The sequence below is a fragment of the Sapajus apella genome, unplaced genomic scaffold (assembly GCF_009761245.1).
Source record: "Sapajus apella isolate SASKATOON/1434 unplaced genomic scaffold, GSC_monkey_1.0 scaffold14, whole genome shotgun sequence".
Classification (NCBI taxonomy): Eukaryota; Metazoa; Chordata; class Mammalia; order Primates; family Cebidae; genus Sapajus; species Sapajus apella.
In genome coordinates, this window is record NW_022436954.1 from 20,643,257 (window position 1) to 20,931,614 (window position 288,358).

Sequence of the window (288,358 nt, forward strand, 5' to 3'; positions counted from 1 at the left end):
AACATGTCTGCCATCCAAGTTCTAATTCAAAAATCACAAGGTACAGGATTCTGGCATATCTTGGACTTGCAGAAACACTTGGTTTAATTCACAGTGTTATTCCATATGGTGTTGCTAAATTGGTATTAGGAAATTTTTTACACACATATACACACTCATGTACATGTGTACACACACACCATAATCTGGATCTGCTAGGCCATAATAAAGATCTAGGAACTTTGAGGTCATACTTCTACAAGAGAGTTGTTTGGAACTGAAGGATGCTGCATTATCAAGGCAGTCCTGCACGCTCCACATTGTAAATCTAACCCCCGTGAAAGTAGCTGGAACAAAGATGCAGAGGACATGGCATGGAAAACCAGTGAGGACTTTAAGAAGCAATACAGAGGATAACTCTGGAAATGTAGGTGGGAACAAGTTATACCGTGTTAATATGAGGTTTAGAGGTTTTTTGCTTGACAATGAGAATTCGCTTAATGTTTTTAAGCAAGTAATACCATGATCAAAATACATTTTAAGTGATAAAATAATAGATGGTGTACTTCTTGCTGCTTGTGGATGGAGTAGAGTGCTATTTGGTGGATGAAAAGAGACTAAATGGTTCGCTTAGGCTATATTGGTGATCATTTATTTTAAAATTTCTATTAACATCTCATAGCTCTTGAGGGGCTTATATTTCAGCTCTTTGTATTATCATCTTTCCAGTTAAACTGCAAGCATTTTGAAAATAAGGAACGTTCATTTTTTGTATCCTCCAAAGTCTAGTAGAGAGTCTGGTTTAAAGTAGAGTCTAAATAAATACAGAATGGATGCAAAAATAGGTGAGTGAATGAATGGTATAATGAACGACTCCAACAGAGTAATCTAATCACCCAGTACCTGAAATTTCTCAACATTGTTCAAATCTTGAGGATCACAGGGAGACAGCACATTGTGTTGCAAATCTGAACTCTGTTACTTCATAAATATGTAGACTTGTAAAAGTTTCTCAATTTCCTGAGCCTCTAATTTTTATTTTTCCTGCTGAAATGGAGATAATAATTCTTACTTTCTCACAATGGTAGTGTGAAGATGAAAAGGAACACTGTATAAAGCACTTAGCTTGTTACTAGCACAAAGTGCAAACTCATTAAATGGTATAGCTTAGTATGTTTACAATAGCTTACTAATGATAGACAAGGCTGGAAATGGTCTCTTGCCTTTGTTCATTTATTTATTTATGCATTTAGTATCACTCAGAAATATTAATGTATGCCCATTATTAGCTACTGAAGCCACAAAAGTGGAAATAACTTGCATTCAAAGAACTCTCCACATAATGGAGAATACTAATAAGTTAACAGGTATTTATGATACAATGGGATGAGCAAGTGCTGCTATGAGGAAATGTGTTTTGAAGATGCCATCTTTAAGCAAGCCTAGAGGATGAGGGAGAGCATGGCTAGTTCAACAGCTGTGAGTAATTGATTTGACTGTAGCTCCAAGTATAAGTAAGTGATTTCATGAGGCTGGAGAAGTGAGCCAAGTCATCATGGTAGACTTGCCAGTTCTTCACAACTTGGAGAAGAAAGTTCTAATTTTCCCATGGTTCATCGTCTTCAAATTCAAATATCTTTCTACTCAGGCAGGTTCTTTAGGTCTTTTTCTGACTCTGCAGAGAAACCTGAGTCTTAGAAAATGCACTGGCTTCCCAGAGAGCCACGGCTGCCCTGGCTGGTAGAACACTTTTTGCTGGAAGCCAGGATGCCTCTGTGGGCTTGCCTTTTCAGCAGGAGAAAGGACCCAGCTGGGACTGTCTTGAGTCAACTTGCAAAACTCATTTCACACACGTGCTCTCTGGGAGCAGAATAAGAAGTCCCTCACTGGTAGAGTTAAAAATCAGTATTTGTCAGTCTGTTTGAGTATGGAAGGTCTGATGCTGGCTGTGCAAAAAGAATCTGAATAGAGTAAAGGAATCAAAAGCATCAATTGGTTTCACTGAGCACCGAGTCTTTAAAAATTAAAGTTGTGTTTCTCCCCTCATCCAGATTTTCTTTTCTTTTCTCTCTTTCCTTTTTTAGTTATCTGAACAAAACTATTGTTCTCTATTATTAAAGAAAGTGTTGCATTGCTTTGTTTCAATGTCTACCCTTTAATCACTCATTTACAAATATTAGTTTTTCACCCATTAGTTTTTTGCATTAGATTACACCAATAGATGTAATCTGTGGAGGTCATTACATCTCCAAGATGACACCGTATGATCAATTTGGCATTATAAAGACTGTTTCCTTCATTATACTTTCTTCATTTGAAGTGTGAGCTGGCTGAGAAAACTGACGTTTTTATTTGTTTGTTTATTTTTCCCGGAGTGAGTGAGGTAAGCAAAACATGATTGGGCTAAAAAAAATGACTTCACCAGACTCACATCACCCTCCTGAAAAGAGATGACAGATGAACACCAAATTAGGATACATCTAGTCTGATACTTTCTCTGAGAAATGGACATCACCCTTTGGTTGGCCACATCAGCTCTGCTCTGACCACATTTGTGGTCTTTGCAAAGTCACACTGATTTTCAGAATGAATGCTATCATTTATGTATGGTCACCCAGCTTCAGCATTGCAGAGCATCCCTGAAATAAGGTCAGGGAAACAAATGCTCAGCCTTTTCATTTTGAATTATTTAGAAAGAAGAGGATGACTTCTGTCGAAAGCCCCTGATTTGGCTGAGACAAGCCAAAAGCAAATTGTATTTTCTAAGGTGATAATCACCCGATCTGATAAGAGCTACCGATGTATTTATCTGGTACTTGACCTGTGCTGGAGGCCTTACTTAAGTTTATGTAATCTTCACCACCATCCAATGAAAAATGCCATGTTATCTTTCTTTTATCAGATAATATAAATAGTTCAGAGGGGGTCAGTGAATGGTCAATGATCACAAGTCAGTACATGGGGAGTTGGACTTAAATCTGGATTTATTGGATTCTTAAAATTGTGTTTGTTTTTCTGCATTCTTAGGCCAAAAGAGAACGGATTTGGCTTGCATTCATCCATTCTGAGATTGGTGCTTCTCTCCTTTGTGTGTCTGAGGGAGTGTAAGTTTCAGGATCTTGAAGAGAAATGGCAAAATGCTAGCAGGCTGCTGAAGGGAATATTGGGGCGTTTATTTACCTTTCCTCTAGTCTTCACAAACATTTTTGGAAAGAGTCCAGATCAAATAAATAAGCCAGAAATTTCTTCTCAGTGGTCAAATACGCGGTGTGAGGATCCTGGAATCTAACAGCAACTTGAGAGAATTAAAACTTGAGTTTTGATTACAAGGATAGGCTTTGGGGCCCAGACTTAAGATCCATTGCTGAATAAGCATTTTACTTGCTGAGTGTTTCTCGGGAGATTACTGGATGTTTCTGAGGTTCAGATTCTTGGTCTGTAAAATAGTAATACAAACTTACTTTCCTTTTAGGTTTTTTTTTTTTTATGATTTAATGTGATAAGTAATGTAGGTGATTGGTTGTTTGTAAATGGTAACTATTATTATTAGCTTGGGGTCAGAACATTTGCGATCTGTTTCTGGTTCTTCTATTATCTTCCTCTTAAACCTTTGTTGAGTTACGTAATATTGATGGGTGCAAGCTAATGCAAAACCAATGTGACAAACAAACAAACCTAAAGATAAAACAACCCCATCAAAAAGCGGGTGAAAGATATGAATAGACACTTCTCAAAAGAAGACATTTATGCAGCCAACAAACATTTGAAAAAAATCTCATTATCACTGGCTATTAGATATGCAAATCAAAACCACATTGAGATACCATCTCACGCCAGTTAGAATCGTGATCATTAAAAAATCTGGAGACAACAGATGCTGGAGAGGATGTGGAGAAATGGGAACTCTTTTATACTGTGATGGGAGTGTAAATTAGTTAAATCATTGTGGAAGACAGTGTGGCAATTCCTCAAGGATCTAGAAATAGAAATGCCATATGGCTCAGCAGTCCCATTACTGGGTATATACTCAAAAGATTGTAAATCATCCTATTATAAAGACACATGCACACGTATGTTTATTGTGGCCCTCTTCACAGTAGCAAAGACATGGAACCAACCCAAACGCCCATCAATGATAGATTGGACACAGAAAATGTGGCACATATACACCAGGGAATACTATACAGCCATTAAAAAGGATGAGTTTGCGTCCTTTGCAGGGTCATGGATAAAGCTGGAAGTCATCCTTCTCAGCAAACTGACACAAGAACAGAAAACCAAACACTGCATGTTTTCACTCATAAGTGGATATTGAACAATGAAAACCCTTGGACACAGGGAGGGGAACATCACAAAACAGGGCCTGTCCAGGGATGGGGGGCTAGGGAAGGGATAGTCGGGGGATGGGGACAGGGGAGGGCTAACATTAGGAGAAATATCTAATGTAGATGACTGGATGATGGATGCAGCAAACTACCATGGCACATGTATACCTATGTAACAAACCTGCACGTTCTGCACATGTACCCCAGAACTTAAAGTATAATAAATAAATTTAAAAAAATTTTAAAAACTCATAAAATAAGGGGTTTTAATTAATTCTCAATATTTTTCCTACCAAGTATTTCTTCTTTTAGTCTCCCTCAATGACTTGAACTGCATTTATTAATATCTAATTTGTTCTTATTTTTAATTAATCAAAGATGTATATATTTTATTTGTCTGTAATGCAGACAATAAGTATTAGGCCTACAATAGAAATACTAAATAGAAACAAAGCAGTAGGATATCTGGTTAATGAGTCCATCTTTTCATTAACAAAAAAGCCCTTGTTTTATGTAAATATTCAATTTCCAATAGCTAGTTTTTGAATATATAAAATAATTCAAGGGTCTTCACTGATGCTTTCTTGGATCCCTGGAGATGTGAGAACTCCAGATTTGTCCACCACAGTGCTGGACCCTTCAGCTGTATTAGGTCTTCAAAACCCTTTGCCTGTCCTTAAATTTTAAGATTGTTTTCCCCTAATTTTCTACATTTTTCTCCTAATTTCTGCAAAACCAATTCACCATTGCCAGAATTCATGTACTCTGATTTTTACCCCCTTTTTGATAATAGGCACGTTTAGGGCCAGGGCATCACTCTGGATCCTTGCTAGTTAAGTGAGATCTGTGCACCGACAGTATTCATATCACTTGACTGCGTGTTAGAAATGCTGAATTCCAGCCCCCACTTCAGGCCTTCTGAACCCAAATCTATAATTTAACAAAATCCCCAAGAGATTTGTGTAGTCATTAAATTTGAGAAGCACTGGAGTTGGATGCAGATTAGAACTCAGTATGGAGCAATTCCCTAGTCAATTCAATTCCTGATCTGTTACCTGGAACAAGCCATTTAGCTTTTGTGAGCTTCAGTAACAGAAAGACGAAAGAGCTTGCTTGTCTTACCTAGAGGTTTTGTTGTTAGTTGCAAGAAAATAATCAACAATAAAATATCTCATAATGTTGTCAGCTGATCTGTGACCCCAAAGTGCATATCATTTCATCGTTCTTAGGTGTTTTTTTTTTAAGAAACAGAAAATTAAATTTTAAGAAACAAAAATTGTAAGAAATTTAAAAATTTTAAGAAACAGAAAATTAAATAAATCCTCTCGTAATTCAGAAAACTCTTAGAAGCCATCACTGCTCCTCTACACTTCCCCTAGGAACTGTGAATCCCTCCTTCTCTGCCCTGTCCATAATCAGCTGGAGTTATCTGTTTGCCCATCTGCATCCCCGTAAGATTTATGAGTTCCTTGAAACCATTGTCAAGTAGACCATGTTAGACCCACCTCTGCTTTCTGTCTTACTCCCCTGTGCTTCACCATCTTCTCCCAGTGCCTAGAACAGAGTGGACCCTCCATACATGCTTGTTGAGTGAACAAATAGATATAATAATACTTGACAGCATCCCTCTGAAAAAGAAAATGCAGCCAGTGCAGTGAGTACCTGTACCACCTGTTTAATATGGTTGTTAAGAGAATCAAATGAGCTTGGACACACAGTATCCCTATGTGAGCTGTAAAACACTGGATACAATGAGAGAGCATTATTAGGCATATGTGGTCTGGCAGGGTCTTACAGATGGCAGTCACCTGTCATTATGAAAATTGTCTTTAAGCCAAAGCCAAAACAGTAGTGATTTCAGAGGCTCTTGGGGCAGTGAATTGTAAGCTTTTATCTCTGCTCTCTCCTAAGACCAAGTTTTCATTTATCATGTGCATTTGCTCCGGGGTGGTGTATCTGCTGTTGTTCTTTTGTTGTCTGGAGTAGTGAGGCCACCTTGTTGAGCTGGCATGCGTACCCTGCTTCCGGGAGCTGTGGGCAGCCTTCCGGGGTATTGCATTTGGTTGGCAAGGGCTCTCATCCCATCCTGTGCCATGTGCTTGCGGCATTTTCATGCTGTGTTGCTTCATTAGGGAGACTCACTCAGACTGTTTCACTACAAGACAATAAGGTCTGCAGTGGGATAGAACAGAGTTGAATAGACATTTATCTTTTCACGCGGCAAATCAATGAGTAATTTTCTGGTTTGAATGCTATATTTAACACTCCGTCTGGGGGAAAGGCTGTCAACCATGTCCTAATCCAAGGTGGCTTTATTAAAATACTGTAAAAAAATCTTATTTAAAATTCCTGGAATATACCTTTTTTCTTTGCTTAAACATTTCCAGGGAGTAGTTCCTCCTGTTGTGGTCCCGATGCAGCATAACCCTCTTAGAAGTGAGCTATGTGTTGACAATGTGTCTTCATGTGGGGTAGTATTCTTTGAATGCCAGTGAGGTAGAAAGGCAGACAGGCTGTTTACTATACCAAATTCAAAACCCAAGCTCTCTCGTCTACTGCGTGTCAAAGGCAAGGCTGTAAAAATACTTCCATCTGGCAATTATTGGACTCCTGCCCATAGCAAAGCAGAGAAATGAGTCAGGTGAGGGGCTGAGTCCATTAATGACGAGCTTCGTGCTGTCATCAAGAGTAGAATAGTCCAGTTGTCTTGAATTTCATTCAACAACTGAGCCACTTACAATTTGTGACCTGAGAGACCAAGGTTCAATGTATGTCTTTATTTTCAACTTATATTCAAGCACCCAAACCTGTATTCTTTCATCCAACCTCATCAATGTACAGATGAGGAATAAAAAAAAAAAAAAGGGAAGTCTCAGAGAGATCAAGCGACCTGTTCAAAGTCACACAGCTTGCATTAGCAGAGCTGAGATGATATCTTCTGCTGGAGAATTGAACCCATTTTCCTCAGAGAGGGCTCATGGAAACTGGGAGGGCAGTGTTGTTCACTGGCAGAACAAAAGGTTGAGGTAATTTGTAGTCGTGACCTTGAGAGGTCTACTTAGATATTCTTTAAGGCTTCCCCTCTGAATTATTCTCATCTTCGCAATGGGAATAGCAGCACATACACAGGTTTTTGTGTGTATTAAATGAGATCATATTTGTAAACCCCTAGGGAGAAGTACAGAGACTCCTAACAGACCCTTCCATTTCTGACATATTAGAGTTTTGAGCTGTACAAATACTGTGTTCTCATGCACCATGTATCAGAAAGCATCTTGAAAAATGTACAACTTGAAAAATATAACCATATGACATTAAAAAGTTTTCCTTATATTGAGGCTAGAAATATTTTAACACTGATTTTAGAAAAAAGAGCTCCTAGAAACCCTTAAACTCTGTTTCAAAGAAAGGTCTAATGCAATGCAGCATACCTCTCTGACTGGGTAGACTTCTAAGGTGGTAAGCTGTTGTTTTCCTTTCTCTAGGGGCAAATGGGTCATTCATGAAATCTCACGGGAATCCATTATTCGTGATATTCTCACATTGGCACTAGCTTAACATCATGCAGGATAACAAGCTGTAGCATAACCCATAACAAACACCGAGGAAGGCAGCTCTGTGCCATAAACACCAACGTTGTCCTACTTTCCTGGCTGGGGCAAAACCCATTGGTAACGTTGATCTCATTTCAGGGCAGTTTCCCGAGCTCAGCAACTCCCTCAAAGCAGTTCTCACAGTTAGCTGTAGATGGCGATGTTGCACCGAGAACCTTGTCCGCAGAGGCTGTGGCAGGCAAAAGAGCATCCAGCTGTGGCCTGCTGAGGCTCAACTCTGAAAATCCTATTTTAAGTTCCTCTGGTTGGTCATAACCCAGCGGTTCCCCTCCTGGGTCCCCTGCTTACCAATCATTCTCCCCAGCTACAAGCCGAGAAGGAGTGTTGTCTCCCCTACCTCTTCCCTACTTTCCTTCACAGTGGCCTGTGATTAATGGCAGCACTAGTGAACAATTGAGAGGGAGAAGGTACTTGCCTAATGCAACAGCAGAGAGATTAAATGCAACCGGGTGCCCAACCTCTTTAGCGAAAGCATTCTTGCAAATTTGTTTTCCCTTCCTCCTACAGGGGCCCCCTCCTCAGCGTGGAGACAGGCTCCGTGACTTCATTAATCAAGCGCTTTGCAGGGGCCGATGAATTTTAACAGCAAATTGTCCCTTACAATCCTTTGCTGTCTCATGTATCCCTGAGCACTGCTTATTTCATCGTCACCAATTAATCAAGGCAGCCACAAACCACCCTGGAGTTTATTAGCAGAAAACATATTGTCTCTTCCTCAGAAACCACCTTTTTCTATTACATCAAATGTGAAAAGTACCTTTACTTTAGTTTTCCGGTTGAGAGATACCCAAGTCATAGTCACCCTTCTATAGTTTTCAAGATGATTATTAATAAGATTTTCCCAAATCTTACTATATTTCCTTGCTGTAAGGACTCTGGAGGATTGACAGAAACAGACTTGAGACAAGATACTTTTTAATCTACAGTGGTTCTCAAACCTGACTGCATATTAGAAGTATTTAGAGAGCTTTTTACAAACACACTCCCGGACTGCATTAAATGCAAATGATTACAGAATTTCTGGGGCTCTTGCCTGGGTGTGGATAAAGTGTTCTCATGCAATTTGCACCCTGGATTGGTAGCTGGTGCAAAACAATCTTGCTCACCTGAAGATGGTATGCTCATGTTTCAAATGAGGGACTTTTATCTGTATGGAGTTTTGGGGGTGCTTCAATGATGTTCCCATATCTCTCCTTACTGACTTTCTGCAAGACAAAACAGCTTTGGTAGCCAGATATTTGCATAATGCATTTCTTCCATTCTTGCATTCATTCATTCATCACTCATTCATTCATTTCAGTAAACATTTATTTGCCATTTTCCTCTGAGCCAGATTAAATCTCTGCCATCACGATTCTTAATATTCAGCAAATACTTAAACAAGTTACATTTCATTACAGTTATGATAAAGGCTATAAAGGAGAAACACAGGGTTCCATGAGACCATTTGATGCAGACTGAATCTTGCCTGAGAGTCAGAAAAGGCTCCCCTAGGAAATGACATTTACAGGGAAACCTGAGAGTTCATAGAAATCAGCCTGGTAAGAGGGAGTAAAAGAAAGAATAATCCGTGCAAAAGCCTGGTAGGAAAATGGCTTATTATAGGTATCAGAAGAAGGCCTAGGCGGAGAATCATAGAGTTTGAGGACGTAGGGGTGAAGACGGTATAGTACCTGTGTTCTTCATCCTATGGGTCATGGCTGGTATTCCTATAATAAAAGTCAAGTTAACAAGAGAAAAATAGAACATATTTAATTAATCAAGAGTGTATAGCCATGCAGAATTGTGATTGGACATAAAGGGAATGATAGAATAGCAATAGACTGAGTGGGGAAACCTAGTAAGGCCTATCTGTTTGAATTCTTCTTGGTCTTTTTGTGACATTTCTTCCACCCAGTTATAGGGCTGAATCCCTTCTGGAATGTGGGTCTTATCATCTACTTTCAGACAAAGTAAGCCAAAACATTTCTTTATGACCAGGCGAAGAGTAGAGCAATATTTCTAGGTTTTATGGCTAGCTTTGGAGGAAAAGGATTTTGGTTTCTAAGACCCACTTGGGGAAGAGGGAATCTAGTTTCTATGGCTTGCCTTAGGAATGGAAGGAAGGCAGGAGAAAGAAGGACAGGAGGTGAGAAAGAGACTTTGCTCCTGATGACCTTCTAATGTTTTTCAGTTCAAAGTACTCAGTGTGCCAAGGCACCATACTTTGGGGTATTATTTCCTAAGCCTCAGCAAGGCTAAGGGGTAGGTAAGAAAGGATTTCATAGGACTTCATCGGTCATTTTTGGGACCTTATTTAGAAATTAAAGAGAAGCTTTTGCATAATTTTTTATAAAAAGATAAATGCTTAGACTAGTGCTTTGAAAGCTATTAGGAGAAAAAAAAAATCCAGAATGGCAAAGTAAAGACTTTCAAAAATCTACTCCTTTATAAAAACAACAGTGGCAAGAATTATTGAAGGCAAACTTTTGCAGAACTCTGGAAATGAACTAAAAGCCTGCAAATATTTGAGGACTGTTTAAGAAAAATGGCTGGATATTACTAACAATAGTGAGGATGTGAGGTTTTGACTTGTCCTGTTCCAATCTCCTAATCCCCAGGTGCCCAGCTGTGTAGAAAACTAGCAGGCTTATAACGATGGCAGCCAAAATGTTCAGATGCCAGTTGCTAGAGGGTTCAGAAAAGGTTGGATGTTTCTCAAAAAGCCCTATCCCCAGGGAATTATCACTTTTCCACCCATCTGACAACTCTCTAGAAAAGCTTTTTACAAGGTTTGCCTTTGTTTGATCTCAGAGATCATTCACGGAGAAAAGCCGTTTTCCCAGGGCATTTGATGAGGATCATCGGCCAATTGTTTAACTTTACAACTGCCTAAGGTGGGGACGCCAGTTGAGGCAAGTAAGAGACTGACCAAAAACTTTAAAGGAAAACCTGAGAAATGAGATGCTTCCAGGGGGCATTGGAAAGCTCTGACATATTCCTGGGAATTTCAAAGGCATACGCATATACAAGACTTTGTATATAACTTCTGGTAGCTGTGAGCCCTCTGAATTAAAACAACAGCAACAGCAACAAAAGCCTGAGAAGACGTTAATCTTTCACCTCTTTCTGAACTTGAGGATCTCTGCAAGAAAGAAGTAAACATTCAGAGTATTGACTTTGTGCTCCGCCACACACACGGTCCCATAGCAAAGGATGGGAGACTTACGGATTCAAGACTTTTAAGAACATCTCTGTCCAATCCTTAGCTAACCACTGAGCTAACGAAGCAGAGAAGCCAGTCAGCAGTAAAGCATAACAAAGAATACACAGTTTGCAGAATTGGATAAAATAATTCCTTAAACAAGCACCAGTAGCAGCAACAACAACATCAATAGCAACAGCGAACAGCAGTAGCAAAACACTGTGGTTTGGGGGAGCAGGTCTGATTTTCCAGAGTTGCCACAGATATTATTCAAAATACCCGGTTTAAAAAAAAATTAATAGATATGTGCAGAAAATTGTCCCTGAAGAAATTCAGATGTTTTACGTGCTACGATGAATTTAAGTCATCTATTATAAATGTGTTCAAAGAATAAAGCAATCTGAACACACAAAGTGTAAGAAATGCTTCTCTAACTAGAGAATATCCATAAATAGAGGGGGACAATGAAAAGAGCCAAACAGAATTTCTGGAGTGAAAAGTATAATCACTGAGGAGAAAAAAAGAAGTTACTAGGGGGTTAAACAGCACATTTGAGCTCATCAAAGAAAGAATCAGTGAACTTGAAGATATAATAACTGAGATTATACATTCTGAAGATCAGAGAGAAAACAGAATGGAGAAAAACAAAGTTCCCCAGAGCTGTGTGAGACACCATCACTCATACCAACATATATATATATATATACATATATATATGTATATATATATATATACACACACACACACACACACACACATATATATGTATATATATATATCTGATATATTTATATAACTGATATTTATTTATATAACTGATGTATTTACAACATCACATATGTATATATGGATACAGTAGTTTGTCCTTATCCACAGAGATACATTCTGAGACTCCAAGTGGAGGCTTGAAATCACAGATAGTACCAAAATCCTATTTACACTGTGCTATGTTTTTTTGTATTGTAGAAAATGTCTACTTTTCACTGAAATAGAGCATGTTATGGCTTCTCTTTGGCATATCTGAATGGTCAGCATTACTACTCTTGCATTTTGGGGCCAGTGTTAAGTGAAATAATGGTTACTTGCACACAGGTACTGTGATATCATGCCAGTCTATCTGATAACTTAGATGGCTTCTGAGTGACTAATGCATGGGCAGCATATAAAGAGTGGATACACTGGACAAAAGAATGATTTACATCCCCGGGAGGGTGAGTGGGATGGCACAAAATCTCACCATGCTACACAGAATAGCACACAGTTTAACATGTATAAATTGTTTATTGCTGGAATTTTTCATGTAATATTTTTAGACTATAGTGGACCATGGTAACTGAAACCACCAAAAGCAAAACCCAGATAATGGAAGATTGTGGCAACTGTAAAAGGAGAAAAGAAAAACACAGGGACATTTAGAAAAAATATTTGAAGAAATAATGGCAAAAAACATTGTAAATTTTATTAAAAATTAATTTACACATTCAAGGAGTTCAGTGATCTCTAAGTAAGGTACACTCAGAACAACACTTAGGCTCATCACATTCAAATTGTTGAAAGCCAGAAACAAGGAGGGAATCTTAGGGAGCAGGAGAAATTAACTTATGGCATGCAAGCGATCCCCAGTAAGATTAACAACTGTCTTTTCATCAGAAAGCATAAAGGCCGAAAAACAGTAAAATGATATATACAAAGTGCTGAACAAAAAAGAATGCCAGCCAGAAATTCTATATACATGAAAACTGTCCTTCATAAATGAAAGTGAAGACATTCCCAGATGACACAATTTGATGCTAGTAGACCTGTCCTATAAGAAATACTAGAAGCAGTCCTTCTGACTAAAATAAAAAGATATTAGACACTAACAAATCTGCATGAAGAAATAACATACACTGGTAATGGTGACTACAAGAGGTAAATATAAATGACAGTATGAATGTGTTTTTCTTTTAAAGTATTCTCTTTATATAATTAATTTAAAAATTAATAGGATAAAGCAGTAACTGATATATTTACAATATCCATTAAACACAAAAGAAGGCAGTCACGGAAGAATTGGAGAACAGAAAAGATATAAGACATATAGAAAATAAATTGTAAAATAGTAGAGATAAACTTTAAATTATCAGTAATTAAATGTGAATAGATCAAAATTGCAATCAAAATAAAGAAATTAGAAAAAATGGAAAAACAAAGAAAAAGGAAAAGAAAATGCTGTGATTTAACCGTACTTTTTACAAAAGACACATTTTACATTCAAACACACAAGTAGTTGAACATAATGTGATAGAAAAAGATATTTTATCACAGCAACCAAAAGAGAGCTATGTGGCAATAATAATATAAAATAGACAACATTACAAAATTATTACTAATGACAAGGAAGGATATTGTATAATGGAAAAAAGGCAAACCCATCAGAAGAACATAAATATTTATGAATATGTATGTTTCCAATACAAACAGCCTCAAAATACAAGAAGCAACAACTGACAGAATTGAAGGGAGAGACAAAAATTGCTCTTCTGAAAAGGTCAAGAAAGTTGAAAAACTTCAGCTATAGAGGTTGAAAAAGCAAGTCTCCGAAGTAGTTGGAGACTTAAATACCACACTTTTTATAATGGATGTAACAACAACTAGGCAAAAGATCAACAAGGAAATAGAAGATTTCTAAGAACTATAACTGGAGGAAGAGCCAAGATGGCCAACTAGACCCAGCTAGGAAGAGGATCTCCCACTGGAAGACCAGACATTCAAAGGCATTGAAAGTGGATGGAGAGAGGATACAGAACCTGGACTGAACGGGGAGGAGGCTGGGAACCCTGCATAGGGCTTTCAAGCATCAAAACTCATTCCTGGCTTCTAGCAGCTCCTAGGGATGGAGTGAGTTAAATAGGTAAGAAGTGATCCACTCTCACCATGAATCTCCAGAATCTTAGATGTAGGAGACCCCATTACCCTCATAGATAATTGAGCTGGCAGGGAGAACTGCTTGGAGAGGTGGCAGGGACAGGCCTCTAGCCTGTGTGGAGCTCAGAGGGTCTGGTGTGGGAATGGCTACAGTGGAGTATGACCAGGGACACTCATCCCCCAAGGTTTGCCACACTCCTGTAAGAGGCTTTGGTCTTTGTTGACTGTCGGACCTGGACAGAATAGGGCTGTCTTTCCTGTGAGATGGGGTCAATCTCATCTGAATGACTGCCAGCCTCTCCTGGGGTCCTGCCTTGCCATGTCCCCTTGTCGCATATCATGGGATGCCCAACTGAGGTACTTCCTGGTAGCCACCACCCTAGCTTTTTGGCCAACAGATCCAGCCTAACCATCAGAGAGCTGTAGCAGATGGGCCCTTGCCAATGTGCGCCGATTGGCAACTCTCCCCACACTGCTTTGCCAGTATATGTGCCTGTATTGATTTACCACTCCATTGCCACTGGCACATTTGAATGTACCTAGCACTGCTGTATAGACATCCCATGCATGCATGAACCCCGCTGCCTTGCCCCCACTGGCATACATGCACAATACTATGCTGCCACTGCTGGCACACACATGCAGACATCACTGCCCTGCCCCTGCTTATGTGCATGCAAGACACCATGCCACTGCTGCTGCTGGCATGGTATGTACATTCATGGAAATTGCCATATTGTCCCTATCAGTGTGACTGCATGTGTATGGACAATGATGCTCCACCTTCACTGGCATGTGCACATGAGAATGGACCCTGCTGGAACTGCCCACTGAATCGCTTTCACTGGAATCCCCCCATCAGAGTACTGTTGCCAGTGGACTGGGAACACGTTAGCCCCCTCCAGTAAAGTAGGTACTTTACCTCAAGAAGCCAGAGAACAAAGCTGTGAGCCTAGTACCAGCCTCTTAGGGTTACTGCACACAGCCCAGGTGTCCTGAGTTGAGACTTGTTCCCTTGAAATAGTCTAGAAATGAAGCCAATTGACTGACCCAACTTATACCACAGTACACCCTCAAGGGCATCAAAGAATATAAAAGCAAAACACCCTATCCAAAGGGCAGCAACTTTAAAGATTAAAGGAACATCAACCTCCACAAATGAGAAAGAAATAAGGCAAGAACAATGGCAACTCAAAAAACAGAGTGTCATTTAACTATAAACGACTATACTAGCTCCTCCACAGTGGTTCTTAATCAGGCTAAAATGGCTGAAATCAAAGACATAAAATTCAGAATTGGGATAGCAAAGAAGATCATCAAAATTTAGTAGAAAGTCAAAGATCAACCCAAGGAACCTAAGGAATTCAATAAAATGATACAGGAACTAAAAGATGAAATATCCATTTTAAGAAAAAACCAAACTGATTTTATAGGATCAGTATTTTTAAATGGCCATACTTCCAAAAGCAACCTATATATTCAGTGCAATTCCAGTGAAACCATCAATGGCATTCTTCACAGAATTAGGGGGAAAAAAGTATTCTAAAATTCATACGGAACCAAAAAAGCCCAAATAGCTAAAGAAATTTCAATCAAAAGGAACAAAGCTGGAGGCATCAAATTTCCTGACTTTAAACTATACTACAAGACTACAGTAACCAAAACAGCATGGTGCTTGTACAAAGACAGACCAATGGAACAGGTTAGATAACCTAGCAATAAAGTGAGATAGATAGATTAAGAATAAAAAGGTCTGTCCCATTGGTGTATGTCAACGAATTAGGCAACTTAAAGGGATAAGTTACCATGAAGGTGCACACTGTCAAAACTGACTCAAGCAGATACAGAAAATCTGAGTAGATTATAAAAAGTAAATAGACTGATTTTATTTTTAAAAAAAATTCTACAACAAAAAGCCCAGACTAAGGTGGCTTCATTGGTAAATTCTATTCAATATTTGAAGAATTAAAACCAGTTGTTCACACACTATTTGAAAAATGGAAGAAAACACTTTGAAACTCACTCTGTGAGATCAATATTACCCTATTACCAAAACATGACAAAGACATCACAAAAAGGAAACAATAGCTCAATATCTCTTATAAATTGAAATGCAAAAATCTTCAAAAAATGCTGGAAAACCAAATCAAGCAATATACGAAAATGATTTTATACCACAACCAAGCAGGGTTTAAACCAGTAATAAAAGATACGTTGAACATCTGAAAATTAACAGATTTAATACACCATATTAGAAAAATGAAAGAAAAAACTATGCGATCATATAAATATATACAGGAAAAACATTTGACAATGTCTAATAGCCTTTTAATGAAAAAAATAAACAACTAGGTAGAGAAGGGAATTTTTTCAACCTAAAAGCAATGACAAAATACCCACAGCTAACATTATACATAATAGTAAAAGATTGGATGTTCTAGTCAGAGCAGTTAACAAGAAAAAAAGGTAAAAGATACTCAGACTAAAAAGAAAGAAGTACAATTATTTTATTCACAGATGACATGATGTTGTATACAGAAAATCCTAAGAAGTCCACTAAAACTTTATTAAGACTAATTGAGTCCAAAAGTTGGAATATTCAGTATCAACATATAAAAATCAATTGCAAGTCTGTGTACTAGTTATGAAAAATCTAAACATGAAATTAAGAAAATATTTCTCTTTACCATGGCATCAAAAAGAATAAAATACTTAACAGTATTTTATTTTTAAAGAATTCCAAAACATGTTCTCTGAAACTTACAAAAATATGTTGAAATTGAATATGAATTAAATAAATGAAAAGGTATCCCACGATCATGGATTAGAAGAATTAATACTAATAAGATGACAATAGTCTCCAATTGATCTATATTTTGAATATAGTCTCTATTATAATTCTAACTAGCATTAATGAAAAATATTAAGCTGACCCTAAAAGTCACAAGAAGATGTCACTCCTGCACTCAAAGTTTAAAATATAAGCCAAACTGTTTATCTTAGTTTTCTATACATCTGTTAACTTTCTGACTTCATTACTTGTCAGTCCTCCTTGTGGCCATTAACTTCTCTAAAACTTCAGGTATAACTCTATTCCAGGACACATACTTTACAGAACTGTTTTGCCTTAGATGTCTGCTTAGCCCATTTGTTCATTTTCTTTTGTTAAATGCCACTTTCTCAAAGAGGCCTATTCAAACTACCTTATTTAACAATGGACTTTCGTTGCCCTCCACACAGCAGACTCTCTTCATTTTCCTTATTTTGCCTAACTTCTTTTTTTCCCAAAATGCTTATAATCATTAAACATGCTATCAGTTTTTCTCATTTATTATGTTTATTGCTTGCTTTTATTCTCTGTGTGCCAGATGATAAACTCCCTTAGGGAAAAAAACAAAACAAACAAACAGAAAACCTTCTGCTTGATTTGGTTTGCTTCTCATTATATCCCAAGCAATGACTGGAACAATAAATATCTGCCACAGAATAGGTGCTTAATCAGTGTTTGTTGAATGGATATATAAATAAGCCTATGTCCCAACATTCGTATTTATTGAAAAATATAATAAAATATTCTTGATCTCTTTGGGAATATATAACTAAATATTGATCCAAACAAACTGCAGATAAAAAGAAAAGAGTTGGACTGTTTTTTTAACATACAAAAAAATAGCATCTGTAAAACTAGCCAAATACTTACTAGGATAAAGACAATACCAGACCAACTATAATTCATTCTGCAAAATTGTTGCCTCTTTATGAGTTTTTACAGTATTTTATTAAACTAGTTTTGCACAATTATTTTCTTTAATATTTTTCTTTTCGTTTTTGTATAGAATATCAGGTTTCTTTGTTATAATTTTATCTTGTGCAGCTTAGATTCCCTTCATCTTAAAATTATGGTTTTTCATCTTCCTGTTCTTTCATTTTCATATAGAATTTTCTCTGCACACTGCCTGAGCTTTCTTCTCTGATGATATTAGGTCTGGACCCTGCCCTATCCCCTATCCATATGAGGTTATTCCAAGCTAATATGGTTTAGATAACATATGTAATCAAACTATGTCTTAGATTCTTGGGGATATTCCAAAGGAAATAAAACATAAAATTTATAACTGTTAATATTTTCTTAACTACAAGTGATAGTAACTTGTGCTGGCCATTATACCAAGAAGAGTAAATAATCAGTTGATTTTACTGGGTAGTGCTTGGCATTAGAAACATCTTTACTAGGGACTCAAATACCTCCATCAGGATCATCTTTCTCTTATTTTTACCTTTCTTGGGAGGTTTGCTTTATTCACTTTCGCTGCAGTTGTGCTTTATTCACATGGTAGGAAACCTAGTTGTCCAGAACTCACAAATTTTATATTTTATGGTTTTATCACTGAAAGTGGACCATTCTTATAGTCTTTTTGGCCCAAACACTATATGTATCTGGAATAAGGGTTTCATCATCTTAGCTGGGGTCTTCCGCTTATCTCTGTGAAAAATGTGGTGGGATTATATTTTACAAAAATTGCTACTTCCATGAAAGCCAAGGAGATGGAAACTTGTGTTTCCCATCAAAGCAGGTGCTGTTTAGGCAGATCAATATATTGTCTACAGGAAACCTATAATCACAGAGTTTGTGTTCACAGAGAATGATCAAATGATTATTGAGAGAAATGTGTCTTTATAGGAGTGTTTATAATCAATAGAACTGCATAGAAAGGTTGCAAAAAAAGAATGGAGTAGCTACGGGCTTACGACATCAATCTGAAGAATTTTGAGAAGTTAATATTAAACCAGTAATCATATAAAGCTGAGTTTTATAAAGAGAAAGGGACAGAGAATCATTTATTCCAGTGATTTCCATAACAGTGTCTGGAATTTTTGGAATCCTGGAAATGGGGGAGAGTTTTCTCTGGACTATTTTCTTTTTTCCTTTTTGATCATATTTTTATTACATTACATGCCTCTTCCACAGCAAAAAAAAAAAAAAATAGCAACAACATTAACAACAAAACTCTATTTGTAAACAAAATGCATAATCTTCCACTCCCTATTTTCATTTCCTCCCCTGATCATAGAAAGATAGATATATGTATAGAGACACATGAGGGTTGTTTCTTTTCACAAACAGCATAATATCTTATAGGCTACTTTGAAACTCGATTTTCATTCTTAGTACTATGCCATGGCTATCCCTCCAAGTCAGTAACTATAACTCCACAACATTATTTCAAGGAGCAATATGCTTTTTCACAGTAGAAGTGTATCAAAATTTGTTTAATTATTCATTTATTGATATTCAGATTCTTTTCAGGTTTCAACTTGGCAAACAAGAATCCTATAAATTCCCTTTATACTATGGCTTGGAAACATACTTTTATTTCAATAAGATAGAGTCCTAAAACTCTTATTTCTGTATCAAAGTTTATATCTGTTTTACATTTTAATGAATATCACCAGATAACTTTACAAAGAGCTTGTGGAAATTCACTTTAGCAATATATGAGAGTACTTCATTTTTCCATGTTCTCAGAGATGTGATATTGTGTTTCTTTTTAAGTGTGGAAATGCACATTATTAACTTCCTTTGCCCTGATGATTATTGCAGTTGATTATATTCTTACATGTCTATTGTCAATAGATATTTTTTGTGAATTTCAGATTTATATTCTTTTTCATCAATTAGTTTGTCCTTTATTCTGATCAATTTGGATATTATGTTATGATAATTACTTCTCTGTATGTTGCAAATTTTCTCTAGCCTACTGATATGGTTTTGCTGAGTCCCCACCCAAATCTCACCTTGAATTGTAATCCCCATAATCCCTATGTGTCTAGGGAGAGAACTGGTGTGAGGTGATTGGGTCTTGCGGGTGGTTTCCCCAATGCTGTTCTTGTGATAGTGAGTTTTCATGAGACCTGATGGTTTTTTTGTTTGTTTGTTTTGTTTTGTTGAGACGAAGTCTTGTTCTGTCGCCCAGGCCATAGTGCAGTGGCATGATTTCGGCTCATGGCATCCTCCACTGCCCAGGTTCAAGCAATTCCCCTGCCTCAGTCTACTGAGTAGCTGGCACTACAGGCAGGCACCACCACACTGGCTAATTTTTTTGTATTTTAGTAGATACAAGGTTTTACCATGTTGGCCAGGATGGTCTTGATCTCCTGACCTCGTGATCTGCCCACCTCAGCCTCTCAAAGTGCTGGGATTGCAGGCGTGAGCCACTGCACCTAGCCAAACTTATGGTTTTATAAGGGGCTCTCCTCCCTTCCTACTCACTCTTCTCTCTCCTTACACCATGTAAGAAGGTCCAAGATTGCTTCCACTTTGCCTCCATGACTGTAAGTTTCCTGAGGCCTCGCCAGCCATTTAGAACTGTGAGTCAATTAAACCTCCTTTCTTTATAAATTACCCATTCTTGGGCAGTTCTTTATAGCAGTGTGAAAACTGACCAGCACAATAAATTGGTACCATAGAGAGTGGGGTACTGCTATAAAGATATCCAAAAATGTGGAAGTGACTTTGGAACTTGGTAACAGGCAGAAATTGGGACAGTTTGGAGGGTGCAGAAGAAGACAGGAAGATGTGGAAACGTTTGCAGCTTCTTAAAGTCTTGTTGAATGGTTTTGACCAAAATGCTGATATTGATGTGAACAATGAAGTCTAGTCCAAGGTGGTCTCAGATGGAGATGAGGAACTTATTAGGAACTGAGGTAAAGGTCATTCTTGCAATGCTTTAGCAAAGAGACAGGTGGCATTTCACCCCTGCCCTAGAGATCTACGAACCTTAAACTTGAGAAAGATGATCTGAAATTGGAACTTATGTTTAAAAGGAACGCAGAACATAAAAGTTTGGAAAATTTGCAGCCTGACAATGTGATAGTAAAACACATTTCCTGGGGAAAATTTGAGCTCCCTGCAGAAATTTGCCTAAGTAATGAGGAACTTAATGTTAATTGCCAAGACAATGAGAAAAGTGTCTCCAGGGCACATAAAAGACCTTCATGGCAACCCCTTCCATCATAGACCCAGAGGCCCTGGAGAGAAAAATGGTTTTGTGAGCTGGGCACAGGGTCCTGCTGCTGCTCTATGCAGCCTTGGGAGTTGGCACCCTGTGTCCTGGTCTTGGCTAAAGGGGCCATTGTACAGCTTAGATCATTGCTTCAGAGGGTCCAAGCCCCCTGAGCCTTCATGGCTTTCATGTGGTGTTGTGCCTGTGAGTTCACAGAAGTCAAAAATTGAGCTCCACCTAGATTTCAAAGGATGTATGGAAAGGCCTGAATGTCCAGAAAGGTTTGCTGCAGGAATGGAACCCTCAGGGAGAATTTCTGCTAAAGCAATGTAAAAGGTAAATGTGGGGTTGAAACTCCCACACAGAGTCCCCACTGGGGTACTACCTAGTGGAGCTGTGAGAAGAAGGTCACTGTACTCCAGATCCCAGAATGTGAGATCCACCAACAGCTTGCACTGTGCACCTGGAAAAGCTGCAGGAATGAGCTGGGAGGGAGACTGTACCCTGCAAAGCCACCCAGGGGCAGAGCTGCCCAAAACTGTGGGAACCCACTTCTTGCATCAGCGTGACCTAGATTTGAGACGTGGAGGTGAGGAAGATTATTTAGGAGCCTTAAGATTTAATGACTACTTTTGTGGATTTCAGACTTGCAAGGGGTCTGTAGCTCCTTTCTTATGGCCAATGTCTCCCATTTGGAATGGGAGGATTTACTGAATTCCTGTACCCCCACTGAATCTTGGAAGGAACTAACTGGCTTCGATTTTATAGGCTCATAAGGTGATCAGAATAAATGACAAATTAATAGACAGAATTTACTTGTCTCAGATGAAATTTTGGACTAGGACTTTTGAGTTAATGCTGGAATGAGTTAAGACTGAGTGATTGTTGGGAAGGCACGATTGGTTTTGAAAACTTGACATGTCTCAGATGAGACTTTGGACTTGTCTTTGGGTTAATGCTGGAATGAATTAAGATTTTGGAGGACTGTTGGGAAGGCATGATAGACTTTGAAATGTGAGGACATCAGTTTTGTGAGGGGCCAGGGGCAGCATGATATGGTTTGGTTCTGTCCCCACCCAAATCTCATCTTGAGTTATAATCCCTGTAATCCCCACGTCTATGAAGAGACCCGGTGGCATGTGATTGGAACAGTTTTTCCATGCTGTTCTCCTGATAGTAAGTGAGTTCTCATGAGACCTGGTGGTTTTTTATAATGGGATCTTCCCCCTTCATTACTCACTCTTCTGTCTCCTGACATTGTGTGAGAAAGTCTAAGTTTGCTTCCCCTTCACCTTCTGCCATGAATGTAAGTTTCCTGAGGCCTCCCTAGCCACTTGGAACTATGAGTCAATTAAACCTCTTTTCTTTATAAATTATCCAATCCTGGGCAGTTTTTATAGCAGTGTGAAAATGAACTAATACACCTACTATATGTACATATGATTTTTTGTTATTGTTGTTACATACACACGCACACACACACACACACACAGTTATTTTTTTATATGTGTTCTTTTCCTTTGTAACATTTAAGTTTTTGTAGTTTAAAAAAAGTAAGAAAGGGCCAGACACAGTGGCTCACGCCTGTAATCCCAGCACTTTGGGAGGCCGAGGCAGGTGGATCATGAGGTCAAAAGACAGAGACCATCCTGGCCAACATGATAAAACCTCTTCTCTACTGAAAACATACAAAAATTAGCTGGGCGTGGTGGCACACGCCTGTAGTCCCAGCTACTTGGGAAGGCTGAGGCAGGAGAATTGCTCGAACCTGGGAGAAGGAGGTTGCAGTGAGCTGAGATTGCACCACTGGATTCCAGCCTGGCGCCTGGTGACAGAACAAGACTCTGTCTCAAAAAAAAAAAAAAAAAAAAAAAGTAAGAAAAAGAAAACCCAATTTAGCTTATCAGAAGCTGTCATTTTGAGAGTACATGTACAATTTAGATTTATGAAACATATAAAATGAAGTTATTTAATAAATGAAGTTTACGTAGTAGTTTCCGTTCTTCAAAATACAGAGATTCAACAGCAGCTGTCCCTGGCCTAAAAGTATTTGGAAATTGCTAGTGTAATTCAAATGACTCATTTTATGGTAGATGCCAAAAGGCAGAATAGTGAAATTGCTTGTATCTGTTTCTCCTGTGAAAAATGGGAAGATTTGATGCATCTGTAAAGTAAGTTAAAATATTTCCTGGAAAATACATTTAATAAGAAGAGAATGAAATTGACTACCTGTACCTTCCCACTGACTTCTGCCTGGTTATGTGCTTCTTTCCTCTGACTGCTGCATTATTTTCCAGAAAAGAGCTAGTCCAACAAAGTAGCAGTGGAGAGAGTTTCTCCTTTATTGGTCCTTAGACATATACTTAGAGGTAAATTTACCATAACCAGATATGGACCACCTTAAGAGCAAATATGATTTCTAGTAATATACACTGATTCTTTACTGTTATCATCAAGGTGATGGAGCCCCATGATCCAACAATGACATTACAGTAAAGAGAAAGACTGCGTAAGGAGGACCAATAAGCTCACTTGAAAGCACATGTAGGATTTTTGGCAACAGGGACATGAGTGTTATAAGGATGGTCCAGAAGAAGGGAGGACCCCTCATGAACAGTAGTTGTGAAGTGGGAGGGATAAGCTGAAAATCCCAGTCAAGGCACATGATGCTTAGCTACAGTTATTCACTAACAGCACAACTGTACTAATAAACAGAATATTTTGGAAACTTCTTTGCTCCTGTCCCTTTTGGCAAGCATATCTCTGTGAAAAAGTTAACAGAGCCCTGTTCCCTTATCAGATTCTGAATATTTGAGTCAAGATTCCAAGAATTTCTCATCTTCCATTGCAGGTGTAGGGACAATGTTGCATATCTCAGTGGAACAGCCTAAGATTGGAAGTCAGTAGGAAGCTGGGCTTGACATAGGATCTAAACATCTCAAATATCAGCCCAACCTCCAATCTCGTAAGCAGCTGGAGTTTGCTCAAGATATCACTTGTATTATGGGCTACTTCCCTTTAACATATCTTTTCCTTGGGATGACCTACTTGATGTACTCATGCAAACTTTAGAGGATTTATTTCCAAAAGTGGTCCATGGAGTCCAGCATTTTTCACGCTGAGGGATCGTTTCACTTGAAACTACTTTAAGTAGTTGGTGAATAATGTTGAACTTGTGGTTGCTTGTCAGAACCCAAGTTAGTTAAGATGTGAAGAAAATGTAATCTGATAATTCAAATTTTTGCTATCAAGAATTATATGTCTCTCAAGCTTGTCCCTATCTCTTCATAGCCTTCAAGAATCTCTATTTTGGGGCTTCTGCTATCTCTTACCTGGGTCATTGCAATGGCTTCCTCATGTCCTCCTGATTTTCTACCTCACATCCATATTATTTTCTCCAAAGTGCAGGCAATCAATCCTTCTAAAAGGTAAACTTGATCATGCTTCAAGAGTCTCCAACATAAGTTTTATACAACTTGGACGCTTTGGAATTGCATTCTGTACTAAAGATCCCAACTTCACTTTTGGATGTTTGATTGCTTAACAGGGTTTAAGGTCCATCTCGCTGCTTTCCCCTCCTCCTTATATCTGGACAAGTTTTTAAAAAATTCTTGGTGTTTGCTCCTTTGGCAACGAGAGACTCAAACCATGTAAGCCCCTGTCCGTGTGCCAAAATGCTCACTGTGGTTGTTCTGCATGTTTCCATAATAAAATTCTCAAGCCAGTATCCTTTCTATCACCTTTCAAGCCATTTTCAGACTATGTTAGGAAGCCCTTCCTGTCATCCCCCGAAAGTCTCATTATGCAATTAATATCATAATAATTAACATTTTAATATCCTTTTGGTGAAGATGTGGTGTCATCAGTCCTAACATCCAAACCAAATATTGGTTGTGTATCCATCCTATTTATTACTGCAGCCATGAAATATACCAGGCTTTTCTATCTAGTGCTTACTTACATATCCATTCTCATTAATCCAGCATATGTTTATTGATGACCTACTATATGCTATATACTTTCTAGGCATTTGATAAATAGTGGTGACAACATGATGGTCCCTGTTCTTAGAGCTCATATTCTAGCACAGTGAAACAAACGATTAGTAAGCAAAGTAATATATAAATTTATATGGTGAAAATTGTTTTAAAGAAAGAAAACAGTGTGATGTGGCATAATCTGGGCAGATAGAATTAGATTGAATTGTTATAGAAGGATCCATTGAGAAAGTGACATGAGACGTGAGCACTGTCAGCAAGAAGTTCTCACCTATGCAAATGTTTAGGATAAAGTCTTTCTGGGCAAGGAGCATAATAAGTATAAAGTCCCTATGTGGGACAGAAGGGACTAGTGTTTTAGGAATAGAATCAAGACCAATAATGCCAAACATGGAGAATAATTGAGAGAAAAACACTAGGTAAGGACTGGAGGGGTTAGGTAGGTACTAGATCATAGGACCTGGTAGGTCATGCCAAGAAATTATAAATTTTAATCTAAGTAGTTCAGCAGATAGCCAATGAAAGGTTTAAACATTATCTGATTTGCCATTTAATACTCCTAAATGCTGGGGGAAAAAATTGCAATGAGTAAGAGTGAATGCATACAGAACAATTATTGGATTTAGGAAAATAATTTCAGATGAGAGATGATGGCAGCATGGATGACAGTAATAGCATTGGGGAAGAGAAGTGGATGGACTTTGAGTATATATTTTGGAAATAAAGAAGATTTACTCTTTTATTGAATGAGGGTGACATGCACCCTTTCTTTGGACACATGAAACGTTTTATAGATCCTGAACACTCCTTTATGATCTATACTTGCTGTTTCATATAAATGTAACCCTCCTCTGCTAGGAATCCTTCCAGCCTGACCCTATTGTGTTGGGCTCACACAGAATCCTGTAAATACCTTTTATCACAACACTTATCAGGACATATTGTAATTGTTGTTTCTCTGCCTAAGTAGGAAGTTAACGCAGTGATGAACACAGTGCTTGACACAGTGTTGGCATGTAATAAATCTCTGTCGAATAAATAACCAAAAGCATGCCTTATGTGACTCTGCAATGGAAGGGTATAAATAAGGGCTTTGCAGCTTGCAGCAGTCCTAGCATTTAAAGAGTACTGCCAAAGGTCAGGGACCCATCAGGAGGACTCCTTTTAATTACGTCAGGAACTCTCAAGAAGAATGATCAGAACATTTTAAATGGTAATGATCTGGAAAATGGAAAGGGACTTTTAAATTGGAAAATGAAAATAGTAACCTCAGATGCAACAAAATTAGCTTAAAAGGCAAGCTAACTGGAGGGAGGAAAACAAGTCAGCCCTAGGAAAAATATTAAATTCATCTGACTACAGGTCAGGTTCTATTACTTAATACATTCATCTTGCAGATTTTTTTCATTTTTGAAAAATAATTTTTAAGCCCTGACTGGTGCTCTATTTTTTAAGGTGCATTTCACACTGTAGAGCCTTATAGGAAAAAAATTAAATAGTATGGCAGTGGAAAGTTACATAAAACTGATATTTCTGATTCAGATCTTGTCTTTCCCTTGCTCTGTTGAGTAAGTGAGTCTCTAATTCTCAATTTCCTCTATATTAAAAATAATGATCTAAAAGTAGTACTTAACACTCTTTCCAACTCTAATATTCTAAAAGTTCTATGACATTCATTGTTACAGGATTTCTCTTAATGGTTTAGTGATAACGTGATAAGGAGAAGAGAGCCGTAATTTCCACTTAAAGATAAACAAATTGTTAGTGTAAATATAGTGAGCATAGAGATGTAATCATTGGAATGCTAGTGTGCTTTGCATAAACAAGTTTCCTTGAATTTATGGTTAACGCTTTTACAGTTTACAAAGTACATCCACATTATTTATCATCAAACCCATTGGCTACTCTGCAATATTGGTGCAGTCAGTTCCACTTTAGAAAGAGGTACACTAAGGCTAACAAATATCATATCACAAAGTTGCAAAACTTGCATGGAGCATAGCCAAAGTCTGAATCTGGATCTTTTGGCTCCTACTTTGGAGTTCTTTCCTTACTGCAGGAATATCTCTACAAATAAGATTTTATATGCAATACATTATAAAGTCTCTGATTGTCCTATAATGTAGGTCATAATAGTTGCCATTGTTGAATGAGAAAACCAAAAACTCTGAGGAATTAAATAACTTGACCAAGGTCTCAGATGTATAAAGTGACTGAGTTTAGATTCCATCCAAGATTTAATTTCCAAGACCACGCTAAAGGACCATATTCCCGAGTGCTGTGGGATATGTGTGCCAAACCCTTGTAAAAATTACATAAAGCACTAAATAGAATTGGCCTGGTAGAAACAATAGAGTAAAAACCATAAGGTAAATGTTAAACTAACAATTTTTCTTGGGATGATTTGAATGAAGCCATTTTGGGCCCATGTTTGACATGGAATCATGCTTATTTATCTCTACATGTCTACAGAGCAGATATATCTAAATCTAACTTAGTGATACATAAAAGTAATGGCTATGACATGATAATCTGTAATGTTTTATATTTAGAGAATGCATCATCCCTCCTAGGAAAAATCTGTAGATATATATGATTATGAAATATGATGATGATCCTCCGTCTAATGTTTTCCATATCCTATTGCTTCATTGCTAATGGTCTATCATATTCCTATAAATAATCCATGAACTATGTCCCTGAACTCTGTAGGTATTATTGTTATACCTCATTTTTCTTTTCTGCTATGTGTCAAAAAGTACGTTATTAAAATTGATTGCTAGTGATTTGTTAATTCTGTTAATTAAGCTCTGTATGATTCAGGAGCATCTTCTCTAGACCAAGTGACTTCTATACGATTTAATCATGTTATACTTCAGTCTTTTTTTTTTTTTTAATCAGTGCTAGCATTTTGTTTGAAGGCTTATTACTCCAAAATATTTGTACCATTATTACTTTTTTTGATGGCAACTTGCTTTTTTTAAAAAAGGGCAGTTTAGAAAGAGATTTCATCTGTTAGTAATCCTTCCTTTTTTGATTGTATCAGGGAACTCCTTTATCTTTTTATGTTTTAGTTCCTTCTTCAGCTTTTCCAATTACATTGTTGCTTTTTGCTGCTTTCAGAGGCCTTTTCTCTTGTCTTTAGGCCCTAATGGATTCAGGATATGAAGCCACTTTTTCTGTATACTTACTTCATCTCTCTCATCAAATCTTGAGATATCCTTGAACAACAACAAAAAAAGATTGAGTAGACGAAAGAAAGAATTTTCTATTTTTGCTTTTGGATTAGATTCTCAAAGGTCTGTCACTCATGTAAAGTTTAAAGTTGTTGCACTTCCTTTTTCCCACTAATAAAATACATGAGATTTCAAGTAAATGATAGTTGACATAATGAAGGAGAAAAATAGAAAATAGTATTCCCTATATTTGCTTTTGAATTAGATTTATACATGTATTTTATAACTGAAAATATTATTTAAAGAAAAAATTCTATTTAAAATAATAAATTTTACTTAAAATAATACATAATAATGACATATTATTAAATGTAATTTAATATTAAATAATAATATTAAAATGTCATTTATTCTTTAAATTATTTATTCTTTAATCCAAAAGCAACAATAGGGAATATTACTATATTATTATCATATAATAAAAATATTATAAATAATATATCATATAGAATAAATATATATTAATATATAATATTAATACATTATACATTATATCATAAATATTAATGAATATTAACAAATACATAATATATAATCTTAAAATTATTTTAAAACATTTATTCTTAATCAATGCCATTTATTTTTAAAAATATATTATTTAAATGTAACAAATATTTAAAGAATAAATGTTATTGATTATTTAGGAATAAATAATAAATAATAAATTATATTTAAAGAATAAATGCCATTGATGAAGGAATTAGTGTATACCCTGAACTTTAGATAAGGAGTAGGATACTGCTTCCAAACAATGAAGAATTTAATAGGAAATATAGGTCACATATGTAGAACTTAAGAAACATATTCTGTGGAATTTTAGGAAATTGTAGGCTTTGCTATAACTTTCCTATGATATCCAGTGAAACTATATATAATCAGAGATATCTGGATTAAAATAATGGATTAATCAAATGACATCCCCCTAATCTTGAAAAAAATGTCCTATTTAACTCTGTCCGCTTCCAATGATGTTAATGACAAAAGGTTGCTATGAGGATAAAATGAATTACGCATATGAAAATGTCAACCAACACGAGCCTGATGAAAGACTTCCGACGTTTTCTTCTTGAATGTTGGTTATTGAATTCTTGACCTACTAGCTAAGTGGTTTTCCCACCAGAGGACTTTCTCTTAATGTGCTGTCTGGATGGAGACTCCTCTTCATGACTCTCTCTATGGAAATTGAGGGAATCTTGGTCTTTCCTCTAAATATTCATGGAATGAGTGAGGGACCTAAGCTTGATCAAACAACTTAGTGAACTCAATGGAGGAAAAGTTTAGAGTTCAGATTGATTACAGAGATAGTACTGCTATATGAAACTCTTTTTTGGCATAATGACAGAATGTCTTGTTATGAAAAAAATCAATACTATGAAAATTCCCAAAAGATAGAAGTTAAGTATCTTCTTATAGCTTGGAATAATAAGCCCAATTTATGATTTGTACAAAGGACCTCTATAGTATGGAGGGGCTCTGATGCCTTGGTAAATCACTTAGCTTCTATTTTTTCTTCAAGAAGAGGGAATGATAGTACATTTTATATTGATGTCGTTATCAAGTTCAAATGAGAAAACAAGGATGAATGTATTCTGTATAGGCCTATATAGAATTTGTCTCAATGCTCATTTTGGTGATATGGAAATGAGGGTTTAAGCATTGAAAGGATTAATAGTGTACATCCTATATACTTGTAGTAGGCTTATTGAACATGACAAACCTAAAAATAAGGTGATTATCTGAAAATATGAAAAACAATGGTTGATTTTTGTCTTGGAGTATAAAAATATATGTAGAAAGAATAAAAGTAGAATGATATGTTTCCCAAGACAAGCATGAATAACAGATAAAACTAAAAGAAAAGGTGGCTTTGTGATTTTTATGATACCAAATACTATCATACGGTTAGAATGTTTCATTTAAATATTTATTCTTTCTCCCTGAATGAAAAAAACACATATATCCTTTCCAGTGGCTTGGCCCATTTCCTGAAGCTTACAACAGTGTTTTGTTCATAGTAGGAATTCTTTACTAGATGTACTTTTACCAGGCTTAGTTTTCCCTTATAGGTAAATCTGTCTATCGGTGAAACACCACATTTCACACCAAACTAGAGAGGAACAACAACAAGAAAATGCTTACTGTCTGATTTTCTTCCCAATAATTAAGAAAGACACTAATAAAATCTTTTAGTTTTAAAGGGTAACAAGTACTGACCACAAATGTGCTCTGTGTCTCTAACTACCTGTCCTGAGAAGAATGACACCTAGTTTTGTGTAGATGGTGGGGTCTGAAATCTCAACTGTTCAAAATTTGGGGAAAATTAGAAGGTGCTCAGCAGATTTGATTTTGCAGGACCCAAATATAAGCTTAATGGAAGCTGGTGAATGAAATCTCGAGGTGGCAAAGTTGTGCCATAGACTATGGTGAGATTAGTAATTTATCCCTCTTTAAAGTCACTTTCATCTCACCATTGGATGTATTCACAACAATAGCTTTATATTCCAGTGGTAATCAGTGATGACATTTATAAGTGCTCCTGTGGATGTTCCTGAGCAGTTAGCTTCATGTGTCTGCATGCGTGTGTTTGTCTGTATACACACAAATTATTTATGAAAATATGTACTTTATTTTGATGAATAGATTCATAGCTCCCATTCGATTCTCAAAGGTCTGTCACTCATATAAAGTTAAAACCTGTTGAGCTTCCTTGTTTTTTTCCCACTAATAAAATACGTGAGATTTCAAGTAAATGATATTGGACATAGTAAAGGAGAAAGCCTTGAATAAATTCGAAATATTTTAAACAGCGGATGTTTTAACTATTCCTCATAAACGTCCTCAAAATTGATTGCTAGTTAACATTGTGTTGCTAACCAGTTTGAAAGTTTTTGCTCTAGTAAGCTACACAGATTCAGAAAACCATGGCCTGTCAACTTACAACAGAAAGTAGGCTCTCAAGAGTTCATTCAGAACAGTTATTTCCTAGTTTCTTTTCTGTAAAAAACACAATGCAATTCTTTTCTCAAAAAAAGTATCATGCACAAAAACATCCCAGTATATAACATGCACACATACAAAACTGCTTTGATTAAAGTTGGATGTGAATTTACAGTATTCCTGTTCACTCTCCTCTTCCTTTCTCTCACAGAGCAGAGAGCTGCCAAAAGGTTTATTTCCTCATTTTTTGCATTATCTGTTATAATTATTTCAGTATTTTGTTAGTGACTTATCAAAACATGAGTTTTGCCATGTAGTGTCTTATGAGGAGGTTAGAAGCTAAAGGTCTTAGGTGACTCTTTCGTCTTTTCCTCATGTTAATCTGAATGTTCTCACTATTAGCCGTGGAGTCAGATAGATTTGGGATGGAATCAAGGCTCAGTCATTTATTCACTGTGCGATCATAAGCAAGTACCAGAACTACTTTATGCTTCAGTTTCCTGTGTGAGAATTGAGGTTAAGATTAAAGTAATTAGGGTGATGATAACAACACTGATGATGGGGATGATAGTGATAATCACGGTAATGTATACCCACTCGGTTTCTGTGATATTTAAATGAAATCATTCTCCTGAAAGGCTTTTTCCTTAATTTCCTTAATTCATTTTTGATAATCATACCTCTAACTAGAAGAAATATTAAATAGAAATATAATTCTATTAATTTTAATGGGATATTATGATGATTTTGATCCTACTAAAATGAAGACAATTTTTAAAGTTAGGAAAAATATATGTTACCTAATGAGAACAGTTCACATAAACAATAAACATCTATTTGAAAGTATAGCTTATATGTACAATTTAATAGAACAAAGATTTCTTTATTTACTGAAGGTGTATGGGAAAGATGGATAGGGTGAATGAGGGTGCGAAGAATTTTCTTTAGAAATGCAGTCTATTTAGGAATTGCCACACTGTCTTCCACAATAGCTGAACTAATTTACACTCCCACCAACAGTGTAAAAGTGTTCCTATTTCTCCACATCCTCTCCAGCATCTGTTGTCTCCAGATTTTTTAATGATCGCCATTCTAACTGGCGTGAGATGGTATCTCAATGTTGTTTTGATTTGCATTTCTCTGATGACCAGTGATGATGAGCATTTTTTCATATGTTTGTTGGCCTCATGTATGTCTTCTTTTGTAAAGTATCTGTTCATATCCTTTGTCCACTTTTGAATGGGCTTGTTAGTTTTTTTCTTGTAAATCTGTTTTAGTTCTTTGTAAATGCTGGATATCAGCCCTTTGTCAGATGGGTAAACTACAAAAATTTTTTCCGATTCTGTTGGTTGCCGATTCACTATAATGACTGTTTCTTTTGCTGTGCAGAAGCTGTGGAGTTTGATTAGGTCCCATTTGTCTATTTTGGCTTTTGTTGCCAATGCTTTTGGTGTTTTGGTCATGAAGTCCTTGCCCACACCTATGTCCTGAATGGTTTTGCCTAGATTTTCTTCTAGCGTTTTTATGGTGTTAGGACCTAGAAATAGAAATTCCATTTGACCCAGCAATCCCATTACTGGGTATATAGCCAAAGGATTATAAATCGTTCTACTATAAGGACACATGCACACGAATGTTCATTTCAGCACTGTTTACAATAGCAAAGACTTGGAACCAACCCAAATGCCCATCGATGATAGACTGGACAGGGAAAATGTGGCACATATACACCATGGAATATTATGCAGCCATGAAAAATGATGAGTTTTTGTCCTTTGTAGGGACATGGATGAACCTGGAAACCATCATTCTCAGCAAACTGACAGAAAAGCAGAAGGTCAAACACCACATGTTCTCACTCATAGGCGGGTGTTGAACAATGAGAACACATGGACACAGGGAGGGGAGCACTACACATTGGGGTCAGTTGGGGGGAAATAGGGGAGGGATGGGGGGTGGGGAGTTGGGGAGAGATAGCAAGGGGAGAAATGCCAGATGTAGGTGATGAGGAAAAAGGCAGCAAATCACACTGCCACGTGTGTACCTATGCAAGAATCTTGCATGTTCTTCACATGTACCCCAAAACCTAAAATGCAATAAAATAAATAAATGGGAATAAAAGAAAAGAAAAAAAAAGAAATGCAGTCTATTTAAACCATTTCCTTCAATAAGTTTTCAGTGTTTGGGGGATTGTGATTATCTTGCCTTCAAGCTAAACTGAATAAATTGATAGCATAGAAAAACTCTTTTATGCCAAAATAAATGCCATAACATTAATACTGTGAAGCACAGGGACATGGCATACGTACAAGGCAAACTGAAGAGTCTTATGCAATGCTATTTTGTTATCTCTCTTGGCATCTTTGTGTAAAGCAAAATGATTGAAATCCATTCAAAATGTAACTCAGTTCTGTTTATTTTTTGTGATATTATGTAACTGAAAACTTTAATGAATATGCCTTTGCCTGAAACTATCATGTTGAAATATGACCAGCTTTTTTTGGCAGCAGGGAGAGCCTCACTCTGACACCCAGGCTGGAGTACAGTGCTAACATCTCAGCTCACTGCAATCTCTGCCTCCTCGGTTCAAGCATTTCTCCTGCCTCAGCCTCCCTAGTAGCGGATTACAGGTGCATACTGCCATGCCTGGCTAATTTTTGTATTTTTAGTAAAGATGGGGTTTCACCATGTTGTTCAGGCTGGTCTTGAACTCCTGACCTTAAGTGACCCACCCATCTCGAGCTCTCAAAGTACTGAGATTACAGGTGTGAGCCACCATGCCTGGCCTGATCTTCTATACTATATTTATTTAATTTGTTTTGGGAAGAAAAAAAAAAACCATCATATTGAAAACAAGAAAGTCAGTATCCAGACAACAGCATGGCTTTTCAAAATGGAGCTTATTCTGTAACCAACTGTTTGTTAAATATAATGCAATCTGTATTTAACATAGTTCCAGATGCCAGAGTAGAGACTTAATTATAATCGATCTTTCTTCTTCAACATCTCTTCCCTTTTTCTTTTTCTGCTGTATTCCTTCCCTCTCCGGAGACTATATTAAAAACTTCAACTTCATAGAACACCTCAGAAAAGAGCTGAGGTGATTTTTACCACCTGCAAAACAATGTCTCAAAGCCATGCAAAACAATTTCTCTCCATCTTTGCAAAAATTCAAACTGATTTCAGGTCTGAATCTAAGCTATGGAATTTTCCTGAGAAAATGCAAAAATGGCATAGTCATGTCATGCTGTTTTCCAGCGTCCCTGTGGGGTATTTTGATAAATACACACTATTTTTAAAATGAAGAAGCCCAGTGAGACAAAATGAGCTGCCCAGGTTTATAAAATGCTGGATCCCAACCATGTTGCTCCCTGTCCCATGTTACCTTGCTTCCTCAGGCATGCTTTTCTCAGAAGGAGCACATTGGAAGTTCACACAAACATCTCTTTCTCTATTCTCAGCCTCAAAATATAAGTCAAGCCTACTAGAAGCATCTGTCCGATAGTTTTCCTTTAGAGACTCACAGTTTGTTGCTTGGTTGACATTTTAGTTGAGAGAGTGTATTCTCTTCCTGGGTCCACAACAGGGCATAGTTTCAGAGGCAAGAACTTTCGAGCGCCATACCTCCACCCATGTCTCCATCTGGGAGACTAGAGGTCTTTGTTTAACTTTCACGTGTGGAAAAAAATCAAAGATCACTCTAGCGGAAGTTTAAAGGAACTCCTTTCATAGGACAGAAAATATGAAGGGGATGGGAATATCTCCCAGGTTAAAAGTCCCCTTCTCCCACATCCGGGCAGACTCCATTTCTGGATCCCCTTCCACGACATCATGGGAGCTGCTCTCTCTATATATATTTCTTTCTCCTTTTTGTCTCTCTGCCTAAATAAATCACTTTCTGCAAAACTCTTTAGGGTCCAGGTATTTACTCATGAGCCCACCACACCTGGTGGGGTCTTCTCCCCCATTCTTGGGTGAGTGAGGGACCAAGAACCTGGAAGAATACATTCTGTCAGGGAGTTGAGTCTCCCCCACATCCCAGAACTGGGTCTCATAGTCATAGTGTATTCACAGACTCATGTAAGCAAGTAACCACAGCTAAGAGACTCCCACTTTTTGCTAGCCCAGTATATTTGAGGGCACATCTACTTCTAATAATGGCATGTTGTTGGTATTATATTGGTGATGGTAGACAAGGGATTCCTGAAGGACCAAGGAATTGTAGTTTGAAACATGTTGCAACAGCCATGGGTATGTGTTTCGCAATTTCCAACTTGAGTGAGTGTAATTGACCAAAGGACCCAAGCTGTGCAATCTGAAATCCATCAATGTGTTTGAGTCAAGAATATGCTTCCCATGGGTTGAGAAATTGGAGTAATGTTTTAAAATTAATAATGTTTAACATTCTACCTCTGATTGCATTAACAGATAAGACTAGAAAATAGCCATGTAACTCTTTTCTTTCTTGTAGGAATGTTACTGAAAATGTAGGCCATGGTTCATATACATATGAGACTCCAAGGGAGAAATCTGATTCAAGAAAACCCAGGAAGGCTAATAAGAAGGAACAAGTAAGTGAAGCAAGTTCCTTATCTGAAAATAAATATTTCTTTTTAATTTATGAATTTTGTAATTAGCCATGTTTCATTCTTTTTTATTTTTCTGCTATGAAATTTGAAACCAAATATGCAGCCCTCTTCTTACACAGGTGTTTGTTTCCTTCAGTTTATTGTTTTCAGGATCTACTTCAGGAGACTTTTACTCACCTTTAACAAGTGCTGTGGTGGGCTTTAAATATGGAAATTTCTTTGAACACAGATCTATCAGTACCATGAATATACTATAAAATTATCTTAGTGGTTTTGAATTTGCTGCATTCTAAGTCAGGGGAGATTTCATTAGTGAAAACTTTCTCAAACCTATGTTAATAGTAATATGAATTACATAGATTAATCCCCGTACCTCTGAGAATATTTTAGTTCAGTAAATGAGGAATCAGCCATTCTACAGGCTAGAAATTTAATATTATGATTAGTTGCTTAAGATGGTGAGACATTTAATAGCTTTATGTCAAACTTAATATATTTGTCAAGTGAAATGTTTCTCTTTTTGTATTAGGTAAGAAACTCCAAGTATTTGGATTAAGATTTAACTTCTAGCAGAAAGATAAAACAGGGCACAATCTTATTATAGAATTGGTAAACATTAAACTAAGAGACAAAGATATTAAATCTAGAAGAGGTAGCTACCCCACAAAAAATCAAATAAGGAAATCAGTGATCACAACTTATTAGTAAATGTAGTCATACTATTTAGCAGTTAATATCAGTCCTGGAATGACATAAATAGTAATTGTTTTGAGGTTCTCAACATTTTTGCCCTTCCCAAGATATGGCCTAAGACACTTAAGAAATAAATGAAATGATAAAATCCAACAAAATTATATAAATAAGCATATATACAATACATATGTCAAACTCTTAACCAGGATTCTCTTTGAAATTATGAAAAAAATCAATTAATGATGATATATTTCTCATTGTTCCAACTATTAAAAGCCACCTATGATATAATTGTAAATGTTAAATAATATCCAACAACATGCTGACATGCTGAAATCTACCCACTTGAAACTCACAAGTGAATGAGAATTTAAGATAGAATGATTCTTCCCTCTTTTCTTGATTTCCTTTGACAACCTGGAGCTTCCCATAAGTACCAAGTAGCAGCAGACATTAACAAAGCTCACTCTTAGAAACTTGACTACAGGCGTAGGTCAAAGTAATCTCCTTAATAGATCTATGTTTCAGATTGGTTACCTCCAAGGTCCTCACCCATTGTTGGAGATTCCATTTAAATAAAAGTGGTTAGAAGTAGGACTTGTCTTAGATAATCACTTCTCAAATAGTTGACTCATTTTAGGAATGCTTACAAGCCACTTGACACCGTCATGCATCTTCACATGGCACCAAAAGAGACTAGAGAAGGTGATAGCCATTCCTAGATGGGGTTGGAGAATTGGCCTCCTGAATTTGTTACCTTGGATATGCTTACCCATTATAGAAATACAAAAGAAAAAAGCTATTATGAGTTCAGGAAGTAAACATATATCTTTGCATCTCAACCAAAGCTTTAGAGAATGGAGTGGGTGATATCTGTTTTCTCTTTTTTTCCTACTTTCAGTTCTGGGGTTCATGTACAGAACATACAGGTTTGTTATATAGGCATACATGTGCCATGGTGGTTTGCTGCACCCATCAACCCATCATTTACCTTAGGTGTTTCTCCTAATGCTATCCCTCACCCAGCCCCCTGCCCCCCACAGGCCCAGTGTGTGATGTTCGCCTCCCTGTGTTTATGTGTTCTCATTGTTCAGCTCCCACTTACGAGTGAGAATATGAGGTGTTTGGATTTCTGTTCTTGTGTTAGTTTGCTGAGAATGATGGTTTCCAGGTTCATCCATGTCTCTGAAAAGAAAATGAATGTGTTCTTTTTTATGGCTGCTTAGTATTCCATGGTGTATAGTTGCCACATTTTCTTTATCTAGTCTATCATTGATGAGCATTTGGGTTGATTCCAAGTCTTTGCTATTGTGGGCAGTGCCACAATAAACATTTGTGTGCATGTGTCTTTATAACAGAATGATTTATAATCCTTTGGGCATATACCCAGTAATGGGATTGCTGGGTCAAATGGTATTTTTAGTTCTAGATCCTTGAGGAATCGTGACCCTGTCTTCCACAATGGTTGAACTAATTTACACTCCCACCAATAGTGTAAAAGTATTCCTATTTCTCTACATCCTCTCCAGCATCTACTGTTTCCTGTCTTCTTATTTTTGGACGGTATCTTGTGAAATTTGTGAACATCTTTTATGCATTGGGTATTCTACTTTCATGCATTTTTTTACAGTAGTACCCCTTTGACTTTACTTTCTGTGGTTTCAGTTATCTGTTGTCAACCACAGTTCAAAAGCAGGTGAGTAGAGTATAAGATATTTTGATACAGAGAGAACAAGAGAGACCACATTCACAAAACTTTTATTATAGTATATTACAATTGTTCTATTTTAGTATTAGCTATTGTTGTTAATCCCTTTCTGTGTCTAATTCATAAATTAAAATTTATCATAAGCATCTATGTATAGGAAGAAACATAGAATATATAGTGTTCATTACCATCCATGGTCTTAGGCATCTTACGAGGGTCTTGGAGCACATTTACTGTGGATAAGTGGGGACTACTGTAGTTATCTCCTTAGTATCATCTTTTCATCCTTTTACCTGTATTTAAAATGTATTAAAAATGTAGCTGATGGTTGGTTGCCAGGTGATCTTTGAAATCTTGTCATTTAAAGGACCACTGACTGCCTGAATAACACATTCAAACTTGAGTTACATTTCAAGAAGAACCTTACCTGGTATGTTAGTCTGTTTTCACACTGCTGATAAAGACATACCTAAAACTGGGAACAAAAAGAGATTTAATTGGACTTATAGTTCCACCTCGCTAAGGAGGCCTCAGAATCATGGCTGGAGGTGAAAGGCACTTCTTACATGGTGGTGGAAAGAGAAAATTGAGGAAGAAGCAGAAGCAGAAACTCTTGATAAACCCATCAGATCTCATGAGACTTGTTCACTATCATGAGAAGAGCATGGGAAAGACCAGCCCCCATAATTCAATTATGTTCCTTTGGGTCCCTCCCAAAACACATGGGGATTATGGGAGATACAATTCAAGTAGAGATTTGGGTGGGGACATAGCCAAGCCATATCATCTGGAATGGGACTACTACCATTATCCAAGCATCACTGCCTTTCTCTTTTAACACTCCTGTATGGGGATCTTACTTTGAGCTATTCTCCTTTGAAATTGTGAACTGTCAGAAGAATGAATGCATATCTGTGGGCTTCCATATGATGATAGACAGTTGTCATCCAAGTATCTTATATTCACTGTAGTCTTAATCTCAAAAAAAGAGTAATGGGTAATTTTCACCCCCAGGAATTCTTCCATTATTACTGTCATCTTCCCTGAAATATAAATTTATCTCAGGAATTACCATAAAACCTAGAGTGGTTTTATTGTTTTAGCTTTGTCTGCTGATATTTTTACCCATCTTGGGAGTGCCTCTATGACTACTCTACATTAACCATTTAAATTCCACTGGAATAGGTAAGCTTTTACTCTGAGGGTAACCTGATTTAAATTTCTCTCCTGGGAAATCCTTGCTCATTATGGGCGTGACCGTCAGTGCCATAACTCTCAAATGTCATTATATTTCAATTTATTAAAGAGGAGTTATTAAAAGATGTAGTCAGAGTTTTTCTACCTGACTTCCTAATTCTGCAAAGTAGCAAAGAGGTTTGGAAAGTAGAATGATTACAGCTGAGCACTGAATTAGTTCAGGAAAAGGAAGAGAGGTTCAAATTTCTGAAAGGCCAAATCAAGGTGTAGGGGGTGGGGCAGGGAGTAAAAACACAAACTCAAATGCAAAACTAAGCCACAGCTTTTCTTTTGTGTAATATCAATGTGATTTTAATCTTAGACATATTATTTTCCTACATTAGAATTTTGAGCAGGTGCGTTCCTTTACCATCCCTTCCACGCCTTCTGTAAGTTTCGAGAACTCGAATTCAAGGAGAGGTAGGGTTGATGTCTCTATTCCTTCATTTCCACACATTACCTGGACTTCATATGCAAATTTGATTGTGACTTCCTCTGCAGGCTTCCAATGCTGCATCTTCAACATTTCTTCTCTCACGTCTGCCAAAATAAAGTTTCTGTAGTTTCTACCTTACTATGGATTTATATTGTCATCTTTTGCAAAAGAATATCAGAATTATATCGGACACTTTAAATATATATTTTGTTGTACCTGAGGAAGAAACTTGAGGAGAAAACCAACCGTATTTAAGGCTTTTCAACTTTTTCATTTTTATCAGTTCATGTTATGTAAAAAAAGAATAAATGGCACTTCAATTATGCCCTCAAATGATACTAAATTGGGAATGTTGCAACCTACAGGAATGAGAGAGAAATGACACAACAGGGACTAAAGAGGTTTAGCTATGTGGGTGGATGAAACCAGGAGCACAAAAATCACCCCAGAAAAAGTTCTAAGTAATTTTAAACTGCCCTGTGCTTATAAGCATATGTATATACGTGGGATTATGTGTGCAGATGTTCTGTTACACACTTTGCGTTTGAACACATAATTTCATGAGAGAAAAGCAAGCTGAGATTGACTATCATAATCTATGGTATCTACTGCTTCCTCTTTGCAGTGTTTTGGCCTTGGGAAATGCTTGTATACATAAGTTCTTTTTAAAATTTATTAGAAATGAGGGGATTGTGAGCAGGAGTGATGGCTCATGTCTTTAACCTGAGGTTAGGAGTTTGCAACCAGTTTGGCTAACATGGTAAAACTCTGCGTCTACTAAAAATACAAAAATTAGCCAGGCAGGTTGGCGGGCACTGTTAGTCCCAGCTGCTCGGGATGCTGAGGCAGGAGAATCACTTCAACTCAGGAGGCGGAGGTTGCAGTGAACAGAGATCATGCCACTGCATTTCAGCCTGGGTGACAGGGCAAGACTCCATCTCAAAAAAAAGGGGGGGGGGGCGGATTTATAGGCGCTCTCCAGCCATTAAAATTACATTAATAAGTATTTGAGTCATTGTTTTTATGGCAACTGGAGCATAAAAACTATAGCCATTTGAGAATAAGTAGAAAATTAACTGAATTATCTCTGGTGATATTCTTATTATTCAAAGGATTGCTCTTTATGACTTGCATACATCATTTCAGTTTTTAAAAAATCAGAAATTGGCTTTGCACACTGAAGCCACACTGATGATTTAACTAGCAGGCGCACATGTATTTTGGAATCATGACACTAATGGATTGGAGGACTTTCTTAGGGATCACTTGGAAGAGATAGGTACTAACACCAATAGCCACAAGTTGACTCAAGGTTTATCTATTCAATTGTAGGAAATACAGCTGTGCCTTGGGAAAACTGGATCATTATTATGGTAAAAAGTAGGAAGTACCAAGAGGCCCACTACTTGAAACTAACGCTAGTTAAGTGATTAGAAACAGAGTTTTTAGGACAGTATATTCACTAAAGGCTGACTCACTTGTCCCAGGAAGATGCCACCCACAGTATCCTCAGTATTTTCATCTGCCTCTGAGTCACAGTCTGATGAGGTTAAGGCAGATTAGCTATTAATCAGGAGACTATAGTTCTAGTCCCAAACCTGTAGTCACAAATAATAACATCATGGACAGTCATTCCTTCCCATCACTTCCTTTCCCCCAAGTTTCAGCCTTCACATTTGGAGAAAGAAAGGAATTAGTCTAGAGTAGCAGTGAGCTCCAGACTCTTGGGGTCCATTTGTTACAGGAAGAAACCTTTGTAGACATATGTGATTTAAGATGCTTGAGGTTTTGCCATTGGGTGAGTAGAAAAACAGCAATGTCTTTAATGGATATAGAACAGTCAGCAAAAAGAATGAGTTTCAGAATTAGAGTAGCCCATTTGACAGTGAAAAGAATGACTAACTGTGACAAGGTCCTTTGGTTTTTATGTTTATTCAGTCATTTACTGCCATTTATTAGCATTACGATTTGCTTGAACCATTATCTTCCCAATTGCTACATGAATATTTTACTATTTTTGTTATAATGATTAGTTTGAAAAAGAAACCTCAGAAATACAGCTGCTCTATTCCAGGCAGTTGGAAAATAGGTTAGTAGAATTCAATAGCACAGAGGTAAAGGAAGAAGACGAATAAGTACCCATTAGAGTGGGTGCTTAGGAGATCAATGGCAGCTGTCAAATACAGTTTTTTTAAATACCTCAGAATTTCAGTTGACTTTTAATTTATCTTCACCAACACATAATATATAAAATAATGTTCTAAGAATATCATGTATAATGCAATCATTTACTAGATTTTTTTAAAGTAATTTTTTTCTTTAGCTTTTTTAGATTTATATAAAAACTGATCAGAAAGCACAGGTAGTTCTAATATAGCCCCTCCCCAATACTGCCTACTATTAATATCTTGCATTATACAGTTTTAATCAGGTAATACAATTTGGATTTTAAGAAAGTAGGTAGTGAATGGATATGAGGATACTTAAGAGACAAGAATAAACTGCAATCAGATCAAAGAGGAAATGGGAGCCAGATAGAAAAACAGGTAAAACAGTTTTTCTTTTGATGGTGGTATTTGTATTGGCCTTTTTCTTCCTTTTTTATTCTGGTTTTGGGTAACGGGATTTGTACATCTGTTTAAAACCAAAGAGAAGTAGCCAGGGCATAGGGCTAAGACGAAGATGAAACAGAAAACAAAAAAAAGATGAGAATAAACATTAAAGAGATGAGAGTAGTTGATGCAGATGTTTTGGGAGAAGGATTTTCTTAGGAAATGAACAGAAATACTTGGAAACCTTCCTATGAGATTCTAGAGGTGGGTAGGGGATATGGAGTGAAAATGAAATTATTTAGTTGGAGAGAGAAGGTGAATTGGAGGTCTACTGCTATGAAGAAATTCCTGAGACTGAGTAATTTCTAAAGAAAAAGAGGTTTAATGGACTCACATTTCCACATGGCTGGGGAGCCCTCAAAATCATGGCAGAAGGTGAAGGCGAAGCAAAGCCACATCTTACATGGTGGCAGGCAAGAAAGCACCTGCAGAGGAGCTGCCTTTTATAAAACCATCAAATCTCATGACACTTACTCACTATCACAAGAACAGCATGGGAAACACCCACCCCTATGATTCAATTATCTCCCACTGGGTCCCTCCCATGACACATGGGGATTATGGGGGCTACAATTCAAGATGAGATTTGGCTGTGTTGGGGACACAGACAAACCATATCATTCTACCCCGGCCCCTCCTAAATCTTATGTCCTCACATTTCAAAACTAATAATATCTTCCCAACAGTTCCCCAAAGTCTTAACTCATTTCCACATTAACTCAAAGGTCCACAGTCCAAAGTCTCATCTGAAGCAAGTATAATCCCTTCTGCCTAGGAGCCTGTAAAATCAAAAGCAAGTTAGTTGCTTCCGAGGTACAATGGGGGGACAGGCATTGGGTAAATATACCCATTCCAAATGGAAGAAGTTAGCCAAAGCAAAGAGGCTACAGGCCCCCTGCAAATCTAAACTTCAACAGGGCAATCAAATCTTAAAGCTCTGAAATAATCTCCTTTGTCTTTGTGTCTCACATACAGGTCCAAGCTAATGTATGCAGTATTCCCAAAGTCTTGGGAAGCTCCACCTTTGTGGCTTTATAGGGTACAGCCTCTCTCCTGGCTGCTTTCACAGGCTGGTATTGAGTGTCTGTGGCTTTTCCAGGTGCAATGTGCAAGGTGTCAGTGCATCAATGATTCTGGGGTCTGGAGAACAGTGGTCCTCTTCTCACAGTTCCATTAGGCACACTGTATGGGGGCTCTGGTCCCCCATGTCCCTCCCACACTGCCCTACCAGAGATTTTCCATGAGGGCTCTGTTCCTGCAGCTCACCTCTGCCTGGACATCCAGGCATTTCCATACATCCTCTGAAATCTAGGCAGAGATTCCCACACCTCAATTCTTGACTTCTATGCACCCACAGGCCCAACACCATGTGGAAGCTGCCAAGGATTAGAGCTTTCATGCTTTGAAGCAATGGCCTGAGCTGTACATTGGCCCCTTTTGGCCAAGTCTGGGATGCAGAACATCAAGTCTAGAGACTGCACAAAGCAGCAGGCTCTGGAGCCTGGCCCACAAAACCATTTTTTCCTTCTAGTCCTTCTGGCTTGTGATGGGAGGGGCTGCTGTGAAAACCTCTGACATACCCTGGAGACACTTTCCTCATTGTCTTTATAATTAACGTTTGTCTCCTTGTTATTTATGCAAATTTTTGCAGCCTGCTTGAATTTCTCCTCAGAAAATGGGTTTTACTTTTGCATTGTATCATCAAGCAGCAAGTTCTCCAGACTTTTATGCTCTGCATCCCTTTTAAATATCAGTTCCAATTGCAAACCGTATCTTTGTGAATGCATATAACTGAAGGCTTTTAACAGAACCCAAGTCATGTCTTGAACACTTTGCTGCTTAAACATTTCTTCCACCAGATACCCTAAGTCATCTCTCATAAGTTCAAAGTTCCGCAAATCTCTAGCACAGGTGCAAAATGCTGCCAGTCTCTTTGTAACAGAAGAGTGACCTTAACTCCAGTTCCCAAAAAATTCCTTATCTTCTGTAACTACCTCAGCCTGAACTTCATTGTCCATCACTATCAGCATTTTGGTCAAAGCCATTCAACAACTCTCTAGGAAATTCCAAACGTTCCCACATCTTCCTGTCTTCTGAGCTCTCTAAGTCTCTAGGAAGTTTCAAGCTTTCCCACATTTTCCTGTCTTCTTTTGAGCCCTCCAAACTGTCTAACCTTTGCATGTTACCCAGTTCCAAAATCACTTCCACATTTTTGGATACTCTTATAGCAGTACCCTACTTTACTGGTACCAATTTACTATGTTAGTCCATTTTCATGCTGCTATGAAGAAATGCCCAAGACTGAGTAATTCATAAAGACAAGGAGGTTTAATGGACTCAGTTCCACATGGCTGTGGAGGCCTCACAATCATGGCAGAAAGCAAAGAAGGAGCAAAGGCACGTCTTACATGGCAGCAGGCAAGAGAGTATGTGCAGGGGAACTGCCCTTTATAAAACTATCAGATCTTGCGAAACACATTCACTATCAAGAGAACAGCATGAGAAAAACAAAACACCCCCATGATTCAATTACCTCCCACTTGGTACCTCCCATGACATGTGGAGATTATGGGAGCTGATTCAAGATGAGATTAGAGTAAACTCACATCCAAACCATATCAAAGGTGTTTAACTCTGTGGGTCTTATTTTTTTGGGCACGGTGTGACTAAGGATGTGAGGCTGAGGAAGCGTGGATATGGTTGGAAAGAATATGTGTACCTGAGGACAAGGGCCAGTTGAAGGAAATATGCTGGGTGGGCTGCTGTATTCAAAGGGAGGAGGTGAGAGGTTCTGGTACATCAGAAAATGGGAGCCTCTCTTCTCAGCTATGTGTGCAAATAGGGCTGTGTATGCTGTTAAGTCCATGGGTCTTCCGAAAAGAAATAGTTTGGCTTTGTTCTTTCTCTTCCTAAATATATGGTCTGGTGGAAATCCCACTCAGAAGGGGCTACCAATTTCCTCTAGGGTAAGGGATGACAAATGGTGACTGCTGTTTCTTACTGGCCGAGGAATCTCAACTTCTGTCATTTGGGGTTAGCAGGGATCTTCAGGATTGAGGTCTTTGCAGGTCACCAAGCCTGATGGTTTTAGTAGGTGTAGTTTGTATCACTCACAGGCTGAGAGCATGGGAAAGCGAACCAGGCTTTCTTTGTATGTTGTTTACCCCTTCCACAGAAGTAGGTTCTTATTGTTATTCATTCCCTGAGGGTTCGGTTCATTATCTCAGGCATTATGAGTTGTTTTGTTTTTAGTCCCTTTACATGTTTTCACCTGGGCAGCCTGTCTTGAATTTGTTCCAGACTTCAGAGGCTTTCGGACATACTAAGTTCCTCTCATCCATTGTTCTTTTGGACATACTAAGAGGCTTTTGGACATACTAAGTTCCAGAGGCTTTTGGACGTACTAAGTTCCTCTCATCCATTGTTCTTCCTTCCCTCCCTTCCTTCCTTCCTTCCTTCCTTCCTTCCTTCCTTCCCTCCCTCCCTCCCTCCCTCCCTCCCTTCCTCCTTCCTTCTTTCCTTCCTTCTTTTCCTTCTTTCCTTCTTTATTTCTTTTGAGGGTAGAATGGTATGATCTCAGCTAACTGTAAACTCCATCTCCTGGGTTCAAGTTATTCTGTCAGCCTCCCAAGTAGCCGGGATTAGACTCCCACCACCATGCCTGACTAATTTTTGTATTTTATTAGAGATGGGGTTTCACCATGTTGACCAGACTGGTCTCAAGCTCCTGACCTCAAGTGATCTGCCCACCTCGGCCTCTCAAAGTGCTGGGATTACAGGCGTGAGCCGCCACTTCTGGCATCTCTTACCCATTTTTGTACCATGTACCTGACTTCTGGTTCTTTGTGTCTATGACAATTCCCTTTTGTTCTTCTCTCTCCATTTTCCTTTCCCTCCTCCTTTGAACATTGCTCTGGAACCTCTCATTTGGTGAATAAAGAGTGGTGAAGAAATGCATCTTTATTGACTTACTAGTCTGTCACATTTTTCAAAGCTGGTGTAAGGTAGGAGAATGTGTTGATGATGATGATGGGTATTTGTATTGGCTACATATTATATTTGAGGTACATCTTTTAATTTCTATAATAGCAACACATCTTGATACTATAAAGTGATAATATTTTTGTTTCTATTTCACATATTAGGAAACCTTGATTCAAAGAAATAAAATGAATTTTTCAAGGTCACACTTTTTTGTTTGCAAGTATTGGTACCCATCTCCAATCGGCCAAAGCAATTGGGAGCGAGCGTATTTGCTCATATTATTGAAATGCCCATTAGTGGTCCTGTCTGCAGTGCAAGGTGGATGCCGAAATTTAAATAATGTAACACAAATTTAGTTTTCATCTATATCTTGGTCTGTTTCCTTCTGTGTTGGCTTTATTTTAAAGAGGACTCCCCCAATATATTGTTTGCCATAACCACTTTAGCTCTAGGATTGTATTACATGTTCAGCATTCCATTAGGAGTAAAGAAAAAGCACTTCAATCTCTTTAGTTTCAGACAAGATGTTGGGATGGGCTCTCATTGGCCAGGCTTTGGTCATGTGCCCATCCATGAGCCAATCACTGTGGCATAATTACTGCAGTGCTGAGGCTGCTGTTAGGCCTTAGATACACACCTACCTCTGAAGTCCAGCACTGGGGAAAAGTCACCTTCACATAAACTATAAAGAATGTGTCTCCCTTGCTACCCACTCCAGGACCATATACAGAGAGAAGAATTGAAAGTGAGAATATGTATGGACAATGAAAAAATAATACATTTCAACATTCTCTACTCCCAGCCAGTTGGTGGGAAATTCAAGATTCAGACACAGATAATCTGTCCCTTGATTCAGTACTATTCTGAGAAAGTCCTGTGCTAGTTGATTCACAGAATTTATACTCATTTCATATTCATCATTACACCTGGAAGTGAATATTATTTACCCCATATTGCAGGCAAGGAGCTCAAGTATACAAGACAAGTGGGCTTGCCTAAGTTTACAGTGTTTCTAAGTGACCAACCTAGGAAATAAACTTAATGACTATTTGGTTTTATTTTTGGATTCCTTTCACCCAGTCATGGACATCAAAATGACTATCATCTGAATGGTTTTGAATGTCAACAGGAGATAGGGGATGTGGTCTATATTAATCAATTTTGCTCTTTTAAAACAACCATGGTATCTAAGTAGCTTACCAAACAAATATTTAATTTCATTGCATGTGGTTTATTGGTCAGCTGCAGCAGTTCTGCTTTCGGTTGGGGGTGGAATTCAGGTCTGTTCTACCAGTTGCATTTTCGAGCCCAGGCTGGAGTAGCAGAAGCTATCCAGGGGAAGCTCTTTTCAGTCTGTTTCTTTTCTTTTCTTTTCTTTCTCTCTCTCTCTCTCTCTCTCTCTTTCTTTCTTCCTTCCTTCCTTCCTTCCTTCCTTCCTTCCTTTCTTTTTTTTTTGGAGATGGAGTCTCATTATGTTGTCAGACTGAAGTGCAGTGACTTGATCTTGGCTCACTGCAACCTCTGCCTCCTGGGTTCTAGCAATTCTCCTGCCTCAGCCTACTGAATAGCTGGGACTACAGGCGTACACCACCACGCCCAGCTAATTTTTGTGTTTTTAGTAGAGACAAGATTTTGCCATGTTGGCCAGGATAGCCTTGATCTCTTGATCTCGTGATCTGCCCACCTCAGCCTCCCAAAGTGCTGGGATTACAGGCATAAGCCACAGCGTCCAGCCTCTTTTAACAGTCTTGACATTCCTTTCTGGAATGTCAGATGAAAAGACCAGTTATGCGAGCACATTTCAAGTTTCTGCTCACATCCTATCCACTAACATTTCACTGGCTGAAGCAAGATATGTGGCTGAGTTCTGCAGCAAAGGACTAGAGAAATACACTCTATCCCACAGTGGGATGAGGGGGGTGAATAGTTCTGACTAAGTCAAAGTGTCATAAGGTATTTTGAAGAACCTAGATTGAGGGTCCTCAATTCACATTTGTATTATTTATTATTTTTTAAAAACAAAGCTTGGCCAGGCACGGTGGCTCACTCCTGTAATCCCAGCACTTTGGGAGGCTGAGGTGGTCGAATCGCAAGGTCAGGAGATAGAGACCATCCTGGCCAACATAGTGAAACCCTGTCTCTACTAAAAAATACAAAATATTAGCCGGGGGTAGTGGCACACCTGTAGGCCCAGCTACTTGGGAGGCTGAGGCAGGGGAATCACTTGAACCCAGGAGGCAGAATTTGCAGTGAGCCGAGATCATGCCACTGCACTCGAGCCTGGTGACAGACTGAGACTCCACCTCAACAACAACAACAACAAACTTATAGGAAGAAGCATCATCAACCAATAGGCCTAGAAACATAGAGATTATAAATCGAAATTAAGGAGGTGTTGGTAGTGGGATTGACACCATATTAATGGTAAACCAAGGAAATAGTACTATTTCTAACCACCATTGAAACTTGGCTGAAATACCTTTACATATTATTGTCTGGCATGAATATAATCATCACAGTTCTTTCTTGTGTATTTTGGGAGGGCAATCCATTAAGCTTTGGAGCAATATTGTAAGCTAAAATTGAAAGAGACAGGAAACTCTAGAGTGAAAAATGGCTGTGACCATTTGACAGCTAGAAAGTTAAATGCAACTGTTTGTTAAGGTGGAAAATAATATCTATAGAAGTCTTTTTATGTCGGCATCAGTTCAGGACATTGGAGCTTCATAGATAAATTGTGTTTTACTGGTTTTATTCATGACCGATAGTTTGAATTCATTCTGTTCTAAATTCTCTCTACTCACAAAGAACTACAACCTGATTTTTATACCAGCAATTCTTTTCCATCATACCCCAACTCCAAGGCAAGTGAGTAAGGGGTAATTCTGCTGTTATTTGTGTTTAAGAAAGAGTAATATTGTTTCTATAATTTAAACTACAGACTCTATTATTAGGAGAAAAAAGAGTCATAATTTCAGGTGGAATTGAAATTGGTGAGTTTGATTTTTGCAAGTGAGAGATGTTGAATACATTCAATTTTTTGTTCAGTAAGAAGAAACATTTTCGTATACCCAGTATGGTTATATGTACCAGAGAGGAGAAAATAAAGACAAAATAGAAGGTATGGTTTCTACCCAGCGTGGAGAGAAAGTATAACCAAAAGGAAAGAAATCTGAAGTATGAATCAGCGTTCCTAGATTTTACTATTAACTAGCATTTGGACTTTGAAGGAACAATTAATCCTTTTTAGGATATAACTCTCTTATCTTGAAAATAAGACAGTTTACATTTACTCCAGTGGCGGCTCTGATTGGAAAGGTAAAAAACATGTGAACACTTCGTGCATTTAACAGTTAGATGTGGACTGCCTAGTACAAGTGACAGGTTTCTTCTCAGTTGTGGAGGAGGAAAACCTCCTGACCCTAGAGAGCTTACATTCTGGTGGAAAGACAGCCAATAGACAAACAAACAAATAATCACATAGTTTAATTTCAGGTATTAATCAATGTAGAAAAAATAAAGCAGACTATGGGAAAAGAGAGTGACTGGGTAGGATAATTATTTTTGATACAATAATCCAAAAAGTTGTATCTGAGGGGATAACATTGGGAATCTGAATTAAGTTATTGGGTTAATTTTGCAATAATTTGGGTAAAATTATCCCTCTAGGAAATATAATGCAACTGAGGTGGGAGGGTGTTTGGTATATTTAAAGAAGAGCCAAATCAATAGCTAAATTGTATTGCAAAATTTGTATGTTATGAAATAGAATAGCAGAAACTGTATTCTGTGGCATGACAGAAAATGTGTTGAAATAATCAGAGAAGGAGGTAAGCTGGATAACTTCTAGGATCAGGTTTTGTTTCATTTTTCTTCTCTCATTAATCACCAAATTCCAGATATTTTACCTTCTGAACCTCTTATATTTATTATTTATTTCCATTCCAATATTGATTCTTGGAGTCAAGCAGACAGTATCAGAGACCATTGATATGGAGCTATCCTTTAATAAAAAGTGAATCTGATTATATAATTCCACTTGCAAATATATATGTATATACACACACATATATAATTTAAATATATGTTAAATATTGTATATTAAATATTCTCATATAAATTAAGCTATTAATATTGATATTGGGAAATAATAATAATATCATCTTAATTGTGCTATTAATGTATATAATTACATAAATAATAAATATTATATATTATATAATTAATTAATTATATATAATTATATGAAGATATATCTTAATTATGTTAAGAAAATATTTAATATATGGATATACATAATATATATGTTTATATATGACATATTACATATTGTTTATATATATACACACTAAGCATATATATATATATATATATATATATATATATATATATATATATACTTAAATGCTTCCCTATAGGCCTCAGAAGAAAAGAGAATTCAAACTATCGTAGTATAGAAGGACTGTTGTGATTTGCCTTACTCACTTTGTCAACCTGTTCTACCTCCAGACTTTCCCCCTTATCTTTATTCTACAGCCACACCAAACTACTGGCTATTTTCCAGAATGTCGTGCTCCCCCATATCTTCATCTGTGCCCTCTATCCTTCTGTCTCACTTCCTCCATGTGTGAGTTAGGGTGTGTCTCTGCCAGAGTTTATTCCTTAATCTCACATTCTGTTTCTATAGCACATAACATGTTGCCTTTGATTGCCTTTTATGCTCCACTAGACTGTGAGTTCCCTGAGAATTAGGACTATGTTATTAATCTCTGTATTTCTGGCATTCTACTCTATGCCCTGTGCATGTTCAATACATGTTTTGAGGAATACTGAATATAGTACTCAATAATTGGTTTATTTCATTTTTAAGAGCCTGGCTGTATCTTTAAAGCAGTTAATTATGTTGCCCCATTTGTTTCTCACTTCTCTCTTTTGCTTTCCATATCAAACTTCATGTTTACACAAAATTCACGTGACAGTGAAAAACATATCTCATACAAAAAGAAGAAGACATGCATACCATGTGAAAGCATACTAGTCTTTGCCAAGGACATACTGAAAAAATGAATATTTTTAAAATTTAAACTCTACACAGTAATATCTCTTTAGTGGTCATCATAATTTCATTAGCAATTCCCAACCCATTTTCCTCCAAGAATTAATGAAACCTTTGCTTTTGTATTTTTTATTTCTGATCGATTTTCATAAAATGTGTCAGGATTATTTTCTTACTAAAATAAACAGGCTTAGATTAAGTTAGATTAAGAAAAATCTGGCTGGGTCTGTGGTTTATCCCTGTAATCCCAGTGCTTTGGGAAGCTGAGGCAGTACGATCGCTGGAGCCCAAGAGTTCCAGGTTGCAATGAGCTGTTATCACACCATTTTGCTCCAGCCTGGGTGACAGAGTAAGACCCTGTCTCAGATAGATAGATAGATAGATAGATAGATGATTGATTGATAGATAGATGATAGATAGATGATAGATAGATAGATAGATAGATAGATAGATAGATAGATAATAGATAGTTCTGGTTGTTTACTGTATTTACTCAGCCTTTTTAGATTTATTTCCCACTTCTTTGATCATTGAGGATTTTTTTTCCCAAAACATGAAAAAGAAGGAAATTAAGAGACAGTTTGTATGTCCTTTCTACTGCTCTTCACAACTGGTGAGGTCAGTATTATCTCCATTTTATATTTGAGAAAAATGAAGTTCAAAGAAATTAAGTGATTTGTATGAGCAGATATTGAAGAAAGAGGTATTACTGAACCCAAGTCTGACAGACAGTAAAATAATATTCTTTTTTCTCTACCATATCCCCTTAAAAAGGTATGATCTAAGTAAAAGATCTATAGGTACTGATGAACAGTACCACATAAAAGTGAACAGATGCACACACACAAAGTTAACTTCTTCTAAATAGCAGAAATAGCTTATTTAGAAAGTCTGTAAAATGATTAATCAGGCTTTGTGGTATTAGAGTATAGGCAAGGTACTAAGAACTTCCCCTTGAGCACGCCTAATTCCGCTGACTTATATGAACTGATATTTACAACAAAAGGCACATCCAGAAGCATGGCGTAATACAGGAAGAGTAAAATTAATAACTGATTTTAAAATGGCCTTTTCCAATTTATTATTTGATATTCATAATAACAAGAACATATGGCTTGTTCCTTCCTGTCTCATTCACAGTGGTCAGTGTCTATCATCATTGCCAATAACTCAGTTTTGGATATGAAGTTGTTGATGAATATCCTGATAGCTAACATTCGTTGAGCTCTTACAGTATTCCTGGAAGTGTCTTATGTTCTTGATTTATATACACGATTATATTTAAAATTCAGTGTATTCCTTTAAGATAGGTGCTTTTATTATAGCCATCTTCTAAAAAAAATAACTAAGGGCAAAAAAAAAAATAGCTAACTTCTCCCAGGTCATACCTGCTGGACTATCACAATGCAAGATTTTAATCCAGGCCCTTTGACTATGAAGCCTGTTCTCTGAATTGTTTATTTTTTGTTCTTGCAAATGCATTTAGCCTGGAGTCAGAAAACCTAGCTTTAGTCCTAGATTTGGTACTGCTAAGATGTGTGAGTTCAGGCAAGTCACTTTCCCTTTCTGAACCTGTTTATCATTTGCTAAGGAAAATGAATAATGAGAAGAATGTATTCTAAAATATCTTGCAACTGAGAAATTAAATGATTAAAATGTCAGAAGCAGAAGCTCATTAACTCACAGTAGGACATAATAATTTTCCAAGATCATCCTGGCATAGACATCAGCATTCACTGCACCATAATAGTTTTCAAATTAATTTTTATTTTTACTTAATATTTAACCTATGCTCTGTACTATCATTTCCCATAGAATTCCTCAGTTTCTGATATTTTATTAACTCCAAATTAAGATGTGCAGCATAAAGTGTGAAGATGCATATATAGGAACCACAGGACAGGAAGTTGAAGTGAGATCTGTTCTTATAAAGTAAGCCTTCTATTAAAAGCACAGAGGATGGATAATTTGATCACTTATATTGATTGCCCAAGGCCTGGACTTGACAAGTTCTAGGAATAACTGTGCTTATTTTTTTGGAGCTCTAAATTCAACAGCACCTACCCGTGTGCCTTGGGCTAAAGGTGATTATTATCTTACAATGTATTGTAAATCCAAGATTATCATAATGGCTTGAAAGGTGCTAGGGTGACATATGTTTTTTTTTCTGAAATATCAGAATCCTTAGATATAGCTCCAGTTTCTTTAACACTGTTTTTTCTCAACTCCGCTGAGGTTCTGTGTTTGCCAGCTATCTAATTTTTCTGCTCCCAACTTGGACCAAAATTAGTGAAAATGAAAAAGGCATGCCTGAGTCTGTGGATGCAGATACTAATTTCTCCAGTAACACAGGCTACACCTGATCCGTTTTTAGATGAACTAAAATATTATCAGCTTCTTTGTCTTATTTCTCTTCCTGTTCTTTCCCACCATCTTAACACTAAGATCAACAAGGATTGCTTGTATGAATCCTATTCTTTTACTAGTTTTTGTAGCATTCCTCTATCGATATTCATTAATTTTTCGCCATAAAACTGAAAGATAAGTTGTATATTTCTCAGTTGTAGATTAGGAAACTGATTCTGAGATAGATTAAGAAATTTATCTAAGAACATATAGCTAGCTAGCCAGGGAAAAATACACAAATTTCCTTATGGTTGATAAGCATATGATGCGGTTATGATGCTACATTATCTAGAAACTGAAAACTTCTCTTATCAGCATAACAATATTGCTCTTTTAGGTGTATATTTCTTCACAGGCAACGCCTCTACTTCTGTGTCTGTAATATATTTTATACATCTTTATTGAGTGATTATCAACTATAATAATGGGCATATATATTACATCTAATAAAGCTCAAGAAACAACATTTTATAAAGTGAACACATGTATTTAGCTAACATTTATTACATCAGTATATTGAAAACGGCCAACATCCTTTACAGCCATGACCTTTCCCTGATTTAATGTCAATTCTCACCTCTGTCACCAAAATTCAGCATTACCAGTTTTCAAACTTGAAATACATGGAAACATACAATGTGCACTCTTTTGTGCCAGTCTTCATTTCTTTGCTTAGACTTGAATTCCCTTCTGGTTTCATATATCACCTGCTTCTATATATATATATATATATATATATATATATATATATATATATATATACATATTTGGTAGCACAGGTGTGTCAGGGGTCCCTAAGATCATCCTTGGTTCAGTGATTTGCTAGATGGGCTCACAGAACTCAGAAAAGCTATCATACTCGTGGTTATTTATTACAGGAGAATGATATAGATTAAATCAGCAAAGGTAAAAGGCACGTAACATGGAGTCTAGGAGAGACGAGGTGAAAACTTCCAGTCGTCCTCTCCCAGTGCAGTCTTTTCTAATGCACAGGGCTTAATTTTCCCAGGAATGATGCCACCTCTTCAGAGGGTACTTCCCTGACTGCTGTTTGAAAAAATGGATCGCTTTTTCTTTCCCTGCTTAATCACACATCCCTACTTTCACTTTTCTTTTCTTCATAGCAAATGTTACCATCTGAAATGATAAATTTATTTCTCTAAAGCACCCTGACCGCAATATGCAATCCTGGGTTTTGTCTCTTTCACAAGCATCTGAAGTGACTGACAATGCTCTGCACATTAAAAAAATATTGGTTGAATGAGTTAATAAATTATTCCTTATTTCTTATGCATCAGATAGTTATGAAAATACCTGCCTTAGAAATCTCATGTTTATTTTCCTGAGTGCTAAATGAAATATTATCTGTGTTCTGCGTATTTGTCATTTTAAAAAAATGATCTTACTATATTTGGAAAAATGTTTGATTTATGAGTCTCAGTGGTATAAAAAGAGCTACTTACTGCTCTTGAAAGCAAAAGAATCAAATGTTCATTTTTCCAGGCCCTTAGTAACCACTGTTCTTATTTGGTTGAGACCAAGGGGTTCCCTGAATTGTGGGACTTTTATTGCTAAAATAGGGACATCCCCACTAAACTGAGACAGTGAATCATTATAATAGAAGTTAGGCATAAGCATGTGACCTATGTTTGGCCAATCATATGTGACCTCCTCAGAATTTGACTGTCTGGTTAGCTCTGTGAAGAAGTCAGTGACTTGATGTCAGCCACAACAGGAATACTGAGGTCCACGGGCTGTGCTGGTCCTAGCAGTTGTGTCTAGTGTCCAGCAAAAGTGGTGTTCTGACCAAATGTAACTGATTGCTCATTCTACTTGAAGTAAGCCATGCAGCTCCCTAATACGCTTCCAATAACCTTCTATTTTTTGTTAAATTAGTCGTGGGGTGTTTCTGTTGCTTATAGGCAAGAACACTCTGATACACTCTTGATGGACTCTTCAAACAGTTTTGAAGAAAGTTGTAAAAAATGTAAAAGCATTGATTATCATTTTTTATGAGTGCAGAGCAGAGCTCAGCTGAACATCTAGATAGCCAGTGGAAAACACCCGCAAATAAGAAGGGGTTTTGCTGAAGCAGATATTGTATGTGATTTAAAGAGTCTGATTACAGCAAGTTGCAGGCTGTGCTGGAAAATTACTTTACATTCAGGTTGTTATACCTGTTGTGTTCAATTCAAATATGTTTCAATGGCATAATAGTAGAGATTAGTTTAGTTTCCTTAAAACATGAAGGAAGTAGTAGCTGATCATGTATGAGCCAGTTTAGAAGAAAATCAAATATATTTTAAATGGCAAGGGAGCCAGAAGCTTAACCATTAGGATTGGCTAATATTAGGCATCTCTGTCTGTAGTGAGAGCAAGTTTCCTATAGAACTTTCTTCAGATGGGAGCTCCTGCTATGCAATTTTACTTTTTCTGTTTTGTCATAAAGAAAGACTTGAGGAATATTTTAGGGGGGAATTTAAAAGGGTGTGTTTATCAGTTAGTTTTGATATATAATGAGAAACCACCTAAGCTTATGATGTACAGCAAAAAAGTGTTTATTGTACTTGTGTATGTGTTCATTGTGGATTAAAAGGTGGTCACGCTCTGCTGATCTTGGCTGATCCCTGCTTGGATTACTCAAGTAACCCAATTTTGCTCTACATGTCTCTCATCCTCCAACAGGCATGCCAAGGATATTCTTATAGTGATGGTAGAAATGTAGGAGAACAAACAAACATAACCATGCTTTCTTAAAGCCCCAACTTGAAACTGACACCTAGTCAATTTCACCTTATTATCAAATCACATCCCTAAGCTCCAAATCAAGAGTCAACCCAGGTCATCCTGTGCACAGTGAGGAGGCACTGAACAGCTACATGGCAAAGGGCATAGACCCAGAGAGGAATGAAGAGTTTGGGTCATCATTGCTATCCACTATAATGTGTGTTATATCATCTTGGGTATATAAAACTGGATTATGCTAAAAAGTGAGTTAAACAGGTGAAGGTAAATGTTATCTCATTGTCTAACAGTTCCAAGGCTGTATCAACCTGCCTCTCTTACATGTGTTCTCTTGAATTCTTTCTGTTTAATTTACTGAAGCCATAACCAGCCAGACTGTCAGGTCCTGGACCATACTCTATCATCCTTCTTTGTTTATTTCTCCTTCCTTTCTTCTATCTGACCATAAAATAAAATATTGATTTAATGCTCTGTGTAAACCATCTTGTTAGCGACTGGGGACAAAGTGGTGCAAAAAGATCAACATGATCTCTCCCTCACAAGTCTGAAATTCCAGTGATAAAGACAGGCACTAATAAGTAATATACATAATTCAATTTTAATTGGAAATCCTTCCATGTTTTTTCTTACTCACTTCACTCTAGTTTCTAATCATTGTATTACTGCTTCAACACAGTAAGTATAGTCTTGATGGGGTGTACACTTACTGTTTCTGTTTGGAATGTTCTTCCTCCAGGTTTCTCTATGTATCACCCCTAAATAATGCCTCAAGCCTCTGCTGTAACGTCATAGAGAGTCAAGAAGGCATAGAGGTCTTCCCTGAACACCCACCTAAGATAATACACTTCCAGTCTCTTAGCTCTCCTAATCCCTGCTTTAGCAGCCTCTTTATAGAGATTGTATGTGTGTGCATTCATGCTTGTGTTTGTTTGCTTATCATCTTTCTCTACCACCCTGCCCAGAAGATAAACTCTATAAGAGCAGAGACTTAAGCTGCTTCGTGCCCTGATGTTTTGTGTACTTATGATGGTGAGTAGCATGTAGTAGTTGTCAGTACTTTTTAATGTCTTATGCTTATACGACATTATTGCTAAACAATTCATTCCTATTTTTATCCACATTCAGTGTCCATGGACACTGAATCTGTGTGGTGCCTACCATGATGATTCAATTTCCCTATGGTTTCACAGATTTTAAAGAACTAGATAAGAAGTGATTTCCCAGATTGGGTGCAGGGTGTTGGCTCCCACATTCAACTTTAATAGCTGTATGACAGAGCTGTGTTAAATCACTGATTTAGTGATGCTAAAACTTTATCCTTCTGATTCATTTTGAACCAAACCTCCTGCTAACACAGAGTAGGGAAAGAGCTTTGTGTAGATTCTTCAGGTTTCTAAACACTTACAGTGAGCCAGGCACTCTGCTAAGTACTAACTGAGGCAATTTAATTTTCACAACAGCGGTGTAAATTATGTACTACCATGAGCCTACTTACAGATGAAGAAATGAAAGTGCAGAGGGTTAACCAGTTTGTTTAGAGTCAAAGAGCTCTTAGATAGTGCAGCTGTTGTTCAAGTACAGACACGAAACCCTGCCAGAGCCAGAATTCTAACCAAGATGTTAGCTGCCCTCTTTATGTCCATAAAAAAGAAATCCAATCTACTATAACATGGTTAAAGCTTATTGCATTTGTGGAATAAAAACAAAACAATCAAACAAAAAACAGTTCATTGACAAATGGGTTATTGTCCTTCCAAGTCAGCATCTCTGTCTGTGTTCTCTTGGTTAGTACTCACAACAATCCTGTGATGTTCATGCAATTATGACCTGAAAGAATATTAAACTCAGGTGCAGAATAATCAAGCCACCTAGACAAATTCAGTCAGAAAAAACAAGGGCACAGAGATTCACATGCAGGGAGCTGGGCTCCCTGTCTTATTCTTACACACTCCTGCTTCCATTGTCCTGTCCATCAGAGAGGGAGGAAGTAAATAGTATTAGAGTCATTCAAACTGGGTCCAAGGGAAAAAAACATCAAAGTAGAGGGACAGGGTATGCTCTGAACAAGCATGTTATTTAGAATCAGGCAGACCTAGGTTTTTACTGTGATTCTGTTATGAATTTTGTCAACTTAATAATTTAATTTTGCGGGGCTTCAACCCCACAAGCTATAAAATAGGGATAATAATTTCTACCTAGCAGTATTTTTGAGATTATACAAGACACTGAAAAAGATCACGAGTTAAAATAGTTTGTAAAATATATTTTTTAGAATGTATCTTTTGTTTCTGCTATTATTACTATTGTGAGGTTTAATAGATTACCAAGTCCACAAATTATATGTGGGTATCTACACTTATTTACCCTGCATAGTTTTTTGGGCAAACCATACTTTGCTTTGCTTTTCAGTATTAATCTGTCCATCATACTCACTAAATATGCTGCTACTAATCTCAGTTTGGTTTCAATAATGCCTCAACCTCCAGGTTTTACACTATTTTATACTCTTTGTAGAACTTCCATCTTCTGGTTCATGTTAATGTTTGCCATTCTCTAATTATCATCTGGAGGCAAGAGATGGGCCAATGTAGGTGTCTAGAGATAAAAAATTAAGAGCATTTTAAAATCAGGGTAGTCTGATTTAGTCACATGGGAGAAAGGGCACGGGTCCAAAGACAGCCTTGAAATGGTGCTAGTCTGGTAGAATAGAAAGTCATGAAATATTGGAGCTACAGAACCAGGAGAATGAGCAGCCGGATGCAAGATGGTCCTAAAGAGGTACCAGGGTTCTAGGCTATGAAGGATGAAAGCAACATCCAGGGGAGACATAGTCTCCTGTTTGATTGTGTCTGGTTTTAGGATAGAAGGTTTATGTTTAGGGTGGCTTTACATGAACTTTGTGGTGCTTGACTGGTTCCTGCTAGCAGCTTTAAAAGGAACATTTGAATTTTAAGAGAAAACAAGCCTCAAGGTAAAGCCACGACTTGCGAGGGTTTCATTTCAGCAACAGGAAGCACATGTCACTGGAGGTCAGCCTTCCCAACAGTCCTGAAATTCCACCCATGAGTGGTCGGCTGTTTGGCCTGTAGGTGCCAACTCTTAGAATTGCAGAAGCTTTCTAAATTTCCAAGTAAACACTGAGTGTGCCTGGATGCTCAAGCAGAAAATTGAAATACCTTTGGGTCCAGTTAGAGCCCTTCCTAGTTTTCAGCTGCCTTATTTTTGCTGAAACAAACTCAGGATCTTAGAGAATTGGCCCATCTGCTCAGCTATATTCAGGCTAAAGACCTTTGCATCTGATTCCTAATGAGCTGAACTCATCCTCCCAAATCAACTGGAATGTGAGAGGTGAGAGCCTCCTGAAATGTGAATGGCTTCCTCACTTTTATGATGTTCATTAGGAGCTTCTATAAGTCACTGGGGCATCCAAATTCATTTTTAATGATGAACTCCAATAACAAAACCTATTGGAGTTCATCATTAAAGGGAATGGAATGAAACCGTGGGATTCCTGCCTGACATCTCCACATAGTCCATCATTTTCAGGGTACTTAAAGAGGAAGGATCTGTGTGAAAACAAAATGGAAAATGTGAGGCTGGTGGGTATAGTGTCCATTTGAGACTAGATATGCAGAGGTGAGAAAGATTGAGTTTGGTTCCATGTGCACAATTTATGTGACCCTGGGCAAGTACTTAACTTTCTTGGATTCTGTTTCTTTAGGTATAAAATGGGAATTATGACATCATAACATGTTTGAAATGATTGATTGCTCTAAATGTATGTGGAGTGGTTGGCGCATTCTGTGGTACTTAATATGTGCTTAATGTATGTCGCTGTTTATTGCTATTCCTGACTTTTGAGTTTTTTTAACATTTTTATTTTCCAAGTTTGCCTTAATTCATTGACTTGATTCTCTCTCCTCTCCCCTTCCATCTCCCCCTCCCTCGCATACATCGTATCAAAAAAGAGACTGAAACTTTCTCCATCATGAGATGCATTTCAGTACTGTGGTACAAATCAGCATATTTTAGCATATGTATAAATGTTAACTAATTCATCAATCTGATTAAAACTTGTATTTTGGGACTACATCTTAGGACAGGAAGTCTGACCTACATCTGAGAAACGTGAATCGTGGCTTTCAGCAGTGGAAGAAATTTTTGTATGAATCATGCCAGTGAACAGATTCTTCATCATCCAAACTGCATGACTGCATGATGATACACCTTCTTTTGTCTAGATGTGTTTTTCTCTGGGAAATTTAGGAAAAGAGAATCAGATTTTACATATTTTTCTTCTTCCTTTTCAATAACAAATATGTTTTCTGGTTACCATTATTTTAGCTCTGTCCTTTGGTTAACATGAAATTAAACTGTCAAGAAGATGAAAGTCACTTTAACGTTTTCCTAGATAGCACAAAAAACCTGAAAAAATATCTGCCCATCCTTTCTTCTCTTTGGTAAGTCACTGTAAGATTCTTACAGGAGAGTATTTGTCTTTGAAGTCACAAAAACTAGGTTCTACTCTTACCACTTAGAAGTCATGTGGCCTTGAGCCACAAAAACTAGGTTCTAGTCTTATCACTTAGAAGTTATGTGGCCTTGAGCAAATTGTGTAACATTTTATGTGTAGGGCTCTCATCTGTAAACGCAAAATAAAGTACTTATGTCTGAGTGTTGAGCTGAGGAGGCCCTGACACAGAGTAATTAAATAATTCTCAGCTTCCCATGAGCCCAAATATTTGCATATTCTAAAAGATCCACAGGTAGTTCTGTTATTCACCCAAGATTAAGAACCTGTATATTGGATGTAACTCTTAAAAACATTAATTTGTTTTTGCTTTACTTCCATTTAGGCTAAAAAGAATCCAATTTATATTTCACACTAAAGGATCATTTATTCATATAAAATCTTTATTTCAAAATTAGAACACGACTTAAAGGTCACTAGTTCAACATCTACATGTGTGATTTACTTTTAAAACTTTCCTGACAAGTGATTATTCAACTTTTTCTTTAAACAGTTTCAGTGGTTGAAAATCTATTGTGCTATTAGAATTATTCTTATTTTTCTCTATTTTATAATTTGGGCAGAAGTCCCTTCTTAGTAACTCAGGAAAAGTTTAATCTCACTTTGGCAAGTTAACTTTCATATATTTGAAGATGGCTGTAAGGTCCCTTTGAGTCATTTCTTGTTCATGGTTAGTAACCCAAAAATAATTTCCAAACTGGCTATCAGACCTCTGAAAAACTTATAAAACATAGAGCTTTCTGTTTCTGTTGACTCAGCCTCATCACAGTAGATCCCTGGAGTCAGTACTTTCAAACAAGTTCTTCAGATGATTCTGTGAATATAGGAATCTTTGTTTACTAGGGGTCCTCAACAGGAGGAATTTTGTACTGCAAGGTGCATTTGGCAATGTTTGAAGACATTTTTGGTTGGGACAACTGGGAAAGAGGAGCTACTGGCATATAGTGAGTAGAAGCCAGGAATGCTGCTAAATATTCAAGAATGCGTGACTGTCATAATAAAAAAAAATTTTCTAGACCAGAGTGTCAGTGGTGCTGAGGCCGAGAAACTCTTATTCTAGACTCTACCCTCCATAGCTCTGAGTCTCCGTACCATCATGATTGACTTCTTACCCACTGTGTAGATGTCTCTTAAATGCAACTCAGAGAAAGGACTGAACACAATAAATACCTGACATCTTTAAAAGAGGAAGTGAAAAAGCACTGTATCTTATTACAGGATAATTCATTAATAGAAGAATTTCAGGTGTTCTTGGGGACAACATTGGGAACTGAGATTCCTCCAGATGCCATTAAATATCATATGATTTCATATCAGCACACATGTTCATGATCTAGGATGCCCATGGGTACTAGAGGGCTTATTCAAACTCTTGGTACAAAGCTTTTTCTCTTCTTTGTTTGTTTGTTTTTGGCTCTCCCTGGAGAAATAAGCAAAAGGATTTTTCACACTTGAGTATGAGGATTTTCTTGATCTAAGTAGCTTGCGATCACCCCCTAATGTAAATAACTGAGAATTTAGAGACCGTTTTTCTCCCTTTATAAAAGTTGACACTCTGGAGATTATTGCTTCTCAATGGACTTCCCAAACAATAATTTAAAAACAAAAATTGAGCAATTTCTTATTGTTCCAGGCTATATCTATCTTCCTCTTGAAACATTGAAACTCATCGTGAGATTTGATGGGGGGGCAGTTCAGGTAATCACTTAAGAGAACGATAAACTGTAGGATTGAGAGATTGAATCTATATCTCTATCTATCTATCTATCTATCTATCTATCTATCTATCTATAAAACAATGGTCAGATTATGTATGAAATAGAGCCATGACCTACAATCTGTCACAATTAGCTCAGAAAATTAACCTGTCATCTAGAGTTGCTAGTTGTCACAACCAGCCCAGAAAGCTATTCAGACTTGTAGAAAGTCAGAGAACTATCTGCAGCAACACATGCAGGAAACCAAATAGTAGCCCTGTAACAATTAGCCTAAAATGATCCGGACTTGATTAATAACTAAGGTTCCCTAACTTTGTTCTCACTTCTGACTTTGGACCAACCAGAAAAAAAAAAATATGTAGCTAGATACACTTCCAACTAATCATGTGAAATGTCATGCTTCTAGTTAGTCTGCCTACAGTTTCCCCATACTAATAGCCTCCAATGAGAGCATATGTGAAGTCTTCCCATTTTCTGCAACACTTTCCCACTCCTCTGACTGACTTTGAGTGTCTTCAGAACACAAGTAATGATGGTTAACACCCTTGACATAGAAAGATCTGGATGAAAAGCTTTTGGTTGCTCTCAGTTGGTTGGTATTCGTTTATATTTATATTTAATATTGAATGTACATACAATATTAAATATATTTAATGCATCCATTAATTTATTTAATCCTCATACAAGGCTAGAGCATGCTAACATTCAACCCAGCTAAAGGATGAAGAAATGAAGCCTTACCATAGTTAAGAAAATTACCTGGCTTCTAACTTCTGGTTTTGCATCATGTTTGTGGCTTCATAATTACTCCTCCAATTTCAGACTTGAGATTATTTTCTCTAATGATCTTAGATTCTTTGCCTCAATGCAGTTTCCACTAGCTATGGCCCTGATACAGCCCAAGCTTGCTCTGGCAAACCTGAGTAACAACCATTTCACTACAGCTAGTTCCTGAGGACAGTGGGAGAGGTGTGTGTGCTTTATAGGTTTGCCTTCTTCTCAAGGGAAAGATGAAACCTCCTAAATCTAAAAACCCACACCCTGGGGCATCGTATTCATTATTTGCTTCCTTGAAGACACATGGAAGCCACCTGGAAAAAGGTGGCTCGTTTAGTGAACCTGTTACCTTGCTGCCTGATGTTATGGCGTAAGCTCTGCAGAGCACACATTTCACAGCTTCACTTCTGTCGCTCTCTACCCACAACCATTTTGTTGAACTTTTTTTTTTTTTTGCCTGTCATAGTAAAACTCCTAAATGAAGTGTGCAATTGAGAAGCTTGATATGGAACAGAGAGAAAATGAGTAGAAGTAAGTGTCAGAGAGGAAGGGTAAAGATCTTGGCAGCCAGCAAGCAGTGAGAGTGAATCAAAGTAGAAATCAAAATTAAGAAGTGTCCTGGAATGTCAGCCAAACAGGTAATGGGGCCAAAATAAATAGAAAAAGACTTTAAAAGAGTGACTCCAAGCTGTGGCTCCTGAGAGGAAATTTCCTTTTTATGCTTTATAATGATATGGAAATGGATATATTTAGTGAGACTCAAGCTGAGGAAGAGAAGCAAAATGAGGAACTTTCTTAAAGATCACAAGTCCTTCAGCTTACAGTCAGCACCAAGGTGCTCTTCAAACTCATTACCATGCAGCAATCTTGCCCTTTAATATTTTTTTTTTCTAGCGCTGATGGCTAAACTTGACCTTTCATGTAAGCATCTGTGAAACGGCCAGGACTCTGCTGTTGTTGACTCAGATGAGATTCAAAAAAATAGATGTACCTGTAATCATTTTGCATTTTACAAGCTCACACAATAAAATCGGTGATCAGCCTTCAGAGAAAGCACACCTTGGAAAGACGGACTGCATTAAGAAGTAAATATCACTGGTTTTATGGGACTCCAACTCTTGCCACAACCTGGTTCTAGAATCAGCCTCAAAGACAAGACTTTGCAAAGTACCTACTAGTAGGATCTGCAAAAGAAAGTCACATACTCTAATAAAATTCAGATGCTAGGCCGGGCGTGGTGGCTTACGCCTGTAATCCCAGCACTTTGGGAGGCAGAGACTGGCGGATCATGAGGTCAGGAGATCGAGACCATCCTGGCTAACATGGTGAAACCCTGTCTCTACTAAATATACAAAAAATTAGCCGGGCATGGTGGTGTGTGCCTGTAGTCCCAGCTACTTGGGAGGCTGAGGAAGGAGAATCACTTGAACCCATGAGGCGGAAGTTGCAGTGAGCCAAGATCATGCCACTGCACTCCAGCCTGGGTGACAGAGCGAGACTCTGACTTAAAAAAAAAAAAAATCAGATGCTGTGGTGCTGTCTTGGGGAATTTTTTCTTTCATTCCAGTTCAGTGGATTTAAGAAAGCCAGTTGTATAGCATTTAAAAGAGTAAAGACATTGTGACTGCCCTGCTGTTGAAAGTTTGCCCTCTCTGTTTTGACCTTAGCTCCAACTCTCTTATCATTTAATGATTGGCAATGTCAAGTCTTTCTTCCATATGGAAAGGTCATGAAGTTGAGATATCATCCTGAAGAACATTTTGAGACTGGCGAATGATTTGAATAATACAGACTACTCTCCTAGAAAATGAGATAAAGAAAAAAAATCAACTCAGAAATAATTTCAGCCTAGAAATAATGGCAAGTAACACATTCTATTCAGTGTTAATAATAACTCCTATGTATTTAACATTCACTGTAGGCCAGATACAAGGCCAAACACTTTATATTCATTACTTAAATTGATATTTCTGTGTGTTTATCTAGTTAATCATTTAGAATCTTTTGTCTACTGGTTTGAAATCTCATGTCATGAGCAGGGACTAGAAAGCTTGCTGGTATGAGCAAGAAAATTATATAACCAGGAATAGAGTGAAAGGTGTCTTAGTCTGTTTTGTGCTGCTGTAATAGAATATCACAGTCTCAGCAATTTATAAAGAACATAAATTTATACTCTCGCAATTCTTGAGGCTTGGAAGTCAAAAATCAAGGCACTAGAATATGATGAGGACCTTCTCACTGCATTCTCACATCGCAGAAGACAAACACACACGAGAGAATGAACTCAATCCTGTGATCCCTTTTTATAGCTTACTACCTTCATGAAGATGGCGCTCTCCTGACCTAAACACCTTTCATGAAGTCACAACTTACAATATTGTTGTACTGGAGACTGTTTCCCATATGTGACCTTGCGTGGTGGCTCATGCCTGTAATCCCAGCACTTTGGGAGGCCGAGGCAGGTGGGTCACCTGAGGTCAGGAGTTTGAGACCAGCCTGGACAATGTGAGGAAACCTCATCTCTACTAAAAATACAAAAATGAGCCAGGCATGGTGGTGCATGCCTGTAATTCCAGCTACTCAGGCGGCTTAGGCAGGAGAATGACTTACACCTGGGAGGCAGAAGTTGCAGGGAGCTGAGATCGTGCCACTGCATTCCAGCCTGGGTGACAAAGCTAAACTCTGTCTCAAAAAATGAAAAAAAAAAAGTCTTTAACATGTGAATTTCGGGGGATAAATTCTGATGATAGTAAAAGAACAAATTTGAAATCTGAAGATTTGAGCTCTAAGCAGTTGCAACTATTTTACTAATTACATTCTACTAGTTTACTTCAGAGAAGCAAGGAGAAAAGTCACATGAATAAGCACGTGTAAAAATGCTTTTGAAACTTGAAAGGCTAAAGATACATAAGATTAAATATTAAGAAATTACCTGTTAATTTTATTGGCTTCTTACTAGCTTACTCTTTCCCTTTGCATATTGAGGATTGAGAGTTATCTGACAACAACTGTGACTGTTGATTTGTTATTTTCTTCTTGAATTTTTATCAGCTTTTGCTTGATGTATTTTGGAGTTATGTCAATAATGCTTAATCATTCCTTGTTGTATTCTGGTATTGACTGATATATTCTGTTTCTGGGCAGCTCCACTCATTATACAATTTTTCTACCTCTGTTATCTCTCTATATTTTTGTTTCTATTTTGATGAAAATGAAAACAAGGGCTACTTTAAGTAACAGCAAATATTTGGAAGACTAAAAGGAAGCTCAGAGAATCAAAGAAGCTCTAAATGACTACCTTTAGGAAAGTTTAGAATAAAAATGTCTAAGATTTAAGTGTCAGAAATTGCAGGGTACCAACATTAGGAAATATGAATACCAAATAATTTTCATCTTTGTGTCACTCTTTGCATGATTTAAATTCTAGAGGGAAAGGATATTATTGCCTTAGATAAGTAAAATGTCCACTTGTTGACCAAAGAAAGCAAAGGAGTCCTTGGTTAACAGTTCCAGAATACTGCATGCAAATAGAAAATGGTACATTCTTATAAGAAAGGTGGTTTGCTATTAACAGAAGAAACAGAATGGATATTGAAGAGGCCAAAATCAACAAAAATCTGGAACTACTAAACATAACTTACCTATCCGAAATGAAATTTCATTATGTAAATCATGTCAAATTTCAAACATCCTAGCTTTTGTCATCAAAAATTACAGTCAATTGTATGAAGGAAGGATGTTTTAAAGATTTTTCATGAATATCTATTTTCATTTTAAAATATTTTATTTTATTTTTAGCTTGCATATAAGTTGTAGACATTGTGGTAGATTAAAGATCAATACCAATTCTTATCCATTTCTTCCTTTCAAAGTGAGTATTATTTTCCTCTCATTGAATCTGAGCTGGCCTTAAAAACTTGTTTGACCAATAGAATATGGAAGAAAGGGCATTCTGGAACATATGAGGCTTGATCATGAGAAATCTTGGAGCCTCCACCAGTTTTTTGGAATGTCTTCTATTGGGGCTTCTAAGAAATTTTGGCTATACTGAGTCCTCTGTGCTTCAAGGAGCTCACACTACACTAATGAGCTCTGAAGGATAAGTCACTGTGTGGATTTGGAAGTACCAGTTGAATAGCACTGAGTTAGCCAGACATGTTCATGAAGAGCCTTCATGGAAGTAAATCCTCCATTTCCAGTTGCCTTCACTGGTGCCACATGGCTTAAAGACAAGCTACTCAGCTAAGCTCTTCCAAAATCTCCTACCCATCAATGAAAATAATGTTTTGTTTTTATAAGCCTCTTAATTTTGGGGTAGTTCATCATGTAACAACAACAAAAAAAACAAAACAGGCACAAAAGATTTAAGAAAAATATCTGCTTGAGAAAAATTTAAATTGTTAATATTCAATTTCTAAACTTTTTTTTAAGAAAAATAAGATTAAATCTGGAAGAGCTCTTAGAACAATAGTGTAATTTTTAAAATCTCATTTGTAATTTTTAGAATCTTCATGATTTCTAAAGTTCCTTGTGTTTATGACTGAACAGAAAATTGAAGAAAATTCCCTAATATCCAGTGACACAGAGAAATGATCAGTTAATAGCCTAAGGTTGATTAGATAATTGCCTTAATGGAGAGATTTTACATCCTCATGAGTAGAAGAACGATGGAAAGAAGCTGAAGAAAAAGTAAAAACAAACAAACAAACAAAAACAAAACAAAACAAAACGTAGAACAATCCAATACTCTCAGTACTGAAAGGCAGTTTCTTCCCTTCTGTAATGATGAATTTCCTTTGAGGGGTGAAACATTTATGTTGCCTCTTAGATCTTGCTAATGAAAACTCTACTTGGCATTTGAATAAAGATTCTCCCATGGAACTATAGCTATGTTTACATTTGACATGACAATATAGTTAAAAGTTAAAATTTCATTTTATTAAAAAGTAAGTAGGAATTACCACTATCCTGCAAACAGAATAACACCAAATGCATTTGACTTAAACTGCAGAAAACACAGGGTCTATAAATGTTCTCTTTATTAGGCCTTTCAAATGGAATATCCTGAAGAAAATAAACAGCAATTGTAAGATTGTAAAGAGAAATTACCATTTTGCTTGAAAGAAATGGCAATTAGCAATGATGACAATGTGATTTATACTAATTGAGATTAAGTCAGACAAAATGGCAACATTAGTAATCATTTGAAGTGCTGTATTACTCATTATACTGTGCTTTGTAAACATCTCTCTTGAAATTAAAAAGTAATTAGTAGCATTTTAGTCATTTAATTCAGTCTAATTAGGATTTTCAAAAAATCTACAGACCTGCTGTTGAAAGCCTTTCCTGTTTTGAATTGAGAAAACGCATTTCTTTTTTAAAAAATCAACTTCTAGTGCTCTTTGTTTCCTGATCTTAAGTCTCCATACAAAGAGGAAAATGGTATAATTAGACGCAATAGGTAGGAATTTACTTGAATTAGGGTAAATTAAAAAATTCATCCATCATAATTCAAGGAGGATGCATTTTAATCTATTTTCTTTTCTTTTTATTTTAGTGCAAAAATGGAAAGCTTGTTTTGTTAGTTGCTAAAAAGAATGAAATAATGATATTTTTACTGATCTAGCGTACCCACATCTTCAGAATATGTCTCTAATGAAAACCAAAAAGCTTTAGCTAGCATTGTTATTTGGATGGCATTTTGGAATACAGAAAATTAAGTTTATCCCCAGAACTTTATGACTGGTGATAACATGTGCTTTAATGTACTTGATGAAAGAAGAGTCTGAAAACAAGAGAGACTGCCCTTTACTCTACCAAATGCTGTAGCAGGATTACACCCTTTCAGGCTGAATTTTCTTTTGCATTTGCATGGCAATGTAATGAAGAAGGTGTTAGAAATATACAAATTACTACCAACTCGGTGGCTTAAAACAACAGAAATCTGTTACCTGAGAATTCTAGTGGTCAGAAGTTCTATGTGGGCATTACTGAGCTAAAATCAAAGTGTAGACATGACTGTGTTTTTTTACAAAGACTGCAATGAAGAATCTGTTTTCTTGTCTTTTGTGGCCTGCGGACGTTACTTGCAGTCCTTGGCTCCTGGCTTCTTTTTTTTTCTTCAAAGCCACCAATTTCATCACCCTGACCTTTCATTGTCGTATGCACTCTTCTGACTCTCATTCCCCCATTTCCTCTTTCATTTATTTGAAGTCTTACAATATAACACTGAGCTTGCCAGGATACTCCAGGATAATCTCTCCCATTTCAAGTTGATTAGTCATCTTCATTCCGTCAGCAACCTTAATTTCCTCTTGCCATATATCATAACATATTTACAGGCTTCAGGTATTCAGATGTGGATATCTTTGGGGGCGGTTATGTTGCCTACCACAGTAGGACATGAGAATTATTACATAGTAATGACACTAAGAAATGCAGGAACTTCTAGTTCCTGTGCATACTAAAGCTATGCCTGTATATCTTAGAGTTTTCCAAGAATTCTCTTTATATCCTTTAAAACAATGGCAAATAAGAAACAACAAATAATTTTAACAGATGTACTTGGACCTTCAAACCAGTATTGCAATAAAGTGGGCTGAGTTATGGGGAAATATCCTCTTTTCCTTTGTTAACTAGTCCTAAGTAGCTTCAGATGGAAGCATTCTTCTGTGTCATCAATTACCTATCACCTAACCTAACCTGAAGTTAGTATTTTTGCACTTATCTATTCATTCATTTATTCCACAAATACTCATTGAGCACCTATTATGTGTCAGGCACTGCTCTACATTCTGGAGATATGACAGTGAATAAAACAGACAAAATAAATCTTATTTTCAGAAGCTTATAATCTAGTGTGTGCATGAGGATTGCAGAAGACACACAATAAAACAAACAGATCATTTAAGTATAAAATTAGTTAGATGGTGGCAAATGCTATGGAGATAAAAGAAACAGGAAGCAGGGATGAAACCTTCACAGAGAGATTCTGATAGTTTTCAATGATGTACTCCGGAAAGTCCTCCCTGAGAAGCTGACTTGTGAGCAAAGACCATAAGGAAGTGCTGGTTTTGTGGGTATATAGGGAAAGAGTCTGGCAGAGAGAAGAGCAAATACAAGGGTTCTGATGATAGCTCTTGCATCATATGTTTCATATAGAAGCCAGTATTGATCGAGTAAAATGAGCTAGAGGAAGACTTACGGAAGATGAAGAAAAAAAAAAGAAGGTGTTTAGATCACATCAGGTTCTATAAGGACTTTAGTTTTAGTCCAAGTGAAACGTGAATCAGAAGGTAGAGGAGTGAAGACATTGTCTGTCCTAGGCTTCATAAAGATCATTTTGGCTGATATGTTGGGGAAAGGCTGTGGAACGTAAAAACAAAAGTGGGGAGATGAGCTGGAGAGACAGTGGTGGCTTTGGCCAGTTTAATACAAGGGTGGGGGCAGCCATGTGAGCCTAAGTTGGGGCTTTATATAGTTCTTCATCCAACTGTAAAAGGAGCCAGCCAAATCAATGCCCTGGAATCTGCTCAGTTTTGATCAGTATTTTTACTCCCTGAGGCTTCATTAAAAGAGAAGAGGGACATGTAGGAAAGGAAGACTAACACAAAGCAAATTCCCATGACAAGTTTCTAGAATTTATTTGCATGCTTTCCCAGTGCAACCTGCCTACCCTCAGTTGCATTCCTGTAGGGCCAAATCTTCAGATATACCTGCGCATGAATGTGCAAGGTTAATTGACATTCTTTACAAATGAGGGAAAGGTCTAGGAGATCAGAGAAGAACAGGACTTTAAAAATCCAAAGCTTTGCCTTCTTATTCTGGTGTATTCACTTTTTCTTTTATAAAATTTTTGGCAAACCCTATCTCTCTCCATGTGGAATCTTATATTTTTCAAACATAGTTGCAACAACACCTGTAATTTCCTTTGCTGTTCTAAAACCTTGACTCCTCCATCAAGAGGTGAGGTCTAATTTCCCTGTTCTTATAAGTGAGTGGTCTTGTGACTTTATGCAACCCACAGAATGTGGCCGAAGTTGAAATCAGCCCAGTTATCCCACAGAACTGATGTTGATGGTTTCTCTGAATAAACATAGAAATTGACCTTCTCAGTCTTGACACTTGAGAAAGTTACATGTTTTATCTTGTTCCTTTCTCAGGAAACCAACCATCAGGCTTCCCAGATAGTATCAAGGACGTAAAACTTACAAAATCTTGGCATCTGGGCAATGGGATGCCAGAGCCCTCACCCGTCGTGACTGCTCAAATAAGCACCAGCTTTTATTGATGAACTCCTCTTTTTATCTCTCCCTAATTCCTGTTTTCCCACACGTTTACATTTCTTCCCTACTGTAGAAACCCCTAATTTTAGTCACTTAGGGAAGTGAATGTGAGTCTGATCTCCCATATCCTCAACTGCAGCACCTGGTTAAAGTGTTGTTCCCTGGCAATACTCATTGTCTCAGTGATTGGCTTTCTGTGCAGTGAACAGCAGGGCTCAGACCAAACCGCTGGCATGTTGGTAGCAAAATGATGCTGTGCAACTTTCAAGGATAAATCATTAAAAATGCTGCAACTTCTACCCAGATATCTGAAACTCTGGACCGCATGTGAGAAGCCCCACTCTCCTGAGGCTGCCCGGCTCTGGAGGAAATCAGGTCACACAGAGGGGACACATAGAGGCAATCCAGCCCACGGACCAGCTCTGGTCCTAGCTGACAGCCAGCATCACCCTCCAGCCATGCTGATGAACATGCCTCCAGATGACTCTTCCCTCCGAGTCATCCCTTGCCTTTGAGTCTTCCCAATTGAAGACAATGTGGAGCACAGACAAGATTTTCTTTCTATATCCTATCCAAAATTCCAGTACTAACAATCGGCGAACTTAATCAAGTGGTTGTTTTACATCACTACTTTTTAGGGTGCAAAAATAGTAGCTGGCATATTCAGTGTTCTCATATGTAAAGTAAGGATAATTTTACTTACCTGTTGTCCATTGAAGTCTCTATAAGTAGGCTAAATTGCTTTACACAATAAAGTTTTTTCAAAAAAGGCAAATATAAGGATTGTTAAGTGCTCATGAGGAATATCTTAGAAACACCTTAAAACATTTTACATGTATGTCCCTCAATATGTGTGAAGAATTGGTTCCAGGTCTCCACTGAGCTTACTAAAGTTTACAGATGCTTAAGTCTCTTATATAAAATAATACTACATCTGGTCCTCTGTGTCTCTGGGTTCTACATCTGTACATAGAAAAGGCTGACACTATTAACTGTTTTAATCCTCACCACAATCCTGTGAGGTAAGTACTATTATTAAGCCTTCTTTACAAATGAATACACGAAGACACACATTAATAAATAAGTAATATTCTCGAGATCTTATACCTGGAAAGTAGATGTGCTTAGATTCGAACCCAGGCAATGTGGCCCCAGAGTCTGCTCTTTCAACATCTAGGAGGTCTAAGAGGGTGAAAATGATTTGTCAGAATATTACACTGGGTTAAAGTTCTACCCATGTCCTTAGCATGTTGCTTGCTGTCGCTACACTTCTCAGGGCCTGGTTTCTACATTCTCTTAACTGTCACCATGACCATTTGAACCTCTGATCTTACTGGATTTTGGTAAGAATCAAATGAAGCAAGGCAGTGACACTTCCCTGAAGTTTGTATAATTAATGTGGGTGTTCCTTTCATCACCATTTGGGGAAACATGGCATTTGCTCTACCTGGAAACAAAATTTGGATCTTTGAAATTCAGCTTTCAATCTGGAACATTATCTCTCCTGCTCTTCTGATGAACAAACCACGTCTTGTTGAAGATCTAGGCTATGACAATTTCTGTTAGTTTCTTTGCACTAGCAATGGCTTTAGCAACATGCCTTCCTGGGGGTGGAGTGAAGAGGTGGACCTCTTCTGATTCTCATCTGCCCGTAGAGTGGGCCTCTGACCTTATGCTTTTAACACAAGCCAAGGTATCCATTCGATGCTTGGACTGTGAGACAGAGGCCTGGGCTCCACTGTCCTGCGAACAGCAGAAGTTCTGATTCTTCTTACCTATTTCTCAAAGTTTGTCCTACACGTGCTACTTGGTTCTTGTGTATCTTTCCCTCTTATTCTACAATGCTACATTTTTATAGAGGTTTTTACATTGTTTATTGATGCTGAAAACATATCCAGTGTTCTTGGTTTAATCCTAAATATTCTCAGTATGTTATAGGAGTGCTACCAGTTTTAAGCATTCAGTGGAGGGCTAGGTATCTTTCCTGTTCCTTAAAACCTACCAGAAAACTAGACAGGATATCAAGACATAGTCAGGATCCTCATGTGAGAACACTGAACAACAGCCTTAATAACTAGTATTTCCTACAGGAGGGTGCACAGGATGGGTAATGCAATTTTCACTGCATTCTTTATTGTTTGGGTTTTAATAAAACTATGGTTGTTAGTTTTAATTAGATATCAATTTTATTAACTTCACTGTTGTAACAGGATAGCTAAAATGAATATATTCTATAAACGTTAACTTCTATGAGTGTGCTATTCCCAAAATAAATTAAGGCTAATCTATTGACTTCAGTTAGTGAGTATTAGAAATGAGAGAAAGGATGGAGATAGAGAGAGAGAATTAGAGGGAATTGTAGGTACCGGGGAGTTGAGGAACATAAAGGCAATTTAACTCAGTTAATTTGGATTTTAAAGACCATAAGGAGAGAGACTGGAGCCTTGGGGAGGGAAGGGATATAATCATTGCAACAGTAAAGAACACAGACACTTTAGATGTAGCTCATATTGCCAGGAAGGAAAAGGGCTTGGAGGTGCTTCAGCAAAATAGTAATGTGATTTGAATGGTACACATGGGGCATGCAACTGGAGTTTTGAGGTGGTTGAAGAAAATTAGGAGACTTCAGGGTGGTTGAGAAGAAAGGGGAGGAAGCACACTGGTCTCCACAGAGGCATTAAGGGACCCTATAGTCAATTGTTTCTTTCATTTTTTCCTGTGACCATTATCTAATAATCAACTGCAGTAAAAGTCTATGAACCCACTCACACTGCCAATTATATTGGCAGCATAAAATAGAGGAAAAACCATGGGATTTACTGTCAGAAGCATATGGGTTAAAATTCTGCCCCATCCTTTAGTACATGCATGACGTGGGTGAGGTATAAACTTCTTTGAATGCAGTTTTCTTAATTGTGAAAAGTACTGTATACAATATGGCATGGTTGGGTGTGTTAAATAATGCATCACGTTGAAAGCATCACAAGACCCACAATGTGAACCGTATGTAATCTTACAGCTATCAAATATTTGTTATGTCAACTTTTTATCTTATATTGTGTCTGTACATCTGCATGTGCTACCAGAATATGCTCTTTAAGTTCCTCTGGACTGTCTATTTTTTTTTTTTTTTTTGAGACACAGTCTCTCTCTGTCAGCCAGGCTGGAGTGCAGTGGCATGACCTCAGCTCATTGCAACCTCTGTTTTCCCAGGCTCAAGCAATTCTCCTGCCTCAGCCTCCCAGCTAATTTTTGTATTTTTAGTAGAGATGGGGCTTCACCATTTTGGCCAACCTGGTCTCGAACTCCTGACCTCAGGTAATCTGCCTATCTTGGCCTCCCAAAGGGCTGGGATTACAGGCATGAGCCACAGTGCCCAGCCTCCTTTGGACTGTCTTATATCATGAGATATTTGATTTCAGACACTGGAGAATAAAGCAGGTGTTTCAACCTTGGCACTTTTGACGTTTGGGGCTAAATCACTCTTTACTGTTGGGGGCCTGCCTGTGCATTGTGGGATGTTTAGCAGCATTCCTGGCCTCTGTCTTCTAGATGTCACTGGTAAATTCTCTTCCAATCACGACAACCAAAAATGTCTCCAGGTTTTGCTTAGCATCCCCTGGGGGACAGAATTGTCCCTGGTTGTAAACCAATGGGATAAAGGAATACATATTACTTTTGTTAATTTTGGGGGAGTTCCTACTTTTTGTCAGTCACTGCACCAGGCACTTCCAGTATATTAAATTACCTAATTCCCAAGTGGAAAATACATACTATCATCCCTCTGTTAGAAATGGGAAAATACAACTGGAGAAGTTAAGCAACTCTCTGAAAGCTGCACAAATAGTGAATGAAGCAGTCATGATTTGTGCTTAGGTGTCCAGGACTCCAAATCCCAGGCTCTCCACACAATGCTTTCTGCCTCTGAGTGTTGTTCTATCCTGGCTTGAAGGAGCTGGACCTGGAAGGACTGGTACTCTATTCAATTTACTTCAAGAGGATAGAGCTGTGGCTTTCAGTTTTCCTGAATCCATATGAGTATTAAGCAGAATAATTTGTCTCACAATAGATGCTTTATAAACACTGAGGAAGAGGAAGAGGAGCCAAATCAGGATGTAGGTGTCCTCTGGGATTTTGCCTTCTCACCTTGTGTATGTATCACTGCAATATTCCATGTGGATCTTACTTATGAATCTCCTGAGGCTTTTCAATGATCTGTTGGCTACTATTACTCTAATCATCTCTATCTTCTTTAAGGGTCAAAATTATCCATTCCCTGAAAGAATCCCCACATATGTGAACCAAAGAACATGGATCTGGCTATAGAGATAAGTAAAAACCTTTTCTAGAAAGACTCATGTGTCTATTTCTGAGGACTTGCTCTGTTTTCAACCCCTCCCACCCCAGGGGAGCTGGTCAGTCCATATTTATCATTTAGCACTTACAGAGAAGTTTTATGATTGAGCTGAGACATTTCCCAATATTAGGAATTGCGTAGTTTTCATTTTCTTTTTTTGAGACAGAGTCTTGCTCTGTCACCAGGCACCAGGCTAGAGTACAGTGGCACAATCTTGGCTCACTGCAATCTCCACCTCCCGGGTTCAAGCAATTCTTCTGCCTCAGCCTCCCTAGTAGCTGGGACTACAGGTGCACACCACCATGCCCAGCTAATTTTTGTATTTTTTTTAGTAGAGATGGGGTTTCACCATGTTGGCCAGGATGGTCTTGATCTCTTGACCTCGTGATCTGCCCACCTCGGCCTCCCAAAGTGCTGGGATTACAGGTGTGAGCCACAGTGTCCGGCCAGTTTTCATTTTCTTAGCAGCTTACAATTAATAAAAGCATACATCCTGTTTTAATTAACATTTGTTTGAGTAACCACAGAAGTTGTGATGGTTGGATCCTAACCTCTCCCCAAAGTCGCCTAGATTTTTGACATTTTACTACCAACATATCTTTTCTTTCTCCTATTGTTCCTCCTCTTCTTTCCCTATACTGTCCACTTAGAATATAGTAGCCATTGACAACTTTATACTGGAATAATAACCTGATGGGAACAAGAAAGAGAGGCTTGATATAGTGATCCTTACTACAAATGGGTAACTGGGTTATATGGCTGAAAAACTGATTACCTTGTGCACCAATCACTTTTTGGATTATTACTATTATTATTGGGCCAATGTAATACATATAGAAAAATTTTGATCAGTTCAATTAAACAGACAAAAACTGAGTGTTTACTGTGGATCAAGGATGCCGCAATGTTAAACAAACAACAACAAAAAAAAAACAGACCAAAAGGCATATTTTCTGTCTTCTAGGAACTTATAATTTAATGGAAGAGAGATTTACAATATGGTAAAAACTAGCTAGTTCTTTGTGCTGCAATGAACACCATGTTCTAAAAAAAAAAAAAATCATTGCACTGTGCAGTTTTGCTGCATTATAACAATTGCTTTTTAGATATATACCATTTTGCTTTTGTTTTTGGAACAGCATTTTGCTATGTCACCCAGGCTGGAGTTCAGTGGCATGACCATAGCTTAGGGCAGCCTTGACCTCTTGGGCTCATGCAATCCTCCTGTCTCAGCCCCTAGAGAAACTGGAACTACAGGTGCATTCCACCATGCTCGGCTAATTTTTCTTAATTTTTAGTAGAGACAGGGTCTTTCTATGTTGCCCAGGTGGGTCTCCAACTCCTTGCCTCAAGAAATCATCTCACCTTGGCCTCCAAATGCACTGGGGTTACAGGTGTGAGCCACCATGCCCAGCCAAAATGTACAATTTTAAAAATTAATGCTAGTCTCCCCACTGAATTGAAAGCTTCCCTCTCATTTTACCCTCTGCTGTTTCTCAAAATCCTACTGAGTAGCACTCAGTAAAGATGTGTTGAAGGAAGAAGAGTCTACCTAACAAAGTGAATTCATCAACAGGAAATGTATACACAGTTTTAAATATGTATATATATATATATATATGCAGAGCATTTAACCTGACTTGGGGTGAGGTGGATGGGGAAAACCAGAGAAGCATCCCAAAAATGGAAGTAACTCATCTAAGTCTTGGCAACTGAATAAAACTCAATGATGCATTAAAATCAGTCTCAATTATTTGTATGAGTCATCATTAAATCCTGAAGAATTGGGAACTTCAAATGGACTGGGAAGATTGTATAGCTCTACTACACCTTTAGTTCAGTTGCAAGTTCTTTAATGTTTTCATATTATGTTCTTTAGGAATAACCCAAGGCACTGTTTCCAATTCTCCCTTAAGTCTCACTAATGCAGTAAGAAGCTGACATCGCTGTAGACTTAGCAAGGAGACTTGGGGTCTAGCAAGGCTAGGAGCTGCTCTTGGTTCACCCACAACTCTTCAGTCATCACAGCCAACACAGTGCTGAGACTGGTCTCTGGGACAATATCAATAGTACCATTGTATTGTATTTCCTGATGTTAAGATCCTATTACAAAATTAAAGAATAAAACTGTAAAAAAAAACCTATAACAATATGATAAAACCTCACCATAATCTCACCTTCATAGTTAACTACTGATAATGGATTTCAATCAAGATTTTCAAAGTATTTAATTATTTTTAGATATCTAATATATAATTTCAAATAATATTATGTCAAAATATCATGTTACTATGTTCTATCACCCACATTTACTTTTCTTTGATTTTATTTTGTGTTTTTTTTTATTGATTTTTAAAAGAATATGCATGCTTCTAATAAAAATTTGGAACTAAAAAAAGTTTAAAAGGCAGAAAGTGACTAAGTGTTGCTATCCCAAACCCCAAAAGTAACAATTGGCCAACAATTTGGTTTGTAGCTTTTAAAATGGTTTTATAAATGCACATATCCAGTTTTACTCTATTATAAATATTGCTTCAATAAGAATATTTTACTCAATACTTATATACTTATACAAGCCCTATATTTGAAATAGATTACTGAAATTGAAGTTACTACTGCAAATAACATACCCATGTACATTTTGATATTGGGAAATTATCTTGAAAACTATCGTATCAATTTGTGTGCTTACCACCTCCTTATATGAGTGCCTTTTCCCCTTTCTAAATGGTTCCTCATTGTTGTTTTAACTTATATAATATTTATTTTTCAGTGAAGCTAAGGATCTTATATTTCTGTTGTATTCCATCTTCTGCAAATCTATGGTTTTATAGATTTGATTTTTACAATTTTTTTATCTTGTAGAAATGATTTAATGTGATGCCTCTAATGATGCTAAACTTTTGTCTTTCATAAAAATTGGAAAAATTTTCTCACATCTTTCCATTTTGCTTTCATATTTTAATGGCCTATGGTTTTATTATTTTACATAAAAACATTTAAATATTTTTCTATATAGACTAAATCATTTTCTATATAGTCTGTAAGCTTAATGTCACACTAAGATTGACCATATCTACTTTGAGATCCTCTAGTATTTTATTCCAGTATTTTTAATGCTTTATTATTTTTTTTTAATCTCACATCTCAATTGACCTATTTGTGGTGTGGTAAATAATACAAATATCTGGATAATTTTAGTCAAATATTATGTTGTGTCTAAATGTAATCTACACTAATACCATTTGTTGCTTTTTCATTTCATTATAATTTATTTCCAAATTTAAAATTACTCTACTTTAACAGATTATTTTAAAAACTGTTATAGAAGTACTAGTTTACTGTGCTTCTCCTACAACATTTTCAGGATACTTCCAAAAATTCTTTGTAGTACAGGTATAAGAAGGCAGGTTTAATAAGTAAGGTAGAATCGGGACATAAAGTTAAAAGTTTATTGCTTTTCTTAAAATGATTCTTTTGATTGAATAGGATAGGATACATTTGGCTGCAAACATTTGGCTTACTCTCAGGTGATATTAATGGACTGCTTCAAGTCATATGATGTAAGACATTCCTGTATGGTGTTTAATAGTAGAAACCTTACCTGCAGGTCACAGGGGAAAGAGGACAGCACAAACCAGCAGTTTGGCACCTGGTCTGAAGTTTGGCTTACAGTGATTGAATATCAGTGGGCTGTGTAAGAGTTGCATGATGGAGAACCACATTTCAGAATTATGTCATCAGGCTGGAGTGGGATGGGAGATGTGGCCAAGGTTTGCTTAGTAGGATAGCTTAGGTAGGTTTCTTTGTATTGGACAAGGCAGAATTAGTGGACCCAATAAGAGGTCAAGCCAGAGCAATGTAGGCAGTCCAGATGGGTAAGCTTGGATTCAAAGTTGGATTCAAAATACTTTAGATTGGTTGATGAAATAATGCTGTACTTTGGCAGGATTTACTTGGAAGTACCAGGGAAATGTTTGCAAGCATTTTTTCGGAAAAACAAAAAACAAACAACAACAACAACAACAACAAAAAAAACAATGTGAACTCTCTTAAAGATACAGCTTGTTTTACAGAGAGTAGACTTTCAATACATGATTGTGAGAACATGGACCAGGGAACCACAAGGGAATTCCACCTGAAGCCATGCCCCATCCTTGTCCAATTTGGAAACTGATGTGCCGGTTTTCCTCAACTTATGTCATACACGTAATTTTGAGTATCTGAACCAATGTCAGCCAATGTCAGCCCCTTGTTCTACTCAATGGACTGACCCCTGAGTATTGTATATCACTAATCTCCCATTGACCCAATTTCAAGTGCATTTTATGCTCCTGATAGAACCAATGGATTTAGCTTGCTAGAGGCTCTGAAGAATCAATGGTTATATGAGCAGTGACTGCTTCATCTCAGCTATTGTTGAATGATCCTTGTTTGTGCTTCAAGTTTTGCAAACCTCTTCAGGATCCCTCTGGGCTGAGGAGGGCTAGAGTAACATAAGATATCACTAACAATAGCAATAACCTTTTATTTATCAAACACCTTGCTTCTAGGGAGCTCAAAGTGGTTTATGGATGTTAGCTCATGAATCCTTCTGATATCCCTGGGAGGCCAGGAGCAAATACACTGCCATCCTAGAGTGTCAGGCAGAGAAAGTGAAAAAGAGAAAAGGTGGAGCACACAGCAGCCTTCATTGAGGGATGAGTGTGACTCCTAGTAGAGATATAATATGTTTTGACAGGCAACGCAAAAGCTCTCTTCAACAATATAATTTTATCAATAATAATTACGATAGCTAATATTGACTGGATGTTTATCTAGTACCAAGTACTTTTTAATACACCTTGCTTGTATTCACACATTGAATCCTCTGAATGCTTTGATGGGATTACTATCATTTTATTTCTATTTTACGGATGTGAAAAATTATGTGAAGAGGAGTTAAGTGACTTGTTCACTGTTACAAAGTTAGGAAGTTGCAAACAAATAATAAAACCAAAGTAGTTTATCTCTAAATCCCAGACTCTTAACTGCTCCATTATAGTGTGGAAATTGTGCTATATTAAGATCTGAGATAAATCTATTTGGCAATATGCTCCTTTGTGTTACATTATACAATTACCTATAAGCCTTTCAGAATACACGTAGACCTAAGATAGTGAAATTTTCAGCAAACAGTGACGATATTTACTGCAAAAAGCATTCCTCCTGAAATACTTAAGTGGAAGAGGCAGTGGCTATGATCTTGAGCACCTTCTACATCAAGTGATGGTATTTGCAGATATTCAAAGGCAGGTATGGGGAGAAGAGGTAACTAAAATGTATTGCATACTTGCTATGTTCTAAGCACAAAGCTAGACACTACATGTAGATTTTCTCGTTTAATATTTCCAGCAAGTCTTTGAGGTAGGTAGTAGTACCCTAATTTTGCTAATCAAGAAATGGTGACTTAGGCCATACATGATAAATAGCAGAGGTCAGAGTAAGACCTGGGACTCCCTGACACTGAAATGTTTTCTCCTACCAATGGTATAAGTCTCAGAAGTGAAAAGCGTAGAAAGAAGAGAGCTCAGGTTGGAACCCTAGGTGAAGTCAGCACTTAGTTCTTGAGAAGGTAAAAGAAGAAGAGTGGGAAAGAAAGTGGTTGGGGAGGCAGAAAGAGAAGTAACATACAGCAGAGCTTTGGAGAGAGAGGAAATAATTTCAGCATAGGTGTGGTTAATGATGCTCAATGATAACTTTAGGAGCCTAAGAATGAAGGAATGTCCTTTTGCCAGGTAAGTGGTCACTGTTTCCTTAAACAAATCAGTAGAATGGTTGGAGTAAGTCAGATTGCAAGGGATTTTATGCAAACCAGAATGGAGGAAACAGATTAAGCAATTCTAGAAAAAATGTCTTAATATAGATTAAACAATTATACGGGTTAGATGTTGTTCTTTACACACATTGTTTCTGATTTTTGCAATGGTCCTTTGAGGCTCTGTTATAATCACCATATTTCATTTTTTCAATGTCTGGATTCAGCGGGTACATGTATGTATTGGGGTATATCACATGATGCTGAAGTTTGGAGCATGAAAGATCCTATCACTCAAGTACTGAGCATAAAACCCAACAGTTTTTTTTAACCCTTGCCCTTCTCCGTCTCTCCCACCTCTAGTAACCCTTAGTGTCTACTGATGCCATCTTTATGTCTATGTGTACTCAATACTTAGCTCCCGCTTATAAATGATAACATGCAATATTTGGTTTTCTGGTTTTGCGTTAATCCACTTAGGATAATGGCCTCCAGCTACAACCATGTTGCTGCAAAGGACATCATTTTGCTTTTTGAAGTGGCTGCATAGGATTTCATGATGTATATATACCATATTTTCTTTAACGTATCCACCATATATGGCACCTGGGTTGATTCCATGTCTTAGCTATTGTGAGTAATACTGTGATGAACATTTGAGTGCGTGTATCTTTTTGGTAGAAGAATTTATTTTCTTTTGGATATATATTCTGTAATGGGATTGCTGGGTCAAATGGTAGTTCTGTTTTGAGTTCTTTGAGAAATCTCCAAAGTGCTTTCCATATTGGCTAAACTCATTTACATTCTCATCCACAGTATATAAATGTTCCCTTGTCTCTACAGCCTCACCAACATTTGTTGCTCTTTGGCTTTTTGATATTAAACATTCTGTCTGCTGTATCAGCATTTTTCTGATGAGGAAACAGAGGGCCAAAAGTGGAAGTCGGTAGTCTGAAATAATGTAGTTACTCTGGAGTAAAGTCAGGATCCAAATTTAGGTTTTAAAGATTCTGAAGCCCACATCTTTTTTTAGCTGCTTCTTCCAGAAAGTGTAGACTATTCTTTGGCGCAGCCAGCCTATGCTATGCTACTTTATTGTTCACTGATATTTACTACCCATTATAAGATGATTATACTTCCCTCCCCCATTGATTTCAGGTGTGTCCATATAATTTGCTTTGGCCAATTAATGTGAGTGAGAGTGACATGTTACTGCTGAGTAATACATTTAAGATTCAAGTCATGGGTGGCTCTGCTCTTTTTAGCCTCTCCCACAAGAGCAGCAATGTTCCAGATAAAGGCTGCTTAGTCAATGTGGCTTCCAGGGTAAAAACAATGGGAAGGAGAGTACAGCCAATCTGTGATGGACTCATAGAGGAGAAATAAGCTATTGAGTTAAAATTGGAAATATTTATATTTTGGGGTTGTTACTACAGAGAAATACATATATTTTGGTGTTATTTCTTACTACAACTTTGTCTATCTTGACATTTATTCTCCACGACTGAAAAGAAGGAAAAGAGTGGAAGCCAGAGGTGAAGGCAATTATAATGCAATTGATGTACATCTGTCACCCAGTCATTGTCAAATCGACAAGGCAAAATATCAAGGGTTCAAACTTAACATCTCAAGAAAAAACAAGTCCCTAGTTTGATAAAATACCCAACAACGGAAGAATAGAGTTGAGAATACCTCCAGGATAATTCCAGGCTTTTAAAAAAATTATTACTCTGATGAATAAGAGAGATACTCTCATCTCATATTAAATATGCTGTTGAAAGTGATTTATTCTGAAAAGAAATAGTCCCTAAGCAATCTCAGAAACTCAACCGCAAATGCATATTTAATTTGCCCATTTTTAAAATAATACCCTTGGCAGAAGAAGGCACCTGCAGCCTAGACTTTCGGAGGTTGAAGATAGGAAAGAAGCACTTCATCTTGATTATAAAACAAGACAAATGAAACAACAGCAAAAATGAAACACAAATCTGTGTGTGTGTGTGAGAGAGAGAGAGAGAAAGAGAGAGAGAGACAGAGAGAAGAGGGTAGGCTTGTGAGATGTTAACTTAAGCATTATATCTTTCCCAGGATTTTTTTTTTTTTAAATAATGACTATCTTTAACTAGAAAGATCATGAATTGCCTTGGCAAAATTCAATGCTCTAGAGACCTCAACAAGACAAGATTTTCTCTACATAGAGACTAAGCCACTTCTTCAGAAGACTGTGTTAATCCTACCTTGTTATCTATTTGCTGTCTTCTTGGGATTATTGGTGAAGAGATCATTGTGACCCTAATAACTTCTAATTATTGAGCACTCCTCATGTGCCAGCTACCTCCTTGAAGTACTTTCACATGCACTTTCTTAGCTGACTCTCATGATATCCTTAGCAGGCAACCCACAGGTTCTGCATAATTGTTTCCCTATTTCACAAAATTCATTCCATGCCACACTCTCATATGCAGTACACTGCAGTCTTCTTTTAGCTCCTTGAAAACTTTTTCCACACTTAAGGAATTTGCCAATATTATTTCCTCTACCTAAAATTCCTTCTCCCATAAAATCCTTCTCAATTTTTGGGTCCCAGCTTAAAGATTCATTTGCCAGAGATGTTACTCTTCACCATTCTAAGGTAGATACCTTCCTTTCTTAGACTAGCTTGGGCCCTTATGTGTATACTTCATAGGTAGCATACTTATCACAATTTGTAGCTATTACATTTGTCTATTTACTTGAATCTTGTCTGTTTCCCCAGTGAGAACGTAAACTCAAGGAGGGAATGAATTATTCTAACTTCTAACCACCAACTCCCTTCCTCCTAACACAGTACTGGGGATATAAACATATTAAATTGTTACTTGCTGTATAAATGGGGTAATTATTGTTGTCTTCTCTTTATGCGTGAAAATACTGAGGCTCAGAGAAGAAAATCAAGTTGTCCAAGGTGACTCTGCTAATTAGAGGTAAAGGAGCTGAACTCAGGCCTGTCCAACTCTGAATCCATGCCCTTGGTGATGGGCATATTTGCAGTCATTTATTTGTTTATTTATCAAGTACATATTCATTGCTGCTGGGTGCTAAGAATATAATGATAAGCAGAAGTCAACAAGTAAACAAAAATAATAGGGTCCTACCCTCAGAAGGCTTATAATCTAGCTAAATAGGCATTAATAAATGAATCAGGGAAGTGAATCCTAAAAATGGAACTATAATAAATACTATGGAAGAGAAGAATATGGTAGGACAATTTAGGAATTTGATCTTATTTCCAGAAAACATCCCCTAAGTATCACAAGCAAGTGAAAATTTGAAGTAGATGTTTAGTATAAAAGGGCAAGGAAGAACACTGACAGCAAAAGCAAAAGAGTTTCCCGAAGTCCTATAATAAGAAGCAGCCTACATGCAAGGACTCATCAGCCTGGCTGCCCATAAATAGAAACATTAGATAGCAAGAGCATCATGGAGAATGTGACCCTCATGCTTCAAACAGACAGAGTCCGAATCTTTCTAGGTTCAGCATCTAAAACAGTGGTTCTCAAGCTGTCGTTCAGGAATTCCTTGGAGTCTATGCATTCTTTTTACGGTGGATCCAGAAGATCAAAAATATTTTCTTGATAATCCTGAGCCATTATTTGCCTTTTCACCGTCTTTCTTTCACAAAGATCCAGAGCTGATTTTCCAGAGGTAACATAATATATGTTACTGCAACAGCTTTTGTAAGAAGGCAGATGTGAGAATCAGATTGAAGCCTATTAATTTAGACACTATAGGAGTTTACAAAACCAAAAAAAAGTCACTTTTCTTACTAGTTTGTTTTGAAAAATATACTAATTTATAAGTATATTATTTATATAAGCATGTAATGGGTTTATTATTGTTATTTTAAATGAATTTACACATAAATACACATTTATTTTTCAGCCTTAATTTATAATATAGTAAGTGTAGACAGATAAAATACACACTAGCAAAAGATTTTGGGGGACCCTCAATAAATTTTAGGACTGCAAAGGAGTCCTAAAGGTACAGAGTTTGAAAACTGTAGATGTAAAAATCACTATATTGACATGCGACCATGTATAATATTTACCTTGATGAAGGAATTTTAACCACTAAGTGTAGTGAATAATTAAACAGCTATCACTGAGAGTTAGTCAGGAACATTTGCGTAATACAGAGCATGTCCTTACCCAAAGTGGATTCTTGGTGAAACAAATAATATATGACAGGCACTCAATGAATATATTTATTTGTACTTGATCTTATTACTTAATGGGTGAGTTGAAGATGTTGAAAGCATTTTTGGTGCATGAAATTGTACCATGGCTGTGCCTAAATTCATGCCTTGTACATAAAATATTCTGAAGACATAATTCCTGAATAAATAATAAAACTTCATGAATACTGTAAATTACATGGTTTAAAAAGTTACAGGATTGGGTTAATCTGAGAGAGTATACAAAGCATGATAATGGGAGGTTTTCATGCCTTTACCAAAGAGGTATCAGATCCTTCTATTTACATAATACGAATAGGAGTGGATTCAGTCCTCAGTCTTTAGTAACAAAACGTGAATTATAATCTGTCTAATATTTACAATCACACAAGGGGTTATATTCACTTTAATTTCTTGGAAGCTTATTACCAAAGGAAAATAATATATTTATGCAAATATATATACAGACATACCCTCTTCAGGGATATTTAATTTTCTTTTCCAGACTTCTGGAATTAGCGGGATACTGTTAGATTTTAATGAGTAGTTCTGAAGTTAGATAAGACTTCTTCGTAGTAGTTTTAATACTTTTTAAGCTAGGGATAAAGAAATAGAAATCAAAATGAATGAAAGAGATATGGAGGAAAATGATGTTTAAGGACCGCAAGAAAGATCTCTGAAGTTTAGGGACAGCATCACAGAATTAAGCAAAGGAGGTAAACTATGTCCTTGAAAACAGTTGCCTGTAAGTTTCTGGATCTCCATGCCTCTCGTCACACTCTTCCTTCGCACCATAAGAACCCATGACTCACATGCACATTGCATTTTTCAATACTGATATTTCAAAGCCTGGCTCAAAAATGCCAACTATGCTAGAATGTCATTTTTATTTTTAATTCTTCAACTTCTACCAGGTAACATTGGCCATTTGTCCTTTAGGATTTCTCCTGTAAATTACCTGTTTATTACTCTCAGTATTCTTTCATTCTGTTACACACGTCATGTGTTCCAACAAACTGTGTTAAGCAATTCTCAACATGTTGATCTTACCCTTTCTTCTTGTACTCCTGAAATGATATCAACATGTAAACTGGTACAAGTAATATAATTTTGGATAAAACATGTATTTCCAGCACCTAAGCAGTAGCAAAAACTTAACAAGTCAGTCAAAGTTTATTGAGTGAAGGAATGCATGAGTGTCCGTGGAAATATACAATTGAAACCTGGCTCTGTTACTTAGTTGTTATACAGCTTGAGTAAGTGAAGTATATTTCTCTATATTTTGGTTTCCATTTCCATAAAATTGATACAACAATGTCTTTTTCCCTGTGTACTTCTCTGAGCTCTTTCAAGGTTTAATATTCCCAAAGGTCCTTTTTCAATTCGAAAGTATTATGTGATCATAAAACTTTTTAAAAGAAGTCCTTTCTTCTTATTGTCATTTAAACAGTGCATAACCAGATACTTCCCTGTTAGGAACTGATTACTGCTTTGACACTTTTCACTGTAGGGACTTGGTTGAGAAGACAGATTACTTGCGCCGTCTGCTGGGACATGGAAGTAGTTTAGTTATTCAGAAACTTTCATAGTAAGGGGTGTTTGCCTATGACACAGTGTTACTCACCTTTCACCAAAGAAGCAAGTGCCACTGATTAAATATCCTCTGCTGCAGAATCGGTGACCAAGAAAGACTTTGTTGACTCACCGCTGGCCATACACCAAAGCAACAGGACATAATTGAAGAGAAGTGATTTCCATAAATTGCTTCACAGAGGATTTTAGAACACTTACTGTTAAGGGATGATGTGCTGGGATTCTTGCTTCTTTCCTTATGTAATAATGATTAAAACAGCAGGAACAGACCCTGGGCATAGTCCCTGCAGACAATGAACACCCAAGTCCAATAATAACTTGAAATGTATACAGTGCCATCCAATAAAAGAAATGCTGAGGGCAGCTGAGAAAAAAATGCATCCAGTGTTGTTTCATGAAGAGCAGGTTCCTCTCTCCTTCCTCCTTTTTTTTTTTTTTTTTTTTTTCTCCTCTTGGAATTGTCGGCTTTGTAGGATCCTGATTAACTAGCACACCACAAACTTTCATTGTTTCCCAGGAATACATATACAATGCAAAGGGAGCTCACTTGCTCCTCATTGATTGAGTTAATCATTCTGTGTTGCAGTGTTGTCAGATGTTGTTTCTCCTGTATCTTTCTTATGCATTTCGTGTTTGTTTCTGCTCTTTTTCTGAGGCACATCTCACATATATGGGCTCTCATACATTCCTGTGTAACCATTTCAGAGGGTTCCCTGAGACTGCTGTGCTCTCTCAGGATGTACTTTGAGCCTCGTAACTTTAGGAAATGATACAGTCACTTCTTGATCAAAGACATTAATACACGCAGGATAAATGGTGTGGTTACCAATATCCTAAAGTTGTCATATGTTTTGTTATAAGAGATGGAAACACAGTTGAAACTGCATTGGGCGTCACAAGATATTCATTGGCTAACCTATCTAAAAAGTGAATTGGCACATAAGCTTCATCTAGGCAGGACTGCATCTGCATAATATTATCAGCACACCCTCTCTCCATATTGCATAAAAGCTTTCTCACAAACATTGGGCAGGATGGCTCCAGATGCCTCAGACTCACATTTTATCAGGTTAGTTACCCAGTGAGAAATGTCTTTCTCAGCAAATACTGCAGACAGCTCAGCTCCTGTGGAAGACTTACATGGGTTGGATCATATGTTTATTCCTGAACCAATTATCATTGTACAATACTCTGATTGGTTAAGCCTGGTTTTGTGCTAACTCCTGTGGGGTTCATCTCCAGTTTAACATTAAAGAAAAAACTTTCCAGTGGATGCAGAGAACTGACTACCAGAAAATAGGATGCATTCTGAATAGATTAAACATAACAGGTGTCCTTAACATATGGTCAAAGCAAAATATGCCATAAACATATGCAGCAAAATTATACCCAGCATTTAAAAACACATTTATAAGTCTGTAGTCAGACTATCTTCTGAAAGTGTCATAATGTCAAAACAATAAGTTAGAAAGACAAAACACACAGTAAATTTATTTCAAAGGTAGACAAGAGAGTATATCTTTAAAATGGTCTTTTCCTGAGTTAGATGATATTTTTGTTCCACATTTTAAAATGAGATCTGAATAGGGAAAGAATTCAGTCATTGTTGCACTAGCATCCTCTCTCCTGTGTCTCATTTCCCAGTCTTTTTATCCTTGTAGCCCTTACTCCCTGGGATTATTATTATTAATATTTCTAGCTACATCATTTTTCTTACTTTCATTTATCTGCAAAGACCATTAGCAGAGGAAACGACTAGTCTATGCATAGCGACCACTGGGTTAACCCCATATGTTTGTCATCTCCTAGTAAGCTAGCTTAGGCAAAGGTGCAAGAAATTGGAACTGTGGGCTGGGTGTGGTGGCTCACACCTGTAATCCCAGCACTTTGGGAGGCCAAGGCAGGCAGATCACGAGGTCAGGAGATTGAGGCCATCCTGGCTAACATGGTGAAACCCTGTCTCTACTAAAAATACAAAAATTAGCTGGGTGTCATGACGTGAACCTGTTATCCCAGCTACTCGGGAGGCTGAGGCAGGAGAATGGCTTAAACCAGGGAGTAGGAAGTTGCAGTGAGCTGAGATCATGCCACTGTACTCCAACCTGGGCAACAAGAGTGAAACTCCTTCTCAAAAAAAAAAAAAAGAAAAGAAAAGAAAAGAAAAAGAAAGAAAATGGAACTGTGTTGTGCAAGGTCTCTTGAGGCCTAGTCTCAGAACTGGCACCCTGGCACCCTTTCAATTTTGTCACATGGTACTGGCCAAAGCAAAGCCTCAAACCTAATCCAGACTTAAGAGACAAAGAAATATCATAGTTTGCATGGAGTAACTTCAAAGTCATATTTCAAGGATGAAAAAACACAGAGGGATAGAAAATTATCAAAGTTTCCCCCAAAATACATGCCTTGTCCATGCGGTCTCTTCGTGTCACTACACTAAGTTTTATCTTTTATTAAAAGTGCATTATTACATTTATGATTTTACAAAGTTATAATAAAAATGAGGGATGGGAGAAAAATCTTCATATTCAAGAGTGGACTCTGTTTCAATTTTTCCCTAACATAACTGATTTAAGGGAAGGAATCAGTTATTCAATATCCAATCAGTTTATTCATAATCAACTGTGATTTTCAATGGCTTGTTTTTATTGAATCCCTTCAGTTATTTATAAAATTACAGCTGCTAAAGTTCAGTCTTTCTTCAGTCTGATTTCTTTGTGTAAAGATATTTGTAATCTATCTCAAGTCAATGTCTTTGCCTAATATTCTTCCACTGCTCTGTCATCTTAGAAACAATAACTGGTACAATTCTGCTGTCTCTCCTCACAGTGTGTATCCACCTCTGACTGAGCAAACACTGCTGGAAAACAAAACAACAAAATCATGCAGGTAAGTACCAGTGGGATGTTTTGGCCTTCGATCTCTTCTGCACTTTAATGTTGCTGTGTGACCCTTGTAAGTTTCCCTAGTTACTCACTTAGTAATTGTCTCCTGAGGGCTTGCTCTTTGAGTAGCACTCTGCTAGAATGCTATTGGGAACGCAGAAATTAGCAAAAAGCAATTTTTCCTTTTGAAGACATTGTGGTCTAGTCTAGTGAGTAAGAAGAATGTAAGCAAATACATGGACATATGTAAAGCAATGATAGCAACAGATTAAGAAGGAATGGTAGAAGTTAATTTAAGAACTTCTTAAAGAGGATTTGTCACAAACATAAAAATCAGGGAGGATTACCCTGTTGAAGTGCGGTCACCACTGTGTCCATTTTCCATTATGGCTATCTCAGACATCTTCCTGTGTGCTCCATGTGCTCTCTTAGTAGAGAGTCTCACCTTAAACCTTTTAAGGAAAACAAAACACAAGAAGCAAACTAGTACTATAAAACCCGCAAACTCACCTGAATTTGCATTCAGTATATTCTCTTTTCATGCTATGATATTGGAAAAAAAAAAAAGGTCTTTTTTTCTTATTTATATCCAATCTTGTTCAGTTCTCCCACGCACGTCACATTTTTCTTATGATCTTTATTTTCTTCTTTAAGTTTAATTGATATACAATATACTGTACCTTTAAATAGCATAATGAGATGTTTCGACCTGTGAAATCTTCACCATAATCAAAATAGAGAACGTATCTATCACCCTTAACAGTTTCCTTGAACCTCTTTGTAATTTCTCTTTTCTTCCTCTCCCTGCATTTCACTTCTTCCATGCTGATGTTTCAAGACAATCATAGATGTACTTTCTATCACTTTATATTAGTTTACATTTTCTGGAATTTTATATAAATGAAAAGAAACATATGGTATGAATTCTTCTTTGTTGTTGTTTTTTTGTGGTTGTTGTTGTTTTTTTTGAGATGGGGTCTTGCTCTGCCACCCAGGCTGAAGTGCAGTGGCACAATAATAACTTACTATAGTCTCCAACTCCTGGGCTCAAGAGATCCTCCCATCTCAGACTCCCAAATAGCTGGGGCTATAGGACACAACACCATGTCCAGCTAATTTTTATTTTTTGTAATGATGCGATCTCACTATGTTGCCTAGGCTGGTCTCGAACTCCTGGACTCAAATGATCCTCTCATTTGGGCCTCCCAAAGTGCTGGGGTTACAGACATGAGCCACTGTGTCCAGCCTGAAATCTTCTTTAGTTGACTCCTACCACTTAGTAGGTAATTTATCAGTGTTGCTTGGAATATTTACACCTCAGTTTTGCATAGATACAAGCTTTCTTTTCATTTGGAAAATACCTAGGGAAGTAATGGCCAGATTAGATAGCAGGTGTTTGTGTAATTTTTAAAGAAACTGACAAACTGTTTGCCAAAGTAGTTGTACCATTTTGTATTTCCATCAGTAATACGTGAAAGTTTAAATTTATCTACACCCTTGCCAGTAGTTGGTATGCTCCTATTTTCAGTTTTATATCTTTCTGATAGATTTATAATTGTATTTCACGGTGGTTTTAGTTTTTACTTTCCTAATGATTAATATGTTGAACGTCTTTTCTTGAGCTTATTTGCCATCCATCCAGCTTCTATAATGAAGTAAGTGTCTGTTCAATATTTTACCTAGTTTTGAAAAAGTGGGTATTTGATTTCTTAAGTTTTGAATGTTCTTTATATATTATAGGTATGTTTTAAAAATCATATTTATGCCTTACAAAGATTTTCTCCTAGTCTATAGCTTATATTTCTATTCTCTTATCAGCATATTTTGTATAGTAAGTATTTTCAATTTTGATGAAGACCAATTTACCTTTTTTTGTTTTCTAACTATGCTTCTGATACTTTATCCCAGATATCTTTGCTTAACTCAAAGGCACAATGATAGTTGCTTATGTTCTCTTTGAGAAACTTTACAGTTTTGTATATTACATTTAGGTTCATAATCCATTTGAATTAACTTTTGGATAAGGTAAGAAGTACAGATCAAATTTCCTTTTTATTCTGTTTTCCTTTCTTCCTTCCTTCTCTTGTTTTCTTTTATATATTGTTACCCAATTGTTGAAACACAGTTTATTGAAAATACAAGCCTGCTTTTACTAAACAGGATTTGCATTAAACTTTTGGACATGCTCAAATGACTATATGATAACCAAAGGTTTATGACCAGCCAGTAGTTGAGCTTAGAGTTTTGAGAGAAGAGAGACTACATGTTTTGGAAATTGTGTTATACAGATGGTAATTGAATATATGAGAACATATGATATAATTAAAGAGAAATATATGCAATGAGAAAAGAAGGGATAAAAGAGTGAGAAGGCCAAACAGAAAGGGAAAAAGGAATTAAGAAATCATTTTTTGTCAACTTGCAAATTTTAATTTTTCTGCAATAGAAAAACTAATGGATATTTTTTCTATTTTTGAGTTAACTTTTGTATTTTCCTAAAGTTGTAAATTCTCATGCTTTTTAAGAAATAATATTAAGAGATTCCATGTACATTTTATCCAGGTTTTGTCAGTCAAAACATACTGTAAACCTGTAGTACAACATCACACACAGAACATTGATATTGATATAGTCAAAATGCAGAACACATCTGTCATCACAAGGATCCCTCATGTTGTCCTTTTACAGCCACACCTACACCACCCACTTTCTCCCCCTTTCCCCATCTCCACCCACTCCTTAACCCCTGGCAAACATTAATCTGTTTGTATTTCTGGAAAAAAGAAATTTCTATATTTTCTGGAAAAAAGAAAATCATAGAAATACACACAGATATATAACAGAAATACAAACTGTTATATAAATAGAATTATACTGTGTGTAACTTTTGGGGTTGGCATTTTTCACTCAGTATAACTCTCTAGAGATTCACCTAGGTTGTTCATATCAATAGTTTCTTCATTTTTTACTGTAGAATAATATTCGATGATATGAATGTATCACAGTCGGTTTAGCCTTTCAGCCATTGATGGATGCCTGGGTTGTTTGCAAATTTGGGGTGTTACGTTTTAAATAAAAACATTTTAACAGTTTCACGTACAGGTTTTTGTGTAATGTAAATTTCCATTTTTCCAGGATAAATGCTTGGGCATGCATTGCTAGATTGCAGTATAGTTGCAGGTTTAGTTTTTTTAAGAATTTAGAAGCCTTGCTTTTTTTTTTTTTTTTAAAGGAAGTGAGGAAAAGAGGTCGTAAGAGTTATATGGTAATTACTGCAATAATATTGGTGGAACAATACTTTCTCAAATGTTTGCACTGTTTTATAGACAGGAGGCAATTTCAGTTCAATTTTTGATAACATTTCTACCACTTTTTGAAGTCTGGTTAATCAGCAAAACAATAATCAGGCCCTGACTTGCAGTATTTCTTAGTCTCCACAGTGTGAATACTCCTGCCACGTCCTATTTCAGGTTACCAACACGATACCAATGAGCATGAAGTTAGGAGCAGATTCTCATAGCACACTCTTGTCTGGTATTTCACCATATTAATGCAATAGAATTAACTTTAAGAACATAGATAATAGTAAAATATAGTAAGATAATTAGAAAGTGATTATATTCTTTAGTGTCTTCACTTATTTAACTATAAATTTACATATAACTTTATTTTTAATAAGAGCTCTTTTTGACAACAGTTTTGACTTAAAAAATTCCACAAACTTGAGCAAGCGGCCCTCAGGAACCAGTATAAATTGGCTTCAGAAAACCACTTAATGTTTCTCAACTCTTGTGCCTCACTAATTATTTTCCATCTTTTCTATGTGTTCTGGTACAATTACCTCAGTATGCTATACTTCATTTATGTACCAGCTTAGCTCTTAAAAATGGACTGCGCTTTCCCTAGGCAATCATTTCTATATATATACATATATATTTTTTATTGTACTTTAGGTTCTGGGGTACATGTGCAGATCATGCAGGATTGTTGCATAGGTACATACATGGCAAGGTGGTTTGCTGCCTTCATCCTCCATCACCTGTATTTGGTATTTCTCCCCTCATTATCCCTCCTCACCCTCCCCAATCACGCTGTCCCTTCCCTACCCCCTACTACTGACTGCAGTGAGAGTCGCTCCCCTCCCTGTGTCCATGTGTTCTAATTGTTCAACACCCACCTATGAGTGATAACATATGGTGTTTGGTTTTCTGTTCTTGTGTCAGTTTGCTGAGAACGATGGTTTCCAGATTCATCCATATCCTTATGTAGGACACAAACTCATCGTTTTTTTATGGCTGTGTAGTATTCCATGGTGTATATGTGCCACATTTTCTTTATCCTGTCTATCAATGATGGACATTTGTGTTGTTCCAGGTCTTTGCTATTGTAAACAGTGCCACAGTTAGGATGTCGATCATTAAAAAATCTAGAGACAACAGATGCTGGGGAGGATGTGGAGAAATGGGAACACTTTTACACTGTTGGTGGGAGTATAAATTAGTTCAACCATTGTGGAAGACAGGATGGCGATTCCTCAAGGACCTAGAAAAGGAACTAGTATATTTTAATATTGTATTTTTCATGGTTATATAATTAAAACATATCTGCTATAAAAATCTGGATATATGAGAAGGAATATAAAAATCACCAATAATTATCTATCACCTGTATAATCATAACATTTTAAAAGTACATTGGAATTTTATTTTATACCTAGTCTTAGCTTCAGAGAACCAAATTATAAGTTTATCTTTGATCATTTACTTCTTATCCTAAAACTATATATATATAAATATATATGCATATATGCACATATATAATATATATACATGTATATATATAAATATGTGTGTGTGTGTATATATATATTTGTATGTATTTGGCTGAGGCAGATACTGTTATCTATTTCCACATATTTCTTTCCAATAGTGCTAAGATTAAATCTGCAGCAGCAATGTGCTGTCTCTAGGTGTTGGAATATTTAATCTATACCAGTTATGACAATTCTGCTCTCCATTTTTCCAGTTCCTCTGGTAACTAGGGTGGCTGAGTGACTCATAATGTTTCAATGAGTCAAACGGGTAAGAAGGGAGATGTTTTTCAAGGAAAGCTTTTACTTTCCTGATAAAAGCTGATAGGTGTATAAAATAAATGCAATTTCTCCATTTTCCTGCCTTAAACATGGATGTCTGGAGCGGCCTCAGGCACTTAGTGAAGATGAAGTGACAAGCATAGACGGGAAGGCAAAGAGAATTTCAGAGATGCCAATGCTGACATCTTTTAGCTACTGCATTGAAGCCAAAGTTTTCTACCTCCAGAGTTCTTTTCTTTTTAAGAGAGAAGAAAAAATCTTGTATATTTAATCCACTGTTAATAAAATATTTTGGCCTGAGATACCTACCTTCCTGTTGCCTGCCTTCCCTTTCATAACCCAGATTCCAGACCTACTGAGCTAGGCTGTTTAGCATTTACTTCTCTGCTTCTGCGCTTCTGCTTACATCAGCCTGTCTGGCAAGGATGTGCTTTCTCCTTGATCACCTAGCTTTCAGGACAAGATAAAGTATAATTTTTCCATGTAACTATTTTGACTCTATTCAGTCCTCTGTCCTATAGAATAGAAAATGCTTTCGCCTTTTGTCTTTATTGTTCCTTGTAGATTTCTCTATTGCAGAGCCCATGGCTCCTGCAGGCTTTGTTTATATGTACGCATGTATGTATTTGTTTATATGTACGTCTCTCTGAACTTTCACTAGCATAATATTGCCTCATCCCACCCCCTGCTTTTGCATTATTGCTCGCCTCAAAACCCTTTTTCCATTTCACCTAGTTGCCCCCTTCTTTCCCACTGAGTTTTAATACCATCAATATACTTCATACCTATTTATACATTGTGTGCCTAGCTGTCCTTAAACATAACAAAGTAAGATGTTTCTACTTCCAGAAGAACTCATTTTGCCCACTTCTGGCCATATTACTCCTGTTTATAGCACAATGCCTTACCCACAGTAAACATTTTGTAGACAATTGTTGAATTTAAAAGGTAGTTTTGACTTTCAGAAACTTAGCACAAAATGTATGTCTGCATAAGGCAAACAGAAGAAAGTACTTGAAAACTTTCTCAATTCATTTTTACAGCCTATTTCTAAGTTGTCATTGTTTTTTTCTTCTATTAATATAGGGGGCCGTTTTCTAGTTAGTATTCTTTCTGTTGAGAATTATAAGTAGCCGATCTTCAAATGGTTAAAACAAAAGGAATATTGTTGACTTATGTGATGGGAAAGATTGGCTATGATTTCGACCTCAGACCCATCTTGATCCAAAGCCTCATAAAGTATCACCAATATTTTATATTCTCAGTCTTCTGAGTCTGCCCTGTTCTCCTACTTTATTCTCAGACTTGCCCTTCCTGGCTATAAAATGAACTCCTCTGGCTACTGGGTTCCATCCTTGTAGATTTCTCTTCCAGAGATAGAATTTTAAGTCTTTGCCCTACAAGCGCAAATTGTTTTCCATTTCATTTCATTGCTGGGGGCATGTGCTAATTCCCAGGACTAACCCCTACAAACTGGAAGTGCAAATACTGCACTAAGTTTCATCACTAGATGGCAAAGCAGGGATGGGGATTGAGGACTGCGGAAAAGGACAGTTGAGTGGAAAGAATAGGCCGTAAAGTATGAGTTGGAACCTGCAGAGGCGATGAAACAGAAAAATTTAAAAACTGGGTTATTTCAATGGGCAATGTTATGGTCTGAATCATATTTCTCAAAATTCTTGCTGAAGCTCTAACCCCTAGTACCTCAAAATGTGACTATATGTGGAGATAGGGTTAAAGAGGAGAGTAAGATTATTTTACTTCATTATGAGTAGTGTGTCCTTATAAAAAGAGGAGATTAGGACATGTGCACACCCAAACTGAAGGATGATCCTGTGAAGAGACAGCGAGGAGACGGCTACCTACAAGGCAAGGAGAGAGTCCTCGTAAGAAATCAACCCAGGTAACATTTTAATCTTGCACTTCTAGCCTCCAGAATTGAGAGAAAAGACCTTTCTATGCTACCCAGTCAGTGGTACTTTGTCATGAAAGCCCTAGAAAACTAGTCCCCTCTCCTTCAGAGAGGGGAGCCAGCCAGCATGCCCACTGACTGCAAAATTAATTTTGCTCTTTAGTGCCTGTGAAATGAGGAGACATTACTGGTGGTTCAGAGATGCTCTTGGCTAAGGGAGGTTATTGCACTGGGATGTCTTTTCTCAATTTTTGCTTCAAGGTACTCTCACTGCAAAGTTAAATTGACATTTAAGGCCTTTTCTGAGGTGAGTTGTTATGTGAATTTTGACACCTCGATCCACTTAAATTGGGTCTCTTAATGCAGCTAGAGAAGTAGAGATTATTTTGGGTCAGGTTTTCTTTTATAATCCCCCAAAGGTTGAGCTGAGTGCTTTAAAGAGTAGGTACAACTTCCAGGTTTAAGGGCAAGGCCAATAGTCCAACGGCTGAGAAGGGATTCAGGGATTCTCTCTTCCTGAAAACTCAAAGCAGAAGTGGAACACAGAGACTCTTTCAATGGGCTGGAAATTATCTTTTATGGTGGTTTTCTTCATCGTGCATATTTAATTGAAATCTGCATTTGTAAGCCTCCCTTTTGAATGTTTTCTTTAGAAAGTGTGGCTGGTGGCTAAAGGCACTGCATGTAAGAGGCCTTGGTTTATGACCTCACTGGACGTTAGCCAGTTGTGCAACTGGCAAAGTAAGTCGCTGTAACTCTGTATTCACCTGTATTCATCTGTAAAATTGAGACTCTAATATGGCTCACCTCACAGAACTTCTGTGAGGATTAAGTTCAATAATGCTCACAAAGCATCCAGCATAATTCTGGGTTTCTATAAAGAGATCTATGATGCTTTTGTACTGGGCTAGTATTCAATGGTAATTAATAAAAGTAGCATAGAATACCAAAGACCATTGTGACCATAGTGGGGAAAAGAACATGATTTTTCTTTTTTTTTTTTTTTAATTTGATGAGTACCATTCAAGAAGAAACTGGGAGAAGGATACTCGTCAAACAGATTTACAGCTAGGTCTATGTCTAATCATCATAAGTGTAAAACAGGCACCTGCTATTATTTCAAGTACTGAGCAAAACGATGCTAAAATAGGCCGGTGCTTGACGTATCTTTGACTTGTTTTGAATTGTTTGCTGGTTATGTTCCTTTGAAAGGCCAATTTCTTAATTAGTTTCTCTGAAATTTGAAAAGGATTTCCTCTGGTCTCTCTAATCTGCTGTAGCCTCACTTCAATCTATTCCGTGTTGCAGTATTATGCTAAATTTTCAGTCTTCTTTCTTGCCAGTTTTCAGGTCTGGAACATCTTCTGACTATACTTGCTGGCTTTTTTATTTGGCTTTTCAGTGCTCACAGGGAAAACTTTGTTTAATGTCATTGTGTTTTGGTCTTAAATAATATATAAAAGCAGAATAAAAAATTGAATTTAGTAACTGTAGTCTAATTAAAACTTTAGGGGATATATGAAATATTATTTACTTGGACAAAATTGCCTGAGATTTTGCATTAATATAAGTAATTTATGTCAGCTATTTCAATTAAGGTTTTCTTTTACATATTAAATTTGTGTAGCAATTTTATTTATTTATAGTTTTTTGAGGTGGAGTCTAGCTCTGTCACCCAGTCTGGAATGCAATGGTGTGAGCTCGGCTCACTGCAACCTCCACCTCCCAGGTTCAAGTGATTCTCCTATCTCAGCCTCTCAAGTAACTGGGATTACAGGAGTCTGCCACCTTGTCTGGCTAATTTTTTTTGTATTTTTAGTAGAGACGAGGTTTCACTATGTTGGCCAGGCAGGTTTTGATCTCCTGACCTCAAGTGATCCACCTGCCTTGGCCTCTCAAAGTGTTGGGATTACAGGCATGAGCCACTGTGCCTGGACAGCAATTTTAAATAAAGGGATCACATCACATAATATGAACACAGAAAGAGATATATACTTTGTTTTTTAAGTAATTGTACATCTCTCTATGTGTATATATGTATGCATCTACAATTACATATGTATAGAAAAGATGTACATATTTATGTAGACACACATATACAGTGTGCTAAGTACACAACGGGAACTCAGTGTATCTTTAGTAAACGTGATACACATCTTGAGGTATATATCCCTGCTGTGTGTGACAGGTAGCTGGTTGATATTCATTGCAAATTATACTGAAATTGAACAGAATCCTTCTGGAATGAGTAAATATAATCAAGAATACTCTTGGAACAAAAGAGTAGAAAGACAGGCACAGCATCATGGAAACAACCATGAGTTACCAGTTATTAATTATGGATTTTAATGGTCATGAATTATGAAAAATAAGAATAAAAGTTTTTCATGTGTGGTTTAGAGACTTCTAAACTTTGAAAATATAAGGTGGAGGATTGTCCAGATATCATCCAATACATACTGTTGATGATAAACAATTTACTACATGTAAAAGTGAATATCTGGGAGAGAAATTGAAGTATAAAGTGGGAGACGTTAGCTTCCTACCAGTTACCATATAAAAATGTTTGTGAAGAGTCTTGCTTTTCTAGACCTCAGTCTCATCATCTACCTAAAACAACGCCAGGAAAAGAGCGTTCTCTGGGTGATATGTAAGAACCTTTCTCCGCTGATGTCTTTGGATTGCCGTGGACATGGTAGGTGACGCAGGTCATGTGGTTGGGAGATAGTGACAGAGTGAGGAGACAAAGGAGGCATTAGGATGAGGCGGATACATTAGTGTGGTTATATGGAGAGCAGACAGGTCGCAGAGTCTAGCATAGCTAGGTGTGAATCCTAGCTTTGCATATTAGGGGTGATCACTTGATTTCTTCAGTTACACTTTCCTTATCTATAACTGGGCTGTTGGCAGGATTCTCACCTCATTCCAACTGCAGCAGCCGTGGCATCCCTTAGTGGAGGTGAACAGTTCACGTGGTGAAGATGTATATTCTCTAAGACCACTGGGAGGAAAATAAAGAACAATAGGAACCACAACTGACCTCACAGATAGTTTCATATTATTTTGGCAATTTCATTATATTTCTGGCCACCCACTAATTTTTCCTGAGAAAGATAAGGGGGTATGGACTTGCTCCTTCCACCACCCCTTCTTTTGATGCTGGAATACATTGATTAATTTCATCAAATTTTGCACTGCGAACATGTAAAAATCACGTTACATAATTTTATCTACTCCACTCTTAGCTTGCAGAAGATCAAATGCATGTCTTATCCATCTCATATTAAATATCTCTAGCATGCTGCCATGTATATAAAGATGCTCAATAAATTTTGTATTGAATAATGTGTTGGATGAAAGTGAAAAAAGGGGCACAGGAAACCTTACAAAAGTATTTATTTTAAAACCAGATTAAATACAGGTTATGCTCCATTTTTTTTTATTTCCTCAGTGTCAAATATTCAGTAGTATATGTTTTAAGTGCGTTTCGAATGCATTCATGCAACAAACATAGATTCACTGCTTCTGTTTTCTACATTGAAATTTTCAAAGCATTCTAATGATAAATCCTGTGAAAGGTTTTGACCATAATGGCTTTTCAAAGCTTCCACACAAAGAATTTCAGTTAAGACCAGGGCATAAATAAGACCTCAGTGCTGAAGCAGAGGAAGGCCCTGTATATCTAACCCCATTAAATGAATCATTTATTTTGCTACTCATCTGTCATGTTTTGAAGGTCACATAACAATGCTTGTTTCTTACGGCCCATCGGCAAGCTGTAGAATCAGAGGCTGAACCAAGTCCTTGAGTCAAATACTTGAGATGAGTAATTGTATTTCCAGGACTAATACCTGCAGTTATGTTCACTGGGTAAAATCGAATCTCACGCCCTGGCAGGGCACAGCGTGCCTGCAAGGGCATGAAAAAGATTTCTCCACATCCCATCCAGCTTCGAAACAGTTATGTTATATTGAAATTTCTGGAACATGGTCAGCTTTATTTTGTCTCCCCTAATACATGGTCAGGAGATTTGTTTACAAGTGGAGGTGACATACATAATAGTCTGTATAGCGTGTGTCTAAAGCAGGTGGATCTGGGTTTGAAATTCTATTTGACAGATTATCTGCTGTCTTTCATCAGACAAATTGCTTAACCTCTCTGGACCTCATTTTTCTTAACTATAAATGGAGACTGATATCTATCTTATAAGGTTGCTGTGAAGATTTAATGATTTAGCACATATAAAGTGATTTTTACAGTGTCTGACATGTAGCAGATACTCATTGTATGTTAATATTCATCATTTGCCTGTTCTTTCTTACGCTGAAGTCACTTATGGTTAGAATCCTCCCTTGGGCTAGGCAGGAGAGCCCCTGGCAATTCTGGTAAAACCAGCTCTTCGCATTGCTATATGTTCTATTTATTCTTTTCACAGTTCTGTTAAATTTTAATTTATTAAGTTATAACTTACGTATATAGTAAAGCACACAAATCTTATGTATATAGCTCAGTGAATTTTAACATATAATACATGTGTGGAACCACCACCCTGATTAATATATAGGATATTTCCAACCCCCAGGAAGTTCCATTGTGCCTGTGTTCTAGTTGGTTATAGCCAGGACTAGCTGCATAATTTTCACCTCCCACTCCAAAATGAATATGTGGGGCTCTTAGTTCAAAAAGTGTTAGGAATTTCAACGCATTGAGAGCAGAGCTTTAAACTAAGCACAACACCTTTCTTTCTGGTTGTGGGGTAACCGTGAATCCTACCCCGATTATATTTCCCTACCCCAGGTTAATTTTTGTTTCGGTTTCTTTTGTGATCAGTTATGTTCGTGAACATCATGTAGATGGAACCATACAGTACTTACTCATTCATGTTTGTGTTTTCTGTCTTTCAACATGGAATCTGTGAGACTCATCCAGGCTATGGCATGTTTTATGTTGTGTATATCCTACTGTGAAAATACATAATCCAAATTATTTATCTATTCCCCTATTGATGGATATTTGGAATGTTTCCAGTTATACATAAAGCTGCTTATATATGTCTTTGGGTGGATATTTGCAGTTATTTCTTTTGGACATATACTTTGGAATGAAATTGATGAGTATGGGCAAAACACTTTATATGAAATCAGGGAAATGCAATGAAAACCACAATGAGATTCCATTAAACACCCACCAAAATGTCTAAAATTAAAGAGACTGGAAATTCCATATGCTGGTGAAAATGTGGAGGAACAAAAACTCTCATACTTGAAGGGAATAAAAATTGGCTCAGTCGCTTTAGTTTAACGCATACCTGCTTTATGGCCCAGCACCTCCACTCCTAGATATCTGTTTATGTTTTACCTTCTGAAGCCATTTAAAGGAAATATTAAGCATCAGGTTGAAATCTGTTAAATTTTTTGTATAGATTTCAACCTGATTCTTAATTTATTAATATGCTGCAGTGGCCATTTCAAATAAGACTTAAGGAACCATACCTAAGTCCTTGGTCATGAAAGCTAGGTCCCAACTTTCTATTTTCACATATGCTGCAACTTTGCATCTGTTTTCCTGCTTGTAGATATGAGATGGGTCAAGACAAAGGAGGCCTGATGAGATAGGAAAAGATTATCATTAAGAACCATCTTTCATTTCCTATTTTTGTAGCTTCTTGGTGAAGGAAAGCAGAAGTAAGACACACAGGCACTTGTTCTGTGAAGTGAAGATTTACAGGCCTCAGATACATCCTTATGAGATGGGAGTACTAGCTGATTTATAGGCAGTGTTCAGAAAGAGCCTCATCACAAACGTGACATTCTTAGAGCAGCAGGCTCAGCCTTCCCCTTTCCTTAGCTCATTGGTTTCTAAACATTGGCCCCTTCATCATGTAACCTAAAGTCTTAGGGAAATTCTAGAAAATTCATATTCTTTAGCTTTATGCCTTTAAGACTCTAATTCTGCAGATCTGGGTTAGGACATGAAACCTGTGTTTTTCAAGAAACTCTTAGAATGACTCAGTAGTAGAGCATGTCATAGCAACAACTGTTAGAACTACAGAATTTCATTGAGCCTCAGCCTATTCAGCTGGAGTATAGATACCTGACTGAACTTTTGCTGACTCCCCCGCTAGAGGGTTATACCATTTCTTAAATCTCTGCAAACAAAAGCAAAAAATTAATTAAGAATAGACTGAAGTCACCATTTACCTAACAAAACCTGCGACTTTGGCCATCTACTTTGGCAGGACCTACTGTGACTCTGGCCATCTACTTTGGCAGAACCTGCTGATTGGATGGGTCCGTCTTGAATAATAAATGTCTAAACTCTTAAGCTAATCACGATGCTCTTTGGTCCTCTCAGATGCCTTTGACAAAGTCAGTCTCTGTAGCTGAGCCAGGTGGCAATTAAGACAACCTGTTGAATATTTACTATGGGCTAGCCACTCTGCACATAACTTATCTTATTTAATCATTAAAACAACTTTTGTGAGCTTAATAATATGATTATGCTTATTTACATGACTTGCCTATTTAAAGTTCTAGAAAACAGTGAGGGGCTCTGTAATTCTGTAAAACTTTTTGAGTCTAAAGTGAGTATATTTGAGGTTACTAGGGGAAAACCAGGGTTTGAACACAAGTCTTTCTGATTTTGTAGATGATAGTTCACATCTAGACCCAGACTCCTTTGCTTCTTTGCCCAAACACATTGGCAAGGTAACAACATGTATTGTATTAGAACGTGGCTTTTATTTGTCATATTATAAATGTAGGACTTGAGAGTTTTAGAATTCCAAAGAATTTTCACTCCCTGCTACAGAAGCTAACTTATTTTCTTCTGAGGGATGGAGAAGTGCAAGGAGATCAGGGGATAACGAAGCTCCTTTTCAGGATGTACATAAATCAGATTGCTCTTCTTAGTTATGTTTTCCTCATGCCCACAGCAGGTTGATCTAAATAAACAGATAATTTACTCAGGCTCTTACAGACATTCCTACCTATTTGCTGATCCTTTTATTAAATGAAACAGGCCTTTTTATTCCTTTTCTGATATTGCTTGTTAATAGAATAATCTTAAAGCTATTAGCATTTAAAGAGGAATTAGACAAAGATGTCCTGAATTGTCCCTTCTCCTGGATCTTGGTACTCAGGGGACCCTCGCTTTGGCTAATGCATTGATCTCTATCAAGCACATCATGGAAGGGAAGCGTTTGTGAAAGTCATTTCAGTTGCAGACTTAGGTTTACCTGCACCTTAGTATTCAATCCAAAACAACGGTGACTGAGAACATCCCAGAAATTAAACACACATGTGTGTGCATGTGCACGCAGACACAATAACATGAGAAGGTCTTCTACATTTCTTGAAATGCCCTTGCTTCAGCCACAGACCCACACAGTTTAGCTTATTTCCATGGAAACCAAGCAGAGGAGAAAAGTATAACATCTCTTCCTGGTTCCTTTCACCATCCCCCCCAACCCCCCGCCCCGGGAAAATTTACAATAACTGTGCCTCATGACATAGCATATGGAGTAAGTGCTTTGATATAAAAACAGACACACTGGGGTTTAAATCCTGACTCAGACCTATTCGAGAAGTGGGATCTTAGGAAAATCATCTCCGAACTTTAAATTTGCATACATGCAATATGAACAAACGTCATTAACATATTCTTTATATCATAGGGTTTTGAAATGCTTTGCATACTACCCAGGACAGGGTTAAATCAACAAACATTGAATGTTAATAATAACGAAGACCGAAATAAGAGTTCTGGGAAGTGACATCAAAAAATAGCAAGATTCTTGTCTGTTAAATGTAAAATTTCTCAGAGATGAGAAGAGTGTTTTTCTATTTTGTTTGGTTTAGAGGGACAGTATGATATAGCATTTTAGACCTAAGCTTGAATGCATGCTCTGATTCAGGCACATTTCTTAAGCTCTTTGAAGTTCAATAATCTATAAGATGGGGGTGGTTGCACTCCCAAGTGATATAGGCATAGATTCTACAAGAAAATGTTTGTCAGTGGCCGAGCATATTAATCATGTTCAGTATTATATAATTTCGATCTCCTTTTCCTTTTCTGGGACCAGGTATCAATGCTTCATGCACTGACAAGAGTTGAAGAGAGAATGGATAATGGATGGTGAGGGGCAAATAGTCAGTGGAGCTGTGTGGGAAGGAGGGTGGCAGGAAAGCAATCAATGTAGGAAACGAAGGTGAGGCTACGTTCCACTTTGAAATACTAGTTCCTCTTACTCCTACAAACAGCCCTGAAATCCTACTGAGATTATGACTTCCCAGTACTTAAGAAACACTAAATGGATTTTCAAGAAAAAGCAGCCAACACACACACTCAAAAACATAGACACTCTTTTGGAGTGATTTCCCTGTTTCTTGCCAGTTCATGTTGATTCATAGAGCAAGATGTATGAATTCTGTTCTAACTTCTAATTTGCTCCCATGTTTTTCCTGCCCATGGGAGAGCTGCAAGAACGCTAAGAGAGAGATTCGAATGACATATATATGTGTTTTTTCTGAAGTTAGGAAAGCATCTTTTTTGATCAAATCAGTGACAAATCTAGGCCCTCCACCTACAGACTATGGCTCTTTAAGCCTCCAGCCAGGCGAAGCCACTGGGGGGTTCTTTCTCCACATTGCGACTCAGATTCCTGCACTTCCCCAGCCTTCTAAACTCTAACCACTTCTTAGGGCACCACGGGATTCACAGCCCTCCTGCTGCAGCTTCAGGGCTGGCTGCAGATCTTCCTTAATTCCCCTCATCATTTGAGTCGCATGTGTGTCTCCCTAACAATACAGCACCTGCACAAGCACTGCCCTTGTCACCATGACAACCAGCACAGGACGAGGATTAGGCAGGCTGCGCAGAAGGAGGTCATGTTCCCATTCTCCTGCTGGTGGTGCTGCTGACATAGGATCCTTCCCACAGCCACCTTGATGCTGGCTGCCTAGGGGGCCTTTCTCTTCCACTTCTGGGATGGGGGTGGAGGGGAGTGCGTAGGGCTAGAGCTGAAAGCTGAGTGAAATTCCAGAAGGAACTCAGGTGTTGGAGGGAGAGGTTCCAAGGCTCCAGGGAACCAGAGGGTGGCCTTTCTTTTCCTGTTAGCACTGTCTGAGCTTCAGTCTTTTAACAGATGAAGTGCTCTCTTTGTGAGCAGGAAGAAAAGAGGAAAAAAGAAATTCAATCAATAATTTATTGAGGCTTCCTGATGCTTAACAAGCCACTTGTCTCACAGGCCTCCACCTCCCAACCACCAGCATAAAATGAACAGGCTTCAGCAATAAAGCAGAGTAAAAAAGGCAGAAACCGGGGAAAAACAGAAACGGGTTGGAATTCCAGCTCTACTACTTGAGAGTTTGTCAACTCCTGACTTCCTTGAGGTTCTCAATTCAGGCACTAATCACTGATCAGCAAATCAGTCCCTCATTCATCATGAGGGTAAAAAGAAGTCAATAAGTATAGCATGCCAGGAATATCTATGACCTGGATGGACAAGAAATTGTAACTTCCATTATGTTACTATGAACATAGAAGTACCATTAGGATAAGATTAGGATTTTGAATCTCTTTCATCTGGAAGTAGTGGTAATTGACAGAAAACCTTTAACCAGGATGTGGAAGCAGCTGGTAATTTGAATACTCTCACACCATATTTCTTAAGTATGCTTCCTGAAACTGTAGCATCAGTATCACCTGGGAGCTTATTAGAGAGCAAATTCTTTGGTACCACGGCAGATCTAGTGAATCAGATCTCTGAGGGTAGGGCCCAGCAATGTGTGTTTTTAACAATGCCCTGCTTAAGTCTGGAAACTGAGTGCTCTAATGGAAGCAGAAGACCTTTAGACAAGATGTAGAGCTTCTGGAGAACAGAGAGCATGTTACGTGTATTTTTATGTCTCTGGTACTGAGATGAATGGAAAAATGAGGAACACTCTACAAATGGCACCATGAGAAAATAGAGTAGTAGTGTTTGAGGGAGGCTCTTTGAGGATGGATTTAAGCTTTCTTGTCCCATTTGGGGATAGAGAAGTACTTGGAACACACAGAGGTCAGGACAAGACTACGAAGAGTGTAGAGACCTGAGGTCTGAAGCAGTGGCAGAGATGATCACTACTGTCATCATCATTATCTTAACATTATCATCACCATCATCATCATCATCACCTAGTGTCAGCATCATTTCCACAAGACCAGGCAGAACTTGTCACACTTCATTAGATATCAGCACAAGATCTGTATTAACTGACTATACTCCAGGCTGACCAGATGAACAAAGACACATATCCAAAAGCACAAACTCCATAAGTCACCTTTAATGAAGACCGTTTAGTAACAGATATCACCTTTCCTAAATCAAGACAATGTGAAAACTTCTTGATAGCATGATTCTTTTTCTCTGGTTCTGTCCTAGATCTGTTTTAATGAAAGATGAAAAGAGAGCAAAAAGAGAAAGGAACACTGCACATCAGAATATTTGTCCAAAGTGGCTAGGCAGTTATAAAATAACAATACTCGAAGTTGATAAAAATGAAAATAAAGAAGCAATCAGTAAATACTCATGTTGAAACAAGGTAGAATAATTTACTTTCTCTAAGCAGATGGTTGAATTTGGTCAGAGTTCTGCTTAGAGACAATTAAGATGTCCTTTTTTAATATATGAGTCATAGAACATAAGTGTCACATTTTCCCTTCCCCTATTGCCTGAACACAGCATGTTTAACTCAAGTTTTCTTTGGAGGTATGGAAGGTGAGACCCTGTGTCACATCAAAAGACCCATATAAAGGGATATTTCTCAAATAGGAAGACATTCTGAATTCTGGAGAGTCCAAATATGACAATGGCTTATCCATTTCTCTATTTCCTGCTTCTGTGAGAGGGTTGGTATCAGTAAATGTGGTTGAATGAATATAGGAATGTGTTGGAAGTATGCTGATGGGGCATCTCCTTTGAGATGGCAGTAATGGGTAAGACTTCCTAGAAGATAAAATATGTGATGCCATTCCTATCACCATAGCCAGAGTGATCCTTTTAACATATAAGTCAGATGGCATTCCTCCTCTGCTCCAAACTCTTCATTGGCTCCCCACTTTCTAAGGGTAAAATAATCAAGATCCTAATAGTGGCATTGTGGCTCCACTGACCTGGTGTCTTGCCATTATCTTCAGTCACTTGGCTTCAGACGCACTAGCTTTCTGGCTATTCTTGAAACAGATCAGGCATGCTTTTGTCTTAAGGCCTTTGCCGCACCAATTATCATCTCTGCTTGAGTATTCACCTCCTGGATACATGCATAGCTACTTCTCCCATCAATTTTAAACTTTTATACAAAGGTCAGATTTTCAGAGAGGCATACTCTTCCCACCTTATTTAACACTAGACAACCCTCCTATTTCACCCCAGTGGAGATCCCACACTTGATTTCTCTTATCTGCTCTATTTTTCCCTAAAGCACTTACCAACTTCTAACACACTATATAATCTATATTTTTAATGTTTACTGTTTCTATTGTCTCTACCTTTGGGAATGAATGTGATATAAAAAGGCAGAGATTATATTTGCATGTTTTGTTTAAAAATATTTCAATTCACTCTAATAGTATCTGGCACATAGTAGATACTCAAGCAGATGCTGAATGAGTTGAGTGAATGAGTGAAAGGTGGATAGGGTGACTACGTAATGAATCTTTTAAAGGCATCTTTTGAAATGGAGTTAGTAATTAGTTCATACAAGACTGTGAATATTTTTTAAAATATGAATTATTCGCTGAAGATATGCAACTCAAACAGTAGGTATTTTGACCCTCATTCCTAAAGAAAATATTTTTCTTTGTAGAAAAAATAGAAGTCAACTTAATTACTTTCACCAGTAATTGACTATAAGGAATTCTGATTGTGACTTCACATTCACTTCTCAAATGTGTTGCAAGCTGTCATTGGGATTCTGGAAACGGTTTACCTATAAAAGCAAGTTAATAAAGAAATTTCTCAGCGAAATCCTCATTGTAGACCACAAAGTCTCTAAGAGCTCATTAAATTTTTATGCATGCAATATGTTTCTTAACTGCCTGGGTCACTTTGCTGCCAAGATACATCATGAAGGGAAAGTGATAAATCTCATGGATTTTTTTTTTCTGTCTCACCCCAAGTCTCAAGTTAGAAAGATTGTCACCATGTAGTGTTGATCTACATGGGCTAGGCTGAGAGGCGACAATGGAATGTTCAAAAGAAACTACAGTGACTCTTCTCACTTGGAGTCTTTCCGAGATGTGAACACTGAGAACCTTGGGTCCTTGGGATACTTTTATTGCTAAAGAAACGGAATTCCTTTTAAGTGGGGTTACAATGAAAAGAGGAACAGGGTTGGGGAGCCATTGTTATGCCCTCCTAGACCAAATGTGCACAGCTTTCAAGTTAAAACTTTGCATCGGAATATCTAAAAGATATCTCTATAGACCTTTGTATTAGAAACTCTCTATGATAACGTGAATCAGTGGGATGCTTTGGAACCTATGTTCATTGTGCCCACATAAAACAGGCCAGGCTCCCCTGGGGGAAAAAGAAGAGTAAACTCCTTATGCATTTGGTGGAGTTGTGGAGGGGGTGGGGGAGAGGGAGCATCAACTCAGAAGACTAAGTCAAATTCAGGCATAGAATATAAGGTATGACTTGAGAGGGAGAAGAAGAGCTATTTCTAATTAATATGTTAGTTATTCAGATATTTGATTTCTTACAGGAAAATCTACTTGTAATTTTTCAGTATCACTTTTTAGCTATAGGTATAGACTGAGGTTTAATTTTATTAATGCATTTTTGTTGCAATAAACTTGTGTATTCCAAAATTCAAAATACCCAAAAGAAAAGGAAAACATTGCAATCACAAACATAGGTTATCTTGGTAAGGCCCCAAATGGAATAGCTTTATCAGATAAATGCTTAACAGTCTTTTTGTTTGTTTTCTTACGTTTTATTTAGACATTCTGACATTAAGAAGACTTACTGGATAATAGTTTTGTGACCTACAATTGGTTGCTGCCAAAATGTGAATAAAAGGGCATTCCTTCTTGGACACTTATTATATGTCAGAATGTTTGCTACATGATAAAGGCTTTATTTCACCAAATCTCCGTGGCTATGAAAAAGAAAAAAAGATCTTAAGTCGATATAAGGGAAAACTGACACTTGCAGAATATGAATTATTTGTTCCAGATCTCACAGTTTCCAATGGAAGCAACAGTCAACTGTTTTTTGACTACTAAACGTATGCTCATTAACTTCTACATGCATACACTCTGCAATGAGAAAATAATTTTATTTCCTGCCAGTAGAATCTGATTCAGCCTACTTTATTCTATTTTAACTGGGAAAATAGCATAAACAATTTAAAAGGAAAATCATTCCTAATGCTAACAATTTAAAATAACAAAGTCACATTTACATTATATTTAGACAAATATATTTTTGCATGGCTGTAATAATCAGCATGAATAAAGTTTTATACCGTTTTTCAAATTCCATGTTATACATATTTACATGCTTTTGCAAAATTGTAAGATAGTGTTGTCGCATTTTTAGGTTTTTTTAATTTTTATTTTAGGTTCAGGGGTACATGTGCAGGTTTGTTATATACATAAATAGCATGTCATGAGGGTTTGGTGCGCAGATTATTTCATCACCCATGTAATAGGCTTAGGTAGTTTTATGATCCTCACCCTTCTCCCACCTTCCACCCTCAAGTTGGCCCCAGTGTCTATTGTTCCCTTCTTTGTGTCCATATATACTCAAAATTTAGCTCCCCCTTCTAAGTGAGAACATCCAGTATTTGGTTTTCTGTTCCTGTGTTAGTTCACTTAGGATAATGGTCTCCAGCTTCATTTATGTTGCTGTAAAGAACATGATCTTGTTCTGTTTTATGGCTATGTAGTATTCCATGGTGTATAGATACCACATTTTCTTTATTCATTCTACTACTGATTGGGTATTTAGGTGGATTCTATGTCTTTGCTACTGTGAATAGTGCTGCAATGAACAAATGCATGCATATAATTTTATAGTAGAATGACATATACCTTTGGATATATACACAGTAATGGGATTCCTGAGTTGAGTAGTGTTTTAAGTTCTAGAAATTACTTACTTGGTTGCCACAATGACTGAAATAATTTATATTGCCACCAGCAGTGTATAGCTATTCCCTTTTCTCCCTAGTCTCGCCCGCATGTTATTTTTTGACTTTTTAATAATAGCTATTCTGACTGTTGTGAAATGCTCTCTTTGTGGTTTTGATTTGTATTTCTCTAATGATTAGTGATGTTGAATACTTTTCTATATGCTTGTTGGCCATGTGTACAACTTCTTTTGAAAAGTGTCTGTTCATGTCCTTTGCCTAATATTTAGTGGGGTTTGCTTTTTGCTTGTAAGTTTGTTTAAATTCCTTATAGAATCTGGATATTAGACCTTTGTTGGATCCATAGTTTGCAAACAGTTTCTCCCATTCTGTAGATTGTTTTTTACCCTGCTGATAGTTTCTTTCACTGTGCAGAAGGTTTTCAGTTTAATTAGGTCCATTTGTCAATTTCTGTTTCTGTTGCAATTGCTTTTAGAGTCTCTGTCATGAAATCTTTGCCAGTTCCTATGTACAAAATGATATTTCCTGTGTTATCTTCTAGAGTTCTTATAGTTTTAAGTTTTACATTTAAGTTTTTAATCCATTGTAAGTTATTTTTTTTTGTATATGGTGTAAGGAAGAGGTCCAGTTTCAATCTTCTGCATATGGCTAGCCAGTTATCACAGCACCATTTATTGAACAGGGAGTCCTTTCTCCATTGCTTGCTTTTGTCAGCATTGTAGAAAATCAGATAGTTGTAGGTGTGTGGCATTATTTTGGGGCTTTCTACTGGTTCCATTGGTCTATGTGTTTGTTTGACCTGTACCATGCTGTTTTTTTTTTTTTTTACACTGTGGCCTTGTAGTATAGTTTGACGTCAGATAATTTGATGCTTCGAGCTTTGTTCTTTTGCTTAGGATTGTCTTGGCTTTTCAGGCTCTGTATTAGTCAGTGTTCTCTAAAGAGAGGGAATTAATGGGATAGGGGTATATATGAAGGGGAGTTTATTAAGGAGTACTGACTCACACAATCACAAGCTGAAGTCCCAGAATAGGCAGTCTGCAAGTAAGGAGCAAGGGGGCCTAACCCCCTCAGTGCTCCGTTTCAGATCCCTGCTTACCTCATCCCTGCTGCAACCACAGTCCACAAGAGCCCTGCCAGATGGTGGGGTGCTGGGGTAGTTGATGCAAATCTGAGCAGCAGCTACCACCAGGAGCAGCAAGTTGTCACAGGGACCTGGGCGGGAGTTTGGACTAGCCAGAGGGATGGACTGTCCCACAGAGGGAGGCAGAGTTGAAAGCAGGGAAACAGACCATAAGGCCTGGTAGGCCTCACCTCCACAGAACTCAAACTGAAGCCCTTGCTAGAGAGCTTGGCAGCAAATACACCAGTTTGACCCCAACCAGGAACATCCAGCTGGGGAAGGAGAGACGCCATTGGGAAGGTGGGGCCGATCTCACCTGCAAACAAACTCCAGGGAAGGCCCACCCACCCAACAACCTGACTGAACCTGAGAGAGCCCAGCAATGCCCTCTACAGGCCAAAAAATATACAGCACCAACCTCAACAGAAAAAAAAGTCCACTCAGAGACTTCTCCTGAAATTACCAACTTCAAAGATTAAAGGGAGATAAATCCAAAAAAATGGTGAAAAAACAGTGCAAAAAGGATGAAACCATCAAAGAACAGAACACCTCTTCTCCTCTCAGGGATCACAACTCTTCACCATGAAGGGAACAAAAAAAGACAAGGAATGAATCTAACAAATTGACAGAAACAGGCTTCAGAAGGTAGGTAATAAAAAACTTCTCTGAGTTAAAAGACCATGTTCTAACCCAGTGCAAAGAAACTAAGAACTTTGATAAAAGGTTAAATGAAATGCTAACGAGAATAACCAGCTTAGAGAAGAACATAAATGATTTGATAGAGTTGAAAAACACAGCACGAGAACTTCGTGAGGCATACACAAGTTTCAACAGCCCAATCGGTCAAGCAGAAGAAAGGATATCAGAGATAGAAGATCAAATCAATGAAATAAAATGAGAAGGCAGGATTAGAGAAAAAAGAGTGAACAAAAATGAACAAAGCCTCCAAGAACTATGGGATTATGTGAAAAAACCTAACCTATGCTTGATCAGCGTACCTGAATGTGATGGGGAGAATGAATTCAAGTTGGAAAACACCCTTCAAGATATTATCCAAGAGAACTTTCCCAACCTAACAAGGTAGGCAAATATTCAAATCCAGGAAATACAGAGAACACCACAAAGATATTCCTCAAGAAGAGCAACCCCAAGGCACATAGTTGTAGGATTCACCAGGGTTCAAATGAAGGAAAAAATCCTAATGGCAGCCAGAGAGAAAGGTTGAGTCACCCACAAAGGAGAGACCATCAGACTCACAGCGGATCTCTCTGCAGAAACTCTGCAAGCTAGAAGGGAGTGGGGGCCAATATTCAACATCCTTAAAGAAAAGAACTTTCAACCCAGAATTTCATATCTGATCAAACTAAGCTTCATAAGTGAAGGAGAAATAAAATCCTTTAAGGACAAGCAATTGCTGAGAGATTTCATCACTAGAAGACCTGCCTTATAGGAGCTACTGAAGGAAGTACTAAACATGGAAAGGAACAACCAGTACCAGCCACTGCAAAGATGAACCAAATGGTAAAGAGTAATGATGCAATGAAGGAGCCACATCAATTAATTAACAGGCAAAACAACCAGCCAGTAACAAAATGGCAGGAGCAAATTCAAACATAACACTATTAATGTTGAATACAAATGGCCTAAATGCCCCAATCAAGACACAGACTGGCAAACTGGATGAAAAGTCAACACCCATCAGAGTGCTGTATTCAGTAGACTCATCTCACATGTAAAGACTCACATAGACTCAAAGGGATGGAAGAAGATTTACCAAGCAAATGGAGAGCAAAAAAAAGCATGGGTAGCAATCTTAGTCTCTGATAAAATGGACTTTAAACCAACAAAGATCAAAAGAGACAAAGAAGGCATTATATAATGGTAAAAGGATCAATGCAACAAGAAGAGCTAACTATCCTAAATATATACACACCCAATACAGGAGCACCCAGATACATAAAGCAAATTCTTAAAGACCTACAAAGAGGCTTAGTCTCCCGCACAATAATAGTGGGAGACTTTAACACTCCACTGACAATATTGGACAGATTAAGGAGACTGAAAGTCAACAAGGATATCCAGAACTTGAATGCAGATTTGGACCAAGTGGACCTAATAGACATTTACAGGAGACTCCACCCCAAATCCACAGAATACACATTCTTCTCAGCATCACATTGCACTTAATCCAAAATTGACTGCATAATTGGAAGTAAATCACTCCTCAGCAAATGCAAAAGAACGAAAATCATAACAAACAGTCTCTCAGACTACAGCACAATCAAATTAGAACTCAGGATTAAGAAAAGCACTCAAAACTGCACAATCACATGGAAACTGAACAACTTGCTCCTGAATGACAAATGGATAAAAAATGAAATGAAGGCAGAAATAAAAAATGTTCTTTGAAACCAACGAGAATGAAGATACTATGTACCAGATCCTATGGGACACATTTAAAGCAATGTCTAGAGGGAAATTTATAGCAATAAATGCCCACATGAGAAACAAGGAAAGAACTAAAATTGACACCCTATTGTCAAAATTGAAAGAGCTAGAGAAGCAAGATCAAAAAAACTCAAAAGCAAGCAGAAAATAAGAAATAACTAAGGTCAGAGCAGAACTGAAGGAGATAGAGACAGAAAAAAACCTTCAAAAAAAATCAATACATCCAGGAACTGGTTTTTTGAAAAGATCAACAAAATAGACAGACCACTAGCTAGACTAATAAAAAAGAAAAGAGAGAAAAATCAAATAGATGCAATAAAAAACAATAAAGGGGAGATCACCACCAATTCCTCAGAAATACAAACTACCATCAGATACTACTACAAACAACTCTATGCATATAAACCAGTAAATCTGGAAGAAATGGATAAATTCCTGGACACTTGCACACTCCCAAGACTAAATCAAGAGAAGTTGAAAACCAGAATAGACCAATAGCAAGGTCTGAAGTCAAGGCAGCAATTAATAGCCTACCGACCAAAAAAAGTCCAGGTCCAGACCTGTTCAGAGCTGAATTCTGCCAGACATACAAAGAGGAGCTGGTACCATTCCTGTTGAAACTATTCCAAGCAATACAAAAAGAGGGAATCCTCCCTACTCTTTCTATGAGACCAGCATCATCCTGATGCCAAAATCTGGCAGAGACACAACTAAAAGAGAAAACTACAGGTCAGTATCCATGATGAACATTGATGCAAAAATCTTCAATAAAATACTGGCAAACTGACTGCAACAGCACATCAAAAAGGTTATCCATCACGATCTAGTAGGCTTCATCCCAGTGATGCAAGGCTGGTTCAACATACACAAGTCTATAAATATATTCACCACATAAAAAGAACCAAAGGCAAAAAACACATGACTATCTCAATAGATGCAGAGAAGGCCTTCAACAAAATTCAACAGCCCTTTATGCTAAAAACTCTCAATAAACTAGGTATCGATGGAACATATCTCAAAACAATAAAAGCTATTTATGACCCACAGCCAATATTGTACTGAATGTGCAAAAATTAGAAACGTTCCCTTTAAAAACTGGCACTAGAAAAGGATGTCCTCTGTCACCACTCCTATTCAGTATAGTATTGGAAGTTCTAGCCAGAGCAATTGTCCCTATTTGCAGAAGACATGATTGTATATTTAGAAGATCCCGTCGTCTCAACCCAAATCTTCCTTAAGCTGATAAGCAACTTGGTCAGAGTCTCAGGATACAAAATTAATGTGCAGAAATGACAAGCATTCCTATACACCAAAAACAAACAAACAGCCAAACCATGAGTGAACTCCCATTTACAATTGCTACAAAGAGAATAAAATACATAGAAATGCATCTAATACAGGAGGTAAAAGATCTCTTCAAGGAGAACTACAAACCACTGCTCAAGGAAATAAGAGAGGACACAAATAGATGGAAAAACATTCCATGCTTATGGTTAGGAAGAATCAATATTGTGAAAATGGCCATACTGCCCAAAGTAATTTACAGATTCAATGCTATCCCCATCAAGCTACCATTGACCTTCTTCACAGAACTGGAAAAAACCACCTTAAACTTCATATGGAACCAAAAGAGAGCTCACATAGCTAAGACAATACTAAACAAAAAAAAAAAAAAAAAAAAAAAAAAAAAGCTGGAGGCATCACACTACCTGACTTCAAACTACTACAAGGCTACAGTAATCAAAATAGCATAATACTTGTACCAAAACAGAGATATAGACCAATGGAACAGAACAGAGGCCTCAGAAGCAACGCCACACATTTACAGCCATCTGATCTTTGACAAACCTGACAAAAACAAGCAACGGGGAAGGGATTCCCTGTTTAATAAATGGTACTGGGAAAAGTGGCTAGCCATATGCAGGAAGCTGAAACCGGACCCCTTCCTTACACCTTATACAAAAATTTACTTCAGATGGATTAAAGATTTAAACATAAGAACTAACACCATAAAAACCCTAGAAGAAAACCTAGGCAAAACCATTCAGGACATAAGCACAGGCAAGGACTTCATGACTAAAATCCAAAAACAATGGCAACAAAAGCCAAAATAGACAATTGGGACCTAATTAAACTCCAGAAGTTCTGCACAGCAAAAGAAACAATCTTCAGAGTAAACTGACAACCAACAGAATGGGAAAAAATTTTTGCAATCTACCCATCTGACAAAGGGCTAATACCCAGAATCTACAAAGAACTAAAACAGATTTACAAGAAAAAAAAAAAAAAGCCCATTCAAAAGTGGGCAAAGGATATGAACAGACGCTTTTCAAAAGAAGACATTTATGAGGCCAACAAACATATGAAAAAATGCTCATCATAATTGGTCATTAGAGAAATGCAAATCAAAAACACGCTGAGATACCATCTCACATGAGTTAGAATGGAGATGATTAGAAAATCTGGAGACAACAGATACTGGAGAGAATGTGGAGGAAAAGGAACACTTTTACACTGTTTGTAGGAGTGCAAATTAGTTCAACCACTGTGGAAGACAATGTGGCAATTCCTCGAGGATCTAGAAATAGAAATTCCATTTGACCCAGCAATCCCATTACTGGGCATATACCCAAAGGATTATAAATTGTTCCATCATAAAGACACATGCACATGTATTTTCATTACAGCCCTGTTTACAATAGCAAAGACCTGGAACCAACTCAAATGCCCATCAATGATAGACTGGATAAAAAAATGTGGCATATATACACCTTGGAATACTTTGCAGCCATAAAAAACGATGAGTTCATGTCCTTTGTAGAGACATGGATGAACCTAGAAACCATCATTCTTGTAAACTGACACAAGAGCTGAAAACCAAACACTGCATGTTCTCACTCATAGGTGGGTGATGAACGATGAGAACACTTGGGCACAGGGAGCGGAACAACACTCACAGGGCTAGGTGTGGGGGTGGAGTGGTGGGTGGGGGGACAGTTGAGGGGGAGGATGGGGAGGGATAACACAGGGAGAAATGCCTGATGTAGGCGACTGCGAGAGTGGGGATGAAGACGGCAAACCACCATGGCATGTAAGTACCTATGCAACAATCCTGCAGGATGTAGGATGTGCACGTGTACCCCAGAGCCCAAATACAATTTAAAAAATGAAAATAAATAAAAAATAAATAAAATAAAATAAAAAAGAACAGCATGGGGGAAACAGTCCCCATGATCCAGTTACCTACCCCTTGTCCTGTCCTGGGCACATGGGGATTATGGGGAATACCATTCAAGATGAGATTTTGGGTGGGGATACAGCCAAACCATATCATCAGATAATGGAGGTTTGGGGCCAAGACTGGGGTTTTCTAGAGAGAGAATCATCTTATCTGCAAACAGGAATAGTTTGACTTCCCGTTCTCCTATTTGTATGCCTTTTATTTCTTTCTCCTGCTTGATCGCTCTGGCAGGGACTCAGCACTGTGTTGAATAGGAAGGGTGACAGAGACCACAGGTGTCTTGTTCCAGTTTTCAAAGGCAATGCTTCCAGCATTTTCCTACTTGGTATAATGTTGGCTGTGGTTTTGTCATAGATGGTTGTTATCATGTTGAAGTTTGTTCATTCATTGTCTAGTTTATTGAAAGTTTTAAAGGTGAAGTTGAGGACTAAGCCCTGATTATTTTATCTTGCCTAAATTCCTGTCCAAGGGGCCTGGGGATTCGTACCCTACACATCATAAATTGTCATCAGATGAGTTTTACTTAACCCCATATATCATGACTTACTTTTCAACCTTACTCTGGCATAACATTACGAGATGAGGAAGAAACTCAAAATATTTTACCCCAAAACATGTTTCTTTGACATATCTTGAAATGGCCCTGCAAAGCAGTCCTTTGTTGGGGAAAATTTGCATCTGTAAAAAATCTCTATTAACATAGCTAGATCTTTTTCTTCCCAATTCTAAAGAGATTAACTAGAAATCTAGCACCTTTTAAAGATCTGAATAGGAAATTTTTGTCATCTATTTTGTCTAAGAGCAGCCACTGTAAGACTTAAAAGAACCTTGGTCTCCACAATCTTTTATCTTAACCTGAATATTTTCTTTCTGCCAATCCCAGGTCTTTAGACAAACTCGAGCAATTGCCAACTAGAAAAATGTTTAAATGTACCTATAGCTTGGAAGCTATCCCACTTTGAATTATCCTGCCTTTCTGGACCCAACCAATGTATCTCTTCGGTGTATTTGATTGATATCTTATGCTTTCCTAAAATGTATAAAACCAAGCTGCACCTCGACTGCCTTAAGCACATATTCTCAGGACCTCCTGAGGGCTGTATCATGGGCCATGGTCACTCATATTTGGCTCAGAATAAACCTTTTCAAATATTTTACAGAGTTTGACTCTTTTTGTTGACAAAGGGATACAGTATTGTATTTTATCAAAATTTTCTGCATCTTTTTGTTTGGAGAAAGTTTCTTTCTGTCATCCATGTTGGAGTGTAGTGGTGCTGCTGGTGGCTCACTGCAGCCTTGACCTCCTAGCAAGTGATCCTCCCACCTAGTAGCTGGGAGTATAGGTGCATGCCATCATGCCTGGCTAATTTTTTGTATTTTTTGTAGAGATGAGGTTTTGCCATATTGCCCAGGCTGGTCTCAAATTCCTTGGCTCAAGCAATCTGCTCACCTTGGCCTCCCGAGGTGCTGGGATTACAGGCATGAGCCTTGCACTCAGACCCTTTTCTGCATCTATTGAGATAGTCATGTTGTTTTTGTTTTAGCTCTGTTTTTGTGATGAATTACATTTATTGATTTGCATGTGTTAAACTAGCCTTGCATCCCAGAGATAAAGCCTAATTGACTGAGGTGGATAAGCTTTTTGCTGTCCTGCTGGATTTAATTTGCCAGTATTTTGTTGAGGAATTTTGCATTGATATTTAAAGATATTGACCTGAAGTCTTTTTTGTTGTTGTTGTGTCTCTGCCAGGTTTTAGTATCAGGATGATTCTGGCCTTATAGAATGAGCTGGGGAGGAGTCCCTCCCCACTCAATGTTTAGAAATAGTTTACATATGAATGGTATCAACTCTTCTTTATATATCTGCTAGAATTTGACTGTGAATGTATCTGGTCCTGGGTCTTTTCTGGTTTGTAGACTTTTTCTTATTGGTTCAATTTCAGAACTCGTTATTGGTCTATTCAGGGATTTAATTTCTTCTTGGATCAGTCTTCAGAGGTTGTATGTGTCCAGGCATTCATCCATTTCTTCTGGGTTGTTGAGTTTATGAGCATAGATATGTTCATAGTAGTCTCTGAGTGATTTTTGTATTTCTGTGGGGTCAGGGGTAGCATCCCCTTTGTTATTTCTGATTGTATATTTGCATGTTCTCCTGTTTTTTCTTTATTAGTCTAGCTAGTGATCTATCTTACTAATTTTTTTTCAAAGACCCAGGTAACTGCTGGATATGTTAACTTACGAATTTTTGGTTTTATGTCTCAACTGTTTTCAGTTCTGCTCTGATTTTTGTTATTTCTTGTCTTATGCTAGCTTTGGGGTTGGTTTGCTATTATTTCTCTGGTTATTCTAGGCATGTCATTTGGTTGTTAATTTGAGATCTAACTTTTTGAAATGAATATTTAGTGCTATAAACTTCCCTCTTAACACCGTTTTAGCTGTGTCCCAGATATTTGACATGTTGTATTCTTGTTCCCATTAGTTTCAAATAATTTATTTCTGCCTTAGTTTTATTATTTATCCAAAAGTTAATCTGGACCAAATTGTTTAATATCCATATAATTATATGGTTTTGAGCAATTTTGTAAGTACTGATCTTTATTTTTATTGCACTAGAGATAAAGGATGTGGTTGGTATGATTTCATTTTTTAATTTTGAATTTTCTAAGGATTGTTTATGTCTGATTGTTTAGTCTATTTTAGAGTAGGTGCAATGTGAAGATGAGAAGAATGTATATTATGTTGCCTTTGGGTGGAGGGTTCTGCAGAAGTCTATTTAAGTCCATTTGATCAAGGGTTGATTTCAGGTCTTGAATATCTGTTAGTTTTCTGCTTTGATGATGTCTCTAATATTGTCAGTAGGATGTTGAAGTCTCTCACTATTATTGTGTACAAATCTAAGTCTCTTTCTAGGTCTCTAAGACCTTGCATTATGAATCTGTATGTTCCTGTACTGAGTACATATAAGTTTAGGATAGTGTGGTCTTATCTAATTGAGCCTTTAACCATTATGTAATGCCCTTCTTTGCCTTTTATTGATCTTTGTTGGTTAAAAGTCTCTTTTGTCTGAAATTAGAATAGCAAATACTGCTTTTTCTGTTCTCTTGCTAGAATTTTTCTCCATCCCTATACTTTGATTCTATCTGTATCATTGCATGTGAGGTGTGTCTCTTGAAGACTGCATGCATTTGGGTCTTCCTTTCTCATTCAACTTGTCACTCTTGCCTTTTAATTTGAGCATTTAGCTTTACATTTACATTCAACGTTAGTATTGATATGAGTGGATTTGTTCTTGTCATCATTTGGTGAGCTGGTTATTATGCAGGCCTCTTTGTGTGGTCCTTTACAATGTCACTGTTCTACGTACTTGTGTTTTGGTAGTGGCTAGTCATGTTCTTTCCTTTCCATGCTTAGCACTCCCTTCAAGACTTCTCATAAGGCAAGTCTGGTGATGATGAATGCTTAAGCAATTACTTGTCTAAAAAAGGTCCTATTTCTCTTTCTCTTGTAAAACTTAGTTTGGCTAGATATGAAATTCTAGTTTGAAAATTATTTTCCCTCAAAGGAAAGGAATGATTCATACAGAGGCAGTGCTCTGAGGGTGTTCTTCATGATGAGTGGCCACTATACAATGTGTAGAAGCTGGAGAGAGACTATGATGGCCTTGAAGCCACACATACCTGTGTTCTAGACCCTGCCTCCGCACCTGCTCTCTGTGCTGTTTCCTTTATGTGACTGGACTTCTAGGGTTTAGTTTGCTTATCTGTCAGATGGGAAAAGCAGTAATTAACTTGAATAATTAATTGTTCTAAGAGTGAGAGATGGTGTGTGCAGGGGGTCACTAGTTCCTGATGGTTAGTAGAAACTAAAAAAAAAAGGTAAACAAGATACAGAAAATGAAAAAGATGGAAAAGAGGAGACACATGGGTAGTATAAGCAAGAAGTTAGTGTTGGAAATTAGATACTTTTTTTGCATGAATAGTAAAGAAGTTAGTAAGATGTAATGCAATTTTATATCATCTACATCATAAAGATTAACATTCTAGTGGGACAAAAAAGAGGAGTAGAAATACATAATTTTTGGTAACAGATACATCAAACACCTACTTCTGGCTCAACACCCTTTTGGCTGAATACTTCTTAATTCTATTGTATGTTGTGAATTTATAGGAAGATGACCCGAATTAACCTGATGTCTTAGAAGGTGATTCCATAAGGAAGTGATCTCTATGCTAAAATCTTGAAAGATACTATATAGGAACTGATTAATTGAAAGGAACAACACACACCAAGGCCTTGAGGTGGGAAGGATAGTGGCGTATCTGAGCAAGTGAGGGTTGATATAACTGGAGAAAGGAAAGAGGTAACAATAGCAGGCACCAGCGGATCCAGAGAAGTGGGTGGGGCCTTGGAGGCCACAGTCGGCATTTGGCCTTTATCCTAAGATTGATGGGAAGCTACTTTTGACTTTAGGCATAGGAGAGACATGATTTTATAGTTTCATATGTAATTATTATGTGTTTAAAATTAATAGATTCAATTCAGTGAAGAATAACCAAATAATTTCTTTCTGGACATATAGGTGACTTTTGTGTGTCAAGCCGTAATATCTTTTTTTTTTTTTAATTTTATTTTACTTTACATTCTGGGATACATGTGCTGACCGTGCAGGATTGTTACATAGGTATACATGTGCTATTGTAGTTTGCTGCACCTGTCAACCTGTCATGAAGATTTTAAGCCCAAATACCAAATGTATGCAGGGCAAAATATCTTTTATAATGATTTTTTTTTTTTTTTTTTTTACTGTTCACTTACTGTGCTGAGTTCAAAATCACCCACAACATTAAAGGAGTTTCCTTAAGGTGTAAGTTTTTTTGGCGTGCGTTAAAACTTAAAGGTTAATGAAGTCATCCCCTTTAAAAGGCTAGGCTTGAAAGGACTGTTTGCTTGTCAAATGAGTTTTTTCCTTTGACAGGTACTTGGTTATCCTTTCAACAAACACAAATAATAGGCCAGCATTATGCACTATGGAGCTAGAGATAGAGCCATGAACAAAAGGGATACCTCTCCTACTCTAATGAAGCTTTTTCTTTTCTTTTTCAAATCACTATCAAAAGCCTTTCATTCTGATATTAAATCCTGCATCTATCCTGGCAGGCTTTCAAACTTATATTTTATACTGACCTTCATACTTTTATTCTTGTATTCACCTGTCATCTTCTTAACAATTCTCCATGAAAGTAGAGGCAATAGAAAGCAAAGACTAAGAACACGGATTAGGAGTGAAGCAGGCTGGAGCTCAAATTCTAGCTCAGCTACGTTTAGCACTTTTGTGCTAAGTACTTTACCGATGTCATTTTAAACTCAAAACTACCTCTTTGTGATGAATGTTATTTTCATTTGCAGACGAAAAATTAAAGCTCACAGAAGTAAAGATATTTTCCAAACGTCAGACACCTAACTTTAAAGTGTAAGACAACGCTACTCAAGGTTAGCAACTTATTTTCCATAATGAATAAAATACATTTCTTATTTTCCTGACTCAGATATTCTGCAAACCTCTTGAGGCAGGCCATCACTAGGCCTCTAAATACTTTGCCTTATTAAAAAGCAACAGGCTGCTGTTGAAAGAGTTGCCTGGCCAGAGAAAACATTTTCTCTTGTTTCTTAATGAAAAACCAAGTCTGCTGATTAAAACAAAGTAATAGTTTCGAAAGCTTCCCCTTGACAGAACATTTGCTTTCTCATTTCCTAATGAATTACTCCCCGAAGAAACTCGTTACATTTCAAGGTACAAGGCTCCCTAGAGACCTTCCCCATTCCCACCATTCACTTGCTAACATGTTCATCATTTAGGGACCCATAAACCTTGCCAAATTCCCTGAGTTGGTCTCATTGAATCTACTGCTTACCATCTTTGTAACATATTATCATCAAAATAGTTCTTTCCCAGATCAACAAAAAAGGAAACTCTCTCTCTTACACACACATATGAAATATTTTGCTTATGAGGTGGAGTGATATAATGATAACAATAATTATTGCTATTACTATTATTATAATTACAGTTTAGTCAGAGGTCTTGACTGATTGGGGTATAAACACAGAAGTTTTATTCGTTCTGATAAGAACTCTTAATCATGCTCAACTTTTTTTGCTTTCCCACAGGGGAGCAGGTGCCTTTCATGTTATGTCTAGTTTCCTAGGATTTTTGTCTCTTTAGGTTATTAAAACCGTTTTATTTTAGTTCTCAGGTTCAACTTTTTCATAATAAAACATCGAACTTCTCTCTGATAGAAAGCTCTTTTTCACCTTCCCTATATTGCAGCAGTTCCCCCTCCTTCTTCCATTGCACCTACAGAACATGGCTAAGCCAGTGGGGATGAGGCACGAGGATCTGCTCTCCTTTACACATCCCTCTTTCACTACGGTAACCTCTTGGCTGTTGGCATGACAGGAAAGAGCAAGGTAAATAGGGAAATTCGGCTTTTCCCGGGCTTCTTGGGACTGCTTTCCTGCCTTGCTGATTATTGGCTGGGTGTGGACTGGTGGTGGTTTTAAAAAGCCTCATGCTGATGGAGGCTCATATCCAGGTAATCCCACCAGACATTAGATCCCTTGTGAGGCTCAGCCCCTAAGACTCAATAATGATGTCATGTCATCTTCCTCTGCTGTGTATGTCTCTGTGCCCTCCACCCCATGGTCCCCCAAAAGCCTGGACTCGCCATCTCTCCTTTCCCTGTGACCTCACTTCTGGTAGCTATGGCACTAGTAGGGTCTGTCTTCTATGCCTGTTTATTCCTCATGTCATTCCTCCTTGAAGCTCTTTTCCCTGCCCTAGGAGCATCGGGCGGGTAGTCAGACTGGCGGAGTCCTAGCTATCTTCCTGGGATATAAATGTCACTCCCGTTCTGTGTTGTTAGAATCCTAGGGTAGCCAAAACAAAGTACCTCAACTGGGTGGCTTAAAACAGCTGAAATTTGTCTCACAGTTCTCGAGGCTTGACTTGAACAGTCAAGTCAAGCCCAAAACCAAGGTGTTGGCAGAACCACACTCTATCTGAGACTCTGAGTAGAATCCTTCCACGCCTCTTCCTAGCTTCCGGTCATGGCTGTCACTCCTTGTCACTCCTTGGCCTGTAGCTGCATCACTCCAATCTCTGCTTCTGTGGTCATATGGTGTATTAGGGTTCTCTTAGAGGGACAGAACTAACAGGAGATATATATATATAAAGGGAAGTTTATATATATGTAAATATATATATATATGAAGGGAATTTTATTAAGTATTTATATATTTATATATATATTTGTGAAGTATTAAATATATATTTAATAATATATCTCAAATATGTTATTTATAATATATATTATTTATAAATATTAAGTATTTATATATTATTTTATTAAGTATTTATATATAAGGTAAGTATTTATATATTAAGTATTTATATATTTATATAATATGTTTATTAAGTATTTATATATTATTTATATATATTTATTAAGTTTATATATATGAGATATATATAAAGGGAAGTTTATTAAGTATTTATATATCATTTATATATATATTTATGTAGTATTAAATATATATTTAATAATATATATCAAATATATTATTTATAATATTATAAATATTATTATATTTATAATTATAATTATATATATTTATATAATATAATTTTATTAAGTATTTATATATTTTATTAAGTATTTATATATAAAGTATTTATATATTTATATAAGTTTATTAAGTATTTATATATATTTATTAAGTTTATATATATATATATATATATATATCTAAAGGGAAGTTTATTAAGTATTAACTTACATCATCACAAGGTCCCACAATAGGCTGTCTGCAGGTGGAGGAGCAAGGATAGCCAGTCTGAGTTCCAAAACTGAAGAACCTGGAGTCTGATGTTTGAGGGCAGGAAGCATCCAACATGACAGAAAGATGTAGTCTGGGAGGATAGGATGTCTCTCCCTTTCATGTTTTTCTGACCATTTTATATTCGTTAGAAGCTGATTAGGTTATGGCCACCAGATTAAGGGTGGGTCTGCCTTCCCCAGCCCACTGACTCAAATGTTAATCTCCACTCCCACAGACACACCCAGGATCAATACTTTGTATCCATCAATCCAGTCAAGTTGACACTCAGTATTTACCATCACACGTGGCATTTTCTCTGTGTCTCACCATTGTTTCCTTTTAAGGACATATTGAATTTAGGGCTCACTCTACTTTAATGCAATCTCATCTAACTTAACTAATTACATTTGCAATGACTTATTTGCAAATAAGATCACATTCTGAGATACTCGAGGTTAGGATGTCAACATGTCTTTTGTGGGGAACACAACTTAACCCATAATATCCTTCCTTCTAAGCACTCTGACATTTGACAAGTGATTTCCTTGGCTTTAAGAAGGAGAACTAGACACATGATCCCATCCTCTTTCAGCTGGAATTTGAGGAGAAGAGGTAAAATGTCTCATGAGTATTGCATTATTCAAAATTAGTAACTCCCTCCTCCCACACAAGAGCTCTCTTTATATAATTTAATTTATTTTAAAATTTCATTTTAACTTTATTTTATTTATTTTTTATTTTTGAGACAGAGCCTCTCTCTGCCACCCAGGCTGGAGTGCAGGGACGTGATCTTGGCTCACTGCTACCTCCGCCTCCCAGGTTCAAGTGATTCTCCTGCCTCGACCTCCCAAATAGCTGGGACTGCAGGTGCACGCCACCACACCCAGCTTATTTTTGTATTTTTAGTAAAGCTGGGATTTCACTGTGTTAGCCAGGATGGGCTTGATCTCCTGACCTCGTGATCCACCCACCTCGGCCTCCCAAAGTGTTAGAATTACAGTTGTGAGCCAACACACCATGCCTCATTTCATTTTTTTAACAGTACTGCAGGGAAGGAAGTTAGATGACAGCTAGGCTTACTGGAGTTCTGCTTTTCTGAAAGACATAAGGTGAAGTAGTCAGCCCAAGAGCTAGCAGTTTGGAATTTATAATGTTCTCTCTTGATCACTTTTGTTCTCAGCTGTGGACTTTAGTTACCAATTCAGGTAAATAGAAAAATACTATCCAGTACCTCATAGTATCTTGTTTCATTAGTAATACTGATGCCAATAATAATGTTAATAATAAATAATGGTAATTTTTCTCACTAGCTTTTTTGTGGGTGATTAGGTCTGGCCTGACATTAATCCTTTACATATACTGTTATATTTAATGTTTTAAATGAAAGTATTTATTTTCTTTATTTTTAAGCATTTTGATTCTGAATTTCTTTTAGCTTTGTAGAAAAGTGAAAAAAAATATGAAATTTCCATCTGTCTCTCATCTCACTTCCCTTAATGTTAATATCTTACATAAGTTTAGCATACTTATCAGGACCAGGAAATTAACCTTGTATAAAAACTTTTAAATAAATTATAAAGTTTATTCATATTTCACTAGTTTTAGCACTGATGTTTCCCTCCCGGATTCCTATCCACCTATCCAGAATCCCACATTGCATTTAGTAGTTCTTTCTTTTTAGTTTTCTGGAGTTTCTAGCAGTTCCTTAGCCTTTCCTCGATTTCTGTTTTTCTTATGTCCTTGACACTTTTGAGGAATATCAATCAATTTTGTGTGTGTGCCAAAAGTCCTTGAGTTTAGGTTTATCTGATGTATGCTCATGACTTGACAGATGGAGGATATGTATTTTGTCAAAAATACTTCAGAAATGATGCTGTATATCTTCTCAGTGCATCAATCCTTGGGTTCACGATGTTAATATGTGTTATTAAAAGTAATGTTGGCCTCAGTCACTTGATAAAAGTGGTTTTGCTAGGTTTCACCATTGTGAAGTTATCTTTTCCTTTATATGTCATAAATGCTGTGGTGAGATACTTTGAGACCATTTTCACCCTGTTTCTACTCAAACTTTGCTTACTAATTTCAGCATGTATCCTGGATCTCGTCTGCCACAGTTGTTACTGTGGTGTCTACCTAATGGTTACTTTTTATCTTCTTCTTCTCTTCTGCATTTATTAATTGGAATTGAACTGCAGGGAAGTGTTGTTCTTTCTACCCCATTTATTGATTTACTTATTTTTTAAATCAGCCTGGACTTGAAATTTTTTTATAATTTATGTTATGATTCAATGCAATCAGTATATTGTTGTTCAGACTGTTCCAGATTTGACATATAGATGAACATGTATGTAAGATTTAATAAATATACATGTATTTTCCAGCTATTTCCAGTGACAGGGCCTAGAATCAATGGTATCTCAGTACCAAGGAGTACATCTAGTCTCCGGTTCTTGGTTTATAAATGCGATTTTTCAATAAAAGAAACCAGAGCTCCTTGAAAAAATAGTAGAAAATAGCAGATAACAAGCCTGGGACAGAACAAATACAAGATAAATCTGATTAAGATGTGTTCAAAACGAGGTGGCGCCTTGTTGAAAGAACACATTAGCTAACCTGGAAAAGCTCTAACTGGTTATATTTAACTTTGTATCCAAACAGTCATCCCTGTTATATAGGTGAGGAAAAGGTAGTACAGGACTGTTAAGTAACTTTCTTGAGGTCACACGTTTGATAAGTATCAGAACAAGCACAAAAATTAAGGAGTATTTGTTTTTGTTGGTGTTGATTTTACTCCAAAGCTCATCTTCTTAATCAAGCTGCAATACTTTCTCCCAAGCAGAGATACTTAAGTAAATTTACATCAGCTCCAATTTTATCTAATGAGGTATGTCTATATGTCTCCTCATAAAATAGGACAAGTTTTCTGCCTCCAAATACAAGCATGGATTCTGAATTACTGCATTTTGCTTGCAGTCTAATTATAGAAAGTGCCAGTAAGTTCAATGTTTTCTTGGGATGAGAATATGTATTGAGTAACCAGATTTATAATAAATTTTAGACAAACTTCTGAGCAATGACCTTAGACATGAAAGCAGATTTTCCCTTTAGCTTTGATTTCATCTTCTAAATTTTTGTCTATAGTCTTGGTGTTTGAAGGACATATTAGCTTAACATCCTTGCTTTGCACTTTTTAAAATTGCAAATTGCTCTGCTTTACATGTTGCTTTTAAAAAATGTGTTATTTATACAATTCTGTTGCCTTGTTATTTTATTTATATTTTCTTGCTGCCATGAGGGCTTTCTTCTCTACCTTTAAAATCCAACAGTTTTACTAGATTATGTCACAGAATTAATCATTCTGGGTCAGTTTTATCCAGTATGTTGTAAACCCCTTTTACTGGGTAAATTCAGGTCTTCTTTTATTTTAAAAAAACATTTCCTTGGATATTTCTTTCATTGTTATGATTTTTTCCCCACATAAGAAATTGCATGTAAGTTGGATTTTCTTTGTTTACTTTTTATTCTAACCACTTTCTGCTAGATATTTTTTACAACTTCACCTAATTTTCATTCCCTTGGTTATTTGTGTGTTTTGCTTCAATTATCTTCTGTAAATATTTTCCATTATTTAAATTTGACTTTCTTTTGAAAAATAGTTTTCAATTACAGGAAAATGAAAAAGATTTTACAGAGATCCCATATAGTACACATCCAATTTTTAAAATTATTTACATCTTATATTAGTTTGGTAAATTTGCTAGAATTAATAAGCCAATATTGACACACATATTATTATTAACTTATACCTTATGTAGATTTTCTTAGTTTTTCCTAAAATCGTTTTTCTGTTACAGCACACTCTCCAGGATACCATGTTACATTTAGTTGTCATTTGTCCTAGGCTATGAGAGTTTCTCAGATTTTTCTTATTTTTGATGAGGACAGCTTTAAAAAGTATTGTTTATGTACTTTGTAGAATGACCTTCTATTGGAATTTGCCTAGTGTTTTATGCATGGTCAGATGAGAATTGTAGGTTTTTGGGAGGAAGACCACGGAGCTAAAGTACTGGTTTTATGATGGCATAATGAAAGTACATATTATCAGCATGTTTTGTCACAGCTGATGATTACCTCGAAAACAGACAGTGTTTGTCAGAAGTCTCCATCGTGAGGTCATTCTTTTTCTCCTTTCTCCATTGTGAGGCTACTCTTTATACTATAGTCTTTGGATGAAATTCACTACATGTTTCTCATCCTTAAAGAGTTCAGGATTTGAGGGCTGGGTGCAGTGGCTCACGCCTGTAATCCCAGCACTTTGGGAGGCTGAGATGGGTGGATTGCTTGAGTCCAGGAATTCAAGACCAGCCTGGGCAACATGGTGAAACCCTGTCTTTACAAAAAATACAAAAATTAGCAAAGTATGGTGGCACATGCCTGTAGTCCCACCTACTTGAGAGGCTGAGATACGAGGTTGCCGTGAGCCAAGATCATACCATTGCACTTCAGCACCGAGACTCTGTTTCAGGAAAAAAAAAAAAAAAAAGGAGTTCAGGATTCGGTCTTACTCCTTGAGGATAGACTAAGTATACAGATCATTTGGTATTTTTCTGCACAGGAAATTTGTCTCTAATTTTTAAAAATTATGCAATCATTTACTTATGTTACTATGAAATATGTATTTTATATTATGGGTTATAATCCATGGCTACTTTGTTGTTCAGACTTTTCTAGCCATGACCATTGGGAGCTCTTTAAGTTGGCTCTTGTGTCCCTTGAAAATACCTCCATCAAAATAGACTTGAGATCAGTTCCAATATTAGTATCATGAAGAGAGAAGAGTAGGAGATACTCGCCTTCATCCTCTCACAAACAAAACAAAAATATAGACAGCTATCCACAAACAAAAATAGCCCTAAGAGAGCTCAAAAACTCGTTAAAGAATCTTTAGCAATACAGTTTAAGAAAAAATAAAACATGGAGAATATCAACGTAGAAAGGATCACAGACGAGAGATGCCAAAAGATGAATAGAAATGAAGAAGAAAGTGGGAGGCTATTATCATCAGCCACAGAGAAGGAACTACTGTGGTCCCCAGTGGCCTGCTCCACAGACAATACTGGCATCTTCTATCACTGATGTGTCCAACAGTCATTTCCACTGAGGAACTCCGGAGAGGATGATGTGGTTGCACATCTTTGCTACAGCCAAAAAGTGGCTGAAGTTGAGCCCCTATGGGAAAGAAGACACTATCCCTTCCAACCTATGCATGCCGTGATACTGGAGCCACAGTCACCCTGCTAATGCTACAGTCCAAACCTATTTTATTTTATTAATTTTTTTTTCATTCTTCGCAGGGAACCTCTTTTGTTTTAAATAAAAGAGTGCATGGCTGCACTGGGGTGACTCACATCCCAGATACCACAGCCATCATGATTGCAAGCTTGTTTGCATTCTAAATCCTGAGGTCAAGCTTTCACTGGATATGTCTGTGATCTAGACACTGGCTAAGCTAAACGATGAATTTGATCCTGGAAACACTATAACTCTGCACACACCCTTGCTCCGTTCTTGGCTCCCTGGGTGCTTCACTAACGTTAACGCATCACATATATTTCCAATGCAGCAGTAGGGTCCTGCTCCTATGACACCAGTGTTATTACCCCAGACCCCAGAGCTGTAGACTCCCCAGACATGCCTGTGCTTCGGACCTCATCTGTATTGCATCTTTATGGGCATCGTCCTTCATCAATCAGATACTGCCACTACAAGTAAGCCTACAAGCCCAATCCAGTGCCAAGAGCAATCCCTCAGCCATAGATTTCCCCATGGAATAAAAAGAAATTGCTAGAAGTTTAGCACCATTGTCACTGAAGACCTCAACAATACTCACCATCACTATGAACATCCACAGCATTGGTGGCTGAGGATCCCTGAAATCTTTGTGAACACTAACATTAGCTGACAGAACTGCAGAGACAGTGTGTCCTTGGTGGTGCTAGAACTACTGCATCCAACCCAGCAAATGCCCTCTTACTCGCCCACCATCCAGAGGGTGAAGTTATTCCACAATGAAAATAGTCTGTAAAGTCAGCAAGAGACAACTGCTCTGCAAAATGCATATACAGCAATGAAGACAGTGAGAGATATGAACACCAAAGAGACGTGGCACCATCAAAAGAACAAAATATTTTTCCAGTAGCTCAGCCCAAACAAATAGAGATACACAAACTGTCTGGAAAAAATTCAAAATAATTGCTTAAGAAACTCAGGAGACTTTAAGAAAATATAGAGGAACAATTCAACAAAATTAGGAAAACAATAAATGAATTGAAATTTTAATGAGATTAAAATTGTATTAAAAAAATGAAATTCTGGAGCTAAGAGTTGCAAATGAAATATGTAATAGAGAGTGTCAACAGCAAAATTTATTGAGCAGAAGAAATAATCTGTAAACTCAAAGACATGTTATTTGAAAATATACAGTCAGAGGATAAAAAATTAAAAGGGGTAAATAAAGCTTACAAGATTTATGGGACAGACAACATCAAAAATGCTAACTTTTAAATTATAAAAGTTCAAGAGGAGAGGAGAGAGACAAAGAGGTAGAAAGCTTATTTTAAAAAATAATAGCAGAAAGTTTTCCAAATCTGGGCAATGATATAAATATTTGTATTACTCAATTTTCACACTGTATAAAAAACTTCCCAAGACTGGGTAACTTATAAATGAAAGAAGTTTAATTGACTCACAGTTCAGCATGGCTGGAGAGGCCTCAGGAAACTTATAATCATGGTGGAAGGTGAAAGGGAAGCAAGGCACCTTCTTTACAAGGGGGCAGGGAGAGGAATGGAAGCAGGAGGGACTACCAAACTTTTAGAACCATCAGATATAGTGAGAACTCACTCACTATCACGAGAATAGCAGTGTGGAAACTGCCTCCATGATCCAATTACCTCCACCTGGTCTCTCCCTTGACATGCGGGGATTATGTGGATTTTAATTTATGATAAGATTTGGGTGGGGACACAGAGCCTAACCATTCAATATCCAAGCACAAGAAAGTCAAATATCACCAATAAGATTCAATTTAACCAAGACTACAATAAGACATACTAAAATCAAACTGTCAAAAGACAAATAGAGTGTCCTGAAAGCAACAAGAGAGAAAAACAAAAAACATATAAGGGAATTTCAATAAGGCTAACAATGAATTTCTAAGCCAAAACCTTATAGGGCAGAAGAGAGTGAGATGACATATTCAAAGCACTGAAGACAAAAGCTGTACTCAGAATACTGTACCCAGTGTAGCTGTCCTTGAGAAATGGAAATATCAAGATTTTACCAGAAAAAAAGCTGAGAGAGTTTATCATTACTAGAACTATCTTTGAAGAAATGCTAAAAAAATCTTTACAAGCTGAAAGCAAAAGATGCTAATTAGTAACATGATAACATGAAAGCATAACATTCAATGGTAAAAGTAAGTAAACAGTCACATTTTGAAAAGTAAGTACTACTGTCATGGTGGCATGTAAATTACTCATATCCTTAGCATGAAGAATGAAAGACAAAATTACTACTAATAATAATAACTAAAATAGTTTGTTAAAAATTATACAGTGTAAAATATGTAAATTGCATCATCTAAAACATAAAATGTGCACGGTAGAGAAAAGGGGTTTTTAAAAATGCAATCAAGTTAAGATATTATCAGCTTAAAATAGTCTATTGTGACTAGATGTTTTGTATAAGATGTCTTATGTTTTATATGACTACAAGGCAAAATCCTATAATATGCACATGCAAGATAAAAAGTAAGGAATTAAAACATCTCAGAAGAGAAAATCATCTGCTAACAAAGGAAGACAGCAAGAAAGGAAAAAATGAGCAATAGATTTGCAAAACAATTTAAAACCTAATAAAATGGCAGTAGTAAATCCTTACCTACCAATACTTATTTTGAATGTAAATGGATTGCGTTCTTCAATCAGAAGACATAGAGTGGCTGAATACAATTTTTAAAGTTATCAACTATATGCTGCCTAAAAGAGATTTACTTCACATTTAAGGACATCTAGTGATCAATAATGTAAGGACAAAAACATATATACCCAGGCTGAAAATGAAAATCAAAGAGGTCAGGTGTAGTGATACTTATATCAAATATTATGCACTTTAAATAAAAAATAACCTGTATAATAAGACAATGAAGGTCTTTATATGATGATAAATAAATTGATTCACTAAGGATAGGTAACAATTGTAAGTATATACACAACCAACTCTGATAACCTAAATATATAAAAAATACAAATAGATTTGTAGAGAGAGATAGAGTGCAATACAATAAGAGTAGCAACTTAAATATATCCCAATTCAACAAAGGACACACAACCTAGTAAGAAAACCAGTAAGAAAGCATAGCATTGGAACTATACTTTAAACCAGAAGAACCTAACTGATATATCTCACCCAACAGAACAGAACACACATTGTTCTCAAGCACATATGAAACACACTCTCGAATAGATCATATCTTAATCCCCAAAACACATCTGAACAAATTTAAGACTGAAATCATATAAAGTATCCTATCTGATCACAACGTATAAAACTAGAAATCAATGATAAAAGCAATTTGGAAAAATTCCCAAGTATGTGGAAACTAAACAAGATCTCTTAAACAAATGAATGAAAGATGAAATTAAAAGGGAAATTAGAACATTTTGGGACAAATGAAAATAGAAATGCAGCATTCTAAAATTTTGTGTTGCAGCAAAAGCAGTTCCAACAGGGAAGTTTATACCAACAAATGCCTATATCATTAAAAGAGGAGAAAAATTGCAAACAAAAAGTCCAAAGTTAGTAGAAGAAAGGAAATAATGAAAATCAGGTCATAAATAAATGAAATGGAACCTATCAAAATAGAAAAGATCTAAGAGTGGCTTTTTGAAAAGATAAGAAATCAAAACTTCAGATAGACTAAGAAAAAAAGGAGAAAAGACATAACTAAAATCAGAAAGGAAAGAGAATACATTACAGTTGATACCATGAAAATACAAAGGACTGTAAGAAACTATGAACAATTTTATGCCAACAAATCAAATAACCTAGAAGAAATACATAAATTTCCAGACACGTGCATCATACCAAGACTAAATAATGAAAAAATAGAAAATCTGAGCAGACCAAAAATGGGTAAGATTGAATTGGTGATAAAAACATTCTCTCATTAAAGAAAAGCTTAGAACTTGATGGTTTCACTGCTGAGTTCTACCAAGTAATTAAATAAGAAATATGCCAATTCTTATTAAATTCTTCCAACACATTAAACAGAAGGGAATACTTTCAAACTCATTTTGCAAGGCCAGCATTACCCTGATACCAAAGCCAGGCAGGACACTATGAGAAAAGAATATTATATGTCAATATCCCTGATGAATATAAGTGCAGACATCCTCAACAAAATACTAGTTCAGCAAACTGGACTCAACAGAATATTAAAGGGATCATTCACCATGATCAGGTGGGATTCAGGGATTATTTAACATAAATCAATAAATATGATACACGATATCAACAGAATAATCCTTTCAATAGATGCAGAAAAAGCATTTGACATCCTTTCATTATAAGAATTCTTGAGAAATTATGTATAGATGAAAGGTACTGCAAAGTAATAAAGGTCATATATGACAAGGCCAGAGCTGACATTATACTTGGGTGAAAAGTTAAATGCTTTTCCTCTCAGATCAAGAAGAAAACAAGGATTTCAACTTTTGCTGTTTCTATTCACTATAGTATTGGAAGTCCTAGGAAGGACAAATAGGTAAGATAAAGTTGTAAATCACATTAACACTGGAAAGGAAGAAGTTAAATTGTCTGTTTGCTGATAGAATAATGATATACAGAAGACCTAAAGACTCAACCTAAAAAATTTAGAATAATAAACAAATTCAGGAAAACTGCAGAGTACAAATCAACATTTAAAAATCAGGAACATTTCCACACAGTAACAATGAACTCTCTGAAAAAATCGTAAGAAAGTCATTCCATTTATCATAGCTACAAAATACAAAATAGTTATAAATATAACCAAGGAGTTTCATTTCTAAAATATTCATATTACACAAAGAGATTTACAGATTTAATAAAATTGAAAATACAATTAAAAATTAAATTGAAAACAGTAGACAAAACACTTGTTAATAGAAGATTAATTCTACAATTTGTATGGAGCTGCAAAATACATTGTGTATTAGTCCATTAGTCCACTTTTTCTCTCCAATAAAGACATACCCCAGACTGGGCAATTTGCAAAAGAAAGAGGTTTATTGGACTTATAGTTTCACATGGCTGGGAAGTTTCACAATCACAGCAGAAGGTGAAAGGCAAGGAGGAGCAAGTCACATCTTACCCACGTAAGTCACATCTTACCCATGGCAGTAGGCAAAGAGAGAGCTTGTGCAAAAAAACTCTAATTTTTAAAATCATCAGATGTCATGAGACTCATTCACTATTAGGAGAATAGCCTAGGAAAAACCCACCCCTATAATTCAATCAGCTCCCACCAGGCTCTTCCCACAACACATGGCAATTTTGGTAGTTACAATTCAAAATGAGATTTGGGTAGGGACACAGCCAAGCCATATCATTCTACTCCTAGCCACTCCCAAATCTCATGTCCTCACATTTCAAAACAAATCATCTTCCCAACAGTCCTCCAAAGTCTTAACTCATTTCAGCATTAAGTCTACAGTCCACCGTCCAATGTCTCATTTGAGACAAGGCAAGTCCCCTCCTGTAAATCCAAAAACAAGTTAGCTACTTCCTAGATACAACAGGGTACAGTCATTGGGCATATATAGCTATTCCAAATAGGAGAAATTGGCCAAAACAAAGGGGCTACAGGCCCATGCAAGTCCTAAGTCCAGTGGGGCAATCACATTTTAAAGCTCTGAAGTGATCACCTTCAACTTCGTGTCTCTTGAGGCTTCCATCCTCTGGAGCCATGGCTCAGCCTGTACCTTTGACCCTTTTAGTCACAGCTGGAGCAGCTGAGACACAGGGCATTTAGTCACAGCTGGAGCAGCTGAGACACAGTTGCTAGGCTGCACACAGCACAGGGACCCTGAACCCCATCCAAGAAACCATATTTCCCTCTAGTTTACACTGATGCAAGAAGTGGGTTCCCATGGTCTTGGGAAGCTCCAACCCTGTGGCTTTGCAGGGTACAGCCTCCCTGCCCGTTGATATCACAGGCTGGTGTTGAAAGTCTGCAGCTTTTCCGGCACACAGTGCAAGCTGACAGTGGATCTATCTTTCTGGGGTCTGGAGGATGGTGACCCTCTTCTCAAAGCTCCACTAGGAAGTGCCCCAGTAGGTGCTCTGTGTGGGGGCTCCAACCTCACATTTTCCTTCTGCACTGCCCTCACAGAGGTTTTCCATGAGAGCCCTGCCCCTGTAGCAAACTTCTGCCAGGACATCCAGGCATTTCCAGACATCTTCTGAAATCTAGGCAGAAGTTCTCAAACCTCAATTCTTGATTTCTGTGCACCTGCAAGCTTGACACCACATAGAGGTTGCCAAGGATTGGGGCTTGCACTTTCTGGAACCATGGCCCAAGCTATACCTTGGTCCCTTTTAGTCACAATTGGAGTGGCTGGGACACTGGACACTAAGTCCCTAGGCTGCACGCAGTAAATGGACCCTGGGTCCAACCCAAGAAACCATATTTTCCTCCTAGCCCTCCTGGCTTGTGATGGGAAGGGCTGCCTGAGAACCTCTGGCATGCCCTGCAGATATTTTCCCCATTGTCTTGGAATTAACATTTGGTTCCTTATTACTTATGCAAATTTCTGCAGCAAGCTTGAATTTCTTCTTAGAAAATGAGATTTTTTCTATCACATTGTCATGCTGCAAATTTTCCAAACTTTTATGCTCCGCTTCTCTTATAAAACTAAATGCCTTTAACAGCACCCAAGTCACATCTTGAATGCTTTGCTGCATAGGAATTTCTTTGGCCAGATATCCTAAATCACCTCTCTAAAGTTCAAAGTTCCACAAATCTCCAGGGCAGTGGCAAAATGCTGCCAGTCTCTTTGCTACAACATAACAAGAGTCACCTTTGCTCCAGTTCCCAACAAGTTCCTCATCTCCATCTGAGACCACCTCAGCCTGGACCTTATTGTTTATATCACTATCGGCATTATTTTTTCTGAGATGGAGTTTTACTCTCATTGCCTAGGCTTGAGTGCAATGGCACAATCTCGGCTCATTGCAACCTCCACCTTCTGTGTTCAAGCAATTCTTTTGCCTCAGCCTTCCAAGTAGATGGGATTACAGGCACGCACCACCCTGCCTGGCTAAATTTTTTTGTATTTTTAGTAGAGACAGAGTTTCACCATATTGGCCAGCTGGTCTTGAGCTCCTGACCTCAGGTGATCCACCTGCCTTGGCCTCCCGAAGTGCTGAGATTACAAATGTGAGCCACTGTGCCCAGCTACTATCAGCATTTTTGTTAAAGCCATTCAACAAGTGTCAAAAAAGTTCCAAACTTTCCCACATGTCCCTGTCTTCTTTTGAGTCCTCCAAACTGTTTCAACCTCTGCCTGTTATCCGGTTCCAAAGTTGCTTTCACATTTTTGGGTATTTTCTTAGCAACGTTCCTGTCTACTGGTACCAATTTAGTCTACTAGTCTGTTTTCATGCTGCTGATAAAGGCATACCCAAGACTGGGCAATTTACAAAATAAAGAAGTTTATTGGACTTACAGTTTCATGTTTCTGGGGAGGCCTCACAATTATAGAAGAAGGTGAAAGGCAAGGAAAAGCAAGTTATGTCTTACATGGATGGCAGCAGTCAAAGAGAGAGCTTGTGCAGAAATGTGCCCTTTTTTAAAATAATCAGATCTCATGAGACTCACTTACTATCAGGAGAACAGCCCAGGAAAGACCTGCTCCATAATTCAATCATTTCCCACCAGGTTCCTCCCATGACATATAGGAATTGTGGGAGTTACAATTCAAGATGAGATTGGGGTGGGGACACAGCCAAAGTTTATCACCTTGTACAGCAAAAGCAATCTTGAGCAAAATGAACAAATCTGGAGACATCACGCTGCCTGATATGCAAATCTACAGCAAAGCAAAATTAATGAAAATAGTATCACGGTAGTATAAAAGGCACATGGATCTATCAAAGAGAATAGAGAGCCCCCAAATAAATCTATGCATGTACAACCAATTGATTTTTGACAAAGCTTCCAATGACACACTTTTAGGAAAGGGAAATCTTCAATAAATGGTCCTGGGAATACTTGTTATTCACATACAGAAAAATGAAAATAGACCTTCATCTCACACTATACACAAAAATCAACTCAAAATGTATCAGATACTTAAATAGAAGTCCTACACTTGTAAAAATACTAGGAGAAAATATAGAGACATATGTTCATTGGTCTGAGCAATTATTTCTTGGGTATGACCCCAAAAACACAGGGAACAAAATTAAAATTAGACAAATGGGATTATATCAAACAAAAACCCTTCTGCACAATAAACAAAACAATTAACAGAGTAAAGAACCTTATGGAGTGGAAGAAAATATTTGCAAACCATGTATTTGATGAAATGTTTATACCTATCATATATGTGGACCTCAAACAACTCAGTAGTAAGAAAACACAGCTTGATTAAAAAATGGGCAAAGGACATGGACAGACATTTCTCAAAAGAAGACATACAAATGGCCAATAGATCTATCAAGGAATGTTCAACATCATTAATCACCAGGGAAATGCAAATTAAAACCATGTTGAGATATTGCCTCACATTTCTTAGAATGCCTGTCTTCAAAAAGACAAAGGATAGGAAGTACTGGTGAAGATTTAGACAAAAGGGAAAATTGTTACGCTGTTGGTGAGAATATAAATTAGTACAGCCATATTGGGAACATTATGCAGATTTTCCAAAAAATTAAAAACAGAGCTACTATATGATCCAGCAATCCCACTATATATACCCAGGTATATATCCAAATGATATAAAATCAATGTGTCAAAGAGATATCTGCCTTCCCATGTTCATTGCAACATTATTCACAATAATGAAGATATGGAATCAACTTATGTGTCCATTGTCCGATGAATGGATAAAGAAAATGTCTTATATATACACGATGCAATACTATTCAGCCTCAAAAAAATAAAGAGGTCTCATCATTTGCAATAATGTGGATGAACCTGGAGAACTTTATGTTAAGTGGAATAAGCGAAGCACAGAAAGACAAAAGCTGCATTGATCTCATATATATGTGGAACCAAAAAAGTCAAATCAAAGAAACAGCAAAAAAGAAGATTATCAGAGTGGTGGTGGGTGGGTGAAATTATGTGGGAGATTTGGTCAAATAACACAAAGTTTCCATCAAGAATAATTTCAAGGCCGGGCGCGGTGGCTCAAGCCTGTAATCCCAGCACTGTGGGAGGCCGAGGCGGGTGGATCACGAGGTCGGGAGATCCAGACCATCCTGGTCAACATGGTGAAACCCCGTTTCTACTAAAAATACAAAAAATTAGCTGGGCATGGTGGCGTGTGCCTGTAATCCCAGCGACTCAGGAGGCTGGGGCAGGAGAATTGCCTGAACCCAGGAGGCGGAGGTTGCGGTGAGCCGAGATTGCGCCATTGCACTCCAGCCTGGGTAACAAGAGCGAAACTCCGTCTCAAAAAAAAAAAAAAAAAAAAAAAAAAAAAAGAATAATTTCAAGAGATCTATTGTATGTCATGGTTACTACAGTTTATAACACTATATTGTATACTTGAAAATTGATCAGATAGTTGATTTTAAGTATTCTACACACACACACACACACACGTATGTTAGCAACATATATGTTAATTAGCTTGATTTAGCATTCTGCAGTGTAGGCATATATCAAAACATTTTGTCATATACCATAAATATTTATGTAATTTTTGCCAATTAAAAATTAATTAAATATATGAGGTTTTTGTTTTTATTTTTAGCATTTTTAATACTTATTAAAACTACAAGATACTCCAGGTTTTTCCTATGTATTTTGTATCCTATTTCTTGAATAAATGAGTTTCCCAGGGAGCTCTGGTTCTTTTATTTAGAGAATGGTATTAGAAAACATGATCTAATTACTAGGCAGGTTGTTGTGATTGGGTGTCACTGAATCAAGGCCACCTGAGTTAACAGTGAAGGGAACTATGTTTGAATATACATATATCTAAAAACATTTTTATAGGCAATCTTCTTTATTTACCATATTAAGCTAAATATGAGTTCCTGTTGAAGTTTATTGCTCTGATCCTTTGCCACACGAATCATTCTAGCTTGCTCTCCTTGTGTATAAACTTTCATTCAACAATAAGAAATCTGGATTTTATAATTCACCATCTATTTATTTAATGGTTAAATGTTAGTGTTCAAGCACAGCAGCATCAATACTGCTAACACATATTCTCATGGCAAACAACCTTCCACTTGGAAACAGTGCTTATGTGCAGTTTTTTTGATCTTTAGTATTAAAGGCTTCGCTTGTTTCCAAAGTTAGTTTGGTTATCACTTTCTCCATCTGCCCCCTCAATGAGTTTCACATATTTGTAATAGCATTACAAATGATATCATTTGTAATATCATGTATTTGTAATATTATTAGATTCTTTTGCCACATGCCTCATTTCATCTTGTGATCTCTGGTTCTCCTAAATGATTTTCACTTAATTTACATACATTAAAGTTGAATCTTTGTGCCACAAAATTCTATGGGTTTTGACAAATGTATGATGTCATGTGTCTAGCATTACAGTATCATATAGAATTGTTTGTCAATAAATATCCCCTGTTTTATTTATTAAATACTCCTTTCTTCCTTCCCTCAGGCCCTAGAAAGCCACTAATCTTACTTTCTTCACAGTTTTGTCTTATTCAGAATATCATAAATTATATTGGAATTATAAGATATATGGCATTTTCACACTATCTTTTTCGTTAAGAAATGTGAATGTTTGTCAGTCCTTTTTAGTTTGATAGTTCATTTTTAAAATTAATGAATTATATTCTATTGTATGGATGTGCCGCAGTTTGTTAATTTTCCTTTAGAAGGACATCTTGGTTGCTTACAGTTTTGGCAATTTTGAATAAAGTTGCTATAAACATCCGCATGCAGGTTTCTGTGAGGACATACGTTTTTAAATTAGTTGGGTAAATACCTACAAGTGAGATTGAAGGGCATATTGATTACTTCCCATTTTTGGTGATTATAAATAAAACTTCCATAAACATTCTTGTTCAGGTTTTTGTGTGGACATAAGTTTTCAATTTATTTAGGTAAATACCGGTGTGCAGCTGCTGACTCGTATGGTAAGACTATGTTTAGCTTTGAAGGAAACTGCCAAACTGTCTTTCAAAGTGGCCGTACTATTTTGCATTCCAACTAGCAATGAGCGAGACTGTTGCTCCGCATTCTTGCCAGCATTTGGTGTTGTCAGTGTATTTCTGACTCAAAGTTTGTCCTCACATTCCCAAATGCTTGTTTGAGGATTTTTAATTTACTTTTGAGCATAGTGCTATAGTATTTTCAGCTTCAAGATTGTTTTTGGGGAGCAGAGGAAGGAAGATATTTCACCAGTTAATACACCCTTATTCATATGTTCTGTTTTTATTTCTGTAGTTTTTGTGCACATGGTCAGATTTTTTGCTATTCCTATTTATTTTCTGAACAAGTGTCTAGTTCAAGAATCCCCTCTATTCCGTGGTAACTTCTTTTGGGCAGTTTCTTTCATGGATGGGGTTAGTAGTAAAGGTGCAGGGCAGAACAGAGGGTGTTCTCTCTCTCTCTCTGTCTCTCTCTCTCTCACACACACACACACACACACACATACACACACACACACACACACACACACAAAGAGAAAAGGGTTCAAGATTATTCATTCCATTTGGCACCTCCCTTATGCACAAACACAGAGTCAGACATAACCATATAAAACATAGTCACAAATAACACAAGGCCTTATTTCTTCCTTGTTTCTGTAAGATCCTTAATTCCTTCTACTGTTAAAAAAATTCCCGTTACAACCTCCTATTAGACTTTCACTTTATTACTTGATTTTTGTCTGTGTTTTTTCTGTGTCTTCCACGTGCCTCCTTTCTTCATAAATTTGCTTATTCTCTACCCCATTCTCCAGGTTTGAAACAGTGGGTAGGAGCTCTATTAAGATTTTTAAATCTACTTACAGTTAACTTAAAGGTGGTGCTGTTTTTGAAAAAATATTTTGGTAATGGTAAATGCATATTCTTTTCATTCATGTTGTGAATTTTGTGGGGAGGATATGGGGGAAATCTGAAATCGGGCAGGTACTATTGTCTTTAAACCCTTAGTTTGACTTACAACCAGGGCTTTCAAGACCTCTGAGGTTATAGTGCCTGAATACAGCTAAGAAGATAATACTGTAAGCTTTCAAAGCCTGAGGCTGCAAGTCCTATGCTCCAGTATTATACTTAGAAAAGTGAAACATTTGAAAAGAAGATAGATGATTAGATGAATGGATGGATAGGCCAAAGTATATGGATAGATACATTGTTATAATATTTATCAGAAGCAGAGAGATGATGGAAAACTTTTCTAGTATTATGGAGGATTAGCTGGTCCTATCCATTGTCTAAACAGAAGGGCATTAGAAAGGAAGACATTTTCTGTGGAAAAGACCCCGATTCAAGGTGTTTGCCTATTCCAATGCAGTCAAATTAGATTGCTAATTACTGCCAGCAGTCTTACTCAGTTTGGGCTGCTATAACAAATAACCATAGACTGGGGGTAGGGAGGTTAAACCATAAAAATTTCTCAACATTCCAGAGGCTGTTCCCTATTTTTTAAGAGAAGGTAGAATTTTTGAAATATCCATCTCTTTGTATGGGCGTTGTGTAGTGAGTCCAAGGTGCCAGCAGACCTGCTAGCTAGTGAGGAAATTCTTCCTGGTTTGCATGGCCATCCTCTCCTTGAATCCTCACGTGCCAGAGAGCAGAGATTAAGAGAGAGAGAACAAAGTCTCATGCATCTTCTTCTAAGGGCACTAACCCCATTTAAGAGGGCTCCACCCCAATGAACGAATTACATCCCAAAGGTGCCACCTCCTAATACTATCACATTAGGGGTTAGGATTTTAACATGAATTTGGGGGAAACACAAATATTCAGTTCGTAATACCACCAGAAACAACAATGACAACAAAATAGCAGCAAGTCAAAGAATGAAGCTTATTTTATTTTTAGGGAAAGCAGCATTTTTGAAGCCTCCATTTCTTTGTCAGTAAAATAGTAAAGGTGTTGGATCTCACCTGTGTCCCAGCTGTGGAGGAGATTCATACCTTGTCCAAAAGTTTCTGGACCGGCAAATTGGCAGACAGTCATTGTATCACCAGTGAGTAGAGAAGAGGGCCTGAGAGAGAGAGGAAAAAGTGTGTGGGGTGTGTGTGTGTGTGTGTGTGTGTTAGGCAGAAAATGGGGTGGACCATTCCCTGAGGAACGAAGTTTATCTATGAAACGAACCAGTGCTTCCTGTACATGTACCCCTGAACTTAAAATAAAAGCTAAAAAAAATGAATAGCTCTCTACAGCAGTTTAAAAAAACAAAACAAAACAAAAAAATAAGCTGTTTGATCTCTTTCCATTTCAATCAATTCAGCAAGAAGTAACTCCTGTATTACCTGACTGCCCACAGCTGTGACCTTGTCGATGCCAACTTTCTTGCCTGTATGGGGTGTCTTTGAGGAGTCCTTTTTTTTATATACACATGCTTGTTTTTTTGTGTGCTTAATATGTGCTAGTAATTATTTAAGAAACGATGCATGTGTTTTTATTTTAAAATACCCATAATGATGCCATGAGGTAAGCACAATAGTTTTTCTGACATTAGGGAAGAGAAACTGAGGCATGAAAAGATTAAATAACTTGCTTGTCATATAGCTGCAAGTGGTAAGAAGTAAGAGTCAATTGTAGAAAGTTTGGATCCAGAACATATTCTTTATTACTAACTTAAACTCGTAATTTTTGTAGTCTGTTCTGTTTCCAAGTAGAGTCATTAGTAAACATCTAATTGTGGTGATAATCTGATTGCTTCTAAAATGAAAATTGTTTCTGCGTGTGCCTATTTGTTTAAATTCTCTCCTCCTCTCTGTCTCTCTCTCCCTCTCTCACATAAACACACACACACACACACACACACACACACACACACACCCACCACCACCACCACCACCACCACCACCACCACCACCACTACTGCCACGACCACTGCCAGCACCAAATTCTTTTAACTTTGGAAAAGATGACCAAGTCTTTTAGTGCTTAATCCTTCTGTGCTCAGTGAACTGTCTTTCACACTGGATTTATTTTTTCTTTAAAAATGGCACAGCTTAAAGATCCTGATTGCCATCCATTTAAGAGCACTCACTGGAGTAGGAATTATCCCATTCAAGGCCGCTATATATTAGCACTCTGTGTCCTTGGGTGAATTTTTTAAGCTTTCCAAGTTTCAATTTCCTTTTCCTTAAGAAGGAATTCTACCCACCTGAAAGGTGGTTATGAAGATTATATAAGGTGCTGCACATAAACTCTAAAGACTTTTGCAGATGGATGGTGCCACCGATAGCTAATTTGTCTTCTGTTCTCTGTATCGTCTCTTCATCTCTCCCTGAAAAATGAGATTTCCCTTGGCATTTCATCCTCTGCCGATACTCTGGATTTTAAACAGCTAACCCAAGTTTCTCACATAGTAACTGCATCAAAGAAATGAGAAATATGTATTTGAAATTGGAGAAAAATTAGGCCAAGAGTTACTCGGGGAAATTGGAACACGGAAAAGTTCTAATTCATAGTCTAAATTTGCTTTCTTTAGATTTTAATGGTCACTTTTTTCTCTCAGTGCTTTTCTTTTATCTTATTATTATAATATTTCCACCTCAAGTCAGGACTAAAGAAGGGAAAAATTAAAACAAAAATTTACCTCTCCGTTTAGCAAAATCTTCTTTCGTCAGTTTTCAGGTTCCTAGTTGTATGTTTATATATAGAGTATAAAATGGTAAGAATTGAAATTTCTACAGGTCTTTATTGTTTTAGAATACTTATGTTCACTATTCAATATAGGTCTTCTCAATAATTTGTTTTAAGATAAATCAAGTAGATGGAACCATTTCTATTTTACAGATAAGGAAAAAGACACTCAATCTTGAGAAGTTAAATCACTGGCTAAAAGTTTTCAGCTGGCTAAAGAAAGCAATAGGCTAAAAGGAAAAAGATCCTCAAGGATAAATTAATACGCAACTCTCTTTCATCTGTGTTGCTATTTACTGCTTGATGAGAACGATTCAATTAAGAGTTTCTGGCCAGGAGTGGTGGCTCACATCTGTAATTTTAGCACTTTGGGAGGCTGAGGTAGGCAGATCACTTAAGGCCAGAAGTTCAAGACCAACCTGGCCAACCTAGCAAAACCCTGTCTGTACTGAAAATATAAAAATTAGCCATGTGTGGTGGTGCAGGTCTGTAATCCCAGCTACTTGGGAGACTGAGGCACAAGAATCCCTTGAACCCAGGAGGCAGAGGCTTCAGTGAGCCAAGATCACACCACTGCATTCCAGCCTGGGCAACAGAGCGAGACTTCATCTCAGAAAGAAAAAAAAGAGGTTTCAAACTTTGACAACACATGAAATTCACCATTTGTTTGTTGCCCTAGAATACATAGCATTCAAAAGACATGTCACTTTTTACCCTGGCTGGCTAAAACTTTAAAGGCCCATATGAGATAGTATTTTACTTGGTAAGTGATAGGTATAGGCCCCAAAAAGCTGATCAAAGTACGCTGGGGAGACGAGAATTCTGTAGAAAGGAAGTAATTTTCAATACGTGATGGATAATCATTACATTTACATACATTTGGGTATTTGCATACATTATTTGGTAATTAGCATATGTAATTGCCTTCTAACATTACACCTTAGTTTGCCTGTTTCATTTTCTTTTCTACTGACTGCCACTACCAAATATTTTGCTAGAGTTCCCTAGTCCCTACAGAGCTATGCTTGTGGTCTGCATCTGCCTTATCTCTCATAGGCTTCGTTATGTAACAGAGACGATTTCAGGATTTCAGAATAATCTCTGATTTGTGAAATCCTGATAGGGCACATTCTATTTTGCTAATATCTGGAGAGATTATAAATCATAGTGATTATAATGCATGGTGATAGAAGATAATTAGATTTGACAGTTAATTAGTATATTGCGTTGGTTCTACACAGCCCTAAAAATCATTTTACACGGCACCATCATGAATGCTTTTGCTGATATATATCAACAGTACTCTAGCCTAAAACACTGACACTCCACAAAAAAAGGCGGTGCGCCCTTCCTGTTAGGGTCATTCACCAAAAACTCCATGAGGATGATGCATTTTGTACAACTCTGACAGGAGGAAAATGTAAAGATTGAGATGTTGGGGTATTTTCAGGGAAAGCTGCATGATTGAACTTCAAGAAATTTGATAGTCTAATATTACTTTAGAAGTAGAAGTCTTATCAAGGTCCCTCAACTTTGTAAATTCGGGAATTTGAACTTGTCAGCATGGCTGATTTCAGTGGATTTAGGGAGATTGATTCATGCTGAAAAGTTCACAAGAGACTAAAGACCAAAATGAAAACAATGTGTTAATTTTTTGATAAATAATACTTGGTTTCATCTCTTTGTTGGAAAATAATCATAGGTTAGGTTAACAAGTATAAATTTATAATAAAAATTAATTTTAAGACTATAACATTTAATGTTATAATTGTTTTCTGTAATATACATTTTTGAGGAAGAAGATATCAGTTAATTAATTTACAACCTTTTCTTTTGATCAGAGTTTGAGTGGGTATTTTAAAAACATAGCTATTTCCCAACCAATTGGCCCAACACTGTCCATCCCTCTGGCATCAGAAATTCTAGCACAGGGCACTTTTAAATGTGGATTGTTTAAAGAAGCTTTCCAGGCCCCACCAAGAGGGTGGATCACACCCTAGTGAAAAGAAAAATTAAATTTCCATCAGGTTTTAAAATCATGCAGAGGGGTGTTTTAATTAGCCTTAAAGGATGGTTCATTTCTTGAGCCTAACATTTTCCAACCTTCTTCCCCATATTTGAGTAATTGGTTAAAATACATCCATTCACCTAAAAAAAAAAATCGGGGCTTTTTCCCCCCCCAAAACCTAATAGTATATGCTCAACCCCTTTAGTTCAATTTAGCATAAAGTCTGGACTTGGTCTGAGAATTTTTCTTTTTATTTAGGGTCATTGTATATCATTGTGATAATGTATCTTAGACTGATTTAATAGTTTATCTCTGAGAAGTTATACTTCTTTTCTTTTAAAAAAATATTTCAACAACACTTCATTACATTTTCACGCAAAGCCCAGAAAACTTCGGGACAGTTGGAATCAACAAAAGCGGTTGGAAAAGCTGAAAGCATCCCCAGTGGTTCCTAGTAAGTCTAATATGAAACCGAATGGCATGAGTGAGGACTTGCAGGTCCTCACTCACCAATGAATGATGTAAATGAAGTTTACCTGAACAAGTAAAAATATAGGAAAGAGTTATGCAAATCAATTAGCTGGATTCCAGGGAAAGATGGATTGGAGGTAAGCAGTTGCAGAGATTCTAGAATAAAATACCAGGGTAAAATTTATTCGTGAAAGCAGAGCCACTGTCAATCCTTACATAGGGAGGAATGAAATACTTTTAATTCAGTTCCGAAACATGCACTGATTGAGTGCCACTCTGTCTTTAGCCCCCTTCTGGGTCCTGGGGACAGAAATATGTATGTTAAAAGGTAGCTTCCTGCCCTGCTATCTAGAGGGGAAGACAGACATCAAACAATTCGAAAGAATTCATTAAATAATCCTGAGAGGCAAAGTGCTGTAAAATAGTTTTGGGTTTCATGGGAGGGTGTCATAACAGAATTAAACAGAATCTGTGAGGGTTTGAGTTCAGAAGCAACTTTCTAATTTAAATAAAGGATGCATTTGCTTATAATAGTGTATCTACAGTTATCAGCAGGGGATTAGAATGCCTAAAAAGTGAAGTCAGATATGAGTTGCTTATTGTGAGTACAGCAGATCCAAGTTTCCTTTTTAACATAAGATTTTAAACTGCAGTAGCATAAGCCAGTGTCCTTGGGAAAGCTTTTCTGAGACTCAGTGAATGTTCAGAGGTGTCTGAGCGATAACTGGTCTCCCTGGGATTCCAAACTCTTTCTAACTTGAGTGCATTTACTCAATGACCCTGTGCATGTCACAAATTCTAAATCCCTGTTTTGAGGCATTTCTGCTTTTATAAGTGTAGGTATGTGCAGGAATGTGGGAGGCTGAGCATTAATGAACTGTACCTGGAAACTGAGTAAAACTGAGTGGGGAACACACAGCAGGTGAGACCTGTATCCTTTTTGCAGAGTCATTCGTTCCGCAAATTGCCATCCATGTCAAAATTGGCAGCCAAGATTGGGGTAGCATTCTAGAGAGAATGATGTTAACAAGCCATTTCCTCTCCTTTCTCCTGAGATTTGAAATGTCACCAGAGCCCTGAGATGCAATAGAGGATTTTAATGTACATTCAGGTGTACGATTCTTTCTATTATCATTCTGGTTATTATTTTTATTATTCACATCCTATTAGCTTTTCACCTTGAGCTAATGTGACATTTCAGTGCTATGGAAAATCAATGAAGCAAAAATTTCTCATGCTACCACAAACAATTACTGTTGATTTAACTACAAAGAATAAATACCACATGGACAATATGGATAAAGAGATTAAAATGCACACACATACATACCATCCATTATTGAGAATCTTTTAAGTGGTTTTCAAAATTAGTGTTTTCTGCTGGGAAGAAAAGATTCCCTTATTGAATGACCATAACCTGAACTGAAACTTGCTTTCAGCATAATTAGCTATGTCCTCACTTCTGATAATGATACCAAACTTTGAATTTAATTAGACTCTAATTGCTGTTTTAAATTGTCTCTTACCTCAGACTTTGTTTTCTTTGCCATCTCATTCTATTTTTTCTCTGTTTTTATATTCATGCTGGTATAGAGATTACAATACCTAGTAAGTTACTCACAAAACTTTTAACAAACAGGATGGCCTGAAAAAGGAAACACAGTGTTTTTCAAGAAGCTTCTTTTAACATGGATTGGTTGTGAGAGAAAATGGCTATTTTTCAAGTATATTTTCAGCTTCTCCTGGGAAACAGCTAGCCCGTAATTCCTTTCAGTTGTGTGTGGCCATGTGGCTGAGTCTTGGCTAATGAAATGTGGATAGAAGTGATTTTGTCCCACAAAAGTTTTCATGGGATCCTCTATTCTCTTTCTTCCCCTGTCTGCTGGCTGGATGTTGATGTCCAGGTGACTTTGAAGGTCAAGTGCAGTTGCCAAGCCTCATTTGAGTTTCTTCACCACCGTCCCACCTACAGGATTTTCATTATGTGAATGAGAAACAGTCTTCTAAAGGGTTAAGCTGTAGAGTTTCACAGTACTTCTGTTACAGCAGCTAACATTACTCTGTCTAAAACATTTGGCAATGTCTCCCATGGCTATTGGCTAATGTTGTGATATACTGATATATCAGTCAGGGTTCTTAAGAAAAATTGACCTAGGGGTGTGTGTGTGTGTGTTTATGCATATGTATATGCATATGTATGTATGTGTGTGTGTGTGTGTGTATTTTTCATGAACTGGCTTATGTAATTGTAGACTGTCAAGACCAAAATCCATAGGGCAGTCCCACAGGCTGGAAACTCTCATGCAGGAGGAGTTGATGCTTGCAGTCAGCCTTGAGGCAGAATTTCTTTTTCCTCAGTGAATCCTTGGTTTTGCTCTTAAGGCCTTTCGACTAATTGGATGAGAACCTCCTGTATAATTGACGTAGTCTCCTTTACTTAAAGTCAACTGATTGCAAATGTTAACTGTATCTACAAATACTTTCATAGAAACTCTTAGATTAGTATTTGAATAACTTGGGCTATAGTCTGACCATGATGACATGTTAAACTCATCATGATGACCTGATTAAGAAAGCCTTCTTCACTTAAAACTAGATATTTATATTCTTGATAGTTATATTAGAGCTTTGTACTGGTGTAATGGAAATGCCTAAATGTAAGCTTTTCAGGAAACACATCATTTTTCTATTAGAGAAATCCTGAACCTATATATTCCAAGAATCACTAAAGAAAGTTGAACTAGAGACAATAAATGTGAGAATAAATCAGAGCTGAAGAATAACAATGGGAGGGTCTATGTAAAACTGGAATAGGTAGTTAAATTCAAAAGTTTTACAAAATTTTACAGGGAAAAAACAAAACTATCTGTGGGTTAGGTATGGCTACTTTGTAACCTCTAAATTTGTATGTATCTTTCCCCACCCACAAATATTGATACCATTGTAATCTGGTGAGCCCATTGGGGTTGGTGATTCAAGTAACCTGTAGCAGCCTTTGACCCAGAGACATGGAAAAAGAGGAGGTAAGGAGAGTCTACCCTCCACAGAGTAATTGTAATTTGAATGGGGGTAAAATGCAGTATGAGATGGTGGGAGCACATACTCATTTGTATGGCGTCAGTCTTATGAATCACAAAAGGCAATGATTTCAAATTGAGTATACAAACCAACAAACCTTGTTTGACTAGACAGTTATGGAATTAGAGTGACACAGGACTGCTTTCAAGTGCCTGCTGAGTCCCTTATTTGCTTTGTAACCTTGAACAAATCTCGAAACATTTTGGACTTTAGTTTTCTTGTCTGTCAATTAAGGGGATTAAATTCCAAAATCCCTAAAGTACCCTGTAGCTCTGACATTTGTTGATTCTGTGATCTGTCTCCTCCGAGTCAGGGTGCATGTTTCTACTCATTTTCTTGTTGTAGCAAAGTATTTAAAAGTCCTTTAGAATGCAGCCACCCTTTAAAAATACATATCAGGACTAGTAACAGCATCTGCTAATATTAAATATTTACCGAGTGCACTTAAGTGACTAGCTTTTCATGTACCGCATCATGTGATCATCAACATATTTCAATAGGTGCCAAAGACTGGAAATAAGAGGCATAGGTTACATTAATCATTGAGCTCACAGCTAAGATATGGTAGTGCCAGTGTTCACAGTCAGGCATTGTGACTCTGGGATACTTGTGCTGTCCCAGGTGGCTTTGTCATCTGTGACCTGGGACGTGTATGTAGTTTCGCTGCCCATGTTTTTATCTATACATCACAGTTCCCTCCTCAACGATCAGTGTCCACACCGCCTCCCCTGGTCTCCTCATTTCCGTCTCCATAGCCCTGCACAGATCCCACCTGCTTTGACCCTTGGTTAGTAATGATGGCCAGGGCGCTTCCCACTTGCAGAGAGCTTTTCACTTTGGCCATTTTCCAGTGGGCCAATATGAAATGTGCAGTTTGTCAGCGCAGCAAAGGAGCAACACACGGGTAGAAGTCAGGGAATAGGCCAGCGTTCACTCTCCCCTTTCCCGAGACACGTTTGCAGTTGGTTAGGCAATTTAGAGAAAAAGAGAAGATTTGAAATGAAACGCAGTAAAATAGAAAAGCAGAGAGATTGCTCCTGAAAGGTGGTTAAATTGCCTGGGTCAGTGTCCCCTATGGAAAAGCTCATGTCATCTTCCCTGAGAAAGGCAGTTCTCCTTCTTGCAATAAAATAAGATCTTTTAGGACCATAAACAGCCCTCTTCTGCCCTACCAAGATTACCTGCTCCCCTCTTTTCTCTTCATTTGTTGTCAGATAACTGCCCTACTAGGGCTCCTCTAGCTGTGGTGCTACGCTGATGGAGTGATGACTTCATTTATTCCCTTTTATCCAATGTTTTTCACAAATGGACTCTTCAGGCTTGTTCCTTATAATTGCTAAGCTCTCTATCCCTGAACTCTAGTGCTTTCCCTATAGCAAGTCATTATCAGAGAGGCTGTCTGTCATTCCAGGTATAAGAGGTTGAAAATAAAACCCAAATATCCAGATTTTACAAATTTGCATGGTAATCCTTTTATTCTTCCAATTCACAGTAGTCTAAATCTGCATTCCACTTGATTGCAAGGCATTAGATACCTTTACCAAGTTTCTTTCTTCAAATACTTCTGAAAATTCCAGGGAGTGCTTACACATGGCAAAGACTCTGTCCTGAGTAGCACTGTCCACCTCAGTCACACTAGGATTTGTGAATTACTGTTTCCATAGTTTGAAATGCAGGCCCTTCTCATCTTTGCATGTGCATTAGTTTGCTGCTGCTGCTGTAGCGAATGACCATGGACTTCACGACTTCAAACAGCATACATTTATTATCTTACAATTCTGTAGATGAGAAGTCAAATACAGATCTTACTAAACTAAAATCAGATGCCAGCAGGGCTGCATTCCTTTCTGGGAGTTCTAAGGGACAGTCCATTTCCTGTCCATTAGGTTTGTTGCCAGAATTCAGCTCTTTGCTGCTGTAAGGTAGATGTCCCATGTTCTTGCTGACTGTGAGCCCAGAGCCATTCCAAGCTTCTGGAGGCCACCATTCTTCTTGGCTCCTGGCTTCTTTCCTCCACTTTTTAAAGCAAATAATGGTGGGTCTAGAACTTGTCATGTCACATCTGTCTGATCTACTTTTCCTCTACCACTTCTGAAGACTCAGTGATTAGATTGGGTCCATGTGGATCATTGAAGATAATCCCCCCATCTCAAGGTCTTCAACTTTAATAACATTAGCAAATTCCCTTTTGCCATGTAAGGTAATGTATCAACAGGTTCTGGGGATGAGAATGTGGATATCATTGTTGAAGCCATTATTCTATTTTCCATAGTGTGAGGAGCCTCTATATTATCCAGACATCAGCACAAATGCCCCCTTCTTAGAGGGACCTTCCTTGATCATAGAACATGTTGTTTTCATAGTAATGATTATTACTTACACTTATTCCAACTAAAGTGGAAAGTCCTTGAGGAGGGAACTTGCTCACTGTTATATTCCAAACATCTGAGTAGTGAATGATGCAAAATAGCTACCCAATAAATGTTTGTTGAATGAATAAAAGCCAGAATGAATAGAAATGCTTAAGTCTATACTGATTTAGCGGATTACAGTTTAAACCTTCACATTCTCCTTAAATATTTGCCCTTTCCATGGTGGTTGATAAAATTTCAACTATCTTCATCTAAACAACTCACTCTACCTGAAGAATGTGTCTCTAAGTTATCAGATCCGGGAAAATAACAGAGAAGACATCAGCGAAATGTATAGACTGGGTTTCATTCTTACCTACCAGGCTCCCTGCAGACATGGGATGAGAATGTGCTTCTGAGCATCTCCTGCCATCAGTAAATCTCCATGCCCAGTCTTCTGTGAGTAACAACAGCTAGCTCATTCGTATCTCCCAAGAATTTGCATGTTTGTTGAAGAACATAATAGTTTAACACATTTTTAGAAAAGAAACACTTTTTTCCTAAAAAAAAATTATGCTGTATATCTAACTATCCATTATCTCATATTTCTGCTTTACTTTTTGCTTTGCTTTACTATTGCATAAGCAAACAAACAAAATCTCTTCTATTCCTATAACAAAATGGAAGTATTGCCCCAAAGGTAAAATCAAGACATTGTCATTTAAAAAGCAGAAAATAAACACATCTAGCTATACATCAGTATCTACTTCCAAATACACACATACACAGAGACACACACAGAGACACACACACATCCACACACATGCACCTGTGTGCTTGCACACCTGGGCATGTGCGTACTTGTGTGTGCACACACACATGTACCTCTGTGCGTGCACGCGCGCGCGCACACACACACACACACACACACAGACTTCTAGTAAGAATTTTAAAATCTCAGGCCAAAACTCAGCCAGTGTGTATGTTTACAGGAACATCGATGGAGTACCAAATAAACAGAAAGCATGTCCCATGCTGGGTACTTTCTATAATATGTCATTTAATCTTTCCTTGAGCTTAGTAGTTAGATATTGTTAATCCTGTGTTATATATGATTATATTGTCTGGGAGACATAAATCAACATGTCAGAAGAGAGCTTGAGGGTGCCAAAATTTGGAAACCTAATGCCAAAATCAGTGCTCCTTTTAGGATTTTCCAGTGCTCTAAATCTGTCCTCTATTTTGGTTTCTTTTAGGTCACTCTATGATCTATTTCTACTCATAACATTTCTGATGCAAAGCATGCAGTGTTATTTCCCCCTGATGCCAATGAATTATCTGACTTTCCAGACACCAAATGAGTGTCTTAAAATTCAATTCAATTCTGACACTAACTTAAGTTAGCACAGACCCCACAGTTTACAGACTGTTCCTACTTCTGATGCCAATTGAAGTATTGAGTGCCCAGGGTAGCCACACTTCTGTCCAGCTAGGCTGCAAAATTGGAGAATCCCATGATGCCCTTCTTTGGTTTAATAATTTGGTACAATGGTTGATAGAACTCAGGGAAACACTTCATTTACTGTTGCTGATTTATTATAAAGGATATTTGTATTAGTGTATCCTCACATTGCTAATAAAGACATACCAGAGACTGGGTACTTTATAAAGAAATGAGATTTACTTGACTGACAATTCCACATGGCTGAGAAGGCCTCAAAATCATAGCAGAAAGTGAAGAGAAGCAAAGCCACGTTTCACATGGTGGCAGGCAAGAGAGTGCGTGCAGGGAGACTGCCCTTGATACAACCATCAGATCTCATGAGACTCATTCACTATCACAAGAAATGGGAAAACCTACACCCATGATTCAACCAGTTCCCACCGGGTCCCTCCCATGACACATGGGAATCATGGGAGCCACAATTCAAGATGAGATTTGGCTAGGGACACAGCCAAACCACATCAATATTGTAAAGGATACTAATGAATAGCCAGAAGAAGAGCAGAGTAGCTTCTTGCTGAAGCACAGGAATTGAATGTGCCACCTCCCAGTGTGGGTTTGTCAACCCAGAAACTTCCTGAACTCCATCCTTTACGGGTTTTTTGGAAGATCCCTAATGGAGGCATGATTGATTACATCGTTGGCCATTGATGATTGAACACAGTCCTCAGCCCCTTTCCCCTCCTGGAGATCAGGGGTAGGCTGAGTATGTCAACCTTCTAACCACGTTGTTATTTCCTCTTACAATTAGCCCCATCTAGAAACTATATAGAGGCCCACCAATAGTCAAGTTGTCAGCATAAAATCACGTATGTTAGAAAGGACCTTATTATTAATAATATAAGATGCTCCTATTGCCCCTATCACTCAGAAAATTACAAGATTTTAGAAACTTCGTGCAGAGAATTGAGGATGAAGACCAAATATGTATATTTCTTATTCTATCACAATATGAAACAACCATATTTCTTATTTCGTCCTACACACATATTACCATTATATTATCCATAAAAGCATGTTTTTCTAGGCCTGCCCTTCTAGAATAATACAGATAGTCTCTGACTTAAGCTGGTTTGACTTACAATTTTTTGACTTTATGATGATATGGAAGCAATACCTATTCAGTAGAAACTGTCCTTCAGGTACCCATCTAACCATTCTATTTTTCACTTTCTGTACAGTATTCGATAAGTTATATCAGCTATTCAGCTGTTTGTTATAAAATGGACTTTGTGTTATGTGATTTTTCTCATCCGTAGGTTAAGGTAAATGTTCTGAGTATGTTTAAAGTAGGCTAGGCTAAGCTATAACGTTTAGTAGTTTAGATATATTCAATGTCTTTTTAGTTTACATTTTCATTTTACCATGGGTTTATTGAATTGTAACCTCATTATAAATTGAGAAACATCCATACTGTAATGCTCACAAATATTTATTTGTCGTATCCCAAAGCATTGGTTCCTTTAAAAGTTTGATCTCACCAAACAATCTCTGAGACAAAGTCCAACTACAAAGCACTGTGGCACAAGGGGGACATTGTAGAACTTGAATTCAAACCCTGACTCTGCAAATTTTTAGTAGTAAGATTGTGGGCTAGATACGGTGCAGTAAAGCCTTTGGGAAAAGGAGTTTCCTCCTGAAACTAACTTTATCAAATCTCTGCTATGAGCTCCGGACTGCATCTAACATACTATTTCAGTCATTATGTCATTCAATTTCATTAAAATTCTCTGAGCATCTGTTTCTTTATCCTTAGAATAGGATTGAAAATTATAGTACTTTCCTGACTGGTGATTGGCAGCAGAGGTGGCATCAATGTGATGTCATTAATATTAAAATAATATTTCAGCTGAAATTCCTGTGCAAGCATTAGCAAAATCCAAAGTTAAATGATAAAAATATTAACCTGGTTTAAGTACAAAGACATTTAAATCTTGCATAACTAGAAATCCAACAGGGCAGGCTCCAGGTGTGGAAGACAGACTTTAGAATGTCATCAAGGAGCTGGATTCTTACTGTCTTTGCAATCTATTATGCTGGGTATTGGTTTGATCTAAGGCTGGTTTTCTTTATGATGTTAAAATAATTTGCCAAAGGATCTGTGATCAAGAAATTGTTTTTTCATGTCTAGCCAGGGAGAAAGAGACATACTTCTCTGCTGGTAATTGTATGTACATACTTTCCCTAAGTTTGATTAGGCCAATTTATGTCTCAAAAGCATTGCTGGATGAGAAAGCATTACTATAAAAATACCATTTACTGATTAACTCAGAGTTACTAGAGTTTGAATCACTTCACTCTAATCTTATGGGAAAAAGGGGTCATCTGCAGAAAACAGCAATTTTCTTTGGAAGAACACAAACAAATTTTGGATAGGCAGCAAACAGGTCCATCCACGTGGTGAATCTCTGCCTCCTTTTCCACACTTCTGTGCTTCTTCCCTCCAAAAGGCAGACTAGTCCTTAATATGGTTGACCGGAGTCCAGGATATTCACTGAGTTGCTTTACTTTTTCATAGATAGGAAGACGGACCTTGATAAGAGATCAGACAGTCCCAACTTTTGTTTTAATTTCTACCTCAACTCTGTTAGATTATTTATAAAGGAAGTTTCTTCCTGTCTTTGCATGCATGTTCCTTGCAATGTGTTTTGCTGCTCCTTTGATTAAGTGGTAGAATTTATTTCTCCATACTGTGAATCTGGGCTTTCCTTGGAGGTTGCTTAAACCAATAAACTGCGCTAGGGCCAGTGCTGTGAAGCTTCTGAGCCTAACTCTCAAAAGTCATTGTAGCTTTTGTTCTTGCTTAGTACCCGAAGTCCGCCACATAAAAAAGCCTGGGCTAACCTCTGTGAGGCCGAGACACCACATGGAATGAGAACTCAAGCCAACAACTGGCATAAACACATGTATCATTGCTATTTCAAGCCACTATGTTGGGGATGGTTTATTATACAAACATAAACCATTGTTATGTAATCTATGGGTCTGGGTATGCAAGAAAAAGGGGGCTATTATTATACATACTTACATTAAGCCATAAAGTATATTATATATAAAAGTTTGCTTATATTTTAAGATGATAAACAATTATATATTTTATATGTTTATTTGCAGGATTAGAAAAGGAGTAGAGTAGAGGGGATGGAGATAGACTAAACATTTTTTATTGGCTGATTTGAATATAGAGTCGTGTAGATATTATATATAATTATACAACAAAAACTTAAAAGAAATTCTAAAAATGAAAACTAAAAACAAATTTACTTTCATTTCTATTCAAAGTAACTTAAAATAAAATGAGATGACTGAACATCACTGCAGAAAAAATTAACTGCGAAAAACAGAAACTATAAATAAACACTTAGACTCTGTATGCTAGGAAAAATGATTATTCCCATCTACTGTTTTGATGCACTGTATTCTTTTCAATCCAAATGTCTAGCACAGAATTTTTTCATATACTACATCTGCCTTCAAATTAGAATGACTTTCTGAGAAGCATCTCAGAACCCTAATATTGAATGTTCTGTTTGAATCTTAGTATTTTTAAATCATTCTATAATTTACAGAAGTAAGAATAACAGAGAAGTAGAAAATAACACTATTAGAAATTTTAATAAGGATTTAAATATAGCAAATCACTTTATATTAACTACATTTTGACACACAAACATGATGAACAATATGAGAATGATGTCCCATAGCCTTTTACATGGTCTAGATCCTTGTAACCAAATATGACGTACTATTGAATGTCTATTACCCACTTTTGTTTTAGAAATGTAGTATTTACTCACAAATTCTTGAGTCTGAGAAACTTAGCATATCATCATCTGAAGACTCATAGTCTGAAATTTCACTTATGCAATCAATTTCACTATCAGTTTCTATGCATTCATCTGATTCTTCTAATAATTGTAAAACACATTTCTTCATCAATTTTCTTTTTCTCTTTTGGGAAAAAAGAGAATTCAGTATTCAATTTAGTATTCAACTGCATTTATTGGAAACTAAAAGCAGACTATAAAAATGAGCTCTCTAGTCATCTTGTAAAATGTCTTGAAAGATGATGCAATACCTTGGGCAATCATTAAGAAAACTGAAGGCTGATGTAATATCAATGATTTAGTCATTATTGCGTCATCTTTCTGGTCAAGGCAGTCATTTAAAAAAGTTTTTAATTGTATAATTGAGGATAATTATCAATATGAGTAGTGATAAAATATTTACTAGACTGATGAAATATCAAAAGGTTGTAAGATATAGGAAAAATAAGATTACTGGTATAGAGCAATAGGATCTAACATTAAAAATAAGATCTATAGGATCTAACAATGTATCCTAGATTTATAGAAGAGTCTAATGGATGTGGGTATGATAATTGCAAAATAAAATGAGTTTTATTCTATTTTTTTTTTTTTTTTTTTGAGACGGAGTTTCACTCTTGTTACCCATGCTGGAGTGCAATGGCGCGATCTCGGCTCACCGCAACCTCCGCCTCCTGGGTTCAGGCAATTCTCCTGCCTCAGCCTCCTGAGTAGCTGGGATTACAGGCATGCACCACCATGCCCAGCTAATTTTTTGTATTTTTAGTAGAGGCGGGGTTTCACCATGTTGACCAGGATGGTCTCGATCTCTTGACCTCGTGATCCACCCGCCTCGGCCTCCCAAAGTGCTGGGATTACAGGCGTGAGCCACTGGGCCCGGCCTATTCTATTTTTTAAAGCAGGCTTCCTTTCTCTTTACTTTCTAGTGGATTATTTCCAAGAATTTGTTAATTGAATGAATTTTTGGATGAACAATATACATCTCAGTCTTCATTCCTCTACTTAATATTTATTTCCCCCTTTGTTTACAATTAAATATATTTTACAAGGAAGAAGTTTGACAACGGGAAATTGGATGAGGATTTTATTGGATCCAAATATCTAGCAAAGGATTTTTTTCTTAGACTACATCTGCCTTCAGATCAGAATGACTGTGAGAAACATATCGGAACCCTAATATTAAATGTTCTGTTTTAAATACTCCCATTATTTACCTTTGAAAAACTGAAACCAACATTAGTTTTTAAGAAGGTAGATTAGAAACTCAGATTTTATTTCCTTTTATCCAAGCACTAAAGTAGTATAGCCATGCATTTAGCAGTGGCAGACACAACTATGTGGGCCTAATTAAGAAAAGCAATTATTTATTTTTCTTCATTAAAAGACACACATATATATGTGAATATTCTCCTTGAAGACTGCAGAGTTTCTAGGATTTTTTTTTTACTTGAATGAGAAGTGGTAGAGTTTAATTTCTTAGAGCAGCTATTCTAGATTGGTTTCATGTTTAATGGGATGAGCTGATTGAGTGCAAGTGGAGAACCGAGTATCTCTAGCCCAAGAGTCATTATGGACATATTGGATAGAGACCTTGGTAAATTAGATATGAAGCTAAAAGCAAACTTAAAATGAATTCTAATCTCATTCAACATATAAAGTACATTCATGTTAAGCCAGGCACTGATACAGAGAAAACACTGAAACAAAAATCTCTTTCCTTAAGAGGTGACTTCTCAATGATGATAAAAAGACATTTATAAAAATGAAAGTGACAGGATGTGACAATGGTTGATGTGCACACCAAATTCTATGGCATTCCATATATTGAATGAATCACCTTGGACTAAGTAAACAGAGTATAGCTTCAGAGAAAAGTTCTTATTTTTTCTGGGACTTCAAGGACATCAAGGAGTTTGCAAGTTACCTCAAAATATTTCTATGCAGAAGGAATGGAAAAATGAAAAACACAAAGGCCTGGGGTGTACCAGGCGTTTGGACAAAGGTGGGATCTCTAAAATGATGTGACCATGAGATATGTGAAACAAATGTGATCATTTAGTAGGAACAAGGGATGTCTAAATTAGTGCTCTTGGATCTGTGCCTTGTGTCTCTATTCTCCACAACTGTTCTGAACCAATTCATCTGGGAGGCAGCCAGAGGGCAATATTGATATTCGTGTGAGCTGGGAGTTGGAAAGGAATAAAGAGCATACATGGTAGAGGTCGTTAATAGCATCCAACACAACCACACAATACCTCAATTCATTATTTGGAGTGGAATCCAGTTACTTCCTGTTTGGCTTGCTCTTTCACATGCAAAATGGTGATTAGGGGCCATTCTTAAAACTCTCTGATTATTAACAAGATATTTAGTGGAATAATAGTACAAAGACTCCTTGGATGAGCTTGCTACTGTGCAAAGTTCTCATAAGAAGAATGAATATAGGGGAACATGGTGATCTCTTGTTGATGGTCCCCAGTTGTCCATGTAAAACCTATGGAAGTGTAATGTGAGTGAGAGGGTACAAAACCCAACACAAATTTTCTGGATATGAACATGGGGTTGAGACATTATATTTAGAATCAGGAAGTAGCAGTAGTGTTAACAGCAAGAAAGGAGGGAGATACAATTACTGCCATAATCAAATGAATATCTTCCTAGTGTGAAATGTAGACCTTAGGATTTTGGCTGCAAGGAGATTTTTTTCTGACCAGTAATTTCTAATCACAATTGGAGATACACCAGCCTGTTGGTGATGAACATTTTTATTGTGATTAGCTACTATAGTTCGATATATACCAAGCTCACAATGCATTTTTCTCAATACATCTTTGTTGAGTAAATGAAAACATTTATGTGCCTTATACAGGTATTTTTCATAACAGATTATATATCCTATGAAGTCAAGAAGCTTGTGCAGTAATTGCAAAACACAGCTGCAAATTTCTCCCAGCCCAGGATGCACACCGCTTTGCAATATGATTTTGCTGCTCCCTCTAAGAGTAGATGGAGGCTGTTTCTTCAGCTGCTTGAATCTAGGCTGGCCTTCTGACTTCCTTCGATTAATGGAATGCCATTGATGTAACATTTTAAGAGTTCTGAATTTAGGTCTTAAAAGGCTTTGTAGCAGCTGCTCTCACTTTCTTGTAACTTAAACCAGAAGCCTATGCTAACTTCCTTAAGGATGATTGACCAGATGTAGACACAGCCGGTATGTAAGTGAGGTCATTTTAGACTATCCAGCCCCCATCCAGCTGCCAGCTGATTGCTACCACATGAGTAGTTCTGTAAGGGCTCCACTGAAAAATGACCCACCTGTATCAAGCCCAAATTGCTGACTCACATATTCAGGAGTAAATGAAATCATTGTCTTAAGCTGTGACATGCGAGGAGTGGTTTGTTACACAGCAATATACAACTAATGTAACTTGTTTCTGTTATTTACTGCTGTATTTCTAGAGCCTACTTAATTGCTTGGCACACAATTAGTCCTTGTCAATTTTTTTTGTTTATAGAATGAAAAGTTTACTTCTTATGAGCGTCATATGAGGTAAATATTTTTATTCCCATTTTGTAAATAAGGAAGAAGTTTAGAGTAGAATAACTGGTCTATATTAGAATGCCAACAGGAAACAGATTGCACACACAAGTTAGACTCACGTTAACTTGAGAAGAATTCAAGTTAACACTCAAGTTAACTTGGGAAGAATTTAGTATAAGGACTATTTACAAAGGTATGAATTGGGAGTTAAATTATAACATGAAATATCATTGTTACTACCCCTAGACCTGAAGAACAGAAAGAAAATAGCAGTTACCAGAGAGTGGGTGGTGGGGGGAGACAAGTTGCTAGAGAGGCTGCCTGATAGGAATTAATAACACTGATGGAAGTATTCCAGCAGGAAGACACAGAAATAAATGCCACCTCTCACTCTCCTCCTATCCTCTGATTTCTTGTTGATACATCTTCTTGGATAAATATAAACAGAAGTAGAGGTCTGAAGAGGTCACGTGGGCAGTCTCCTAGGCACACAGTGGGGTTAAGTATGGAAAGTGGATCCAAAGAGGAATATGGCAGATATGCATCACTGTGCCCCCAAATTGCTGTCTAACAGGAATCTTGGTGGGTGGTAACCACAAAGATTCTATGCAGCATGCATGTTACTATTTGAGTTTAGATATCATATTCTTAGAAAATGAGAATTGATCTCTTAACACTTCTTTTCTAAAAGTTTCACAAGAATGATTGTCTGTAACTGTCTAAAACCTGTGGGGCTTGCAACAGGGGTGCGGCTTGCTTACTGGGCCTTTGCACTCAAACCTCTTGTGGGAGGGGAAGCACACAGGAGAGTGGGTGCCAGGGCCCAGGTGAGTGCTTTTGGCTGCAGCCCTGCAGCGGTGTCTAGGGGTGTATTACAACTAATGCTCTTTTAGCGGTTGCCGTCTGTGGATGGCGAAGTGTTAACTCACTCAGTGGAGGGTCAGGGTGACAGCCTTTTACGCTCTGCCCTCTTGGTACCTGGGTCCTTATCTGGGATGCAGGAAGAATCAGGTCACACAGACATGAAGGTTGTTGAAGGCAGAGGTTTTATTGAGTGATGATGATGGCTCTCAGGGGAATAGGAAGCTGGAAAGGGAATGGAGTGGGAAGATAATCTTTCCTTAGGGCTTGGCTGAGCCTGCTAAAGTCTTTCCAACCATCCAGCTGCCTCTTCAACATTCAGATGCTCCTGTTTTCTCCTCTGCCATGCCACTCTGCTCCTCTGTCAGTGGAGTTTGAGGTTTCATGGGCAGGAGAGTAGATGTGGCAGGCCCATAAAGCTGGAAATGTTAGAATGTTGGAAAAGCAACATTTGGGCAGGAATACAGGGATGTGGAGGTCTCCTTTATGGGTGTGGGCCCAGGCTCGTGGGTGGAGCCTTTGCTGGTAGAACTGCACACTTCTACCCAGTATTTCCCTGCCTCATGCCCATATCAATTCCTTGCTCATTAGCAACTTGATTATTCCCCGAGTAGGGCAGAAGGGTGGAAGATGCTCATTGGGGTGAGAAAGCCATCCTACTCAAAACACATTTATGTAGTTGTTGTGTGCCTGGTGTCCTTAAGAAGACTGTTGCTTGTGATTGAATAATATTTTCCTTGATAATTTGATTCTATTTTGAGTAGGCCAAATGCTGTTTGTTTCTTTCTTATGAATGATGGAAGGGTAGTTGCTACAAGGTTGCAGAGAAAAGCAAGGGGAAAGAGACAGTTGTGAAGCTATTTAATTCCTTCCTGGTTATCAGTTTTATTTCATAAAATGAAAATAGATGCAGAATGGGTTTCGATCAAGAAAATAACTTGGTCAGGCCAGGCATGGTGGCTCACACCTGTAATTCCAGCACTTTGGGAGGCTGAGGTGGGCAGATCACTTGAGGTCAGGAGTTTTAAGACCAGCCTGGCCAACATGGTGAAACCCTGTGTCTACTAAAAATAAAATAAAATAAATTAGCTAGATGTGGTGGCTGGTGCCTTTAATCCCAGCTACTTAGGAGAATGAGGCAGGAGAGAATCTCTTGAGCCTGGGAGGTGGAGATTGCAGTGAGCCGAGATTGTGCCACTGCATTCCAGCCTGGGCAAGAGTGAGACTCCATCAGAAAAGAAAAGAAGAAAGGAAAAAGGGAAAGGGAAAGAACTGGGACATGCAAGCATACGGAAAATTTCCCAATTTCTGATCAGCAAATGTGGGCAATGTGGTACAGTGAAGAGAGTGCTTGGTTTGGGAATCTAGTCAGAAGCTACCTGCTTAGAGAGGCATGTCATGATGATACAATTATTTAATCTTTCAATGGTTCTAGTTTCTCATCTATTGAAATATCAAAATTATGACAAACCCATTTACCCTCTTAACTCAGAGGGTAGGGTATTCTAACAAACACATAATAACATTTTTATTTATGGTATGCTAAAAGGTACAAACCCTGTTTTTTGTTGTATTTTTCTTCTCAACAAATGCAAGTATTTTTTATTCTCTGGAATAATCAAAGCAAACAAAGGCATGGCTTTGTTTCTTGGAACAAATCTAGTTACCCCGGATACCCTGCCTCCTGAACTCTGTCTCTGGAAGCTGTGCTGTGTGAAGAAAGGTGACAAGTTAGCTACAAAGAACCTTCCCCTTGGGCGGCATTCCTTTGTGCTGACTGTCCTGGAAAGCCAAGGGCTGCACCAGGGGTAGCCCTCAGGGACCCAACCCAGAACAAGTAATGTTTGATTCATGGAGTTCCTCTGCTTGAATAATCAGATGGGGCAGAGGAGCCTGGCCTGGGTCACAAGATTTATGAAATGCAAAATTCACCAGTGGCCTCTGTCTCTTTGTTCCTTTCTGGTGAAAGGTTAAGAGCTCAGGTTAAAAGAAATAGAAAAAAAGAAGAGAGTAGTAGGCAAGTTAGCCAGTAATTTATCATGCTTCTGGCCTAAATCCAGACGGATATTTGTACACAGCTCAGTGTCTGCAGTGAGAAGAGAAGCCATATGGGAGTAGGGAGAAGCGTTAAGGTAGGACCAGTCAGCGTGGCAGAGACACCACATGGGCATGGCTTCAAGAGGCATTATGTAAGGAAGAAAGTGACTTGTTTTATTTCTGTCCATTGTGTCTTAGTGTTTCTGATATAATTAAGATAAATGGATAGAGGTAGAACTGCCCTTAATTCTATTACAGAGGGCCAAATAAAGAAAAAATATATATTATAGGAGCTGTGTCAAATATATCGAGGGAATATTTTATTTTGCTTAAATACAATGCCTAAACTTATTACACATGCCCCAGAGAACCCAGTGAAATAAGCCGTTTCACTTACTGATGTTTCAGGCATACTCTCAGGTCAGTACCTTCTACTATTTGCTGTTTCCCTATTTCTTCATCCTGCAGCTTGTACTATTCCAATTCTAAATACGTGTGTGTGCACGCACGCACGTGTGTGTGTGTGTGTGTGTGTGTTTATGTGTGTTGGTGGTGGCACGTGGTTTCCTGATATTTGAAGGCTGGCTTCCCCATAGAAACACGGAACATGGAATCATCTCACCTCCTATCTTTCACATTCTCTGTAGCCTCGGGGTAGATTTCCCACTTCAGCCGTAGTTCTATGAATTCTAGTCCCTGATCATGGCTAATATAATAGCAGGGTGGCATGGCACAATTCTGATTCCATTTATGCAAGATGTAAGACAGATTTAACTTCTGAAACTATTATGACTTATTTTTGTATGGATGGTTTCAGATTTATTTACCTTTTTTTGAAAAACAGTTCAGAGCATGTCTTAATCAGACTAGGCTTCTATATCAGAATACCATATACTGGGTGGCTTTAACAATAGAAATTTATTTCTCATAATTTCGGAGTCTGGAAGTTTAAGATCAAGGTTCCAACAGATGTGGTGTCTGGTGAGGTCTTGGCTGGCAGATGGCCATTTTCTCACTGTATCCCCACATGGAGGAGAGCAGACAGATAAGAAGCAAGCTCTCTTGTACATTTTAATAGGGGTACTAATCCCTTTCATGATGGCTCCACCCTCATGACCTAATTATCTCCCAAAGATTTCACCTGCTAATAGCACCAAACTAGGGGTTATGATTTCAGCACATGAATTTTTAATGGACTCAAACTTTCAGTTTATGGTTATATTTTCCTTTGCATGAAGAAAAAATGTAGGTGTGACATACTTGTTTGGGATAATGTGGTTATAAGAAATTGGCCTTCTGTATATTTTGCTTAAGACTTCATAGACCTCAGCTTGGGGAAGATTCTTACTGTTTCTTCAGTAAAATGCTTATAGAAGGATAGTAAAACAGGAACAACAACAACAGCTACTTGTTTAATAAGCACCTACTAGGTAGGTCAGGCACTTAGTGTGTATGTGTACATACAGGTGTGAAGGTGTGTCTATTTGCATTTGTATGTATATTTGTGTTTGTATGTATATGTGTAATTTGTGTAATTCTCCAAAAGAATAACTCAGAAATTTATTTAGAAAATAGCAAAAAATGATACCAACCAAAGGGAGCTCTATCATGTAGAGATTGTCTCAATAATGAAGAGCAAAGGCAGGACTGATGAATATTTTAGTTGTGAAATGCGCATGATGTGCCTGAGGCTGTACAATGGTGACAAGTAGATAAGTTAGTGTTTAAACCATTTTCTTTTTTGCTGCTCTTTTTGATCAATCCTCGTTACCATAGAAGCTAAGTTAACAAGAGGACTTCAATGTCTTTTTGATGCAGTACCATCAGCTGAGTATTGGCTCAGGTGATGAATTGCTAAGAAGGCTTTATGCATCATTTCTCATCCAGGATGGAGGATTTCCTTGCATTTAGTGAATTAAGAAATATTTGTTGATTGCCCATTTGATTTCATGGTTATGCAAAATTATTCATGAAGAAGCATAAGGAAGAAAGTCTTTCTTTGAAGAATGTGTAGGAAAACATGGTTGGATTAACTGCTAATAATGTTTAACTTCCTAAATGTTGATTTTTTTTTTTTTTGCCCCAGCGACTCATATGGCATATTAGCATCATTTTCTTTAATCAGATAAGTTACATTTCTATTATCTGTTGACAAACTTTTATCAAAACTTCATATGAGAAATAATAATTATGAGAGATAGAAGAAAGAGAGAATGGAAGAGTAAAGAAAGAAGAGAGAAAAGAAGGAAGGAAAGAAGGGGAAAGGAATAAGAAAAAAAGAAAGAAGAAAAAGGATAAATAGATTATATATCATCTCCTACATTTGCATTCTATAAGTTTTCAAGTGAGTGTGCATTATCTTAGTAATCACTCACTAAATTTTTATCATTGAACTGTGCTTTAATAGCACCCTATTGGCTGTTTTTGTGTGTCTTCACAACTAAATGCTGTATCTATATCATGTGCATATATTTTCGTAACTCAACTTGTATATAAAAGTCTATATGAAACAAAATAATTAAAAATTAGTATTGGGATTTTTTGCCCCTGAAATTGGCAGAATTTACACTGCATAATACTTGTATTTTTTTTTATTGGGAAACTCTGAGATATAGTTGATAATACCAGACTGGCCTTCATGTTAAGCCTATTTATTTCCTTATTCTTTCCAGGACTTTTGCTTTAATAGTCTGAATTTTTTAAACCTTCTTCCATGTGTTCTGTGTTATGAGCTACCTCTGATTATTTCTGTAAAGATAAGATGAATAGATGATAGGTAGGTAGATAGGCAAAGGAATGGATGGATAGATTAGATTAGATTAGATTAGATTAGATACATAATAATATGGTTAGGCTTGTGTCCCCACCCAAATCTCATCTTAAACTGTAATCTCTGTAATTATCGCATGTCAAGGGCAGGACCAGGTAAACGTTATTAAATCATAGGGATGGTTCCCCTCATGCTATTCTTGTGATAGTGAGTTCTCACAAGATCTTAGGGTTTTCTGAGTGTCTGGCATTTTCCCTGCTTTTCACTCACTCCATACTGCCACCCTGTAAAGAAGGTGCTTGCTTCTCCTTTGCCTTCTGCCATGATTGTACGTATCCCAAGGCCTCCCCAGTATTGCAGAACAAAACTATGAGTCAGTTAAATCTCTTTCTTTCATAAATTACTCAGTCTTGGGTATTTCTTCCTAGCAGTGAGAGAACGGATTAATACAGTAAATTAGTACTGCAGAGATTGGGGTGCTGCTATGAAGGTACCTGAAAATGTGAAAGCAGCTTTGGAACTAGGTAAGAGGCAGAGGTTGAAACAGTTTGAAGGGCTGAAAAAAATATAGGAAGATGTGGAAAAATCTGGAACTTCCTAGAGACTTGTTGAATGGCTTTGACCAAAGTGCTTACGGACAATGAAGTCTCTAAGCTAAGATAGTTTCAGGTGGAGATGAAGAACGTTTTGGGAACCAGAGCAAAGGTGACTCTTGCTATGTTTCAGTAGAGAAACTGGTGGCACGTTGCCCATTCCCTAGAGACCTGTGGAACTTTGAACTGAGGGAGACAATTTAGGATATATGGTGAAAGAAATTTATAAGCAGCAAAGCATTCAAGAAGCGAACTGGGTGCTCTTAAAAACATTCAATTTTATGCATTCACAAAGAGATGGTTTGGAATTGGAACTGTTGTTTAAAAGGGAGGCAAAGCATAAAAGTTTGGAAAATTTGCAGGCTGATGATGAGATAGAAAAGAAAAACCTATTTTCTGAGGAGAATTTCAAGCCAACTGCAGAAATTTGCATATGTAATGAGGAAGCAAATGTTTGTCACCAAGACAATTGACAAAATGTTTCCAGGGCATGTCAGAGACCTCCACAGCAGCTCCTCCCATCACAGGCCCAGAGGACTAAGAGAAAAATATGGTTTCATGGGCCAGGCCCAGGGCCTTGCTGCTTTCTGCCATCTTGGGACTTGGTGCCCTGCATCCCAGCCATGTCTGAAAGTGGCCAACATATAGCTCAGGTTGTTTCTTAAGAAGGTGCAAGCTCCAAACCTTGGTAGCTTACACATGGTATTGGGCCTATGGCTGCACAGACATCAAGAACTGAGGTTTGGGAACCTCCATCTAGATTTCAGAGGACGTATGTAAATGCCTGGATGTCCAGGCAGAAGTTTGCTGCAGGAGCAGAGACTGCTAGGGCAGTGTGAAAGGGAAATGTGGAGTCAGAGCCCCCTCAGAGAGTTCCCACTGGGGAACTACCTAGTGGAGCTGTGAGAAGAGGGTCACCATCCTGCAGACCCAAGAATAGTAGAGCCATGGAAAGAGTGCATCTTGTGCCTGGAAAAGCCACAGACACTCAATGCCAGTCCATGAAAGCAGCCAGGAGTGAGGCTGTATCCTGCAAAGCCGCAAAGGCAGAGCTGACCAAAGCCATGGGAGCCCACCTCTTGCATCAACATGATCTGATCTGGATTTGAGATGTGGAGTCAATGGAGATCCTTTTGAAGCTTTAAAATTTGCCCTGCTGGATTTCAGACTTGCATGGGACTTGCAGCCTTTCATTATGGTCAATTTTTCCCATTTGGCTTGGGTGTATTTACCCAATACTTGTATACTCATGTTATATAGGAAGTAACTAACTTGCTCTCAATTTTATAGACTCATAGATGAAAAGGATTTGCCTGTTATCAGATGAGACTTTGGACTTGAACTTTTGAGTTAATGCTGGAATGAATTGAGATTTTGAGGTACTGATGGGAAGCAATGATTGGTTTTGAAATATAAAAATGACATGAAATTTGGGAAAAGCCAGGGGAAGAAAGATATTGTTAGGCTTTGTGTCCCCACCCAAACCTCATCTTGAATTGTAATCCCCATAATCCCCACATGTTAAGGCATGACCAGGTGGAGGTTATTAAATCATAGGGGTGATTTCCCCCTATGCTGTTCTCATGATAGTGAGTTCTCACAGGATCTGATAATTTTATAACCCTGCTTGTACTCACTCTGTGCTGCCGCTCTATGAAGATGGTGCCCGCCTCTTCTTTGCCTTCCCGTATGATTGTAAGTTTCCTGAGTCCTCCCCAGCAAGGCAGAACTGTGAGTCAATTAAACCTCTTTCTTTTATAAATTACCCAGGCTTGGGTGTTTCTTCATAGCAGTATGTGAACAGACTAATACAGATAGAGTAGATAGATAGATAGATAGACAGACAGATAGGTAGATATCAGATTATGGTAATCAATAATCCATTCCTGAAAGTCAGATATTCTGCAGGAAAACAACAACTAGGAACTAATTTTTCCTTATTTTAAATGGGAAAAATATGTTACACATCAAGTCAAAATCTATAGCCATTTTCTTAATATTTAACTAAAAAAAACCTACTATATATATGCCTCAAACTCTGCTGTTAGGATATAAGACACTGAAAACATCACTTTTTGGTCACCAATGAATTAATAATACTAAAATTTGTTTTTTGTGTGCAATAGCATCTTTTCTTCTATTGTAATTTTCTCCTTCACTTGATTCTTTCTCCACAATTTTCTTTAAAAAATATTAACTTTTGTGGGGAAGTCATTGAATAACATTTGACAAAAACAATTGTTAAGCATAAAAGGCACTGTGGAAATTCATTCAGGGCAAGATCACCATGGAAGAAAATGGCCCATACTGCATATGACACAGTGATGTCTTTCTTAGCATTAGCAACATTGAGACGCACATCTCATTTGTTGATGGTTAGAGTGCTTTTCAAAAAGTCTGCCTATGTTTCTGACATTCAGTCAGTTGTATCTGGAATGTAACTTATAACCTTTACTGCACATTCTCTTTGTATTGTATACTATTTTTTCACATGTACTTAGAATTGGGAAAGTAGATAAAATTTTCCCCAGGTATTCTATGGAGAAAATGGTGTGTCTAGAGATAAGTGAATTCTAAAAGTTAGGCATTAAAAAATAAAGTGAATTCTAAAAGTTAGGCATTAAAAAATAGCAAGTATTCTATAAGAAAAAAAATAAATGGAGAGAGTTTTGCACACTATGCCTTTATAATGTGATACACTTTTTGGAACTGTAGTAAAGATTATTTTAATGGAATATTTCATGGTGGACACGGAGAATATAGATGAATGTTGTGCTTATTTATTTTTATTTTTGAGATGGAGTCTCGCACAGTTTCACATGCTGTTTGTGCTTGTTTGGGCAACTCAGCTCCAGCAAAATGGAAGAAGGGAAAGGAATACTTAATATCAGACTAAAAAAGAAAAATCCATTTAGAATCACCTTATATCATTAGAGTATGTACATGCCATTGGCATTTAGATGTGTTAGAGACTCATCTGCTTGTTGTACATATTCTAATGGTTGCCCTCTAGTATAGTAAGTGCTGGTGGTTTTCTATTTACTAGCAACTTTTTAATTTTAAATACATATTTGTTCAAATTAAGTAAAATATTCTAAGTGAGATGAGAATAACAAAAACTAAGATATTATATAAAGAGCTAAAGTTTAGTAGTCATTGGAGTCATCTCTCACTAACTACTATGTGAACTTGATTGGGCTATTTAACCTTTTTTAGTCTTATTTTCCTATCTATAAAATGAGGATAATTATACTCACCCTAAGTTGATTTTTAAACGTGTATTAATTGAGTTTTCTCTAAATGCAGACAATGAGACAAGGTTTTGAGTGTGATCACTGGAAGTGCAAGTGAGAGTTGAAATATGCTGGAGAACTAAAAAAAAAAAAAAACTATGTATGCGGGTTCAGGGCAAACGGGGCATAATTGCTCTGGAAACCCCACAAGAAACCACATGAGCATATTACAGAAACATCTCAACAAAGAATGGGAGGTTGGCACACTTTTGCAGATTATTCTATTCCCCAGGAATTTTAATTCTTCCTTCACTTTGAGTGTGTACCCTCATACGTCTGAGCAATCTGCACATGGTCCCATTAGAAAATCTCTAGTAAGAGATGCCTAGAGATGCATACACTCGAGGAAGGGCACTGTCATTATTCCAGAAACTGCTTATTACAGATTCAAACAAACTCATAGTTGGGGTGAGAGGATTGGGCAGTAGCATCAACAGTATCTAATACAGGCACTTGCAGAATTCCTATCTTCTTGTACCCCCTATTGATTCCACACTTTCAGTGATACGTAAATGTGGTAGTCAAACACAAAATATTCTTTAAAAGTCTTTAAATATGGATAGTTGTGATAAATGCTAAACTTCCCCCTACTGCACCTAGTCCTGAGGCCATAAGTTATATTCATCAAGTTTCTCCATTATCATCGAGTCTATATTCCCTTCACCTATGGCCAGTATTTTCACTAACCTGATTTGCTCTCCTGGTGGCATGGCCTAAACCTCCACTTTTGAACATTTGCTCCCCTGCTTACAATGTTTTTATCAGGCTATGATTGCCACATTTTTATTTATAGCTACCACTGGTCATAGAAACATCAAGAAACTCCCCAGAGAATACTGCGAATTACGGTCATATTCCTCCATGCTCCCACTATGTATTGGTTAATTATGCTATTCATGCAAGTAAAGTTTGATTATCTTTTGGAAGTATAGTACCTTTACCACTCTGTTGACATAAGGAGTCTAACCAGAAATCAGCATTAGTTTTTGGTTCAGTAAACTCTTAATCTATCTCCTGATTAAGATATCACCAACCTGGGCAAGTGACCTTTAATCCAGCAAAAACTACCTTTGTGGGTCTGTTCGATTCCTAGGGATGCTGTAATAAAGCACCACAAATGGTTGGTTAACAGCCAAAAGAATTTATTCTATCACAGTGCTGGAGGCTAGGAAATAAAATGAAAGTTTTGTAAGGGCTGTGCTCTCTTGAAGTCTTTAGGAGACAGTCTGTTCCATGCCTTTTTCTTAGCTTCTGGTGTTGCCAGCAGTCCTAGGCATGTTCTGGCTTGCAGCTGTATAATGCCAATCACTGTGTCTCTTGTCACATCATGTTCTAATGACTTCATCTTAACTTAATTACATCTGTAACAGCAAAAAATACATTCTTTCAAGATAAAGCTACATTCCCAGATGCTGGGGCTTATGACTTCAACAAATCTTTTTTGAAAACATAATTTCAGGTGGTATAATTTTTCCAAGTTAGTCACTGAGAATGACAATGAAATAGGCCAATACTACTTCTAATTCTTTTTTTCCTTTGAGATGGAGTTTCACTCTTGCTGCCCAGGCTGTAGGGCATGATCTCGACTCATCACAACCTCTGCCTCCCATGTTCAAGTGATTCTCTTGCCTCAGCCTCCTGAGTACCTGGGATTACAGGCATGCACCACCACACCCAGCTAATTTTGTATTTTTAGTAGAGATGGGTTTTCTCCATGTTAGTCAGGCTGGTCTTGAACTCCTGAGCTCAGGTGATCCACTCGCCTTGGTCTCCCAAAGTGCAGGGATTACAGGCATGAGCCACCATGCTCTGATACTACTTCTACTTCTTAATGGCTGTGGGTCAAAGCATATGCTGCATTCTAGTTGTATTAGGCCATTCTTGCTTTGCTATAAATACCTGAGACTAGATAACTTATAAAGAAAAGAAGTTTTTTGTTTGTTTGTTTGTTTGTTTGTTTTTTGAGATGGAGTTTCACTCTTGTTGCCCAGGCTGGAGTGCAATGGCGTGATCTCGGCTCACCGCAACCTCCGCCTCCTGGGTTCAGGCAATTCTCCTGCCTCAGCCTCCTAAGAAAAGAAGTTTAATTGGCTCACCGTTCTGCAGGCTATACAGGAAGCATGATGCTAACAACTGCTTGGCTTCTTGGGAGGCCTTAGGAAACTTACAATCATGGTGGAAGCCAAAGGGGGAACAGGGATGTCATACTGCCAGAACGGGAACAAGAGAGAGAGGGCAAGGAGGGAGGTGTTGCACACTTTTAAAAATGAGATCTGGTGAGATTTCACTCACTAACACAAGAACAGCATCAAAAGGATGGTGCTACATTATTCATGAGAATGCACTACCATAATCTAATCACCTCCCACCAGGCCCCACCTCCAATATTGGGATTACAATTTGACATGAGATTTGGGCAGGTACACAGATCCAAAGCACATCACTGGTGTTTCAGCCCTTCAGGGTATTATCTTTAAGATGATTCCTTAGCTGAGTCTTTAAGAATACCTTCATAAGAGGTCCTTTACATCCTTTGTTAGATGTATTCATAGGTATTTTATTCTCTTTGCAGCAAATGTGAATGGCAGTTCCTTCTTGATTTGGCTCTGTTTAAGTCTGTTATTGGTATATAGGAATGCTTGTGATTTTTGCACATTGATTTTGTATCCTGAGACTTTGCTGAAGTTGCTTATCAGTTTAAGGAGATTTGGGGCTGAGATGATAAGGTCTTCCAAATATACAATAATGTCATCTGGAAATAGAGACAATTTGACTTCCTCCTTTCCTAATTGAATACACTTTATTTCTTTTTCTTGCCTGATTGCTCTGGCTAGATCTTCCAATGCTATATTGATTAGGAGTGGTGAGAGAGGACATACTTGTCGAGTGCCAGATTTCAAAGGGAATGCTTCCAGTATTTGCCCATTCAGTATGATATTGGCTGTGAGTTTGTCATAAATAGCTTTTATTATTTTGAGATACATTCCATTGATACCTAGTTTATTGAGCATTTTTTAGCATAAAAGGCTGTTGAATTTTGTCAAAGGCCTTCTCTGCATCAATTGAGATAATCATGTGGTTTTTGTCTTTGGTTCTGTTTATGTGGCGAATTACGTTTATAGACTTGCATATGTTGAACCAGCCTTGCATCCCCGGGATGAAGCCTACTTGATCATGGTGGATAAGCTTTTTGATGTGCTGTGGCAACTGGTTTGCAAGTATTTTATTGAAGATTTTTGCATCTATGTTCATCATGGATATTGGCCCGAAGTTTTCTTTTCTTGTTGAGGCTCTGCCAGGTTTTGGTATCAGGATGATGTTGGTCTCATAAAAAGATCTGGGGAAGATTCCCTCTTTTTGGATTGTTTGGAATAGTTTCAGAAGGAATGGTACCAGCTCCTCTTTGTATGTGTGGTAGAATTCAGCTGTGAACCCATCTGGACCTGGGCTTCTCTTGGTTGGTAAGCTATTAATTGCTGCCTCACCTTCAGCCCTTGTTATTGGTCTATTCACGGTTTCAACTTCTTCCTGGTTTAGGTTTAGGAGGGGGTAAGTGTCCAGGAATTCATCCATTTCTTCCAGGGAGATCTACAAACCACTGCTCAATGAAATAAGAGAGAACACAAACAGATGGAGAAACATTCCATGCTCATGGTTGGGAAGAATCAATATCATGAAAATGGCCATACTGCCCAAAGTAATTTATAGATTCAATGCTATCCCCATCAAGCTACTAATGACCTTCTTCACAGAACTGGAAAAAACATCTTAAACTTAATATTGAGCCAAAAGAGAGCCCGCATAGCCAAGTCAATTCTAAGCAAAAAGAACAAATCTGGAGGCATCATGCTGCCTGACTTCAAACTATACTACAAGGCCACAGTAATCAAAACAGCATGGTACTGGTACCAAAACAGAGATATAGATCAATGGAACAGAACAGAGGCCTTGGAGGCAACACCACACATCTACAACCATCTGATCTTTGACAAACCTGACAAAACAAGCAATGGGGATAGGATTTCCTGTTTGATAAATGGTGTTGGGAAAACTGGGTAGCCGTGTGCAGAAAGCAGAAACTGGACCCCTTCCTGACACCTTACACTAAAATTAATTCCAGATGGATTAAAGACTTAAACATAAGACCTAACACCATAAAAACCCTAGAAGAAATCCTAGGCAAAATCATTCAAGACATAGACATAGGCAAGGACTTCATGACTAAAACACTAAAAGCATTGGCAACAGAAGTCAAAATAGATAAATGGGACCTAATTAAACTCCACTGGTTCTGCACAGCAAAAGAAACAATCATTAGAGTGAATTGGCAACCAACAGAATGGGAAAAATTTTTTGCAATCTAGCCATCTGACAAAGGACTTACATCCAAAATCTACAAAGAACTAAAACAGATTTACAAGGAAAAAACAAACAAACCCATTCAAAAGTGGGCAAAGGATATGAACAGACACTTTTAAAAAGAAGACATATATATGAGGCCAACAAACATATGAAAAATTGCTCATCATCACTGGTCATTAGAGAAATGCAAATCAAAACTACATTGAGATACCATCTTACGTCAGTTAGAATGGTGATCATTAAAAACCTGGAGACAACAGATGCTGGAGAGGATGTGGAGAAATAGGAACACTTTGACACTGTTGGTGGGAGTGTAAATTAGTTCAACCATTGTGGAAGACAGTGTGGGGATTCCTCAAGGACCTAGAAATAGAAATTCCATTTGACCCAGCAATCCCATTACTGGTTATATATCCAAAGGATTATAAATTGTTCTGTTGCAAGAACACATGCACAGGTATGTTCATTGCAGCACTGTTTACAATAGCAAAGAATTGGAATCAACCTAAATGCCCCTCGATGATAGACTGGACAGGGAAAATGTGGCACATATACACCATGGAATATTATGCAGCCATCAAAAACGATGAGTTTGTGTCCTTTGTAGGGACATGGATGAACCTGGAAACCATCATTCTCAGCAAACTGACACAGAAACAGAGAATCAAGCACCACGTGTTCTCACTCATTGGCAGGTGTTGAACAATGAGAACACATGGACACAGGGTGGGGAGCATCACACACTGAGGCCTGTGGAGGGGAGGATATGGTAGGGACAGTGAGGGGAAGGGAGTTGGTGAGGGATAACATGGGGAGAAATGCCAGATATAGGTGATGGGGATGGAGGCAGCAAACCACATTGCCATGTATGTACCCATGCAACAATCCTGCATGTTCTTTACACCAGAACCTAAAATGAAATAAAACATATTAAAGAAAAAGAAAGAAGTCATTCAGAAGTGCAACCAATAAAACAATGTTCAAGTGATGCTGTGTATCTCAGGATCTATATCTCCATGGCCATGTGCCTCTATGGTGCCTTCTTAATCATAAAATTGTTACATTAGTCTGAAGCAATGTTAGATGATACCAGTAATTTAAGTACTCTGAGTTTTTGGATGATGCTGCTGTCCCAGGAAATGTGGACAAAGAAGGAAAGCTCAGGTATGAAATAAATAATAATTCCTCTAGAACTGCAGCTCCAGGATTCGTGGAACCCAAGTAAACAACTTTACCAAGTGTCTGGTTGCCCTCAAGGGATCCTATCCTATAAAAGATCATTCCATATTTTTGCGATTGACAGGCCAACAGTGAATTCTGTATCAACCTCACTGGGAGGAAGTTCATGCTAATGGATCAAAAAAGAGCCTCCATTCTTCTTGTCACGGTCACTTTGTTTATTTGACCATGTGCAAGGATTAGGGTGTTCCTGGAAAGAGGCTGACTAACTAACTCTGGATAAGCCATCTCTTCTTCAGTGCCTCATCTGAGGTTGACACTTTCTGATGGGCTTCGAAACAAGATATGTTCTGCACAACCTATACTTACTCTCAAAACCCTATCCACATTAATTTTTTCCAAATTTTATTGCATCCCATCTTCTTGTTTTGCTCACTCCAGAGCCCTTTCTATCACATGAGCCATTGTTTTCTACCCAATTGTTCATGTATACCTAACTTAGACCACATCTTCTTCTATATCAGGGGTCAGTTTAGGTAATATTGTAGGCTTTGCAGGCCAAATTGCTTTTTGTTGCCACTATTCAACTCTGTTACTGTTGTGTGAAAGCAGCTTTAGACAATATGGAAACAAATGGCTGTGATTATATTCCAATAAAACAATTTAAAAGATTGGCAGTTGACTAATTTGGCCCTTGGGCCACTGTTTGCTGATCTATATGAAGAAGTTGACCAAATTTAGCACTTAATAGTCTACAAATTGGGACAATTTTCTCTCAGTAGAGCCCCTGAATGAGGCTATAAAATAACTAGTTAATTTTTGCTCACAGTGGTATTTCAAGTGTGTGTTAGCTGGCCTCAGTAGACTTCCACTGATTCATAGCATAATATGAGGGAAAGGTGCCAATACAGCATAGGTAGGTGATAATGGCATGTAGATTCATTTTGTCTCTGGCAGTATTAATGCCAAATTTACTATTTCTATCATATGACAGATTGCTTTTGTGTTTCTGCATTGATCTGACTTTATAAATTGGTAATCCTGAAAATGCTCCACATATGGTAGGTAGCTGCATTTTCTTAGCTATTTTATTTTCCATGCTATAGCACTGAGTCTCTACAAAGGCCCAGGAGCATTCCAGGAGCAAGTTTTCAAATGATGAGTTCTGCTGAAGAAGGCATTGCTTTGCTCTAGAACACTGGGGAACTTCACTTACATTTACAGGACAGATTGTACATGCCATCCTTATCTACACAGGCACTGTAGAACCAAAGTATTTCCTATGAATTGAACTATACGACACATTCACTATAGCATAGATCTGATGCAGAATTCTTTTATCTCGTGTGTGTGTGTGTGTGTGTGTGTGTGTGTGTGTGTGTGTGTGTGTGTATTATCCCCCTTTGGAAACCACTCTGCCTCTGAAATCCAAAATGGTTCAACAAGCACTATGCATCTTCCTTATAGATAGTGGCAGAAGAAACAAAGCACAGTAACTTTCGTGTTATTTTGGAAGCAGTGTTCTAGCATATTTTCAGCAGTATTACCTGTTTTAGTATGGTTTCTGCTGCTATATCAGAATATTACAGATTGAATAATTTATGAAGAGTGGAAATTTGTTTGGTTCATGATTCTGGAGCATGGGAAGTCCAAGAGCATGGTACCAGCATCTGAGAAGACAGAAGCAGGTGCACAAAACAGAGAAAAAATAGCACCCAAACTTGTCCTTCCGTCAGGAGCCCACATTTACAACAACCAACCCACTCCTATGATAATGACATTAATTCATTCTTGAGTGCAGAACACTTATGATCTAATTACTTCTTAAAGGTCACACCTCTCAACACTGTTGCACTGAGGATTAAGTTTACAACACATGAACTTTTGAGGGATACATTAAGGCCATAGGAATTCTCTTTCTTTTTTTTTTTTTTTTTTTGAGACACTCTCGCTGTATTGCCAGGATGGAGTGCAGTGGCGCGATCCTTGCTCACTGCAACTTCCGTTTTCCAGCTTCAAGCAAATCTCCTGCCTCAGTCTCCTGAGTAGCTGGGACTATAGGCACACACCACCATGCCAGGCTAATTTTTTGTACTTTTAGTAGAGACGGGGCTTCACCATGTTGGCCAGGATGGTCTCGATCTCTTGACCTCGTGATCTGCCCACGTCGGCCTCCCAAAGTGCTGGAATTACAGGCTTGAGCCACCGTGGCCGGCCAGGCAATAGGAATTCTAAAAATTTTAACAGTCCCTTGGATCTGTGTAAGATTTGTATTCTACATGCTTACATGCATGTGTCATTAACAGGGCACTCTTAGTATTTGCCATTTTTTTCTTTACTGTGTTCAAATTCTATGATATTTCAGATTAAGTTCTCAAGGAAGGGGATTCTGAGATTGAAATTAGTGTGCAGGAGGTTTATTAGGAAATGCTCTTTGGAACAATAGCATAGATAGGAAATGAAGAAGGCTGATTGGTCAGAAGATGATGAACCATGATGTAGTTTAATATGTCATGAGACTCTGCAGCTGAAATGAACCTTAGTCTTTAGAACTCTCCCCAGATGAGATGAGTTGGTTAGGCCTTCACACTCCAACACTGGTCTGTCATTGGAAATAGGCCACCTCGGGAACAGACATAAATCAGGCTCTGGTGCTTTCCTTAGCAGGGGCAATCCACAAGGGTACTGAGAACTGAGGGTTATTTGTTGGCAGCACTTTAGACACTGAGAAAAAAAAATCCTCATTCCTGCAATGAGATTTCATCCATTTTTACAGCCACCTTATTAATACAGAGTACCCAGTATGATGTTCTTCAGACTATCAAAGAAATCTGAGTGCCTTTGGACATTAAGAGAGAGCTGAACAGTTAACATAGTCATTGTGCAAGGGAGTAAATGTGAAATGCTGATTTTCCAAGTGAATGAAAGCTGTGTTTGATCCTCGTTCCTGTTAGGGATTGAAAATAACACATTTGTCAGATCCATGACCCCATACCTAGTGCCAGAGCTTATGTTGTTCTATTAAAGATATTATATCCAACAGAGTAGATGTGACTGGGGGTGCCATTCAGTTTTTTTAGAATGATGGTGGCCTTAATATGCTATGATTCATATATTTTTTTGCAGAAGCCATTCCAATGAATCAAACGAGGACATATTGGAAAACCCCAATGCCTAATCAAATATTTTCAGGTAAAACTAATCTCTGCAAGTTCGCCTATGCTGCATATTGCTTCTGATTTACTCACTTACCAGTAAAGCAGTTTCAGAGGCTTTCACCGGGCTCTTCCCCCCAGTTTCAGTACACAAGTACTAGATTAAAAAATCATGAAGTTCTATGGGCTCATTGGACTTACTGTGAGATAGACCTCAGGCAGCGTTTTATGTGTCATCTGGGATCTATAGATCTTTACTCTAACAGGGAGTTATGCTAGCATTGCAGATCTCCTGGTCGTCACTTATCAAATCAGCCCATTTCAGACAACCCTAAAATGATTTTTAAAAATTCCCTTTACCCCAGTGTACATTTACACTGTAGAATGGCCACAGGACCCCTTGGGCGCTCTTTGGGGGAATATTTTATATATATGTCTGTGGTGTCATTGCAAAGCCGTCCTTCAAGAAAACCCAGATTTTCTTCAGTAGGTGAATTCTGGGTTTCAGAATGGCACAGATCTAGAAACTTGGTGAGAGATCACAATTTTCACTCCTGTGACTGACATAAACTTCTGTTTGCCAGCCTTTGAAATAAATCCAGAAGTTCTTTGTTGGCTGTTCCTCTATTCATCTCTAGGAATCCCATAGCTCATTAGTTATTGCAACAATTCCCTGAGTCCCAAGGTCTACTTGTTTCCAGTTTTACTGCTTAATGTAGTAATTATATTCTCCTTGTCTCAGAAGACAAAGTGCCATCATCTTACTTCTGTTCTCCCAGAGTCCTACCATCCCCAATGATACCAGTGAACTTAGATACATAGCAGCACTTTCTGTAATTAATCCTGGTATACAAAGGACAGTCAACGCTTCCGCGCCTGTCAGTGAAGCTATTACCCTTCTCTCTACTAGTGTATCCTTATTGTTTTAATAAAAGAAGTTATCTCTGAACCCTCTGAAGGAACATTATCAGTTGATCTTTTGTTTCACATAATCAACCAATTTTAAAATGTACCTCCTGATTTCTTCCTAAATTCCATATCAATGTTTTTGGCATGTAAACCCCATTGACTGCATGTCACTCTCCTATTTAAACAATGGGAGCCATCCCTTTTAATGTTTGAACCAGCTCCAATTGTCCTTGCCAGAATATTGAACCACAGTCATGGGAGAGTACTCCCATATTAATAAGCTCCTCCATCCAGCCTCATAGTGCATACCTTCAAGTCCCACTCCCACAAGTGTCTCACTAGTCCTACCGGTACATGCTTTCTGAATCCTGTAGTTCTTTGGGTAAATAAAAAAAAATGTGCTATCAAAGCAAGACTTTAATTATCTGTGTTATTCTGAGGGCTGATTCTAACTATCAGTATAGAGGCAAGGAAAGAAAGCATGAGCAGATAAGGAGAAAGTCATGCATCATTCTGTGAGACATATGCTTATTCGAAGTTATTGGATGCTCCTAATTGGACTTTCATGTTAGCACAGGAGAGCTGCCAGTGTACTGTCTTATTTTTAGCTCTGCTATACTTATGATTAAATTCTTGGCCAGACATGCCAGTTATAGGGAATGGAGAGCTCTTTAAATTCTGACACAGATATCTCCTGGTTTTCATAGAGTACCTGGAGTAAATAGTTGATTACCTATTCTTACCATTGTCTTTCTTCAATGTTTTAGGAAAGTTAAAGTCGGTTTACCTATAAATAAATAAGTAAATAAATAAATAAATAAATAAACGTTGTATTTACTGTTTCCCCAATATCATTCAAAAATTAGAGGTATTGCACAAACCAATATATCACTTTCTACCTGTACCTAATCCTTAATTAACCAAAAATGGGAGTTTTAGTAATCATGATATCACAGTTTTCCAGAAACTACCACCCCACTTTCTACCAGAAATGGGGTCCATTGACTAATGAGTGACTCAGTCCAAGGATATCTTCCTAAGAATTTGTTTTTAAGAACCTCCTTAACACCATGAATCAAACTTTGAGTTCCTCTAAAAGCAGACTCTGAAGTAAGGACATGGGCATGTACAGTTTATGTCTGAGATGATGCTAAGAAGCGTACATGTGCCGGGCGCGGTGGCTCAAGCCTGTAATCCCAGCACTTTGGGAGGCCGAGGCGGGTGGATCACAAGGTCCAGAGATCGAGACCATCCTGGTCAACATGGTGAAACCCCGTCTCTACTAAAACTACAAAAAATTAGCTGGGCATGGTGGCGCGTGTCTGTAGTCCCAGCTACTCAGGAGGCTGAGGCAGGAGAATTGCTTGAACCCAGGAGGCGGAGGTTGCGGAGAGCCGAGATCGCGCCATTGCACTCCAGCCTGGGTAACAAGAGCGAAACTCCGTCGCAAAAAAAAAAAAAAAAAAAAAAAAAACTAAGAAGCGTACATGTGAGAGTGGAGTAAGTGAGAGACGAAAAGAAGTAAATCCAATAAAACGTGTTTATGTATAGATGTATTTGTTATCTTATTTGTTAGCTACTGTCGTGTAACAGATTACCCCAACACTTAGTACTTTGAAACAGCAGTCAATGTTTGTCCTATTCACATGCAGTTCTCATTTGAGCTTGGATTGGGTGGTTCTGGGTGGTTTTCACTCTGAGGTTCTCATGAGTTTGAATCAAGATGTGTGCCAGAGATAGTCATCTGAAGGATTGACTAGGGATGGTGAATATTCTTCCAGGGTAGTTTAGCCACATGGGTGGTATGCTGATGCTGGCTTTTGGGAAGGAGTCTCAGTTCTTCATCATATGTACCTCTCCATAGGGCTGAATGGATAATTTCATTACATGGCAACTGGCTTTCCCCAGAACAAGTGATACAAGAGAGGCCAGTGATGAAGCCTGGATGTCTTTTACGACATATGCTCAGAAGTCACACAGTGTCACTTTATTAGTATCCTGTTGACTGCACAGATCAGCCCTAATTAATATGAGAGGAGAATATAGAACATATTTACCAAGAACCAAGGGTCATTAGGAGCCATCAAGGCTAGCTGACACAGTGAGTTATCCCTACAGGAAACGATGATGCCTACATTTTACTGGGGAATTTTGAGAAACTGTGTCTCATATGTCAGTCCCAAGATTGCTGGAGTGCTGGGATGCTGGGGCGTTTACTTACAATCTCCCATATTTGTTGGTTAGCTGCCCCTGCGGGTTTAACTTGCTCACATTTCTGGGCCGCTGTCAGGTGCAGCAGAGAGAATTCACAGGCAAGGGGGCACATGACGCTGAGGTGGGAAGATATCAGCATATTAAAAATTATCTACCAAGGGCTTCAGGAAAATGTAGCCATAGGCTTAAGGGATTTGAGATGAGGCATCAACAGCAGCCGGGAAAATAAATGTGACATACCTGGAACTCAAAACAAAAAAAGAGGCTCACTGCAACCTCTGCCTTCTGGGTTCAAGTTATTTTGCTGTTGTTATTATTGTTATAACTGATTCTTATTATTTATTGCAGCTTCATTCTATAAAGTTACCATCAACATTAGTGAACATTGACTTACCAAATACTGAACCATTGCTCCTAGGGTATATACAGAGTTAGGGTCCTGCAAGCTTTAGCTCACGTTTCTATCAACTGGTCAATGCATAACCATGCTTTGTATGTTTCTCTATTGAAAGACACTCTGTTTAAAATTACTGTTGACTCACTGTTCTCGGACTAATGGCCAACAGCTCTATAGCTCATGCCTTTTTAATGAATGAAGCTTTTTAATACACACATACATTCTCTGTAAAGTGTTACACAGCCTTCTTTCACTCGGGTACAGTAGACAGTAATTAAGCACTATGCTTAATTAACCAAAAGTGGGAGTTTTCAGTAATCGTGATATCATAGCAAGGGGGCCATCTTAAACAATAAAATCACCCCCAACAAGGACAAAGATGTAAAAGACAAAGGACTAAGTCGGCGATGGAAAGAACATAGTGTCCGTGTGAAAGCTGAAACCATAGGACAGAGTAGCACCTTGTGGGACCTCAGCTGGAAGTGCATGTCTTGGGCTATTCTGTGCTTTTTGCTACTCTGTACATGTTCCTGAATGCTCATAAATCACTGTGAGTAGTGAGTTGGGAGTTACAAATACAATTCAGAGAGCAGGAGAATTTGCAAATATGGAATCAATGAATAATGAGGACCAACTGTAATATTAGATACTTAAGCATGTTAGACATATTTAAAAGGCCCTAGCCATAAAGACATTTTATAAAAAGGCGGTGGCTATATAGATATTTTATAAAAGTACTTATTAATTGATAAGTGAATCACCCTTCCAAATGCCTTATCTGTATTTTATTCTTGAAATTTTGTGAAGTAAGTTGTATTTTACATTCATTTCCAGATGTGGTAACTGAGGCAGAATGAAGTTAAGTAATTGGAATAAGTCACACATCATGAATGAAAAGCTAGATTTTAAATATGGACAATAAAGCATCACACTGGTGTAGCAGGTATTGCAGTGGTCACTTTGTGCTGCCAACTGATTGTCAACAACTGAAAAGTCCCTTTCCAGGAAGTGCTATACAGCAAAAAAAGACACCTTGCCTAAGGTTATGCACCCTTCCCAGAGGCTGTTTGCATCCAATGACGGGTCACAGTAAAGACACAAAGGCTCAATCCTCTTACCTCAATAGAGAAAATCGCTGAAGTTTCCAGAGCCCCTGCTCCTTATGTGATCAGTTGAGGCCTCAGTTGCAAACACTTCTGAGTTCAATTTCTCTCTGTCCCATCCATCTTCTTTCTTCACTTCCTTGTGGTACTGTTCTTGAGAATACTCCCTAAGAAATGACCTGTGGTGCGCAGATCTCCATGTCAGTGTTGGTTTCCTGGGGAACCAATCAATGACAGTACAAACAGAGAACACATCCTATTCCACTTACTATCTTCTTGGGTAGATGGTTTGCTTATTTTATGGAAATAAAATTTAAAACTATCCTCAAAATTAGGATGTCCTTTTCTGTTCAGACACATTCAAATGTTTTTCAACATTTAAACTAGATTTTCATATCTGCAGATCTTACAGAATGTTCTGGGTTGCTTCATAAATTCCAGTGACTTTTATGATTCTGTGTCCCAGGTCTCTCAAACCTAGCATGGTATCAATATTTGAGTCAGGCATTTGAGGTTGACTAATGGAAGACAATTGTGTTTAGCTGTCCAGCTTCTGAATGATCTGTGTAAAGCTGCCTTTTTTTTTTTTTTTTTTTTTTTTTTGAGACACAGTCTTGTTCTGTTGTCCAGGCTGGAGTGCGGTGGCATAATTTCGGCCCACTGCAACCTCTGCCTCCTGGGTTCAAGTTATTTTCCTGCCTGAGCTCCTGAGCAGTTGGAACTACAAGCATGTACCACCATGCCTGGCTAATTTTTGTATTTTCAGTAGAGACAGGGTTTTACCATGTTGGCCACACTGGTCTCAAACTCCTGTCCTCAAGTAATCCAACTGCCTCAGCCTCCCAAAGTGCTGGGATTATAGGCCTGAACCACCGATCCCGGCCAAAGCTGCCTCTTCCTTCACAAGAGGTAGTCAGCTTCTGCAATGTAACCAATTTCTGCTTATTCAGTAAATTTATGTCCTTTGTCAGGCAATCTCTATTATTTCTGTTAGGAGGGATTTTTTCAGTGTATTTATCCACTATGACTTTAGCAGCAAAAAACCAAATTCAATAAACCAAGCAAAAGCCCTTTGCCTAAAAGAGCTTCCCCTGACTGGGTACAGTGGCTTAGGCCTGTAATCCCAGCACTTTGAGAGGCGGAGGCAGGTGGATCCCTTGAGGTCAGGAGTACAAGACTAGTCTGGTGAACATGGTGAAATCCTGTGTCTACTAAAAATACAAAAAATTAGCCAGGTGTGGTGGTGGGTACCTGTAATCCTAGCTACTCAGGAGGCTGAGGCAGGAGAATTGCTTGAACCCAGGAGGCGGAGGTTGCAGCGAGCTGAGATTGCACCATTGTACTCTAGCCTGGGCAGTGGAGCGAGACTTTGTCTCAAAAAAAAAAAAAAAAAAACAACCTCACTGAGAGAATTTGATCAGATCTGGGTAATTACCTTTATGATGTACACTTAAAGTTTTATTTGAAGTGTTAGCTAAGAAAAGTCCATGTCTACTGTAGTCATCCCTTGTGTGGCTCCCACCAGGATGATATCCCAGAAACCATTTTACTCTCCTTTCAGACGCCTGATGTGTGGACATTTTCTCATCATCTCCTCAGTAGCTGTTCCCAGAGGATTAGAGTCATCTACCAGAATATAATAGACGAAAGACTTCTTTATTTACCACCACTAGAATATGAGGATTATTCTTGCCTTGAGATAATTTGAAACATAAATATGGGTTTCTAATACAGAAAGATTTCTACTCTCTGCTTTCTTCCATTTTTGGTCATTAAAGAGCAGTTTCTCTCTTTAGTAATGCTTCCCATTTTCACACACCCTAATGTATTTTTATTAGTTTAAGCAAGTGATGCTTTATTATCCCAAGTTTTATGACAGATCAATAAGTATTTCTGTTTAATGTTCTAGCCCTATTAGCAGCTACTGCTTTAAGGAAGATCTCTGTTCTATATAAGCAGTTATTTTTATAGATAATCTCTTCCTAAGCTATATGAACAATTTCTATCATTCATCAATATTTTATTTTACTGCCACTGTTAACATTTAGTGTTTTATTGTTCTGGGATAATATCCAGAAAAGGGTCAAAGGACATGTTGGTTTTTCATGCCACCCACATGCATGCCAAACATTGTAAGAATAATTGCAAACCCAATGGGAAAATTATTAGCATATTCATAGTAATTTTTTTACAAGAGCATAAAACTTTGATAAAGTATTTCTGTTTAAGGTATTAAGCAATAGAAGAGCTAAGTGGGATAGGAACAATGAGCCACTGAAAGGTTTGATGTTATATTTACTTGTTTTCTCTTCGCATGTGAGTATTTGTGTGTGTGTGTATGTGTGTGTGTGTGTGCATTTTCTCACTGTTTTACATTTAATAATAGACCATGGGGTACTTGATTAATAGAGTTTCCAGATGAATTCTGAATATCCCATCATGATTATTATTGAAACATACAAATGATGCCAAATAAAGATCCTTAGTAGCTTAGATCTGAAACCGATTTATGAATTCACCTTTGCATTTTAAAAGGGCACAAAACTAAATTTCAGAGAGTCATTATGCAATCTACAGAATATCACACTGTGGCAAAGCCAGGACCAAAAACATGTTTCTAATTCAAGGGTTTCTAAGTCAACGGTTTGTCCTGCTATGTCACCATTTTGTGTAAAGAGAAAGATAGAAATTCTCAGCCCTTCTAGTGTATGACCTCTCTGAAACACTCTAGGGAAAAAGAATGCTAGGACAAAATTCCCTAGCATAATCATGAAACCTCTAGAGGTGGAGTTTCTGAAATGTAGTATTAGTTTTATCTTGGGTGTTCTCAGGCGGTTCATCTGATAGTATAAATTGTTTTTGCATGATTATATCTGTACTTATCTTCCTGGTATGCGTTATATATTAACTAATCCTAAACCTGAGAGGATCTGTATTAAAATGGTAACACAAGATACTTACTCTCTAGTTATTTCTCAGGGAAGATAACCTTGAACTATCTGTCATCTATTACTTATCAAAAATTAGGTTGAGAAAAATATTGTAGAGAGTTGAATAATCCTCTCTCTCTCTCTGTTTATATGTGTGTGTGTGTGCGTGTGTGTGTGTGTGTGTGTGTGTGTGTGTATACATATTCTTTGTTTATTATTCTGTAGTACATCCATGAATAGGGTAACTACCTTCTGGGACACAATGTGTTTCTCTTTATTTTACCATTCTGAAATAATATATTTTCTTCAACAAATATTTACCAAACACCCTCTATATCTCTGTACTGTGTTAAGTGATGAAAATATCTATTGGAAAATTAAGCAAAATCCTTTTAGGGAGAGGGTAAGACAGATTATCCCCCCCAAATTAATAATAACAGCACAAATAAATAATGTAAAAATATTAAATTATATATTTTTGAAGATAATGAAGTGAACAATGTTTTTATGAAAAAGGGTCTCTGACTACCGTATGTGGTATGTGCATTTCTATGGATAGAAGGAAGATAACTTATCATTTGAGTCCAGATGTTACAGGACAAGGATAAGCCATATCTAAAGATGGCAGAGATGGCTGGGCACCATTCATTGATCCCAGGATTAAAGAGAGGCAGTGGCCAAATGAAAACTTTGGATTGTTCTCTATACGGAGGGGTTGAGAGTTTCACATATTTGGAAGAAAGATTGAGTCTGATATTTGTGGACTAGAAGGCTGAATGGTGGCAGATAATGGCTAGATTCCATCAATCCTATTTCCTTTTCAAAGGAATGCTAGAAGACTAGATTTCCCTAACTCCTTTGAAGTTAGATAGGGGTCATTTGATTAGTTATGGCAAAATAAATCTGGGCAGGTATGATATAGGCTATTTCTAGACCTGAATTCTCAAACAACTGAAAACATCTTGGTCCATTCTCTATCTTTTCAGTTTTGTGGATGGAAAAAGGGAATCCAAAGTGATGAAAACAGATGATTAAAAAGCAAACAAAACAAGTAAACAGGATATATGAGTCACCACTTAATAGGAAAGCTACCAGAAAACATTTTCACCTTTTACAGCTGAGTATGGCATGAGTGAGAACTAAACTTTATATTGTGTTGAGTCACTGAGAATTTCAATAGTTATTCAGGAGCTGTCAGGTTTGACCTTGAACAGAAGTAAACTGGTATCATAAAAACATTTCTGCAAAGATATGGCACCAGCTTAATAGTAGAAAAACAAGAAGGAAGACATAATAGTGGAAACTTGGAAAAAGGCAACTCACGTTATGTTAGAGCGAAATATTTAGGAACTGTCACCTCTGCTAACATTTTTGGGTAGTTTACTTGTCTAAACTAGCAAGCCTAGGGGAAAAGATTTGAAAATAATCACATAATTAATATGTAGTTAAAAATTTTTTAGTGTCATAGTCTAACTCAGCTTTCTATTTTACCAAAGTGTTTTATGGTGAAGATGTAATAGAGTTTTAGGGTTAGCATCCCTTTTTATGTCAAGAACACATCAAGTTAACAGTCATTGAACATGAAGAAAATCCAGCTAAAAATTTACAGGGTTATTGGATCATGAACTGATCAGAAAAATGCAAAGCTCACGTTACCAAGTTTTAAGGAAAAACATGTATCGTTGACCATTAAAATACATTTAAACTGAGTGTGTCCCCATGTATACAGATTTTATTCTGCCTCCACCACTCCTAACACAGTGATACAAACCTCTTCTTTCCCCTCCTCCTCAGCCTAATCAACTTGAAGTCACTGGGGATAAAGACTTTTATGATGATCCATTCCCACTTAATAAATAATGAATATACTTTCTCTTCCTTATGATTTTCTTAACATTTTCTTTTCTTTAGTTTACTTTATCATAACAATACAGCATAGAACATATAAACCATACAAAATATGTATCAACTGACTGTTTATGTTACTCATGAAGCTTCTGGTTAATAATAGGCTATTAGTTAAATTTTTGGCGAGACAAAAGTTCTATGTGACTGCACATAGGTTGATGCCCCTAACCCCTGCATTGTTCAAGGATGAACTGTGTGTGCCAGAGGAACCTCGAAACCTGAAGTGATCCTTCCGACAACACTAAACATCTCTTATGCCATTCTAGCTATTAGACAACTTCAGTGCTAATCTTTGTACAGTCAAGAGGCAGCCTTCAAGGAAGTCACACTAACAAATGCTCATTTTCAATATGGCCATGTAGGATAATGGGAAAGAGAACTCTTCCAAAAGGAAGAGCTTGAGGTCATGGGAAGCTATGGACTAATATCTTCCAAAGAACAAAGCTAGTTCATGGAATCTCCTTTATTTCCCAGACAAGATAAAATTCTCAGTGCCTGGCCCGCTGGATTTTAGATGGCCTGTGACTGTGATGTGTCTCCCATTCTCCTCCTATAGTTTTCTTTCAAAATGGGAGTATCTGATGTGGATATCCTCTTCTCTGACACTGTATGTTGAGATGAAGCATACATTTTATTGATATGACAAAAAGCCACAAGAGGACTTGATGTAGAGGACCAGGAATCACCTGGAGAGCTTGATTTTGAGCTAGAAACACTGACTAGATAGTAATTTGGGCTTTCCTTCTTAAAAATAGAGCATGTGTTCTATGTGGCTGAGAAAGAATGAGATGGATACTTTGTCAACCACAGGTTGAGTTGTGGCAAATACTTACCAGTTTCGTTTCCTCTTTCTGGAACCCCCAAAAGTCTATATTTCCAAGGGGCACAATTTCAGTGAGGTTGGTGCCATATGATTGAGCTATGGCTGATGAGGTGGATATAAGGAGAAATGATTTTTGGCTGAAGTGAGTAAGTATATGGTATGTCTTCCTCTCAATTCTCTTTTCTCTGTTTGCTGACCGAATGGCGCCAATACAATCTCTCTCTCTCTCTTTTTTTTTTTTTTTTGGATGGAGTTTCACTCTTGTTGCCCAGGCTGGAGTGCAATGACATGATCTCAGCTCACTACAACCTCTGCCTCCCAGCTCCAAGCGATTCTTCTGCCTCAGCCTCCTGAGTAGCTGGCATTACAGGCATGTACCACCATGCCTGGCTAATTTTATATTTTTAGTAGAGACAAGGTTTCTCCATGTTGGTCAGGCTGGTCTCGAACTCCCAACCTCAGGTGATCTGCCTGCCTCGGCTTCCCAAAGTGCTGGGATTACAGGTCTGAGCCACTAAGCCTGGCTGGTGCCAAGATGATCTTAATGCCAAAAGATGGTAGAAAAATTACAAAGAAGTAACTAGTTGAAGGAAAACCATGCCACTTCTCATTAGACTACTTTATGAGTGAGAAACAAACTTTTGTGTCACACCCTAAAACTTCAGAATTTTTTTGTTACTGTGGTTTACTTCCCTCTTTCCTAAGATGGGGGATTAATGCTCCATGAATTTCAAGGCCTAAGGAGTAAAAAAAAAAACAGCTCCTATCTCAAACCTAAAATCTATGGACTTTGAGAGAAGGTACAACTATCATGGAAACTATATCTTCAGTTATAATGTTTTCATGAAGGCAAGAACATGAAATGGATACAAAGAGGTTAAAGATAAAAATGAGCTTGTTCATCATATTACAGAGTAGTGTTTCAAGATAGAAGAGTGAAAAGTTTCCAAAGATAGGCATTTGCTGGTTAGAATCAAGGAAATATACAGCATCTTCACGATAGCAATGCCATGGACCAGAAGGCCACGGGGGTTTGGGAGGACTTGGAAAACAGGAATCATAGGCCTTGTAAGCTCAGTTGAAAATAGTTGATCTAATTAAATAGTGTGAGTACTGGGCCTAATTGCTGGTGGAATTGTGTTGCTCCCTCTGGGGTGGAGCTGTTTATTTTTCAATTTCCCTGAAACCCAAAGTGGTGGCAGTCTCTGCAGCTGTGTTGTTTGGGCAGCAGTTGACAGTGACAATTATTTTGATCCTTCTATTTTCTTTTCCTCAATTCTTGAATTGGCTGCTCCTAACTCTCCTCCAGAGGCTTTCCAAAGGTTTCGTTGAAATGGTCATCAGTTTCTTGAAGTATTTTCAGGCCAATTATATACTGTATTCGAATGTCATTAGAGATTCTTGATTCTGACAGCTATTTCCTGGAGATGTTGTTTGTAGTATTCTGAAACTGGAGAATATTTTCAAAGGAGACTATACTCTTATCAAGTTTGTTTTGCTCTGAAGTCTTTAATCTTGATTTCCTTTTGGCTCTATAAACTCCTGTTTCTCTATGAAGTTTGAGAATGCCATTGTTTACAGCACTGCACAGTGCTCTTATTATGAAGGACTGACATAGACAGTGTCTCTGATCTTTATATCAGTAAAAAGTACTTTTCCTGGAAAATGGAATTGTCATAATGCTGTCATGGATAATATAAATTGGTGTATCATGTTTACCTCATGGGTTTGGTGGTAAACATGATACATGTATTATGATATCATATAAAACAAGAGCTTTTGTGTAAAACTGTGGTTCATCTCTTACATGATAAATATTTTTGGTACTAGCTCAATCTCAGGTTCATATATATTTTTTAACTTTTATTTTTCATTGTCTTGCTTTCCTCAGCTTTATTTTTTTTTAATGCCTTTGAATACCTCAGTATAAATTTTAAAGCTCTTATTGAGATTATGGCATTAGAAAGAATGCAAGAGACAAATAGCAAGCAAGAAAGAAATAGAATAAGAAACAAAAAGAGGGATACTTAGTGTCAGTCTTCTGTCCATATTCCCTCAGACTCTGTAGTTTTAGTGGGTCCTGGCTAACTTCCAATGGCTAGTGTCTGCACCTGGGCTGAGGTTGTTTCCTGAACGTTCAGATGGCCATGATGCACATGCACATGGAAGGAGGAAGTGCCAGGAAATTCACTCCCCTTGTGAATAATCAGAAGACTCTACCAGGGACTGTCAGGTTAGTATTTAAATATCCCAGCTCCCTCACTACTCAGTTGGGATAATTATGAGTTGTTTTGCATCATTTCCCAGTTTATTCACTCGACTGAGCTCTGATCACTCACTTGTTATCGAGCTACCTTTCTTCCAGGAATCACTTCTCCATTCTTGTGTCTCTATTCCCTTCACTGCCCAAAGACACCCTCGGGTCATGTCTACTCCTAGGCAGATCTAACAAAGAGAAAGAGGCAGGAAGAAGAGAGAGAGAGAGAGACAGATCAGAGGGAAAGGGAGGAGAGAAAGAGAGGGATAAAGAGAACATGCTTATTTTATGAATAATATATATTTATATTTGGTACTTGAAGGATCCTCACTTGTACATTTTAAACTAACTAAAAGAGTATAATTTTAATGCTTGTTACCCAAAGAAAGGATAAATGCTCGAGATGATAGAAACCTCATTTATCCTGATATGACTATTGTACATTGTATGCCTGTATCAAAATATCTAATGTACCCCCACAAACATATATATATATATACACATATATAAATATGTATATATATATACCAAAACACTATTTGTAATAGCCCAGAAGTGGAAACAAGCCCTACAGAAGAATGAGTAAACATGAAGTACATTCACACAATGAAACGTACTACAGTAATGAGACTATAGAAACTAAAAGTACATGAAGCAATCTAGATAAATTCTCATAAATGTTAATTAGAGCTAAATAAACATAAAATGGTACATTCATTTGATCCTGTTTATATGAAGCTTCAAAACAGGCAATACTGTTACAAACGACTGTAGATTTTCTTGACAGGGTAGGGACTAAAAAGAAACATGAGGTGGCTTTTTGTGTTCTGCTAATTTATTATTTCATGATGGAGGTGCTAGCTACATAGGCCTGTTAGCATGGTGAATATGTATTTACAATCCCAAGCGGTATACTTGGGATTTATGTACTTTCTATAGATATGATATATTAAGATGTATCTATGTATATAGATATAAATCAGACTTAGGTGTGTGCTAAGCTGTATACTTGGGATTTATGTACTTTCTATATATATGATATTAAGATGTGTCTATGTATATAGATATAAATCAGACTTATGTGTGTGCTAAAAGAACTAAGGCATATGAACAGATACCTTTAATATCATGTTGAAAATATTAAGACCTATAATACAGATAAAGAATTCTGAATTAAAGATGAGAGAGAACTGCTCTTACACGTGGAAAGAATCAGAGATGCTTAATGCAAGTAATGAATACATGTTAAAATCTGCCTGAAAGGGTAAGTGGGGGCTTGCATGAGTGTGAAGATTGGAACGGCCTAGGTAACAGTGAGGAGAAATGTGCTGGCATATTCTACAAAGTTCCCCCGTGGTCTGGGTCCTAGGAATTCTGGAGGATAAGCTAGGAGAGACGTTGTTTATGGATGTTGGGAGGCTTCCAACATTAGGCTGAAGAGTTTGGGTACTTTTATTGGGTGCCAGTGATTTTCAGCACAGTCGACATGATCCGAACCATACGTAGAATGTGAAGGCAGTAAGATATAGAACAGGTTGGTGTGAGGGAATACTGGATGAAGGATGCCAGAAAGGACATTTGGAAAATGTGTAATTCACTATACTTGACAGCTGGTTTACATGACAACAGGGAACAAAATTTGAACCTGTATTTTTATGGTTGAATGATGGGGTCTGGGGACAAGAAAATTATGTGACCCTATTTGGGGAGGGTTGAGTTTGAGTGGTCAGCAAGTTCTTTACACACACACACACACACACACACACACACACACACACACACACATAAAATTGCGTTTTAGGTTTTAGGGTACATGTGAAGAACATGCAAGATTGTTGCATAGGTACATACTTGGCAATGTGGTTCACTGCCTTCCTCCCTATCACCTATAATACCTGGCATTTCTCTCCATGTTATCCCTCCCCAACTCCCCACCCCCCACTATCCTTCCACTGGTTCCCAACCACAGACCCCAGTGTGAGATTCTCCCCTCCCTATGTCCATGTGTTCTCATTGTTCAATACCCGCCTATGAGTGAGAACATGCAGTGTTTGATTTTCTGTTCTTGTGTCAGTTTGCTGAGAATGATGGTTTCCAGGTTCATCCATGTCCCGCAAGTTCTTAATAGATTCAGCAAGTACTTTGTAAACACAGGAGAGGAGCTCATGAGAAAGGCTGGGACTAGAGATTTGGATTTGGGAGTCACTTGCAAAAATGTGAGTGGAGTGATCAGAGATCAAAGCAAAGAGAAAACAAGCATGGTGCTGCCTCTTTGTAAGTTCATGTTTTATAAAGAATCAAAGACAAATTACTGGAAAGATAACTAAGAGTACAATGATATCAACAGCAATAATACTGTGTAAATTTATTTTTCTGTTGGGGGTAGATTTTGTCCTGTTAATCAGTATATCTCCAATCCCTTCACAGTTTCTGAAGCAGGCTATTATTGATAAATAGGTTTTTAAAACTAATTAATTGTATTTGCACAGTGCTTTACCATTTTTAAGTTTCATTATCAATATTCTTAGCATCTCAACAGTTTTGTCATTTATGCCATAAGAATGTTATTTCACATCTTAGATTTTTATACGTACAAAGATTTTTCTTTTGTATATAGCAAGAGTGAATCATATTTTCATCACATACTTTCCTGTAGCTAATGAACAACCTCCTCCCATTTATCCTACATCTAGTATAAATCTGATCCCTTCAAAGTGGTCATCACAGGGGAAACCTTGAGAGAGAAGAAGGAGAAGCATAGCTGGCCTCACTTCAAAGAATGTGTTTTTGGTCACAAGGCAGAAAGACATCTGTTACAAATCAGTGCCAGAATGCAGTTTGCACTTCCATGGTTGTGTTAAAGAGGCCCCTGCACGGTGTTACAGTGCAGTTGTCTCAGAAAAAAATAGCTGCAATTATATGAACTTCAGAGGAAAATTGTGAGGGGCCAATAGGGTGATACTTATAAATACAAAGCGCAAACTGCCAGCACCCAGGAGCCCGTGATGCAAATGCTAGTTTTCTCATCACCGTTAGCAAGTTCATCAGTCACCTAGGTGACAGCAGTAAACCCTTTCTAAAAATATTCCAGGTAAACCCCTTAATGGGGAAACATAATGTTACCTTCAGCCTGCAGACATTGGGCCCTAATTGGACCATAGTTTTAATGTTAAAAGTTCTCAACCTTCCTTGCATTGGTAATAGGCAGGGTGCAGACCTTTACACCTGCAGCTTGTTAGGATCTCAATGATAGACATGCTTCCTGAGCAGAAGTCTGTTCTCTTAAATGCCAAACCCATGAGAAAAGTGTCAATAGTATGCATCTAATAATCTGATGACAAACATATCACAATAAACACTGGTTATATTCCAAAGTCTTATGAGAAATATTATAGTGATCTTGTTCTATTCTACTTTTTAAGCCATTGTACTTAGCCTTACAATCTTCTTGCATTACAACACATAAATTGAGTAAATACCATGAGACTGTTCTAATGTTCACATTCATCCAGTCAAACTAAAATGAGTTTTATGAAGAAGGCACAACTTTGATGTTATGAATTATGCTCATCTCTCTAGTTTACCCTTTTGCATTCTCTTAACCATCACTGAAGATGGTTTGCTTTTCACTGAAGAAGATTGCTCTCCCTCTAGACTGCCACTTATTCTGCATGGCTGCCCTCTATCCTAACTGACAAAGATACAGATAGATGAATAGATAGATACACAGATGCATGTGATAGGTAATATATGGAAATATATTATTTTTGTAGTTTTTAATTTGCTAAACAAAAACATAAAATCCATTCTTAGATCTATTAAATTTATGTAGGATATTATTTGCAAAACAATCTCTGAAGTTTATAGGACACATATTATTCACATTTGACAAGTAAAAAGCTGAGGTTTATTGACTTTGAGTGTTTTTGTTGCAAGCAAAATAAATCTACCTAAATGAAAAAATTGAATTTATTAGACAGTCTTTGAGATGCATTATAAAAGAAATAATAGAAAAGTTGAAGATTCAAGCTCATAAAATAACTTACAATGTCTCAGTCTTATACTCATCTCAAGAGCACTCCTGAAGCAAATGATTTCTTACTGTTTTAAGTCTGCTTTGTTTATCCATCAAGATTCAAATTCTATGGAGACAGATCTTTTGGTCTTGTTTGGGTGATGTATCTGCTTATTCCACAGATGTGTTCTTGACATATTGATTATAGTCCCACCAGACTGTGTCAAGTGAGAGAAAGAGAATCCTTCCAAGAGATAGAGTAGATGCTAGGTAGTCACAAAGCCGAAGTGGTCCTCTGGGTCCTCTGGGCCTATTTCCTAGATTTGCTGTTCTCCATTCAAATACCTTTGCTGGGATAGGAATAGATTTTTGCTCCCTGCTATCAGCATCTATAATAGCTACAGACATACTGACAGTCAGTTGAAACATTCTGGGACGTGAGCTGCAGAGTTAGAACTGTTTTAGAATTATATTAGGATGCATGTACCCTACTTTCTCAGTCAGCTTCACTGCCAATTCCTGAATACTCTTTCATGTTTGTAAGGATCAATCAAATTGCTTTGGGTGGTTCCATTCTAGATGGAATAAAATATAAGATAATTGGTAAAAGGAATAATACCACTGTTATGGGTAAGGATAATTTATACATAAATAATAAGCAGTATTCTAACAAGGTAATACTTTCTCCAGTTTTAATTAGCTTGGAATGTGAGTTATAACCTCTTTGTGAAGGACAGAATCAATTAAATTCTTTGCAGAAGGAGAAAAAGCAGTCTGAAAAATTTCAATACAAATAGGTAATAATTTTTCCATATTAATTAAAGCCAATTTTTATTATCTAGACATCAATCATGGTTACTACTCTTGATTTCTGCAACAAGAGAACAAGGCAAATGTACAGAGAAAAAAAGCATAAAAAATGAAAAGATAAGGAAATATGGAAGATTTAATAAATTGTAAGTTTCTGGCAGGGATCTTTATAGGACATTATCTATTTCATTATAACCACCAATAAACAAGTTTTGTAAGCCAAAAAGCCATAAATTATCAATACACACATTACTCTGAAGCTACCTAAATTACTCAGTAATTTATTAAATAGAAGGTTGGTTTGTTCCAATGATTGATGGTCAAAGTAGATATACTAAATTTATTTATTGAGTACTTATCCACTTGCTTAGATCCATAGATATTATAATAGAATGGTAAAACAACATGGCTTTGAAGTAACATATTTCGGTTCATATTTGGTCCCTGGCACATATAAGCTTGGGGAATTTTGTTAAGCTCTGAATCCTAATGAAATCCTCATTAAAGTAATGATGGTAATACCTTTCTCATAGTCTTACTGAAAAATAAAACAATTATGTGAAATTTCTCATGCATATTGGGCAATTGCAAACATTTGTGCAAAAGTGCTCATGGTATCATAGGGAAAACAAACATTTTTAAGGGCATAGCAATAATTTAAGTAAGTTCTAACTGGAAAGTAAAATAACACAAAGAATTGGTCAAGCCAGCTTCAAAAAAATTCAAAACGCTGTTTAATGTAAAGCGTCACTAACAATTTTAAGACTAGAAGTCATCATAAAGTACAGGGAAAATCGGAAAGCTACAGCATCAACATGCTTTCCCAGGTTCTTGTTTGCTCCTTCAGAGGCACTGTAACCCAGAGGAACATGAGATTCTTAAGTACTGTGTGGTTTGATGACTTACATAGAGGATATTTATCTCCGACATGAAATATTTCCATGTTATACCCAGGTAAATAGCTTACATGACACTGTCCAAGAAAACATGTCTCATAATCTGTAGATTCTAGATTTTGTTACAATAAGTAATCTGAGACCAGGTGTATCCTTTTGAAAGCATCCATAGGTAAGAACACTTCTGCTAGCCTATGCCATTGGTGTGTTCATCAAAAGGACTCTTGCTAGAGGCTAGACAAGTCAACGTTGACTACCTTCTTTCTTTTGGAGAAGGGTGATGGCAGACCTGCTTCTTTCTTTTTCATTGCATTTTAGGTTTTGGGGTACATGTGAAGAACATGCAAGATTGTTGCATAAGTACACACGTGGCAATGTGATTTGCTGCCTTCCTCCCCCTCACCTATATCTGGCATTTCTCCCCATGCCATCCCCCCCAATGCCTCACCCCCTGCTGTCCCTCGCCTACTTCCCTCCAACAGAGCCCACTGTGTAATGCCCCCCTCCCTGTGTCCATGTGTTCTCATTGTTCAATACCCGCCTATGAGTAACAACATGGGGTGTTTGATTTTCTGCTCCTGTGTCAGTTTGCTGAGAATGATGGTTCCCAGGTTCATCCATGTCCCTGCAAAGGAAACAAACTCATCTTTTTTGATGGCTGCGTAATATTCCATGGTTTATATGTGCCACATTTTCCCTGTCCAGTCTATCATCAATGGGCATTTGGGTTGGTTCCAGGTCTTTGCTATTGTAAACTGTGCTGCAATGAACATTCATGTGCATGTGTCCTTATAGTAGAATGATTTATAATCCTTTGGATATATACCCAGTAATGGGATTGCTGGGTCAAATGGAATTTCTATTTCTAGGTCCTTGAGGAATCCCCACACTGTCTTCCACAATGGTTGAGCTAATTTACACTTCCACCAACAGTGTAAAAGTGTTCCTGTTTCTCCATATCCTCTCCAGCATCTGTTGTCTAAAGATTTTTTAATGATCGCCATTCTAACTGGTGTGAGATTGTATCTCAATCTGGTTTTGATTTGCATTTCTCTAATGACCAGTGATGATGAGCATTTTTTCATATGTTTGTTGGCCTCATGTATGTCTTCTTTTGTAAAGTGTTTGATCATATCCTTTATCCACTTTTGAATGGGCTTGTTTGTTTTTTTCTTGTGAATCTGTTTTGGTTCTTTGTAAATTCTGGATATCAGCCCTTTGTCGGATGGGTAAACTGCAAAAATTTTTTCCCATTCTGTTGATTGCCGATTCACTCTGTTTCTTTTGCTGTGCAGAAGCTGTGGAGTTTGATTAGGTCCCATTTGTCTATTTTGGCTTTTGTTGCCAATGCTTTTGGTGTTTTGGTCACGAAGTCCTTGCCTACACCTATGTCCTGAATGGCTTTGCCTAGATTTTCTTCAAGGAGACCTGCTTCTTAACCCTTTATTTTCTCAAAAGCATTAGACAATAAAACATGACAATTAAAAGGAGTGTAAATATATGCATGTTAGGTATAATCTAACTCTGCACCTTGTAGCTTATTTCTTGCAACTTTATTCTCAATCCCATATTGATAATGGTAAACACAGACTGCTCTCAAAACACATTATGTACTCATCACTGTATTCTAGTTCCCAGAACAGGGCCTGACACCTATTGGATGCTGAATTAATGATTTTTTTTTTTTTTTGAGACAGGGTCTTGCTCTGTCACCCAGCATGGAGTGCAGTGGCATGATCTTGGCTCACTGCAGCCTCAACCTCCTGGGCTAAAGTGATCTTCCCACCTCAGCCTCTCAAGTAGCTGGGACTACAGGCACACACCACCATGCCTGGTTAAATTTTCAGCTATTTGTAGAGAGAGTCTCACTGTTTCACTCAGGCTGGTCTCAAATTCCTGGGCTCAAGTGATCCTCCTGCCTCAGGCTCTCAAAATACTAATATTACATGTCCAGCCTTATTTATTTATTTATATTAATTTTAATTTTTATTTTAAAGGATACTTATGCAGGTTTGTTATATGGGTAAACTGTGTGATGCTGAGGCTTGCAGTCCCAATGATCCCATCACTCCGGAAGTAAGCATTGTACCCAACAGGTATTTCTTTATCCATGTACCTTTCCCTCCCTCCCCTGTACAGTGGTCTGCTGTATCTATTGTTTCCATCTTTACATTCATGTGTATTCAATGTTTAGCTCCCACTTTTAAGTGAGAACATGTGGTATTTGGTTTTCTCTTTTGCCATTAGGCTGTTTAAGGTAATGGCCTCCAGCTCTATCCATGTTCCTGCAAAGAACAAGACTTCATTCTGTTCTATGGCTGCATAATATTCCATGGTGTATATGTACCACAGTTTCTTTATACAATCCATTGTTGATGAGCACCTAGGTTGATTACATTTCCTTGCTGTTGTGAATAATGTTGCAATGAACATATAGGTGCAAATGTCTTTTCGATAGAATCAATTATTTTTCATTGTGTATATATCCAGTAGTGGAACTGATGGGACAAATGGTAGTTCTATTTGAAGTTATTTGAGAAATCTTCAAACTGCTTTTCACAGTCCCTGAACTAGTTTCCATTCCTACTAATAGGTTATTATAAGCATTCTCCTTTCTCCATAGCCTTGCCAACATCTGTTGTTTTTGAATTTTTAATAATCACCATTCTGACTGATGCAAGATGATATCTCATTGTGTTTTAGGTTTGCATTTCTCTGCTGATTCATAATGCAAAACATTTTTCATGTTTGTTGGCTGCTTATTTATCTTCTTTTGAGAAGTGCCTGTTCATGTCCTTTACCCATTTTTAATTGGATTTTGTTTGTTTGTTTTTTGCTCATTGATTTAGTTTTAAGTTCCTTGTAGGTTCTGAATATTATAATTTTGTCAAATGAATAGTTTGAAAATACTTTTTCCCATTGTGTAAGGTGTTTGTTTACTCTGTTGGTAATTTCTTTTTCTATGTGGCAGCTATTTAGATTAATTAAATCCCGCTTGCACATTTTTGTTTTGATTGCAATTGCTATTAAAGATTTAGCCATAAATTATTTGCCAAAGTGTATGTCAAGAAGGGTATTTCTAGCTTTTCTTCTAGGATTTATATAGTTTGAGTTCTTACATTTAAATCTTCAATCCATCTTGAGTTAATTTTCATATATCATGAGAGATAGGGGTCTAGCTTCATCTTCTGCATATGGTTAGTCAGTTATCCCGGCACCATTTATCGAGTAGGGAGTCCTTTCTCCTTTGCTTATTTTAATTGGTTTTCTCAAAAATCAGATTGTTGTAGGTGTGGGTTTATTTCTGAGCTCTCTATTCTGTTCCACTAGTCCATGTGTCTGTTTGTGCACCAGGACCATGCTGTTTTAATTACTGTAGGCTTATAGTATAGTTTGAAGGTTGGGTAATGTGACATCTGCAGCTCTTTTCTTTTTGCTCAGGGTTGCTTTGGCTATTTGAGGCTTTTTTTGGTTCCAAATATATATAGATTTTTTTTTAATTCTGTGAAAAATGATTGTATAGATAGAAACCACTGGCGTGAGATGGTATCTCAATGTTGTTTTGATTTGCATTTCTCCGATGACCAGTGATGATGAGCATTTTTTCATATGTTTGTTGGCCTCATGTATGTCTTCTTTTGTAAAGTATCTGTTCATATCCTTTGCCCACTTTTGAATGGGCTTGTTTGTTTTTTTCTTGTAAATCTGTTTTAGTTCTTTGCACGTGAATGTTCATTGCAGCACTGTTTACAATAGCAAAGACCTGGAACCAACCCAGATGCCCATCGATGATAGACTGGACAGGGAAAATGTGGCACATATAAACCATGGAATATTATGCAGCCATAAAAAATGATGAGTTTGTTTCCTTTGTAGGGACATGGATGAACCTGGAAACCATCATTCTCAGCAAACTGACAGGAGAGCAGAAGATCAAACAGCACATGTTCTCACTCATAGGTGGGTGTTGAACAATGAGAACACATGGGCATAGGGAGGGGAGCACTACACACTGGGGTCAGTTGGGGAGAAATAGGGGAGAGACATTGGGGGGGAGTTGGGGAGAGACAGCAAGGGGAGAGATGCCAGATGTAGGTGATGGGGAGGAAGGCAGCAAATCACACTGCCACGTGTGTACCTATGCAACAATCTTGCATGTTCTTCACATGTACCCCCAAACCTAAAATGCAATAAAATAAATAAATGGAAAAAAAAAGAAAAAAAAAAAAGGAAAGAGCTGTAATGACTATCTCAAAAGGTGTTCTTAGGGAACTCCAAAGATTACAAGAAAGAAAGAGAGAGAGCGAGAGATAAAGAAAGAAGAAAGAAAGAAAGAAAGAGAGAGAGAGAGAGATAAAGAAAGAAGAAAGAAAGAAAGAAAGAAAGAAAGAAAGAAAGAAAGAAAGAAAGAAAGAAAGAAAGAAGGAAAGAAAGAAGGAAAGAAAGAAAATATGACACTCGAAGAAACCAAAGCTTCTGGAACTGACAGCTTCAGCAAGCATTAAACACAGCCCAGCACTTAGTTAAATTAACATAAAACCTCACACTATAGGCATACTTACATCAGTTCCTATTACCCAATATATTATGTCTGTCTTTCAACAAAAAATTACAAGGTATGATAAAAGGCAGAAAAAGACATCCTAAAGAGACACACTAAGCATCAGAGTGAGACTAATATATAACACACATTTTTCTATTATCCTATAGGGATTTAAAATAACTATGATTAATATGTTAAAGGATCTAATGGAAGAGTGGACAATATTCAAGGTCAGATGGGTAATACACGCAGAGAGAAGGAAACTGAGAATCATAATAAAATGCTGGAAAAAATGTACTTTAGCAGAATTGGAGGGTACATTTGAATAAATTTCCTGTAGACTAGACACAGCCAAGAAAATAATCAGTGAGTTTGAACATGTCAATAGAAACTTTCCAAACTAAAATGCAGTGAGAAAAAAAAGAATTTATAAAATCAGAACATAATATCCGAAAACTGGGACAGTCATGAAATGTACAATATGTGCATAATTTAAATACCTGAAGGAGAAAACAAAAGAAAAGAACCAAATAAATATTTGAGATAAAAATAGCCAAGACTTTTTCAAAGTTAATGACAACTAATTACAGATTCAGGAAGCTCAGGGAGCACTGGTCAGGATAAATACCAAAAAATCTACACCTTTATCCAGGCATGACATATTCAAACTGCAGAAGACCAAAAACAAAGTTCCCGGATAACAAGGAGAAACCCCGTCTCTACTAAAAATACAAAAAATTAGCTCAGCATGGTGGCACACCACCGAAATCCCAGCTACTCATGTGGCTGAGGCAGGAGAACCCCTTGAATCCAGGAGGCTGAGGTTGCAGTGAGCTGAGATAGAACCAATGCACTCCAGCCTGAGCAACAGAGGGAGTCTCAGCATCCTAAGCTGAGTAATATACCACATATGCAATGTTGGCTTAATGTTTGAAAAACTGATTAGTGTAATATGCTATATTGGCAGGCTAAAGAAGAAAAATCGATTTCTGCCAAGATGGCCGAATAGAAACAGCTCCTGTCTGCAGTTCCCAGCACAAGCAATGCAGAAGGCAAGTGTTCTCTGCATTTCTAGCTGAAGTAACAGGTTCATTTCATTGGGACTGGTTAGACAAAGGGTGCAGTCCAAGGAGGGCAAGCCAAAGCAGGGTGGGGCATCACCTTACCTGGGAATCACAAGGGGCCAGAGAACTCCCTCGTCTAGCCAAAGGAAGCCATTAGGGACTTTTCCCAACACTCTGGCACTCTGGCTGAGACACCATGGTCTTTGAAACCCACAGACCTGGAGATATACTGGGTATATATATCCAAAGGATTATAAATCATTCTATTATAAAGACACTTGCACATGTATGTTTATTGCTGCACTGTTTACAATAGCAAAGACTTGGAAACAACCCAAATGCCCATCAACGATAGGCTGGATAAAGAAAATGTGGCACGTATACACCATGGAATATAATACAGCCATAAAAAAGTATGAGTTCATGTCCTCTGAAGGGACATGGATAAAGCTGGAAACCATTATTCTTAGCAAACTGACACAAGAACAGAAAACCAAACACTGCATGTTCTCGATCGTAAGTGGGTATTGAACAATGAGAACATATGGACACAGGGAGGGGAACATCACACGCCAGGGCCTGTGCGAGAAGGTGGAGGGGAAGGGGAGGGATAGCAGGGGGTAGAGGCATAGGGGAGGAAGAGCATTAGGAGAAATACCTAAGATAGATGACAGGATGATAGATCCAGCAAACTACCATGGCACATGAATAGCTATGTAACAAACCTGCACGTTCTGCACATGTACCCCAGAACTTAAAGTATAATAAATTTAAAAGAAGAAGAAAAATCATGCAAATATATCAATTGATATAGAAAAAACACTTGACAAAATTCAATACTCATTCATAAAAATTCTCAGAAATCTAGGAATACAGAGGAACTTATCCAACTTGATAAAGAACATCTGGAAAAACTCTACAGCTGATATCATACTTAATTGTAAGTAACAGGAATGCTTTCTATGATCAGCAGCCAGCAAAGATGTGCCATCTAACAACTTTTATTCAACATTATAATGGAAGTGTTAACTAATGCAACAAGAAGAAGAAATTAAAAGGATATAGATTAAGAAAAATATAAAACTAACTTTGTAGATGACATAATTGTTTACATAGAAATTTTGACAGAATTGTAAAAAAAATTAGAATATTAAGCAGTAATATTGTCACAGTATACAAAATTAATATATCACATTCAATTGATTTTTGTATGCCAGCAGTACAAAAAAATAGAAATCATAAAGAAAATCATTTATAATAGTTCCAAAATAATAAAATACTTAGGAATAAAGCTATACCAATATGTACAGGATCCCAATGGAAAAAAGTATCTCTGTTGAAAGATATAAAAGATGATATCAATAAATGTAGAGGATTTTATGTACATGGATTGAAATATATTCAATGTTAAGATTTCAAAGTTTGGCCAGTTGCAGTGGCTCACTCCTATAATCCCAGCACCTTGAGAAGCCAAAATAGGTGGATCACTTGAGGCCAGGAGTTTGAGACCAGCCTGAGCAATATTGAGAAACCCCATCTCCATTAAAAATACAAAAATTATCTGGGAGTTGTGGTGCATACCTGTAATCCCAGCTATTTGGGAAGCTGAGACATGAGAGTCACTTTAACCTGAGAGGCAGAGGTTGCAGTAAAGCAAAATTATGCTACTGCACTCCAGCCTGGGCGACGGTGTGAGACTTTGTCTCAAAAAGATTTCGAATCTTGCACCTTGATCTGTAGATTCAGTGCAATCCCTGTTAATATTTTACCAAGCTATTTTGTGGATAACAACCAAATGATTCTAAAATTTATTTTGAAAGCCAAGCCTCAGAATGGCCAATAAATACTAAAGAAGAAGAAATAGAAAGACTTATGATAGCCAAATTCTAGATTTACTAGAATCTAAGATACAGTCATGAAGCCAACATGACATTAGTAAAAGAACAATCATATATATTAAAAGAAACAGAATAGAGATGCTAGAAATTAACCCATATAAAATTAGTCAATTGATCTTTGACAAAGAAACAAAAGCAATTCTTGAAGAAAGGATCCTCTTTTCAGCAAATGGCATGATAGCAACTGGACGTCCATATGCAAAAGGATGAATGTAGAAATAGAACTTATACCTTTCACAAATATCAACTGAAAATGGGCATCATAGAATTAAATATAAAATACAAAACTAAGAATTTTTATAAGAAAACAAAGGAGAAAATCTAGATGACCTTCAATTTGGTACAACATCAAAAGTATAATCTATGAATGAAAAATTTATAACTTGAAATGTATTAATATTAAAACTTTTGCTCTGTAAAAAGAACACTGTTAAGATAATGAAATGCAAGCCACAAAGTTGAAGAAATTATTTGAAAGATACATCTGATATAGCATTTGTGTTAAAAATATACAAAGAAGTCTTAAAACTCAAGAATAAGAAAGTAAACTGCAATTAAAAATAAGCAAAAGATCTGAACAGACACCTCTCAAAAGAAGATATCCAGTGGTAAATAAGCATATGAAAATATGTTCAATATCATAATTCATTTGAGAATTTCAAATTAAAATACAAAGGAGATACCACTATACATTTATTAGAATGGCTAAAATCCTAAGCAGGGGAAGCACCAAATATGCACCAGGATGTGGAGCAACAGAAACTCTCATTTGTTGCTGGTGGGAGTGCAAGAGGATACAACTACAGTAAGACAACTATGCGCAATGGTTAGGCAGTTTCTTGCAATGCTAAAGATAGTCTTAAGTCCTAGCAATTTTGCTCCTAGGTATTCATCTCTTTAAGTGAAAAACATATCTACACACATGCACAAAACTCTGCATGTGAATGTTTGCTGCAGCTTTTATGTAATTGCCTAAAATTAGAAGCAGCTAGAAGTTTTTCAGTGGGGAAATAGATGAACAAACGTTAGCATGTCCATATGATGAAATATTATTCAACAATAAAAATAAATGAACTACCAAGCCTAAAAGACATGGAGGAAGCTGAAAGCATATCTCTATTTGAATGAAAGAAACTTGAACAGGCTACATATTGTATGATTTCAATTATATGACATTCCGAAAAAGGCAAAACTTTGGGTGTGGTAAAAAGATGAGTTTCAGAGTCCAGGACAAGGGCTGAATAGGTAAAGAACGGGAGTTTTTGGGTGGTGAGACCGTACTTTGTTATACTGAAATGTATCACACTTGACAGTAAGTCCTTTTTTTTTCTTCCACTCTTAAGTTTGGGGGTATGTGTGCAGGATGTCCAGGTTTGTTACATAGGTAAATGTGTGCCATGGTGGTTTGCTCCATAGATATTCCTGTCACCTAGGTATTAAGCCCAGCATCCATTAGTTATTCTTCCTGGTGCTTTCAATCCCCTCATCATCCCCACTCTGGCACGCTCCAATGTGTGTTGTTCCCCACTCCATGTATCCATGCTTTTCATCATTCAGCTCCCATTTATAGGTGAGAGCAGGCAGTATTTGGTTTTCTGTTCCTGCATTAGTTTGCTGAGAATAGTGGCTTCCAATTTCATTCATGTCCCTGTAAATGGCATAATCTTGTTCCTATTTAAGGCTACATAGTATTCCCATGGTGTATATGTACCACATTTTCTTTATCTAGTCTGTCATTGATAGACATTTAGGTTGATTCCGTGTCTTAACTATTGTGAATTGTGCTTCAGTAAACCTACATGCGCATGTAACTTTATGACAGAATGATTTATATTTCTTTGGGTATATACCCAATAATGGGGTCAAATGGTATTTCTGTCTCTAGGTCTTTAGGGAATCTCCACACTGCCTTCCATAATGGTTAAACTAACTTTACACTCCTACCAGCAGTGTAAAAGTGTTCTTTTTTTCTCTGAAAGCTTGACAGCATCTGTTCTTTTTTGACTTTTTGGTAATAGCCATTCTGACTGGTATGATATCTCATTGTGGTTTTGATTTGCATTTCTCTAATGAACAGTGATGATGAGTTTTGTTCTATATCTTCATTAGCCACATGTATGTCTTCTTTCGAGAAGTGTCTGTTCACATCCTTTACCCACTTTTTAATGGGGTGTTTTTTTTTTTTAATTTGCTTAAGTTCCTTGTAGGCTCTGGATATTAGACGTTTGGCAGAAATATAGATTGCAGAAATTTTCCCCATTCTTTAGGTTGTTGGTTCACTCTGATAATAGTTTCTTTTGCTGTGCAGAAGCTCTTTAGTTTAATTATATCCCATTTATCAATTTTTGCTTTTGTCGCAATTGCTTTTGGCATTTTCGGCATGAAATCTTGGCCCGTACCTGTGTCCTGAATGATACTGCCTAGATTTTCTACTAGGGATTTTATGGTTTTGGGCTTTACATTTAAGTTTAATTCATCTTGAGTTAATTTCTGTATAAGGTGTAAGGAAAGGATCCAGTTTCAATTTTCTGCATATGGCTAGCCAGTTCTCCCAGCACCATTTATTAAGGAATCCTTTCCTCATTGCTTATTTTCATCAGGTTTGCTGAAGATCAGGTATGTGATTCTACTTCTGAGTTCTTTATTCTGTTCCATTAGTCTATGTTTTTGTACCAGTACCATGCTGTTTTGGTTAGCCTTGTAGTATAGTTTGAAGTTGGATAGTGTGATGCCTTTAGCTTTGTTCTTTTTCCTTAGAATTGTCTTGGCTATTTGGACTCTTTATTAGTTCCACATAAATTAAAAAAAATTCTTTTTAATTCTGTAAAGAATGTCAATGATAGTTTATGAGAATAGCATTGAATCTATCAATTACTTTGGGAAGTATGGCCATTTTAACAATATTGATTCTATCCATGATCATAAAATGTTTTTCCATTTGTTTGTGTCCTCTCTGATTTCTTGGAGCAGTGGTTTATAGCTCTCCTGGAAGAGGTCCTTTACTTGTTAGCCATATTCCTAAGTATTTTATTCTTTTTGTAGCAATTATAAATAGTTCATTCATGATTTGGCTCTCTGCTTGCCTGTTGTTGGCAAACCGAGAAATGCTATAGAAATGTGTATAGAAATGCTAGCAATTTTTGCATGTTGATTTTGTGTCCTGAGACTGCTGAAGTTGCTTATCAGCTTAAGAAGCTTTTGGACTGAGATGATGGTGTTTTCTAGATATACGATCATGTCATCTGCAAACAAAGATAAATTGACTTCCTCTCTTCCTATTTAAACACACGTTCTTTCCTTCTCTTTCCCGATTGCCCTGGCCAGAACTTCTAATACTATGTTGAGTAGGAGTGGTGAAAGGGGGCATCCTTGTCTTGTGATGGTTTTCAAGGGGAATGCTTCTAGCTTTTGCTCATTCAGTATGATACTGGCTGTGAGTTTGTCATATATACCTCTTATTATCTTAAGATATATTTCTTTAATACTTAGTTTATTGAGATTTTTTAATGTGAAGTAATGCTGAATTTTATTGAAGGACTTTTTTGAATCTATTGAGGTAATCTTGTGTTTTTTGTCATGGGTTCTGTTAATGTGATAAATCACATTTATTGATATGTGTATGTTGAATCACCCTTGCTTTCTGGGAATGAAGACAACTTGATTGTGGTGGGTGAACTTTTTGATGTGCTGCTGGATTTAGTTTGCCAGTATTTTGTTGAGGATTTTTGCACTGAGATTTATTATAAGGTATTGGCTCACATGATTATGGATGTTGAGAAGTCCCACAATCTGCTGTATACAAGCTTAAGATCCAGGAAAGCCAGTGGTGTAAATTCCAGTTAGGCTCTGAAGGCTTTAGAATCAGGACTGTCAGTGGTGTAAGTCCCAGCCCAAAGACAGGGGAAAACCAATGTCTTACATCAATGAGTCTGGCAAAAAAGGGAAATTGAATTTTTTTCCCCATTTTCTTTTTGAGCTCTCAAGAGGTTGGGTGATGCCCACCCACACTAGAGGTGGCAATCTGCTTGACGCTGTACCGCAATTCAAATGCGAATGCCTTCCAGAAGCACCCTTTCAGACACACACAGAAACAGCATTTAACCACGTAGCTGGGGACTATGGCCCTGCCAAACTGACATAGAAAATTAAACATTGTGATATGTGATAACAAAGGCCAAAGGAATTGTACATGGTTACTGCACTGTGGCTGATAAAGATATTTTCCTTGGGTATAGAGGTTAAGAATTCTGATATTTCTCTATATGTATACTGGAATTGAACAATTAAGTAAATAGATGGTGAATGGTGAGAGCCAGGCTTCTCACTGTTGGAGTGGGGATTTGCACACAGAAAGAAGAGGAAACTAGAATAATACATATGGTAGTAGGTTAGACCTAGAGACATTGCTAAAAACTCATGTTCAGCTTCATATAATTATGTATAGCTAGATATAGAAATATTTATCAATATGTATGTATACATGTGGTAGTATAACATGCATTTATTTGCACTGTCTGCTGACGTGGGTCCTAAAAGAAATTACACCTCAGTAGCAATGATCATTTCTAGAACACAGATCTTGTTTCTAACACTATGCACCAGTAAAAGGACCAGGGCTTGTTAGAGAAATATCTGATTCTTTAACTATGGTAGGCAATATACAGTCTGAACCTGGAGCACCTTGTAGTGCAAGAAAATGCAGAAGTGCTTAAACAAACAAAAAACACATTGAAATGTGTCAACAAATCTGCGCAGAATAATTCTAAATAAATTATGTAGGTTCTCAGCACTCAGGAAGAGGGAGCCAAATCCCAACTCTTTAAATATGGACCATGCACAGTGACGTTTTTCCAAAGATTACAGTATGGGCAAGAGGGAAACTAACGTAACTTTATGGTGCACACCAACAACAACACTACTTCAGCCAGATGATCAAAGTCAACGTCAACAGTCATAGAACATGCTGATAGTAGGTACTTTTGCAATGGTAAAAATGAGTGAATGAAAATACATACAATATCTAAGTCCCTGATAGCATTAGAGAGCCAATAAATTTGTCTTATCTGTGTATCTCAGAATGTTTTGTTTCTCTAATGTGTGTGTGTGTGTGTGTGTGTGTGTGTGTATGCACATATATATGAAATCCATTTATATAACATATAAATTTATTTTAGTTAACATAATTACACATGTTTAAGGGATACAGTTGAATGTTTTGACATATGTATGTTATAGAATGATCAAATCAGCATATTTATCACCTCATGTATTTATCATTTTTTTGTGATGAGAACATTCAAAAGCCTCTCTTCTGGCTATTTTATAATGTAGCATAACTTACTGTTAACTATCATTACCATACTGTAGAACAGAACACCAGAACTTACTCTTCTTATCTAATTGTAACTTCATTTAAGTTCACTAAACTCTTCCCACCCTACTTTCTTCTTCCTCTAAGTCTCTAGTAACCACTGTTTTACTCTCTGCTCTCATGATTAACTATTTTTAGAATTTTTGTTAGGTTCAGCATATGAATGAGATCCTGTAGTGTTTATCTTTCTGTGTCTGGCTTATTTCACTTAACATGATGTCATCCAGATCCATCAATGTTGTTTCAATTGATAAGATTCCATTTTATATGACTGAATAGAATTTCATTGTGTATACCATATTCTCTTTATCCATTCATCTGTTGCTGAACATTTGTGTTGATTCCATATCTTGGCTATTATAAATAGTGCAAATAATGCAAATAGTGCTGTAATTAGACATACTGTTTTCATTTTCTTTGCATATATTCTCAGTAATGTGATTGTTGGATTATATGGTAGTTCTATTTTTAATTTTTTGAGCAACTTGCATACTTTTTTCCCTATACTGACTATACTAATATACAATTCCACCAATACACTATATTTTAAAAAAGAGAGAGATGAAAACTATATGATTATTTCAATAAATACAGAAAAAGTATTTGACAAAATTTTACATTCCTTTTTAAGTTTTCTATCTCAAAACAACAAAGGCCGTATATCACAAACTCACCGCCAACATTATACTGAATGGGGAAAAGTGGAAGGCTTTTCCTGGAAGATCAGAAGTATTTATGTGTGTATATTTTTATGTAAGAAAAAAAAAGTCCTACTAGACTGGATTAAGTCACTATTTATTTCATTGAGTTTTCTTTTACTTGTGTCTTAAGATAATACTTTAAAAGTCCAATTTTTTTTTTTTTGCTTTTTATGAGCATCACATTGAAAAACGTAAGCAGCAAATGATCATTTTTGAAATTTTTTAAAGCACAATTTTAATACCTATCTTCCTCTGCCATAAAATTTTTATTACTCTTCTTTTTTGTTTTTCTTTTTACTAGAAACACTATCTGCAGTAAAGAGGCTCATTTTCCCCTTCATCACTAAGAAATAAAGTTCTATGAGTGTATCCATTTCTGCTGATTTTTGTTGTTGTTCAGTAGCTATCAAAGAGTAAATGTGCAATAAATACTTGATAAAGAGTGTATCACTATATTGTCTTCATTTGCCTTTTAAATCCTTTGCTTTACCTGCAAATATACTAACTGAAATCATGAAAGGGGTTGGATTATGTTAAAACAGATTTTTGGTGTATGTCTACACACTAGGTTAAATGAAAAACAAATGGGGGTAAAATGGGAAGAGATAGTATCAAAGTTGCAAGGAAACTCAGATGATGTCGTGACATGGCATTCAAAAGAGGTCAAAATTTCAAAAATGAAGTTCTCAGTAATTAATATTTCAGAGAGCAATGAGGAGCAAGCTGCTGGATTTGTTGATGTGGAATGCAGCGATACAATTTTGAAAGCAAGGGTGGTTGGTAGGAAATTGAAGCAGTTGGTAAAGATTTTTCTTATGACTTTACGGTTGTGTATATGTAGAAGGTCAGATAGGCTGTGCTTAGAGTATTTCCTGCCACATAATAAATGTTGTTGCTGTTCCATGTATAACAATTATGTTTCAGAATCTTTTATTTATAGTTTAAGTTTAAAAGGGAGAAAGTGCATATTATTGTTTAAGTAGCTTTTGTGATCCTCCACAGCCTTAAGTATATTGCTGAATACACATAAAAATATTAATAAATGCCATTTATTTCACTTATATTGATGGTTCTATGTTCCAATTCCCTTTTTCTTAACATGCATGATAGCCTTGCAAAACGGTAGAAAGTTACACTTAATGATTAACTTATACTTAAAATGTATTGTAAGTTTGATGCTTGTAGTCAGTAAATGGTTAGAAAAATACCTGCAATATTTTGGAAATAATACACAATAACACAAAACTCGTTTGTGAATGTCTGTATAATTTTCAGAGTACCTTAACTTCCATTGTTTTAACAAACTTCACAGCAACTTCACAAGGAATCATAATGGGATATCATTATTTTCAGAAATGCTTATAAAACTTACGATTAGGTTTAGGTTTAAATAACTGTCTTTGCCATTGACTATTTGTGTGACCATAGTCAATTCACTTAATCATTTCTAGCTTCAGTTTCTTAAATGTAAAATAGAGTTGTTTCTACTTCATACACTTATTGAGACTAATTAGATAATCACGTTCTCAAAAATATTTTCTTTCCATCTTCCTTTCCATTACCTTGCTATGCACAAGCAGACATAGCCGTAAATCAGTTCTGCATTAGTTAAAAAAATAAAAAAAAGAAACAAATAGAATATGTGCCTGACAAGTATCATGGCTGAGATCAAACTCAGTCTTTTGGATGCACAAAAGCTTTTTCTTGTAGCTTTAGACATACTAATATTTGGAAGTGCTAACCTTTGGTGTATTCTTTATTGGCTACATAGTGCACTTGATTTTGAAGTTTCTAAATTTATTCAAGAATATTTTAATTATAATTGTGCTGAAATTTAAATGCGAAGTTTAAGTCTCTCTAAAGGTAAATTTCCATTCCCTTAATAATAGCATTGAGAAATTACTCAGAAGTTCCTTTTATTCCAAAATCTTAGAAATTGAGTGCAGTAATGAGAATGTATTCTCAGCCTTAATGTAGTAATTCCCTGTGGAGAGCTTCACATTTTTAATTATTTAATGATGTCATTTAAATATTATCTGTCCCCTATGAATATTTCATGTTCATCAAAAATTCCCTGAGAAAGTAAAAATAACCTGTACATTTGTTAAAGAAGACAGTATCAATAATAGCATCCAAATGGTATTTCTTTGCCTTTGACATGGGGGATAGTTTTTAATCCACTGGTTTCAATCAGTCATCTAAATTTTTTTAAGAGTACATAGACTAAGGGCATATTAACCGAAACAGTCTTGGAAACAGGGTATTAATAATAAACCAGAACTAGAAATAAGCTCTGTCTCAGATGTTATTCAGAATGTGGAAGAATCTCTAAAAGTGAAAGTTGAGCCATTTTTATTGATATGAGCAGTTTGACCAACATGGGTTATGGACTGAATTCTGTTCCCCCCAAATTCATATGTTGAAGCCCTAACCCCCAGTTTGACTGTATTTGGAACAGGGACTTTAAAATAACTAATTAAGGTAAAATGAAGTCATAGAGTGGGAACTTAATTCAATATGATCAGTGTCCTTACAAGAAAAGGAAGGGACACCAAGGATGTGTACACAGAAAAATGGCCATGTGAGGACCCTACAAGAGGCAGCACATGCAGGACAAGGAGAGCGACCTCAGAAAAAACAAACCCTGCCAACACCTTGATTCTGGATTCCAGGCTGTAGAACTGTAAGAAAATAACTTTCTGTTGTTTAAACCACAAGCCACATTGTTTGATGTCTTGCTATGGCAGCCCTAGCCAACTAATACATTAGAAGGCATCATGATCTATGGAATACTAAGAGAAAAGGCTCAAAGTTAGACAATTATGGGAATTAGAGTTAAATACTATGAATTTTCGTGTATAGTTCAACTAGATGTCAAGTGATCGAGACAGGTATCTTTCCAAATCAAACCTCTAATGTTGGCATAATTAGCTTGAGTATCAGATAAAAATATTAAAATTTGGAGAAATTAAGTTCCTCAAAATAAAGTAATAAAAAATAATTAATTGAAAATTATAACCTAGGTTTTTTTTTTAAACTTAAAGTGATGACCTTCCCACTGTGTCATAATGTGCTTTTTAAAAGTGACATAGTTTCTGCTTTCAAAGGCTAATTTAATGTTGTCTAAACATCCAATCTGAAGAGAATAAATGGAAAGGGAAATGGATTCTGTTTGATGATTCTAAGTTTGATTTTTCACATGGCCCCATGTAGCCTTATTGGTGCCATTTCCTAGTGCTCTAGTGGCCAGTGTGAGAGTGGGGATGGGGATCAAGGCCTCTCTCCCTTCTGATAAGTTTATGAACTGATATCCTGAAGTTGAGGTGACACACACTACTCATTTTACACGTCGGCCAGGAGCACGTATTCTCTACACTCCATCATTCAGCTTCCAAGTGATAACGTTGCAAAACAGGAAGGCTGCAATTTTCAGTCAGTTCTGCTTATGGCAGGGTGGCTACACCAGTCAAGTCAGAGAAAAGCATTAGAGGGCCTATATTTTTTTCCAGGATCCATTCCACATAAATAAATCTTGCTTCGCTAGGTTGGCAAAATTGTGTGTGAATCAACTAAATCAGAGCCCTTTTGAGAGGAAAAACATCAGCAAAGAACAAGTTACTGGGAAAACAGGAGAGCAATGAGGCTTTCCCTGGCATATAAGGACCTTTAATTGTTACTCATACAGAGAGGCATGCATTTAAAGGTAATGTAAATTGAGGAAAGGCACCTGGTTATTTTTTAACTTAGTTGAGGTATAATTGACAATACAAAATTGCACATATTTAAGGTGTACAGCATAATGTTTTGATATACATATACATTGTGAAATAATTACATCAGTAGAGCTAATCAGCATATCCATGCCCTCACATGTTTACCACTTTTTTGGTGTGTGTTGAGAACATTTAAAATCTGCTCTCAGAAAATTTCAAGAGTACAATGCAGTATTAACTACAGATACCAGTGTGTGCATTATGTTACAGATATATATATATATATGTTCATTGTGCATGACTGAAACTTTGCACCTTTGGGCAACATCTTCCCATTTTCCCCAGCACCCACTCCCTGACAAGCATCATTCTACTCTGTGCTTCTATGAGTTCAACATACACACGTAAGTGAGATCACCCAGTATTTGCCTATCTGCACCTGACTATTCACTTAGCGTAATGTTCTTCAAAGTGCACCCATGTTTTTAAAAATGACAAAATGTTCTTACTTTTTAAGGCTGAAATAAATTCCATTATATATATTAATATATATATTATATATATATTAATATATAATTACATATATAATATATATATAATTATATATATAACATATATAAAATATGTAATATATATAATATATAATTATATATATATTATATATATTAATATAATGAATGGATAAAGAAAATGCTATATATATGTGATATATATATTCCATATATATATAATGGAATGCCTGGTTTCTGGATCTGACAGGGCCATAAGCTAGAACCTCAAACAAACACAGGAGGCTTTGGGTCATCATTTCCTCTTAGAAAGGAGGAGCTGGGCTTCAGCTCTACGACTTCATTGTCCTGGGGATCAGACAGCCACTACCTGCCCCCTGCCCACCCCTCTGGAGACCGAGCCTTGCATGTGCACATTTAGATCATGTCCCCCACTGTCTTAGACAACTTGTCACCAGAAACCATATGTATTTGTGTGTTTTTGTTAATGTAGGTAAACCAATTGAATGTAGATACTCAGAAGAAATAAAAAGTGATGTTTCAAAAAAAAAATATATATATATATATGTGTGTGTGTATGTTGTGATATGTGATATAGTCCATTATATCTATCACATATATATGTGAGATATATATATATATATATTCCATTATATGTATCACATTTTCTATATATTACATATATAACATTTTATATATATATTCCTTTGTGTACATATATATCTCACATTTTCTTTATCCATTCATTCGTCAACAGACACTCAGCTTGATTCTATATTATATCTTGAATAATGCTGCAATATCTTAGGAAAACAGATATCTCTCTGATATTCTGATTTCATTTCCCTTAGAGATATACCCAGAAGTGGAATTGCTGGGTCATATGATAGAAGCTATTTTTAGTTTTTCATTTTTGTTTATTTTTTGAGACAAAGTTTTGCTCTGTCACCTAGACAGGAGTGCAGTGACATGATCACAGCTCACTGAGCCTTAACCTTCCAGCCTCAAGCAATCTTCCCACCTCAGCCTCCCTAGTAGCAGGGACTATAGGAATGCACCATCATGCCCAGCTTTTTTTTTTTTTTGTATTTTTTTTAGAGATAAGTTTTCACCATGTTGCCCAGGCTGGTCTTAAACTCCCAAGCTCAAACAATCCACCTGTCCCCGTCCCCAAATTGCTGGGATTACAGGTGCGAACCACTCTATTTTTAACTTTTTGAAAAAATTCCATACCTTTTCAATAATAGCTATATCAAGTTACCTTTTTCCCAGCAGTGTATCAGGGTTTCCCTTTCACCACATACTCCCCACATTTGTTTCTGTCTTTTTAAATTAAAGCTATCAACAGTTGTGAGATGATGTCTCATTGTGGTTTTGATTTGCGCTTCCCTGATCATTAGTGATGTTGAGCATTTTTTTGTACACATGTTGGACATTTGCATGACTTCTTTGGAGAAATGTTCTATTATGTTTATCAGATTTACTGTTTTCTTATAAATTTGTCTGTTTATGATCTAGTCATTGTTGAAAGTGAAATTTTGAAGTCCTTGATTACTGATGTATTGATGGCTATTTTTTTCTATTTCTTTTTTTTTTTTTTTTAAGAGACGTAGTCTTGCTCTGTTGCCCAGGATGGAGTACAGTAGTGGGATCTTAGCTCACTGCAACTTCCACCTCCTGGGTTCAAGCAACTCTCCTGCCTCAGGCTGCTGAGTAGCTGGGACTACGCCTGGCTAATTAATTTGTATTTTAGTAAAGACAGGGTTTCACCGTGTTTCCCAAGCTGGTCTTGAACTCCTGAGCTCAGGCAATTCATCCTCCTCGGCCTCCCAAAGTGTCAGGATTATAGATATGAGCCACTGTACCCAACCTCTGTTTCTTTTAAGATTTACTTTATATATTTGGGTGCTCCAATATTGAGTGCATGCATTTATTTACAGTTGTTATATTCTCTTGATGAATTGATCCCCCTGTGATTATATAATGACTCTCTTTGTCTTTTATGACAGTTTTTGACTAACAATTTGTTTTGTCTGATATAAATATAGTCTCCTTTGATCCCTTTTGTTCACTATATACATAGAAAAAGTATTTTCCATCTCTTCACTTTTATCCTTTATGTATCCTAAAAACTGAAGTGAATCTCTTATAGGAAACATATGAATCTTATTCTTTTAAATCCATTCAGCAATGCTGATATAGTTTGGATATTTATCTCTGTCATAGTCTCATGTTGAAACGTAATCCCCAATGTTGGATGTGAGCCCTGGTGGGAGGTGACTGTGTTATGGGAGTGGATCCCTCTTGAATGGCTTGGAACATCCCATTGGTGATAAGTAAGCTCTCACTCTTAATTCCCACTAGATTTGGTCATTTAAAAGTGTGGTACCTCCCCCAGTACACTCTGTGTCTTGCCCTCATCTTGCCATGTGATGTGCTTCCTCCTCTGTTGCCTTCCTGAAGCCTCCCCAGAAGCAGATGCTTCCATGCTTCCTATACAGCCTGCAGAACCATAAGCCAATTAAATTTCAATTTTCTTATAAATTTATAATAAACACCCAGTCTCAGATATTTTCTTACAGAGTACAACACCAGCCTAATACAAATGTTGTGTCTTTTGTTAGAGGAATTTAATCAATTTAGATTAATTATTGATAAATAAGGCTCTATTCTTGCCATTTTGTTAAACATTCTATATTTTATAGGTTCTTTTTTCCCATTTTGTTCCCTTGTTGTTTTCATTTGTGATTTGATGATTTTCTGTAGCCATAGACTATGATTCCAAATCCCTTTTTCTTGCGTGTATCAACTACGGGTTTTTTTCTTATGGGTTATCATAGGACTTACATAAAGCATTTGATACCAGTCAATGTTAAGCTGATAATAACTTCATTTTAATCACATACAAAACTCTACACTCTTACTTTTTCTCTCCCTGCATTTTGTTATTGATATCATAATTTACATTTTTATATATTCATTAACAAATTATTTTAGCTATAATTATTTTTAAAAGTTTTGTCTTCTGACTCTTATAGTAGAGTTAAAATGGGCTTAAACACCACCATTATAGTATTGCAGTGTTCTGACTTTGACTATACTTTTATCTTTACAGTTAGTTTTTACTCTCATGTTTTCATATTATTAATTTTTGTCCTTTTATTTCAACTCGAAGAACTCTCATTAGCATTTCATGTAAGATAGTTCCAGTGATAATAAACTCCTATAGCTTGGGTTTGTCTGGAAAAGTGCATCCTCTGCTTTATTTCTGAAGGACAGGTTTGATGCGTGTTACTATATGCATCTTGATTGGCAGTATTTTTTTTTCTTTCAGTAGTTTGAATATATCATATCTTTCTCTCCAAAACTGAAAAGTTTTTGCTGAGAAATATTAATATGCTTTCATGGAGGTTCCCTTGTATAACAAATTGCTTTTTTTCTTTTTGCCTTCAAAATTATTTCCTTGCCTTAGACGTTAGAAAATTTGATTATAGTATGTCATGAGTATCTTTTTATTTTTAGTCTATTTAGGGTTCTTTGCATATATTTTATCCGGATGTTTTTTCTCTCTCCAGATTTTAGAATTTATCAAGTATTATTGTTTTTATAAGGAAGCTCTCTGCCCTTTTCACTTTTTCTGCTTCTTTAGGAATTCACATCCCGTAAGTTGGTTTGCTTGATGGTGTCCCATCATTCCTACAGGCTTTTCTCACTCTACTTTATTATTTTTTCTTTTGTTCTTTTGATTGGATAATTTCAAGTAAACTGACGTTAAGATTCTTCTCCTTGAGCAAGTCGGCTCTTTAAGCTCTAAATTGAATTTTCCAGTTCAGTTATCATTTTCCTCCACTTTAGAATTTATGTTTAGTTCTTTATTATTGCTTATGTCTCATTGTTAAACTTCTCATTTTGTTCACCTATTGTTTTCCTCACTTTGTTTGGCGTTCTAGCTATATTTTCTTGGAGTGTACTGGGTTTCTTCAAGATAATTACCTTGAATTCTTTGTCAGGTGGTTTGCAGATTTCTCACAATTTAGGGTTGTTTAGTGTGCTTCATTTTGTGTTTTTTGGTGGTGTCATGTTTGCGGTTCTTGTAGCCTTGTTTTGGTGTCTGCACATTTGAAGAAGTAACAACTTTTTGTTGTTTTTATAACCCTTCTCAGTGGGAAAATCCATTCAATTGTGAAATATCAAGGGATTCTGGGTAGGCCAGTTTGCAGAGTTAATGGGAGAGCATGCTACTGGAATTCTTGAGTGGGATGGCCTGGAACTTAAATGCTTGGAGGTGGGCCTGGAACCTGAATTTATGGCTTTGAGTCTGAGTCCACAGGGGCTGGCCTAAAGCCTGAGTCCATTGGAGTTGACCTTGTGACTGGGGAAGTGGGGGCATGCTGAGAATTGGGGTAGACACAGAGTCTGTGTCTGTAATGGTGGGTTCAGAGCATGGTGGTATGGGAGCCAGCCTGGTTCTGGGACAGCCCTGGTGCTTGGGTTCATGGAGACTGCCCTAGTGCTAAGGCACACCAGGAAATGAAAGCATAATGGCAAAAGGACAAGCATACTGTGATGCTATTAATATAGATATTTTGGAAACACACAAAGCAATATTATAGTTTAAAAGTAGACTGCCCATGTTCAAACATCAGCACCATCACTTAATAGCAAGGTGAAAACATTAGCAAAAACACAGAATAAGCATTTCAAGCACTCATCCCCTCATAGAAACATCACTTTGGACAACCATCCACAAAAATATCTTCACAAGAACTAGGGAATGTAGATAAGATTACAGCACCTGAACAAAGCACAAAAATCAGAAAAGACGTATTGATTGGAGTTGGAAGGACAGCTTTACCTGTGTTACCTGTGTTTCCCCTCCCCCACGTCTATACACCATGGTATGAAGAGATTAATTTACACATGGGGAGGGAGAGTGAAGTCAGCATCATGGTGGGTCCCAGAACTCCCACACAGGTGAACCCCAGACCTAGGCCAACCTGCATGGACCCAGGGTCCGCGTTTGATTATGCTTTCATTTTCAAGTTTGCATTATGTTTTAGAGAATTATCTAGTTTGATACTTCAATTTTAATTTTATCCTTTTATACTAACTCAGAGTATTCCATTGTATAACTAAATCACAATTTTAAAAATTTATCTGCTATGATATAATATACAGTTCATAAATTGTTTTCATTTAATGAATATCATAGATACTACATTAAGTATTATTACTTATATTTTCTGAGATGTGTGAGTTACCCTAGATTAGAAATTGCCACTTACTCATGCATGCTTAAGGTGTAAAATTAGCAGAAATAATATTATCTTACTCATAGGGTTGTCATGTGCAATCTATCATCTATCTATCTATCTATCTATCTATCTATCTATCTGTCTATCATTTCTCAGAGAAGGCTTGGAATATAGTGAGGACTTAATAAATGCTATGCTAAAATTTATTATTATAAGTAATTCATTTTCCACTTATATTTTAGTCTCAGCTTATATTTTATAGAAAAACTTTGATTTTCATTAAAATTATTAAAATTATGGATAATTTAGGAGAATCACCATCTTCCTGATATAATCATCTACCTTGCTTATATTTTCTGATGTGTCTTTCAATGAAGTTTAGTGTATTCTAAATAAAATTTTTTCTTTGCACTTAATCATTTTCGATTTATTTCTAAAGTGGTTATATTTTCTGTTGCTATTTTAAATGAACTTTTGTCATTTATTATAAAAATATTTAAACATTTATCAAAGTTGAAAAAATGTTTACACATGAACACCTGCCACCCCAAAATACCAACAGTATTTTCCTATGCTTGCTTTATTACAGATCCAACTATTAATCCTTGTACACATGCACATATCAACTTATCCTAATTTAGCATTTAGATTATTAACTGGTTCCACATCTGTTTACAAATTTGTAGCTGTAAAATATACATATAATAAAATGCACAAACTTTAGATATATATTCACTAAGTTTTGACAACTGAATATGTGTGTATAAACTAGATATTTATCAAGATATCTTAGAACATTACCATCAACCCAGAAAACCCCTTCATGCCCATGCATTATCGTGACCCCAGAGCACAGCTGCCACTCTTGACTTCTTTCCACTATAGTTTTTTCTGTTGAAAATACCTCTGTGCAACCAAACTGTCTGCAATGATGCAAATGTTTTGTAAGTATGCTCTCTAATACAGTAGCTACTAGCCACATGTGGGTATTGAGCACTTGAAAGGTGGCTGGTAATTCTGAGTAGCTGAATTATAAATTACATTTAGTGAAAATTTAAATTTAATTAGTCACATGTTGCTACTGTCAAAAACTGTGAAAAGTCTGAAATTTTTACCAGTACTGGCAAGCTAACAATTTAACCTGCCAGTTTCAGGGATGCTGGATTGAGACACATGATTCCTGAGTTAGAGAAAAAGATTTTTATTATTCAATGCACAACAAGTATCATTAACATCTTATTTGTATTATTTGGTCCCCTTTATTCCCAAATGTGCAGAAATGCAGGAGACTATAGACAGTAAGCTCCCAACAGCCAATGTATTCTGTATAAATATCAAAGACAGTATGTAGTCCTTAGTGTAAGGTTTTTCCATTCAGTATAATATTATGACATAGATTTTTGATATTTGGTGTGTATTAATATTGTCTGAAGCCTTCTCTTTCTTTTGGTAAAACTTCATATTATTCCATTGTATAACAGACTTTTTAAAAAATGCATTTGCCCATATATGGACACTTGAGCTATTTCTAATTTTAGCTTATTAGGAATAAATCTGCTTTAAACATTCTTGTTCAGTTTTTTTTAAGGACATATTTTTATATATTTTGGGTAGAGGCATATGTGCAGAATTGCTGGGTCACAGAATTAATATGTACATAGTTTTATAAGAACTTGCAGGACAACTTCTTCTAAAGTAGTTTTGCCATTTTATATCTGTACCAACTGTTTATAAGACTTTGTGTTGCTCCATATCCTTTCCAGCTTTTGATTTTGTCAGTCTTCTAAATTTAGAAATTCTGATAGGTATATAGTAGTATCACATTATGGCTTTAATTGCATTTCCCAGGAGTCTAAGGATGTTGAGATCTTTTTCATTTATTTGTATTTTTCTTGTGAAATGCTCACTCAAATATGTTGTCTATTTCTGAGTTGTTTGTCTTTAAATTTTGAGTCATAGAAGATATTTCCAGATATCAGATTTAGTGACACATATATTTTACAAATATATTCTCCCAGTATGTGGCTTGTCTATTCATTTTCTTAATGATGCCTTAGAAGGAAATGTTTACTTTTTGATGAAGTCTAATTTATCAATTTGTTATTTTATGGTTATTGCTTTAAATGACCTATTTTTGCCTCGTCCCAAGTTGTGAAGACGTTTTCTTCTGTTTTATTTTAAAAGCTTTATGTTATTGATTTTACATGTGGATCTTTTATCCATCTCTAATTCATTTTTGTATACATTTGTTCATCCCTATGTATGGTTTTGCTTTCTACGGTTTTGGTTACACAGGGTAAATTGTGGTCTGTAAATATTACATGCAATAAGGTATTTTGAGGAAAGGGGCACTTTAACATAACTACTCTGAGCCAGTGTTCCTGTATATAATTGTACTTAAATAATAGGCTTGTTAAAAGGATTAAATTGATTAATATTTGAAAAGCATGTAGGACAATTACCAGCAAATAATAAGTCTAAATCGTTATTTGTTAAACAGAGTAGAAGCAAAATTGTGCTGTATTCATTCTTTTTTTCCCCCAAAGCCTAGCGTACAATAGGTGCTCATTAGCTAATTTTTAAAAATTCTTATGTGAAAAGCTTTGTTTAGGAAGTAAACAAATTATCTGTCCATCCATTCACCATTTTATTCACTCAGACATTCATATGGCATTTATTGAGCACATGCCTGTATCAGATAACATATGTGAAGGCAGGATGCACACAGCCTACAACATACCAAAGCAAAGTAAGTGTAAAGGACACAGAACAAAATAGACACATCACATGCTCAAATTAATGAGGAAAATATTATTTAGGGAAATCAAAAATTTGAAGGTCACAACAAATGGTAAACATTGTGAATGAGACAGAAGTTCTGATGGAACCGGAATGGGACTGGTTTGTGGATAGAACTGTTGATGTTAATATAGATGAGAATAGAAAACTCACATAATATCTTTTCTGTTAAAAATGTTGATAACTTCCATGATAGAATAAGAAAATAGAATCCTCAGCTGGGCCTGTATTTGTGCCTGTCTCTGTTTCTGTCTGCCTCTAGTTCTCTGGCTTTGGGTCCATCTTCTTACCCTTTCTTTCTGTCTGCCTCATTCTCTCTTTCTGCCATTCTCTTATTTTCTTTCATTCTTTCTCTCTTGTTTCATCTCCTCTGCTGTAATTTATGTTCATACATTACCTGTGCTAAGGAAATACAGTGTATTACACTAAATATCTTTTTCTCATTTGCAATTTAGGAGAAAACAAGAAGTAGAGAAAGGGATCAGAAAGGACTTTGTTAATTCCTTTTTGATTATGTGCTGAAGACAGCATGGCGTCAGTTCAGCTTGTAACCTGTTTGGCCTGCTTCTAAACATTTTGTTTTCAATTAGTATTCTACCTAAGCAACAAAGTCAGGAACTTTAAATGCATTAGTTACCACTAATCTAATTAAAGTACAGCTTATAATTACATCAGGAAATCAACTGCTTCTCCTCTCTCTGAGGTACTTAGAAACAAGTGGAAAACTACTGAAAAGTGACTTATTGGGAAAGTTAAAGATTATCAGGAAAGACAAAGGGTTGGGGGTTCTGCTTTATAAATAGAAAATAAAACAATTAATAGTGTATATGTTGGCCTTCTTTCTTCCTTTCTCCTCAATTCTCTTCTCCACTCTCTTTTTTTTCCCATTGATTTATTTTATTGCATTTTAGGTTTTGGTGTACATGTGAAGAACTTGCAAGATTGTTGCATAGGTACACACGTGGCAGTGTGATTTGCTGCCTTCCTCCCCATCACCTACATCTGGCATCTCTCCCCTTGCTATCTCTCTCCAGCTCCCCACACCCCACCGTCCCTCCCCTATTTCCCCCCTACTAACCCCAGTGTGTAGTGCTCCCCTCCCTGTGCCCATGTGTTCTCATTGTTCAACACCCACCTATGAGTGAGAACATGCGGTGTTTGATCTTCTGCTCTTCTGTCAGTTTGCTGAGAATGATGGTTTCCAGGTTCATCCATGTCCCTACAAAGGACAGAAACCCATCATTTTTGATGGCTGCATAATATTCCATGGTGTATATATGCCACATTTTCCCTATCCAGTCTATCATTAGTGGGCATTTGGGTTGGTTCCAGGTCTTTGCTATTGTAAACAGTGCTGCAATGAACATTTGTATGCATGTATCCTTATAGTAGAATGATTTATAATCCTTTGGCTATATACCCAGTAATGGGATTGCTGGGTCAAATGGAATTTCTATTTCTAGGTCCTTTAGGAATCGCCACACTGTCTTCCACAATGGTTGAACTAATTTACACTCCCACCAACAGTGTAAAAGTTTTCCTATTTCTCCACATCCTTTCCAGCATCTGTTGTCTCCAGATTTTTTAATGATCGCCATTCTAACTGGCGTGAGATGGTATCTCAATGTTGTTTTGATTTGCATTTCACTGATGACCAGTGATGAGATGAGCATTTTTTTCATATGTTTGTTGGCCTCATGTATGTCTCCACTCTCTTTATTCCTTCTTCATCTACCATCCTCAACTCTTTCACCTCATCTCTCAAAATGGTATATGTTTGAAAACCTATTTCGTTCGTTTCTGAAGAGCCTCTGAAAGAGCATAAACTCTATCAATTAAAAATATGCCATCTTGACATTTTTTTCCAAAATTTTATGTTGTCTGAAATAGATAAATTTTGATGTGAACGGTTCATGGTACGTCCACTCACTGGTACAGTTATAAGTTAAGACACATATTATCTCTTTTAATATTTGCAATAACCCCAAATGATGATTGCATGGATTATTCCCATCTTTCAGTTATACAAATTGTGTCATGGAGAAATTAAATTACTTGTCAGAGACTATGCAGCCTATAAAGGTGGAACTTAGTTTAAATCTATTGCCTATAGTTGTGAGCACTTCTTTATGTTAAACATCGTCTGAATATTATGCAATTTATAAGGCCCATTTTAGAAAATGAGGAAGTAACAAGCCCCCTCTCTAATTTGCAGTAAGCAAGACACTTTTCATACGTTAAAATCTGTTTGAAATATAATTTATCAGTTTGCTTCTTAAGACTGGTAATCCTAACCTCTTAGATATGGGTGAATGAATTCCTTACTAAACCCGGATATGCGAGAGGCAATATGAATATTAGACTATGAGGTCTAAAATAACGTGATTAATTTATTCCTCTTGTTAGTATTTGACCCACATTTTACAATCAAGTGTCTGTGTGCATGTGTGTTTCCTTTTGAGAGCTGGATTGAGAAAAATTATGACTAATGGTTCAGAGTGTGACCTTTGGAATAAACCTGTGTTAATTAAGACAGTATTAAACATTACGTCTTGATCAAGTTACTTACCCATTTAGGTCTCAGGTTCTTAATTTGAAAATGGGAGAAATAATAGTCCTATTATATTGCATTCTTATGAAATTAAATATACATAAACATATTCAGGTCCTTGTCACATTACAATCAATCTTAAGAGCTGACTGCTTTTCTTCCTATATCACTTTATTCCCGGGTTTATTTATTTCATGAGAAGAAAGGATAACAAGATATGTTCTCACGGCAATAAAAGATCATCATGCTGAAGGTGTATGTATCCTTTAGATACACTGAAATCAATAATCTTAGTAATGTCTTCAGATTGTCAGAAATTCGTTGCCAGAAATTAGCAGTTCTTCACAAAGTATGTTTCAAAACTTGGATGTCAAGAGTTGGAAGATAATCAGAGGTCTGGTCATGTTTATTCTTGAGCAAGAAAGAAAAGTACTGCAGTGGAGAAAAGATTTCTCACCCATTGTGAGGTTCAGGACTGAGACCTTTATAACAAAGACAGATTAACCAGAGAAAAACATACCCATTTATTTAATCTAACTTTTATGTGGCATGGGAATATTTTTAAAAATGAAGGCTCAATGAACAGAAACGCCTCTCTATTTTTATGGTCAGTCATACAGAAGTATGAGGAAGGCCTGTTTCTTCCAATTCTTGGTGTTCTTGTGCCACATTCCTTTTCTCCATGTGTTGAGAAGTCCTCTCTGGAATGATAATCTCATGACTTACTTTAGAGGAAGGTCAGAGAATTCTTCCATGGCTTCCTTCAAGGGAGAAGGCTATAAGTCAGAGAGAATTTTCTGCCTCTGCTATTTCATAAAATGCATTGTATTTTGGGGTGGTATGTTCTGAGTTCCACAACTTTAGACTAACACACACAGCATTTCAAGATGGTTCGCACTAACGCAGCATAATATTCTACTTGAGGAGCCATAATTCAGAGTCTTCCCAAGTCTTTCCTCCAGATGTCTCCTGAACTTCCACCCCTGTCTACACCCACCTATGCACAGAGTATGTAAACATGTTAATATCAAGGATATATTTCCTCTATTTGGCTAAATAACACTTAGTTTCTGATTATAAAACTGTATTAAATTGTATCTAGTGAGTTACTCATTCACTAGCATGTTTGTAATATACAGAATAAAATTTTCAAAAAAATTATTCATAAACCCACCATCCAGAATTTTTTCCTTGTGGAAGTAAACAAAGACCACCCAAACGAGAACAAAAAATACTACTTATTCACAACTTGCTATAGCAAGAGAGTTGGTCACTATCACTTGAGTTTAGAGACCCAAAAGCAGGCATAGGAGTGGGACAGCTTCATAGTCAAAAGAAAAGAAGCCTTTAGGTATGCTCTGACTGGAAGCTGTAAGTCTGGAAAAGCTTTTGTTAGTCTTATGTTGAAAGTAGGAGCAAACGTTAGGGAAGCTGTCAGTCATCAATCAAATTGCAGTCACTGGGGCCCACTCATTACAGGGGCTATCATTTGGCTTTCTGGATTTCTTGTTAAGAGACAGTGGTTTGACTTCTTACAAGTATTTCTTGTAGATAGCTTGTAGATAGCTTCTTAGGCTGGTTATTGTAGATAATGGGTCGATTTCCTAGGCAGATTAATACCAGTTGTGGGTCAGAGTTTTATTTTTTATATAGGTTGTTGCAAAAGTCATTACTTTTAATGGCAAAAACTGCAGTGAATTTTTCACCATCCTATATAATCTGATCAGTGTCTATTTATAGATCAGTTTCTCACCATATTTACCAGTGTGTTTTCTTTCCAAGTTCCTCAGTCCCACCACTAAGACATGTTTATTGTTTGAAAAAAACTGATGCAAATGTTTACAGGTAGGAAAGTGTGTATTAACCAGTAAGTGCCCAGTTCTCCCAAGAATAATATCCATGGTGCCATTTACTGCATACGGAGAGCACATATTATGTGGTAGGTACTGATGGGTGCAATAAGTTGATGATAACACAGTTTTCTATTCCAGAGAAACTAAACTTTTGTACAAGTAGTCACAAGGTGGGTCTAGATGTCCTGTTTACTTAACCATTTCTCATGAATGGTGTCAAGTACTTAGAGCTGAAGTAATTATATGTTCATTCATAGTCTTTGACCCATGTAACCATAGAGAGTCATTATGCAAACAAAAATACCGGTCTAAAATATGTAAAGCTCTAAGTTAAACAAGTGTCTAATAAATGAAAGTAATTCTGTATTTCTGACTGAAGTAATTAGCTGTCTGAAAAGTCTGTAATTAGTATATCATTTGAATTTAGAATTAATATTGCAGACATTAAATTAGTGCTTATTTCAGATGAATTTTAGTGGCTAAATCAAGTGCAATTGAATGCAGTTGGATATTCTCAATGCACTGTATTGTTTTTATTAATGAAAATTAATTTAAACTTGGATTGCATAATTTGCCTGTGTATACAAAGTTAAATTTATAATTGCTATTAAACACTAACTCAAGAAGCATCGCAAATGCAAAATTTTTAGTGAATTTCATTTATACAGTCACCTAAATGAAGCATTCATGTATTTTAAATATGTATAAATATTTCCAGCATTTATGACCTGATATATGTGGAGATTATTCATATTTACTTTTAGTTACTGATGACATTAATTTCGTGGAAGTTGATTTTTCTAACATAAAAGTGTTTGGAATTCTGCCCTAGTCTAAGAAGTCAGTGAATCCTGAATTGACTTATTTGCTTTGTGGATTTTATAATGTTAAGGTAATTTTTCTGCACAGGTTCCTAAATTGGAACTAAATTGTGAGTGTGTATGTGCATGTGCACACTCACACAAATCACTGCATATATTTGGTTTATATTTTATGATGACAAATTCTTTTACCACCCACAAAAGGTCAAGTTTAATTTAGGGCTATATTAATAAAAGCCACTGATTAACTTTGGAATCAGGCCATTCTGGAAACCAAGACATTGACTTCACCTTTTGTTAAAATTTCTATCTTTAACAAACTGAAGAGATTTTTTAAGGATCTTGACTCTGTAGAGAGGTTAAAAATATACATACAATTTCGCTGAGAGAAATCTAAATCTATCGAGCAAAACTCAATTCCTTAAAGAGTTTCATTAAAAATGTACGATTACTTTCCTCAGCAAACTAACAATATACATATAGAACCATTATAGATTTTGTGTTGTTACCAAAACCTTCTCATTAAGGTGATGTGGTGGAAATTCTGGTCTGGAATGGCTCATGATTGTAAATTTGTCTTAGTTCTGATCTCTCATTTATATCTGAACCATGTCTTGGTTCTAAATCATCCTTTGATACCTTTTTCACTACTCTTTCCCAGTCCCAAATGAGACAACCTTTACTAATACCAATGTTAGTATGTTAATTTCATGTTATTCATTGTCTCCCTCTGTAATATTTCAAAGCTGAGATATTTTGGTATAGGAATAATGAACTACATTTTCATTAGTTATTTTGCTGTTTATGTCATTCGCTACTAAAATGTTTTATATAAACATTAAATTTTTTCCAGTTGTTTAGCTTTGGCAACTGCTTAGGGAGTCCCTGTCTCTCTGAGCTCTGCAATGGATGGCCGTAATAGTATAGCCACTCACTTTCTAGGAACAAACAATTTATTATCTAAATGCTAGTAATTTTTTTATCACTTAAAAGTGCTAAAAATCACTTTTTTTGTGTTATCAGATTGTAGTCACCCCTGGGGTTGATATCTAGAGTTTACCTATCTTCTAATTAACTTGAGCTTTGTGGCGTAACCATCATATATATATATATATATATATATATATATATATATATATATATATATGCATATTCACAAACTAACTCATGTTAAATGGCCATTTTCTACTGAAATAGAATAACTTATGGGAATATCATTCTTCAAAGGTTAAGTTAGAAAAAAATTAAAGAGCTCTAAAATTTGTTGAGTCCTTATGGTTTTACAGACACTGTGTTAACTTACACAATTTTACATATTTTTAGAACAAACCTATAAGGTAACTGTCATTGAATTTATTCTGCAAGTGAAAACAACAGCAGCTTAGAGAAGTAAAAATTGATCACCGTTTCCCAGATTTTACATTATAGAGCATTATAGAGTAAAAATGAATATCCCAAACTGACTAATCCCAAAGCTTTTGCTCTTTCCAAAACATTACATTATGGATAAGGGCAGGATTATTGAGTCTTATTGTAAATACCTTGAAGGAAAGGAACACGGGAGTTTAGAAAGACAGTTTCCAGTGTTATCAAATCACAGGCTTAGAATGGAATTTTGGAGGTCATGCCTTTCACTTCTAGTAGGTCCTCAGTAAATGACCTGAAATGGCAGAACATGAATCCTGTTTATAAATATCTCTTGAAAGGGGATTTGATGGCATCTTCTTGGCAATATATCCCATTGTGAGAAATCCTCTGTTTTATCAAATCTGCAATTAATCTATCAACAGAATTCTGTTAAGTCCTGACTGTACGCCAGGCTCTATAATATGCAGTACCTCTAATATCTTTCTTCAAAAATAACTTAGCACTATTAGGCTTACAAGGCAAACAAATACAGTGAGAACTAGTGATTCAGTATAAATACTAAGTCTCAAATAAGCAATAAAGGATTTCAGAGGATGAAGGGGTACCTGTGGAGTAGATGAATCTTAGGGGAATTTTGGAAATGATGATTTAAAATGAGATTTAAGAAAGACACATGAATTTCCTTCTGCAAATTCAAAGGTAATTCCTTTGAACATAAGACAGTCTGCCGTGCATAACAACAGCTGGTAGGATAGTAATCATTGGCCACTGGAATGTATTTATTTTCCTAGACTGTGGGGCTCTGATACCTGCCTGAGTTTAACTTCTGGAACTACTGTTACGATCCTGGAAATTAGCTACTTAAGCACTCTGTGCTTCAGTTCCCTTTTCAGTAAAATTGGGCCTGTATAATACCTTTCTGGTATTGATGTTGTAAAGATTAAATTAATTATTACATGCAAAGTGTTTACAACAGTACTTATTGAGTGATTATGGCACATGGCAAGAGCTCAATTAATGTTGATGATCATCATTATCAGGAGGGAGGAGGAGGAAGAAAAGAAGAAAAGGACGAAGAGGAAGAGGAGGACAAGGAGAATGAGAAAAGAGATTCTAGCACCTATTAGAATGCTGTACGGTTGGGCACTGCCATCTCTTCCTTATGACCGGTAGGATCTATACCTACTTCAAACATCTCCACCCTAGCATCACTTGCCTGGGTGAAAGCAAGGCAGAGTTCACTATATCAATCCTTAATTGATATAGTGAAGAATTGCACTGCAGTCTCTTTACTAACGTTCTTGTGTGCCATATTAGTCGACATCCATGGGTCTCAGATTTTTATTCAATAATCTGAAAGATGTTTCTGAATCTGAATCCATCATCTTATCTATGCCAGCTTCTTTTCTAGGGATTCATATTCTGAGTTTGGTTACTCTCACATGGATTGCTGTCAAATAAACATTTTGATTCTTATTCATCACAAAGATGTGCTGCTTAAAACTCCAGTGTGGCACTCTATAGATCACCTAGCTTCCACCAAACCAGACTATCTTGTTCAATTCTCCAGACTGGATGTTATTTTATACCATGCCCTAGAGATTGCAATTTTTGACTTAGGTTTTATTATACATTTGAACCTGATGGATGGGGTCAACTCTGTGGTCAAAGTTGGTCTTTCTCTGCCCTTCCCAATGACCCTTACTTAATCCTTTTAGCATAGGATCAGCATTATTGGCAAAGTGTCTGGCTTGTAGTAAAATTGATACTTATTCCTTACCCTCATAAGATTTGTCTATATTTTGAGTGGTGATTATTAGGCCACAAAAGTCCCTGTGTCAAACAAAATTATGTAGAGGTGACACATCTATCATTGTATGACAGGTAGAATAAGTATGTTGAGTTATGATAAGCTATTACTTCAGAGCTAAAGTATCTTGTTAGGTAGGTTTACAAAGGAGAATATTCCAACAGAGTGAAGGTCAACAATTATGAGTCTTGCTCGAGCAGTAAGTACTCACCTTTTGCTTTTACCTAGCTTCACATTCATATTTTCTTGTCATAGAAAAGGGAACTTGTTGACATTTTGCATTGCTTTCTGATGGGTTACAGACCTCTTATATGATTTGGACAAAAAATATAGTTTTCTCTTTACCTATATACAACACAGTATTTATGTAACTCAGATCCAAAATTATTGGAAATACTCTTACGCATTTGGAATTCAGCAGTACCAATTGGTGTTGCTGTCAAGAAAATGTTAGAAGGTTCACAAGGAGAAAATGAGGATATAAATCATATGACCAAGAACAAACATCTTCATCCTAGGAGGACATGTTTCACTTGTAAGCTGTCTCCTCCCATCTAGCCCTCGATATCCTGGTTGGGTATTACAGAATGTGAGTTTTTGTGGTAATGGAAATTGATGGATGTAAAAGGACTGTTAAACTAGGAGAAAATTGTGATATGCTTTGAGTGTGTGTGAGTGTGTGTGTGTGTGTGTATAATTTGACACATTTGAATATGTGAGCTCTCATGCGGCCTGCACCTAAGATGACCACTAATATCATAAAGTCATCGTTGCTTCTCACTGATACTAAAGTCACTGTTCTTTATTTTCTTTTTCCTGATGGATCTCTGTTTTTTGCACATTGTTGTAGTATTCTAGGGAAATTTGAATATAATTGGGAAGTTAAATAATAGCCTAGGAAGTTGAAATAGTGCCCTCCTTTATGATCATTTGTTAATCGAATCTTATTTTTCTCAAAAAAGTTGCTAATACCCTTTTGCTTCATGTTACTTTTCCAGAAGCAGACTCCATAGTTAGGATTTGTGACAACTGATTTATTTAAAAAAAAAATCATACACTCGGGACAAACCTTTAAGATACTAGAGTAAGCTGGGTAAGGAAGAAAATCTTAAGTCCTGGTCTCAAATGGATCCTTAAGGGGAGTTCTGGAATGTAAATCACTCTTTGTCCTAACTCCAGAATTTTTCCTAACTCAAGAAGAGCTGAGCTTCATTAGCTTACATCCATCAGTCATTGTCTATGGGACATCTCAGGGGGACTTCACCTCCTAGCCCTTTTTGGGAAACGGAACCAGTAGCACAAGGGCGGATTCTGTTACAGAGCACTACAGCAACACCCCAGTGGATGCAAAGCACACACACAATCCTGCCAAGGGAAGCAAAGGCACAGAAAAGGAACTGAAAGAATTGCTGGAGGCATATAGGTGTTTCTTTGCTGTTTGTACATAAAACCAGGGAGGATGGCACAGTATTTGAGGGAGACAATGTATAATAAAAGTTTAAAAGAGGAAAATTCTGGTCTCTGGGGTCCTTCATTACTAGCTGGCATTTCCATGTATTGGTTTAGAAGACTGCCATTGCTAAAAATCATGTTAGGAAAAAGAAGATTCCTTTGTCTCAGCAGTTGGTGGAAAGGTAGTTTAGGTTCAACAGTCTTCCTGCAAAAAATACCTCTTACGTGAGCTCCAGATTCTGATTCACCTCCTTTATTCAATTTTCACATGCCTCATTTTCTGTAATCAATGAATAGTTTAGTTTGCTTGCTTATGTGAACAATGACTGTCCTCAGGGGGAATTGGGTAAAGAAAGGAAAAGTTCACTTAAGAGAATGGCGTTTTCTGCTCTCCAACTATAGTTCTCATTCTCCTTTTATTGAACAAATATTCATTGCTTGCTGTTAGTGCCAGGACCAATGCTTAGGGCAAAAAATGCAAAGATGAATAAGACTTGATCTTTGGCCTAATGAAGCTTATTGGCAAAAACAGATACTTTAAGAAATAGTTACAGCAGGGTTTCCTCATCTGTAATGTGGAAATATTAGTTACCCACTTCATTACTCTATTAGTTATCTATTTTTGCATAATTACCCTAAAACTCACAGTTTCTGTGGATCAGGAATTTATACAGGGCACAGCAGGGATGCTCCATGGTTTCTGTGGTCTCAGTTGCAGAACTCCAAGGCGGGGAGGCTCATTGGTACACACACGCCTGGAAACTGACATTGTTTGCTTGCTGGGGGCTCAGCGGGAGCTGTTGGCTGAAATATTCACATGTGGCCTCTTCATGTGGCCTGGGCTTCCTCACAGCCTGGTGGCTGGGTTCCAAGAGTTAGCATCCCAGATGAGAGATAACTATCTTACAGTGCTGACTGTGGAGATTAAATGACTTAATCAACAAAAATGCTACCATCATTATCAGGCACATAGCTATTATTATTTAATAGAATTATTAATAGTAAATGTATATACAGATTATGTTAGTAATAATATTTTATAGAGACCCAGGGTAATGTAATTCCAATGCATCCTTACAGGGGAGCATTTGTCACCCTTTTTGGACACTATCCAAGCAAATCAGTTGTTTATTTGGAAGCTGCATTCCTACTTTTTGCTATTAGTCCATAGGCTTCAGTGAGAGATTGAAGCTGACATTTTAAAATTTGAACAGTATAATCCAAAGTGTCATGATAATTTTTGACTTGCAGTGAAAGAAGCCTTCCAGAAAGGACGATCAAGAGCTCTGTCATAATCAGAGAAACAAGATAATTTGGGGAGACTTGGAGTTATGTCTCCAAGTGCTAGTGTGATTGGATCATAAGCATACACTCATGCCTTCACTTGATAGCAGTTTTTAGTTTTATTTATGATGATCATTTTATTCTTCTTTGAAATGAAGTTATTCCATTATGGAAGGATATATGAATAATTTTTAAGTGGAGGTTTGTATATGTAGTAGTAGTAAAGAGAAATATAGTCAGAAAAGGGAAGAGGGAAGTTAGAAGAGATATCATTGGATATAATCTATTAAACTTTAGGTGCATATTATGATTGAATTTAAATGACCAATCCCTTTCCAAATAACTCTTACAGTGACTGACTATATCTTCTTTACTGTTTTCTAAAAGGCATTATAGCTTATAGTGATCCTATGAGAAAACCCCTTTTCTCCTGAAAACAATCTGAAGTCATCAGGATTTTTTTTATCTGTTTAATATGTTATGCTAATATTCATCTTAGTGATTGTCTTCTTTCAGAGTACAGATTAGAGCCCAAATTCCCTTAAAATGCCATTCACTTCATCTTCCACTATTTCTTATCACCCCTCCCGGTGCCCAATACTCAAGCCGTGTTCAACAACTTCTTACAGGTCCTAGATAAACCATGTAATTTGACACCTATGTACCTGTATATATATATGTTGTTCCTTTTTGTTGGAAAGTCTCCTCCCTATTTTCCACATTTCAAAATGATTTTCTCCTTTTGTTTTGAAAATCTCTTCCTTTTCTTGTCCCTACGCAGAATTTCTCACTTCCTCCTTTGAGCTCCCATGACATTGAGCATGTACCACCATTCTTGCAGGGCACATGTTCTGTTACTATTGCTTGCTTTTGGTAAGGTCTGTTCTCCTCCTTGGGTACTGCCTTCCTCTGGAGCAGGGACTGTTTTGTACTCATGCTTATTTCTTTAGCGTCTGTGACTTGGCCTTGTGCATGGTAGATAAAATGCCTAGTGAATGAATAACTTGAATTTATAAACAACTGTACTCAAGCCTGGTGTGAAATCTACTTCGTTCTCCATAATGCAATCTTACTTCCACACTGTGCTTATGGAGTTTGTGGGTTTTTTTTTTTTTCTGGTTTTCATTTATCTACTACTGTGTGACAGAATGCCCCAAAACTCAGTGGCTTAAAGCAGAAACAATCATTTCTTTATCTCTGATGGTTTTGGGGATTTAATGAGCTCAGCCAGGTGGCTCTTAATTAGCATCATGCAGTTAACAGATGATGGCTTGGTCAGAAATCATCATGAAAACTTCTTTACTCACCTGCTTAGCAATTGACACTAGCTGTTATCTGAGATCTCAGCTGGGGCTGTTGGAACACCTACACAAAATTGTTTTCAAACATAATGTAGAGAGTTAGTCAAAAGCAGTTAAAAGTCACCTACTTATTCTTAAATCATGCTTACATAGGCCTGTGAGGGTTTGATCGTGTGGTTCCTTCTACGCGAAAGTAGTTCTCATTTCTCCTCTATCTAATTGTAAATACACCCATCCTTTAATTTTAGTTTTCCTGGTCAATGATTCATGACTCTTTCAATCTTCTTTTCTTTTTTTTTTTTTACTCAGAATCTTATGTATGAGAAAGGACATACAACAAAATCTAACAGACTTTTATGACAAAATGCTCAACAAACTAGGAGTAGAGAGAACTTTCTCAACCTGATAAAAGTGATTTATGAAAAATCAACAGCCACCATCATACTCAATGGTTAAAGACTGAAAGCTCTCCCCCTAACATCAGGAGCAAGAAAAGTTAGAATGCTAACTTTGATCCTTCTGTTTAACACTGTACTGGGAGTTGTACATGGAGGAATTGGCAAAAACAAATAAATAATGTCCAAATTAAAAAGGAAGAGGTAAACTATCTCTATTCACAGATGACAAAATCTCATATATAGAAAATTCACAGTGGATAACACTTCACACCTAGGAGAATTTTAAAAATGAAAAAAATGTGTTGGCAAGGATAGGGTGGAATTAGAACCATTGTACATCGCTGGTGGTAATGTAACATGATATCCACTGTAGAACATGGTTCAGCAATCATCTCAAAAATTAAGCATAGAGTTATCATATGATACAGCAATTTCAGTCCAGGTAGTTATGTAACTGCCCTTCCCAAACTGAAAGCAAGTAATTTCACATCAATGTTCATAACACTGATATTTTTAATAACCAAAGGTAGAAAAACCCAAATGTTTCTCAATGGATAAATACACGAAATGTGTTTTTTATATTTTTATATATATATGGAAAGTAATATAAATTATATATGCATTTTATATGTATGTGCATGCTTTATATATATATACATATATATATATATAAATGTGTCTATGTGTATATCTCTATCTATAAAATGGAATATTATTATTCACTTTTTAAAAGATAAAAGTAATACAAGGAAAGAAGAAGCCAGACTCAAAATATCATATATTGTAGTTATATAAAATGTTGATAACAGGTAACTTTATATAGACAGAAAAGAGTGGTTAAGTGCTGTATTAGTTCATTTTCATGCTGCTGTTAAAGACATACCCAAGACTGGGCAATTTACAAAAGGAGTGGGTTTAATTGGACTTACAGTTCCATGTGGCTGATGATGCCTCACAAACATGGTGGAAGACAAGAAAGAACAGGTCACGTCTTACGTGGATGGCAATAGGCAAAGAGACAGGTTTTTGCCACGTTGGCCAGGCTGGTCTCAAACTCTGGCCTCAAGTGATCTGCCTGTCTTGACTTCCCCACGTGTTGTGATTACAGGCTTTAGCCACCACACCTGACCAAAACATGGTTCTTCAAGATGGCAATAACATACAACAAGCAATGACTGCCTTTTCCTGGAGTCTTTGCCCTCTGGCTCTCAGCTGATAACCCTGTAAACCTTACCCTGTGAGAAACTTGAGCCACTATGTACCACTACATATGCCATGTATCACATTGTCTCTTTCTGAATAGCATGGCCATATAATATATTATCTCTGCTGAGATAATTTTAAGAATAAAGGGACTTTCTTATTAATTACACTTGGACAATAGACAGAAAGCTGGACTATTCTGGGCAAACTGGAATATGAGGTCTTCTGATTTTGAAGAAAGGAACAGGGATTGTATCAAGGTTTTTATTCATCCAATTATACAAAAGCCAGTAGTTCTGTATTTATGACTCTCATAGGAACGCAGTCGGGTCCAGGTTTAATACCTGAATCATAGGCTTTGATGCAAAAGGCTTGTGATTCCTACTGCATTGCCAGGGGTTCCAAAAGTTTGCCATTGGTCAAAACCAGGCTCAGTATCCACGTTACTGGCAGCAAGAATGTCCTACTGAGTGTGATGTTGCACATTGAATGTAGATTTTTTTTTTCACAGATGATCTCATCCACTTTACTTCACTTTTATGTCCAGAGCTGCTTAGACTGATTTCTCTAAAGTGCACAGGCATTTTCATGCTGAGGATAAAGGGTGAGATATGGGTATTTAGAAAGGAAAAAAGCATGTACTGATTTGGGGATGAAGGGGACTAAAAAGCCACTCTTAGAGGCTTATGTTATATAAAGTATAAGGTAATATGCCTCAAAATGACATACACAGTCTTAAGCAAATTAGCTTCCCGTCTACTGATCTCACTTCCTTATCTCTAAAAATAGTAAACTCTAGCTATGAGTCTTTGGTAAGCACCAAGGGAGATCATGTACAGAGGTAGAATTGGGTGTAGTGCTAATTATTTTACAATCAGATCGATCAGATTGGGCTGGATAAAATATTCTCTCTGCCATTCATAAAATATGTTGCTTTATATACATTACCTCACTAATATTAGATTAAAGTCTTCCTTCTTCCTTCTTTAAACAGTGATGGCTGCTCAAAGGGGTTGGGTGAAAATTTCTTAAAGCTTATATAGTAGATCAAATGTCTGAGTTAGGTAACAGAAAGAGTTGGGGGCAAAATAAAAGACTAGTGAGAGGTATTTGTCATCTAGATATTAATACATTATCAAGCCTTGTGATAGTCAACGTTGGTGGAGGAATAGATCAACATTTCACTGGAACCTGAAATATAATTCAGATCATATACGTGTGTATATAAGACAGTAGTATATGTAAAACTAAGAGTTCAATCAAATAAGTTTAAAAAGATGCAGTGTTTAGTAAATGGTGATGACATACTGGATAAAAAAATTCAACATTGATTGTAATGTATATACAATAAATTGCAAAAGAATAAAAAATTAAAAGAAGGAAAATAAGAGCAACAAAAAACTTGCAAGATCTGGTAGAAATTAACCAAATCTGCGTACTCTGGAGTAATAAGATTAAAGATAAAGATGAAAAATTAAGAATTATTTAATGAGGAAAATTTTTCATGTATAAAGACAGTAGTCAAAGATTTGGAACAAATGTATTTCTGATAACAAAAATATTTTACCTATCATATACAAATAGTTCCTATTAACTGACAAAAAACCCAATACAAAAATAGATAAAATATATTGATAGGAAAATCCTAAAAATATCTAATGCTATATAAATGTAGAAGAGGTATTCAAAAATCAGTTAAGATATAGCCAACATAAAAAAAAATCATAATATCTATTTGTTATGATTGTAAGAAAAAATATTTTCATACTGTGCTAAAATAATTTAGAATTTTTTTCATCCTTCAGGAAATCAAACTGGCAAAGTCTATCAAATTTTATGTTGCATATGTGTCTTAGTCAATTTGTGCTGTTAGAACACCACATACTGGGTCACTTATAAAGAGCATAAATTTATTTTCTCACAGTTATGGTGGCTGGGAAGTCCCAGGTCAGTGTATCAATACCAGCAGGTTTGGTTGTCTGGTAAGGGCTCATTCTCTGCTTCCAAGTTGCTGCCTTGAACAGTTTATCTTCTGGAGGGTAGGAACACTGTTTTTGCATGGCAAAATGCAGAAGGGCAAACGACAGCCTAATGCCATGTTAGGCTTATAAGGGTCTTAATCCCATGAATGAAGAGGAACCACCATGACCACCATGCTTTTAATATTACCACATTGGCAAAATTAGGCACCAGCTTTTAATATTACCACATCGGCAATACCTCATTTTAGAGGGTACACATTCAAACCATAGCAGTACTCATCTTGACCCAACAAACCTATTTCTGCAAATCTACCACAAGTAAACAAATCTGCAGTATGCAAAGACACATTTATAAGCATATTTATGATATCATTGTTTATAGTGGAAACAAGGCAATAATATCAATGTCTATCAATAGAGGAATGCAATAATGAATTCATTGGGAAATATTATTTAGCCAATAAAATAATATCACTTAGATTTGGAGAAACTTCCACAAGATACCACTGAGTGAGGAAAACAATGTAATATTAAACTATATAAACTATGATTCCATTTTCATCAAACAGATAAAAAATTTATATGTATGCATATGTGTTTATGTGCTATATTTTATTGAACCTAAGTTATCACTGATTTCAAAACCCACTATAATTTCATATAAGAAAACATGCTGAGATTAAACTATAACAGAAGGCCTTTTTGGGGGGTTGAATGGGGACAGGGTCCTGATTTGTCACCCAGGTTGGAGTGTAGTGGTGCAATCATGGCTCACTGCAGCCTTGATTTCCTGGGCTCAAGTAATCCTCCCATTTCAGCTTCTCAAGTAGCTTGGACCACAGGCATGCACTAGCATGCCCATCTAATTTTTGTATTTTTTGTAGAGAAGGGATCTCACCATATTGCCCAGGCTGGTCTTGAGCTAGAAGGCTTTTTTTAACTTAAAAAATTAACTGTCATTTAAAGTGCTCCCAAATAAACAAATCTACACTATGGAAAGACATATTTTATAAGCATATTTATTATACAATGTTTATAATGGAAACAAAGCACAAATAAAGTGAATGCCTATCAACAGGGGATTCAACTAAGTATCATTGCTTATCTTATATAACGTTATACCTAAAAAGGAACATGTAAACAAAATAAATAGGTCAAATTTAATTAAAACTTATTCACATCCACCGCAGGACTCTTCTGTCGTAGATATTTTAAGTTTCTATAGATTGTATTCTTCTGAAATCAAGATCACTGGTATTTCTTTTTTCTTTTATTTTCTTTCTTTCGTTATATTTTTGTTATTTTTTCTGAGACTGTGTCTCACCCTGTCATCCAGGCTGGAGTGCAGTGGCACAATCTTGGCTCACTGCAACCTCTGCAGCCCGGGTTCAAGCGATTCTCCTGCCTCAGCCTCCCAAGTGCTGGGATTACAGGCATGAGCCACTGTGCCCGGCCTACTCATGTTTCTTAAATGAGAACTCCAGCTTTGTCTACAGGGTTTAAAGATGTACAGGCATATGTATCTAACATATGATCATAAAAAAAAAAAACTATGGTAGAATATACATTATGCTGTTAACATGCAGAATCTATTATGGAGATAGTATATCTAAAAGAAAAAACATATTGCACTTAAAACACACAGTCACCATATGTATAATATGATTACATTTTTGCATGACTCTGATACTGTATTTGTGTATTCATAGATACAGACTTTTAAAACATAGTCTTATGCAAGGAAGGAAAGAGAGTTGGTGAATGACTTCATATTTCTATTGTGACTGTTGCTGGAGTTCAGAAAACATTTGAAAGAGTTAAATAAGAATTCATATGAGATAGTTATGATAATTATTAATGTTATTATATCATAGTGTATGACAAGTAAGGTAATGGTTATTGTATTGCATATTGTTTTCCTTTCCTTCTTAGACACTCTTCCATTCCTACACCATTTCTCATAGGATTGCAGAGAACATTGCTGGTATTCAAAATTTGTTGACTGAATGATGAATAACAGAAGTTGACTGAAATTAACATTTCCTATGGTGAACTTTGTAAAACATCAGTCTTTCAAGATATTCAGTGGAAAAATGGTTCCATGAGTTTAGCTTGGGAAAAACTCTAATATTATAAATTTTTCTGAAGATTCAGGTTGATTTATGGAATCTGCAGTAAAAGATTGTGTCGTACTGGTTGTTTTCTAAAACACTTGAAAGAAAATGTGTTATGTGTGTAAAACACATTATCATCCTCTAGAATTTGTGTTCTATAGAGCAAAGAGAAAGTGGTTTTGAGACACAGGTTTTGATTACTAGCAGGAGCTGGAAAGGTGTGGGCACATCACTTCATACATCTCTAGTGTAGCCAGTTATAATTTATTTCGATATTTTAGCACAATGATTAGGAGGGAATTAGTGTACATTCCTAAAAAGCAGCTTTTTCTTCTTTGTTTCATCTTGACATAGGGAACATGGTAATTGAAAGAAATGGAGACAAGGCTGTCAGTAATAAGGAATGCACGTATTTATACCCATGCTACAAAGCCGCAACATGAATTTCTGCTGTCAGTTTTACTACTTGTAACAAGACGCAGAGATTCATTTGGTAATCCTGGGAAGAGGGAATTGTATTGCAGACTCTGCACAAATGATCCTCTCAGGAAACATCTTTAGTGGTTTTGAAGTCTTGACCTTTTAAAAGCCAATAAAGCTCTATTGGAAAGAATAGGCTAATCATCCTTTGTAATAAAGAATGAAAAGTTTCTAGAGAGAAGGTAGAGGAAGCACTGGGAACTTTTCACAAATCGGCATGTCTTAATTCAGGGGTTTCCGTCCACTGGAAGCCATCAAGCTCTCCTGACTGAGACAAGGAGTAGAAGGAACTACTTTGCTTTTGAATTGAGGGGAAGATGGAGGCCACATTGGACATAACTGCTCGGGAGCCTTAGGGGGATAGCTCTGGTGAGGATGAAAATTGTAGTGGGAGTACTGAGCAGATTTCCATGCATCCAGCATCAAATGATTGACGTCATTTTTCTTCAGTGTTCAGGAGGTCTAATCTAAAATCTAAAAAGACTAACTTTTGACTTTTTTTTTTTTTTTACGGAGTGCAGTGGTGCGATCTTGGCTCACCACAACCTCCACTTCCTGGGTTCAAGCAATTGTCCTGCCTCAGCCTCCTGAGTAGCTGGGATTACAGGTGCATGCCACCACAACTGGCTAATTTTTTACTTTTAGTAGAGGTGGGGTTTCCCCATGTTGGCCAGGCTGGTCTCCAACTTCTGACCTCAGGTAATCTGCTGACCTCGGCCTCTAAAAGTGCTGGGATTACAGGTGTGAGCCACCATTCCTGGCCAAAGATTGATTTCTAATGGAAATTATGTGGCAGGGAGAGAAACAGAAACAATAACAAATCAGAAAAACAATTACAGTCTAGGACGTTCCCTGTTTTGTCCTAGGAGTTGAATCCATTGTTTGCATCAATCTTTGTTTTTTTTGTTTGTTTGTTTTTGTGGTTTGTTTCCTCAACAGCAGTGGTGAGAATTCCATTCCCCTCTAAAAGAACAATACTGAACCTGCTATTATTCCAGTTGAGGTTTTGATCTTTTAATAATCAGCTTTAGTAATAAAGGGGATGAGATATACTTCTATTCCATCTACAGTGTAGTAGTTCATACAGATGTAGTTCTCATAGTGGTTATAGTCTGAAATGACCTAGGCAAATGGATTAAAATCCAGACTCCTCAGGCTTTTTTTTTTCTCTCTTATAAATGCTGATTCAATAAAGGGTAAAATCTCTATTTTATTTTTTTAATTTTTATTTAATTAATTTTATTTTGAGAAAGGATCTCACTCTGTCACTCAGGCTGGAGAGTAGTGGCTTAATCTCAGTTCACTGCAACTTCTGCCTCCTGGGTTTAAGGGACTCTTGTGCCTCAGCTTTCTGAGTATCAGGGATTACAGGCATGCACCACCACGTCCTGCTTATTTTTGTGTTTCTAATAGAGATGGGGTTTCACCATGTGGCCCAGTTTGGTCTTGAACTCCTGAACTCAGGCAATCCACCCACCTCGGCATCCTAAAGTGCTGAGATTACAGGCACGAACCACAGTGACTGGCCAGAATCTTCATTTTTTTTTGTAATCATATATATATTATATATATAATATATATATATATAAAAATATATATAAAATATATATATTTATATATATATTTCATTGCACTTTAGGTTCTGGAGTACATGTGCAGAACATGCAGGATTGTTGCATAAGTATATACATGGCAATGTGATTTGTGGCCACCACACCCCCGTCACCTATATCTGGCATTTCTCCCCATGTTATCCCTCCTCAAATTCCCTACCCCACACTGTCCCTCCCCTATTGTACCCCAACAGACCTCAATGTGTGATGCTTCCCTCCCTGTGTCCTCATTGTTCAACACCCAACTATAAGTGAGAACTTGCGGTGTTTGAATTTCTGTTCTTGTGCCAGTTTGCTGAGAATGATGGTTTCCAGATTCATCCATGTCCCTACAAAGGACACAAACTCATCGTTTTTTATGGCTGCATAGTATACTATGGTTTGTATGTGCCACATTTTCCCTGTCCAGTCTACAATCGATGGGCATTTGGGTTGGTTCCAGGTCTTCGCTATTGTAAACTGCAATGAACATTTGTGTGCATGCGTCCTTATAATAAAACAATTTATAATCCTTTGGATATATAACCAGTAATGGGATTGCTGGGTCAAATGGAATTTCTATTTCTAGGTCCTTGAGGAATCGCCACACTGTCTTCCACAATGGTTGAACTAATTTACACTCCCACCAACCTGTAAAAGTGTTTCTGTTTCTCCACATCCTTTCCAGCATCTGTTGTCTCCAGATTTTTTAATGATCGCCATTTTAACTGGCATGACATGGTATCTCAGTGTGGTTTTGATTTGCATTTCCCTGATGACCAGTGATGATGAGCATTTTTTCATATGTTTGTTGGCTTCATATATGTCTCCTTTCAAAAAGTGTCTGTTAATGTCCTTCGCCCATTTTTGAATGGGTTTGTCTGTTTTTTTCTTGAAAATCTGTTTTAGGTCTTTGTAGATTCTGGGTATTGGCCCTTTTTCTGATGGGTAGATTGCAAAATATTTTTTCCCATTCTGTTGGTTGCCTGTTCACCCTAATAATTGTTTCTTTTGCTGTACAGAAGCTCTGGAGTTTAATTAGATCACATTTGTCTATTTTGACTTTTGTTGCCAATGCTTTTGGTATATTAGTCATGAAGTCCTTGCCCATGCCTATGTCCTGAATGGTGTTGCCTAGGTTTTCTTCTAGGGCTTTTATGGTGTTAGGGCTTTTGTTTAAGTCTTTAATCCATCTTGAGTTCATTTTAATGTAAGGTGTCAGGAAGGGATCCAGTTTTTGCTTTCTGCACATGGCTAGCCAATTTTCCCAACACCATTTATTAAACAGGGAATCTTTCCCCCATTGCTTGTTTATGTCAGGTGTATCAAAGATCAGATGGATGCAGATGTGCGACATTGCGTCCGAGGCCTCTATTCTGTTCCATTGGTCTATATCTCTGTTTTGGTACCAGTACCAAGCTGTTTTGATTACTGTAGCCTTGTAGTATAGTTTGAAGTCAGGTAGTGTGATGCCTCCAGCATTGTTCTTTTTGCTTAGGATTGTCTTGGCCATGCAGGCTCTCTTCTGTTCCATATGAGGTTTAAGGTGTTTTTTTTCCAGTTCTGTGAAGAGGTTCATAGGTAGCTTGATGGGGATAGTGTTGAATCTATAAATTACTCTGGGCAGTATGGCCATTTTCGCAATATTGATTCTTCCTAACCATGAGTGTGGGATGTTTTTCCATCTGTCTGTGTCCTCCCTTATTTCCTTGAGCAGTGATTTGTACTTCTCCTTGAAGAGGTCCTTTACATACTTTATTAGTTGTATTCCTAGGTATTTTATTATCTTTGTAGCAATTGTAAATGTTAGTTCATTCTTTATTTGGCTCTCTTTAAGTCTGTTATTGGCATAATAAACTAGGTATCAATGGAACGTATCTCAAAATAATAAAAGTTATTTACAACAAACCCACAGCTAATATCATACTGAATGGGTAAAAACTGGAAGCATTCCCTTTAAAATCTGGCACTAGGCAAGGATGCCCTCTCTCACCACTCCTATTCAATATAGTATTGGAAGTTCTAGCCAGAGCAATTGTGCAGGAAAAAGAAATAAAGAGTGTTCAAGTAGGAAGTGAGGAAGTGAAATTGTCTCTATGTTCAGGTGACATGATTGTATATTTAGAAGACCCCATCATCTCAGCCCCAAATCTCCTGAAACTGATAAGCAACTTCAGCAATGCCTCAGGATAGAAAATCAATGTGCAGAAATCAGAATCTTCATTCTTAACAAGCTTCCACAATGAGGATGAAGTAGTCAATCGGGGATTGAATTTGGAGAAAACAGTTGCTTCGGTTTGGATTTGAGTCCCCACCCAAATCTCATGTTGAATTATAATTCCCATTGTTGGAGGAGAGGCCTAATGGAAGGCGATCAGATCATGAGGGCAGATTTCCCCCTGTTGTTTTCATGATAAGAAGGGAGTTCTTATGAGTTCTGGTTGTTTAAAAATGTGTAGCACCTTCCTTTCTCTCTTTTTCTTCTTCTCCGGCCATGTGAGACTTGCCTGCTTTCCCTTGACCGTCTGCCATGATTGTAATTTTCCTGAGGCCTCCCCAACTATGCTTTCTATACAGCCTGTGGAACTATGAGTCAATTAAACATATTCTCCTTTATAAATTACCCAGTCTCAAGAAGTTCTTTATAACAATGTGAGAACAGACTAACACAACAGCTCTAGGCCATTGTTTGAAATGGGGATACAAATGCAACATGGTGATTCTTCATAATTACTTTTGTAAGCCTAATGGTGTTAAATCTCAGGATTGTAAAAATGTTATGGAATCCTATGGTTCCTGAAATGAGTAATTACCATTATCATATGTAATATTAGACTATATTCAAAGTTAAAATTATCATGTTTTCTAGAGTATAAAATTGTCTATGAAACCAGTCTAAGTTGAAATGATTAAGAAGCAATTAATAAGTAATTAGTTGTTTATCTTCAATATGCCTGGACTGGGAGGCATCCAATTTAGTGAAAATAATTAGGCTTTGAAATCAAAAAGGCTTGAGTTCATGTTATGACTCCAACACTTCCTACATATGTGATCATAGCCAAATTACTTCACCTCCTTGAATTTGGTTTGCACACTTGTAAAATGGGGAAGACAAAATCTACCTACAGAGGATGCTGTGAGGATTGTATAAAATTAAATGATGCCATGAATGCTGAGAAATTGAATCTTTCTTGTTTACTACTGAAACCCTACCCCAAGCACCAAGCACCTTCTAATTAATGTAATTTAGAGGTAGAAGGCTGCACTCTGAGCCATCAAAACAGCATCAATTTCACTCAGTAATGAAATATTTTATCCTTCCCTGACTTTAATATACCATAAGATTTTTTTTTTTAAATCTCTGTATGTGCTCTGTTAAACACTCATGCATTTATCCATGGAGCATAAACATAGTCAAGTAGATGTTAAACTGTAAACCTCTGTAACACTAAAGAGAGTCATGTCACTCATGTTTTCAGCTTAATGTGCATGATTTTCTGCTTAAGAGTGAAATGGAAATTGAAATGAAAATTACCAAAAGAAAATCAATGCTTCTTCCTCTTTATCCCCAGTCTCTATAAACCACTGTTCAATATATACATTTCAATTGAACAGTGGTGTATATATAGACATATATAATATATATGAATATATATAATATATAATTACATATAATGTAATATATATACATTATATAATATATATTACATTATATAATATATATTATATTATATATGTTACATATACATATTTAATATATATGTAATATATACATTAATATACATTATGTAATATATATAATATATATGTAATACATATATATATAATGTATACTACACACACACACACACACACACACACACACACACACACACGAATAACTAAGTACTTCAGGGTAATACCATGCTTTAGTAGTTTGGATCAGAAGGCTAACAGAAAATAATTAAAGGAATTGTGGGGGATGGAAGCAGCAAACCACCTTGCCATGTATGTACCTATGCAATAATCCTGCATGATCTGCACATGTATCCCAGAATGTAAAGTACAAAAAATAAAATAAAAAAATAAAAAGAATCCACAAACAAACAAAAAAGAATTGCTTCCCTTGCTTTTTTCTGCTTTTGAAATGGATATATCAATATGACTAAAATATTAGGGAAATCCCAGAATGTGAAGAGAAAACACTGACAGTTTTTAACTGGACATGTATATCTGTGGGCATAACTATGTTATTTCTATACAAACATCAACTATATATTTAGAGTTAGATTTAGATATTCTTTATTAATAATAATAGCTAATATAAGTATTTAATATTGAATAACATTAAAGATAATTGTAAGCCCTAAAAGTATATGTAAATCCGTATTTTTGGTTTTTTTAGTGGTGTTAAACACAAGGTTTCTTTAGATTCTTTAATTAGGTTGGAGCATTATGGTTAGGTAAGAGTTTTTATGGGTTCTATCATTCTTTCAACCACTTACATATAATTAATACTCTGAAAACAAATTTTAAAAAATATGGGGAAAAGAACAGTTAATGACTATAAATCATTCTCAAAAATTATTCAGCTTTTTAGTCATGCCATTTGAGTAAATCATGTTATCATCTTATCTCTTTGGGACTTAGTTTCCTGATCTACCTACCTTTACATAAAATAATGTTATCTGTGTTATTCTAATGTTAACTCAGTTTGCTTAAAATCATCAGATTTTAATTGAACCGTAAAAATGTCTCAAGCACCAAACTATGGGTGACAAATATATGGGTTAGCAATTCTCTACCCGCCAGATGCTAAAAATTCTGTGTGTGTGTGTGTGTGTGTGTGTGCACGCGCGCAGTAAATTGGTCGAACCACAGAAGGTATGAGGAAGGGTGTCTGTTTTAGTATAAGTTATAATATAGGACAAAAAAAATCCCTTTTTATTGATCCTGGCACAATGAAACTGCATCTCCTTTGGGTCTCCAATTTCTTTCTCTCTCTCTCTCTTTCTCTCTCTCTCTCTCTCTCTCATACACTCACACACACACACACACACACACACAGAGTTTTTAGCATCTGGTGGGTAGAGAATTTCTAATCCATATATGACATTTTTAAGGCTCAATTAAAAACTGATGAGTTTAAGCAAACTGAGTTAACATTATAATAACACAGATAGCATTATTTTATGTAAACATAAGTACATAAGGAAACTAAGTCCGGATGAGATAAGGTGATAACATGATTTACTCAAATGACATAAGTAAAACAAAACAAAACAAAAAAAATCTAGATGTCAGAGTGGAGTTATCTGTACCTGGAATTTACTGGAATCTCAAGCAGAGCCTTCTAGATCTACATGGTGGATACCTGAGAGGTAGCTCTCTCTCAAAATTGGAGCCCTGGCTTATGGAGGAAAGAGCTTGGATTTTTGAGTCAGATCCGGGTTCCAGGACTCACTGCCACATTCACTAACCGTAGGATATTGGGTAATTATTTTAGCCAGTTTGAATACGAGCTTCTTCAACTAGAAAATTGGGCAAACGTTATTTCATAGATGTGATGGGAAGATTAAATCAGCTAACATATGTATTTTACTATTTTCCTGAGACACAGTAGTAGGTATACAGAAAAGAAATAGCATTTCTAAATTAAAAGTTCTTTAGGCTTAACAAAACCATACTATTTAGCAACAAATTCTTCTAATTAGGCTTACTGAGAAGACTAAAGTTAGAATGCTAGAGATCATTTACCCTGAAATTTAAAAACATCATCTATTTCCAAAAGGATGAGCAATTCCTAATTCCCAAACTTCCATTCAACTGCCCATTATCTGTTGATTTGTAGGGCCACAGTCCCACAGGGTGGTGGGGTGTCCCCTATTGCTGTGCTGAGTCACAGGATCTGAGAAATAAAGAGATGACACAAAAGGACTGGAAAAGAGCAGCTGGGCTCAGGGGGCCACGCCACCTATGAGTGGAGACAGGTGAGGCCCCGAACATCAGAGCATCTGTATTTATTAGGTACAAGGCAAGGGGAAGGATCGTGAGTGAGGTCATCTATAGGCTTAATGATAGGGCATACATAATCACGTGAGTAGCAAGCAAGGGGGTCACCCAGACAAAGAGGTGAGCCGTGTGCAGTAGGGGACCGTGCCATGCGCAGTAGTAGAGGGTAGTGTACAAAAAGGGGGTCCATCCCCATTAGGTCACGGGCAAGGAGGTGAGCTGTGCGCAACAAGTGCTGTGCACCACACTTCTTATCTGGGGGATGGAGGCTTCAAAGGATTCCCATAGAGGGATGCTGTTAACCAACGAAGTGGGAGCTGACAGAGTGTACTCTTCTCTAAGATAGTTTATAGGAGGATGATTTCAGCCAGCCCAGTAGCAAGAAAAAGCTGACAGGGTGTACAGCCACCATGGCATGATTACACCAGAGGGATTCTTCTCCCTCGGTGGTTCACCGGATCTCAGGCCCGAGGTCTACTTCCAAAAGAACTGGATGCAAGGTACTGCCATTCCTTTTCAGGAGGAATAACTCTTGCTCAAAGCTGGCCATGCAGCAGGTACTGACTGCTGCCGTCTAGGCCCTTACCTGCCATATAGTGTGTGCCCTTTTAGCCAGGGGCCCTACTGCCTGGGTCACTGGTTCTTGTCCTGGCCTGGCCTTTTTTCCCAGGTACTTGCTTCTGCTCTGTGACTGTTCTAGGCATTCCACCTACTACAAACTACTATATGATTACAGAAAGATTATATAAATCAGCACTAAATGTGTGGGTACAACTCCAACTACAATCCATTATATGATTATATAGAAAGATTATATGAAACTCAGTATGGTTATATATGTAAGCTAGATATAAGATTATATGGAACTAAGTATGATTATATATGTAAGCTAGATATAAGTAAGCAGTAAGTTATACTTCAAGTACTAATTGTGCCTTGGGTCTGCACAGCTCTCCTTCCTAGGTACCCATGTGGCAGTTACCCGCACTGATTAACATATTCCCTGAGTGCCAGAGCCCATGTAATCTCTCCCATTTTACTGCTACTTACACCCACGATTCCCAAGGTATGTGCTGAGGTACACTGACGTGCTACACCAAATTGTCAGGGGCACATCAGGACATTGTAACTTGTTAGGAAAACCAAGTGATACTCTGTTTCCATCAGGCACAGAGTGAATTGCTAGTTTGCTTTACATGCATTTCAATGCTATCATATCTTTGGGAAGCCGAGTTTTCAGCAGTTGCTGGGATAAAGATGAAAGCCCATGTTGCAGTGTGAAATGGGAAATGAGGAGGGCAGTGTCTGACCTGATTGCAAGCGTTGAAAAGGTGAGCAGTGCCCCATACATGCATACTTCCCATTAGCAAGCACTGCTTGTGGTCATTTAAGAAAGAAGAACATTAATTTTTCTTGGAATTTATATGCCTTTTTTTTTTTCGGAGTGCGATAAGTTTTTAGGAAACAAATACTTCTTAAGTTGTTTGAATAAAACTACCTAATAAATGAAATGTTTATGTATTTAACATGGTTCTTCAAGTATAATTTGTGACCTGTTATATGTAAATTTTCAGTACCGCAAAAGAAGTTCCGCTCATATATAAATTTTCTCTGCAAGGCAATTTACTTCCATAGAAGGATGCATCTCACAGATGGGGCAATGGCAAGTGCACACCAGAACAAGGGAGGAGAAGGGGTTCTTATCCCTGATACAGGTAGCCCTTACTGCTGTGCCATTCCCCAATTGGCTGTGGTTGGACCGCACAGTCTAAGCTAATTCCAGTTGGCTATTTTAAAGGGAGCAGGGATAAGAGCCAGAGTGGGAGTGTGAGCAGTTCAGCAGGAGGGATGGTTATGGAACAGGAAACTAAAGGTGACTCAAGTTAAAGCAGGTTACCAGGGGAACAGATGTGAACTACTGACTAGACGTGGTGGAAAGTTGTTTACTAAAACTAGGGATAAGGGAGTGAACCAGGAAGTTAAACCAGGAAGTTAAACTTTAAAATGGAGAACAAAGAACAGGGGAGCGGAACATGCTGATACATTGGTTCTTTGGAGACGATCTCAGAACTCATTGTACATAACAATTTACAGGCTAAAACCTTTGAAGAAGAATTTATTATATCCTACATACCCACACCAAAATCACCTGGAAAACTTTTAAACACTCCTGAAACTTAATTTTTGAAATCTACTTTATAAATAAATTATCTAGCTTTGAGCAGTGGCAGTATCGTAGCCAATGAGGTTTATCCAAGGCACAATTATTGCTAATTGAAAACTTTTCCCAATACCTCACCATAGTGACTTGAAATATAGTCGGCACTGGCAATTTTTGGTAGTCTCTACAGAGACCGAATAAAAATAATAATAAATAAATAAATAATCTAGTTAATTTTTCTATAAGTTAAAATTGAAAAACCACTCACCTAAATTCACATTTTTGTTCAACATTCTAGGTTATAGCTTATTTACTTTTCAGCCAAAACTCTTTTCCTTGAAATATCTGTTTGCATTTTTAGACCTCAATATCACCTACAGCTGAAGAAAGGGCCCTTTCTCACCTTTTGTCTTTAAAGCAATAGGAGCCACAGAAAAATAACCAGGAGGCTAAGGGCTGGAAGTCTAGTCCTCCCTGTTATCATTGTTTATGGGAACAGCCAGGTAGTATTGATTTGTCACCTGGTGATGTTAATTACCAGTGAAGCATTCAAATGGTTACTCTTTTTCTCAGCTCTCAGCTTGATCCCTGAAGTTTCAGCATGGAGTCGGGAAGCGTTTAATGGAAAGTTAATCAGCCAAATTCTCCCAGTTCAAAAGTTACTCTCTGGCTCTGGCCCATGCTTGGAACACTGGGAGGTGTCCATGTAAGGTGGGGAAGCAATTATTTACTGAATGCTTCCCAGAGGGCCCAAAAGAGGTAATGACCCTCAACAGGGGCCTTCTGGAGTCCCTTGGAGCCACTTATTTACCACAGAGAGAATGTCCTGACTCATTATGCTTTTAAAGATTTGTTTATTTTTGTCAAGGAGGGAAGCAAATAAGCAAAGAGGTGCTTGCTTCTGAGATGCCAACAAGGAGGAATTTTGTTTGTTTGTTTTTTAAGTAGGAGCATCCTATCTGTATTAGAGGATAGTGTGAGAGAGACTCCGGGAATCTAGATTTGATTTGCATGTTAACTTTTCTGCTTTCAATCAATAACTGCTTAATAAAGTCTCTGGCTAAGCATTCTGAAATTGATTTTCTAAGATAATTTGCATTTAATAATTTGAAGTGCTTTGCACAACAGCCAGTATTTAGGGGGAAGAAACAGAAGGTGGTGTGATTGCCATACAGAGAAGACTTAAGCTTAGCTTGCGTTGTGGATAATAGAGGTCTCTGTTGGAGATGACAGTCTTCACAGGTCTGGATCATCACGCCACTGGGAGACGGTTTCACATGGTGAGAAGGGTAAAGCTCTGGGTACTACCTGGTTTTGGAATTCTCTTCTGTTCTAGGACACATCATTTTCCCTCCATTAACCTTAGAATCTTGTATCTATAAATTAGATATAATATTACCCACCGCACAAGATGTTGATTCTTTTCTGAATATTCCAAAATACATCCCTATCTCCTATCCCAGATGATTTACCTTCTTATTGTGAACCACCACTATTTCTTACTGAGGAATGCTTTCTGTCTGGTCCTCGCTTACTTGCAGTTTGTATCCCTCCTCAATCCATTTTCAATGCTATAATTGAATATTATTCTGTGAAAATTAAATATACATATTTTTGTACTTCCCTGGCTCAAAAGCTTGTAATAGTTCTTCTGGACGTTAGGATGATGGGACAGCTGTGGGTCCAGTCCCTGCCAGCTTAATCTTGCATAGCCCCTCACATAAGCTTGACCTTCCAGCCTCATTAACATTCTTTGTCTTTCTCAGGTGTGCCAAACAAACATCTAAGACAAGCGTCTACATTAGCTGTTTTCTCTTTCTGGAAATCTCATCTACTGCTTGTCGTCTGAGTATTTGCTTCTCATTATTTTTGTTTCAGGATAAAATTACTTCTTTCAAAAATTTTATCTTGTTCATGGAGATTTTAAATGCTCTTTCATGGACTCCTATATTCTTTTACAGAGAGTTTCTCAATATAATTTCTACATTAGACCTGCCCAGGCAACACTGTAATTGTCTTTCTTACACTCTGTGAAGTCTGGTACCAGCTCTGCATTGTGCTTAATAAAAGACAGATTTGGTCAGTATTTTTATCTGTAAATAGGGGCTACATTTCAATAAGATTGTTGTATGAAATAAGTAGGTTACTAAATGAAACATATCTGGAACAGACACTCAATAAATTTGTTTCCCATATATACTTGGAATATGGGTTATCAGCTTATGTTTGAGCAATTCATTCATTCATTCAACAAATGTCTGAAGTGCCAGCATTTATTAGGTACTGTTTCAGGCCCTGGAGACACAGAAACCAGAAAACAGACCCTTCTTCGAAGAGAAGTATATAATAGTAGAATATGTATGCACCAGGAGTTTGATTCTTTATGGCTGATTTTGTCGACTTGTATGAACTACCTTTGGCACTGAGGAAGCTACAGTTCACAGTTAAATATGGTCCTGAAATGAAAATATCTACTTGGAAACACATCCGCATTATCAGATATGTTGGATCTTCCTGAAAACCCTTTGGACCATGTCTTACCAAATCAATGAGTACGATCAAAATTGGGCTGAGAAAACATGTGTGAGTTCCGTCAGGAGAACTGGACTATCTATAAAGGGCCCAGGCATCCTGATGGACTCTCTTGTGTTGGGTATGTTATGCACTGCATATTTGTGTCCTCCCAAAATTCATATATTGAAATCCTAACCCCCAATGTGCTGGTATTAGGAGGTGGGGACTCTGGGAGTTAATTCATCAATGAAGGTGGAGCACTAATGAATTAGAGTAGGCCCTTACAAGAAGAGACAGGAGACGTTGCTGTTTGTCTCTGCTCTCTGCCATGTGAGGCCACAATGAGAAGATGGGCATTTGCAAACCAGGAAGACAGCCTGCAAGAGACGCCAGATCTGCCAGCACCTTTGTCTTAGACTTCCAGCCTCCACAACTGTGGGAAATACATTTCTGTCGTTTAAACTACCCAGTCTGTGGCAATTTGTTGAAGCACTCAAACTATACCTTGAGAAATACAAGAAGGAAAAGGAAAACAGAGAAGCAGTTCTGTTCTTTGGAGGACCACAGTTGCTTGTCTGGACCCAGAAAACATTTCCCATTTGCTATACAGATGCCATCCCACCCTTCCAGGCGGGTAATGCTCACTGATTTTCTTCCTTCAATTCACATTCAGAGAATGGAATTATCACTTAATCCACAAGGATTAATAACTCCTGAGTACTAATTACTGTGAAGGGGGCCAGAGGTAATGGGCGAATAAGACCACAGTCATCTTTTTTTCCTTCATAAAGCTTTCAGTTCAACACAAGACACTAACATTTTAAAAAATAATTTATATAATGTATATTTAACTACAACTGTAATAAATGTGGTAGCGGAAAACTGCAAGGTGCTAAGAAAAGACAAAACACCTAATCACAGTCTCATGTATTCTGTGTAAAGAAAGGCTAATGTGCTTATTCGGGGAACCTCATTTAAGAGGTGAAAGTAAATGTTGAAAAACGTTACTCCGGCAACAGAAGTGTCAGAGACCAGTAGACTGTGCAGTAGAAATATTACAGGCAATGGTTCATAAACTAGAAAAAGCTGGAAGCATTTGAGAAACAAAAAAAATAAGGCCAGGGTGTCATAAGGGTAGAGACAAATTAGGAAAACTGGTTCAGATGAGGCCAGCAGGAAAGGCAGGAGTTGCTCATGCTGAGCTAGGTCACGTTCATTTATTTAGGCACTGTGCTAAATGCTTTACAGACGCTACCCAATTTAATTATTATAGCACCTTGTACATATTAATATCATTCCCTGACAGTTGAAAAAACCAAAATTGGGACAGCTAATGTGACTTGTCTGAAGTCTTTCCGCTAGGAACTGAAAGACTGGAATTCAAATCAGGGCTTACCTGACTGTGAAATCTGTAATAATAATAATTATTAAAGCGTATTACACTGCCTCCATGCATATCAGACATTAATGGTTTTCACTTGCTCTCAATTCAGTTCCCAGAAGCCAATGAAAGAACATTCTTTCTCCATTCTTCTATCTCACAGACCTCTGCTTTCTCTTCCTTTACCTTATGTGGCTTATTAGAAGGGACTGCTCTGGAAATGTACAGGACGGGTGTGTCTTCTCTGCCATGGAACTGAATGTCTAGTGCTCCTGAGCCCAAGTGTTCAGGGACAGCATGAGCATTTCACAAGGACAGCAGTCCCTGCCACCCCTAGTGACGTTGCCATCATCTTGGGATTGCAAATTCACATGTTATGTCTCCCTGATATGGAATGACTTCATGTTTTAACACCTCACTGAGGACATTCCATCTGCATTTCTTTTATATAGTCAAACACAGTTTTCTTTTTCAGAGTTCAAGACTTCAGCAGAAAAAAATCACCTTGTTAAAGGAAAATTGTGCCTTATCCCCACTACTCTAAGATGCAACCATCTCCCTGGTCACAGCCACGTTTCCTTGTTTTCTGTAAGTACAGGATCCAAAATTTATGCAAATTAAAAAAGCTGCGTCTAGAATAATAATTTCTGTAGGCTCAGCAAGACTATTCGTCACTGCATTTGTCTTTGAAATTGCAGTCAAACTGAGTGAATGAAAGCACCCCTTCCCTCTGACACAGCCGCTGCAAATTGTGAATTATGACCGAATTCCAAAGTGTTATTTAATGTAGCTGGGAAGAAAAGGTGTGAATGATCACCCATTACCACTTTATACCCAGAGATCAGTCTCCAAGTTCAAGCCTTTTCTCTTAGCCATGCCAGAAAAAATTACACAGGCCACTACTAGCTTTTATAACTCCCTTAGGCAATGCTGGAGCGATAAACATGATGAGAATGGAGTCTTGCCATGTGTATCTAACAGCACCATGGAGAGTGGCTAGCTCAGTGCTGACTCAGCACTCGGTTCATGTTAAAGGTTTAACACATTATCTCGTTGTCTCTTTGGGTATCTCATTCTAGGCAGGAGCAGACTGTGTGTGCATGGTTGTTAGTCTCCAGATACATCCTGTTATGCAACTGAGCTCTCCTACTGTCACTCTGAGAGGAAAAGAAAGCTTTGCACTAAGCTCAAATGACAGTGATGTGGGGCTCATTTCCATGGTCTCTGAAAAAGAAGGTGTTCTCCATAGGCAAAGACTTACATATCTTCCATGCTCAAACTCACCTTCTAGGAGGTTCCCATCTCCAAGTTGTTATGGTCTTCAATTGAATCACCTGCAATCATTTGTGATGCCGGCCAGTACCACGTGGCCTCACCACCATAGCTGATTGGTCCATAAATGGACATTTGCCCCAAAGAAAGCCAATCTGCAGGTCCATGGAGGTGAGCTGTAATGAAAGCTCTGTCCAACAGGTCCTGTGAACACTTGGAGGATCAATCCTCTTCCTGAAGGAATTATATCTTGAAATATATGAAGATAGTTTCAAGATTGGTAGAAGGGCCAGAAGTAGATATGCCAAGATACATAATGAATAGCTTACTTAGGATAATACAGAGCACCAGAGTGGGCGTTAGAAAACTCTTTCTATGCAGGTAAAGAAGAGCCAGTGAGGTCAGTATATATATATATATATATATAACAGACTAACCTTTTAGTTGCTAAGCTAGGCTTGTATCTCTTTAACTTTTTACTATACAGCTTTTCCTGTTTATTATTTTTATAATTCTGATTATGCATCTTTTCTTGTGATTTTCTTGTGATTTTATAGGCTTATAGCTGTGTGACCATCTTCATTTTTATGAGGTCTGGAGGCACAGTTAAGGTCCTGTCTTAATTATTTCTGCAAGATGCCTGCAGTAATTTTGCTGTAAAGTATTTGTTACCATTCAGTAAATATCCATTGCTTGGGTAACCTGAGTAAGTCTTAAATTTTTGCAACTAAAACAATCTAACCCGAGAAAAAATAAGAGAGAAGATGTAGCCAAACATAACATACCTAGCACAGTGCTTTCACCAAATGGTCTTTAGTATGAAATTTCAGTGTGATTTTTTTTCACATAGGACCCATGTTTTCTTCCCTGTAATAGCACTCTATTGTATGTGTGTGTGGTGGGGTGGGGATAAGGGAAATAATCTCTCTCCACTACAAGAAGATAAGTGACTCTACTGGCAAATAGTCTACTCTTATATATTTCTTTTCTTTTGAGATAGAGTCTCGCTGTCACCAGGCTGGAGTGCAATGGTGCAATCTCAGCTCACTGCACCTCCAACTCCCTGGTTCAAGTGATTCCCCCGCCTCAGCCTCCCAAGTAGATTATAGTCACGTGTCACAACTCCCAGCTAAGTTTTCCATTTTTTTTTTTTGGTAGAGACAGAGTTTCACCATGCTGGCCAGGATGGTCTCAATCTCCTGACCTCATGATTCGCCCATCTCAGCCTCCCAAAGTGCTGGGATTACAGGCGTGAGCCACTGTGCCCAGCCACTCTTACATATTTCTAATGAATCAAGGGACTGAACAAAGCTTGGCACTGAGAAAGACAAACATACAGCTGCAAGAAAATCATTATGTGAAACAAAACGTTATAGCAGAATGATCCCTGACTTAGGAGTAGGACACGTATGGTGGGGGGATTAGTAGTTCTAGATGCAGCTTGGGTTCCTTCTTGTCTCTGTGACTCATCTCACATGGACAGGTCTGTGGTATAAAGGAAAATCTCTCTAATTACGGGACCTAGAAGCTCTTCTGTGAGAACACCCTGTAAGAAAAGAGGAAGTGTGAAACAAAATTATCTTCATACTGATGGGGAGGGAGAAGAGCCCTAGAGGCTTAGAAGAGATATGTAGTAGCCTAAGAAAAGTAGGGGACCTGGAGAATTTTGCAATATATGTTCATAAACTGACAGCTTTAGACAGTAGAGCAGTAGAATAATGTGGGAGGGAGGGTGACATAGACAGAAAAATATCACCCAAAGTTATCAGAACCTAATGGCTAGAAACTGTAAATGCTGCTTTACATGTAAAAAGGGTATTTTTTGAGGTTCTTCAAAAAGTTAAATTTAGAACTATTATGATTATTCAACAACCTCACTTCTAGGTATATAGCCAAAGGAGATAGAATTAGTATGTCCAAGAGATATCTGCACTCCCATGCTTATTGCAATGCTATTTATAGTAGCCTAAATATGTAATCAACCTAAGTGTCTAACAGATCCATGGACAAATAAAATGTGGTATATATACTCAATGGAATACTATTAAGCCATAAAAAATATCCTGTATTTGCGGCAACATGGATGAACTGGAGGATATTATTTTAAGTAAAATAACTAGGTACATAAAGACACAAATAACATGATCTTGCTCATATGTGAGGTCTGAAGAAGCTGCTCTCATTGAATTAGAGAGTAGAACAGTGATTATCAGAGACTGAGGAGGACAGGGGAAACGAGGGAATAAGGAGAGATTGGTCAAGGAATACAAGGTTCCAGTTAGAAAGGAGGAAGAAATTCTGGTGTTTCATTGAACAGTAATGTGACCATAGTTTGTGATTACAGTGTATTGTGTATTTCAAAATAGCTAGAAGAGAAGATTTTGAATGTTTCCCCAATAAAGAAATGATTAATGTATGAGGTAATGGATATCTTAAAAACTCTGGTTTTTATAAGATGTATTCATGTATTAAAACGTCACACTATACCTTATATGTATATACAATTATTGCATGTCAATTAAAACCAAATTTTTAAAAAGACACATGAAAAGTTCTTTGATTACTTGGTATGCATATATGGGTTGATAGGAAAAATGAGACCTAGTGTTAGAGAGATCAGTTGGACGGCAATAGTTTACAGTAATGTTCATTTCAAAATAGCTAGAAGAGAATAATTTGAATGTTTCTAGCATAAAGACAAGCATTTAATGTAATGCACATCTCCAGTGTACTGATTTGATTGTTACCAATGATATGAATGTATTAAATATCACATGTATCCCAAAACTATATGCATCTGTTATGCATTAACTATCATTCCGATTTTCACTTTTCTTTTAACCTCACGGGTACACTTGCAGGTTACATAGGTAAACTTGTGTCATATGGGTTTACTGTACAGATAATTTCATCACCCAGGTATTATGTCTAGTACCCATTACTTATTTTTCTTGATCCTCTTCCTCCTCCCATCCTCCAGCCTCTGATAGGCTTCAGTGTGTGTTGTTGCCCTCTATATGTCCATGTATTCTCATCATTTAGCTTCCACTTTTAAGTGAAAACATGCGACCTTTGTTTTTTGGTTCTTGTGTTAGTTGGCTCAGGATAATGCCTTCCAGCTCCATCCATATCCCGGCAAAAGACATGATCTCATTCTTTGTTGTGGCTGCACAGTATTCCATGTGTACATGTGTCACATTTTCTTTATCCAGTCTATCATTGATGGGTATTTAGGTTGATTCCATGTCTTTACTATTGTAAATGGTGTTGCAATGAACATATGCGTGCATCTTTATAACAGAAAAAGTTTTAAAGAAGCTTTCTTTGAAGACACCATTAGATTAAGCACCTTGAGATGGGGTGATTATCTTGGATTATCCAGGATGACATTAAATGCAATCTTAAGTGTAGAGGAAAACGCAATGTGACGACAGAGTCAGAGATTGCAGTGAAGCAGCTGCTGACAAATCCACGGACAGCCACTAGAAGCTGAAAGAGGCAAAGAAACAGTTCTCCCCTAGCACCTCTGAGCAAGTGCAGTCCTAGTTGCTCCATGTAAAGACATGGAATCAACCTAATACGTTGACATGACACAGTGAAACTGATTTTGGATTTCTGATGTCCAGAACTATGAAAAAAATGCATTTATGTTGTTGTAAGCCACTAATTTTATTAGAATTTGTCACATAATTATGTAACAAGTAATTATGTAAACCTAATACGCAGATTATATACATCTGCTATGTAGAAACATAGCACAGCAACTCTAGGAAAGTACTAAATCAGAGAGGAACAACCAGAAAGACAGACAGAATAGGCAGTAGACACTAATGCTAAAGGCTCAACTTTTGGTTCATCCAGGGGACTTTATGCAGCAAAGAGACCTTGGCTTAGATAGACAGAATGGTACAAACTTCTTAATTCTTGTTCTTATTTGAGATTTCTATTAGTCAAGCAAATATAGCTTTGAGCATAAATATGTGGTGAGTTTCTATAAATAAGGTAACAATGTACTTTGAGCAATGATGGAACAGTGGTTACTATTATTACGTTGCCTTCCTAAATTTGGGAGCCTTTTTTTTGTTGTTGTTCTTGTTTTTGTTTTAATGATGAGTTCATTGATATACAAAATATTTGTTGATTAGGAAGCAGTCCCAAAAAAAGGTACTTTATGGAGGCTTTTCTAGTGGTTCCTGGCATTTCCTGTGTTAAATGAATAGGATTTCTGAAGGTGAAGCCTGTTTAAATGTGCCTAGCTTTTTCCCTCCATGCTGCTCTCCAAGGCTGCTACACTTTGCTCTGAAGTCTGTGGTTGGCTACTCCTACTCACTCTTTCTGACTCAGCTTAAAACATGCCTCTTCAGATTGGTGACTCAATCCAAATTAGGACTTTCTTATTCAACTGTGTAACTGAACTATGTTCTACTCCTTCAGCATTAGAACAATAGGACCGTGTGCATTTATCGATGAGGCTATTTGCTTGCTGTCTTTCCTCCCTCTACTAGATGCATTGTATGATTCATCCCTCTCCAGTGCATCAATAGAAGTGTCATTGGTGATGGGACTTGTCTGGTGCTTTGGAATCCCAGCGATTTGTAAAGGAGAGTCAAGGTTTTCATACACTCAGAAGTAAGCCTTCACATTTTTATTTATTATCTTTCAACATTACTCATTTGTAGTCTAGTTTATTATGGAAACAGAATAAGATATTTTGGAAGTCAGGGACTATAATTTAGTCCATCTTCTACAGCCACTCTCTTCAACCCTCAGGTTGCTGGGTTTATGACAAGGGTTCCCTATGACTTATCCTTCCAATTCTTACCCCAAGGCAGTCACCCCAAAATCTCTATTTTGGACCCAACTTTTAATGGGAAAAGCTCTGTAAAGTCATATTATCGGCAGAAATGTTACTTTCCCACAGTAAAGTCTGCTTTCTACATTGCTAAGCAAGAGAGTCTTTAGCATTTTTGGTGCCTAAAAAAAGTGGCACAGATAAAGAGATCTGTAAATGACTACAAAAAGAGAAAATCAGATCTCATGTTTATATACAACTTCCCGGTTTGCAAACGGCTTCTAAAATCCATTTCTCACTTAAACCTTAGAAGAGGCAGGTTTGTAAGACATTTATTCTCTTGCCCTCCTGGCATTTAAATGTGCTGTTGATTGTTCTACTTCCCTTTTCCTGTAGATAACCTTGCACTCTAGCTTGTGGGGTATGTGTCAGATTCATAGTCTTTTACAGTTAGAAGGAGCCTAAAATTAATGCAGTTCCCTCTTTTTACACAAAAGGAGGGTAGGTGACTTGGAGAAGAAGAGTTAGTTAATGGCAAAAACAAAACTGGATAGATGCTTTTATCTTATGCTGCCTCTCCAAAATCTTGTTATTCTCATAACAATATCCTGTAGATATTTATCAGTAAACATTGTTGAAGACAATATGCCTTTCATCCAGCTGGGTCCCACACTTAAAAAATCAAGTGATTTCCAAATTCAGGCCCTTTTAACCTCATCATTCCAACTCTCCAACCTGTGATCTTAGATGTTTGTTTCTGCCTTCTTATAAAACTCTTCTCTCCCCAAGTAACTTCTAAAATTTTTGAAGCTGTACTCATAATTAATGATTGGTTTTCATTATTACATCAAGAGATTGAGTTCAATGGGATATATTAGGGGTGGTGAAGGGGAAAAGAGGACACAGCCTAGTTAGTGTAATCAATATAAATCGTGACAGCTACTGATACGGCCAATGTCGCAATCATATCACGCACATTCTACTGCTGCTGGGGATGAAGACATCTAACTAAAATATATGATCTGTGTTGAAAAATACCTTCTAACTTACAAAATGAATGACCTTCCCTTACTTTTTAAAAAGTATGACCTATTATAATATATCTGACTGAACCACAGCTTTCCCAGCTGGAAATCCTGAGAAAATTTAGCAAAGGTTTTTCTAAGCCTAGAGAGTAATAAAAAGATGGTTGTTGGGTTTGAGGAAGACTACCTAAGTGTGATTAAAATAAACCATATTACTACCTCCTAAGGCAAAAGACTGGGCTAAAAATTAAAATCAAATGCTAACTTTTTATCTTCCTTTGAACCTATAAATTTATTTGATCTGTATCTATCTCTCCTTTTCTTTACCCACAAAATGGACTGAATAATAATTATCTTGGAAAGCAGCCGAGAGGATTGAATGAGATGAATACAAAGATTGTAGTGTGATGTACAGAGTATAATGACTGATTAAGAAAAGTGACTCACTCTCCCTTCTCTTAGTATATTTCCTATGCTTCCTCTTTCTCCCTTCTGTGATTTTTAAAAAATGGTTTAGAAGCTGGATGCAGTGGCTCATGCCTGTAATCCCAGCACTTTGGGAGGCCGAGGCAGGTGGATCACGAAGCCAAGAGACTGATACCATCCTGGCCAACATGGTGAGACCCCATCTCTACTAAAAATACAAAAAATTAGCCGGGTGTGGTGGTGCATGCCTGTGGTCCCAGCTACTTGGGAGCCTGAGGCAGGAGAATTGCTTGAAACCAGAAAACGGAAGTTGCAGTGAGCCGGGATCGTGCCACTGCACTCCAGCCTAGCAATAAAGCCAGATTCCATCTCAAAAAAAAAAAAAAAAAAAAAGATTTGGAAAATAGTGATGTATCTGCCTGGGGAGGACTCCCAGCATGACTGCTGAGATGCAGAAAGAATCAGAATCATTAAAGCACCACACACACAGCCTAGGGAGGCAGAAGGCAAATGCTTCTTTGCAGGTTTTTGGCTTCTGTTTAAAGTTGTAGAGACAGCTATTCCCCAGTGAACCCTCGAGCCAGGAAATTAGGGGATGCTCTGTGAAGTGATGTTCTCTCATTCCTGCTCTAAGGTACTGATGCCTTCTCAATACCTAGAAGACGTATTCTCAGCAGGTGAACAGGAATTTTCATGCATTTCAACCACAGGAATAAACGGATATTCAAAACTCACTTAACATGTGAGGAAGAGCAACACCAAAGAAAAAACACGCAATGACCAGAAGCAATGTTCAAGGTAACCATAAATAAACAATGGAAAACTCTACCTTTAATTAAATTATTTATCTTTAGAAGAGCTCAAGGCATATGAAACAGTAACAGACTTCTATGAATAAGAAGTAGCCAAAATATTGTAAATTAAAAATAAGGATGTCAAAGTTTAAAAGAGAAACAATAGTCTGACAGTAGAATGGGTACAACTACAGAGCACTAAAAAATGATAAATTGTTTCTGGGAGCATTTGAAGAATGCTTAGAACATAGAAAGCAGAAGGGATCTGGCTAATGGAGCAACAAAGATATGCAGACAACAAATATCGTGTATGATGTTTGGGACAAGAAGACTTGGAGGTAAAAGCAGCTTTGCTTGGATTCCCCTTTGATAACCATGGATACACTTAAGTGCAAATTTACTCTGAGAAACTAGCTTTCTATGCAGAATGTGAAGCTCTCCAATGAATCACACCTAGAGTTGATACGGAAACTAGAGAGACCAAGTACCCAGTCTAAGGCAACCCCTATACACTCAAAACAAAACCAGCAAAGGAAGGAAAATGGGAATTAGTCAGCTGACCCTGGGCTACCTTGGTTAAGTGTCTCTAAAGTGAGAGCATCCTTAACAACCTCAGAGTAGATTTAGGCAACGATTTCAATAATATAAGAAAAATGGCATACTAATGTATTTTAAATACCCTTTTATTTTTCTTAAAATAATTGGGCATAAACAGGGCCACATGTAGAAACAAATACAAACAAATTACAAAATACGGTAATTACATAAGCCACATACTGTCACTGGAAGTTCATGAAAGAGAACAGCCAAAAAATTCTGTCAATTTGGCAACAAGTTGCCAGTCATTGCTGGTGATGGTACAAATTAGTGGCGGCCTTATTTTGAGGATCAACCAAAAAGGCACAGAATGCATGAAATCAAAGACACATACAAAGAATGTGCCTTACAGTCATATTGCAAACAGCTTATTGACTATCATTAGGGAATTGTTAAAGTGACAGTAAACAAGTAAACATACACAGCAGGGGTGGTGTTTCTAATTAGTTAAGTCCAGGTGTATCTTGGCTATGGAACAATATTCTCTATTTGCACCCTCTTTTCCTACTCCAAGGAGCACAAGTTTGCCATCCTTCCATTTAGAGGGGCTTACAATTGTCCAGAGTGTTGAAGACTTTTTCACAGGTGAGGAGTTATGAGCAATTCGCAATTCATTTTCTTTCTAATCATCCGAATCTTCCTGCCTGGTTCTTGGGTCTGTGACCTCTCGAGTCTTTTTCTCAGTGATGTAAGGGGAGAAGACAAGGGGCCCTAAGGGTTCCGCTGAAAGATCAGAAGGAAGGAAATTACATGGAAAATGTATAGCTTAGCCATGATATTAAATACAGATATAATGTGAGAAAGTGGTAATAGTCCATTTTATTTTTTAAGAAATTATTGCCTATATCCATAAGTGCTGCTGAGACTCATGCATGTGTTTTCTATCCAGCTACTTTAATGAATTACCGTTAATAGGAAATTTCTTGGATCTCAGTGTACAAACACTACTATCTGCAAATACAGCTTTATCAATTTCATTCTTTGCAATATCTGTTAAATTGTGGCTATTCTTCTTTACTATATAGTACAAAATCCTACAGTTTCACAACTCAGTATAATTTTGGATTTTCAGTCATAACCTCTTTTCTTTCCTGAAACCTCTCACAACCCCCTTACCCTCTTGTTCTTAGCTGACCACCTTCCTTCCTATTACTTTGAGAAAATAGAGGCCATCTGACTGGAGTTCCCTTGTTTTACCTTCATCACACCTACAAATGCACCTGCATCTGTATCCATATTTTCTCATTAAAATGACAGACCTCTGCTTCTCTCAAAGGTCAATAAATCCATTAGTGTCCTGGATCCCAGTGTGTTTTCTTTGAGCAAGTAATTTGCCTCTGCAGAAAATTCATTTATTCATATTCTCTTTCACTGTTTTACTTCTCCTTGCCCTCCTCTCTCTCCATGAATTACTACCACCAACAAAACAACATTTCTAGTATCATTCCTCTTGAAAACAAAGCGAAACCTTATCTGAGAACATATCTTGCCTTAATTTTTGCCTTTTATCTGCCCTTTACAGAAAAATTTATTGGAATAATTGTTTACTCTTGAGTTTTCGTCACCTCTTCCCTTCTTATTCACTCTTTTTTTTTTTTTTTTTTTTTTGAGACGGAGTTTCGCTCTTGTTACCCAGGCTGGAGTGCAATGGCGCGATCTCGGCTCACCGCAACCTCCGCCTCCCGGGTTCAGGGAATTCTCCTGCCTCAGCCTCCTGAGTAGCTGGGATTACAGGCACGTGCCACCATGCCCAGCTAATTTTTTGTAGTTTTAGTAGAGACGGGGTTTCACCATGTTGACCAGGATGGTCTTGATCTCTTGACCTCGTGATCCACCCGCCTCGGCCTCCCAAAGTGCTGCTTATTCACTCTTTAACCCATTTCATTCTGCCCCCTCTCCCACTATTCTACCAAACTCATGTCACAGTCACCAATGACCTGGATGTTATCAAGGCTAAGTAACAATCCTCAGTCTTAGACTTAATTTATACATCAGTGTATTCAGTGTATTCTGCATGCTTGATCTTTTTGAAACAATTTTCATTTTGGTTTTACTAACACTTTTGTCGCAACGCTTACTTTTGTTTACTCCATCTTCCCTACTCAATCTAAGTGTTTAGAACACCAGGGCCAAGTTTGGGAACCTCCTCTTTGTCTTTCTCTGTCATATCTATTTGGATGTTTGAACTGTTTCCTGTGGCTTTAAATACTACTTATTTTTGGCTGGGTGCACTGGCTCGTGCCTGTAATCCCAACACTTTGTGAGGCTGAAGTGGGTGGATCACTTGAGGTCAGAAGTTCGAGAACAACCTGGCCAACATGGCAAAATCCTGTCTCTACTAAAAATATAAATAAAATTGGCTGGGCATGGTGACATACGCCTGGAATCCTAGCTACTGAGGATGCGCTGCGATCATCCCATTGCACTCCAGCCTGAGAGACAGAGAAACATTCCATCTCAAAAAACAAAACAAAACAAAACAAAACAAAAAAAACCACTAATTTTTTAGTGACCCCCAAATGCCTCACCTCATGTTATAACTTCTCCCCTGAGTTTGTTTATTCATGTTCATGTATCCAACTGTCTTCCTGCTTTTATTGAAACTTGGATCTGTGACCCATTTCTCCAAAAGAAATACTGTCTTATATATCATCAAACAATATAATTTTTTCTCCAGTTGCTTAAGCAAAAAATGTGATAGTCTTGATTCTTTCTTTCCAAACAATTTGCAAGCTCTATCAGTTCGGTCTTCAAAAAATCTCAAATCTGTCCACTTTCCCCCAACTCCATCTCTACTCCCCACACCAAGGCACAATCATGTTAAGCATAAACTGCTATAGTACTGATTTTTAAATACTGATTTTTCTGCTTCTACTCTTGCCTCTGCTCAATTCCATTTGTTACACAGCAGGGGACTCTTTAAAAAATGGAAATCGTATTCTGCCATCTTCCTGCTTAAACCTGACCACTACTTTCCACTGCACTTCGAATAAAATCCAATCTTTCATCAATACTTGGTTTCTGTTTGCCCCTCTGGTCTCACTGTGCTTTGCCTTTCCTTTGCTCACCCACTCAACATCCTGTTTCCTTTGTTGTGGTTCTAAGCTCTTTTCAGCTTTAATATCTCAGCTTTCATCAATTTCCTAATGCTTATCTCCAGGCTCTCCTTGCGGCTGGATGTCCTCTATTCTTCAGGTTTTAGCTGAAATGCCACTTTATCAAGGCTCATTCCTTGAACACTCTATCTAAGAGCTTTTTTTCCCTTCATGTTTTTATTCACTTTGTGTATTTATTTATTTTCCCTACTCCACATGTACATCTAGAATGTAAGCTCCCCAAAAGTAAGGGCTTCTATGTTTACAAAAACTCATTATATTTTGACCACACATTTAGTAAACAAAATAGTATAGACGTTAACATACTTATTGAATTAATAAACATATTAAAATAGGTTATTCTAATATGTTTTTAAAATACCTTACTATTATAATATGTGTATCTTTTTATTTAAAATAATTTTGAACTTTAAAAAATACCTTTCTCGAAGGAATTGAGATGTTATTAAGTTCTTGAATTCTTGGCACTTCCTAACCTCAGTATGTCTTAAGTAAACAGATTTTTCAATATCTAACCACCCTCATTTTCAGTTCTACATTATTTGTTTAGGTTGTGTTGATATTTTAATTATATGTATTGTTCTTTTTGGTGATATTTTATTTAAGGTTTGCATATAGAAACAATGAGATTATTTATGGCCAATACTTTGTAGTTTCTTATAGTTATTTTTCTAGAGCAGCAGTTCTCCACTGGTTGGAATTTTGTCTTCCAGATGACATTGTATAATGTTTAGAAAAATTTGTATGTTGTCCTAAACTAGGGGACAGAGGTGTTACTAGCATCCAGTAGGTAGAGGATGCACCTAAACATCTCCAGTTCACAGGACAAATGCCCATAATAAAACATTATCTGACTCTAAATGTTATGAGAAATACTTCTCTAGAGGTTGGTACATCTGCAGACTTTGCCCTCTACATCTGTGTGGGGTGTAAAAGCCTCCAGCCCTGGTAGATACCCAGGTGTGGCCCAAAAATATTTCTTGACAGAAACATCAACTGGGAAGTATAGCAAAAAGTTAAAGCTTTCAAGGCAGGAATTAATGTGACTTCAGATCTCCAGGTCTGCATCTGAGCCAACTGAATACAGTTTGCAAGTCTATATCCAGGATATACAGTTTCTTTTTAGTATGTTCCATATCTGTTAAAATAACCTAGGAGAGATACTGCTGAAGACTATAGCCTCTGATTAGTTTCTCCTCTTTTCTTCCCCAACCTTTTCGACTTGAAAAATCTTAATTTTATCTAGGCAACGTAGCAAATAAAATACCGGTATAGTTCTAGCATATTAAATATATCATATTCATTTGCTTTGGTTAGCTACTTATTTTATAATTAAGCTCTGTTGTAATATCTTTAAAATATTGATTAATTGATATCAAAATCACTCTGAAGGGATACTACCATAATATCAATTTAATCTGAGAAGAACCTGAGACAAAAGGGCTAAGGTGACTTGCCTAAAGTCTTACAACTTAGTAGGACACCAGTGCAATGTGGCTCAAGATTTTATACTTCTCATCACTGCTGTACCATTCTAAGAAAAAATCTAATTAAGCTAATAGAACAAAAACTAAACTCACTACCATGGGGTGTAGGAGGAGAAATTGTTTGATAATGATTGCTTTGCTCTTCTACGTATTTTCCCCATATTCAAATAGTGATTTGAAGAAAAATTTACCAAGTACTCAATGTTTTAGGAAGATAAAATAATCAGGGGAAAAAATTTAAAATGGAGAAAATCTACCCATTATCTCAATGTTTAAACGTGAAATATGAATAAATATTGTTTTCATCTTTTAGCCACAAAGCAGCTCATCTGCAGAGCCATTGCTATCAGTAATCAGAAAGACAATAAGAGCTACTATTTGCCATTTGAAAATTCTGGTATCTGTCAGTTCTTATGCCTGCCAACTAAACTATATGCATTCATTTAAATTGCACGTGCGGTCCTAAATATTTGAGAAGTCACTTCTATGCCCAGTTTAGAAACAAGGAACCTGAGATTATAAGAGGTAAATTGACTTGCCCACAGTTCTGCAGTAGTAAAGCAGGACTTAGTCCTGGTGTTCCCATCCCTTGCAAAGCCCCTCATGCTTTTCATAGCAGCAACCTTTATACAAATTTTGTATTCAAAACATGGTTTGTGACAACACTTAACTCTGCTAAGGAAAGCGTTAGTTTCCCCCAGGAACACTAACAAACAGGAACAATACTTCCAGTAAGGGCGATTCTAATGAGTGATATTCACAAACAACAATGTAAGTGAGCTTGAGTTAGGGATGAGTTTTATTAGAGAAAGATCGTATTCTAAAAGCATCCTCTCCTTCTGTAATTGCAAGACCTTTCTGTATTTCATTATCCATTTCCTGGGATTGAATGGAGCCAGTATACAATCTTAATTTTATGTAATTGCGGTCAGTGTTCATTTAGCATACTACTAAAGTGGAACAAAATTCATTGCTGAGTGACCCCACATTTTTTTAAAAGGCAAACAAGGGGTAGTATTGATCTCTAATGAGCTTGGTATCAGTTTTGCAGGCCTAGTTTTGATTTCAGGTGTCTTGATATCTGCTAACAGTCATTGTTTCTTTTCTTAAGGTAATGATTCAAAGACTTTTAATTTTATTTATTTATTTATTTGTTTATTTATTTATTTATTTATTTTGAGATGGTGTCTCACTCTGTCACCCAGTCTGGAGTCCGGTGGTGAGATCTTGGTTCACTGCAACCTCCGCCTCCTGGGTTCAAGCAATTCTCCTGCCTCAGCCTACCGAGTAGCTGGGACTACAGGCACGTGCCACCATGCCTGGGTAATTTTTTGTATTTTTAGTAGAGATGGTGTTTCACCATATTAGCCAGGATGGTCTTGATCTCTTGACCTCGTGATCTGCCCTCCTTGGCCTCCGAAAGTGCTGGGATTACAGGCCTGAGCCACTGTGTTTGGCCTGGTCAAAGATTTAAATGCTCAATTTCTGGGACTTTGGGACTTACTGTAAAATTAGGTAAGATTGACAACAACAACAAAAACAACGCTTTCTATTGAAATTTGTACAGTTTTGCTGGTTCATTTCTGCTTTTCATCTGCTGAAGGGTCAATAAAGTCCTAGAAAAGATACTGGGAATCAGATTGATGCTCAAAGTGAGTCCCCGGAAGTTGGGGATTGATTAGGCTAGAAGGCCAAAATTCAAAGCACAAATTAATGTGAGACAGATTACGAGACAGATAGAGAAATGAAAGAGAAGATAAGAAAGAAAGGTAGCCTCGAAATAAGAGGAACTAGGATACAGGCAAGAACAGAAATGGGATACGCAAATGCTTTCTTTGAAAGTTGCAGGGCAGGTGAATGGCTTTACTGCATTGCTATAAAGGTACAAATGGAGACAGGCACTCTTTAGAGAGGTTTAGTTTGAGAATAAGATTTTCAGACCCACTCCCAATGAAGTACAACTAGCCTTAAATTCCACCCCACCCACCACCACCCCTACAAAAAGAGAAAAAAGAAAAAGAAAATATCTATAAAAAAAGCATTAGCCATGAAAAGGACTTAATCTTGAAAATGAAAGCAACAAATTTGTTAAATGTAGACAGACCCTAAGCTGCTTACAATATTTGCTCACGTTATATGCATCTAATATAAGATGTTATTTGCTCATTGTTTATTATGTACTCCATGCTCTCACAAGAAGCTTAGCTTTGATTTTTTTCTTAATTTTGGTGGCTTAAATTTGAAAATTTAACTTTGCATTAAAGGAGAGTTTTTATTTAATTAAAGAATGTATTCTGGAGCTTGATTACAAATTAAAATCCAACATTTGCTTAACGTGGATGGGCTTACAATTACAGGAAAAATTTTTTTACACTTCATGATTTAGTGGCTGTTTAACTTTGTACTCAATATAGTAATTAATATATGTTGCTGCATTTAATTTTCTGTTTTTGTTTTTTTTTAAAATAAAAAGGTAAAGAATGGTTTACTGTTTTTAAGGAAATTTACCTGCTTAACTTCATTACTCTGCCTGATAGTCTAATGGCTGCATCTGAGTTATCCACCAAACTGATGTTTACACCTTCAATGTCATCTGTTCTCTTTCTAAGCTAATTATGTCACACCATCGGTGTTGGTTTATATTATACTTATTTGATAGGCCTAAATTTATTAAATAACCTTGATGACACTGGGCTAAGTTATGCTTATATAGAAATGTAATATACAAAACTATTGTCCTTAAGTAGCTTATCTTTAGTAGGAGAGACAGATTAATAAAAAATAAGTCTTCAGAAAACCCTGTAATATGTTACAAGAAGGCATGAGTTGTATCGCAGTTAGGTGTCCTCAGTTTGCATACTACCCCTTGACGTGAGATTTATCAGCCTCTTTTTTTAGATTTGTAACACAGTTTTTCTGCTATTTATTACTTGCGTTCCCATACCAGTCAATTGTATTATAAAAGCAAAATTGGTTAACAATTCATGTATCTGTAATTTTATCTAATAACAGAATAAAATACAAAGGCTTATGGCCTATAACTAATCCAACATATTTAAACTCAGCCTGTGGGTTCAAATGTTAAACCAATGTTTGGATAAAGAGCAAATAGTTGCAGCAACAGATGCTGCCTGGGAAACCTCTATGTGGCATAATCAGTTCATAAAGAGAGGAAGTCTCTACAATGGAGAGTGTTTTATTATAATACGGCATAAAAATCTGGGAGTAAGATTAAGTTTCTAAAACATTTTGTTGTTGGGGAGAGTGTCCAAAATTTATTCATTCCTTTGCAAATTAGCATATTGATACATGAATAAACTGTATCACCTATAATAATACCTGCCTTGTACCTATTTCTCACCTAGTCAAGTGATTTTCTCCCTGGAAGTCAGCCAGGCATATGGAAAAAGCTATTTGTCTAAATTTCGACCTCAGAGCAGCATACAGAGCATGTAAATGGCCTCTGAACATTTTAATCTGATACAATGTGCAATATGTTAATAATGTATAAATGGTTGAACATTTTTCTCAAACAAAACAACAACAAAAAGAAATACATTTAAATGCTCTTTGTAACAAAATCTAAGCCCACAAACATTTTTCATAGAAAGAAAATTTTGAAAAACTTACCAAAAGGTGTTTTTCCAGGTGGGTTATAAAGATATGTAATTGAGGGTAGGAATGACTTCATAATATTATTATGCCATGTATGAAATATTATATTTGTGGTTCTGAACAAAGGCATTCCTAGTTATGCTAGTTACAATAAAAATAATGAAAAGAAGTCTCAAGATCTACAGAGATAATACTAGTGAGATAAAGTAACCAACCATTTAATGGTATACTACACAGCAATTTTTATTGATATTTTATAAGTTTGTAGCCATGTGTTAATTTTTAAATGATAAATAAAAATGAATTAATCAATAGTGTATACATGCTATATTTACAACCATCATATAAAAATATAAAAGGAAAAGAAATACGTGAAAATGTAGTATAAAACAAAATACACAAAGTGTTAACTTGTACACCTACAATTCATTCATCATTTTATTCATTTATATATCACTCATTTAGAAGATATTTATAAAAGGCCTTTATGCTATGGAAGATAGATATTAAAATTACAGCAAAAAGAATAAGACAAACCTTGCAGTTATGAAGCATACTATTGGCTAATCCTAATTATGAATTATAGGTAGATTCTTTTTAATTTTTAATTTTTGTGTGTACATAACATGTCTATATAGTTATTGGGTATATGGGATATTTTGATACAGGCATAAAATGTGTAATAATCACATCATGGTAAATGGGCAATCCATCACCTCAAGCGTTTATCCTTTGTGTTACAAATATTTCAATTATACTCTTTTGTTAAATTGTATGTTTAAATTATTATTTACTATAATCGCCCTGACGTGCTATTAAATATTCAATCTTTTTCATTCTTTTCAACTACTGTATCATTTGTACCCATTAACAACCTCCATTTCCCCCCATCTCACCGCTACCCCTTCCAGCCTCTGGTAAGCATCATTCTACTTTCTATCTCAATGATTTCAGTTGTTTTAATTTTTAGCTTCCACAAATAAGTAAGAACATGCAAAGTTGGTCTTTCTGACCCTGGTTTATTTCATTTAAAGTAATGGCCTCCAGTTCTAGTTCCATTTATGTTTTTTTCTAATGAAAGGATCTTGTTCTTTCTTTGTGACTGAACAGTACTCCATTGTATATATACTGCATTTTTTTTTTTTTAATTATTATACTTTAAGTTCTGGGATACATGTGCAGAACATGCCGGTTTGTTACCTAGGTACACACTTGCCATGGTAGTTTGCTGCACCCATCAACCCATCATCTACATTAGGTATTTCTCCTAATGCTATCTCTCCCCTAGCCCTCAACCCTCTGACAGGCACTGGTGTATTATGCTCCCCTCCCTGTGTCTATGTGTTCCCATTGTTCAACTCCCACTTTTGAGTGAGAACATGCAGTGTTTGATTTTCTGTTCCTGTGTTAGTTTGCTGAGAATGATGGTTTCCAGCTTTATCCATGTCCCTGCAAAGGACATGAACTCATCCTTTTTAATGGCTGCATGGTATTCCATGGTGTATATGTGCCACATTTTCTTTATCCAGTCTATCACTGATGGGCATTTGGGTTGGCTCCAAGTCTTTGCTATTGTGAATAGTGCTGCAGTAAACATACATGTGCATGTGTCTTTATAGTAGAATGATTTATAATCCTTTGGGTATATATCCAGTAATGGGTTTGCTGGGTCAAATGATATTTCTAGTTCCAGATCCTTGAAGAATCACCACACCATCTTCCACAATGGTTGAACTAATTTACACTCCCACCAACAGTGTATTTCTCCACATCCCCTCCAGCATCTGTTGTCTCCTGATTTTTTAATAATCATCATTGTAACTGGCATAAGATAGTATATACCACATTTTCTTTGTTCATTCGACTGTTGACAGACACTTAGTTTACTTCCAAATCTTTGCTATTGTGAATGATGCTGCAATAAACATGAGAGGGCAGATATTTCTTTGCTATACTGGTTTCCTTTCTTTTGTGTATATACCTAGCAGTGGGATTAATGGATCATTTCTTAGCTCAATTTTTAGTTTTTTGAGAAACCTCAAAATAGTTTTCCACAGTGGTTGTTCTGATTTACATTCCCACCGCAGTCTTTGAGGGTTCTCTTCTTCATATCCTCGCCAGCATTTGTTATTGCCTGTCTTTTCGATAAAAGCCATTTTAACTAGGGCGAGATAATATGTCATTTTACTTTTGATCTACATTTCTCTGATGATCAAGGATATGGAGCACTTTTTCATATACCTGTTTGCCATTTGTGTGTATTGTTTTAAAAAAATGTCTATTCAGATCTTTTTGCCCATTTTAAAAATCAGAGCATTAGATTTTTTGCTACAGAGTTATCTGAACTACTTCCATATTCTGGTTATTAATATTGTGTCAGATATAGAGTTTGTATACATTTTCTCCTCTTCTCTGGGTTGTCTCTTCACTCTGTTGGTTGTTTCCTTTGCTGTGCAGGCTTTTAACTGGATGTGATCTCATTTGTCCATTTTTGGTTTGGTTGCCTTGCCTGTGGGGTATTACCCAAGAAATCTTTTTTTTCCACTCAAATGTCTTAGATATTTTACTCAATGTTTTCTTGCATTAGTTTTCTGTTAGTTGGTGTAAAAGAAATCACAGTTTTTGCAATGATTTTTAGTTGCAAAAAAAAAAGGCAATTACTTTTGCACCAAGCTAATAGTTTGAGGTCTTAGATCTAAGTCTGTAATCCATTTTGATTTGACTTTTGTATATGGTAAGAGATAGGGTTCTAGTTATTCTTCTGCTTATGGGTATCCAGTTTTCCCAGTATCATTAATTGAAGGAGACTGTTCCTTCCTCAATGTATGTTCTTGGCACCTTTGTTGAAAATGAGTTCACTGTAGATCTATAGATTTGTTTCTGGGTTCTCTATTCTGTTCCATGGCTCTGTGTACCCATTTTTATGCCAGTTTTTATGCTGTTTTGGTTTCTATAGCTCTGTATTATAATTTGACGTCAGGTAATGTGATTCCTCCAGTTTTGTTGTTTTTGCTTAGGATAGCTTTGGCTATTCTGAATCATTTGTGATTCTATATAACTTCTAGAATTTTTTGTTTTCTGTGAAGAATGTCATTTTTATTTTGATATGGATTGAACTGAACTTGTAGATTATATTGGGTAATATGGACTTTTTTTGTAGCTATTCCTGCTAAAATTTTTTTAATTGCATTTTACGTTTTGGGGTACATGTGAAGAACATGCAAGAGTGTTGCATAGGTACACACGTGGCAGTGTGATTTGCTGCCTTTCTCCCCTTCACCTATATCTGGCATTTCTCCCCATGCTATCTCTCCCCAACTCCCCACCCCCACTGTCCCTCCCCTATTTCCCCCCCGGCAGACCCCAGTGTGTGATGCTCCCTTCCCTGTGTCCATGAGTTGTTGAATATGGACATTTTAACAATATTGATTATTCCAATCAATGAACGTGCAGTATCTTTTCACTTTTTTGTGCCCTCTTCAAATGCTTGCATGTTTTATAGTTTTCATTGTAGAGATTTTTCATTACTTCGGTTAATTTAATTCTTAGGTATTTAATTTTATTTGTAGCTATTGTGAATTACATTATATTCTCGATTTATTTTTCAGATTATTGACTGTTGGCATATAGAACTACTACTGCTTTTTGTGTGTCAATTTTATATCCTGCAACTTTACAGCATCTGTTCTAATAGCTTAGTTCTAGTAGTTTTTGGTATAGTTTTTAGTTTTTTCAAAATATAAGATTATATCATCTGCAAACGAGGATGATTTGACCTCTTCCTTTACAGTTTGAATGTCTTTTAGTTTTTCTCTTGTCTGATTGCTGTAGCAAGTACTTCCAGTATTATGTTGAATAAGTGGTGGAAGTGGGCAAACTTATTGTGTTCCAGATCTTAGAAGAAAGGCTTTTAGTTTTACCAATTCACTATGATACTAGCTATGGATCTGTCACATGTGGCTTTTATTGTGTTGAGGTGTGTTCCTTCTATACCCAGTTTTTGGCGGATTTTTTATAATGAAAGGATATTAAGTTTTTTCAAATACTTTTTCAGCAACAATTGAAATGATCATTGTTTTTGTCCTTCATTAAGTTGTTATGATGTAACCTTTATTGATTAACATATGTTAGCTCATCCTTGAATCCCTGGGAAAAATCCCACTTGGTCATGATGAATGATCTTGTTAATGTGTTGTTGCATTTGTTTTGCTAGTATTTTATACACACACACACACACACACACACACACATATATATACTTTAAGTTCTGGGGTACATGTGCAGATTTTTACATAGGTATACACAAGCCATGGTAGTTTGCTGCATCCATCCCCCTCTGTCATCTACATTAGGTATTTCTCCTAATGCTATCTTTCACCGATCTCCCCACCCTCTAGCTCCCCACTCCGCAACAGGCCCCGGTATGTGATGTTCCCCTCCCTGTGTCCATGTGTTCTCATTGTTTAACACTCACCCATAAGTGAGAACATGCAGTGTTTGGATTTCTGTTCCTGTGTCAGTTTGCTGCGAATGATGGTTTCTAGCTTCATCAATGTCTCTGCAAAGGACATAAATTCATCTTTTTATGGCTTCCTAGTATTCCATGGTATATATGTGCCACATTTTCTTCATCCAGTCTGTCATTGATGGGCATTTGGGTTGATTCCAAGTCTTCGCTATTGCAAACAGTGCCGCAATGAACATATGTGTGCATGTGTCTTTATAACAGAATGATTTATAATCCTTTGGGTATATACCCAGTAATGAGATTGCTGGGTCAAATGATATTTCTATTTCTAGATTCTTGAGGAATCACCACATTGTCTTCTACAGTGGTTGAACTAATTTACATTCCCACTATTGTCTCCAGATTTTTTAATGATTGCCATTCTAACTGGCATGAGATGATATCTCAGTGTAGTTTTGATATGCATTTTTCTAATGACCAGGGATGATGAGCTTTTTTTCATATGTTTGTTGGCTGCATAAATGCCTTCTTTTGATTTTTGCCAGTATTTTACTGAGGGTTTTTGCATCAATAATCATCAGATATTGACCTGTAGGGTTTTTTTTTTCTTCTTTTTTTGATGTGTCTTGTCTGGTTTTGATATCAGGGTGCTAGTATCCTGATATAATGAGTTTAGAAGTATTCTTTCTGCCTCTGCATTTCAGAATAGTTTGAGTAGAATTTGTATTAGTTCTTCATTAAATATTTGGAAACATTCATCAGTGAAGCCTTCAGTTCCTGGTCTTTTCTTTGAGAGGAGACTTTTTATTATGGCTTCTACCTTGTTACTTGTTATTGGTCTTTTCAGGTTTTGGATTTCTTCATGTTTCAATATTGGTAGGTTGTATGTGTCTAGGAATTTATCCACTTTTTCTAGATTTTCAAATTATTGGCATATCGTTGCTCATAGTATTTTCAAATGGTTCTTTGAATATATGCAGTATCAGCTGTAATGTCTCTTTTTATCACTGATTTTATTTATTTGGGTCTTCTGCCTTTTGTTCTTTGATAATCTGGCTTTATCTTTTCAAAAGACCAACTTTTGTTTTCTTTATCATTTGTACTGTTTCCTTCATTTCAGTTTCACTTATTTCTGCTCTGGTCTTTAACATTTGTTTTCTACTAACTTTAGGTTTGTTATGCTGTCACTTTTTCTGTTATTTAAGAGGCATCGTTATGTTGTTTATTTGAAGTTTTTCTTCTTGTTTTAAGCAGGCACTTGTAGCTATCAACTTTCTTAGTACTCTTTTCATTGTCTTCCATAGATTTTGGTATGTCATGTTTCCATTAACATTGGTTTCAGGAAATTTCAAAATTTTCTTCCTAATTTCTTCATTGATCCACTGGTCATTCGAGAGCATACTGTTTAGTTTTCATGTGTTTGTATAGTTTCTAAAATTCCTTATTGATTTCTAGTTTTATTACATTGTCATTAGAGAAGACATTTGATGATTATTCCATTTTTTAAATGTTTTAAGGCTTGTTTTGTGACCTAACACATAATCTAACTTTGAGAATAATCTATGTGCTGAGAAGAATGTGTATTCTGCATCTGTTGGATGGAATGTTCTGCAAATATCTATTAGATCCATTTGTTCTGTATTCTATAGTATGATGCTTCTTTGTTGATTTTTTGGTCTGAGTGATCTGTTCAGAGCTGAAAGTGAGTGTTGCAGTCTCCAGCTATTATTGTATTCGGGTTTATTCTCCCTTTTCAATTCTATATTTTTCCTTTAATATTTGGGTGCTCCCTCTTCAATTCTAATATTATTTGCTTTAATATTTAGGTGTTGGTTGGACATATATTTATAATTGTTATCTCCTCTTGCTGAATTGACCAATTTATCATTTTATAATACCTTCTTGGTCTCTTTTTATAGCTTTCGTCTTGAAATCTATTTTGTCTGATATCAGTATAGCTACTCCTGCTCCTGCTCATTGGCTTAAAATGGTTTTTTCCATACCTTTAGTTTCAGTGTATGTGTGTCTTTATGGGTGAAATGTGTTTCTTTTAGGCAACAGATCATTGGGTCTTCTTTTTAATCCATTTGAACACTCTATAACATTTGATTTAGTCCGTTTAAATTCAATATTATTATAGATAAGAATTACTCCTGCCATTTTGTTATTTGTTTTCTGGTTGTTTTGTGATTTTCTTTTCTTTTTTTCTTTTCCTTCCTGTCTTCTTTTTAGTGAAGGTGATTTCCTCTAATGATGTGTTATGATTTTCTGCTTTTTATTTTTTGTGTATTTGTTGTGTTTTTGTTTGTTTGTTTGTTTGAGGTTCCTGGAGGCTTGCAAATACTATGTTATAGCTAATTTTAAACAAAGGACAACTTAACACTGTTTGCACAAACAAACAAGGAAAAGAAAACGAATAAAAACTTGACACTTTAATTTCATCCCCCTGCTTTTTAACATTTGTTGTTTCTATTTGTATCATTGTGCTATGTCTTGAAAAGTTGTTGTAGTTACTAGTTTTGATTAGTTCATCACTTCCTCTTTCTACTGAAAATATGAGTAAACACCACACTTACAGTGTTATAATATTCCATATTTTTCTGTGTGCCCACTATTACCAGTGAGTTTTATACCTTCAGATGATTTCTTCTTGCTCATGAACATTTTTTCTTTCAGATGGAAGAACTCATTTTAGCATATTTTTTATAGGACAGGTGTGGTATTGACAAAAATCCTTCAACTTATTTTTATCTGGGGAAGTCTTTATTTCTCCTAAATGTTTTAGGATATTTTTACTGGATGTGCTATTCTAGGGTAAAAGTTTCCTTTTTCTTTCAGCACTTTAAATATTTCATGCCACTCTCTTACTGACTGTAAGGTTTCCACTGAAAAGTTGGTTTCCAAACATATTAGAGCTCCATTGGATGCTATTTGTTTCTTTTCTCTTGCTACTTTTAGGATATCTCTTTATCCTTGATATTTGAGAGTCTGATTATTAAATGGCTTTAGGTAGTCTTCTCTGTGCTAAATATGCTTGGTGTTTTATAATCTTCTTGTACTTGAATATTGATATCTTTCTCTAGGTTTGGGAAGTTCTCTATTATTGTTTATTTATTTATTACCTATGTGTAAACTTTCTACCCCTATCTCTCCACATACATCCACTTTAAGGCCAATAACTCTTCAAATTGCTCTTTTGAGACTATTTTTAAGATCTCATAGATGTGCTTTATTTCTCTGTATTTTTTTCTATTGTCTCCTCTGTGTATTTTCAAATAGCCTGTCTTCCAGGTCACTAAGCCTGTCTTCTGCTTGATTGATTCTGTTATTAAGAGACTGATACATTCTTCAATATGTCAATTGCATTTTCAACTCCAGAATTTCTGCTTGATTCTTTTATATTATTTCAATCTCTTTTTTACATTTATCTGATAGGATTCTGACATTCTTCTCTGTGTTATCTTGAATTTCTTTGAGTTTCCTCAAAATAGGTATTTGAATACTCTGTGTGAAAGGTAACATAGCTCTGCCTCTACACGATTACTCCTAAGTTTCTTATTTAGTTCATTTGATGAGGTCATGATTTCCTGGATGGTCTTGATGCTTGTGGGTGTTCATAAGTGTCTGAGCATTGAAGAATTAGGTATTTAGTTTAGTCTTTGCCATATGGGCTTGTTTGTACCCATCCTTCTTGTGAAGGCTTTCCAGGTGTTAAAAGGCACTTGGATGTTGTGGTCTAAGTTTTTTGTCACTGCAACCATGTCTACATTAGGTGGTATTCCAAGTGCATTAATACTGTGGTTCTTGCAGACTCTTAGAGGTACTGTGATATGGTATGCATTTGCGTTACCACCAAAATCTCATGTTCAGTTGTAATCCCCAATGTTGGATGTGGGGCCTGATGAGAAGTGATTGGATCATGGAGGTGATTTTTATGAATGGCTAGCACCATCCCCTCTGTGCTGTTCTCATTATAGTGAGTGAGTGAGTTTTTATGAGATCTGGTTGTTTAAAAGTGTGTAGCACCTCCCTCCCTCTCTTTCTCCTGTGATGTTCATGTGAGATGCCTTACTCCCCTTTTGACTTCTGCCAGGACTGGAAGCTTCTGGAGGCCTCCTCAGAAGCAGGGGGCTGCAATGCTTCCTGTACAGCCTGCAGAAACATGAGCCAAGTAAGCCTATTTTCATTATAAATGATTCAGTCTCGGGTCTTCTTCATAGAAATGTGAGAATCGACTAATACATACTGCTTTGCTAGTCTTAGATAAGATCCAGAAGAATTTTCTTTTCCCTCCCCTGTTGCCAGGCAGAAACTCTTGTTCTCTTGCTTTCTCACAGATAAGCAGTCTCTCTCTGTGCTGAGCTACCTGGAGCTGGAGGAAGGGTGACCCAAGCATCCCTGTGGCCAGCATTACTGGGACTGCACTGAGTCAGACTTGTAGCCAGCACCGTGCTGGGTCTTGCCCAAGGCCCTCTGTAACCACTACCTAGATGCCACCTAAATTCATTCAAGGTCCTAGGGTTCTACAATTAGTATATGGCAAGGCCAGCCAGGCTGTGTCCTTTCTTATGGGTGGCAAGATTCCCTGGGGCTCAACTGGTTCCAGAGATGCTGTCCAGGAGCAGGGCCTGGAGTCAGAAACCTTAGACATCTACCTGGTGCTCTATTCTACTGTGACAGAGGTGGCATGAAACTACGTGACAAAGTTCTTCCCACTCTTCTTGACCCATTTGCCAGGCAGCGGAGTCTCTCCCCATGTCCACTGCCACCACTGGCCCACAGGGAGTACTGCCAGGGTACTGCCAATGTTCACTTAAGGCCCAAGGCCTCTTCATTGACCTTACGGTAAATGCTGCCAGGCCTGAGACTCATCCTTCATGACAATGGGCTCTCTTCTGGCCCAGGGGAGTCCAACAATTCTATTCAAGGGCCAACACCTGAAATTGGGATCCCCAAGAACCCACTTGATGCTCTTCCCCACTGTGGCCAAGCTGGCACCTGAGCTGTAAGACAAAGTCCCCTTTACTGTTCCTTCTGCTTTCCTCAAGCAGAAGGAGTCCTCCTCATAGTCACCACAGCTGTGAATGTTTTAGGTCATACCTGATGCCAGCACATCTCAGAGTCTCATCCAAGGCCCATGGCATATACGACCTAGATACCACTGCTGATTATTCAGGGCCCAAGGGCTCTGTAGTCAGCAGTAGAAGAATCTTGACAAGATTTGGGCCTTCCTTTCAAGGCAAAAGATGCCTTTGTGACCAAGGGAGTGTCTACAAATGTTGTCTGAGAATGGGGGCCTGGAATGGGGGCCCGGACACAACTCTGCCTGGTGCCCTATCTTACTGTGGCTGAGCCTGGTATCCAGCTTGCAAGAAAATGGCCTCTTTACAATTCTCTCTCCTCTCTTTATCTCTTTAAGTGGAAGGAAGGGTCTCCTTTAAAGCTGCAAGCTGTACTGCCTGGGGTGTGTGAAGGGTAATGCAGATACTCCTTTAGATACCCCAGCTACAGTCTCACTAGGTTATATGCCCTTAAGTCCACTGACTCTAAGCCCAGCCCAACACTAGTGCTTGCATAAGAGTTGCATTCCTTGTGGTCTAGACTGCCTTTCAAGTTTATATAGGACCCAGAGCACACCACAGTGGTCAGGTGTGCTGAAACTCAGTTCTTACTACTGGGATGGGTGGTTCCCCTCTGGCTATGGCTGGTGTAAGTGCTCCCTCTGTGGGTCCCAGCTGAGTTCTGCCTCATGTTGGCAGGATTGCATTCCAGTGCAGAGTCCCCCATCACTACACTCCCCTTCCTGGAAGCACACAGGTTGTCTTTCCATGTCATGTGGCCACTGGCAGGGAAGTAGCGTCAGCAATTCAAGATTGTCTCTTCTACAATTTTTGGTGTCTGTTTCAGCGATGTGGAGTTAAAACCAGGCTCTATGATCACTCACCTGATTTTTGGTTGGTATTAAGTTGCTTTTTTGTGTAGATAGTTGCTACATTCAGTGTTCCTGTGGAGAGGACGATTGGTGAAAGGTTCTCCTATTTGGCTGCCTTGCTTTGCCTTTTCTGTATATGTGAGGTTTTAATACTCTTGCATCTGAAATTGTTATCTTTTCTATAAAACATGCAAATTTATAATGAAAATGGCTATAATTCTGTGATAGAAAATGACTGAGAGAAAAACAATAATATTAGCATTGTATCATGGACTCTCCTAAATCTGGGGTCTGAACACTATGAGATGAAATTATATAGATATAAGTGGGTTCCATTCACATTGGAAGTGACAATTAATTTTGCTGTCAATATTATTTATTTTATTTTGAGACAGGGTCTCACTGTGTCACCCAGGCTGGAATGTAGTAGCATGATTATGGCTCACTGCAGCCTCAACCTCACGGGCTCAAGGAATCCTTCAGCTTCAACCTCCTGAGTATCTGGGACTACAGGCATGTACCAGCATGCCAAGCTAACCTTTTTATTTTTAGTAGAGAGGAGGTCTCATTATGTTGCCCAGACTGATTTCAAACTACTGGGCTTAAGCAATCTGTTGTCAATTTTAACCTCAAAGGAAACTCTCTGGCAACATCTAATAACTTAACATGAAATGGATCCAAGGGGATTGTAAATCTTTAGATTATATCTTATGGGATATATATTAGAAATTAAAAATCTAAAATGATAGTAGCCATTTATCCATGCATACCATTCTGACTAATAGAAACATATTTTGCTTAAATGATACCAAACCCATTGTAAAAGCCACTAACCATCAGCCAATGTTAAAACACAGTTTCATAAATTTATTTGTCTGGCAAATCCACCTATTTTTCTATCATATGTTGAACAGTATTTTTGTTTAACCATTTCATAATCCTATGTCTTGGTCCACTTCTACCCCAATTCTAGCCATGTATAAAGAATTCTCAGGCACATGCTCACTACTTTGACAACTGATTATGCACCTTTACTGTAAATACCTCCAGCCTAAAACCACTGGACCCGCTCTGTGAGAACACCCACAGCCTTTACCTCATGTGCCAGGGGAGTTTGAAAATATTTTTTATTTACTTTCCAGGAAAAAATGACAAACGTTTCAAAGTACCATCAGGGTTCCCGATTACCTTCCTGTCACCTTTCTCTCCTTGTGTCCAGGAACCTGACATTTCTTTCCTCTTACCCTCATGTTTCCCAAGTTTAAACCCCAGTCTTCTAGACACTAGTTCTTGGGCTACAATCTTAGGCCCCAAATCCTAACACCTGTTCCTCATAAAAGTATGAACTGTAGGAGTATCTCAGGGCTCTACTTTCTAGCTTCACTTAGAATTTCTCTACACATCACTTTTTGCTTTTCCTGGACCATCTTGCATGCTCAAATTCCCATTTTGGTAATCTCTTCTGAAGTTTACATTGCATATGTTATGAACACTGCTAATTGCCCAGCTCAAAGACAATTTAAAAATTTTTAAGAATAGGATTCTTTCCCTTTCCACTGTACTAGCTCTATGTTCTACAATGTGGCTAGTCCAGTCCTACATTCTGTCTAGTTTAATCCCCTTCTACATTCAGAGAGGGACACCTGATAGCCTTTGCCTGAGAGTGGCAAAGTGAAGTAATTTCTGTGGCAACAAGGAGATTTAGCTAAATAATAAATTTTTGTTTTGCTATGCTATTTTAGGCTAGTAAAAATAAACTACTGAGAGAAGGGACAGCTTCAGTGTCTTAAGTGTCTTAGCTCATTCATTTATTTCCTTAGGTACCCAGAAACCTAGGAGAAGTGTGCACTGATTTCACAGTGGTTAGTCCTCCACTTTTCTGGACAGACAGTGGTTTCATGGGACCTATTTTTCTCTTCAGTTCCTTTCTATCCCATCCTGCAATCCTGTTGCTTCTAGATCCCTGAAAACTGGGATAAGGTTATGTGGCTAGATTCCTATGAAGCAGAGAACCTTGAACCCCTTATCTCACCAAGCTTCCTTTTCCAGTGGAATCAGCCCTTCTTCTCCTGTCTGAGGCACTTCATGTTTTTTTTTTTGAATGAAAAAAGTGCTGTAATCCCTGTTAACTCTTTCTTCGGGTAACACTCTATCTCGAAAGGCCAAGAGACCTATAGTGAAGAGAAATGTTTCCAAAGTGGATCTTGTTTGAATTGCAGTTTTGATCTCAACTTAAACATGGTCATAATTAAGAATAAACTATAACACAGTGCACTAGTTTCTTCAGCATGATTTAGTGTCTCTTGCTTACTGCTGCATTTCCACACCCATCAGCACTGATATTCCCTTTCCTCTTTTTTATTTTTAGTTTTTTGAGATGAAGTCTCACTCTGTCACCCAGGCTGGAGTGCAGTGGCATGATCTCAGCTCACTGCAACCTCCATCTCCCAGGTTCAAGCAATTAACCTACCTCAGCCTCCCGAATAGCTGGGACTATAGGCATGCACCACCATGCCTGGCTATATTTTTGTATTTTTTAGTAGAGATGGGGTTTTGCCATATTGGCCAGGTGGGTTTCGAACTCCTAACCTCAAGTGATCTGCCCACCTCAGTCTCCTAAAGTTCTGGGAGTACAGGCATGAGCCACTGCACCTGGCCTTTCCTCTTTTCTTGAGTGAAATTTCTGATGCTATTCCAGCATCCCTTAGAAGACTGTTTAG

At 37.1% G+C, this 288,358-nt stretch overlaps 1 non-coding gene across 1 annotated transcript; it reads left to right on the forward strand.

Annotated features, from left to right (window-relative positions):
* The first annotated feature begins 254,271 nt into the window (after window positions 1–254,271).
* Window positions 254,272–254,412, forward strand: LOC116555240. The gene has a single exon (XR_004270440.1). It is a non-coding gene; the product is annotated as a U4 spliceosomal RNA (small nuclear RNA).
* The last annotated feature ends 33,946 nt before the right edge of the window (window positions 254,413–288,358 follow it).